Here is a 288,358-nt window from a genome sequence, read left to right as displayed (position 1 = left end):
CAGGACTCCCCCAGCAAAAAAACTCTCCTCTCTTTCTCTGTCCAGCAGAAAGAGCAGGTTTGAGTTATAGTAAAGGACAGTTATGTTTATGAAATGTTTCCAGCCTCACTGACGAGGAGAGGCTGGAAACAACATCTTTTCTCATACTCCAGCCAGAATTAACAGAGCACTATGCAAAGCCACACATCCACATGTGGTAACATGAAGCTCACGTTACACAGGGGGATGGCAAGATCTCCAGTAAAGGACTATCCTGCTGACTTCATGGGACAGTGGACAGACTTCATGGAAAGAGCCCCATGGAAACACCACAGAATCAGTATCAGGGAAACCATTTCTGTCATGTAGGCTTACCATCAAACCTCAGCACAAAAGCTGGAAGAAAGGCACCAGGCCAACAGAAGCTGTAGGAGAGGATGTAGCAGAATACAGGAGCGATCCCTGTTTCTCCACATGTGGCTGCATAACAACAGGGATTGTGCAGAAAGGAGAGATGTGATATTGTTCACAAGGGTCCCAGGATGAGGGAAGAGACGAGAAAGTTGACTCCATGTATCAGAAGGCTTGATTTATTATTTTATGATAGATAATATATTAAAACTATACTAAAAGAATAGAAGAAAGGATTTCACTAGAAGGCTAAGCTAAGAATAGAAAAAGAATGAATAACAAAGGCTTGTCTCTGACCAAGACAGTCTGGGCAGGTGAACTGTGATTGGCCCTTAATTGGAAACAACCAGATGAGGCCAATCACAGATCCACCTGCTGCATTCCACAGCAGCAGATAAGAATTGTTTACAGTTTGTTCCTGAGGCCTCTCAGCTTCTCAGGAGGGAAAAATCCTAAGGAAAGGATTTTTCATAAAACATGTCGGTGACAGAGAGAAACTGTTGGGGAGAAGGTTTGGGTTTCCCCACTCAGCAGCACGTACTTAGATATCTGAGAACCTCCTTGCTTGGACCCAGGTGAAACTGAATCTGCTGACCCAAGTATCTCAGAGGTGTGCATCAGACTTAAACTGAAAACAAAATAAAGTTTTCACTGGTTTGAAATTTCATATAAAACCAGTGCAAATCTGGGTCTGAAAACAAAATGACCTGAAGTCAATAGGTTCATTTTTTAGAAGCTGGGGGTAATGCCCATGAAATAGCTTCATTACTCTTTGTGTTACACTTACAGTTTTGCATGAGATGTTGCACAAATCCTTAGCATAGGATTGTCCTGCACTTAGATGGCCAGAGGGGTGATTGATTTATTTGGTAGCAGCTAAGTGTTTATTCCATGTATTGTTAGAAGCCATTCAGGATTGACTAGAGCACTGTATAGGCATTCCTTTGGGTTAGCTTGTAAAAATTTAGTGATACACACAGGGGGTGCTTCCCTGAGCTTGCAGATTTTAGCAGAAGTCAGGCCTGAGCAGAACTGTTTGAAATGCTGGTGTCTGAACTAGCTGCATCAAATAGCATGCTAGTGGGATTTGGGAGAGCATGAAAGTGGGATTTGTCTTTATTAACCCTCTTTTCAAAACTTTATTTTTGAGTCAATCAGTTATTTCCAAGTTTGACCTTTCTAATGGCTGAATTGTGTCTCACACTGAAATTTAGCAAGTCAGATTAAGCTGGCCTGAGACAATCTGAGAGGTGTCATTTAAAAGACAGCTGTCCATACTCTAATTTCTGCATGGAAGAAAAAAAAAGCTCAAGCTTGGAAATACATTTGAGTATAAGTTTTTGTTATATACAGTTTGTGAAGATTGTAAAGCATAGAAAATGGTTAAGTAAAGAAAAACTAATCAGGAGAATCCTATGGCAAGGAGAGTTTGAGACTCTGAAAGAGAAATACAAGTTGTATTTCTTCAAGACTGAGACAGATCATAGCAATAGCATAAGCCTCTCATGGCAAATTTCCTGTCTTCATCACTAAGTCAGGAGAACACAAATTTTTTCTGTTTTGTGCAGAGGAAGAAGGACCTAATGAATTGATACCACATCAGGTCTGTTAAGATACTTTAAACCAAATGGTAAGTAAACAGGAAAGCAGGCAACAGCAATGCTAAGAAACAGCTATTAACATCAAGCAATCTAACATCTCCAGGTCAAGACAACTTTTGTCTGGCATATTATTACAGTTCTTGCATCAATCCTGTCCCAAACAGAAGATAAATCGTTAACCCAAGTTTAGAGTCTGCCCTATTGTTCTGAAGGAGCAGCTAGAGTTTCCCAGCTCATCCATGTCAGAGATGTATGGCCTAAATGCAATGCAAAGACTTACCAAAGGCACTTAAGAGCTTCCAAGAAATCCTTTCAGGAAAGAGATACTCTCTAAAGATTGCAAAATGACATTTAAAATATTCTTTCTTGCAGGATGTAGGATTAAAACCAACTTCTTGCCCTTAACTCTTACCTCCTCCAGCTCCCTTTTGGCAGTGATAGTGGGGAATTCTTCATGGCATCTCTGATTCCTATTTAACAGTGTGTCTTCATGAGTGTCACTGTAGGGAATCACTGAGAAATGCAAGAACAGGTATCTGGGGGGAAAAAAAAGGTGGGGTATTAAAACTATACAATAAATCTTTGAATTTAATCTGCATTCAGAAGAAAGAATGGAGACTTATATGAGGAATGGAAAAATAATTTCACACTGTAAAACTAGCCCAGAAAGTCTTTGCCTTGGTGGAGTACTGGTGCTGTTATCCATTTCCAGTGTGAGTTGTATGAGCTGACCAAGAGGATATCCTATTCCATCTATGTTCCTTTTTGGGAGACAGCAGCATTTTGTTGTGGTTTTTTTCTCTGCTGCTCTTTACCCATTTGATTGACAATTTCCCAGGGTGCTGCCCCTGTGCTCAGCCCAAGGATGACACCAACCATGACTGTGACCTCTGTACAAGGCTGCTATAAATTCAAGTGTGGTACAGCACCTGGCTACTTGCCTTTGGTGATAAGACAGTCTTCCCATCTTTGGGGAGGCAGGCAACTGCCTTCCTGCTGCACTCAGGCAGTGTTCAGCTTAAGGTCTCAGGTAGCCAAAGCTTACCAGCATGGCAGAGACCAGTCCTTCCCTAAGGAAAGAAAGAGACCATGGGGCACAAGCTCTGGGAAGCCCCAGGCTCTGGTTTTTCTAGCCTGGGCTAAGTACCTGTCAGGGCTTCTTCCCTACAGCATTTCCAGAAGAGAAGCTTAGACTGCTGCCTGGTGTTAGCTTGCCAGGGATTCATGCCCCACCAAGGGACTATCAGATGGGACTGGATTTCACAGATTAGAGGCTCCCAGGCCACCCCATCCATGCTGTGGTTGGCAGTGCACAGCAGCCTGGCACACATCAGCTGGATGCCGTACTGGGCTTATACATTAGGAGTGCCATAATGTGGGGTGCCTGCTGCCAAGCAAAACAGCCTTGTGGCCTGCTGCCTGCTCCCTGCACTACCACAGCCCACTAACAATGTGTCATGGGAGCAATGAAGTGCCCCTGTCCATGCCTGGGCCATCTGAGACTTTATCTTCTGAGGCAGCATTCACTAGGAGAGGGGAAGGGTGCAAGGAGGGGGAACAGGAGCTGGGGTGGCTCCCCAAGTCCTGTTGGGCCCCACAGCAGTGTCACCCCAGGCAGTGGGCAGGGAGGAGAAGCTGGCAGCAGGCACCAGACCTGTCTGCACTCTGTCTCAGAGGACTTAATGCCTTTACTCCCCTTCTCCACCTGATGTGTCTACATACAAAGCACTGCCAGTCCTCCTCTAACAGGCATTATATTATTATAGGCATTTATCTAAAGCACCCGGGACCTAGACACTGTAATTAGAGAGCAGTTAAGGTCAGACAAGTGATAAGTTAACAGTAGTCTCTGACTCAGCTTACATGTCTTGTTCATCTTTACTCAAAACCATACAGATGGCTGACATTCATATAATTTTCTGCTAGGTAATCCTGAACTTTTGAGTGTTTGGCCCTGAAATCTTTCCCAAAATTATCAAGGTTGAAAAGTGAGTTACTGTCTTTCCAATAGCATTTCCCCTGGCCTGCCAGCATCGAGCTCTCCCATGGGAGTTTAGTCATCTCCCATGATGTCCTGTGCCTGCATGTACATGGATTAGCAAAAATAAATGGCCATGACAGGGAGGAAAATACTTTCCTTGATTTCATATCTCATCCATGGTAATTATTTCCTTTTCAACTTAATGCTCCTCTTTGTATTTCCTTCCTTTTTCCCTATCAGCCTTTTCCAGTAAACAAGAGAGCTTGCAAGGTTAGCTGAGATTTTTATTTTTTTTACTATATGAAGGGCACATCAGCACATTAACTTACTGGACATGTAGCATCTGTAGCTGCTCAGAACACTGCATCAACAGCACCAACAGCAGGCAACCCAGTATGCTCTTCAGCAAAGACTGTCCTCCAGTGCCCAGGGGAGACAGTCCAAAACATTATGCAGAGGACCAGGATGACTGTAAAAATCATTTTGCCCTTAAAATATGCAAGGCTTCACATAAGGGATTTGATCCTTTTGGAGCAGAAAGCCTACCCCCTAAATGCAGCTCAAGCCATTCGAAAACAACCTAATACAGAGTACTTGATATTACATTACTAATATTTTCAGTTTTAAACTATTTGACCAAAAACTACTTCAAAACCATGTTAAAACATAGTTTGAATGCTAAATATATTCCTAGACCTGTGTTTGCTTTTTGTCTCTCTCCCATTGCACTATCCCACTTTTCTCTCAATTGCTAAGTTCATCATCTGCCTGTTACATCAGGTATGTACCAAACCCACCCCTGCTCTGCAGACATGCTTCTGGGAGACGAGCTGGGCCCTGCAGAGATCTACAGGGAGCCACCATGGAAAAGTTGCCATGTCCTCATTGAACTGCATGTGCTTGGAGAGGACATGCAGTTCAAGCCATCCCACCAGCCAGAGGAGAGCAATCATAACAGCTAAATCATGGGACTTCAAAGCTTTTGCTGCTTTGAAAATCCTCAGCACAGCAGCTGATGGGTATTGTCATGGTGAGCAAAACTGATCAGTCCCATTTAATCATGTCACGCTTCATTTGTGCCACAAGTGTCAGGAAGCTGGTCAAAACAAGGTTAACGGGCTACAGTGCGTCACAGGCCAGTAATCAGATTAAGTGGGCAGTTGCCCAGTTACTGGCCATGACTATATTCATCCCATGATACTGCTTTTAACTGTTTGTGACTGGGCTGCCAATCTGGTATTAGAGGCAAGAAGGACAAGGCTGAGAACCCAGGGGAAATTAGTTATTGCTAGAGATTAAATGAAGCTTCCACAAGTGCAAAATAAAAACTGACAAGAAAGATATAGAAGTATTTGCATTTTCATACATAATCTATTACTCTTTTTTTGGTATTGTGAGGGACCATTTGTATGGACACAATAACTTTAAAGCTATCATTATACATACATGTATTTACCTCAGCACAACCCATTAAGCAATCTATTAAAAACTGAGAAAAATGCACAGGGCCGTTTTTTACTGTTTTATAGGTCATAATAAAACAGAACCTTTCCTTTGACACCTCCTTGATTATTCAATTTGGGATGCATTTTTCTTAGCTGTCAGATTTCATTGCTGCATCATCAGCTCAGTGGGGACAGAGCATAAAATGTATGGTGTCAGTGCAGCTCCAGGTCATGTTACAAATCCGTGGGGTCCTGCAGACTAAGTATGCAAAGAGAGTGATGTAATTTGAAAGGAGACACAGGTCAGTCATGCTAATATCCCTGGCTGCCTGTCATGAGCCTAAATGCTGGGCCCCTGATGTAGAGTTGCTATGAGAAATAATGATGTAATAAATGCAAAGATTTAAAAACCACTGTGTTTTAAAGCCAGTGTGATAAATAAAGTCTCCTCTTTACTTTTCCTTCAGTTTTTATAGGATAAATCAGAGGATTTTGCTGAGGAGGGCAAGCGTGGGCAGGAGGGTCCTGGAATGGTGGTGCCTCCTGATGGCAGTCAGAACAGCTGCTGTGCTCTTCCCTTGCTGTTTCTTAGGCAGATAAAACAGAGAGGCACTGAATCAGAGCTGGCCACCCACCTCACACCATGAGGTACTTTCCCTTTGCCAAGATGTTAATTTAAGGGAGAGTAAAACTGTTCCGAAGTTTGCACAGAAATACATAATTAATGAAAAGATAATTAAATTGGTTTATTATTTTAGGACCCTGACCTTTTCTACACTGAGATTCATGTTCTCTGCCTTGGCATGTGTTCCTGTGAAAAGTTAGACATCTGTTTCTCTTCTGTGACTCTGGTTTTACTGTCTGTAAAGCATATTTGATCCTATTATGATATGAAGCCTTTCTATGCCATCAAAGCAACTCAAAGATTCACAAACAAAACCCTGATTTTCCTTCGAGTACTGTTTTGCCAACAGGTAGAGCTCCTCCTATTCAGGGTCTTTGCCTCAAGAAGTTAAAGTATTTAACACAAACAGGAAGAAGTATTCCTCCATGCTCTTTACTCAGGCAGTGGAATACAGACCCAGAACAAAGAACAGAGCCAAGCTAAGAATGATGCCAAAATGATGGGAGATAACAGCACCATGGTGTTTGCACCCTGGCCAGCAAGAGGGAGGTTTGCACGTAGCCTTGCCTTAAGAGAGGGCTGTTTAACCAGTGAGGCAAAAAGCACTGCTGGAAATCATCCTGACAGCAAAAGAATTGAGTACCTCCTGAAGCCAGGCTTACCTGAAACAGCCACAGCTGCTGGAGCATAGGCTCCTGGGTGAAGTCAGGCCATAGGCACTTTGCATTTCCAGGCTGTCAGCGCATCCTTTGCTGTCACATCCCCTTGGAGCTCCATCTGGCATACACCTGTGTCTTGCTCCTGGCTCTTGGTAGTGCAGATATTTAAATACAGGAGAAGCCTTTCCTTCACCTGGTTCAGAGAGGGTGAAAAATTGATTTCTGCCCTGACTTCCCAGTTAAAGCACCCCTTAATCCATTTCAGGCAAAATTATCTAGAGTAATTTTAAAAATGTAAGAGGCTCCTGTGAGTTATTATGGTTGGTTTTGCCTGGAACAGGACCAGGAGTGTTCCCACAAACCAGTTTGCCAGGTGAGCTGATGAACAGTGGTGGCTATAGCTGGAGGAGGAGCCACCACCTCTGACTGGCACAGTTGGCTTGACAACAGGAGAAAACTTGCTCCTTTCCCCTTTCTAATTCAGGACATAGGTTTTCTCCTTGAGGGGATGGGGAAGAGGTCTGCTAAATCGGCCCAGTTAAGGACAGTTTCAGTGAAATGGTTTCTTTAATGGGGAGTTGGAGCAAAAGGAAATACAGCTGAATGAGAGACACTCCCCAAAATTCCAGTGTTGTCCAGGGAGGGTGGTACAGGCCTGTGGGGACTGTCTGGGGAGAAAGCCGATAATAGGAAATCTTGCAAAATCCAAACTTAATCTCTTGCGCTGTAGAGAACTAATCCTCATGCTTGACATTAATCTTTTCAATGGAGATATAACAGCCTTATCTTCCATGTTGCTGACTGAGACAGAAAGTAGGGCCTATGGTCTTTATAGATTGGATATAGAGCTGCAGAAATCCTTACACAGACATTGTCTTTCTCTGGGTCTTTTCGAGATTTCAGTATGGACTGAAATGCCAACTTTGGTGGCAGCCTGCCTTTGCTCTTTTTGAAGAAACATTCCCATGTGTAGTCATGATACAGCCCCTTCTCTTGACATAAAAAATATCTCTTGACCCAGCAAGGAAGAGGCCATTGGCAAGTAAGATTGTAACAGTTTGAGACTCACAGCATCCCACTGGATGATCTCCAGAGCTGGAGCTGGCTGGCAGTGGGTATGACTCTGGTTTCTTCCACAGTCTTCCATTTGGACCTGAAGGGTCCTCATAGTTTGGGTTTGCTGCCACATTTGCAACACAAGATGAATACTTGTGTTGCAAATGAGGGCAGCCAAATTAGCCTTGAGACAAATCCTTCTTTCCTCACTGGAGCAGAGGCCAAACAGTTTGCCCTACAGATAGCACTCGAGCCAAAACCCACTGAGTTTTCTGGTCTTCTGGACTATGGCTGCAGGTTTATCCTCCTCTACCTCTTTGTGACCCACCAGCCCTTCTGGAGAATTTTTGATTTCTCTTTTTCATCCCTGCTTCTTGTTTTTGCTGTTCTTAGTTTTGTTTCTTTAAAGAGAAAGTCTCTAAGTGGATACAACAGACTGCACAAGCCCTTGCGCTATCCAGGGCCTTGAGGCAAGGATATTTAGATGCTCACCAGCATCTCTATAAGCTGCAAGATAACATATAGGTTTCTATGGAATCAGGAAATATTGAACTTCATGGTGTGAGATAAAACTCTAAGGATATAATGCTTCATTTACCAACAGATATGTTGTGACAGAGCAGTACAGCCTTTCCAGTATTTAAAAGCAAAATGGTGAAACAAATCTGAATGTGTGAGTCTTAATATGCTTTAATTGCAACTAGAATAAGACTTAATTGGAGAGCCAAAATTATAAACACAGTCAAAATCTTCAGGGTATCCAGATAACTCTAGGATTTGTGAATAACAGAGAAACAGGCAGTAGCAAGGGAAGTAATCGAAGTTCCTATATATCATATTGATTAAAACACAAGGACTGCCCTTCAAGGAGGAACTTTGCATCAGGAGGAAGATATATTGGCTGCTCTCCTAAGCTGCTTCTGGCTCTGCCAGAGGCAATTCAGGACATATGACTACATTGTCACAGATAAAAACAAATCAGTGTTTTCAATCTCTCTACAGTAAAAATATAGCCCAGGAAGGATACATGTCTTAATTAACCCCTTGGGAACAGAAGACAAAAGCAAATAACTAACAGAAGACTGCACACATGGAAAGCATTTTGACAGCTAATCCATTGAAGTCAGGTGATTTTTTTTGTTTGTTTTCCTACAAAAGAAAAATTCACCTCTGTCTGGCAACCTAGCAAAAGGTCACACAACACCAGAATGTTGTTAAGAGTCCAAGCTCAAAGACCCAAATGAGGCACTGTGGATTTCACCTACCTGCTGTTGCTCTTTTGTTGGCGAGGATTCCAGCTGTGCGTGGGTTGCTGCTTCACTACACAGGATGCAGGAGCAGGAGTGAATTATGACAAGCTGACACCACTATTTCCTTTGAGAAACAGATGCCCACATTTGACATCCCTTGAATCTCTTGCTTAAAAAATGAGAGCAAATGGGTCTATTTGAAGTTTGTACAAGCAGGTGCATGTTGCCCTTCAGCTATACACAAACACTCGGAAAGTACAATTAAAGCAAGAAGAAAACAAAACCAGTTTTTCCTTTGCAGCTCAAGAACAGGACACCTGTGCAGCAGGAAAAGAGCAGAGGGGGAGAAAAAAAGAACAGTTTGTGCTGGGCTGACAGAGATGAAAGATGTTCTGCTTTTTCCTGAGCCACTTTTCATCAGTGTAAGAACCCTGATCAGATCCAAAATGCAGACACCAAAATGGTAATAGTTTGTCCTAAGTGTTTCATGGAAACTGAATTTTCTTCTGAGATATCTTCTAGTTGATTTTCTACAGAACGGAAAAAAAAATCCTCTTTTTGGTGAATGTCCTCATGGACATTCATCTGGTGGCAGTGCTGCTCATATCACAGCAGGGCCATACCTGTTGGTACCTGGGCAGCACTCAAGGGTCCAAGAAAGCTACCAGGGAGGCTGCAGAAAAATCAGAAAGGTGTTTTTGCTCAAGTAAACCACTGGCAGGTCGGTGCTCCAGCTCTTTTCTTCCCCCTCCGGGGACAGCAGCAGTGCCTACACAGGGAAGCTACCACAGTGGGTCTTCCTCACAGTCAGTTGAGTTTTACAGTGACTATTTGCCATGAGAGCAATTTTCTCCATTATATTGCTGCTGTGGACTTTATCTGGAAGATGCTTCCCTTTCTGCCCCGAAGCTCCGCCTCTTTGGTATACCAAATAACTGTCTATATACATGTTGAGGAATCTTGTATCTGTTGGAAAGGAATCAAATCCTTTGAATGATACAACAGAAAAAGAATTTTCTTGAAAGGAAAATTCTAATTTATGCAACTAGGAAGCAAAGTGCAGCTCTGTGTTAGTTATCTTGGACAACTTGGACAGGGGAGGGAACTGCCAGGGTCACCTCAGTAAACAGCATTAGCAGCCTGGAAGGGAGCAACCTCGAAGTAGGTGGCAATTGCCTTGGGACTGCCTACAGGCTGAAGACTCTGCTGCCACTTGGTTCTGGCTTCTCTGCATCACTGAAGCATCACTACAGGTAATTAACAGCAAACACAGTGGCAAAATGCTCTCTGCATATCAACATATGGCCTCCACAAGCAATCCAGAGCCCTGAGCTCTCTGACAGCACTGTGAAGTAAGAGCAAGAGCCAGGTTTGATGCCAATCCTGGTTTACCTCAATGTAGCAATGCTACTTTACCACAAAGTTTCCTTGAGTTATCTTTTCATCTAAATTTCATTCCTTTGTCCTGCCACTGCATGAAGCACTTGTAGCCAACAAAGTCTCAGAATCTGGGTAATCCTCTCCTAGTGTAAATAAAAGCAGCCTCTTTTGGTAAAGTGCTGTCAGCCCAACTCTTCGGCAAGCAATACTGGCAGGTGGGGTCTTAGCCTATCTGCACAGGAAAAAAAAATCACACTGAATGTCTCTCCCTCAGCCCAGAAAAAGCCTGGAGGAATATCTTGTGCCATCTGACTTGCCTTCATTAAGTTTTCTCTCCTGCTTGCACTGCACAGTCTGTAAGGTAGGTCGACCATGCAAGACTGAAGCTAGCAATAAATACGTCACATTGAACAAATAGGACATGCAAATTGGAAGGAGTAAGAAACCTCTGTGGCACTGGGACTGCTGAGGGGCCTCTGCAAGACTGTTCTTCATTGTGACAGCAAGAGCCTACAAACTGTACTAGCAGTACAACAGTGGATATACAGCATCTAAAATGCCATGCTTCTGAATTTCCTGAGAAATCTTAAATCCTTGAGCTCGAGTTCTCTCCCACACAGAGGGCAGTTCTGATCATCTGAATAAGAAAAGAAACATTATGTGGTGATCACTAATATAATTTTCAGTGGGGAAGTAGTACCATCATAGCAAGCTGCTGTTAGGCCAATAAGAATTTAACTGAGGATGTATTGTATGAATGTTGTATTCCCACAGCTTATCTTTGCTTTTAGAAACATAGCTACTTTCTTTAGTTTAATAACTATGAGATGTCTCATTAAATCTCCACACCAAACGCCTCAAGTCAAACTGCAGCATGTGTGCCAATTATGTTTTCAGGGCTTCAGCCCTCTTTTTCTGGCTTTTTTGTGGGGATCAGCTTGACTTGTGCTGTCTGTCCTTCACCACCTAGGACAGTTCACACAGCCCTGGGTGCGCCAGAGCAGTTCAGGGGTTGCAGCTAGGCCAAAGCAGAAGTTGTGTTTGCCAGTTGTTGTCAGGACTTTCTCTAAGCTCTCAGGAAGCAGAGACAGTTTCCCTTGGTTTCTTCTCCGCCTTCTCCAAAAAACTCTACTCCTCCATCTTGTGAAATAAACTTATCTAATAAAATTATCATATTGCATATAATAACAAGAAGCAACTCCAACCACTCCTAGTTTTCAAACTCTAAGTACTTCCTCAGCTGGTGTCACACCAAATATATCCATCATCATCAGATGATGCTTGCTGACTCAAAATGAACAAAGTTACCTTCTTCAGCTACTTCCAAGAAAAGAAACACAAAGATTTTAAGGAAGGTAAAGAGAAAGAAAGTATGGGTGGGCAAGTGACAAGTGTAACTGAAGTAAGGAGGAGCAGTGCTTATTGTTTCATAAAATTCACCCTATGTTGTATGGCTTCATTTCTCCAAGAATCTTGTATGTGCTTATTTGATGATTTGATCGGCTGTTGACTTCATTTCATACTGCTGCCAATTCACAACTTGGATGACTTGATTTCAGCTGTATCCCTAACCAAGGATTCCATCTTGTTCATTTTCAGTCACTTCAGTTATGAAGAAAACACAACCCAGAGCATTACAGCCAAGGCCCTGGAAGAGCCACCCACTGACTGGCTACAGAGATGGGCAACTATAATGTTCTGCTTCTCCATCCTTCACAAGCTGCTGGGACATTTACTGCCTACAAGGTAAGTTTCTTGAAGATTACTTGGAGTGTAAGGAAGGGACTTAATGGACCACCAAGGCCAGCTTCCTGCAACTACAGATAAACATATTTTTTAATCCTCCCTTATATACTTCCCACATAAACTTACTAATGTGCAGCTTTCAAAATTGCCAGTATTCTCTCTTGGGAGATATGTACTGTTACCTATAAACCATGAAGTAAGTTAATTGCTTTCTTGTAAGTGTTTTAGAAAATTTACATGTATAGATGACACCTCAAGCTGTTGCTCAAATCTAGGCATTTTTGTTCAACAGCCTTGATGTCAGACAAAAACTAACAGAGCGGTGTAGCATCAGTTCCACTTTTGCCCTTGCTCCCCATGACAGCCCATGTCTGTGGACAGAGACATCCATGGTCTGAGCAATGCTCACCATGTGAGCACAGGTAGGGCTGCACTTCAACAGAGGGAGTCGAAGAAGTGTGTGATTGTGCATATCAGATTGCTACACGAGTCTATACATTTTAGTGTGATATGTGGACATGATCCTTCAAGGTGCTGAAAATGATAATGCACCCTCTGCTAATCTGGGCCATTCAACATTTGTATGTTCAAACCTTGACTATGAAGAACAAACCTTGACAGTTTTTTTTTCTGTTTTCCAGAGAGTTGAAGAAGGCTACAAAGGTTATAGGGAAATTATCTTTTTCTTCTCCATATCAAAGTCAACTGCCATGTTTCAGATGTTACCAAAGTCAAAAATATTAGTTCATAATGAGTAATAACTCTATCCTTAATGTGGTGCCCTTCTGCAAGGGCACAGAGCAGTGCAGTACTGATGTAGGATGGCAGAACAAAGTGACAGGGAAAAGCCAGTGAAGAAAAGCTGTATCTGGAGAAGCTGCAATACACACCAAGGGAGCATTTACTCTTGAGATTTTTGTTTTCTGAATTTCAGATCAAGATGCAGAAAAGGCATTAAAGATGACTGTCTTTCATTTGAGCGTGTGTCTCTGTGCACACGTGGCATGCCTGGAAGTAGAGAACATGCAAATGAGAAATCCTCCCATGATGCACAGAAGAGCAGGCAAGAAATAGAGGTACAGCCTTAGCAGCCCAGCATGTGCTGTTGTGCTCTTTGCTCACCAGCTGCTTTTGAGCAAATGCAGGAGGCTGTAAGGGCTACATACCAAACAGACCACACACGGCTCAGGGAACAGTGCACCAGGCGTGGGCATGGTTACTCATGGTTACTTAGCTGTGGGGAGAAAGAAGTCAGGGGAAAGGCCTCAGTCTGGGAGGTGTTGACAGGCAAAGATGAAGGAGCAAAGCAATGCAGAAAGTGCTGTAGATTACACACACATACAGGGAAAGAAAAAGAGGAAAAAGAGAGAAAAAAAAATATGGCTATGGATGTGAAATGTTGGGAAAATTTCCATCTAGGTTCACGAAACGAAAATATACCTTATTTTATTTTGCCTTCTCCCCTCTCCACATTTGTTCACAGGACTTCTTTTAGCAGCAGTAGTTATGTGGATGTGATACAGTCACACAGCCAGCTCACCTGTAATACCACTTGCCACCAAAGGGGAGCTGCAGCAGCGCAGAGCTCAAGAGGCTCACAACTCTTGCAAAATGAATTTCAAAAAGATATTAATTTTTTCCTTTAAGGCAGCAGGGATATTGTGTGTTCCAGGTTTCTGATCATACCACTCACCTGAAGGACAAAGGATCTGAGCAAAAGAACCTTAAACTGTATTAATGACAATTAATTTCCAGATCCCAGAAACAATAGAAGGCAGAGTTTTTAATAAAAAAGTTTGAAGATGGCACTGGTAGAGGCAGGGAGATTTATGACCTGGTTTCTTTCTTCCAAGCATCTGCACCACCTGCTAAATCTAGTGGGATTCTTGGGTGCCCAGCACCTGTGAAAACTAGGTCATATTTGTCTTGTCTGCTCTGCAGATGGGAAAGAAACTCGAGAAATACACTTTTTACTGGAAAAATCTATTTTTTGGGGTTTTTTTTTGGTGGAAGCTGTCAGTTGACTGATGTATTTTTTCTCCCTCTGCTGATATTCCCACAAGATCCAGAACAAAGAGGCATGGGAAGGGTTTACCCTGTGTTCTTTAGGGTTGCCAATGATCTCTCCTGCCCTCTTGAAAGCTGACAGCTGTCCATGTGATAGGATGTACCACACAGCTCTTGGGCCTCCAGGAAGGAGGGTTTATCTTGGCAGGACCCTCCCTTCATCCCTGCTTCACTGCCACCCAGCAGAGACATGGTTTTGCCTTTGGGGTCCTCCTAATTGCCTGTTGCTCACCCTGGTCTTTCAGAATGACAGACAGTGGGCAGGAGTTGCTTGCCAGCTTATCTCTTCCCACACACTCAGCTGCCTGCCACTGGGACTTGTGGCTTTGGAATTTCATCCCTCAGCCCAGTAACACTACCTACAACTAACCAGAGTGGCATGGCAATTCCCACCTGAAAAGAGACTCTATGACATCTTTCCTCCTATCTCATCTCTTTTTAAAGTGGAAAAGAAGTAAACAGGAGCACAGGAACACAAGAAATGGGCAGACATGTGACTGATGCTTTTGACTATCTCACTGCACCAGGCTTGAACCTTTGCTCCACATTGTGGCTACTGACCAGGATGGCTGTGGCCCTCATTATGTTCAGAGTATGCAGTGGTTTAATTAATATGGTGGCTTGCTGCTCTTCAGCCCTTACCTGCTACTTGGGTTCACACTTCATTAACTGAGAAATGCTTTTCCTTGGGGGATCATACTTCTCCTTCATTTCACCTCAGCTCTCAACTAATTTCCAGGCTTCTTCTTGCCTGGCCCTGGGAAAAAACAAAGTGATTATAAGCTGGATCAGCATCTACGGCAGGAAATTGGTGTGAGAGATGAGATGCCATCAAGATTGGTGACTAATGACTGCAACTTCAGAAATGGAAGTCCCACTGCAGCAGAGGGAGCTGGTGTCCATCAGAGCAGCACCCTGAGAGTGTCAATGCAGCCACCCTACCAGTTCTGACCCTGCCACTTTCACCTCCCTGCTCTCTCAGTGCTTTTGCCACCTCTTTGTGGCTGTACCTCCCTCAGGAGGAGCAGCAGCACCCATCACTTCACTTCTCTGCTTTCAGTCAAGCAGGCAGCTGATTCTTCTTCCTGTGAGGGACTTTGCTACTTTTCCTACCTCCCAATAAAGATCTATCAGAGTGCATCACCAGACCTAATATGTCAGTTGTTTCTTCAGCCCTAGAGGGGTCCATAGGACTGTGGGGTTTTTATTGGAGAGGGTAAGTAACACTTTCTGCCCTGTCCCTTTCTCAGAGTCTTTCCAGAAAAACTGATGAGGAAGGAACAAAGTGGTGGGGAGCAATGTGAGGAGCAATGTCCTCTGTGGCTTACCCAGGGTAGGCTCCCAAAGCTCCAGCATGAGGTGTTCCTCATCTCCGTCACCACCTGTCTGCATGCAGTGGGGACCCAGCATCTCCAGTGTCACCAGCAAAGAGCAAAGAGGTCATGGTGAACTCAGGGAAACCACCGAGGCCATGTCTAGGACTGAGGCCTGAGGATTAAACACTGACACTTTCCCAGATACTGCATGTACAGGCTGATGGAGGAAAGCTGACCAGACCCAGAAGTGAGCATCAAGAATGGCCCCAGGCACATGCAGGGAGTTTGGAACCCTGGAGTACCCATCCCCTGAGCTGGAAAACTGAAATAGGGAGTAGAATAAAGCTCCTTTGTCATGGTTTAGGAGTGGCACACCCAATTTAGTGCTCCCATTAAAAAGAAAACCATGAGCTGCTCCTCCCTACTCCCCTCTGATGGGTGACACCAGGCAGAGATCACAGACTGAGATAAGAGCAATTTACTGGAAAAAACAATGAGATAAAAAAACCAAACAGTAACAGCAGTGATGGTCCCCCTGTACTTCCCTCTGATGAGGACACACCTCAGGTCCTGTGTTCAGTCCTGGGTCCCTCACTACAGGAAAGACATTGAGGTGCTGGAATGTGTCCAGAGAAGGGCAATGGAGCTGATGAAGGGTCTGGAGCACAAGTCTTGTGAGGAGCAGCTGAGGGAAGTGGGGTTGTTAAGCCTGGAGAAAAGGAGGTTCAGGGGAGACCTTATCACTCTCTCTAATGATCTGAAAGGAGGGTGTACACAAGCAAGAGCTGGCCTCTTCTCTCAGGTAACAAGAGATAGCACAAGAGCAAGTGGTCTCAAATTGCCCCAGGGCAGGTTTTGATTGGATATTAGGAAAAGTTTCTTCACTGTAAAGGGTAATCAGGCATTGAAACAGGCTGTCCAGGGAAGTGGTTGACTCACCATACTCAGAAGTGTTCAAAAACTGTATGGATGTGGCACGTGGGGACACAGTTCACTGGTGAACATGGCAGTGCTGGATTAACAGTTGGACCAGATGATCTTAGAGGTCTTCCCCAACCTTAACTATTCTATGGTTCTAAGGGTATAGGGTAATTCCCCACAGCCTGCCCCTGCATATGGCTGCACTCCCTATCTCCTTGCCAGTGGAGGCAGAGCATTTATTTATCACATTTTTGCAGTGGCTGTTGCTTTCTGCCTCAGTTTCCCCACTTAGAAATGCACAGGATTTTTGTGCCTCCTCTGGGATGTTTTGCCTCTTTGCTGCATGGCTCTCAGGGATAAGAACCATCTGCTGGCATGTCTCTCCAGGGCCACACACAGTGGTGCCCCACAGGACCTGGCTGCTAATATTAAACAGGGCTTTGGAGCCAGTTCAGACTATAAATTCACATTAGCACCAGGGCAAGACTGCACACAGCAGACAGAGCTGCAGGCAGCCCTGGGTGTTCACCCTTGCCCTCCTGGCCATGGCACTCCCTGGGTGTGTGAGCAGGCAGCTCTGGCAGCTCCTCAGCTCTGTCTGAACCACATCAGCATCCCCTGCCTCACCCTCTGCCACAGAGGAGCACGGGCTGCTCCTCCCTAACCCCCAACTCGGCTGCTTTGCTTTCTCCCCCTTTTTCTTTGCTGAAACCCCTCTGGCACAAGGAAGTGGACCTGCTCTAAAGACACTCCCTTTTGTAAAGCTGGGAGACAAAGCCCTTATTTGCAATATACCTCAACAGGGAGGAATCAATCATTTTCAGTTTCTTTGGATTTGCACATCAGGGAGCTTGTTTCTTTTCTTTCCCCTCAAACACATCGTGGGTGGTTTCCCTGCAACAAGCTGGGGAAGGGAGGAAAGCCCTTATTTATTTACTTCCCTATGGAAACATCTCAGCTGGTATTAGTTAACAATGGGATTTTGTGCTGGGAGATAATATTCTGAGGGGAGGCTCTCTCTCAATGGCTGAGTTGGGGCATCTGCACAGTGAGGGTATTTACCCTCCCCAGTGCTCCTGAACAGAGAGCAGCAAGGAGATGCCATGACTCCTCATGGTCCCTTCATGTATGCTACAGAGATAATATTTTTACCTGCAGTTGTGACATTTGGCTGTACAGGAATGACAAAGCCACCTACTGTACACAAGGTCTGCTCAGTGCTGCTGGTCTTTTAAAGCTGGGTTGTTGGGTTTTTGTTTTTGTTTATGTTCTGTTGGTTTAACCTCACTCAGACCACTGCAGGGGGCTTGAAGCACAATATTCAGATATCAGCCTTTCCAAAATATAAGGGAATTTCAAGTTTTAGACGTCAATATTTGCATTTAAACCCTGATGGATCCAGGATGAAAAGTCTGAGATCTCTTTTTATATGGTCACCTATGGTGCTGTAGTGCCTCCCAACACACTGCTGGGAGATGCCCCAGTGCTGCAGAAGGAAAAGGTGACCATAGCCAGGTGTTTTTCACCACACATTGCAACATAGTAATGACCACATAGCAGGGTGGGACACATCCTTATTAATCCACTCAGCCTAGTCCCAACTCTAGCAAGCCACATTCCAGTCTTTCTTTGAACTTTATTTTGTTTCCTTTCTACCCTGTCAGGAGCATTTCCCATTCAGAGGAGGTCAAATATAACCTTTTCAAGTCCCAGCCCACAGAGGATTAAATACTTGGCAACCCTGGGAACAGCAGGGGATGGGCATACATGTGTTCCCAGCCAGGATCCCAAGCCTGTTCCCTCCTGCTTTAGCAGATGTTTCAGCCTGGTTCAGACACTCAACCAGCTGCTAAGACCCTGAATTCCTGTCTTGGAGCCAAAACACATCACCTCATCTACCTGGACTCCCTCTCTGAAACCAGGTCTCTTTCTCAGTGAGTCTTCATGAGTGGAAGAGAACTGCTCATGGGTAGACAGCTTCTTAAGGAGAAAACAGAGAAAGAAAACCAGCCCTCAAACCAGTTTTTGGACTATAATCACAAAGAATAAGTGCAGGAGCTCTGAACATAACATCTTGATACCTTCAGAAATGTATGGTCTCATCCAAAAGAGAGGACAAAGCCTCAGCAACTGCACTGAAATGCCCCTGGTTTGCTGCTCACAGCATTTGTCTTACAGGTGAGCAGGTCAGTCCCTCTGAAGCAGTAGAGGAAGATCATTGCCCCAGGAAAGAGTCTTACAGAAGCATTAGATAGAAAAGAGAAGTGCCAGCACCAGCCCATGCCCCTGTGTTTTGCAGTCTGCCCCATGTGCATGACTGCACCACAGGTGCTGCCGACCTACCCATGCACCACAGGGCTCACAGGAGAGCTCAGGACTTCACTGGTTTGGGTATATCATCTGCAAATACTTTGCTGCTTAAAAAGCCTCCCAGCTGAAATGTAACGCCTGTGTTAGACAGGCCAGGAGCATGGCAGCCACTGAGCACTGATGTTAAAGACCAAAGGTTTTCCTTCAGACACTTGGCATCACCAAGTTGTGTCTCTTTATCTGCCTGTCCAAACCCCATTTCAACTTTCCAAAAGTAACTATTTAATATTGCCTCAACCCTCCCCTCCTCTCAGGCCCACCTATTTCTTAGCTTTGGAGAAGCAATTATTAAACTTTTGTTTAATCTTGGGAAAATCTGAAGCAGTGTGAATTTATTCACCAAGGAGACATGCATGCTGTGTACCCTGGCTTTTGTTGAATTGCCATTTTGACACAGGCTGCCTTTGGAGAACATCCAGAGGTGCCTGGCATTGTTTGGGTGCAGTGTGAATGTGCTATGGAGAGCAGATCCTGAAAAAAGCAGGAGTCCAGCCAGGCTCCTCTTCTCTCCTCCACTGATTGTACTAAAGCATATTACAATTTAACCCCTCTAGCAGCAGGGAAGTTAAATGTAATAAGGGATTTGAGAGCTGCACTCATTTAGCTGCAACAAGAAGCTGCTTTAACATAGGCACAATGCTACAGTTATGTTCAAAATAAACAAACACCTGTAGGACAGAAGTGCATATGCATTAGGTGACTGGACACTGAAAGGACAGGTGAAGAGCTGAATCCCCTTCTCTTGGCTACACATTCAGGCTGAAGAACTCAAGCACTCCTGTGGCTTTAGGGCTAATTAAGCTACTTGTGAACCAGTAATTAAAGGAGGTGGGAGCTGTGTGAGAAGGCATACATCTGAGATGCTCTGTTTCTGTGAGGGTTTTTTTTTTCTGCCTTTGAAAACATTATTTTGTTGGCTCAGATCTTGTGTCAGCTTGCATTTAATTCCTCTCATGTGAAAGCAAACCACAGAACAACTGATGCAAAGTTGCCTCACAGGGTTGTCTTCATGTGCTTGTGTGCCGGCCCACTAGAGGCGGTGCGCAGTACTCACAGATGCTGTGCTGGGACTGTTCTGGGCTCCTCTGTGGTTTCTTTTTTCTCTGGCTGCCCGAGGGGAAGAAGCATGTTTCTCATCCTTCTTGGCTGTAACAGAAGTGGAGGCAAGTGCAACTCCTCTGTCTGGCATTGCTCTCCCTCTGTGATCTGCTCTCTGCCTGCCTTGCAAACAGCAGATGTGGGTGAGGGGAGCCACTGCCAAGCTGCAGGAGATGCACTGGAAACACTAGAGACACAAACTGGGTATCAACTGCTGTAGCAGATGATTTCTGTTACCTGTGGGAGCCATCAGCCATTAGGGAGGTAAAGTATGAAGGTAAGTTTTAAACAAAGATCTGGCTTTGAGGTTATTCTGAACAGTATCTGCAGCTCTGCTGAGTTAAAATTACAATGTTCATCAGCTTTCAAGCTTCAGGGCTTCCAAGTCATCCACAGGCTGGAGGTAGGAAAAATGTCCCTTTAAGGAAGCTGCACCTTCCTTCAAAGCAGCTGGAGCTGCAGGTCCTGCTGGCAGGATGGTGCCCTGGCTGACCCACTGGTTTGCTCAGGACAGAAGCTGGGTTTTGATAAGCTGTAAAGCCAAACCATCTCTGTCTCCTGCTATACAGTCGGGGCTGATGTCAGAGGGAGTGAAGCTCCTGGCAAGTCTGTGATCTCATTACAGCTCTTCTTGGGAGGCTGATCATTGTGCCTGAGCCTCATCTCCTCTCCCCCTCTGGCGCACCAAGTACAAACAGGGCTCAGACGTGATGCCGCTTTTGGGTAAAGAGTTGTCTTGTTCATTTTTGGTATCTTTTCACATCACTACATTTCTTTGTCAGACCATGTTCACCTCTCTCATTGCTAAACATTTCACAGCTTCAGAAACCCAAACATCTTCTTGCTCACTGCACACATGCAGAAGCCACCAGGAATTGCAACCACCATAGATATCACAAAATAGCCCTTATCTGTGCCTCCTCCTGCCAGTTTGATTTACAGGAGCTGGTGTGTGAAGCATCACCATCCAGCAGTGCTTGCTGACCAGCGCTGGCAAATGAGACACTGCATGTACATGCATCTGCTCCAATTGCTTCCCTTCTTTGGGTCTCCTTTTACATATAAAGCCTATAGAGGTATAACAACATAACTAGAACCTTACGTTTGTATCATTAAATCAACTTCAACCAAATGCTTTCTAAGGAAGGAGGAAATAAGGAATGCTTTACATCCTTAACCCTCTTTGTTTTGCCAGAAGATTTCATTATTTAAGGCTTAGTGAAACAAGGGGGTGAAAGATGTCAGCCAGGGGAGCCCTCTTGGCTAACATTCAGCTTCCTGTGCTTAAAGAGGTTTGATGTTGCCATCGGGAGAGTGTCGCTTCCTATTGTGGTCATAGCCAAAGCCTGGCAAGCAGGGAGGGAGGGGAGAGGAGGCAAACAGTGCCTGGGAGCTGAAGGAGTGCACAGAAGCTTGAGTGAGTGCTTCAGCAATGCAAATTCAGGATCCAGAACCTCACCCAAGGGCACAGAACTCATGGTGAACTCCTCTCAAGACATCAGCACCAGTGGGGATGCTTCAGCTGCAATGGGGAACGAGTGAGAATTCCTCTTCCATTGCTATAGAAACGACAGTATGAAGTAAATCCAACATGCTCTTTTTTTGCATTCCAATAAAATGGATGATTAAGAAGCAAAAGGTTGAGACAAATGTCTTGTTCAGGCACAGTCAGACTGCAAGAGCAAAAGCCAAGTTAGATTGACTGTGATGGGGGCAGCAGTGTTTAAGCCACATTGAAGGCTTATTGCTGGCTCTATTCAAGAAGTATTTCTCTCTGTTTCTACCTCTGTCATCAAGACTGCCTACTGAAATACTTCATTTGCTGCCTCCCTGAACAGATACTTCTTCAATTTTGCATCAGTGTCAAAGCATCTGCTGAGTTCAGAGCAAAGTGAGCTATAAGCTGACAGCTCTGGACAACCAGCCTGTGGCCAATAGCAGCACACTGCTTCTCAATGCAGAGCCAGAAAACACGCACACACAGAAGGAAAAAAAGCCTCAAGATTTGCAGGTTTTGAAAGTAATTTGTAAAATAATTCTGATGTTGCTAATGCTTCAGTCCAATGGGCCCTTTATACCCATCTGAAATCAGTCCATCTGGTTCACCCATCCATTATCTGGGACTTGCAAACCATCCTATGCTTGGTAAAATCTATTTGTGAAGTAAGAGCTCAATGCAAACTAAGCCAAAATGGTAGTTATCAGTCTATCAGTGGGATTGAGTTGGTGGTGGTAGTGATGTTTATTTACTTTTAAAGAGAAACAAGGTTATTTTTTCTTTCCAAGACAGAGGAATGGCAAGTGTTAAAAATACATAGTTCTTGAGAAAGCACCTCCACACACACAGGAATATGTGTGCAGTCAGGCAGAATTACCTAACTGCTATTTGGAGATAGAAAGTCAGACACAGATTAAAAAAAAAAAAAAAAAAAAAAAAGAAGAATTACAGCGCTCTCAGAAAAGAAATTAAATATCCAGGTCTCCATCTGCTTAAGAATCCTGGGAATTTTCTAGTCTTTCTGTAGGAAATGCCACATAATAACTTCATCTGAGAAAGGACTGAATAAAATGAGGTAGGACATCAGAATCTGCCTTTTCATCCTGCAATTTGATCTACTGCTTTTTGTCCTGTCTGTAACACTCTTGACACCAAGAGAGGTCTCCTTAAGGGCAGCCGTCTGTCTGTTCCAGCTAACTATAGCACAGGAACTGCAATTATCAACCTTTCCATTCCCCAAATTCCTCTGCTGATCTCCACTGGGATAGTATTATAGCTATTCTTTGTTTGCAAATATACATACTTTACCAGACTAATTAGCTGGGAACTACATTTAAACTGAAGCCACATGGCAAAATCTTGAGGGTTTTTTAAACGCTCATGTTATGAAAAAGTGACCTTCTCTCTGTAAGCCTTGGCCACAAATGATTTGTGTTCAAGAGATGGATTGAGGGAGAAAGGCTAAACTCAAAAACTTACGGAGGGTAATGTGGCTTACTGTGAAACCGTTTTCCTGGAAAGCCCCTTATGTTCTTGGTTTCATTGTCCCACTGATGGAGACACAGAGATCGGTGCTGGAATTAACTCCAGTTAGCTGGAATGACCTTCATGGTTACTAAGGCCAGCCCTCATTCTAAGAAGTGTCAAAAACATTTAAAAACCTTCTACAACTAATATACAGTGTTATTCATGTGTTAATTTTTTAGCAGCCCAGATGCTGCTTGGATGAGATCTCCATACAACTTGTGTGATTAAGAACTGAGCAAGGATGAATTTTATTTGGGTAATTTTTGAATTAAGCCTTTAAGTATCTGTCTAATTTTGAATTCAGTGTGACTTAATCTCATGCTTTACTCTAAGTACCTGCTTAAACAGATGGCTGAAGCAGGGCTTAGCCAAGATCAGTTGATCCTTGCCGTATGCAGAAAGGTACAGACTGCACAGGGCATCCCCATCTGGTGATGGTGAAATTCGAAATGTACAGCAAAGCAGTGAAAGAAGAGCCTACTGGTAATAACTGATATTTGCTCAAAAGGGCCTTTTCATCCCACATGAAGTCTGCCACGTTACATTGCTGTTCCTGAGACTGTTGCTATTTCTGAGACTGACAGTCTGCCAGTTGAAGAGGCCCTCAGTCACTTAGGAACAATTAACTGGTGACACAGGCAATTATGTCTGTATTGATCACCTTGCTTTTCAGGTTCATTCAGAGGTAAGCAATAATGATAACACACCATGCTCTCTAGTTATGACAGGACTTGATTTGTGGTCTTTAGAGAAATAAATTTAATTCAAATCAACAATCTGAGAAGCAAAATGAGCAAAGAGGCTCATAAGATGTGCAGAGAGGTGGTGAAAATTTCCACTGTGTTCCCATTCCATGTATGGGTTGTGGTTTAATCCCAAATGGCAACTCAGCTCCACACAACTGTTTGCTCACTCCCCTGGTGGGATGGAGGAGAGAACGAGAAGGGTAAAAGTCAGAAAACTTGTGGGCTGAAATAAAGACAGTTCAATAGGCAAAAGCCAAGCTCACAAGCAAAGCAAAACAAGGAATTTCTTCACTTCCCATGGGCAAATGTTCAGCCATCTCTAGGAAAGCAGGGCTCTGTTACGTGTAATGGTTACTGGGGAAGGCAAACACTGTCACTCCAAACGTCATCTCCTTCGTTCTTCTTCCCAGCTTTATACACTGAGCATGGCCTTCTGTGGTATGGAATATCCTATAGATACCCCCTGTCCTTGCTGTGTTCCCTTGCAGTTCTTCTGTATCTTCTCCCTGGCAGATCGTGGGAAACTGAAAAGGCCTTGGCCCTGTATAAGCACTGCTCAGCAATAAAGAAAACATCCCTGTGTTTCTAGCACAAATCCAAACATAGCCCCATGCCAGCTACTATGAAGAAAATTAACTCTATCCCAGCCAAACCCAGCACTGCATGCTTGCAAGTTTAAGATGGGGTTTTTTTTTAGTGGCAATAGTTAGAAGAAATGCTCTTTTTGGCAGACAGATAATATTATATGTACCTACATGAGAGACTGCAGTGGTATAATGGAATAGCTAAGATCTGCATGCCTAAACAAAGTGTATGGTACCATCTGTGGGCCAGCAGCACTGCACACAAACAGTGGCTGAGTCACTGTTTGCCAAGTGCCAAACAGAGCATGTAGATAGTTTCATTTCAAAAGTGGCATCACGGTTTTCTTTCAGATTCTCCTCCTTGGTATTGTCTATTCTGTGAGCCTAACAGAGAAGCTAAAAACCTGGAGAGGAGCTCAGTGGCTGTTGCACAAAGTGCAGGCTGAGGACTCCTGGGGGCAGCAGCCAGCTCTGTCCAGTGCTTGCACAGCTCCACACACTGCAGCTGGGGTTAATGAGCCTGTGATAACAGCAATAACCTGAACAATAAAAGCTGAGCACTGATCCTGAGATCAGGAGAGCAGGCCAATAGAGCAACCTGCCTCCTTGGCTTACTCAGTGTTTTGGCAAGAAGTGCAATGTAGGCCAGGTCAAATCAAATCATATTTCAGTCCAAATCTGAATAATGCACCAGCACAGTCCAGGAGCAAACAGTGGAAACAGTGTGATTTTCACGCTCAAGAGCTGAGATGGCACTGTGTAGCCTATGGATACCTGCTCTGGCAGTCAGGGGAACTATCATGGGATTTAAACCAATAAAATGAGTAAACCAGAAACCCTGGTCTTGGTCTGTATAAGTCATTGCACTATATTTAATGTACTTGCTGCTTTCAGTTTATCACATGACCTAGACAGTATTAAACTGTAAAAAATATTAGAAACTCTCTTAAGATTACTGCCATGCCTCTTAACTGATAACTGAGTTTTACAGAGTTTTCAGATCATAGTCTTTAGTGTTCCACAAATTTTGGCTTAGAGGAAGCTGAAATATTTGAACCTGGATTGGAAAACCTTATTTGCTTTAAAATTTATTGTGATAGGAGAAAGCTAAGCCCAATGAGGAAAAAAAAAATCACATTCTGGCAGATGACAAAAAAAAAAAAAAAACCAAAAAAAACCAAACCTACAAAATCCAACAGTCTGTGATGCAAACTGGCATTTCCAGAAGAGAGGGGAAGATTCTCTCTAAAAGATTCCCATATAATTTCAGGTTATCCTAGAAACTGAAAGGAGAAACAGAAGTATAGGAAGTTATCATACTCTCCATTATGTTCAAACCAATTGACCATTCATGTAGGATCATTCCATGACTACAGAAGGCAGACAGAGTGCTGGGCCGTGCCTATCAGTTGGTGTAAACAGTAAGTTGGGGTATACACAAGGTATACAAAATATACCTGGCAAAGCAAGTGGGAGAAAGCCTGAATAATTTCCACATGTATAACCATCACTGCAAAGTCAGGGCAGAATGCAACATATGCATCCCAGCTGTAACATACATCTGCAATGTAACTCACCCACCTAACATACAGACAGGAAATAAGGTTTTTCCAGTGTCTGAGTGTAACAAGATAAAGCTGTTGAGTTTAACCCTATCAACATCAGAGCAAAGAGAAGCCCAGACAACTGTTAACATGCTTATGGCATCTTGCTCCATCAGGATCTAAACTAGGCTTAGCTGGTGGAGGTTTCTGCCTTTTGGCAGGTCCAGGGCCAGCTTCTGATCATAAGATATTCTGTAGTCAAGCAGAAGACTATAAGCCTGCCTACCAGCCACAGATCAGCACTGCTTGGCCTCACCTTAAGCAGATAGCATGATCATTTATTGTGGTAAGTCTTTTCATAAACTAGAGAAAAATTCTCATCAAACACAACTATGATGCTTAAAGGATTTTTAAAGGAACACCCAACAAATTATCCTGACAAGTGGTTTTTCTGGCTCCACAGAGCTAATCCTTTCAAATAGGTTTGCTGAGCCAAGGAACATAAGCAGATGAGGCTCACAACTTCTACAGTGGCAGACTTCTGTGTGAGTGGGACATGGTAAGAATTAAGGGGTCCAGCTGGAAAATGCTTTGGCACAGCACTTGAAAGGACAAGATAATGAACCCCACAGGACCCCATGTAGAAAGAGAATTTATAGTGTTTGCAAGGAAGATTTGCGTGGCTAGACTCAGGTGATGGAAGCATCCCTTCCATTTGAAAACTGATCTGATACCCTAAAAGCTGTTCAGTAAGAGGGGAAGCCATCCTGAAACCTGCTGGGACTCCTGGGAGATGGAGCAAGGAGGATAAAAGTGATCATGACTCCTACATCTACCCAGAACTCTGCACATGTGGAGTGCTTCCTTTAGCAACTCCTGCTGGGGGAGATAGTAGGTGGGGTTTCTCCCCTGCCCAGTCACATTTCTCCTATACATTGATGATTTCCTCCCCCACTCTCTGCACTAACCTACCCCTGAAAAAGAAGGAGAGGATTTCCTTCTGGCCTGCCCTGGAAGGTTTGTGTCAGGAACAAGCACTTCATCAGAGCTGTGGTTGGGCAGGTGTTTGCTCCTCCACACAGCCCCCTTGTGCTGCCCCCTGAGCAGAAACCGATGCAAAGTGACCCACTGCAGGTATCACTGGGGGACTGGGCCTTTTTGGCTTCTTCTCAGTTAGATCACTTCACTTTGCATAATCCTCATACAGTAAGTGTGTTCCTTCTTTTACAAAACTGTGCTGAGTTATTACACACTAATTCCAGCAGCATCTTTCAGGATATACTAAAATAAATTGTTAACTACACCCCTGGTCTTCAAAGACTAGTTATACCTCATACCATTTATTAATCTCTGCTGCACTGAATTATTAAAATGAAACTCTCAATTACTCCCATCACTAAAAGTACCAGTGTGGCTTTTAGATCCATATTTATACCCTTTACTGTAATGCATTCTTCATTTTAATTACTGGCACCATATTTTCAAAGGGCAGTGCCTTATCTTTGCAGGGTATTTATCAACCTAAAAAAAAAAGTTTGACAAGTGCATAAATCATTAGGTATGACAAGCAGTGAATTCTTGAAGGAGAAATATGTGGAAAAAAGATCATGTCATCTAGGTGAACCAAAGACATGTCAAAGTGAAGCAACAGGAGGAAATATCATCTAATTCTCCTACCAGAGTGTGCATTGTGCAAGAAATTATTCTGGTGTTCATTACCAGAAGGGGACTGAACAGATTTTTTTCTGTAAAGAGAAAAGAGATCTTCTGCAACAAAAGGTTTATGGACTAAAAAGATAACAAGAATTGCCGGCTAAAATTCCTAAATAGAGAAATCAAGATCACATCTAATCAAAGCCACAGAACACACCCAAGTAATAACCCCAGCCCAAAATAACCCTCATCTGTCCAATGCCTCCTAACAGTGAAATACTGCAGTCTTCCTATTGCCATTCTCTTTTCTGATTCAAAGAACAGATGTTTTATAATGAAAATCCTATTTTGCAGGTCTGTCAGTGGACTAAATGGTGGACACCCACTATAAAAACTCCTCTGCACCAGTACACAAGAGCAACAACTAAATTCAGAAATGTTAAAAGAGTAAAAAATGTTTGAAAATGTCAGCTGAGCGGCCCAATCCACTTCAGAGGCCCCTACTGACCTGCCAGCTGGTCAAGGCAACTGGAAAGATCTCCTTAGGAATGCAAAGGTTTGGTTGTGACAAGGGGTTGCCTTGCAGCAAGCTCTGGTTGCTTTTCCCTAATCAGAAGACACATTTTAAAAAAGACAGCACACACTGTCCAGTGAAACATTGGAAGACAATGTCCTTACCTTGATTGTTAGCCTATGCTGAAGCCTCTCATGCTACATTTTCATTTTTGCTCCTCAGGTCAGCTGCCTGTGCCAAAGTAATTCTTTGGCCATGATGTGTGGACACACCTGCACACCAGCCCTGACACCTCATAGATTTATGGTATAGGCACTACCTTGCAGGAAAACTGATCACAGGTTCTCTAATGGAATTTCTGCTGGCTGATGATCAAGTATAATTATCCCCAACATTCAGGTTGGAGCACATGTGGGGAGACAGTAAAATGCCCAGCACTACATCCTCGGTATCCTAAAGTCAAACACAGTAATGGGCTTTCTTCCTTGGGGAACAGCAATGTATCCAGTCATCATCTTTTTAAATTCACCTCCACCTTGTACAGCAAAAGTGATTATTTTTCTGTCTAGCTTCTTTCTTACATGTGGGCTTCCAATTTCATTACTTTTAAAAATCCTGAGACCAACAATAACTTCAGAAAATAGAGATAAAGTAGAAGATGCAGGGAAATCTTTGGAGACCATGCTGGATTTTTTCTTTACAAGACAAATAATGTATAACATGATGTCTCTCATTCCTCTTCTAATGTTTTTAACAAGAAAAGACAAACACAAGCCCAGCTGCACACAGCCAACATCTGATTGGGTCAAAAAATTTTAACCCACAGCATATGTGGTTGTACTAAAGGTGCAATGAAAAGTAGTTTTTTGGGATCTCAACCACCAGAATGATACTTTGGAGGTGATTTATATAAAGATTCTGTTAGTTTCCAAACTAATATAGTGCCAGCTGGAAATGTAGGAATAATCACCCCTGAGGCTTAACCACTATTTCAATCTGCAGAGCAAGAGAAGTACAGGATGAGAAAAACAACTTTCTCTTTTGCCACTCCCAACAGCTTCAGTTTTGTTCTAGCAGCTACGTCCTGCAGGTATGAGAAGGAATCTTAACCTTTTTCCTCTCTGGAGCTACTGGATTTCCTCCATCATCTGTGCACTTCAAGGGCAAGGCTGAAAGATTGTGTTATTCACCTTACCTGTTGCCTTTTTCATTTAGCATCAGGCAGAAAGATTGAATTCTTATAAACAGACACAAACATGTTTCCTTGAATTCTTGAACTCCAGCTCTGTCTCTTCTCTTCTAGCAGAAAAAAACAAAGAGAAAAGAAATAAACCCTGTCTCACATACATGGACAGTTCTCTACACTCACCAATACAAAGGGCACCACATGGAAAGAGAGTCCTCCAGAACCTCCAGAACTCCAGTCCTCCTTTCCATTTACTGCATCAGGGTCAGCACTGGGGTCATGCTGAGGAACCAGCTGCCAAGCTGCCCTGAACACTATCATCAACCCCTTCTTTTGCTGGGTAGATGTTCTTCTTACACACCTAGTACCCTTGATATGCTCACAAAACCCTGTGTTTTTGTACACTGCTCTCATGTCCAGTCACTGCATTTCTACATGCTTCTGATGAAAGCTTCTCATTTTAAAAGGGGACAAGGAAAATTAAAACACAGCACACATATGAACAAGAAAAATACCCACAGATGCAAAGTAGGGGTTGAATTTCAAGGACAATATGTTGATGATTCAATACATAAAGGTCCCTCTTTGCAATTCATAATGCTATTGAAGAAGGTGAATTTCATTTTTGTTAGTGAAAGTGGCTCCATGTTTATATGTGCATTAACCACCTCACCCATTTTCAAAAGTCACCATTGCACCATAGGAGCAGAAGGAGTAGTTAATCTTCCACAAATTGATTCTGGGGCAACAAAACTAGAGATCTTGAAGTAATCTGGTTGGTCAATTCTTTTCTCTTTTTAATTTATATCCCATCCTGTCCGAAAGCCCTGTCTTTCATTCTGTGCTGCTGGTGTTAGAGCCCCACTGCAGTTCTCAGAAATGGTCCTCTGCTATTCAGTGCAGTTGGCTTTTGAATGAAACATGAGGTTTTTTAGCACCTCAGGAGGCTGTGCATGCTTAGCAGCCCAGTCCCAGCCTCACACACAAGGACTGCCCTTTAATTCCACTTAAATAAATTCAGTGTTGTTGGTTTTGCCCCTGCTCAAAAGGAGCTTAGTGGGAAAGTCAAAACAGATCTCAGCCAAAGGGAAAAAATAATAAAGCAAGCCCATAAATTAAGTCAAGCTAGTGTATCCTAGGAACAAGAAGGAGCTCATGCAGATGAGGCAAACCATGCCATGCATAGAAAGCAAATCCCCACTGCTGGTCCTCCCTCATGCCATTCCAAAGAAGCAAATCTCTATGCGAAGTGTTTGAGAGCATGCTGGAAATAGAGGGGCCCTGGAAAAATAGTTAAGAAATAAATTCCACTATTTGGTGGCATCTATTCCAAAGGAGACAAAGTGGCTTTTGTGAAGCATTCCCACCAGAAGGCTTGCAGAGTTTGAACTGCTTCCACAGCCTACACTAGTGTTAGACATCAAGTGAGATCTTATTGTTTGTCTTTCTTTTTAGTATTGAAAATCCAAGCAGATTTTAAAAGCCTGACTAATTAACTAGGAGTGAGCTGCATTTTTTCCTAGGATATGAATTAACATAATTATAAATTAAGAAGGTTTATTATCATTATTATGGCAAAAAGAGTATGACAGAAAGTAAGACAGGGTAAGGTGCTTAAATACAGTGAGATTATTCCTGACTACAGGACAATGAGCCCCTGCTCATTCACTGTATGAAGTTATATCAAGACTGTAGAATTGTCAGCTAACTAGAATATATTAGATAAGGAAGAGATTTTTAGGAGGAAGTAAGTGCCTTCCAAAAATCCCTTTTGGCTCTGAAAGGTTTAGAAACTTAGCTAATGTAATATTTTTCACAGCTCACAGCTAATAAGCTTCATGTTTATTTTCTTCTGAAACTCTGAGAAGTCAGTAAAGACTGATCATACTGCCTTATGCTTTGTGAGAGATGCTGTGGGATTGGAGGGCAAAAGCCAAGTCCAGGCTGATATGTAGATGTTGCAGGGCAGGAAGATTTTCAGCAATGGTCCCAGGAAAAAAGGCAGATCAGTGGAAATGTGTGATCCTTTTCCTTTTTTCTCTCAGGAAGGTTGGTATGTGAAGTGCAAGATGCCCATAAAGTTTCCCTTGCAGCCAAAATCACTGTCTCAGCAGGGTCCTTTAGTGGAGGATGCATCATCGTCATTGTCTTGCCTTCCTCCTGGGAAAGAGAAATGGAAGGCAAAGGATGAGCTCTGTAAGCAAAACAAAGTAGAGAATGGGAAAGAGCTGAGAGACCAATTAAGCCCTGCACACATGTAGGCTCCCTGCATGGCAACTGACCTACAAAGGATATTCAGAGCCAACAAAGGGCTGCACATTGAAGTGATAGAGCAACCGGATGCAAAAGCAATGCAGCATCAAGCTGTGTGGAGGAGGATAGATGGCCCTCACATTAACTCTATTAGAAAGAGGTGATCAATGCCACAAAAATCAAAACAGATATACTGGCATAATCAGTCAGATTCAGCTCCCTTATCTTGTGTGTATTTGGTAATTAACTTTGCAACATTTTAAATGTAAAATGAGAAGGTGGTTTCCAGAAAATTACTTTTATTGTATTTGCACGTGTGCAGCTGGGTGAAGCTGGAAGAAAACTTCCCCTGAAAAACCCAGTTCATCTACCACCCCATGGAAGACAGAGTTTATGTAGGCCATTACCACCTTCCAACTACTACTGGAGTGTGTTTTGTTCCTTATCCCACAAACATTTCTGGCTTTTCCTGCTGGGAAGAAGGCAGTGAGTGACAGCTAGGAAGGGGTAAAAGAGGCACATGCAGGCTTGAAAACTCACAATTCTGTGTTTGGCTTGTTTGCAAGTGAGCATCGAAGCGTGTCCCTAGACAGACACATCATGGTGAGTGAAAGGAGCTCTTTTAAGCATAATAATCTTTTATAGCCTATCATTTGAGACATAGTCTGAGTTCACATGAATGATTTTTCAACCTATTACACTGTCAATAGCATACTTACCAATCTTCCCCTTATTAAGAAACACTTCCACTCCTGCTTCCTCCTCTCAAGCCAGGGATATTAGAAGGATGCACCCTCTGAGACTGTTTACTTCCATGGAAATCTTTAATAAAAATGCAGTGACTGGAAATGGTGAAGATAGAGCAGTCTGAGGAACAGGAAATTTAAAGAGACAAATATGCAGAAGTCCTCAAGATGCTGCCAAGGCAACAATTTCAGGAGGAAAACAATGCTGAGTAACATAATTTCCCCCAGTAGCTGCAAGTCATTCAGCAACCTTGAATTAAGCTCACACCTCTGCTGTCTCTGCACAGTTTCACGGGAGAGGAATGAAATCCTTTATCAGCAGGACCAAAAAAACCTCCAAAGAGGGTGAATGTTAGAAAGCCACAATTAAAGTCAGGGAGCTGGCAGCTGCCCTGGAATGATTAATGGGCTCACACATCTCCTTATGCCCTGGCTCAGCCATGCTGAGCAAATGTTTGAGAATTTCATAATCTCAGCAACCCCTTTGCTTTCAAAGGCATTTCCTGGCTGTGCAGTGATTTCTCCAAGAGACAGTTAAAATGAGTTTGGCTTTGTCTTTTGCTCGCCTCTTTCTTGCAAACATCCATAAAGCTGGGGCATTGCACAGCTTCCATATACCAAATTGCCATATACAGTAACACATTGTACACTTATGAGAAACAACAGCTCACTTTGAAAATTTGAAAAGGTTTATTAAACTTTGGCAAAAATACAACAAAAGGACTACATAAGGTAAAATTTGCAGTGCTGGGAACTGCCCCCATGGATACCACATGGCCGGTTAGTCTTCAAGATAGATGCTCAGTCTTTTGTACCCCGGGGGTTGCATCAGCTAACCCTGGCCCCCCCCAAAGTCTGTCATAGTCAGCTCTTCTTTGCCATTTATCAGTGGAAACTGCTTTCTTGTACCTTGATTGGAGATCAGGTGTTGCCATGTCGTACCCCCTAAGCACCAAGCTTTTCCATTCCCAACTGCCCTATGCAAGGAGGGGCTGCAACATGTGCAGCCTTCTTTCTACCTGTCTTAGACAACCCAAGCTGTCTGTTGGCAATAATACAGGGGGGAAAAGGGAACTATATGGAGGAACAGAGGACATCTAAACTACCATAACATAACTATACATCACTAAAGCTTTTCTTAATATTCACACAATAGTTATCGTTTAATTGTGAGAGCCAATCATCTCATTATCCATCTATAACACACTGAAATAAAGAACAACTGGAGCTTCACACTAAGGAGCAGATCAGACAGAGAAATCTGTTGCCATAAACAAGCAGGACTACCAACACAAGTGGGTGATGGGTTGATAATAAAGAATACTGCATTACTGCTGGGATAAAAAACAGCAGCAAGAAATAATAGGAGAAAGGTAGGCACACACAGACACTGTGCATCAATAGGAATCTCCCAGCGTGCACATCCTGGCTTCAGCAGGCTCTGTGAACCCAGGGACCAGCCTGGCTCCTGTTTGTCTGCAAAGACACATGCACAACTACATGCATCTAATGTTTAGTTAAGACATGCAGAGAAAAGAAGATGGAAACTAGCAGAAGTTGAAGGAAGATGAAGATGGAAGGAAGACGCCTGTACAGACAGAGTCCACATGAACAAATGAGGAGTGGGATAGCCCATACCTTTAGTGTTACACATCTAACTGCAATTTCCCTTGAAATCAGTTTCTAACTTGTAATGACAAACTCGTTTGCTTCTTTAGATGCCTGACTTAGGAGTCATTGCAACATGCTGCTGTGGCAGCCCTGGAAGGCGATGCCTTATTCTGCCTTAAAACAGGCACCATCTCCCGCTCTGCTAGAAAGCTGCTAGTGGGAGCTGGGTCACATGTCCAGGACCTTTCAGTTCTTAGTCTTTCCTGAAGCAGCTACCAAGTGCTGATGAACATCACCCAGAGTGCCTCTACAACAGCTATGAGCCTAGTAATCCACCAGGGACTTCAATGGTAAAAATCAGAAGTTGTCCACATTTTAGTCCCTTCCAGTCATGCAAGGTAAAACAAGCCAGGTCTCTATGTGATGATAAATCTTTCAAAGCAGTTTCCCTTAGCACACTGGTCTTGTCAAGAAAGTATTTTCAAACCTGTACCTAAAAAACTAAGGTGAGATGCTGAGGAACCTGGCTATCCTGCCCTATCCACACTGTCCTGAAGGTATCTGGGGACACAAAGCATGGAAGACAGACAGCTCTGTCTTTACAGTCTAGCTGGGCTTTTCAGCAGATTCATGAGAATGTTAGTAAAGTCCCACATGGCATCCCATGCCTTTTGAAGGCTTTCACTTTGGCGAAGATTTTTTTTTTTTCAGTATCCATGCCATGTCTCTCATATCTACCCATCAAAGTTGTGTCTTCCTCCTTGATTTTCCCCTGCTTTTGCAGCATCTGTGAGGTTAGTTTCGGCATGTTTTGGTCCTTTGCACTGCACCTCATTTCCTCTCAGACCATTTTCTTGTAGTGACTAAATTTCCCAATTTTATGGGTTTTTATGATTTTTTCAATTGCATTTCCTTTGATCATATCTCCTTTCCAGAGTTTTGTAAGTCTTGCTTTTCTCTTTCATTTCCTTTTAGGAAGGGAAACGAAATCTTGAGATTTCAATGGGGATCACAATACTAAAGAGAGGGCAAGCACCCTCATTTCCCCTTTTCAGCAAAAGGGACCAAATTGTCAGGAGATCAACTGACCTCCTTAGGCTAAGAATCAGTAACACAGCTCAGGCTCTGCTCTTCCAGCAAGCAGCTCACTCTTTTTCAGGAAACTTCAGGGCTCAGAAAAGATCAAGACCCCAGAGATGTCTTAGTCCCCTGTGGGTGATCATGTGGGGCTACACCACACCACATTTGGGTAAGGGACAGTCACACAGTGCACAGAAATTATTGATGCACACCCGTGTGTACATTCTCCCCACTCTATTATAAACCAGTCCTATCTATTAACTCTGTGCACAAAGAGGTTTTTTATTGCTTTTCCACTTGTGTTATAGTCACTACTGTTGTAGAAAGTAGATTGAACATGAAGCAAATTCATGTTTAGAACACAGAGCTTATTCTAGAATCCTCCTGCATTTGATTTACTAACAGCCTATACGTTTTACAACAATGCAACTGTTTCAGTTGCCTTTCCCTCTCCTTTAATATGGAGATTTTTATTACTGCTATATTTTTTAAAGGTGACAGCAGTGCTGCCCAGGGGCTTTGGACATACAGTCACTGCTGGCATGACTGCAGCAATAACAAGTGGTGCTGAGGCAGCACATGAGGCTAAAGAGGGGTTAAGGTCAGTCATGAGGGAAGACTTCAGGCCTGTTGGTAGCAGTTGTGGTAAATGGCAAGAGAGCAACTCATTGCTTCACCAGGGAATCTCAGTAAGTCGTCTCCACTTGGTAGAACATGATGAAATTTCCCTAGCAAATTTATTTTCCTCAGAGTTTGTTTTGCAGCCTACCCATCATCTGAGAAGTGAGGGGAAGTAGGGAGCAGGAAAACAAACACTCAACCCACCTTTTATGAGTTGCACAAGGGGGTAACAGCAGAGGGTGCAGTGACAGGGCTGTGGGCAGCTTCCTCAATGGAGAAGGGTAGAAAGGAAAGGGAGAAAGGGAACAGGGCAGTGCTGAGAGAGGAAATGCAACTGGGGAGACAGAAGACCAGCTTGGTCATTTGTGAATGAAGCCTTTGTGTTCTGAGCTTGGGAAGAGCATCTCGGGCCATCACCTCCAAGGCAGCTGGAGTGAAAATTCCCCCATTCCTTTAGTGGCAGGCCTTATTTCCATCAGCTTGTGTGCAGTCTCAATTAACGGGCAATCCCAAAGCTGAACCAAAATCTCCCATGCTAGCCATACACCTCCAGAGCTCACATGACAGTTTCACATTGGAGACTATGCCTAATAAATCTACCCAACTGCTTTGTGCTAAACCTCATCCGGGACTAATCACTTCTGTCAGACAAGCTGACCTTTCTCACTGGTTCACTCATAAACTGATGTAGCAGTGCTGAACACGTTTGACTTCTGAGCTTTGAATTTGTTCAAACACCATGATTTTTGGTACAGTATGACCACAAACAGAAAAAAAAAAAAAAACCTCCAGAAAAAAGAAGAGGTGAAATATTCAAAGAAAAGAATACATTATATTGTTTATCTTTCAGAGAAATGAAGCAGTACCGATGGCCTGCAGGAAAGAGAAATCTCAGGTTCAGTAATATCCTGTTTCTAATAAATAATCTGACATTTTCAGTATGACCCTGTTGGAGGCAGCAAAAACACAGATGTCTGAAAGCAGATGAGGAGTGGTTCAAGTAGGTGCATTCACACTTCAAGGAGTTCTCAAAGCTGCCCTACACCTTGTGTGCAAATGGAAAAATGGCTGGAATGATAACACATGTGCTACTTGTTTGGTTGTTTCTGGGAGAGGCATCTTCTAGAACCAGCCAATAATGAAATCCTCTCTTAATGCCCCCTGAATGATTACTATTATCTGCCTTCTCATTCACCAGAGGTTTCACACTTGCTTGGGAAAATTCAGATTCTGTCATCTTTCCTGATCACAGTGTCAGGCACGATTTACCAAGGAAGCCAGCTGAATTTCCTTTGAATTCATCCTTATTTTAGTGTCCAGCCCATTTCAGAGGAAAAAAACCAAACCAAAACCCACGAATAGCTATGTTTCTTCCCATTCTGTAGATAAAATACAATCTTGATTTCATGCATCACTCACAGACCTTTGTGTGAATACATATAATGCACATATGAGCATGCCCCCCCGAAACCATGATCCTTTTACATAAAAGTGCAGAGATGCTATTTTTTCACCCAGGAGCCAGCTGCAAGTATTTTTAAGTAGGATAACTTGTTCAACAGTTGAGCTGAAGGGCCCTTATGGATCCAGATCAGGGCCCTGCTGTATTAAAGCTTCATACACACCAGTTCCTCACTCAGACACCTGATTCATACCAAGCAGCCCAGAGAAGAAGCCTGAAAGGAAAACAGACAAAAAGGCCACTTCTATTTCACAGCATTTGTAGACAAAGGCAGAGTTGCCTTTGGATAAAATTTCTAATTTCAGTCTATATCTCACTCTGATGCCAGTGGAGCTGGGATGGCTAAGAGGGTTGTATGCTCCTTGCTACTGCAGCTTATTTTTGGTTTGTGCAGTTTTCTTTCTATCTGTGTTGAAACAATGAACTGTGGACTAGAAATGTCCTCTATTTAACAGTTGTTTTTGCGTGAAGCTTTGGCAGAAGAAGTGCTAAGGCAGCAGCATTTCAGTCTCCACAGCTGAAACAGACTGCAATTGTTAACTGGGGTCTGCAGGTGGGACTCTGTCCAAAGCCCCAGTCCTGAACATCACCTCTTGGCTTTTTCTGTTGTTGTTGTTTACTCAGCAGTGCAAATGATCATGGGCAATCTGACTTCCAGAGCCACTTTTCATTTAGAAGGAAGACCTCCAACCACCTCAGTGGTGGTCTGTCCTAAACCAGGTTTTGTTAACATTTTCTTGCCTTAAGAGGTAAGGCCTCTGCAGCAAAAGCAGCAGAGATGGTGAGTGCCTACCAAACACACCTGCATTAGCCTAAGCTAGCAACTTATTTCATTGCATTTTCCTTATTTTCATTCAGAAAGAAACTACAAAAATATTTGCTTTGACAAAATTTCATACAAAACACTGCAGCAAAAGAATAAGACAAAATAGAAAAAACCTATTAAAGTCACTTGGAGGAGCAGTTACAGCATTGTAGCCTCTTATTAAGGAAAAAAGAATAAGTGACACACTGCACACATACCTATTTTTACATCAGCATGTGTGCTCATGTAAGACCTTGAATTGTCTGATTAATGTCTTTGGTTTATAAACGTATCTCATTTCTTTTCTTCCCTGCTCTTCCTCTCCAGGCCTCTAAAAACTATAGGACCCAAAGACAATTGCCTCTCATGGCTTTATTTCATTCTTGAGAATATAGATTAGAAGCAGCAAGCCAAGGAGACCTTGGGAAGATTTTAATTGCCTGAAGTTCCTTTTGGAAAAGAGGAGAATAGATCTGCAAGGTCTTTGATGAAAGACAAATGGATGACAAAAGTATACCTCATTGTAAGCTGCTGCAGCAGAAACAGGGATGTGGCAACACTTATTTGAGCACACACACAATTATAGCATCTCCTCATAAAGACAGACTAATCTTAGAGGCTCCCCACAGCTGGACAGTAAGTTTTTGGGATGAGACTATAATATGCATGCAGATATAACAAAATTAATTACGACTGGACAATGAGAAAAGAGGGGAGGAAAAAAGGCAAAGTCGACAAATTATTCATTTCACTGGTTCAGCAGCCATGCTTGCACTCCTGCAATAATGCACCTCCAGCCTGGCCAGGAGGAATTTTTCCTGTGTCACAAGACATCTACACTTTGCCTTGTGCTGTGTCTGCTAGGACTTGTTTCTTATTGCCGTCTCTATTTGCACCTCACTGGCAACCAAGGGGATGTCACAGACTCCTTTCATACAAATCACAGAAAGAAAACAGAGCTAACAGGCTGTCTTTCAGAGGGAACCACGGTCTCTTATTTTAATCTGACATTGTCTTATGCAACCAGCCTCTTGTTCCTTGTCCTGAAGTTTACAAAGATCTGTAAAGCCCTACTCCCCTGGGGTCTGGTTAACCTCTTACATTGTTTGTATCAGATTGGTTGCTTATTTGTATTTGCCTTGGTGGGTCTGTTCCACCTTTAGTGTGCTGCTGAGGAAGTGGAGTGAAGAACACTGAAGAAGGACAAGAGGAAGCCAGAGCCGTTGAGATCTCAGTTGGGCAGGTTGGCACACATCATTCAAGAGCTGTAACTATTCCCTAGCAAAATTTTCACTGCTGGTAAGACAAGAAACATTTTGAGGGAATGTTTAGGTAAAAAAGCAAAGTATAAAGATCAATATCTTTGTGACACCATGACTTCTGAAATTCAGTTATACCCTTACCTGAAGGGCTGGTAGATCAGCAGATACTTGCTCAAGTATGCTCAATGGTGCTTGTGTAAACCAAGGGTACTTCTTTGGATGCTGCTTCACCAAGCACATGAGGTCAATTGACTGACTCTTCTTTTGGATTGCCAAGGAAAAGAAATTATTCATTGTCTGATTTATAATTAAAAATATTTTATAAATTCATGAAAGAGCAAATGGTTTCACTATTTAAGAACAAGCAGTTATATAGTGTCATGTTGAAGTTTTTAAAGAAAGGAGGACACCAACGAAGATGTTTGACAGCTCTGTAAAAGGAACATGGAAAGTAAGTTATGTAGGGACACTAATGGTTTTACAGGAGACATTTCAGCCTCACAAAGTCTTTGCAATTCTCAAGTGAGATTTCTGGTCTGCTCCTGGTGGATCAGCATTGAGAACATATCCAAGTGGTTCTTCATCACCCTAAGCAGCTGAAATAGATGGCACTGGCAAATCACCCTAAGCAGCTGAAATAGATGGCACTGGCAATAGACTGAGAGGCAATAAAATTTTGTTCAGAAAAAGGACAAAAATTCTAAGAAATGTTATTCAAACTACTTACAGGAAAAAAGAAACAAAACATAGATATCCACAGGAAGAGATCTGTATCCTATTTGGCTGCTTTTGATGTAATTTGAACATAAGAGCCAGTGTACTGAATCTACACTTTACAAAATGGGACTGGGGCAGGAATTCTGTGCCCTATAATTTGATTAACACAGCACCAGAAAGCAGCAAGCTGGATGTTTGCTTTTATTAACTCTTTAAGCTCAAATTTCTGTTGTTTCAGTGTACTCCTTGAACTGCTGGACCATTCAGAGTCATGGAGAGCAATTTTTATGATCCAGGACTTATGAACCCAGACCCTGGTCCATAGCAAAAGGCCATTCATGTTTCATGTTTCATTGTCTAAGAGTGTCAAGAGGGACACTGAAAGAACTGGACTCCACCCCAGCACGTGAATTGGCCAGCACAGCTTTGCATTCTCCTGTGCGCTGTGATCCAAGCTATGGAAACCAGCTCCAAACTCAGTGGACAATGCACCAATTGCATGGATCATTAATAAAAGTTCAAAATATGAATAAGACATTGTCTCCTAAGTATTACAAACCACTAAACTGAGACTGGAGCAGGAGAAATTGAGAGGAAGTGATTCATTTTCCCAGGGAACACAGGCTTATGAGAAACCTCTAGACATCACAGGACTGGGAAAGTTGACTTCCCAACAGTGCTAAAGGGCATCATTATAGGATGAAGTGTCCAAATAGTGACAGTAGGGATAAAATGTCAACTGCTCTGAACACAGAAAGCAGCCTCAGGTGGGCTTGCTAAGGAGCTATTGAAAGTTTTTGGAAGTCACCTTACAGGGAAATATGAAAGCAGGCTGGAGCTGGATTTGTACTGCTGGTGTTCACTGTTCAAGGGGACCAGAGGGGACAAAAGTAAACAGAAGCCCACATTTCTGTTTTTAATGCTGATACTTTTAAAATTATTTTTTACTGTTTCTGTAAGTTAAATAGATGTTGCAGGTAAAGCTCTGAAGTCAATATGGATGCTAGAGCCTTTTGTACTAAGATTGGCTACCATCTTTTATTTACAAAATATTGCTGAACAGTCAGACCTCTCACCTCTTTCCTATTTGTGTTCTGTCAACCACTACATGCGTTGTAATGCAAATTGTACAATATGTCTATACTCAATTCTTTCCATATTGTCACCACATCTGACAAGACATGTGATTTTCAGAGCCAGTGAAAGCCATCATTCCTCCCATACAACTGGTGCAGGAGCGTTTTTAGTTATTTGCATTGGAGCTGCAACAGGGCAAGGACCACTGCCACATTTAACAGTGTGGAACATCTTTTGTGCCACTCTCAACAGCAGAATGATCTTGTAAGGGCCAGCTCCCTTTAAAACAGGCCAACTTCCAGCAAAAGCATGAAAGCCATTAGTTCATATTGCAGATGTGGGTAAAAATCCAAAAGCAAAGAGGAGAGACCAGAACGGTCCCCACCAGGCCCCCAGCAGCACCCGGTCCCGCCCATTCCCGCAGTGGCTGCTCCTGCTCGCAGCACTGGGGGGCATTTCACCACACTGCCCCTGTCGGGCTGGTTCCAATTCATTCTCACTGCCTGACAGACGTGACCTGCGAGAAGCAGCTGACAAGCAGTCAGTTCATTGGCCTCTTGAAAGACTCAGTCACTCAGTCACTGCCATTCAAGCTTGATTTTTCATAAGAACAAGAATGTGCTGTTCCAAATGTTGCACTCAGCATCTTGGAATGATGCCTTTGACCAGGGGCACTGGGGCCAGCAGAAAAATGAATTATTACACAAGACACTGTCTTTGTCCATTTCTACAGTTTAAGGGAAAGATGCAGACACTCAGCCAACTGACTGCTCAATACTGTTGTTTCTGTAATATCCAGGACCCTGATAGATTTCTAGAACAGAGACATGACCAAACTGTTCTTCTGAAATAAATGTCAGACTCCTTGATTCATTTAAATGGTGCAAGTGACAGTGCAGGAGAAGATGCTGTGCCTGTAGTGGGTGAGAAGTCATGGCTTATGGCAAATAAAGATGCATTAAAGCAAGCCTGTACTTAAAAATGGCAAGAGAAGCATGACTTGAGAACATTATTTCTTTGAGCTGTTGATTTTTATCTCAAAATTGTTTTTATTTGGAAGTTCTTTACCTAGAAATGCAATTGTTTGCTAAATCAAATATTTGGGGTTCTTCCCAGGAACAATTCCCTGACTTCCTCAGATTAGAAAATTATTTAGGCTGCACTTGGCTCATGCTCAGGCACTTCTTTTTTTAAAACTGAACACCTACAAATTATATTATAGCAATTATAAATATATCCCTAAACAAATGAGGAGCTGAGGACTTTCATGATGCAATCTGATAACTAGACAGATGGGAAATTACAGAAAGAGGGAAAAGGAAGATTTTTAAAAAATCCACACAATTAAAATGGTGAGATGAATCCCTAGAGCACACCAAGCACTCACCAAAACCACGTCATGCACTCTGATGCACTGGCTCATCACATGTCCATTTCCCTAGAGAGAACTGAGTAGTGATTGATCATGTATTCATGTGCTTTTACAAGGTTTCAAACGATGTTTTCATTAGAAAGACTGCTGTAAACCTGTTGTTTAATTGCTGCCAGGTAGATTCCTACCTGCTGGCACACTCCCCTCACCAAATATCTTCTCAGCCAAATCTCTTCCTCTCACTTCAAGCTCTCAAAATGCCACACCAAATGTGGTCAAACCATACTCTTTTAGCACAAGTGAGCAGTGTTTCCTACTATAGATGTGCAAAATTGAGATCTGCAGGGACACGGGACAACTCCATTCACTCGTCAGTCATCATGGGATAAAATTAAGAACCAGGGATGCAAAGACTCCCTCTGAACCATCTAAGCTCTGTTTCCATCCATCACAGGTAAATACATTCTGTAGCCTCCATCTTAAACTAATCATATTTTCACCTTTGTTTTTTATCAGGAACAAAATTGTCCTGGTGAAAATTCTCTAAGTGGAAGGCTACTTCAGAGCCTCACTTTTCCTCTTGTTAAAAAGTTTCTTCTAATTGCTAGCCTGAATGTATTCCTCAATAATCTATGCCCTGATGTTCTTGTGCCAAGACTGTCTGTTAGCTTATTATTCTTTCCAACGTACAGGGCAAACCCCTGCTGCCTCTTTGCTATCATTTTACTGTGTGACACAAATCTTCTTCTCCATTTGTATTACTTTTTCCTTAAAGCAAACCATCAGTGAACACATTTCCAGGTTCATCCTTCTTGAATAAGAGTGACCAGAACTGCACTCTTGATTCCAAGTACATAACAGCTATAAAGCTCCTCTCTATCAACTGCACAGGGAGGATTGCACTTGCCCTTTCTCCAGCTGCATCACATTGATTGGCATCTTATGCTGCAAAATACAGTACAGATTAAAAAAAAAAAAATATATTGTACAAATTAACCCTTTTCTGTAATAAAATAATTGAATTTCTAGACAAAAAAAATGCTGCTAGTCTTATCTGGACCAAGCCACAAGCACTAGTGCCTCACTCTTCTCTAAGTTATGAGTCCATTTTCCAGCAAAGCAGATTATGTTTAATCCTTAGGTGAATAACTTTGTACTTGGTACCATGCCATTTTACAACATTTCTACTGCATGATCTTCAAGGTCATCCAATTCTTCTTGCACAGTATCTTGATCTTCCTTTTATCGATGTGTCTCACAACTTCATGTCAGTAACATAAAGCTATTTCATTAACTCTCTCTACTTTCTGAGCCAAAGTCACTAATAAAAATATTAAGCAAGATTGGTCCCCAAACCATTTCCTGATAAAGTCTCAATAACCTCCCTCCAACCTTCCTATCACTTCCTGGCATCTCCTTGTTACCCATGTGCTTCTGCTACTTTCTAATACCCATCTTCTCCAGTTTCTCCAGCTCAAGGTGAATTGTGGCTTCAAATAATTTCTGTTTATTGCATTTCTTTGCCAAGATGATCAGTTATTTCATTACTTAAAGGTATCATATAAATTTAGCACAATCTCTAAAAACCTGATGTTGTATTCATTTGGTCACTTGCCGAGGAAAACAACTCTGGCACAGGCACATCCTGCAGCAGAGCAGGGAATTGCAGCAAGCCAGGCAAGTTTCTGGAGCCAAGAGAGCCACAGAGAGTGCCAACACCAGCTGGGAGCTGGCAGCTCCCCAGGGAGTGGCTGTAGAGGTGTAGGTGGGATTGGGAGGGACAGTGGATGTCTCTGCTGCCACATTAAGTAATCCTGGGTACTGCTGGTGAACAGAGCAGGCAAATAGGGCATGGCACGGCAGTTCACAGGTAAGGTGCCTCTCCACAGGAAGCCATTCCACTGGTCCAGTGGGAGAATCAAGGTGCACACTACTCAGCAACTGGTCAGTCTTTGTGGGTCCCTTCCAAATCAGGATAATCTTTAAGTTTTTTCCTATTTTGCATTCATTCTTGATTGTTCTCTGCTTCCCAAATTGATCTATAGTAGTGACTATTAGCTGAGGTTAGATTAGTATGTCTGCCTATCTCTGAGATTTCCTGTTGTTTAGTCAAATGGGGTAAATTCATATTTCACATTTATTTTAAAAACTCACAAAATTCTTACTTTCATGCCAGGACTTTGTGTACAAACTGTAGCAGGATTCTGGGAAAGATATAACTAACCCCTCAGGCATGTCCATGAAGTCTCAAAGTTCCGCACCACCTAGAATAAGGGAACTATCTCTCCTTCAGCTGTCTCAGAGCTGCTGTCGTCTTCCTTTTGTCTACCCCAGTATGGAACAAGGGTGGAAAAGTTTTGGCTTGATCAGGTTCAACAAAATCATTTTCCTGAACAGAAAGGCAGAGCAGTTTCTTAGTTTTGGAGCTCCACTGATGTTACCTTTAATTGTAACCCACCTTTATTGCATAGTACATCTTCTCCCATCCTCCCCACTCTTTCCTCACTTTGTAATTATTTGATGGCAAAATCTTTTTTCTATTTGCTTTATTTGCCTTTGCTTTGAGTCCAGCTCAAGCTGATTTTTGACAGTTCTTTCTCTCTAGGGAGACATGAGAAATTTTCCTCTTAATTTTAAACTTTTGTGCTTACTTAAGCTACATCATTAATTTACACCTAGGGCCTGAAAATTCAATTTCTGCTTTTTAGAACTTTTTAATGTCAAAAGTGGGAATCACCCTTAGGATAGGAGTAATGTTAAGACTGAGATTGTCCAACAATCATGTTCACTGTAGTTTAAGCATTCATCCTGAATAAGATTTTTCTAACTTACATGGCCTGAAGACTGAGAAGAACAGGCAAAACTCGCAGAACAAATCTCATTCATGTTGCTTCACTCCTCATTAGATACTACATTCTGATATTGTTTCAGTCTTTGAGGGTTGAACAGTTGATTGTCTCTATAATTACTTCTTCCACTTCCTCTCAGTGACAAAGGGGGAGCTCCGTGAATATCTGATAAGTTGTATGTTTGCTCACATTAAAAATGGGAATGCCTCCCAGGATCCCACATAATGAGCAACAATAATAAAAGATGACAAGGACCAGGAAGACTTTTTTCTACTAAATACACATTGGAAGAGATAGGAAGACTAGAAGACAAAGGGTTACAGTTATTGCTTGCTCACTAGCTCTGCTTAAACGTGTGTGAGCTCCCACCCATTACCATGACTCATTAGCAATTTCCCTTTCAGAAACACTGGATAAAATGGACAAAGCGGTATTTATGTTGAAGTGAATCCCTGTCCTCAGAAGGCTTCTGACACCACATTGCACTGGAGCCATGAGGCCCCCATTTAGTCAGGGAGCCTCGGACAGGCCCTATGACTGCTGTGCGGGGCTCCCATGGAAACCTCAGCTCTGACAGCTCTCCATCACTTCCAATGGGCAACAGCTCCAAGGGCAGAGTTAAACTGTCTTGTATCTTATAGTATCCCAGGCTTTCAGCCTGCTCATCTTCAGGCTCCTCTAGAACAATGAATTTAGTGGAGATTATTTTGTAATAGCAAATGTCTCTTCAAACAACTCTCTTTATAGAGTAAGAAAGGCAGAAAAACTGAGCAGTACTTTTTTTCATTATTAATTATCAAGGAAGTGTATTTAAGAAATGAGGAAATTGAAGAGCATTTATATCTAAATGAAGGATAGAATTCTGCCTCTCATATGCCCTCAGAAGACTAGAGGAAATGTGCCACAGAGACATCTGGACATTTTTCAGGACTTGAGTGCTCTCCATCTGGGACTATAAATAAAAAAGTAGCACTGCAAATATTTCCCATTTCTAGACCAGACAACCAGACCAAAATTACCTACCCCCAGAATCACTAGATGCCAGAACAGAAAAAAGTACAGCTTCACTTTTAATAATTATTGATCAATATTGAGTAGCATTTAGATGTGACAGTAGCTAGCAGAGAACTGGTACCATGCCTGCAGGTCAGCCAAAGAGAGCAACACAAATGGCACATCCAACAGGAAGTACTCACAAGTGTGCAGGGACAAAGCTGAGATGCAACAAGTTGACCCAGGCCTTATCCTGTTGCCCATGTGTCCACCAGAGCCCTGCCCAAGTGTCCCAGGAGACAGCTGGTCAGCATGCCTGCTTGCAGGAACCGGTTATGCTTCTCAGAAAATGCATGCACTCCAACACAGCTGGAAAAAGCAGCTGACAGTGAAACTCTGGCAAGAGCCTACTGTTATACTGGCCAAATCCAAACATTTGTCCAAAAACCCAAACAAAGCAAACCAAAATTCCCACTGCGGTCAAGTGGACTCTTGTATACACATGGCTAACCAAGGTCTTTGAAACAGACTCTTCTTTTCTTAGACCTCTGACTCATTTCTGGGAGCACTTCTACAATTTATACTAATGAATTAGAATTAACACTACTACTAAAACTGATGTTTCAGAAGCTGCCTGGGCAATATGGATAATATGGAGGCCCATAGACTTCTATTTTTAATGGGAACGCAGCATCCAGATGTCTTAAAACACTTCTCTGTTCTCACACAGCATGTAAACTCCCTTCCTTCATAGTATGCCATAACTCAGTGGCACAATCCTGATATGGTGACCAGGGTAGTGACCTCCCTCTAAAGCAAAAAGGTTTCTCTAGGCCTGCTCCAGGCAGAGAGCACTGGAGTGGGAACTGCTGTTCCTGAGAAGCCAGAGCATAACAGTGTTCTTCACCACTGACAGTGGCATGTGCCCTTGCCTGCCCAACTCACACACTCTCAAGCTGGAGAGTGTTTAATGAGCCATTCTGCCAGCTTATGCAAAGGTTTTATACCAGATAAAACAAGGAGTAATTGCAGCTTTAAAATGGAAAATGTTCTCTCTTATATAAAAATGCATGATTTCACTAAAGAGGGTAATTTACATTTATTGTTTGAAGAGTGAGTACTATGTATTTCTTGCAAAATACGCATTTATTAAAAACTGAGAATCGTTTAGAAATTGTTTAGAAAAAATACCTCCCTTGAAACTATGTAAGGTATTTCAGGTTAATCTCACCTTCATCATTTGTTCTTCATCTTCAAGGTAGACTGGCCAGCTCAGGATTCCCACACTTCATCCTCAAACCCTCCACAATTCCAATGGTGAAATGTCAAGTCTCCAGGCCTCTCATAGTGCATTTTCCTTACTTTGGCTGGGTTCATCTGAGCACAGCCAAAGCAGGAATTAAAACTATACCCTGCAAAGTAACTAGAGCAAGTCTATGATCCAATACAAGATTCAGTTCTTGTTTTCCATTTCCCATACAATCCATTTCTCATTAAAACGGGATGAAAACCATATTTCAGTCCACCACCAGTGGCTTGGGGACAGAGTGGATTAATTACCATAAATGTTCTTCTACACAGATTTCACAGTCTGGTACCACCAGGTCACTGAGGTAGTTTGCAAGGCTAGAGCACCATTAAGTTTTGCCTCTAGGGCAATGCAGGTTCCTGGCAGAAGCAGCACTGATGCTTACGCTGCTGTCACTGCACTTAGGAAATTGTCCTTTACCCATGTAGCACTGGCCTTGTCTTAAGAGAGGATGTAATTTCCCAGCCGTAATCTCCATAAGCATTTCTGAGTGGCACTTTGATGCCATGCCTGTAAGTAGTGATGCCAAAGAACAACTTAAATTAAGAGATAATGGGGCAAACATTGGCTTATATATTGAATTCCTTTTTTTCATCTTGCAGAGTAGCACAGCACACAAAAAGAGTTCTGCATCTCAAGGAAATGATCAGCAAAGAGCACCACAGTCACACTCTAACTCACAGTAATCTCGAGGTTCAGTGTGCCACTGCTGCTCACAACTGGAAGGTGAAAAATTCTAGTCTCCTTTCACAACAAACTGTTTTCCTCTCTAACTTCACATATGTTTGCACAGCCTGCTGCTGCTCCTAAACTGGTGTTGATTCTTGGACCTTTCCAAAAAAACTCCATAAAAACTATTCAAGAAAAAAAAATCACCAAGATTTATACAATCTCCATCCAAAGGTACAATTTACCTAGACCTCAACTGAAATGATTACTCAAAAATGAGATAGGAAGGATCCTTCAATGCTTGAAATACTTGGCATTTTTTGAGAATGGCTAAAAACCTAAAAATGAGCCAGGACCAAAAGCTATAGCAGCTTGTATGATCAATCTCAACAGCTCTGACACAAAACACAGCAAGAGAGGCATGACCAAACTAAATCTGCTCCCTTCAGTCCTCCTAAACCAGAGAGAAAATGTCCCAAAATTATAAACCTTGGATTCAGGAATGAAATAAGGCATATGGGAGTTTTGGCACCAGTGATTGATTTGACTTAATATGCTAAGACTACATGAAGAAGTGACCACAGGACTTGGGCAGGTTTATTGTCCCCCTCCCAGTCTCTTCTAGCATAGACACAAAGCAGCAGATATTAACCACTATAAATTTCCACCTAAAAAAACCCCCAAAAAAGCGTAGTAGTACCTGTAAGAACTCACCCATAGAGGAATATTTCCAAATGAACTAAGAATCTATTTCTGAAGTACAACAGCTATTTTACTTTCACTCCCCATCTGTACACTCCCCTTTCACATTAGGAATTCCTCCTTGCAGTTCAGTGTCTGAAGTGATTAGGCCTAAACCACACGACAGCCTCCTTGGTGTGGAAAAAGAGTGTTGATTGCAGCAGGGGCAGACTGGTGGTTTCGAGCCCACAACTCCCAGCTAGCTGTCTGAACCAATAAACCTGAGAAGAAGCCTTTCTCCTGCATCAAAAAGGTAAGTAGCAATGGACCTACTGGGTGCCTCTAGAAATTGCTGTCATGCACATGCATATAAACACAAAGGTCAAATTATCTCTTTCAAGGTGATGCAGACATTTCATTATTTTGAAAATCATAGAATCCAGTGGAGGTGAATTCTTATTAGATGGAGTGGTCAAGTGGAACACATTGTTTATTCATGCTGAGAATCCTGACTGCACTATTAAAAATTTCTATGGGTTTCTACTCAGTATTTTCCCTATCTGTGCTGCTCTGTTTTAAACTGGGTCTCCTGTTCTTTTATTTCTCAGCCTTTCCCTCTTTTGCAGTCTTAAAATGAAACCAGACAGTTGGATACCCAAATGCTTGATTTGATGACTCAGTTTTCAGGACAGAGTCCTGATCCCTGTAGTCCTGGTGTGAAGTCACAGATATTTTGGGGCCAGAGGGGTCTGATGTAGTAAAACGGCACCAGACTTACTTACCAAGACATGGGGAAAGAACAGAGGAGACCAGAAATCTAGGACAGAAATCTGGGGATTGGAGCTTCAAGATTCCAATTTTTCCTGTAGCTTACCTCATCAATGACCCTCCGCTGATCCTGTAGTTGTTTAATGCCACTGTTTTCTCAGCTGACTCACAAGAGTGTTGGGAAACTTGAGTAACTGATGTGCCCACTGATACACAAAATAGCTTTGGTGGGTTTCCAGAGACACCTGAAGTGCTCCGACCCTCAAAAATCTTAAAGAGCATCAGAAAATGATGTGTGTGTGTGGTATGTAAAAACTTGCATGTTTTTCTTTGCAGTGTGATGACCCAGTAGAGCTTGGGTTAAGTAGGAGACCTCTGGAGTAATTTAAATGCCTTCCTTTGGCCCTCTTCACTGCACAAGCCCTCTGGTCCCCTGGTGCTTCTCCCTTCCTGTACCCTCCCCACACACTCTGCAATTCACATTAGCAGTTGGAAGTTCAGTGTTGTTTGAACTCCAAACATCTGCCACCAAATTATTTCTCTCTCCCAGTTCACTGAGCAGACATTCTGCATCACTGAACCACAGAGTTTATCCACTGACAACAGGCTGATCATGGCAGCGCCGGCCTTTCGCAGATAAAGTGCACTTATGTGAGGGGAAGCACCCAGAACACTCTGCAAAAAAAGAAAGAGGATGGTTCTTCTGATAAATACAGAGAGTTCCTTCCCTTTCCCAGCTCCAAAAGACCCTCAAAGCAGGTATCTGATACAGTAAGTGGTCCATTAAATTGAGCCAGCCTCTGAATGGCAGTGAAATGCCTTCGGCAGGCACAGATGTGCCCGTTGTGCATGTAACAAATTGATTAAGGTCCATGCTGTCACAAGGAAGAGTCAATCAATCCAGAAGGGCTGGTTGCTAATTTCTAGCCAGGAGGAAGCTTCCCTGCTGTGCAGGGGATTATGCAAGCCTGAATCTACAGGAATGCTTTTTTTTGTTCATTGGCAGAGCAATAGGTATACAGATACTGCTTTTGAGTGTCCCTTTACTGATTTAAATTAGGGGAGAAAATAATCTAAAGTGCTCATGACATCTACATGAATGCAAAATGAATTCATAGTGATTGGCATTATTACAATGAACAGCAAATCCCTTCATAATAGCAGGACATTTAAGAAGTAATGTGATACTGGATCCCTTGTCTATAAAAGTGATAATAAGGAAATGGCTGTGTCACATATATTTAAGAGGAACTCAGCTACTGGCAAGCTGCTGCTTCAAAGACTCAAAAGAGAAATGCAAATGCTTGTGGTTTTTAGCACCTCAGCTGCACAATTATTGCTGTTCTGTACTTAATGGATTTTTTCTGTCTCTGAATCTGAGCCATGCAGACCACTTTACAGCGCAGAAATGTTCTCTATAGGATGCTTGCTATTGCTGTATCCAACCTAATTTTCAGACTTCTGAAAAGAGAGGCTTTCAACCATTCCCTTGGAAAATTTTAAAACTTTTATGCAGTCTCAGAAAGGTTAAGGGTTGGAACAGGCACCCATAACTCAAGCCAAACCTCATTTCTCTGTTCATCTACAATCAGGATTAGAAGACACCTAAAGCATATAAGTTTTATCTCTACTGTTACATCAAACCATCCAGCAAAGACCAAATTTATCTCTCTGACGGCAAAGCATTGGTTACTATGAAGCACACCTCAGTGCAAAAAATGTGAAGAGAGTGTGCCAGTGTGCATGTACAGAGCAGTAAGGCAGAAAATATTTCCTGGGACAGATATTCAGACTTCCCATTCAAATGCCATATCTATACAGTCAGCAATGGCTGTAACCAAATCACACACCAGCAGAAATTGCATCAGCATTTGGTAATTCTTTTCCATATCCCTGTAATGGAAGATTAAATGCATGTCAAGTAGTTAGTTATTCATCCCAACAACTCAGGGCAAAAATACCCTACAGGAAGCAGAGCACCTGGGAACTGTTGAAGTAAATGAGTGCAACACTACTGAAAAACAGGTATTTTCTTGGTCAGTGCCACCAGTGCTAATTTTGGCTCAGTGCCTTCAGTAAACCCACAGTAAAAAATCAGACCCACAGTAAAATATCTCATTTTCCTAGTCCTCTTATGTTGTTCCTTACTTTCTCCCGGGATACAAAACTCTTTTTTAACACAGACAGGCCACAGCTGGGGGGTGGAGTTACATTGTAAGCTTGCCCTATAAACTGGTAAAGATCCAGAGTTTCTACTTATTATGCTTGAAATGAGAAGAACCATTTGCTGGTGCTGTCTTAAGACGATGCTCCTGAGAATGCTCTGACAACAAAAACATTTATAACCTCAGCAATTTTATTAAAAAATTTAAAAGCTCAGATGCTGGGAACAAATAGGTTTGAGCTCTTGTACACAAAAGCAGTCTTTATAATCAAGTGTCATTAAATTTCTATGATAGCTAGTTGTGTTCATGTTTTAAGCTGCTTTAGGAAATAGATGGCAAGGAAGAAGTTGTTCTTATGTGCTTTTAAAATGTGACTCCTTTTGCAATCAATTTCACAAGAATTTGGTAAGCTAGCTTAAAAACACCTCATATTTGTTAGAGGATTGTAATACAAAAAAGGCTCATTCAACACCTCTGCTTTTGTGCTTTCATTTTTCTTCAACATAAATGTTTTTGTAGAAAATTGTTGCATACCATCCAAGCTGTATATCAGGCCCAAAAAAAATCATTGTATTTTCTAAAAAGGGAACTAGAAAGCAACCAAGAAATTCATTTGCAGGCTGTGGACTGGTTGCTATTGCTCAATAATATGCAAAATTACTGCTATAGTGAATTCATGAAAAAGGGTATACTGTTTCACGTTTTTTTCTGCTGGGTTCCAAACCCAGTATATAAGAAAATAAAAAGTCCCACAGTTCTCTCACCATGTTCTGAAACAAAGCCATGAAGCAACCCTGTTCCATTTCTGAAGACCCAAGTCAATGAGAAGAACCTGAGCCTGACTTTTCACTCCATCTTGGCAGAGGCTAACAGTGACCTTTCCAGAAATGGCCCAAGTGCCTAGCTAAGCCCAAACTCTGGGCCTCCCACACTGTTGTCTGTGCCCAGCTTTTGGATGCAAAGGGTGAATCATAAAATTCTTGGGTTTTGGTCAGACTGTCTTTGCAAGACACAATTTTTGCTTTTTCAGAGACCAGCTCCACTACTGAGGCAAATGAAGTGCAGGCAAGAGAGGCTCCTTCCTATGTGCAACAACAAAAAAAATGCACAGTGCTAGACCTCACCCTAGACCAGCACCAAGTAGTGTATCACACTAAAACTGCAAATTTTGCAGAGTCAAACTGCTAAAAAGGAAGCTAATAGGAAGTTTTAAAAAGAAAAAAAAAGTCAGCTTGGAAACCCTGCCATATATTGAGGTTGGATGTCAAATTACAATAGCCTAAAAAGTTCTGTTTTTCAAGCACAAGAATATTCTACAATGTTACAGCCCAACCACAACAGTAGCTGAGTACACATTTTGTGGATTTCCCCCATATCTGTCTCACTGTGACAGTAAAACAAATAAGAGGGAAAAAAAAATCTAAACACTAAACATACATCTTTCCAGTAACAGCCTTCCCTCTGCTTTGTTGCATGAAAGCAGGCAGTAAAACACTGACAGGAGAACATCCAACGATACATGAGACACAGATAATAAAAGTACTGTCTCCAAAGAGCTCGACAGGCAAAAAAGTGACACTGTGAAAGCCACAGAAAGGGTTGAGCCCAAAGGAGACCAAGGTGATGTGGCTGCTAGTATACTCACAGAGGCTCCTGAGTAGGTTATACTCAGGATCCTCTGTGAGTATACTAGCAGTTGGTAGTATACTCACAGAGGATACTACCAACAGTTTGGTATATCACTTGTCTTATGAGTTTACCTCCTCCCATCCTGCATTACCAACCAATCACTCTTCTGGTTCTGAGAAGAATGCATTTGAACAGGTATCTCAAACTGTGTGTTCAATGCAGAGATCTTTCTGGACAAGTATGCTTTGGCTGAACTAAGCTCCAGGGCAGCAGCAGCAGGTAAAACTCCCAGTCGACTTCTGAGGACATCAGGAGGGATGATCCAACCATCACTTCTAATGTTAACATGTGGTAACTCACTGAAATAATGCTATTTGCCTTTATTATTCTTATGACTCCAATCCAGTGGAGCCTTTACACTCCCTTTATTCTAAAGAAGCATTGCCTAACAGAGAGCAATAGAATTAATTTGCCTTAGCATTGAAATCATAAGCCATAAATAACACTCCAGTATTCAAGTGGATAATGAAGCAATGTATACAGCTTTCAGAGGAAAGAAACATGATCATGATGAAAGTGTTTTTGTTTACTTACTTAAAGGGAGTGTTATCTGTGCTGACACTGACTCTGACCTGGTTTACCTATACTGAAAATGCAATAGCATTTGGCAAGTGAGACTTCTGCAAAAAAAGACATAACAGTATTTTAGGAGAAAGGAAGTGAGAACCTCCAAAATCTGTAACTGAGGTTTATGATTAGTGAGAAATTGTATTGGCTATCAATTCCTTCCACTATCACCAATGAATCCCCTGACCATTAGTCTTTTATATTTAGGTAAACTTTTTTGTTTCACCAAGGAGAGGACAAGCAGATATAGAGGCATAACTGAGATTCAGTTATGCCTACAACTGGCAGAAAGAAAGTAATCAAGACTGTGTGGCCAGAAGAGCTCTTCCCATGATTTCCCTATCCAGAAAAATGAAAATCCTATTTTCAACTCCACTGAGACACAGCAGTATATTAAAAAACTTTTAGAAGTGTTGATGTTCTTCAGCTACACAACTGCTTCACTTAACTGGTAACTCATTGTGGCCTTTAGGAAAGGTGTTTTGGGGAAAAAGAGAAAATATTACTCTCCTTTGTCCAAGAAATGTTACTGCAAGCCCTCCTCCACTCACCTCAGGGCTCTTCTGCCTTATCAATAACATGCTTATCTGTTTAGACTGCAAAATATTTAAGTTAAATGAGATGCCTTTCAAAAAGCATTTCTTTGGCATAGGGACAACCTTGTGTTCTAATTTTTCACCAAGTCCAGCAAATCAATGATCTCAGACACACCATCCTTCTCCTGACTCAAACCATAAATTAGTAATATTTAACACACAATACCTTGCACAAATACCTTCAGACATGATCAGTGTATGCCCCAGAATTGAAAGCTTTTCAGCTCTGCAATTTATTGCACCACTTCTACCTATGCTTGTATAAAAATAATAAACATAAGGTTACAAACTGGCGCTGTCTAGCTCATAAGAAAACTGAAACTACATCAAAATATACTTCGTAACTGCAGCTCAGCACACTGTGCTGAGCAAACTTTCAACCCACATAAATTTTAAGTAGCCTTTCCCTACCCCTATTTCTTCACATTGCCTGAAAGGTAATGAGACATCAAGAATGAAGAGGATAAGCAATGCTTCATTTATATTTTTAGTGCTAAAGCAGTTAAGCACACAACTTGTATGCAAGAGATGCCCTGTGTTCCCTTGGTAAACTATCAAGGAGTTTAACACCACTGCACTCTATTACAATACATCAGTGCCTTTCTGGTAAAAATCAATAGTAACATTGAAGACTCTACTATTGGACATATCTCCCTTTTTGAAGTAGACTTGTGGTTTTAACTTAAAAAATATTTAGATGGGGGCAGAGCTTGCTGTGGAAAGGTTAGCACAGGACAGTACAGACTGGACTCAGTTGCTGTTTGCACATTTAGCCCAACAACAGGGACCCCTGACCCATAACTGAGGTTCACACAGACCAGCAGTGCTGATAATAAATGCCAGCTGGTTTTCCTCTGTGGCACTGGGCAGCGTCTGCCACGGTTAATGTAGCAGCAGGAGGCTGCACCTCACACCCTATGCTGGAAGGGAGGAACTCCCAAACATTCTGTGCCCTGAACATTTCAAGAGGATGCTTACATGTTGAACAACAGAGGCAAAATCAAAACAGATGGTGGACAGATGTGAGCAGAGTCAGGAAGGCGAGAGCTGCCTGGAAATGTTTTTAGCAGTGTCACTCTCTGGCTTACCCAAAAACACCCCACAGCCATAAGCAGGGAGTGGAAGAAGTTTTGTGTAACTAGAAAAAGCATCTGCATCACCTACATGGTGTCCCAGAAAAGCCTGATTTTCCACATTGATCAAACTGCAACCAAACTGACAGCACCCTTTTCCATCCCTCTGTATTCCCATTTCCCATCCACTTCAGAGCACAGCAGGTCAGACATGATGGCAGTAGCTGTAGTCTGTGACAAGGGGCACAGACCTTGCTCCATGGGAGCTGGAGCACTACACAAACAGCCATTCATCTTGAATGACTTGTGGAAAATTATTATCCACATGTTATAGACAGAGAAAGAGAAGCAGACAGCAGAGGGTCATGCTTACAGTTACAGGAGGAAGTCACTGATCTAAGGAGGGATGTCACAGGTACTACCTGCCTGCTCATTCTCACCTGCTCTGACCTCTGCTCCAGGCTCCCCTCTGAACCCTGTGATTTCACTGCTGATGTATAGCATCTAGATAAAGGAGTTTGGGCACAGGTTATCCACTAGCTATTAGAAAATGAGGATATGTCTTTTAAATGAAATCAACTCCTGTATGCCCTCACCAGACAGGAGAAGATAATTTATTTCTTTAGGGCAAAACCTTGAATATATCACCCTAGCAGTCTCCTGCATTATGACCTCCATGCTAATCTTATTAAGAGAGAGGTTACTGGTTCTTTGTTGGTGAACAGCACATTAATAAGATCTCCTTGAAATAATCCCATCTCTAATATGCAGGGAAAATTACATTTTCCAGTGTAATTACTATGTCAGTCAAAAATCCAACTCCTTCATTAATTGCTTTTCTGCAAATTCTAACAACTTCTTCTCAAGCAGTAAAACTCCAGGAAGAGGAGGGGGCATGAAACCCAGGCAGTTCCTCTTATTAAGTAAAACAAACAGCAAGTCTGGGAGGCTTTGGTTGGATGGAGTCTGTTGTTTCAACATGGGAGCTGCAGACATCCTGGCAGGGTGATCAGAAGTAGGGCACTTTGTTAGGGCACATCTACCTTCCACATCTCCCTATAACCTCTCCTGCCCAAACCATCGGGAGGCAGTCCTTGACGCACCACAGAGGCAGCAGAGCTCAGCCCCAGCAGTGACCCATGAAGCCAAACCATGCTCCCTGTGAGCCATCAAGTCTCACAGAGGTAAGACTTGATAAGATTTACCTCTTCCAGAGATAAGCCCAGATGTACCTTGAGAGGACTGGCTGAAGAGAAACCAGAGCAGCAAAGGAAGCTCGATAGGTGATACCTGTGTCCTTCCACTCAGCTCTAAGCTAAGGACCAAGGCAATAACAGGGACTGAGTTACAAGACAAGACACAGAGACCTGACCAAGAAAAGCAGTTTCCTAGAGGTGTCTAATATCTCCTCAGGCCAGGAGAACAGGGGAGGCACAGGGAGGGTGAAGAGGGATGCTGCTGAGCAGAGGTGGGAGGTGAGATACCACAGTGAGATGACCTGTCACCTGCAGTTCTGCCACCAACTTGCATTCAGAAAAGGCATTCAGCTCCCTTCTTGAATTTGAGACATTTTTGTTTGGTCTTAAAGAAACACATTTCAAAATTTCCCACATTTCCATCTGGTAACAAAATGGAGCTGCCAAGCTCCTTCAGAAACTAAACACAGGCAAGTGTGAACAAGAAACCTAAACCTGGCACCTTGTTGTGTAAAATACAACCATAAATTCTTCTTCTACTTTCCTCTGCAAGAAAAGCATAATGCTTTGTCCAAGAACCGTAAGACAATAAAATACTGGTCTTCCAGAGCCTATGTCAGAAAATGGGGATTGCAACAAAAGGTTTGATGCAAATGCACAAGTCATAATTTGGACCTCAGAAAAATATTAACAGTTTTGGGTCAGGAATCATTGGGCAGGTGCATTGTGCAGGAAATCCAGGTGGTGACCATTGTAGATAACTGCCAGACCATGGAGGGCTTCCCCTTTCTCCTGTCCCAAAGTGAATTTAAGGATAACTGACAGACCTTTGCTCTTAGTTCAGAAGGGTTAGTCAGCTGACACATACCAACTCCTAAGAATGGGTAAATGAAGAATAGTTCTGACACTACAAATTCCAATAAGTCTGGGGAACAGTACACATGAAGCAACACATTTCTAATAAGCACTTACTTGCTGATGGACAAGCAGAAGTGGGAGCTTGAGGAAAAAATTGAGAAAGCGGGTATGTGACGAAAGATAATAAGAAACCAAATTATGCATTTTTAATAAATTTCTAAACCAGTAAAAATGGGAAACAGTCAAAAGATGTTAACAACAGAAAACTTACCTAGCAACAAAACAGCAGAAAACTTACCTAGCAACAAAAAGTTTGCCTGCAGGTGTGAAGTAAGGGTTCTGAGACATCTGCCTGAGAGCAAAGGAATAAAGGGATCTCTAATCACTGAGATCCTGGGAAAAGGGAGAGTCAAAGTGGGGGAAGGGAAGGGAAAGGAGAAGGGGCAGAAGGAAAGGAGTGTTCCAGTGTGGCTTTAAAGCCACTCCACAGAAGGGTGGTGTACCCAGATGTCCTCTTTGTCTGTGTCCCATGGTCTCTGTCGACAGCCTCCATGTAAGAGCCATGTAAGAGCAACAACTGAAGAAGGAAAAGCAACAAAGTCTTGGCCACATTGCAAGCCCGGTGTGAGACTCTCATGTCAGATTGACCTGACCATAGTGCCTACTATGGTCACCATAGTGCTTACAGCTGAGCAGCTGGCAGCCTTCTGTGCATCTCTACCTTGTTACCTCACAAGATTCTTCTGCATTGTGTATGCAACTACTTACTTCAAATCCTACATAACACCACATCAACTGCAGGACACTAAATAGCTCTAGTTCAGGCATTCTTAGGGAAGAAATTGCAGGGAAAAAGACACACAGGTCTCTTCTGGGGAACACTTAGCACCAAACCTATTTTCTCACACCTCTCTAATTTTATAGTCCCTTTTCTCAGGTGCTGAGAAAATCGTGTTGTCAGTGAGGGCGCATGTGGGTGAAAGTCCAGAGGTTTCTCAGTAGCATCTTTTAATCAAAAAAAGGCTTCACACTGAGAGGGCCTGACCCAACCATTAACTTCTCCCACAAGATCCTGCTTTATTACACTACATGGGAAACACAACCCTGGGAGGGAAGAGCAGAAAACTCTGCATCAACAGGGTGACTAATGACTCTTTCCTTAGCTGCTGAACCTCTGGGAGGCAGCTGAAAAGAGAAACTCAGCTAGGAAGGCAGGAATATATCCTCTGTTTGTTTAGTGAGCATGGAAGCAGGTGCTCTCCTGCAGCCACAGTGATCCAGTGAGACAGGTTGCAATCAAGGGACCAGGAAAGCTTTCAGCAGAGACTTACACCACCTCCTTCCCAGATGATGCACACACTTTGCTCCTCCTGCTCCACTAATGGGTCAGTCCCTGCAGCTTTGGGAGAGGACAAACTTCCTTCTGCTGTTTGATACTATGCTGTCAGCTGCATCTTTGAAAGTTGTCCTGAGGAGCTGTCTGTGTACTACTCCAAGGAGTGCTGCACAATTATGGCTGGGATTTTAAAAGATACTTTCCTTAGACCTGATACACTCAGTAGCGCAGAAAAGATCATCAAGGTCTTAAAAAAAAGAGTCAGCAATGTTAACTGCTATTTGTCATGTAGATATTATTTATTTTTTTCACTGATGATATTTTCTTTTTAAAGACTCTGCAGAGGTATTTTGGCCATGGCTATATTCAGCTAATGCAAGGTCTGAAGCAGGATTTGATTATAGGAGGAAAGCTGGATGCAGGTCCTGATTTTAATTTCCTTTTGAAGCAGTATATGGATTAGATAGAAATAACAGCCCTCAGACCTTTGCACACCTGAGAACACACCCTTTGCTTGGGGAATCAAATTCCTCCAGTTCAGGGGAAATTCTCAGTGCAGGACAGGAGGAATTTATAGCTTTGTACTGCCACGGCTGCACAAAAGTGTTTTGAATACATCTTGTTTTCTGCGCATCTGATTTGTTAACTGCTTACTTAGACATAAGTCTGTGGGGTTTGGGTTTTTCTCAGATGGGAAAATCAGACATTTCAGAATGATCAGATTAAGTTAGTGAGAAAAAAATTAACTCATTGAAGACCTTGCTCTGCCTGCACCTACTGCAACACAAAATGACATGACTTTGACAAACATGCCAAAATGTAAGTTCCCAGATAAACTAAAGTGACCACAAAACAAATAGGAAATTTTATTATGAACCACATGATAACAGCAGGAGCAGAGAAAGTTGAAATCTACATGAATATTTAATATTGAACACAAAAGAAAAACATTTCCCCAACCTTGTCTTTTATTTATTTCCTTGGCCTTTTCAAAAGCTGAGATCTCCCTCCATCTGCCCAGCCTGACAATCACTTCAACAGTGCACAGTTAACAGGAACAGCCTCCCCAACCAAACCTCCACAAATCAGGACAGTTCACCGGCCAATAATTAAAACAAGTCAGACCATCATTATGGATTTCTTCCACATCCATAGTGACAGGTCACCCTCTAAAAAAGCCCTTGTAACATGCTAGTGCTAAGTATGTGCAAAGTGGGTTGAGCAGCATTTTAACACTGCAAACAATGTGCTCATTAAAAAGTTGCCTCAGCATTCGAATGTGTAGAGTAAGTCTATACACCATGCCTATTTGTGGCAAGGGGTCATCCACACCACACCAGAGGATGCTACATCAGAATGGATGGAGCACTCCTGAGATCTGCCCAGGGTTCACTACCTGGGGTGCTCTCAGGACACAGAAGAAATAGCTTCAAAGGCATGGCCTGAACACAGCAAAGCAAGTTGCTATTGGTTTCCTGACACCTGAGCTGCTTTTGTTAAACAATTAACATTGAAAAGGAAGATAGCCCACATGTGACAGAGGGACTTGCATTGAGGCATTTACTGAAATCCTTTCACAAGGCTGCACATCCTATGTGTTCTGCTGTTCTTCAAAAAGCAATGCAATGCACTGCCTTGCTGCCTGTGACTCTGAACAATTGTCCAGCTCTTCACCTGGAGAACACTAACACAAACAGAGTTCTTCACTGTGAAGACAACTGACTGGCTGTGGCATCTGTAAACACCTTTCAATTATTTTTGTCCTTAGTGGACCAAAGTTTGAACTGGAGCAACTGTAAAATCTCTCCTCCTCAAAGGCAGTGGTGAACAATATAACCAAGAACATGCAGCTATAAGAAAAGTGCTAATTCCCTGAGAACGTGGCCAAGGCCATGTTCAGATCTTTGGCTTATGCCACAGTTACTTGTAGAAATTTAACAAAACTTCCCAGTCTCCATTTCTCTGTATGCCAAATGGATGAGATATGTCTTCTGGAAAGTGCCTCGAGCTGTGCACATGACATAGAGCAAAGTGTTGTTACTTTGGTGTTTTTGCCAAAATTCTGTTGTGAATGCTGATATTCCTTCCTGCTTAATTAACATGCAAAAAGTGTGCCTAAGAATCTTGTAGCATGTAGGCAAGTCCACTGAGGATGCTAGTAGAAAATACAAGCATGAAGATTTCTGTTAAATCCAAACTATCCTAAAGAAAACAGGCCTCATTAAATCAATACAATAAGAAATTAACAGGCCACTTCACATGTACTGCTTTGGAGAAGAGTCTGTCACAATCATGTTGAAGCTTTCAGTGAGAGCTGTGATCACTGAGCTGTTTATTCTGAAAATGAATTTCTTGACTAGAGGTTAGATCAAAAGAAAAATTGCCTAAATTTGCTTTTCTCTTAAATGAGAGGAGAAGAGGAAAAGGACTCAGCTTATCTGCCCTGTGAGAAGCCCTCACATGTCAGTCCTACAGGAATTCCTCAACATCTCTTTGCATGATGAATGACTATGTTGTCATATGTCATGCCTCCCCAGCCTCATGCCACATGTCTGTTCTTCTTTACAAGTGTGCTGAAATTAAGATAATGCAGCAAACGAGCACTGGGCCAGTATCTGAAAAATGGAAAAAGTGGTTGAAGTAGCAGTTTTGCTCTTGGGGCCACAAAGTGGCTGGAGAAGCATTTTGTACGTCTAATGCACAGTAGCAGGCAAAGGATTAACGAAACATGATGCTTCAAAGCCAAATATGTTGCTTATCTTAATTAGATGCTGCTAATGTTAAAGTGAAAACAGAAGCCTGAATCTCCTGTTACATATTCCTATGGCAGCTGGGAACTCTCTTCATTAATTTTTGAATTACACTGTCTACACCTCAGCATGAAGGGAAGCAGGTCTCTGTTCCAAGTATGGGAAAGCTGATCAGCTCTGCAAGAGCACAGTGGTGTTTCTAAAGCTAGGCTATCCTTCCATGAGGAGTCCTGGCATAGGAAACACTGAAGGTCTGTATTCTTGCATCTGCAAACTGCAAAGAAGTTATTGCTCAAGTTTCCAATTATTTAGTGCTTTTTTTTGTATACCACTTACTACTAAAGCAAAGTATGGCTTGTATAGGAAAATTACATGAGCATTTTATGGAGGCCGGGAACTGCAATATTGTTTTTTGAGATGTAAAACATAGGGTAAGTACTTGCCTGTCAGATCAAGCAAACCACTTGCCTTTTCATGATCCCAGGAAGATTTTGTGCTTGGGCTGGTAGACTTTTCCACAACATCTGCCATAATTTACAATTTTCCTTTCAGATTAAGCAGAAGAGCAAATCCAAGCTGAACAAAATGAAAACTTGAGCATAAATAGAAAAATGTTTCTTCAACACAGGAAGCTTCCTGTTTAAACAGCTACTCTTCAAAGGTATTCTTTGCAAAAACCATTTTAAATTGACTAAAATTAGTTAAATCTCCATTTCCACCCAGATCTGAAGCTATTTCTACTCAAGCTGAGACAGAAGATGGGCAGATGGGAAGTCAATGGATAACCACTCCCCAGTGGCAAAGCAAAGCTATTAACTCAGTACTGGTCTGTGTAAGGCGAGCAGACTGCTCTGGTTCATGATTTATTCTTCTGCTGGGATCCTGTTAACATTTAATTATTGTGAGGAAGACAGCTTTAGCTTGGCTTGGGCTCCCCTAAGGCAGTCCAGGTTTGAATGGGTGTCCAAAGTCACTTTTGGAAGTTCCTTTAACAACAGAGAACATCTTTGATATACAAAATCGAAGTCTTTCTAAGTGGGGTCGTAAAAACAACCCGTGGCCATAAAAAACAGAATTACAGATCAGTATCAGAAAAATTCAGAGAACTCTGTGCAAGCTTTCTACATGTGTTGCACCAGTTGTTCAAGCCTCATTTTGTCCTTGTTAGTTTTATTCTGGTCTCTTCAGCTTTTTCAGGGACATATGTGATGCTTAGAATAATTACTAACTGGACCCAGGAAAAACAAAAATGTGGTAAGAAAGTATAGTTTCTGGCATACCACAGTACAGGAGATAGCCAACATCAAAATGCCTGGAGAAAACCACACTATGGGGTGAGATATTTGTTGTGTTACAGAGAGGATTGAAGTCAACTCATTCTGAGTTAGCCATTAAGGCAGAAAAATTGCCTTTTGCATTTCCAGAGGTGCTTCTGCATGCTACAGAACAGCAGTAAAACATAAAGCCACTCAGAAGGGAGCAAGATGCAGAGAAGACCATGAGCATCAAGGAAAAGCCAATCTCAGGAAGAACTCATGCTGACAAGTTTCTGACTTCAATGGCTGTAACTATAAAATATGGACTTTCACATAGAGTAGATCATGCAAACTAGAAGGGTGGTGCCTTCTAGCTGGTGCCCATTCTGAGTAGAAGGGACCGAATACCCCAATCCTTGGCCAGCATTTCCCACTTTTAGATAGGGTTTCAGCCTGCATGGACTGTGGTTATCCTGTGAGTGCAGGAGGAGTTAGGGTGTCAGGGGAAGGCTTTCCAGAATTTCCAGAGTACTTTGCTTCATTGGAAATAGCACAGGTCTCCTTGTCCAATTCTGTTTCCTTGTACATATGGAGTCAGACAGCTTTTTTGCAATTACTTCTTTTTCTGCTGCAGCAGCCAGCCTCACTGACAAGTGCCACAACCCAAGTAAAAAAGGTCTCATATATTTAGTTATAAATTGTTTCTAAAACCTGTTGCAAGGTCCCTAGGTGCTGCTGTCTCTGATCTAAATTTTGCAGTAGTTTCAGCTATATTCTATTTGCAAGGCCTATATTTAACTTACAGAGTAGGTTCTGATTTTTTTTAAAGCAAATTATATATATAGACTATAGAGAGAGACGGAGATTTGTGTGCAGTGTGCTTAGCTACAAATATATATATAGTATATGTACATAATTTCTGAGCATCTCATTCTATTGATCGTATCTATTGTATCTTTCAATGTTATTACATAGAATAAAGAGGTAGAGATGGAAGAAATAAACACTTACCATAACTGTCTGTAGCCAATACAGGGACTCAAACAACCTGTTAGACAAATTACAGCTGCAATTCTGAGTGGCATTTTTAACTCATTCTCCCACTCAGGCTGTCTTGTCACCTCTCTCCATCTCTGAGACACATATTAAACTGCAGTCTGATGGTGTTATCAGCATCTTTGTCAACAAAAATAAATTTGTCTCCCTGGGATGGTGAAATGTGTGTCACAAATGAATGAGATATCTGGAGTTCAGCAGCAATCTACAGGGAAGTGTTAATTAGAACAGACTGTGTCAAAAGGAAGCTCACCAGACACAAACTAATTAGCATCAACAAGTGAAGCAGGGCTGCTCTGCGGAGGCAGCACTCCATCACTGGCTTCTAAGAAGTTAGCACTCCTTCCTATTCCCTGGCACTATTCTCAAAATGGCATTAAAACATATGGTACCAGAGCAAGAGTCCCACAAGGATCTAGCGGGAAGATCTGCTTGTGCTTCATCCCAAGGTTACCTTCACCAGCTCATTCTCACTACAGCATTCAACTCAGTCTATCCACAAATCAAAGATATATCCAAGATTTCATCCAGGTAAAGAGAGTGGCTCCTCACAAAGGTATACATCCCTCCTGAGTCTCAGCTGGACTGATGGTCTATAAATGCTACCAGTTTCCTTGGGGAAGCTGAGAACATTGAGTGTCCATGCAGATTTAATCTAGGCTGTTCAGTGCACAACAGCAAGGCATTCTAAAAGTCCAGCAGGAATCTGGGAAAAAAAGAACTAGAAAGAGCTCTTCAGCAGGTCAGTTTACAAGCTTACAGTTTAAATATTGCTGACGAGCTGACATCAGTCAAGAAAAAAAAAGATTCTTAAATGACACAACAGATGTTCTTCAGATGAGTCTCCATTTTTTCTCAGATGCAACCTTAGCAGATGGACTTGAGAACATATATTCTGTAAGCAGATAAGAGGATGGAGATGCTAAAAAAAAAAACTGATAAAAAATAGAAAGTAGTAGGAAGCATAATATACAATGCTTGTTTCTCACCATTTTGTGCTTGTTAATTTCCTCATTTTTAGGGGAAAATATTTCAGACTAAATATAGGTGATACATAATCCTAGTAACTAATGGGTCATCATCTAGCTGGGTTTCCTTAGATTTATAGCTATAAAATTGAAAGTAATACTGCAAGCAGAAGAACCCATACCCACAAACACCTAATACTTCAAAAAGATTATTTGTTAAATTTTCCTTTATAACACATACATTTCAAACACCTTGTGTCCACCAGTTCATATTTCTCTCTGCCAGCTTCTTCTTTGTCAAGCACAAAATTCTTTTAATAAACACAACAGTGCTGGAGCTCTTTGGGATCTTGTTCTCTCACTTCTTTCAGCAAAGAACTTATCTCATTTGAGGATGAGAAGCTTTCTTTCCCACTCCAGTCTAAATGTGTCTGACAGGCATAAAAGAAGGTAGTGTAAAACTGGTTTCCAAATAATCAAAAGTCAAAGCATAGGGCCAGACAAAGCTAATGGGACCCGTGGATGCATAACACATGCTAAGAACAAACCATTTCATCCTGCTTTTAGATGTGTTTGGGCATTTTAACAACAAGCACCTTTTGGCACAAATTGGATTAGAAGGTTTCACAACACTAATGTTGTGACCAGTCCCTACTGGCTCATACAAGTTTCTAAGAGCTGCTTCTCTCAAAACTGAATTTCAGATATCAAAGAAAGCTGGAATAGAACAGCAGGGGAAAAAGTATTCTTGCTCACATTCCACATTTTGGCTCTGCAGGCAGAAAGAAAAAAAAAAGAAGAGAGAGAAAAGAGAGAGAGAGAGAAAGTTAAGGGTGTTACATTCAGCACTTTAGAAAACTCTACTTTGTGATCCAAGCACTTAGCAACAGGATAGTCTTTATCCTGCTGTCATTAGCAGAGAGGAGGTCTTACAGTCTGATGGCTGAGGGCATCATCCTTGCAGATGACTGGGCCATGAAGGAGCTAACAGGCCAAATGCTTTTATTACTGCATTTAAGTCGCACAACAATATGTGATCACTGCAATTTAGGAAGAATGAGGATATGTTCTAAGACCTGTTTTCTTTCCTCTTACACTAGTAGAGAACTGGGACCAATATTATCCATTCACAGGAACCCCATGCTACCTGCTGCTACAGAAAAGAGCTGATCAGCTACCCATTGTGTATTGAAGCAGATGGTGTGTAAATACCACAAGCCTTATGATACCAAGATTTTCAGAGATCCCATTTCTGTTTCATAGCAGGGTTTAAATTAAACTGCAAATGCTGCAGAACACACAGGGACAGATTCTTTCTTCTCACAATCCATTACAATAAGAACAAGCTCCAGTCAAGTCAGTAAAACCAGAGGTCTAAAGCAAGTATCAGAAGAGAATCAGTGTTCTCCAAAGCCATATACGTTACAGAAGGAATTGGAATTAAGATTACCTGTATCAGGTGATGGTAACTGCATCAATCACATAGGATTTGTGCAGACTGGAGTTCTTCCTGTTGGCACACATGAAAAACACCATTTTCCCTGCTCTCCACTGTTTTCACCTAGAAAACAGAGTAACAAAACTGCACTAAGGAGGCATTGATTGCTAAGTACTTGAACAATCTGGAAAGGAATTATGGCACATAAATCAAAGCAGGCATGCAATTTAACATGCTTTGCATAATTAAGAAACTAAACACGTACAGCATAGCTCAGTACAGCTCAGACCACCTTTTAGGCCAGCTGAAGCCTTGTGGACATCAGTGTGAAAGACATAACATTAAGACATCTTTGCTCACAGATAATTTTATTGTTCTTATTTAGGCATTTACATAAACTATGCTCTTGCTGCTAATTCCTCAGCATCCATCAGGGCAAAGACAGAAATCTGACTGTATACATTCACTTGCCCTACTGTTTCTTACCCTTGTACATGGGAAAGGCCTGCAAAAGACCCGAGATACAGAGTGAAACACAAAGCCTGTGGACAAACATAGAACAAGTTGGGTTCTTAGAAATCAAACCCCTTCTCTGAAACTATTCACCAGATTGCTGGCTATAAGAGATAGAATTCTAAAAACATGGTTTTCATTATTATGCTGTGGCTCTTTCTTATTTCACTTTCTCAAAGGAGAAATGGATAAGGGAAACACTGTCACATTTGTTTGTAGTTCATTTTAATTCTGAACTCAGAGGAGAGCACAAGAGAGATCCATCCACAGAGCACAAGTGCAATCCATTTAATTGCTTTGACTTTGCTCTGTGAAGTCTCTTCACAGAGACACTTGAGCTTCAGTTGCAAGCATCACTGCAAGAATCCCATAGATGGACTTACATGAATGGAGAGGAAAATATACCAAATATTTGTTTCTTCTACCTCTCCTCCAAACCCACAAACCCATTCTAAAAATCATTTTCGTTTACTTTTGAGTAATAAAAACAGTACTCCTGTGCATCATCAATTGCTTTTTGGCACCAGGTGCACATTTATATACCTGATCAAATGCTTTGTGTAGCATAAGGGAAGCCAAATTCCTAACACGTCAGGGCCCAGTTAGTAGGACACTGGAAGAACTACTCTGGAGCCACCAGGTTTAAAGCATGTACTGATCTGCTTCTTTGGTTTTGAAAAGAGCAGGCCACCTCCTATATAAGCTACCGACTGCTTTGTCAGAAAGCAGGTTGTAGAAGGCCTGTCTGACTTGACACAACATGCTTTGAATTCTCACAGTTGCACAAACTGATTATGAAATTAAATCTGACGGTGAAATACACTAATTATCAAACTCCTAGATCAGAATGGTGTCTTTTTAATCCAATATTACACATCTGAACAGGAGAAAATGGTTTCAAGTATCTTTTGAACTTACTGTGTAACACTGCTGCTATGGTTCCCTGCAGCCATAGAGAGAATTGGGAGACCTGGTGTAGCACACAGCTACTCTGGTTTGCTCCTCTTTTCATACACATTGGGAAGAAGAACAGAATAAAGGATCAATTTTCCTCACAATTTCAGTCAAACTGGGGAAGTCCCTTCAGACTATTTTATTTTGCTAATTTTTTTATGTTGTAGCAACCTTTAGGGGCCTTGGTGCGCCATATGTGATTACACAGGAAGAGCTGAGCCCATGCCTGTGTACTGGAAACCGGGTGGCCACATGGTAAAGCCATTCATGACCCAAAACCATGTGGTTTCTACTCTGATGTGGTATGGTAAAGGTAACAAACACCTATTCTGGGTTTCCTTGACACCCTAGGCTGTGTACCATTTCAAAGTGTAGAAGGTACTTCAAGACCCATGAAGTACTTGCCTTTCTTATATACCTTTCCACAAAATATAATATATGATATGATTAAAATAATATTGTATAATATAATGCATGGATACATAGAGTACTCTTCCATGACATTCTCTAAGAGATGAGCAGGACAGTGCAACTTGATCTGGTACTAGTAACAAATTACAGCTTGCACATAGGAGGAAATCCAGCTCAGCTCACACAGAAGAAATGTAAAACTGTGACAAAATACTTACTAAGTTATTAATGACTTATAATATGGTAGTAGGCAAGGGGTCAAGTCCCAGACCAGGTATATATCATCCAAGTCCTATAAAATCTAATTCAAAATCTTCACACAGACAACCCAGAGACACCTTCACACACACAACGCAGTATACGCTCCCAAACGCCTGGAGCAGTCACTTGCTGCTACAAATTCTACTGTACAACCTGCACTTTAAATGCAAAGCCCCCTGGTGCTAGCAGTAATGATTTGGATTAGCACTTTATTTCCCACTGCTAGGGAAATAAAAATCTCTTAGTACCACTATCAGGGATTTCTGTGGCAACTCAGTGAATAATGGTAAAAGCAGCTGCAAAATAGCAAGCGAACAAAGCCTACAGAGATATAATGGTGACTCAACAACCTTTCAATTCAGATATTAAAGTGTCTGCAGTTCTTTTTATGCTGCAGGTGAATAAAAGGTGATTGAGCAGAATTAACCTCTCCCTAGAGCATTAAGAAAAGTTAAAGTTCCAGTGCAGACTTGCTGGGCTCTTTCAAATTTGAGTTTCTTACAACTTTTACTGCTGTAACGCCAGTGAACTGAATGTCCAATGAACTGAATTTTGTCAGAGCTGAGTTTTGGAGGACTGAGTTAAAAGAATTATGTGAATTAAAAGTGCTTTTATTGAGATGATAAGTTTCCAGTTGAAATATATAAGCCTTCAGAAAATACTGATATTGAACTGAAACCTCTCTTGTTCTCTTCCCAAGAACCTGTACAATACCAAGATGTACTCATCCTCCTTATAGAACTTTGGTTGACTGCATGAAAATTTGTTTATATTCCACACTAAGACAACAAGAGATATTCAAGAATGTGCAACCCTTTTTATGGGTTTAGCAATAATTTAAACATCCATTCAGGAGCCACGTGTGAAGAACAGGCTCCACAGTTCTGGCTTGGAACCTGAAGCCCTGACTCATACATGTGTATCCAGCACTTGGGTTGCTTTCTGATCTAAACAGAATAATTTTTCCTCACCTTGCAACAAATACTGGAACTATAAACAGCAAGGGTTTCATGAAGCTTTTGCTGAGGGGAAGACAAAAAAAAAAAAAATTGATGAGTAAAATGATAATTGTGGAAAAGTCAAGGCTTGGGAAAAAACAGAGAAACCACATCACAGGTTTTTAAAGTTTTCAAGGAAAATACAAACTGTGCATTTCCAAAATATTTGGATAGGCTTCTCCTCTCCTTCTCAGAACCACAGTCTCTCCTAAACATCTTTGTGGTTTTGGCTCAGACTAAAATTATAGAATCAGAGGTGTCACAGGAGATTTACCTCAGGTGAATGAGCTATGAAATTCAGCTGTAAGTGAATTTTGGATCGTAGTTTATCCAACTCAAATATTACCTACCCAATACTTAGCACCAAAGTGAGCAGGTAATAAAAAAGTAGGAAGGCATAACATTTCCCCTCCAGAAAACAGATAGAAAAACACATTCAGAGACAGATTCAGAAACCTTAACATAACTGAGGACAAGACTGGGAAGTTTTTGTTTGTATATAGGGCTAGCTCTAAGAACAAGCTAATTAATGGAAGGTGATCAGCAGACATGCCTGCTTTTGAGGAATAAAAAATTCAAACCAGTTAGTTGGAGCTGTTAGTCTTGCTGTCCTCTGTAAAATTCTTTCACTCTGGGCAGCCACCAACTGAATGAAGATTAATATGGGCAAGTGTTGAATTCTGCACCGGGGATGGGGCAACCCTGGGAAGCATGAACAGTTTGGGGCACAAGACACCAAAGAGCAGCAGCACTCAAAGGGATCTGGTGGTCCTGGTTGAGGCAAGCTGAATATGAGTCAACAGTGCCCTGGCAGCCAGGAGGGCCATATTTACTTGGACTATAGATGAGTGTTGAATAGCTGGGTGTCTCTATTTGTCATCTGAGTTATAAAGATGATAAAGCACTCTTTCACAGCAGCACTCAAGAATTTTATGTTCAATACACCAGAAATTGTGTATTAAGTGGCTGAAGACATTTGGCTTTTCGCCCTCCATAACCACTGACAATATGCGGGCATCTAAGGTTGTGATTGGACAACTTCCTGCATTATTCCTCATGTCATGGCTTATCAACCAGGATACTTAGTGGCATTTATGAACATATTAAATGCTGATACAAACAGAAGAAGAGTAAGCCATATGTTCTTTTACTTCAGGTTTGAGCAAGGCCAGCTATTGAAGGCAGGTGGTAGGCTGTCTTTAGGTTTCTGCTGATCAGATTTGCCACAGGGATACAGAGTCCAGTCAGCATGGCAGTCAGAAAAGCAGAACCTGCTGCTTCCTGCAGGTTCTTGAGGTGGAGAGAATTCTGTTCCTTCTACCAGACAGTTTATCAATATTGCTACTGCTGAATATACATTTTGACCTCACCAGGTTACCTGCAGATCTTAAGAAGAAAAATCTATTTTCGTAAAGCCTACATGTTTGTCTTCAAAGGAACTGCCTGGCTGCAGATAAAGTGTAGCTGAAACACGTAACTGGACTTTGGCTGTACTCTCTGACATGGCCTCAGAACTGAGTACATACTGGATTGTCCACACTGGATTGCACCTTCAAGGGGAGAGTTTCACCCTGAAACTCATTCTCCCCTTCCTCAAGTGGGTCATCTTCTGGAAAAAGGATTGGGATCCTCTAGGAATGCAGCACTCACTTGCTATTTTTGCAGTTCCTGGGATACAGCACAGGTCTGCTACCAGACCCAGAAGAATGCAAACCCCTCTAATGTGACAGAATCCATAGTATACCAGAACTTCAGGATACTTCTGAGACTCCGTTCCTACTGAGAAGAACATCACCAAATGTAGAGTTCTACAGAATATTCTGGGAAACAAAGAAGAAATAATCCTGGAAAAAAAAATATCATCTAGGAATGAATTCATGGCTTGAGACTGGGGGATACAGAGGTGAGATAAGCTAAAGCTGCAGAGGCTTAACTAAACTGACATGGTCAATTACCACATAATGGCAACTTCCAAACTTCATATCTCAATTACTAACAATTTGGCTACAAACAGCAAAAAGAAACTCAGTGAAAAATCCATTTTGTTTATTTGGTCCTGGAAAAAATATGTGAGTGCGCAGAGGGAGGGTCTGTACCACAGCCAGCAGAAATCAGCAAGATTTCTGTGGCCTTTAAGTACTGGGCTTTGTGATCACACGATCTCAGATAAGACCAAACAGTAATTCTGGGAGAAGAAGAAAGGCTTTTGGGCATACTAGTCATAATTGAGTGCTGACTGAGTGTTTGAAAGCATCTTTGACTTTTTCAGCTGTACTTGCTGGTTTAATTCAAGACAGTATCTCTACAAACCTTGGATTAATGATGTCCTTAGATTGTCACAACCTTGACAACACAACAAACAAAAATAATGAAGAAAACAAATAATGTTTAAAAACTACAGAGGAGTTACAGATTCAGCATGCTCCTAAAAGTAAAGTCTGTTAAACTGGTTTTCTTCCTTGTCAGAGTATATTCTGTGCTGGGTCATAAGGTCCAGGGACATGAAGCTTAATATCATTACTGATTTTCTGGTTTCATCAGAGTCACTGATATAGATAAACAGTTTTCTCTTATCACTTATTTCCCCACTCCCCATGTAAGCAGAATGTACAACACTGTAAACATATTTTAAATTTATTGCATTTATCTCTAAACAAAAGACTTTGAGGACTATGTCTCTGTCCTGATATTTGTGGAAATGAAAGCACAGGGTCAATGCCAAACTAAAACTCTTTTCACTAGATTGACAGAGGGGAATTTTTCCTGCCAGAGGCAAATTAGGGGTCATTCTGCTTACAGGATCAAACCATTACTGAATACAGTGAGGTGACTGACCATCTTTTTCTATCTATCCTGTGTCTACAGACCTCAGTAGATAACTGGCATGACATAAATAAAAAGGAAGTTTTAAAGAGGTGTATTGAGTTGACAGATTGAGTCTTAAACCAGAGAACAAAAGAAATGCATTCATTAGGCTGGCAGCCTGGTTTGATACCTCTCCTGCAGAAGATGATGTTAATCCCCATGAATATTTATTCTGAACAGGAGCCTGAAACAAAATGCATAAATTCACACCTCTCAAATAGGACATCTTTTGAAAGCCATCAGAATACAATATTCTCCACACATTTTTCCACTTTGGCTTGTCCCTTGTATTTCATTAATTAAACATTACCTGCACATGCCTATATGTACATAGCAAAGAAAAGCCCTGTGTTCTCAAAGTTCAGACCTTGATACTAAGACCACACACACCACTGGCACATGAACAAGAAGTAATTTTTCCCCTTAATTTACATTGTTTGTACACCAAAACACTTGCATTTGATGGCAACACAAACATCCTAGGGAAATATAAGCACATATTTAGCATTTTATAACGAATAGCCAGAACTAGCCCCAAAAGTTTAGGGGCAATACAGGCTCCACACCCTGATGTAGCCCCAGAAACAAAGCAAAAATCCCACAAGTCTTAACTGTTACCTAGGAAGCCTGAAGACACAGACAGTCTTGTGGTCCAGAAGATCCTGAGGGTAAACTATAAAACATTCTTCTTTTCTGTGGAAAAGAGAATCTTCCAGAGAAACACTCTGATTACCAGCACCCTTTCTACAACTAAGTTCCTGTATTGACTCCAATACTACCAAATTGCTCAGCATAAAACATGATGAGCACTCTGAAACATTTTCCCCTTTATTCTAGTCCATAAATGGGAGTTTCCACCCAGTGCCTGTACACTGTGTTCACCTTTCCTCATATGGGCATTTCACAAGGTCCTACAACTGCACAGCCTCAGATCCTGCTCTGGAAGAAGAGCAGGAGCTTGCAGAGGCAACAGCATGTCTTCTGGACCCTTTGACCTCAGATTTCTTGGTCAAAAAAATGCTCATATAGGATGTGAGGTGAGACATGACAATAACCTGAAACTTGGAGAAGCTGATGTCCACATTATCTACAGGTAAGTGGTGGGACCTGGTTTGTGAGGGGCTGTCCAAACTGGGCAACTTTCAGGAAAAAGTAGCATGACTACAGCAATTTCAGTGCAACAGTGCCAAAATGGACATCTTAATTTCATCATTATGAGAAGTCATCTTAGAACCTAGAAATTCAGGCCAGAAGGCTCTTTCTGTCAAGTCTGTTAACACAATCCTCCTATCCAAAACTTCCTCTGAACTCAACTCAAGATTGGTATTACCAGGCCCTGGTATGATATATTCCATGCGGATACCTAAGCAAGCATGCACCACCATTTTCATTCAATGCAGTTGGAGTTCCATTCCTAGGTCACCCCACAAAGAGCACAGTGCAGTATCCTTACAGTTTTGCAGATTTTGCAAAGATACTTGAACTCAGGGAAAAATCCCCAGACAAAAGGAGTGTGACCTTTCTTCAGAGTGGCTTCCAGTGCTCTTCAGGACAGAGACTGTCTTTGTGCCTTGTACAGACAGAGAACATAGACTTAGCAAAATAGAAGCTTTGATCTAATTTCCTCCTTCACCTACATGCACTTGAGCTGTGCAGAGTACGTGAGGTAAAATCTCATCTCTTTAGGGTCTCTACAGGAGGACAAAGGAGTAATAACATTGGGACTCAGTGTCCAGGACAAAAGGACATAACCTCCCTACAGGATTCCCTTCTCACTTTAAGAACTGAGTCACAAATGAAAGGAATATCTTTGTGTGAGCTTCTAAGAAGCTGCTGAGAGGGCTGAGAACTTTGGAAATGTGAAAAGAGGATTATGATGTTTAAATGTTAGGATAATCTGGAGATATTTTTCTAGCATCCATTGGGATTTTCAGAAGGGGGGAAGGAGAAAATCCCTATACCAACTTGTGCAATTGCCTTAATTGCATCATTAGATTTTTTTCTCCTTGCCTATTCCATCCACTCCACAGAGTATGGCCTTTATGACAAACATGAAGGGATTCAGTAACTTTCATTGCTCTCTAACCTCATCAATGTCACCATGGTCAAAACTACCTGTAGTCTCAGTAACATCTTTTCTAAATTTGTTTCATATGTGAGTCAAAATCAAAATTAAATGTAAGAAGAAATTATGAAAAATACCCACAGAACAAGAGTATCCTAAAATGATCACGTCACCCCTGGAGATCAATGGCAATGCTTTGCCTACCAACTTGCTTCGCAGACCTCCTTTACTTGGACAAACATATCATCTTACAGGAGTAACAGTAGTTGGCCTTTGTATTGATCAGCTGGAGAAGGAATAAAACAAGCTGCCAGTGGAGTTCAAACGCACTAGCTGCCAGCAAGTTGTACAGGACATGTGTCTGCAGGGGAGTACAACCTCCTCATCCTGTATTCCTGCTTCCTTTGAAATGTCATGTCATGTCATGGGAAGTTGTGTCAGGCAGCTAATGCAGGGGAAAACTTGGGTAATTCTAGCTGGATTGCTCAGTAGGAACATGGCAAAAAAGAGAGGAAGAGTTGGGCTGCCAGCTCTGGCAGCAGAGCAGGCTGAGATCCTGGCTGACAGCAACCATGAGTTCCTCTCCAGAGGACGTAGGACATGGCACACTTTCCCAGGCATGGGCTGTCCTGCCTTTCCTTCTACTTGCTTGACTGCTTCTGAGCTGTCTCTTCTCCTGTCTCTAACTAATGCACAGCATATCCATCTTCACTTGCTCTGCTCCTCAGCAGGCTGGTCAGATGTAATTGAGGGGACAGGTTTAGCCTTTCAGTGAACAGAAAACCTTAATCTTCAGAAAGAAAACTTGGTAATCAGTGCTGTATGCACACAGTATGGGTTAAAACTGGGCAACTTCTCACACAAGGGGAAAAGGTCACTCATGACCCCAAAAGCCACCCCTGTGTCAAATCCCTAAACTGGCTAACAAACTTTCAGGACACTCTATCTCCTAAGAAGGCAGTTGCCAAGATGTGTTTGCCCATATGTTTTAATGTAAAGCAGTGCTCTCCTTCTAGTCCTGTTGCTGGAAAAGGCAGGACATTTTTTTTCTGGATGACAATAATAATAATAATAATATGTTGAGATAGACAGAATATTTCAGCCAAAATGCTTGTTACTTGGTAATAATATTTAGAACTGCTTCGGACAAAGTGTTGAGGTGACCTTGATAAGTGTACTACTAAATTTCTCACTGCAATTGCAACAGAGACAGAAAAAAACCCACCCTTTTTAGGTCGTGCTAGCATCTTTGAACTGGGACAGGTTAACTTTGACTGATAGGCAAGGTACCTAGAAAGGTAACAACACGTAACTTTCTCTGCTACAGGTTTGCTTCCAATTAACATGGTTGTATTCTGGTGGAAGCTTGTGTGGAAAGCTTTCTTCACAACTGCTCACAAGGCATCTTCCAGCAAAAACTTACCAGGGCAGTAGAATGAAAGTGATGATCTAATAATAAAAATCAAGACAGGAGCTTCACTTCAGACACTTATCTGAATGGCTGCTGATTTGAAAAGGAGAAAGGTAAGCAAAGAACAAGAGGACATTCTCTTTCTGCCAGGAGCTGTCCTGCCCTGTCTGCACAACAGCAGCAAATCATTGGAGACCTACCACATCCAGGTTTTAAAATTTATAAACTTGAAATAGGAATGTCTCTATTTGTTCCCAGTCAATTTATCTGGCTGCTTTCCAAAGTTCTGGTCTGCTCCAGAGGTGATGCATTTTGTTGTTGTCATTTCGAGGAGTTTAATTAGGTAACTGGAACCAAATGCCAAAAATACCCTCTGCACAGAGCTTTTCCCAAAATAAAACCTGATTACTCTTAGTAAGGGCCATGCCTTGAGAGAATTTGCAATCTACACACTATTTTCTGTCCAGCTTTTCATTTGGGAGAATGAAAAAATAAGAAGTGGAGACAGAGTCAGGTGGAGGTATTTCTCAGTGGCACTCACTGGGTATGTGCTCGTCAGCTAATTGTTCTTGGAGCTGCAGATGCTCACGTAGCACATATCTTCAAATTTTCTCTGCACACAGGGATAGCTGAATAACCATGCATTTCCAAACTGAATTTAAATTTAATGTCTCTGTTGCGGAAGGCACTGTATGCAGCTTCCTGAGAAATCAGGGAATTGGCAGCAATGTGACAGCGCCATGTCTTACACTTTAGAGCTACCTACTTCCAACACTACTGCAAAACTACTGTAACTTCCACCACTTTTGACTGCCACATTACTCACCAACTGTTGCATGGTTAAATTCAGCACTGTCTTGGAAAATTAGAGAGTACTCACACCTACAACAAAATGCACAGAAAAAAGGCAGGCAGTCTTCCCACTTATGTTGCCTAAATGGGACTTTCCAGAAGAAGAGATAAACCCAATCTTTGTTAGGAAAAGTCTGGCAATAATACCTCCTGGAAAGGATCCATCTTTTTCATGTCATGGAGGGAAGCCCTCAAGCTAGTGAAGTGCCTTTTTTCTACTTCTTGAAGTACCTTCCAAGTCTTATTGCTTTACAAACAGGAAAATAAACAAAAAAAAAAAAAAAAAAAAAAAGGCAACTTGCTTTCTTTGCTTGTGTTCCTCAGAAAACAATGACAGCTTGTCAAGTAATAACAGAATGTAAAAATAAAATAAAATAAAATATTTGAAAGAACTGGGTCTGTCCTGCTGAAGCAGTTCTGTGCCCCACCACTGGAGCAGATGCCAGCAACAGGTGAGGAGATTCCCCTTCTTCACCAGATCCATACCTGGCATTGTTCATCATCCACACTGTCAATTCCCCTTTGGGCAAAGTTGCCAGCTGTGAAGGACTACTGCCCCTCACAGCCAAGGGTCCCCTTCCTGCTCTCTGGATAACAACAATGCTCACTGATTTCAAGGAGATATTTTAATCCACACATGATACTAAATGCCACATCCACCCTGGTCTACACTCTCCAGACGTACCAAATAAAATTGTCAAAGGGGTCTTAGCCCCTCTGTGGACAAGGGAATTAATGAGGGGAGAAAGACTTCAGCCTTTGTCCAAAAGCCCTGAGAACACGTTAATGCCTTAATGAAAACCTAGCAGCACCAGCAAGCAATCAGGACATCAAATTCTACTTTGCTCCCAAACCACCCTTGCAGTACAGTTGTTGGGTGCCAAAAGAGGAAAATGCAGATGGACAGCTGACTTACCTTGTTTTAGTGGTTTTTTTAGCCCTTGTTTTGGGCTTTTTTAAACATAGCTCCAACAGTTCTACTAGGTTTTAAAAAAATTTGTCTGTTCAAAGGGAGGCTTATATTCAATTTCATGGATCTCCGAGATACAACCCTGTAAGACTTCAACCACTGTACTTTACAAAAGGAAATCTTTCACTTGAGAACAACAGGTCATGTAATAAAAGCAGTGAGACACAGAGCAGCTGCACTAAGCAACTGCAGGACTACAGAGGACTCATCCACAGGCCCTCCCCACAGCAGAGCTGCTGTGACATGTCCAGGGCCGAGCTGCCGAGCAAGACCCAGGCACCCAGTATGAATGATTTGTCCGGGGCCAAATCAAGCTTATGGCTGACAAGACATTGAGTTCATGTCTCCTGACTCTCTCCTGACCCTCTCTTCACTTTGTTGCTTTGCACCTTGTTACAGTCCTTGAGAGAGGGCAGAGGCAGCCTGCCTGCTCTTTCAGGGAGTTGAAAAAATAGGACAAACACACTTCTCTGTTCCTAGTCCAAACACTTGTGAATGTAAAAAAGCAGGCAATTAAAACCATGTTTTCCCCTCTCAGAAATTTCAGGAACAGTCTTTTGCATATAACCAAGTTCATCTGTTTAACACACAGTTTAGTTCCCTCAGAAACATGTCTCTGACGATAGCTCAGCATCTCCATAGCACAACGTGCACTTCACCTTTTGATGGCTGTTTGCTTGGAGTGGCCAGGTAGATTGGCAAGTATAAAGCATGGATAACAAACAACAGTCCTTTTTCAACACAGCTGAAGAGTTCTTAATTATCTACATATTCAGCTGAAACTTTTGTGTCTTGCTAGAGGATATCTATTTATTTAACATCCCAAACCAGGTTCTAATTTCTCTGCTGTGAAATAATAAACCTCAACAAGGAAATGACAAAGAAACACATGGTCTACAAGCAGCTCTGCCCAGCAGGCCTGCAGTGTGAGGCTGCCCAGTTATAATTAACACTCGAAACACTGACATGCACATGCCAAGCCCATGCAGTGTGGGATTAGCTGTACCTAATCCCTGCTGCTCCCTGCTCTGCTCTACAGCAGCTGCAACAAAAGCATGGGCTCCCAGTCTGATAGTGAGAAACTCTCCACCATCTTTCCCACAGTCCCTATTCTTCTGTGTCCTCAGCATCTCCTCACAACTATCTTCATATCTGCTGCTTCTCTGGACATGCTTTCAGTGTGTTTAGTCTTCCATAGCACTTAACCTTTGTTCTCAAAGTTGCAGTCCATTTTCCTGTAACTTTTACCCTTAGGTTCACTAAAAAGTGTGATGCTTTCCTCACTCCATCTTCTCAAACAGCTAGATCTCTGATGACTTCTCTTACCATTGATGGTTGAACTAAGATCCACTTATGTTGCTGAGGTAAGGTAACCCTCCCAGAGCTTCCTTTTCCTCCAACTCATCAGTCCCTTCACCTACTTTTTGCCTCTCCCACTCAGCCAAGGAAAATCTTACAGCTGTCTGCACAATTCTACCAAAAACTGGCAAATGTCTTCTTTCTGCTTTGTCATTTCATAAATGGCACTATCATATAGGGATTCTATGTGCCTGACACATTAATAGCACAGCTAATTATTCTAGATCACTTCAGCCAGATTCTGCTAACCCTCCCCCCACTTTACTTAATGAATTAATCTGAAATTCATGTTAGAGCTTCTGGTATGAAGAACTTTTGCAAGTGGGAACACTGAACAAGCTTCTTATTCATAAGGAATAAGTACTTGCAATAGTTATTCTTAATGAAAAATGGAAGGTGGTAGTGGTAGGAATACTCAAGAGCTAATAATAGTGGGTTTAAGTTACAGCAAGGAATATTTTAAAAAAGATATTAGGAAAAGCTTTCTAATGCTCAAGGTAGTAATAGACTTGAACTCACTTCCCAAAGAGGCTGTGGAATTTGAAGGTTTGCATTATAAGGTTAGGCAAATATCTGTTTCACAAATGAGGGAAGGACAGACTTCTATGCTTCCTGGAATATCTTTCCATCTAAATTTTTTGTGGGTTTCTGTGTTCTGCTCTGGGAGCACCAATGGGATGGCTGTGGCAGTGGATACAACCTGCTGCAGACAGCCCCCTGCAAGCCCCACTGCCTCAGGTCCTGTTCTCACTCGAGCCTCTCCTGCTATCACAGAAGTGTGTTTCCTCTAAAAGCCTGAGCCACGGCCAGGAGCTCTTTTGCCATCGAAATAAAAAGTATGCAACACAACAGCTTTTGCAGAAGCGTGGTGGTAACTTAAAACCAGCTCCTGAGTGAGGTTTGAGCAAGGCAAGGCAAAACCTGCCAGCCAGCCCCCAGACAAGTCTATCTGCTGAGACATTAAAAGCCCTGGAATGCAGGCTAAGCAACCTTGACACAAAAAATGTGCAAAAAAGCAGCCTGTTTGCAGACTGTTTATGAAGTAGACTGGCAGTGGGAATCCTGGCTAATCTCCATTGGCTATTCCCAATCCCAAGAATACAGTTGTACACTGGAGCTAAGTTTCAACAGTGAACTTTCAGCTCCTCTGTGTGAGCTGTCTCTTCACTGTGCTTTAACCACATCTTAAACAGCTACACACCTTTTCCATCACATATATCCTAAAGTAGCCACAGGATTTTCCAAGAATAATGGGACAATTTTAGTGGGGTTTTTTTTGTTTGGTTTTTTGGTTTGTTTGTTTTGAATTTTGGATGTTTAGGTTTTTTAAAATAGCAATCTTTTTAGCTGCTAAGAGCTGGAGGAAAACAAGTGCACTCCACACAATTACAGAGGATGTGCGTGGTTGGAAGCGACACAAGGAACTGGGGGCCTTCAAGCAGGCAGGCAGGCAGTATTTTGAAAGCCTTATGTAGAATATTTGTTCTGCTCAGAGAAAATCCATTCCCCCATACTGTGCCATACCCTCTCACTTTAAATTAAAAGACTTCCAATACTATCTATCTACTCTTTCTAGTCCCTGCTATAGAACTGGGTACATAAGTTCTTCATGGGAAACACATTAGATTCCAAACAGTCTGTAAAGTAGTTTTTATCTTCCTGTAAGATTTCACCTCCCAGTTGCTTTCTACCAGGGCTGTCTCCAACACACTAATGAATAATATTTTAATCTGCACATTAAAAGCATGATTCACCACAGCTTTTTCTCACCACACAACTAACAAAAGTGGCAGATCACTGGTGTTGAACCCAGTAACAGGGCATTTTTAAATAGTGGAAGGCAAAAGGAGAAAAAATTAGCTCATTTTCCACTGTGTTCCTATATCTCCTGAAACAAGGATTGTTTCTGTGCCACCTTTTGTAATTTGAAAGACCACTGAGTAAATCAGTCTTCTGCAGTCAGAGGGCAGCACAGCTAACATGTGTATGTTATGCATAAAAATAACATGTGTTCAAGATCCTGAGGCACTGATACTGCAGTCTTCAAATCCTGCTGCTGCAGAGAGCCTGTGGAAGTGCACCAGGGAGAGGAATTGCAAAGACAATGCACCACTGACACGGCCTTGGCCCCAGCACCACCACCTCAGCTCTTTCCAAGTTTGTCTGCTTAGGAAAGACTGACATATTGTCCCTGTCATTTGCTCTTCTGTTGCTCCCTCAAGAAGAGAGCAGCCCCTGCTCCCCAAAGGGGACAAGCTGCCATGGCATCACTGACCTCTACTTTTGAGAGCTACCGACCTGACCTCCTTTCCCTGGCAGGATAGACTGAAGCACCCCCAGTGCAGATGCAGCTAAACATGATTTCAGAAAAAAATCCAGCTATCTCCTCCTCAGCACAAACACAGCCTTGTGGATACTATTAGCACTGATTTTTTACTATGGGAAATTCTCCACTGATCAATACAGTATGTGCTATTTTGTAAGAAAATGAGTAATTGGATGAATTATATACAAAAGGTCCTTCTGCTCACCCTATCTCTCACCCATTCTTTCTCCTCTGAATAAATTCTGCCTGCCATCTTAGGAAAGAGCCAGTGAAAGATCTCATTCATAGAATAAGATTAATATGTAGATATTTATCTTTAAGTAATGCCTTCTCAATTCATTAAAAAAAATATCAGGGTTAAGTCTCCTCCTTTCCTTAATTCAAGTCAGATCTTTCAGCCCAAACTGGGCATGGGGATGTACCAGAAGATAGAAAGAAAAGACTGTCAAATGCAACACTTGGATACTTTATCATTATTATCATAGTAAAGCTTTATATGCAGGCACGGAGGGTCCTAAATTAAATGTCAAATACTATCTGGCACCAGGAATATGAAGTATAGTCACCTACAGGGAAAAGGAGCCTGACAGCTTTGGTCTGCTTGTCAAAAGAGCAGTCATCTCATTCAGCTCTTTGGGCAAAAGAACCACCATTTGGAAAACCAGAAGTTACCAGAATTAACTCATTGATTCCTACCAAAAAGAGGTGATGGTGATGGTGGGGAGTAAGGACAAATTTTTAATCCTACTCAGATGTGAAAAATTTCCCCAATTATAACACTGAAGATACAGATATATTTTTTTAATTTTTTTCAAGTTGAGATCGAAACAAAGTAATTAAATCTTCCCTTTCAGCTTCCCTGTGTCCTCTTCACCAGTTAAACAAAAGAAATGCCCCGAGCTCACTTCCCTCTCAGCCAAAGCAGCTGCCTTTTTGAACAGACTCCAGAAAGCTTGCCAGCTGAAGTTTATGAAGTCTAGTTAATTGCTTCAGCATATTGATTTCATGTTTGTATGCGGAAATGTATAATTGGAGACAACCCTAGCTGGTTAGTCCTACAATGGCTGGCACCACAGCACAGCCATGTGTGGAGGAAGAAGTGGAGTCCTCTAACACAGCAACTCCTCCTGTATCCAGAGCCACAAAAGCCCCCAAATCTCCCAAAGCCTCCAGCATCACTGCAAAGGCACATTACTAGGCATTGCTGATAATCATCAAGGTTTTAGACAATGTTGCACCAAAAAGAAATTTTGCAGAATAATTTAGATGTAAATTTTCCTGATTCTTTCTGTGCCCCAACAGTCCAGGAATGTAGCTCTCCCTGTGTATGAGGAGGAGGAGGAAGCCTGCAAGCCAGAGGAGGACACGGAGAAAACAGCAGCTCCCAGCTGGCACAAGTGGGCACACCTGCATGGCTAAACACATGCTGGAAAATATAGGGTAATTACATCTGTCTCCCTGGTGCATCAAATTCATTGTAAGTGGGGTGTAAACATGGGTTTGGGATGTAAGACTTAGGCATACCAGGAAATCGCTATGGTGTATGGCATGCCTGACCTGGGGATAAAAATCCATGGAGAGAGCTGTATCCTGGTCATACTGAAGGACCATGGCCATGCTTGAATGTGCAGAGCTCAGGAAGGAGAGCAACATTCAAGGCACAAGCAAAAAGAGACACAAATTAATTATTAACATTTCTTAATTTAAAAAAAAATCTTTTCCAACTCTTCCACAAGTACAAACTCAGAAATTGCTGGAGTCAAGCACTGATACGTCAACTAGCGGAGGAAATTGAAGGGTGGATGAACACATTAAAGTAGAAAATAACACAAGCAATCACTATGAAAGTTGTGTTTGGGTGCTCAGATGCTTAAGCAACCTTTCTTCTCCCAGATCACCACAGAAAGTGCTAAAAAGGCTCTTTTCAGGATGAAGATTTGCAATGTCTGCAGACTAGAGCTCAACATGCTGAACTTCAGAAGGATAAGGGACCTATTCTGCCCCACAGTCATGAGGTAAAACTGCTGGCTCTCACAGCTCTTTAATTAAAGAAATAAAAGGCAATTTGGAGTATTTGGGGGGATGTTGGAATCCATCCAAGTTGTAAAAGAGATAGGAAAAGCCATGAGATTTGTAGGAGACAAAATCATAAATCTTCCTGTAGCCTTTGCAGAGCTCTAACATTAATGCTAAAAATAACTACAGCACCTGTGGGATCTCAGTGTTTGGCTTAATCAAACGAGTTGTGGGGGGAACAAAGGGCAGGAGGATTTCAGGGCCTGAGAGTATTGACAAGGACACAAGAACGAGGTGTCCAGAGAACAAGTGTCCATTTGTTTCTGCCTGGGGCAGATGCTCCATAAGGGTTACAGCTGGGAAAGGAAGGGGAAAGAAATTAGGCAGGCACAGAAGCACATTCAGAAATGGGTCAGGCTAGAGCAGAGCTGTCAGCCTTCCCCAACCATAGCATTAAAGTTTAATCAGTCTGAGATCTCTTATTAAGGTCCATGAGCCAGGATAACCTATCTAGGAGCAGCATGTTTTCAGACACAACCTTCCTCCATGGCCTTTCTGCCTGGCTTTGGCTTGCAAATGCTGTACCACTTCCACACTTGATGCAATCTTCACAAGCACTGAAGTATGAGAGTCAGCAGTTTCAAACAGCAGAAATCACCATTGTGCTCCACGGGAAAACAGATGCTGAGTGCTAGAGATGGGGAAGACCTATTGGGGTAACTTGGCTAGTCTCACTCTAGTCTCTGGTTTATGCTATTATTTTATCCTGTTCAATTTATATCAAAATAAGGCAGCTAAGCTTCTGGCGTCTTTTGGAAAGAAAATTACTCACTGAGGCTTGGGACTTTTTTTGTAATGTGCAAACCCTTTTTGTTTTTCCTTTACAGTCATGAAAATCTAGTACCAAATACTGTTATCTCAAGCCTACCAATATGCTTTATATGACAAATATGTAGGGGATTAGGAACCACCTCTCTTCTTTTAGGGTTGTTTACAAAATGATTCTATTAGAAGGTGGCTTTGACCTCCAGCATCCTCTCTCCTGATGCCTCAGGGGAAGGTCCAAAACCACATCATTTGAAATGTCCACTTCTGGATTTTGGTTATAAAAATAGGATTTACACTAGCTGTAACTATTGGTGGTGGCTCTTGCTCCAAAGTTAGATAGAGGATCCAGTACTCCAGTACTCTCCAAAAAGGCCTCATGGAATGATTTGTCATATTTGCCCATCCTGATCACCTTAGCACTAGCATGTTTTCTGACATTGCATGAGGAGCTAAGAACAGCTTTGAGTTCTCTGTGATCCTCCAGTGTGACCTTAGCTTCAGCCTGGTAAGGTCTGGACCTTTCATGGGATGCTGTTCAAAGCCATTTTATTATGAAATTTAGTCATTAATGTAAACATTGGGGTATAGGTTCATTAAGTATTTGTTTGCAGTTCAGAGAAAAATGAACAAACAAAACACAAAACAACAACAAACGCTCACAAGCCATTACATGTTTGCAGTCAGAAACTTGAGGGTGAAAATACAACTTACTACTAGTCACATTAGAAGGCTGCTTCTTGAGATTTTTTTGATTGGCAGGCTTAATTAGAGTTTAATGCAATGTTCAGATAGGCATTAACAATACACTGTGCTTAGATCAAGGAGAATGAAAGGCAGCAGCAAGCAAGCGAACGCTCGAACAAGCAATCATTTCTATAACTTACTTTTGGGTCTGTGAACTTGAACTTTAGCCTTCCCACCATCTCCAGCCTGAACAGGTTCCACACAACAGGCTCTGTTCTGGCAGGATGGGGAGCAGAGGGCACGAGACAGCACTCATTTCAACTCTACAAAGCACAACAAAGATTCTCAGTAAACAATAGGAGGCAGCATTTTTTTCAGCTTATTTTATCATCCAAGTTGCAGCAAAACTATGAATACATTAGCCTGCCCTTGTGGGACTGCTTTTGTTCAGTCAAAAGGACCAAGAAAGAATGGGAAAAAAATGAAAGAAAGCATGAATTGGCAAAAAAAAAAAAAAAAAAAAAAAGGAAGAAAGAATAGCTGCCAAGTGAACTGGGAAACCTTCAAGAAAGAAAATTAAATGTAATTGCATAGGCAATTCATTTTTCTCATGGCTTTTTTGCATCCTTGTTAATGAAGCTGGGCTACAAGAGATGTTCCGGGATGCTCCACTGCCACCAACAAAGTCAGTGGCTCAGGAGTTTGTGGGGGGCACTAATTCCTTGCATTCACAGGTGTTAAATTTGCTTTTCTAGGGTGCACACTGAGTGTCTGATAAATTAATACTCTGAATATATATTTTGATTTATTTATGAATGTGAATGAGAGATTTTAAAAGTAGTAATTAGGAAAGCAATCAAGGATTTACGCTTCAGGAGAGAAAATGTGAAGTGTGAGGCACTTAAGGAATACCTGAAATATTTGTTTAATTTGCTTCACACAACTCCCTGCAAAAAAAACTGGTACTCTTATTTGAGAGGCATCAGCTTGCTGGCAAATGAAAGAGCTGAGGCAAAGTCTAATGGAGCTGTTTTCCAGGAGCAATTTCTGATTTCATCTACAGCATTTAACAGAACAGAATCCTGTTCTGTCCTGACACCTTGCTGGAGGGAGGCTTAGATAACTAAACCTTGATTCAAATGCTCACTTCCAAATGTCAATCCTCAACTCCCATATAATCCTAAAGACATTTTAGTGTCTACCAACACAATACTCTAGATATTCTTTTTCTCTCCTCTAGCAAGGAGACTGCCTAAGTCTCAGAGACCAAACAGCCTGGCAGCAGCCTTGCACATTGTTTCCCATCTAATTCATCCACTGAACCATTCTTTTGCCTTTGCAGGCCACATGTAAAACAAATTTAAACAATGCTTTCATGATGGCCTTTCTTGCATAGCTGACACCATTCTAACAAGGGTCAGGCTCAGTGATGCTGTCTGTTTGACAGACCTGAATCAGGTCCTCAAGAGAAGTGATGCAGTGCTTGGTCTGCTGACCCTTCTGGGACAGAACTCAATATCTCACTATCTCCTCTTCTCTGCATAAATAGTTAGTTGGAATACAAAAAAAGGTTCATTGCTGTATTACCCAAAATGAAACAGGTGTTCTCCTTGGCATGGAAGACAAAGGATAAAGCTTAAACTATATATTTCTCCTAAGCATCTGTTGACCTCATGGATCCACATTCTGGGTTTCCTAAATCATCCTCTCAGGCAGTAACTGTTCTCATACATAACATGGGAAATGTAGGCCCTAAATCAGATGAACATTTGGTATTACAGTAGCTGCCTAATGACTCCAAAGCTGGGAGACGTGACACTTGAGCTAAGGCTCCTTGCCAAACCTAGCTCCTCATAGATATTACTCTTGACAAACTCCCTCTTGCTCACACATTGGAGAGCAAGAAGAATGCTGGAGGTCCTCTTTGTGTTTCTGCCCAGTAATCCAGACCACATATTAAGAAGACTACTGGATTTTTACATCAAGATGCTGCTGTTTGCTTTATCCTTCTACTATGTGCCACCACAAAAAAGAAAATGCTACACCAAAGAGGCATCATCTGCTATCAGGCACTGGGGTTCTCACCTCCACTCCCAATGGAAACAAAGAAGTGGTGTAGATGCCATAGCTACCCATGGTTTCAACCTTCCAGGGGTTTGTCACAGCACAGTTTATGGGAATCAGTGCTGGTACAGAAGTTTTCCAAAGTGAGTGTTGGGCAAAGACCAGACTAAACTAACTGTACCACAGGAGACAATGAGAAGGGGAAAGGAGATCATCCCCCACTGGCACTGATGGCTTCTAAAAACACTACCAACAATCTGGAGTTTTTTGGATACACCTTGTTTGACACTAACAGAATTCCTTCTGATGCAGGTGAATGCCCCCTTGCCATACCACCAATTACCATTACCCCAAGACTTTTTGTCTTCAGGGTACTCATCCCACTTCTGAAGAGTCCTTCTAAGCTTTACCAGACAGTCACAAAACAAAATAAAATCCCATTTCACATGTATTTGGGGTTTGGTGCATGGAAATGAATGAACTTGCCCTGATCCTCACCCTTAGGGTGCCTTTCTCATCCTAAGTGTCAGGATGTTTCTGGACTGCCAATCACTACACTTGCTAGGAACTGCATCCTCCACTTTGGACAGCACAATTATCTCTTGAGCAATCAGCTTGTGACATAATAAGAATAAAGAACTGCAAGAGATAAAAATCAAAAGCCACAGAGTTTTCACACAGGTGCCCCAAGTTGCTAAGCAAAGGAAACCATAAACTTCTAACAGATGCTATGCTGGCAGAATTGCTTCCAAATAGATACTCTTTTTTCTAAGCACAGTACCCTGAGGGAATTGGAATACTCCGGACAGAAAACAGAATGATTTAAATGAACCAAGAAGAATCCCAATAGTCCACTAACATCCCCATGAAATGACTGATAGAGGGAGAAAACATGAACACTTTTCCCTTCCTCAAGAGACACTGCAGACACTGAACATGAAATCAGGGAGATTTATGTACAAGCTCCACCTGACTCCAGCTTCAGCTGTGACCTGGGTCCTCTTTGGCAGCTCCACAGCTCTGACCACTGATCAGTGGGAGGCATCCTCTGCACCCTTGGTTTCCCTTGCTGTAAGGCTCTTCTGCAAGATGAGATACTGTCCCAACTGCTTTGCATTACTGTCCTCCTTATAGGAAGCATTCATAAACTACTAAGTGGGCACAACAACAACATGCAGGGACACTTCTTTGCTAGGACAGGAGGTGAGTCCTTTAGGCTTACACACACACGTTGCAGACATTGTGATCTATCCCAGTGCTAAAACATGTCGGCCATTAAAGGCTTTCCAGCACAGACAAATCCATCATATTTGGTGTCCACCTGACCAACCCTCGCTCCACTCAGCAGGAAGCTACCAACACAGATGTGGATGCTGTCCTGCAGAGTGCTTCTTACTCATAACAATTTTACCTGAGTGACCTCAGCCACAGCCCATCTCACACAGATGGTGTAGCCAGGCACCAGCTGCCTGGGAAAGTGTCAGAGGATACATGATGAACACCAGCTTGCAAACTCATTTCAAGAAAAATGGTACTCTAGAGAAATTAAAGCTTTAGCTAGCAACTATTTATCTTGTCAGTAATGGAGATGGGTGGGTAATGATTAAATTTGGGTAAATATAAATCAGTAACACTCAATTAATTTAACCTGTGTACATTATAAATAAGAGTCAGCATGGATCAAAAGCAGATTATGAACAACTTCCAGGGGGCCTGCAGTGACAGAAAGGATTGTCAGTAATCTTACTGCAATACCAAGCCAGCCAGAGGTCATTTCACTCCAAACCAGACTCCAGAAAATACTTTAAAAAGCTAAGGCTGTCTCAAAGGCTCTAGAATTCTTCTAGTAGTATCTTGAACCAAAGCACAGAATATAACAAGGGATCATTGCCTCCTCCAGAAAAACCCAACTCAGCTAGCCAAGTTTCTCCCTGATTTTCTGGAGCTCTTGGTTTGCTTAATGTCTAAATGTAGACATGGACAAACAAGAACACCCACAGCTGCACAGAAATTTTTCTTGAATGAACATGTCTGTGATGTGACACCTCGTTTAGAAATAAAGAAAAGTTGTGCACTACAGGAGTAACCTGAAGCATTAAAGAAAGACCACAGCCTACTCCCTAGATGAAGACTTCATGTTAGATTTCTTCAATTCCCCTAGATAACAGCCCTCATTTCTCAGAAAAAGTTTAATATGCCTAATTCCCACTAGAGTCACAATGGACCCTGGGCACAAAACAGGAGCTGTTCTTATAAATCCTGAAGACTGAAATCCCACTTTTACATACCAATATGTTAAGTAATAACAGCATGTTTTTTGCACCATGAGTTAATCTAGCAGTCAGAAAAAAGCCCTTCACCATTAGCCTCTCAGATAACCCTGCCAGCTGAGGCAGCACTTACAGTGTATGCACTACCCATAGTTATAATCACATGGCAGCAGCTGCCCGTTATGGTTGGAAGCAACTTGAAGGCTTGAGGATTGATATTTTGCTAACAGCCCACCCTGAACCACTCCATTCCCCTCTCTCACTAGCACTAGATTGAGGAGGAACTTCCCAAAGCATCCAGCAATGAAGGAACACGGGAGAACACAGGGAGTGCTAGCTGCTTCTACTGACTCTTATGTCTGCTAATGAACACGACTGTCAGCTGAGTAATGAACTTCCAGTCCCTGGAGCTTCATCCAAGTGTCCTCCCTGCCCATGTCTAGTTAGTACTTTAAAAGCCTGCTTCTGCTTTGCCCTTTCATTTGCCTTCCAGGAAAGCAGCCATCAAGCTACTTCTTGGGAGACATTACAAAGAGACCTACCAGGTGTATGATGTTCCTGGAACAGCCCTTAAGCTGGTGCCTGACTGCACAGGCCTGCAGGCTCAGCCGCTCCTGGAGTGACATGGCAGTGGGCTGGTGGTGCTCAGGAGAGGCTGGCTGGGTGGCACAGACATCCAGGAAATCACTCTGATGGTTATCAAGAGCCATGTGCAAATATACTATGCCAGGAGCTCCCAGCTGTTCCCCTCATGGGACGCACCCTCTGCCCTCAGTGTGACATCTTCCCTCCCTCAGAGCCGCAGCGCTGCCCCAGACCCGCCTCAGGGCCTCAGGGCCGGGGGCCACCGCCACCCCCAGGCCTGGTTCTCCCACTATGGCGTGGGGCCAGGCTGGGCCTCCAGGCCTTCCAGCGGGATTGCTGCTGCCAGGATTGGTGGGCAGAGTTTGGGGCGAGTCCATGGCCACGCAGAGCCTGACATCCCTGAAAATAGCACGCCAAACATGCGGCGTTCTGCAATGCACCCTCCAACACCCAGTTGCGCCCACACAGCGATTCCTTGGGGACAGCAAAGCTGCTCTGCATCACCAAGGGACTCGCTGAGGCTTTGGAACAAGCAATTATCGTTAATCTTGTTAATTATCACTGCAGCTGGCATGGCTCTTCTCAGTCATGTCTGGCCCGAGCATCAGGCAATGTAGCAACATGCGTTGTTCAGTCCTTTATTATTTTTGTAGGGCAAGTTCTTCCTGCAGCACTGCTACCCAGACTGCTTCAGTTTGCTTCTTACGGCTGATTGTTGTGTCCTCTAATTTTGTTCTTGCACGTCAGGGAATGAGGATGGTGCATTCTCTGATGGCAAAATCCATGAAGGAATACTCCTGGGGAAAACCAGCTTTTAGCAATGCCCTTTTTTATTGCACTAAATGAAGGCTACACTGATGCTCTTAGCTGTGCCACAGCTTTTTTGTGGAGGTGGTTGTTTCACGACAGCTGAGCTCAGGCATTTTATTCAGCAAGCTCCTTGGGCAGAGCTGAAACAGCAGTGTCTGCCATGTGTTTCGTCTTACACAGGTGAATGTGGCCAGAGCTCACTCCCACACTGGCCACAGCAGCCAGAGCCAGCCTCGCAGCCAACAACTCTGACAAAGGAGATGCAGAGGCACCTTCCTGCCCCTGTGAGGGGAGAGCTCAGGAATTGTGCTGTGCCTCCATAAGGGGACATGAGTGCAGGTGACTGCAAATGACAATGCTAAAGTGTTTGAAGTGATTTGTAGAGATGGAGGCAGCCCTGAGCTGTCTCCAGTGCAAAGAACAATAGCTGCACTTTCCTGGGAGTGGGTTTTGGATTTGAATCCAGAGCTGCAGTGGAGCAAACCTTATGCTTGTAAGCTTTTATCAGCTTGGTTACACACAAAATTACATTTCCAATCAAAATGCCAACCAGACCCCAATTTTAGCAGTGTCCCTGGAGATAGGTGTCCCATGGGGAGATGGCTGTGGGACATTTAGGGACATGAGCGTTGTCCTCTGTTTCTCTCTATTTTGTAATGTAATGGACTACTGCATCTCCTTGGCACGGTCCTTAGGGGCTTTAGAAATTAGGCTTGTCAAGAAAGAAGTTGAAGGCCCTAGAGAACTGTCTGATGAAGAACAAGCGAGTTTTTATGTGCTCTAAACCCTCCCACCCAATTTCTCTGATGCTGCCAGGCAGTCCATCCCTTTCAGCACACATTAGCAAACATCACAAGCCTATTGGAAAAAGTGCTGGAAATGAAAAATGAAATGTACTCTATTTAGTCTTCAATTAAGGAAGAAGAGTTTACTCCATCTCTCTAGGGCAACAAAAAACTGGAGCAGAGTGTTAGGTTCATTGAACATTAATGATCTTTTTCTATTATGCTAAATTATTGTTTCCTTAGCCAGTGATCAAATACAATAGCTTTATTAAAGCCCTTTTCAGTTAGAAAAAAGAAAGTGCCTTTCTGCAGCAGTGGCTCTTATGAATGACAAAGGAGCAAGGGCCCTACAACGGGGTGATTGTTGGAAACAAGGGAAACAATGGTCCCTGCTGCTCCTGCAGATGCCCTCACCTTCCTCTGCCCCAGTAACAGAAACATCGAGCTGCCTGAATGAGAAGCTAATTTCAGCTTGGTGCTCACCTCTGGCCTTCTCTGCTCTGAACCAGGCACTGCTGAGCAGGGCTCTGGTGGTGCTCTGCCCACGAGTACTCAGAGCTTGCCCAGCAATAAAAAAGACAAACCCTCCAGAAAAGGCATTTAACACATGACCCAGGTTGGATGAAAGTGTGTGCTTACGGCAACAAAGAACAAGTGCAGGCTGTAATAATGCAATCTTGTGGGGAAAAAATTAATCTGAAGCAAAATGAGTCAATTTTGGTGCAAGTTTGTGGAAGCAATGCTACACTCTTTAGACAAAATTAAATACAACAATTTTAGAGGAGTTCTGTGGAGGCCACAGTCCAATGTAATTACAATGGAAAATTCATGTTCTGTTAAGCATGCTGTTCCTGAAAGGAAAGGGTATGAAGCCATGGCAAAAACAATAGATATAAAAAAATAAGGTTGAAATTAAGTTAGGGAAACATCGTAAACCACTTTTGAAATGTATTTATTTATACCACAGCCCAACTGTGTCTGTCTCTAGCATGATAACACTCTTGTGAGATGATTGCCTCTTACAGTGGCTTAACATTACCCCATGTACTGTGCAGAAAATCCAGGTGCTTGCTCTCATCTGCTGCAAGAGAAAAACACAGCAGCAGAGGTGATGTCTGCAGAAGTCCCTCTCCCCACCTGCTTGCCATAGCTGGATGGGCAGCCTGACCCTGATGGGTTATTCCACAGTGGGGGATCCTCTGGCAGCACTCGCAGACATTCACCTTCACAGCCCTCTCCCACAGCATTTAAACACCATTGCTGCACCATCTGTGGCAGGCACAAAAGATTTCTTATCTGGGATACAGCTCAAATCTGAGTGGGTCTGGGGGCGAAATGGGGATGAACCATGTCCTTGGCATGGTGGGAATGCACGGAGGAGGCGAGCGAGTGCAGGCAGAGGAATGCTGCCGAGCACAGGGGAAACAAGTCCAGCAGCTTCCCCAGGGGGCATAAGAGTTGCTTTATTTCACCAGGATACTTTTGAGCTGTGGGAACTTCAATTTTAAAGAGGTTCCTTCCTGCCCCAATCTGTCTTTGTCTGGGAATCCATGCCATAGTGCCCTCTGATGTTAAATATTCTGCTTGAAATCTACCTGGTAAAGGGGAGGATCAATAGGCTCTCGGTTTTGCATCCATGGCAACACATACTTTACATATCATTTTATCCTGAACAAAGGAAAATTAAAGACTTGGAGTTTTAGGGAACGAGGGGAGGGAAGGGAACAGGCTTTGCCCCCAGGTGCAAACCTGTCATATTGAATTCTTAATGAAGTGAACTTAAGAAAAGTGTTGATAGAGCAAAACTTGAGGCTCTGTGAGGAGAATATGAATGCCAGATTTATTTCAGCAGACAGTACTCACAGTCTAATGCAAACTAACAGAGTCATCAGCAGCTCTCAACAGACAAACATTCAAACAAGTCAGTCTCAGAAAGTAATTATAGGGAAAAAAACACCCAATACCTCACTCAAAAAAAAACCCACCAAAAAACCCCAAAATAAAAAAAAACCCCAACCCCAGAAACAAACACACAAAAAAATCACAACAAAATAACAACAACAACATAAAACCTACCAAGCATTATCAAAAATTTATATTTTGGACTAATAATATTCTAAACATGATTCTGATCTGACTTCTACTGGTAGAAAGCTAGAAAATCAGTTTTCAAGCTGCAGTGGTTTAAAACAAAGGAAGTTCCTTCCTGTGTTCCCAAATGCTGGAAATTTTTGCTATTACTAGGTAACATTTGTAATAAAATTGTGTTTGGTATCTGATGATCTACAGAAGCCTTACCTATGTTTAGTGATTCAAATTCATTCCTTTGTCTTAATAAAGGTTTTAGTTTTCTTTTCCAAACCCAGTTATTTTGAAGTGATTGAATTAGGTAGTCAACAACATAAAATTGCCTGATTTTCTTCTTCTTTCTCCCTAGGGTTTTATTTACACAAATAGAGTATGAGTAAAATGCATTAAACTATACATTTCTTGTAAGGTTTAATTTTACAGTCATTATGATCTACACAAAGTGCAAATTCCTATACCAACAGCAAGGCAGTGGAAAAAACATTTCCTAGTTGAATGCCTATCCACACCCATATGAAAAAAGGGCACTGAAATGTCAAATCTCTTCAAGTCATTACTATGACCCTGTAAGTGAAAATTTCTGTGCTAATATATAGCACTGTACTGACTCCTTTAAAGCTCTGCTCTTCCAGGAACAGCTTGGAATCAGCTGTGCTGTGGGGCTGCATGTGCCCCTGCTGGGGTAAAGGAAACCAATTTCACGGTAAGGCCAGTGGCAGGTAGGAGTGGACACCATCCTCTACAAGAAGCCCAGAGACAACTCCAGAGGAATGAGAGCATCACACTGGACTAACCACTGTGCAAGCTCCCACCTGCACCCTGCCAGCCTAGCATTCCTGGGTCAACATTACAAAGAGAGGAAAAGCTTCATCTGAATGGCTTTACCAGCACAGACCTTCTTCCTGGTCTCCTGTTAATACGGTATCCAAAGATGCTCTGTCTGATGCTAGCAAAAGCAGGCACAAAGAGCACAGTCTTCTCAGAAAATGTGTGCAGTTGATACAATACTGCTGGGTAAAACCTCATGGATTTTATAGCATACTTTAATGTTGTGTATTAAGCTATCTTTCCGGGTTCAGGATCCCAGAAGACAACAGATGTAGGTAGGTGAGACATTGATGCCACATTTGTGCTCATTGAGAACAGAAAGATCTGGTCCAAATATCGGGGGGGAAGAGAAATAATTCATCTGAATACAGAGGAGTACTTGAAGTTGGGTTATTCCATTGAATTCGCATCACTGCCCCTCAAGGCATGTGTCACACAAGGACTCTGGGAGAAATATGAGACAAAGATGTCACAGTTTTCTTTTACTTGCAATTATGCTTGTATCTATAATCCCTGTTCTTTACCCTGAAACCTGTCTGTCATTCTTGGGAAAAAAGGGGAGCTCCTCAATGTGGCTGTGCTGCTCTGTCAAGGGCAGAGGTGTGGGGGCAGCCAAGCAGCAGGAGTGAACTTTCTGCTGGCTCCTGGCAGCAGTGCAGGCAGCCTGTTCTGCCAGCTGCCAGCTCTGGGGAACTGGGTCCCCAGAGGGGCCCCAAACAAAGGCCCCTCCTGCCCATGGCATATGGTGAAGGCTTCTGCCAGCCAGCATCATTGAGAGCACCGCTGAAGTGAGAGAGTGTTGCTGCCTGCACAACATGGCTGGTAGAAAAAACCCTGTGTCCAAGTCTTGGCCACATGGGTGCAAGGTTTGCCTTTGCTCACTTCCACTTTCAGTGCTGGAGCTCACCCATCACTGGCCTTGTGTTCCTGCTAAGTTGGGTGCTCTGGCTCTGCCAGTGCCATGCAACATCCTCTCATGGTTTCTTCATACCTGTTTTTCTCTCTGTAACACGAGAGCAGTAAGATCCAGGCCACAAGAGCACTGTGATGCCTCACTCATCCTCATAAAATGCTTTGAATCTATCATGAAATGCTCTGCAAAAGTTCAAAGCATATCATCAATATTACCACCAAATTTATTGTCTCTGAATGGTCCATGTCATTATCATTAAGCATGAATATTATTCTTTATTATGCATCCATGCTCTATCTTTGATTCTTAGCACTTGTTCAGAGATATTGGAAATGCTTTTCTTGTATATGCCCTTTCCCAACAATTTCAGAAAGATGTATGCACATCTGAAATGTTAGAAGTCAAAATTCTGTAATTTCTAATGCACAAAAGACTCCATATGGCACACGTATATTTTTCAGCTATTATGCAAACTTAGAACTGAAATATTAACAAGCTTTGTGAGTAATTCATATCAGGCATGATAATTTTTAAAGTTTTTCAGTGAGTATACTTTTCTTTCTGAGAAAAAAAATTCTCTTGATGACTCTGAACATACTGATAGTTGCTGGAATTGAAATAAATGGATGGGTATCATTAAAATGACAGCAGATTGAAAAATTACAATGAGGAAAACACTTATTTGCATTTCAACATAAAAGAGCATGTCATGTGTTTCTTACCTCCCTAGCTGGTGTTTCTGGGGCACCATGTGTGTGGGTAGGTCCTCCTAATGCAGAGTAGCAAAGAGGAGGGGGCATGACCCTGGGGCAGGCAGATTTGTATAACATGTACCAGCATGTGTGAACATCAGAGACATCTGAGAACTTGAAGCAAAGTGTGGACAGCAGCAAAAATTACCTGAATGGTAAAGAAAAGGAGTTGAGCACTTTGAACAAAGTGAGGAGTCAATAGACTCTAGTTCTCTTTCCAGATAATATGGATTGAAGCATTTTCAATGCCATCAGAACAGATGAGTTGGCTGGAGCCTGTTCCTCCCTGCTGGCTGGACTCTGCTGAACCTCTTGCAGAAACAGCCATCCCACCTCTATGTTTTGGCTGTGCCCCTATTCCAGCCTTTCCACTGGCAAACTTCAGCTGAGCTGCTCACAGCTGCAGCCTTGACTTGCAGGATGTCTCCCTTCTTCCTCATGGATCCTTCTACTTTTGCTTCCCACCTCTGAGGTCAAATTATGTCTCAAGAGCACCCTTAGCTGCTGAAGTACTGAAAATGATCCTAGCAGGGAAAAGCACCAAGTCTGGAGCAAGAAGATACCTTGCATCAGCAAATTTGTAGAAACTTTTGTTTTTTGCCACTTGGTACCTACTAGAGATCATGTGTCAGATTTCTCTCTTGTGTAGGAAGAGAGCTGTGCCTGTCCCAGATCCTGGTCCCCAGCACAGCTGATGCTGTGGCCAGACAGAGCACAGAGCTGTGACATAGTGCTGGGGCAGACAGGGTGACTGCTCCTGGAGCTCCACCCTCTGCGCCAGCTGCCACTCTGCTGACACAGAATTACACTGGGGTTAGCACAGACCTTGCAGCTTCATAGGCCACCTGTTTTGATCCTGCCCGAATTTGCTTTGGCTTGCTCTGTGACTCAAACATCTATTTTCAACTGAAGAGGGGGAGGTGAAGGAAGAGGAAGGGAGATGGTTGTTTGGGGGTGATCCTAAGGGTTTTCTTCTGCCCATGCAAAACAGAACCTCTCTAACACCTGAATTCACCAGTGTCATGATTCACATCAATTTCTGACACTGCATATGCAATAGGGATCTACATACCAAACCAAACTGTCCATACAATCACAAAGCATCAGTACATCACCCATGAAGCAACCAAGCCTTAGATCCATACTTCAGTAAGTAGCCTACCTGTTCTATGCCTCTTTGATCAGAGACAGCCTTCCTGATGTCACCAAAAGCACTGCTAAAGCAGACGGGATTGCCGTGCTGTTCAATTGGAAACAGATGCTGTCACATGAAGCAGTTGTCTCCTCTGCCTTCAGCATAAAGGAGCTAAACCTGACAGTCTGGTAGGGGAAAAAACTGTAGCCTGTTTGTTAAGATTCACGAGGAAAACAAAACCTTGTTTATGTACCTTGACTGGGAGGAGCAACATATAAGTAAAATAACTATCTGGACTATTCACGGATAAGTGAATTACATTTCTAATTTAGTTTTAATCATCTGAAGCACTAATAGAAACCTAAAGAGGGGTACTTATTTATTTTGTTTTTTTAAAGAAGAATGTTTTCTTCCCTGGAGATATTCAAAAGCTGTCTGGAAACAATCCTGAATAACATGTTCTAGAGGACCCTGCTTGAGCAGGTAGGTTGGACTAGATAACCTCCAGTGGTCCCTTCCTACCTTATCCATTCTGTGATTCTGTGATTACAGAAAAACAGAAGGCAACCCAGGAGCATCCATTTAACTGTATCATCTCCAACCACTCATCTTCGTTGTTTTTATGAGCTAGAAGATGGTGGCTTCATTTTTGGCACAACCTGAAATATTTCTTGCTAGAGGAGGTCTCAAAACCTCCTGTCATCCTGACTCTCACAGCCAGCTCTAGTTAGTTGGGATCCCAGCAATCTGCTGGGTTAGTCAGCAAAGAAAGGAGCGAGAGGCTCCACTGTCAGTTCCCCTTGTTGCTTCTGAAAGCATATTTTAAATAATACTCATTGTATATGTACTCATGACCAGGTTTTGCATTCAAACTGCAGGGAAATTCATGTTCTTATGCCTGCAGGGCTGTAAATCAGAAAATACTTTATTGTGTTACTTGCATTTAACAAATCACAAACAAGAGGGTTTAATTTGGATCTCTGGTGGCTATCAAACCAAGAATAACTCCAATGTGCAACTGCCTTGCGGGGTAGCTGGTGTGAAAGGAAATAACACCATTAATATCCTTCAGATCCCTACATCCAGGTTCATCCATAATCTGCCACCTTACTTTGAACTGCACAGTTAAAAAATAAAAAGTAACTGTTTTTCTGACGAGCAAATCCTGTATGTTTTCAAAAACCAAAGGAAGCAATTAACGCCCCTTAGCTTGAATTCAGTGAAGGACGTTGAAAACTTTAGGGGTGATAAATGTGACCCAGCTAAACAAAAGCAAATTAACTAACTGCAATCACTTAAACAAATAAATTCTGGAGCAGACTTCTAGCTTGCCTAAAAGAAATCATGTATGGCTAAAAAATATTCACAAAAGCAGCTTGAAACCATAGTTTATTAATGCCCTTTATCCCACAGCAGGACACAAAAAGGAAACTGGCAAAACAGGGACATTAAAAAATTATGACTTTTCTGACTGAAACATACATTATGCAGAAATATACCTCCCTTCTTTTGTGCTGAGGTTGGAGATACTGATAAAAAATGTGTTTCTTCCTTACCTCATTACTGGGGGGCATTACTGCATTGCTATCACTTGAGGTAAATGCCTGTCTGGCTTCACTGCAATGCATTTTTTAAAAATCTCACCGTGAGGGGAGAAGGCTTTTGGCAGATGGGGGAGTTTTTTAAGGAGGGGTAAGTGGTACGAGGCAGGACATGGTGGATAATAACACTTAAAGCAGTTCCTTTTTGCATTCTGGGAGATACTATTAGGAACAAAGCCCTTCAGCTACATTTTAGTCAAAACAGGAAAATCAACTCAGACCATACAGACCAACAGCAATTTTAACTCCTGCACATACTTTTGGGGAACACAAGGAGCAGCCAGTGGCAGCAGTCAAGAGACCATTCCTCACTCTCACAAAACCACACTGATCCCAAACCTCTTAATATTCACCATCACACAGCTGCAGGTGTAAGATCTGAGGATGCCCCAAGGTTGACAGCAACCTTTAGTCCAAATAGTCTGGGTAAACCTTAACTGCTACATACTTGGATATTAAGTTATATACTGGATTCTATGGCATCAAAAGAGAGTTTTTGGTGAACTGCTCAGAATTCAGAATGGGGAAAGTATTTCATGAGCTTGGCAAATAATATTGAATTGGTTAAATAAAATGCTGAAAGCAATAAAAATATTTGAGGGCACATAATGTTGCACAGGCTGAAATCCACCAGATAACAAAATCATTTAAGGAGAGGTTTTGAAAATGAGCCTATTCTTTCAAGATCACTAGTTGCCAATGGTCTGCAGGGAAAAGGCAGGTCTTCCATACCAGGAGTGCCAAAAATCTCCATGTTTTTCTACTTGTTCTGTGACACAGACTGCCTCAAAAAGGCCTATTTCAGAGGCTGTTGCAAGAAATCTGTCACAGAAGGTAGAGAAAGGGGCTGTGGTGGGGGGGGACACTATCTCTGCAGCCATCCAATTTCATCCAAGGATGTATGCTGTTTGGTCCCACCATCTGGATGGAATTTACCTGCTTTAAAGTGCCTTAACATATTTTTTTCTTTTTTACTTTTTTTTTTTTTTTTTGCTTTGACTACTTCTTATAAAACACATTCCGCTGGATTGACACCAAAGACTGGCTTGAGAGTCACTTTAAAAAGCCCAGGTGACAGAGGCTGGAAAAGCATGGTGACATCCTGGCAGTACCATTTAAATTTCCCTGTCTTAATTGTCCCTGTAACCAGCTTGCATTCTGTTTGCATTCCACCTGAAATCCCCTCCCTGTTTATCCCTCCTTGGGATAGGCACTGGAAGGGTCTGGGTCTTCAGGGTGTCTGCTCAATTTTCCCTGCATCAGCAATCACTGCATTTTGCAGTCAGTCTTCCCTTGTGTTTGTTTTCTTGCAGAAATGGAGCAATGCCACACACACAAACCCCACAAGCCAAACTCTACAGGCAGTGGCTGAATAGCAGAATCATGCAAAACCAGACAATCCATTTGCAAAGTCAGACCCTCTTCTTAGCCCTATTGTTGTTGTTTATCCTCCAATAATCCAGTCAGAGCTCTTCTCCTTGAGTACAGAACTGGTTTGCTTCCAGATGGAATCAGCCTCCTTTATCTGCACAGCTCCTTTCACACCTGCACACAGCAGCAGCCCTGATTCATGCAGGCTTGTGTGTGTCCTTCTTCCCCAGAAACTCGGCCAGCCCTGGAGCAGGCAATGGAAGCCACAGCACACAAGGGTGTTAAGGCATCACAGGTGTAACACCTTGTTTCTGCCCCATACCCAAAGTACACTCAGATTAAACAGTGTGGGACTGATGTCTGTTAAAACACCAGTTGATTCACAATAAAATACATGAATCACCCCACTGGGAAGTTAACTGCTGCTCAGATAAGCATGCATTGCTTCAGAAGGGAAAGCTATATTAGGACCTAAGCCAGCAAGGTAAAAGGTTTTTTAGGTCACTGAGAGTAGCAGGAGCTCTGTGGGTGCCCAGCAGGCACTGCTTACTGTGCAGCCCAGCCACTTCTCCCGGGAGCTTTGCCACATTTAACCCAGAGAGCACAGCTCTGAAGGAGTGATTAAATTTCATGCTGTGGTTGCAAAGTAGGAATAACATGCAAAATGGGATTAAGTTTTAATATAAACTCCTATCTCACAGTCCTGGACCACCTAGTAATGTCAGTGAGATAATTCTAAGTTTATTAACATTAAAAAAGGCATCAAACTTCAAAGGGAAAGCAAAAGAATACACTGGTGATGTCAAGAGCATGCTGTACGACCAGTGAGTCAAAGTGTTACTAACTATATTTTCACTGTCTTCCACTGGCCCTGAGCTATTTCCCCAACCTTTGAACGGGCTGACACAGCCTCAGCAGGGCAGCAAACTGTGGCACCAGAGGTCAACACACCTCCATCCCCAGGGCAGCTGCTTTGTGTGAGAGGTAAGGGAACTCTGCACTTGGGAAGAGCTTCCCAGCTGTGAAGGAAATTCTCAAAGGGAAATCCACACTGAAAATAAATCCATACTGGAAATTACTTCAGATGTCAGCAAAGAGAAGCAAAGGAGATTTGTGCTGCAAAAAACATTCTTGCTTTTTTCACCAAGTGAGAACCCCCCTGAATTCAGAGGCTTTGCTGTTTGGTGCACCCAGGGGGTGCAGTAGCCACTGCAAGCACAATTTTGATATCCTTTAGCTCTCAAAAACGGTGAACTCAGTCCTCCCTTCACTGTGCTAGTGTTTGGAGACACTGTTCCAGTGACTATGAAGTCAAGCTGGGAAAAGCAGCAACCACCTCCTCAGATTCCAATACAAGAAAAAATCAGGAGAGCCATTCTGAATTTAACTAGGGAAACATACAAAAATACGGAACTGAATTTAAATCCTCTCTTGCTACTTCTCCCTGTTTTGTTTTGGGATTTTTTTGCTGTTGTTTTTTTTTTGTTTTGGGGGGGTTTTGTTTGGTTTGGTTTTTTTCTCCCTGGAGCTTGTGTTACCAGTTAAGCACCTACCAGGTCTACTACCTACTTTACTTAGTTAAGCACCTCCTGTCTCACACCTGGGACAGACCCAGACCATGTCTGGGCTGTGACCCTCACCAGCCTCTTCAGGTCTGTGCAAGAGGTCACGTTTGACCAAGGCACCAGTGCAGACCACCTGTCAACACATACTTTATGGAAAGCCTGTGAAAAGCAGTGGGAAGGGCATCCTTAAGTGTTCTGCCGAGTGAGGTCTAAAGACCTACAGCCCCATTCTGATTCAGGCTGTGCAGACAATTCCTTGAGCCTCAGCTCAAGTGCTGCTTAGCTGCTGGCAATACACAGCCAGAACCTGCCGATCCTGCTACTGACAACCTTCTACTCACAACTTCCAGGTCCTGAAGTCTTCTTGTTCTCAGCCTTCCTTGCCTGTCTGATCACTCTGACTCAAAGGAAACTCTGCTGGAAGTAAGGAGAGTTAGAGGACTGCCACTGAAATTACACCACATCAAGTTTTACAGAGTTTCATCCCTTGGTTCTGCAGGAGGATAGTCAAATGTAACACAGCACATACAGCTAAAATACGTGCAAAAAATGCACCCATTAGTGAGACCACTAATTTACAAAGCACTGTTTACCTTAAAGAAATAACACAGAAAAGAGTAAGTTTGCCTTAATATAATGATAATTCAAAGCTTTTACAGAAGATGATCTGCACCAGAAGAATAAAACAGAGCAACAGAATGAAGTATCGTCATCCATCTGTGCTAGTTTTGTCCATCCTTCTTGAATGAACATGTTTCCCAGGGCACTGCTTCCCTAGCTCAGCATCTCTAGTTTCACACCAACCTACAACTACACCATTTTTGAACATGTAACTTATATATAAATTATATATAACTTGAGGTAGTCACCAGTCACCAAATAGGAAATCATGTTTCTTCTTGAAAGAGGTAATTAGCTAGGCTCTGGCTCTAAAGACATTGCAAACAAGATTTACTTCTCATTAGCCATCAAAGCCACAGTTGTGCCATAATTATAGAAGTACTTAAACAGAAATAAAAGCTTAGATGCTTGTGGCACAGCAGTTTGCTCTTCACAGTGGTTTAAAATGTATGCCAGCAGTTTATTATTTAAATATATTTTCATGAGGTAAATGTGACAGAAACTGCTGCATTCCAGTTACAAAGCAATGCTAAAGAAGAATTAAGAATTACAGTTAAGTTGTGTATTATCATGTAAATGACAAGGGAATGTCACATGGGATTCTGTGCATTGTTCGTAGAGATAGATGCAGTGAACTATAAATACAAGTTCAATAGAGAGCCTTGACAGTTCAGCAGCTGAATGAAAGCTAGTCTTGCAGGCTGCTGGGACATTTTGAAATAAATACTCATACACAAAGATGCACTATCTAACATATCTAATTAATCAACCATTATTTTTGTTTGTAAAACTGTTGTCTTATTAAAAAGCTACCCCCCAAAACCCCCAACAACACTGTAATGGTCAACGAAAATTGTCTTTATGTGAAGTTTAATCTAAATAATGAATATTAATAGGCCAAAGACCTCCTGCAGGTAGGAATGCACAGCCCTCCCTGAGTTCAAGGCAGGGTTAGTGCTCAACACTGAAAACAGCACCTACATGCACAGCAGCCACTGGGACATGCTGCTGCCTTCATCAAGAGCTGCCTGTCCAGATGTAGAAGAGATTATGCTGCTGTTTGATCATAGCAGGATATATACTGGCATTTGGGGTCTAAAAAGGATTAGTTTATCCTTTGTCCTTATTCTGGCTGTTATTTTAAGCCGTACAATGGCCTCTTCCATGAATACTGGTACATTTAAAAAAGCAAGCAAGAGATGCCAATATTTTATTTTGTATGTCCACTGCTACTACTTCACCCTAGAACAGAACTTCTGTAGAAAAAAAAAAACCCACCAACTATTTCAGCATGATTAAAAAGCTCTCCTGTTCTTTAATCCCTTCATTCCAATGATAACCAAAATGGGAAGACAGGATGAACACCACTGAAAGCAACTGCTATCCCTGGACAAGCCTCTGGAGCAGGAACAACTGACATAACCTGTGCCAGGTTGGTATCCAGTCCCAGCATCCCAAAAGGCTGGCAGCAGCTAGCCCACACCAGTTCTGTCAGTTTGCTGAAGCTAACTGCTTCAGTTATCTCGGGGTTAGCCCAGGCAGTCCATTTCAGACTTTGAAAACCAGATAAATGTCTATTCAGCTGAAGCACTCACACTACTTTAGCCACTCCAAGAGCTTTCCCCCTTTCAGGGACACCTAAGAATGAGAGTAGTATTTGAAAGCTTAACTCTAACCTCCTTGCCTCAGAGGGAACGAGTAAAAGTTCATTCTCTTCAGTGGAGTGACAAGCTGTGAAGTGGTGACCTCCATCACCCACCAGGAAAGACCGAGGAGATGCATGCTTCCCTATCAAAGCTCAGGCAAACATCCAGGCCACAGAAGGCAAAACATTAACACACTTTACTGAAATATCAGTTTCTTTAGTATGTTACAGAAAAGTTTATGAACATATACAATGTACATAAAAGGCAGACTTTGTAAAATAAAAAGGTCTTCTATAAAAAAAATATTAAAAAGTCAAAGTAAAGTGCATGAAACAGTTTTTCCTCCACTTTAACTATTGTGTCAAAATCTTAGCAATAATTTTAAAAATGGGAGATCTTCTTGTGCCACCCATTAGTCAGTTACTTTACTGGTGAGATGAAATTATGATGATTACAAGCAAACCCTTAAAAATCAGAACAGTTTAACCCAACGAATCCACAAAAAACCTAAGAATATGGGCTTCCTATACACTTCTCATCAACAAGATTTAACAATCAGTGGAAAGGTTCACTCTCGTTAAAGAAAACTGGTAGGAAACAAGTTTCATAAATAGGGCAGTTTCGCTAGTTAGGGGCTCCCCTATTGTGCAATCAGTTCTTGGTCTATTGAACATCAACATTCATACTTAAATATGCCGTTGCAAAAGGAATAATATATAAAAAAATTTTCTGCCTGCCTTCGTTGGAAGGAAACAAGTTACTCGACCCCAATTCAGACAAAAGACGACTGCTCTCCTGTGGGGTCTCTTATGAGGGCGAGTGCACGAAGAGAGTTAAGGAACTGAAGATGCTGAACCCTCTCATTTTTCCAACTCTGAGGGCAGAGTCCTGGAGTGGAACTGGGACGTAATTATAGCGATTGCGTTCTGCATCTTCAGAGTTCTTGACAAAGCGAATAAATCGCTCCACTCGACAGCCCCGGCAGGCAGGTAGCCCATTATTTGCCCCGTCCCCGGCAGTCGTAGCGACTAAGGGGCATCGAGGTTGCAGGCTGGTTCAGCTGCGGCCCGCGGCCGCTGCCGGGGCAAGTCAGCCTCGCTGCCCGGGAGCAGAGGGAAGCCGGAGCGCTGCGGCCCCGAGGCGCTCAGAGCACGGCGGCCTGGGCGCGGCAGTGGGCGATGTGGCGGTGCACGAAGTCAACGCGGGCCTGCAGGAGCTCGGCCTGGCGCTCGGAGAGGAAGCCGAGGCGCGCCCAGAGCGGCTCCCGCGCCCGGTACCGGCGGCGCAGCTCGGCGGCAGCGCTGCGGCGGCGGTGCAGCTCGGCCACGCGGCGGGCCGTGCCCTCGCGGAACACGCACACGGAGCGGAGCAGCGGCTCGTTGTAGGGGTCCCACATGGAGAGGAGGCGGTAGCCGTGCACCAGCCCCGCCTCGTTGTCCATGAAGACGAGCCCGCCGTCGGGGGCGCGGAGCAGGTTGCTGGTGGCGCGGCGCATCACCCGCGGGTCCCACTGCAGGCTGAAGAGGTTGCTGACCAGGCGGTCGAAGTTGGCCGTCAGGTAGTCGAAGAGGATCAGATCGCTCCACTGCACCAGCTCCACCAGCTGCGACGGCGACAGCCCGACCAACTCCCCCGCCGACAGCGGCTGCAGCCGCCGGCCGGCGCCCGCCTCGGCGCCCCAGGGCGCGGGAGCCACCACGGTGGTGAGATTGTCCACCCAGCGGGTCAGGCTGACCACGGCGCCCTCGGCCCAGTGCGAGCCGCGCAGCTCCTCGCGCACCGGCTCCCACTGCCGCCCGCGGGCTTCCACCAGGGCGAGGACCATGGGCGGCAGCCGCTCCTGCATGCCCAGCACCCCGGCCAGGTGATACGAGAGCGCCTCGCCCTGGATCTGCTCCGGGTTGATGCCGTAGCGGACGCAGGCGCGGCTCCCGTCCGACAGCCGCGCCAGCCGGTTGGAGCTGCGCCCGCAGCCGCCCCGCTCCAGCGAGGCCACGCGGGCTGCGCGGGCGGCCGAGAGCCACGCCGCCGCCTCCTCCGCCGCGAAGCCCGGCGGCACCTGCTCCTCCAGCTCACGGCTCCAGAAGATGCCCCGCTCCACCGGAGAGGCGGTGTCGGCCGGCGGCTGCGAGTCGGTCACGGCGAGCCGCTCCTCACCGTCCCGCTCCTCCCGGTCCGTCGCCGCAGCCGGCACCGCCAGCAGCGTCCGAAAAGTTTTCTGCCCGCCGCCGCCGGACTCGCCCCGCACCGGCGGGGAGCGCCCCCAGCCCCATCGCCCCGGAGAGTGCCCGGTGGGCGGGCGCTGCTCCGGCAGCGCCGCCGCCTCCCGCCGCAGTAGCACCGTCCAGAGCCCCGGCAGGGCGCCCAGCAGCAGCAGCCCCAGCACGGGCAGGGGGCCCGGCGCGGCCCGCCTCACCCGCTTCATTCTCACGGCCGCTTCACGCCGCTACCGCGGGACGCGGCGGCGGTGCAGCCCCGCCGCTCGGCCGCTCAGCGCAGCTCTGGCGCATGGCCGCGGGCTGGATTTGCCGCCCGGGCAGCGGCGAAGGGAGCAGGCGAGCCCCGGCGGCTGCCCCACGCCGTGTGCTCCCAGCTCCGCCGGCGGCCGGGAGACACGGGCACCGCACCACGTGGGGGAGCCGGGGGGGCGCGCCCGGCCCGCCCCGTCTCCCGGCGTGGCCCTCCGCTTAAAACGGCGATGGCCCGCGCGGCGGGGGTGGCGGTCCCACACGCGGCGGAGAGCCCCGTCGAGGAGGCGGAAGGGTCGCGGATGGCGTGAGAACCGAGCCGGTCGCCCGCCCACGGGAAGGGAGAGCGCTGCGGCGCGGGCGCTTGGCCCGCCGGTTCCTCCCCGCCGCTGCAGGCAGCACAAAGGAGCCTGCACACCGAGGGAGGAAAGCGGGGAGGGGGAAGGGGAAGAGGAAGGCGGTACGCACGCCAGCGGGGCCGCCCCCCGCGCCGGTGCACGGGCGGCCGCGGAGCCCCGGGCGCGACCGCTCCGCCTCCCTCCCACGGCCTCACGGCAGGGTCGCGCCGCGGTCAGCGGCAGAGCGGCACCCCCTCCGCTCCATCACCCCTCACCCCCGGCCGATCCTCGGGGCCGCGCGGCGGCCGGGAGCCGGCAGGTGGTTGCACAAAAGGATCGCTGCAAACACGAGCACCGCGAGGTGCACACCCGGACAGACACCTATCCCCTGGCAGCGGAACCGGACCCACCCGCACAGCGCTGCGTGATGGAGGGGCTCCCTGCCGGGCAGGGCCGCGGTAACCGTGGGCGAGGCGCGGTGGTGAGACCCCACGGAGCATCATCCGTTCTAACCGCTTCGGTGGGGGCCCGCCTGCACGGAGGGCAGCGCCCTTCGCGTCCTTTTACACCGGGATGTGCGCGGTGCTCGAGCACCAGGTGTATCACGGAGTCTGCGACCAGCTTTTCCTGGCATTTTAACCCTCTCGAGAGGGGTTAACCCCCCCTCGCGGGATATCCTGCCTGAGGGAACGACAGCCAGCCTTTCTTAACAAGTTGTGTCTCTGTGAGGTGTCTAGAGGAGTAGCTATTTCTCCCCATTTCAATTTTTCTGCCTTCTCAAGGCAAGGATGCTTAATTCTGCTCTTTCAGTATTTTACTGGGGACTTCTCTTGCAAAGAACAATTTATGAGCCGAACGAGTTTAAACACCTCTCTCTTCTGCCATCATTGCCGTGGCTATCCTCCAAAATAGTTATTGAAGTTAGATCTGTGCAGCAAAACCACTGCACGCAGAATCTTAACTACCGCAAAGGAAAAAAATTCCCTTTCTCGTCTCTTGAACTCTTTCTGCTCTCCTGAGGTATCACAACAACTCCGTTTTTCAGCCACACTCCAGTCTTTCAGGTTGGATGGAATACAGTTTGTTTTCTTTTAATATAAGAATTAGGGAACTCTTTATTTTTCACAATTTTGTTAAAAGCATTCAAACTCACCTAATACACCTAAACAACTCACAGTTATACACACCATAGAGCTTGCCCACCACAAAAAAAAAAAAAAAAAAAAAAAAAAAAAAAAAAAAAACCAAAGAAAACCAAAATTTAAAAAAATCCAAAACAAAACACTACAAACAACGCAAAGGGGAAAAAATTAAAAAAAAAAAAAAAAAAAAAAAAAAAAAAAGGCAGAAGCTGAATTCACCGTCCTTTTCCCCTGTCTTCTGCCTCAAATTCCCGGGCAGAGCTCAGCGGGCTCCTCCCCGCCGCTCCGTGCGGCCGCGGCCGTGTCGCACCAGCACCTCCTGCCGCTCCCGGCTCCGCGCTGCAGCCGCCGGCGGCGCCGGCGGCACGGGGCAGAATGATAATGAGAGATAGTCACCAGCCTGGAGCCCCTCAGAGGCAATACAAGCTGTCAAACATTCCTCTTGCTACCCAAGAATTCGGGTCCCGTGCTGTTCCGACCCTGAAGCCTTGTTGCCAGATGACACTTTACATTTTCGCCTTTTGAAGCCACGCGAGCTGCGCGGTGAACACCAGGTATGAGATTTGGAGCTGGTGATTGCTACACTTCACAGTGGTCGATGAGAACAGTGCCGTTACTCTGAGCAGGAGGCTTTTATTCAACAGTATTTTTACCCAAGAAATGACACAGAATTGCCTCTGTTCTCTGCCACTTTCTAGCTCAAAATAGGTTTAAGAAAACTCCTAGCTTGCTGGAAAATTATTGAAAGCAAAAAGCTAATTTTATTCCATATGTAGGTTGGACATGTATTTTGCTTTATATGAATTTGTGTTTCTTTCAGGTGAATTATGCTTCTAGTGAGTATCCAGCTGCCAGTGTCTGCGCTGGGATTTCTCCCCAGAGAAGAACCATTGCCATGGAAAAGGACACTAGATTTCCTGTTATTAAGGTGGACATAACCTCCAAGTTATGCATGACATTAATTTCAATTACAGCTTGCCTCTTGTAAACTAGGCAGTTAATCAACTGGCTATACTGTGACTACACCCTTAAATCAATAGCTGGGAAAACATCACTTCCCCCAAATACTCTGCTTCCTCACTGCACTCTTTGAAAGAAGTACAAGCCAGAGTTTTGCTGAGCCAGCCCTCTGGCTAATAATCCTGCCTACAAGCTGCAATATTTTTTAAACCAGACAATTGGTAGAGGGTTAAACATCAGCCAAACTGTTCAATTTACAGCATGTTAAGCATTCCTGAAACTGTGATCACTGATATATTTGGGTCAATCAGATGTCTTGTTAGTGCTTTGCAGACATTGCAATGAGCAGCTCAGAGATAAAGGAGAAAGTCTCCAGGCTTGACAGCCCTGTACTGGGGAAGGGAGTGCTGGCTACTGTTCAGGCCCAGAATCCTAGCAAGAGAAAAGATAACAAAATAATTTCTGGCTTCCCCATGTTGTTTCTTATATTAACTTGATTTTAGCTGCCTGGCAAAGCTAGGCTCACAGAATACCTGACTGCTGGTGTTTCACACTGTTTTTAGTCTACTGAAGGTTTTATTCTGCTCATTCCCCTCCTGGCACCCCAGTACCCACCTTCTCAGTGATGTGGAGTGTCTCTCATTGCAGACAGCAATTCCTCCCATAAAGGCAGAAGAAACAGGAACTGAACAGAAACTTGAGGATTTCTCCCCTGCAGTGAAAATTATTTTGCATTCAAGACAAATGCCGAACTCTAATGGGCTTTGATAGGATTAGGGTTATGGGAAAACAGATGGGGACTTTATTTTTCTGGACACTGTATCTATGCTGGAGTTGAGTGGCCCTGCTTCTGCTAATAGTCTCTTCTGGGCAAGGAAGGCTGGCAAACCAGGCACAGAGCGAGTCTTCATTGCACCAGAGCCTGAAACTATTAGCACCTCCAAAGCACCCAGAGGTGTACCAGTGCTCTCCAGGGCAGGAGGGAGCCTCCTCCATGGCTGGAGCTGCAGCTGACAGAGGGGATGCATCTGTAGCCTACTGCAGGGAGGACTGTTCCAGCCATGAACAGGCACCCTCTGGCTCAGGCAAGTTCTGGCCTGTGCTAACATTGCATATTTTTGAGTGATACTCTCCCACAGCTCAAGGCTTCAGTACAACGCCTCCGCCCCCACATTTCAGAGACATTGCATGGAAGTTATTTCCCAGCACAGACCTTTTTGGACTACCAAAATTAGTCAGTCCCCCCCAGTAATTCCCAGGCTCATGAAAATTTCTCTCCCTTCACTGAGTACTGACAGACACTTTCTATTCAACGTTGGTTTTACTGCATACCCAAAGCCACACCTAACACATCTCAGTGCCAAGTTACCAAGTCTGATGACTGCCACATCAACCACAGCAGGGCTGTGAGCTCCTGTCCTGGAGACTGCAGGGGCTGAGCCTGAGCTATTGCTTCATGGGGGTCTCTTTCACTAGCACAACACATGAAGCCCTTCATTTGCTCTACACTGGGGTTCAGAATCCTAGGGTGGGATGGGAATAGAGTCCTTTTATTCTGCTCCAGCATATTTTTTCTCCATTTCATTTTTATACAACTTGTTCCCACTTTGAGTACTTCTCCAGCCCTATCTGCACTCTTTCTTCTTTATCAGTCAGGTTACCAAACATCTGTGTTTCTATCCAGCATTTCCTCAACTGTCCATGAATATCTTGTTCCCACCCTGTTTAGCACCTTTCCTTCCTGGTAGTGAGTTGATGCCAGTGAACTCCCAAACTAGTCAGAGCCATTTTTAGAGGGACCCCTTGAGATTGCTGTTGGGAGAGGGACACTGAGTACATGGTACAGTGTGCCTCCCCCTGTGGGAGTTGGGTCTGCTGTGAAAGCTGCTGCAGACAGGCTGGAGCAAAACCATGCCCCTGCTTCCTCAGTGCTGCACTTTCCTGTCTCTTGACATTTCCTCTCTTTGCATTTTTAGTCTCTGGGTTAAGGTGAATGTGGGTATCAGGAGCTTCCATCAGGGCAATATCTATTCTCCCCACCCCAGTAACCTACACTGGTTGATTTGCAGGGCTCCTTTTCTGCTGCAGGCTCAGATCCTCTTGCCAGTGTAGCCTGTGTTTTTTAATTCTTCCTGTTGCAAGGAAGTTACTTAGACAAGCTGTCTAGGGGTGAAGAGTTGTGCCTGCAAAGCTGCCTACAACAGGTACATGTTGGGGTTGCCTTCAAACACTGCTAGTGCCAATAGAGCTTGTTTCTCCTGGGGAAGGGTGGGGAGTTTGGAATAAACCATACGGGCAATAAGTTAGTGTGCAAGCATCTGCTCAGTGTCGCTGTAGGTTATTCTCACCCTGGGAGTGCTTGGTACAAACCTATCAGCAGCATAGCCCATGTGTATGCCTGACTGGCTCTGTCAAGGTGGATTTGTGTTTCTCAGCCTAAAGAATGCATCCCTCATGATGAGATATTCCAACAACTGAAGGGCAGGATTTGCAGGTGGTTGTGACTGGGGGAGGGCTGAAGAAGTTAAGGTGCTCTGCATTTCATATCAGGGAGGTGTACTTTAGAGATGTTACCCTGCAGGCATGTTGGCAATTTCTGGAAGTATTTACAAACTTGTCTCAGCCTGGAATAGAGAAATCTGGAAGCTTTGACTCTGTAGTTGATTTCACAGAAAAGCTCTCAGATATATGGGACTATATAAGGATTTGGTTTTTGTTTTGTTTTGCTTTATTTTGTTTTGATTTTTGGGGACATTTTTTCAATCTGATGTACTATGCAGATATGAAGCTAGGCAATTTCTGTATATGGAATGGAACCTATCTCCCCTGTGGTCTGGGACTCTGTTTTTAATATCAAAGCAATAAATGAGTAAGTACTTGAGCTCTTGCACCTGGCTCTTGAAAGTGTAAGATATGTCAGGTGCCTGATGATGCAAAGTCTTTTAGGGGATATTTTCTCATCCCCATTAAAAGTGAGCAGAAAAGATGGAAAGACATTTGTGTTATGCTCAGACTGACATTCTCAGGGTCTCTGACAAGCAGACTCTGCAGAGCTGTCATGAAAGAAATAAATTGAATTGATAGGTCAGCAACATCCATTATACAAATACAACCCAGCCTCTCCAGACAGCTGATGATTATGCCGGGAGGATTTTTCATAGGAGCAATATCAGGCATGATGGCCTTGCTTTTCATGGCTTGGGGGAAAATCCTTGGCTGATCTGAACTGGCAAAGCTGCACAAAGCTCACAGTGGTGAGCTGCTCACTGAAACTCTCAGCATGCACATTAGAACAGTTCTGGGAGATCACCACTCACCCTCACAGTCCATTCTGGAGGGAAACAGTAGCCATTTGTGTCTGTTAAAAAATAAATATACTTTTTTTAAGATCAGGAGGTAAAGAGGTTCAAGACCTCTTGAAGTGAAACTGCTGAGGTGATACAAGGAGAGAAAAGGTAATTACCCCGTGAGAAGATAAATAACACATTAGGTAATAGCCTCTGCTTTCGAGTAGGGTGTCCTGAAAGCTAAGACACCATGGTCTACAATATTTATGTCAGTTATATCAATAACTTTTCTTCTCTCCTTCTTCTGGCTGCCAAAACATGTGAGTGAAGAATATTGTTCAATACACCTGTTATTCAATACAGTAATTCTAGGAAGCTGCCCTGTAGTAGCAGAACAGAACAGAGAGGAGAGCTCCAAATTTAGTGTCTTTCCAGAAGAGAGAAGGTCAAACCACCTTGATAATGGCCCACAGGCCTTCTTTCCTCCTGCCCCCTCCTGCAAAGCCATGAGATTTTATGTGGAGAAGTGTGTATGGTTTGGAAAGATACTGTCTTTAGATAGAGAGCCTCCATCACCTTCTGGTAAGCTGTGCCAGGGGTTAAATACCATCATTATTAAAAATATCGTCACTTTAATGTGTTCTCCAGGCACTTAGCTCTGTGATGGGCCCATTTAAAAACTGAAGTGGACCAGACTTGACTAGAAAAAGGTTAGGCTAAAGGTAGTGTTACTATTGTCACAGAAAGAAAAAAAATGGTCAAAACATTCAGCCTCTACTGCAAAAATACACCCAAGACACTTCTTAAAATTTTCAGCAAGTCCTAAAAAACTGCAGCTTTTCCACCGCCAGTGAAACTGTTCTAATTAGTCTTAAGGTAAACCCCCAGCTGTGCCAGTGGAAAGCCAGATGTTCAGTTGTCTCTGTGTGAAGCAGAGAGAAGGACCAGCTTAAACAGCAAACTGAGTTTCCAGCCCCCAAATACCTTCTCTCTCATGTGTTGCCTGGCGAGGCAGCTGGGTTCTTTCCAAGGCCAGAGGACCCTCTTCAGCTGCCAAGAGTGCTGAAGGGGGAAGACACAGACAAAATAAATGTATTAATTCCCTGGACATTTGCTTTTCTTCCCCCAGCCTCTCCCCTCCTTGAAGGTGTTCTCTGCCCCTATATTCAGCTGCCAGGTGAGGCAGTGTCCCAGTCCCTCTTATTTGGCCCACAGGTCCTGCCAGGGGAAGTCTTCTTACACTGTACCTGCATGGTGCAGGGTTTCTCTGCTCTGTCTGCCTCTTACCCACACCAAGCATTCGAGGGAGCCCAGAGCTTGTCCCTAGGGGCATCCCTGGTGTGACACTCGGGCAGTGAGGGCTGTGCAGCAGCAGGCAGGGTACACATCAACACGTGCAGCATCCTGAAGGACACAGGATACAACCTCCAGGCACATATGGGGAGCAAACCTTCCTCTGGGGACAGGTACAATTCCATTTCACGTGACAGTGTAGTCTTTTGCAACAGGCCACACAGAGGCTCACTCCTCTCTCATGAGGGCTCTTCCTTTTCCACATTCTCTAGGGTTTTTTTTAATCCAATTTTAAGTGACTCAGATGATGAGATTTCCACTCCTCCTCGCTCTATCCAGCAGATGTCTCTGCTGGAAGCACTGACTGTGGCTGCAATACCTGTTGTAATAGCTGTTCTACACATTCCTGCTGTTGGGAATGAGTTATTGACTGACACTTGAGGTCTTCAAAAAAGAGTAAGGTCTATCTCTTACTTCTCTTCCATGTGGCAGGTTGGTGAAGTCACAACACAGTTCAGAGGGGATCAAAAGAGACTTCAGAGCCTTGGGACAGATAAGGGAATATGGAGCAGAAGTTATCTTCTCATTTATCTTTCCAGTTGCAAGCAGTGACTTTGGAAGAAACAGATGGGCCCAGTTTATGAAATACATGGCTCTGGGGCTGGTGTCACTCCCAAAATGCTGGAGATCCTGACAGGGGGATAGCCTACATAGCATCAGGTGGGATTCCTTGTTCTCAAAGCAGGAGGAGTGTCTTCACTCAGGAGCTGGTGGGGCTCAGTGGCAGAGCTTTAAACTAGACTTAAAGAGGGAGGAGAATAATGCCAGGCCTGCCTGTGACAAGCTGTGGGATGAAACACCAAAGTTAGAAAAATGGGGACCTAGTGAGGGCCCTCAGCTGGTGACTGAGACATCCTGGCTACACTTGAAACCTGAGCTATGCAGTTGGCATGCCTGAGGGATGGGATGTATCCAGAGGGACCTGGATAAGAATTGGGCCAATGGAAAACTCATGAGGCTCAACAAAGCCAAATACAAAGTGCTACACCTGGATCAGGGTGACCTCCAACATCAACACAGGCTGGGGGATGAACAGATTGAGTGTAGCCCTGCCAAGAAGGACTTGGGCATGCTGGTGGATGAGACCCTGGTCGTAAGAAGGCATTTTCAGCTCAGAAAGCCAATCACGTCCTGGGCTGCATCAAAAGAAGCATGGCCAGCAAGTCAAGGGAGGTGATGCTGCCTCCCTACTCTTATGAGACCCCCCCATCGAGTGCCATGTCCAGCTCTGGGGTCTTTGTCACAGTAAAGACGTGGACCTGCTGGAGAGAGTCCTGAGGAGAGACATAAAGATCATTAGGTTTCCCATTATGAAGATGGGCTGAGACAATTGGGATTGTTAAATCTGGAGAAGAGAAGGCGCTGGGATGATCTTGTTGTGGGCCTTCAGCAGCTGAAGGAGGCCTACGAGGAAGCCAGAGAATGACTTTTTCCAAGGGTGTGTACTGATAGGACAAATGGAAATGGCTTTAAGCTGAAAGTGGGTAGGTTTAGGTTGGAATAAAAAAAGAAGTACTTTTCTGTGAGGATGGAGAGGCACAGGAAGGGATCACCCAAAGAAGCTGTGGCTGGCCCATTCCTGGAATTGTTCAAGGCGAGGTTGGATGTGGAATAGCTGCATTAATGATGCTCCCTGTCTGAGCTCAGGAGCCCAGGTTCAGTTCTTAGCACACTTTCATGATTAGCTTAAATTAAGGCTCAAGTGGGCTAAGGGGTTTGTGTTTCTGCAGCTTCAGTGATGTGTTCACCACTGCTCATTGGGCAGTGGAGAGGTTCCTTGTCAGGACTCTTACGTCTGACAGGGTGTGAAGCAGAAATCAAAACACACACGCATGCACACATCTGAGTCATGAAGGTGACCCAGTTTTGAAGGTCCAAGCTCATGATTTTTCTGTGATTAGTGATGGTGACATTGAGAATTTTCCCCATTGCACCGTCTGCATTTTAGAGTGACCCACTTAAAATTCTAAGCCTGATTAACATTCAATAAATGTCTTATTGATTACATATTTACTTATCTGGTATTTATGAGGCATTCTCTCAGGGAATAAATAAAATGAAAGGTCAGAAGCAAGCAATAGTTATTGCACGTGATTTTAAAAGGAACTCTGAAAGAACTCTTCTAATTTTAAGGACTACACTCAGGAACTAAATCTGCCCTATGTCTAACTGCCATGAAAATTTTTATATTCAATGAACTTGATTAAAAATACCTTGATGCTTTTTTTTTTTGAATCAAAATGTATTTTAACTAAATGAAATCCAGTTTACCTACAAACAGGAAAGCCTCTCAGTTACTGCATAGCTTAACTGGTCCAAAGCAATACTTGGTTCTTGAGGCTGTGAATTCTGTGGCTGCCACTTAACAGCGCAGCAGGAAGAGTAACGCTGCTGAGTGGCTGGAGCTTTGGGCTGCAAAACTGCAAGATAAGGATAATTTATAGTTCTGCTGTAGCTAGGCTCTATGTCCTCCATGCACTCTGTAGGATAAGCCTCCTCCACCTCGCTGGGCAGAGAGCTGCTGCTTGTCCTGCTCCAGAACCCTGAGGCAGGTTCAGGAGTGCTGGCAGCCAATTTTTGGGCAGTGTAAGAAGCTCCGTGTCGTGCACACCATGTGCTGTACAAAGTGTGTCTTCCATAGGAACAATGAAATGCAAAAGCAGGAGTCTTTCCTTAGCCTTTCTTCCATCCAGCATCTTGGCAAGACAGCGGATGTAGGTGTTTGTTTCTACAGTTGGCCCTGTGCATTTCCCCTCTGCAACAGCAGGGGAGACATTTAGCTAGCCAGTGCCTTGGTTTCTCCACTTGCAGAATGGGATGCTGTGCAGATCAGCTACTTGACAATATCTAATGAGGTCTTTACATTCTCTTTGAGAGCTAGCACTTGCTGGTGGACACTCAAGAAAGTCAATGCAGTAGAATTTTTTTGTTGCTGTTGCTATAAACTGTCATTTCACATTACTTCTGGTTTATGTAGGGCTGTGTCCTTCTCACTGATCTCAAACTAAAGATTGGGAAAAGCCAGAAATTTTGAGGCATAAATGAATTTCACTGTCTTCCAGACCAGCTATAGTTCTTTCAGTTTTCATCTGTACCCAGTCCCCCATTTTATCCCATTTGAACTTCTCCAATATGTGGGTGGAGAGGAAGAGCAAAACAGACATAACAGAGAAAAACCTTCTTTCCTCTGGGAAACTGACCAACATTTTTGTTTTAATTTAGCCCAGTTTCCTTGTGAGTGACTTTCTGCCTAGCTGTTGAACTTTCTGTAAACAGTTTAGTGAGAGTCATAAAACAAATCTCTCAAAGAAGAGAAAAATAAACGCAGTCATGAGTTACTGAAGTGAACTCTTCTCTTCCTCCTGCTCTTTGTTAGGCATCACAGAGCTGTTTTTCAACGTAGTCACAAGAAAACAGACCAGGGAGACAAGAGAACACAGCACAAACAAACAAATGCATCATACAGAAAGTATGTGTATAAGAAATATATATAAATACATAAATGATATTTTTCTAGGCTTTGAGATAGATTTGAATAGACATCTGAACTTCCTCAGATATGGAGTGGCAGTAGAGATGGGGCTTAATGTAATCTACCCCACAAAAAGTGGCAAGTTGGTGGTAGGGAGGAGCTGAGCTCGTACTGGGTCTTTCTGGGCTGGACAAGCAACTGCATGGGCCCATGTTCTGTCTCACCTGCTCTGCTCAGATCACCAGGACCCACCTGTATCCCCCCTGCCTTCCAGTCCTTACCTTAAAATTGTCTTTGAGTTCGGCATTGGGATGTTGAAAGCACTGAGGCACATAGAGGCAATACAGGTCCCTTCACAGTGTCTATATCAGAGTCTATTATTCTGGAACAGAACTAAGTGTAAAGAAATACATTGCATTTCTCAATTGCCTTTTTAAAGCTTTCTCAAATTAAGCACCAACCAGGGGCAATTTGGCTTTGTAGGGGTCACATCACCATGAACCTCCTCCACACTCTGTGCTGCCTTGTTATGCCAGTGTATGGCCAGGCAACCTGAAGCAATTATCTGAAATTACTTTTGGTGCTCTCTCTCTGCCTGCTAGAACAAAGGACAAGGACAAAGCCTATATAAAGACCTTGGACCTTCTTTCTGTATATCCTCTCATCAGGAGCTGCAGCACTCAGGAGCCCACACAAGGACTTTGAGAACTTCCTGCCTCCTGCTGCCAAAACCAAAGAAAGGACAATATTTACTAAGTAAAATATGCAATGTGAGGATGATGCTCAGGCTCTGATTTAGCCTACAGCTGTGACATGCTAAGATGAGCTCATGTTAAGAATTCTGACTGGGAAACAAAATAATATTTAATGTGCAACACCCATCTTACTTGCTTTATTATTTTCAAACATCAAGGTTGAATCTGCTCATGGTCACATGCTCTGAAATATCAAAAGTTGTCTAGATGCTGACAGTGGATCACTAAGAATCTCTACTTAAACACAAGTTGTTCCATGATTTGTTGTTTTTAGTAGGGCTTGATGGTCTGAATACCAATATAGCAGTAAACAGCTCAGCTTTCTCAAAACTTGTCACTACGAGACTTTTTCCTCACCTTGGATGAGGAAGTCCTGCATCCAAGTAATTTATGAAGATACTGAAGAGCACAGGGCCGAGGATGGAGCCCTGTGGAACCCCACTGGTGACAGGTGACCATCTGATGTCACCCCATTCACTGTAATCCTTTGTGCCCATCCTGTGAGCCAGCTGCTCTCCCATCACATGATGTGTTTGTCCAGCTCTGGGATCGACATTTGTGTTTGTGGCTATCACTGTGAGTGGGGAAGTCAAAACCACACAATCAAAATAAGTCCTCATGATGAGAGCTCTACAATTTGGGATGTCAGATTTGAGATGAAATAGCAAAAGCCTTCTGTGCACATGTGCACGGTGTCCAGAAGCCAAGGGGAGTCAAGTGCCAGCTGAGATGTTTCTTGGAGCTCAGAGGCTTTGACATTCTGTATTCTTGGATGCAGCTGACTGGATACAGCTGACACAGGAGTGTAATTGGCAAAAAAATGACATCATCTGGATCTGGACCTTTAAAATAAAACAGCAGAAGATGAAATCAATCTTTGCTCCAGAAAAGTTGGTAAGAGTTCCCTTCAGGCAGCCTTAGTAGAACAGCTGTGCTATTAAATTTCCAAAATATTTCTGTTGGTGGAATTTCAAACATTGAATTTAGCTTGTGTATTAGCTTGGCTGGTGAGGGGGCAATTAGCTGGGCAATTAGGCTGGCTGGCAAGGAGGTAGGAACAAAAAAATCATTTTTAGCTTGTCATGTACAGAAGGGAACTCGGGGAAGGGAAGATGAATCCACAGCTGCCCCCTGCCCCTGCCAGGGGTAAGTCAGCAGCCCTGTGCTAATAAGAAGCTTGAGCTGGGGATTTCCAATGTGCAGTTTTCATATGTGGTTGTACATCTCCAATCTTCATGAGAATCTGCCTGTATGGGTCTTTATTTAGGATCCTTTTTTAGGATCTTTATTTAGGATCCTCTTTAGGATCTTTTCAAATCCTCCTTAGGATTTTAGATGCAGCTCGAGCTTTTCCCCTCTCAAGCCACAATTTGATTTTCACAATTGCAGTTCTGCTGTGCAGCATCTGACAATATTGCTTGAATGTACATCTTGATTTTGGGAATGTTTTAACATCCCCCTTGGTTTTCACTGCAGCTCTAATTCGACTTGCCCAGAAATGTGCACATTCTCTGATAGCCAGGGAATCTGGAAAAGGAGAAGATCCAGATCACCTTACCTGTCAGTCCTTACTAGCTACTTGTGCTCCTGGTTGATAGCTTAGTAGGCTTCACTGTGGATCCTAGCAAAGCTAGAGACCCAGTGGTGGGAAATGTTCAGATAACAGAAATCCCAGCTAGAGACCCTTTGTAAAGGTCAGGTATTGTCCACCCTTCATTTGTCTGGGCTGCCTAACAAATGGACCTGTAATTCCTGCTCTGCTGCAGACCTGCTTTGTGCTATGCCAGCCTTAGGAAGAGTCTCCCCAGGGAAACCAGAACATCTGCCTGTGCTTTTTCAGAGCAGTGGCTCTTCACTGCTGCAGCAACAAGTTCCTGCACTGTTGGGAAGGGAACTGCCAGTGAGGTTTGGGGATTCCCACAGTTGATCAACATTTTTTGCTGCCAGAGCCCTGTGCAACAAGTTCCTGCACTGTTGCACAGGGCTCTGGCAGTGAGGTTTGGGGATTCCCACAGCTGATCAACATTTTTTGCTTCCCTAACCATGACTTACCCAACTTCTCAGCCTTGCTTCTATTGTTAGCCCTCTTTTCTTTTGGACTCTGAAGACACTCCAAATGAGACACTTTCACCCTGAGGATTTTACTAGTTTACTAGTCTCCCCTTTGCCAGAAACAGTCTTCCATGTGTGAAGTTTAAAAAAAAAAAAAAAAAAAAAGGAAAAACACAGAAAGATACTGCTTCAAGAAGTGGTAATAAAAATAAATCACAATAGTATGGCCAACAAGCTCTTTATTGAAATTCCTTTCTCTCAGGGGTTTTCCCTGAGCAACATAACCCATGAGTATTCAGGAAACATTCATCTAAAACCACAAAAAACCACAAGTGAGTAGAAACCAGGAAAATTGTTTGCATTTGGCACCACACTTCTTATTTTAATCTCATGAAAATTCCCAGGACTGAGATTAGATTTTCTTTTCCTTGAAATTCATTAGGGTCAAAAATAGAATTTGAATGAAAAAAGTGTTAAAATTAAAAAAACACTGTATAAAATGTTCTGTTTGCAAAAGAAATTGCTTCCAATTTAATTTAATTTTCCCCATTTCTAAAATTACCTGCATTTTTAATGTAATTTCTCAATACATGGCTAGCATGTACTGCTGCTTCTGATATATTACAATATGATGTAATACAGTAGCTAATTAAGCTACTGAAGTAATAAGAATTTTTTTCTTATTTCAATGCACTTTGGTGAAATGTATAATGTTAATAATTAGCAGTAGCGGTTACTTAGAGCTAATTAAAACTTAATGCTATGTTCCCCTGAGTACTTTATCCTATTCTTTCTATCTGTAGTGCACTGTAACAGATTGACTCATTGTACAGCCTAAATAATTTGAGTGCCAGGGTGAGTCAACAGCAATGTTTTGCAGACAGCAGTGCTAATAATGCTGTAAGAAATACCAGCTTAATATTGCTGGTACTTTGTGCTTAGCTCATATCTTCCATTCCTGTACTTTACTACAGACACTTTACTAAGGCAATTAAATATCCAGTCACTACTTCTGGTTTTCAGATAGACAACCAGAGGCTCAGACCCAAGGCAAGCATCTCCCACCCTAAAAATCACCCTGACAAAAGCATAAGGATTGCTGCTGTGCCAGAGGATGGCAAAGGTCCCTTCCTCTCCCTGTCCTTGAAAGGACAGGTAAGCCTAGAGAAAGGAGATGCACAGAGGTGTTTGCCTCTTCCTCACTTCTCTTATTCACCCTCAGCTGTGCTGCTATTCCTAGACACAGGACCTAAATCTGAGCCACAGGCATTTACATGGCTTGATATTTTTATAGCAACAAAAATGAGTTTCCCTTTAGCCAAAAGTGGCTGGAATCCCAGGTCTGGAATTGTGCTGATGGAGTAATGTCTGGAAGGAAAAAAAAAGGAAATCTCAAACATGGAAACACTAAACACTATGGCAACAAGAGAAGAAACAAACGGGGCTTAAAGACACAGGCTCAGCATTCATTTAAGCAGTGAGAACTAGAGAGGGGGAAATATCAGCATTTTATAATGCTCTGTTTTATCTTGTGTGAGAAGACGGGATCCTACGCCTAGCAGAAATGTGTATCTGCCAGAGGGGGACAGGCAGCATCCTGCTGCAGGCTGCTGGCTTTCCTGAGAATCCCTGCTGGCCACTCAGCTGACATTACATGTGAGTTCTTCTCACATTATCCTTTTTTCCTGAGCCCTCTTTCCAGTCATGTGCTGTAAATACAAAGCAGGGAGCATATCTCTGTAATTTGTTAATCCAGTGCTAGGAGTTGGCCGTGCTGCTGCTGCCAAACCATCTGCTCTTGAGTCACGGAGAGATTCCTCCCTTCCCTGAAGAGCAGAGATTTTTCTCCAGTGACATCTGACTTGCTCTGTGCTAATTGACAACTCTGTTGACAATGATGTATCTGTTCAGGATGTGCTGGGGTTTGTTCCATTTATCCTGGCCCGAGTGACGACACTTCACAGGTCTCCCTTCAACCCCTAAATCCCTGGCAAACAGCTATTTTCCATACATAAACCTCCTGAGTTCTATCCAGAGTGGCCCAAAGGAGGTTTCTCTTATTTCTTGTATTTCCTTTGTGGACCTGAATCTCTAACCACCATGCCACAGTAGTTTCCAGTAAACATCTGGAGAGGAGAGACAAGAAAAAAAGTATTCTGAAATTGCTCGGTGAAATGCAGGGGCTTTTGAAGTCAGGACACAGGCTTTAGCTCAGCAGATCTGAATTTATTATGTTTGCACTTCTGCCACAAAACTCCCTTGAGATCTTTAACAAGACATCCCCTTTCATTATGCCTTCAAGCTCTGAAGTGCCTGTGTTAGAGAGACCATAACCCACCTGGGTAAGGATTCTCTCCCCATGCATGCACAGCATCTGCCATAATGAGGCTTCATTTGGTGAAGCTACTTCCATATAATCACTGGGTGAACTTGTAAAGTATTGCCAGCCTGGTTCCTTGCAGTTCATTGCACTGCAAAGCTCAGCACCTGCATTTCCAGGCTCCTGTAGCTGCTATCTCCTAATGACGTATGTACAATAAGTTGGAAACAATCTTTGTGAAAAAGACATATTTCCTGATAAAAAATGGATCAGGTTTAACTGCTTTTTAATTTTAAAAAATGACATCACAGGACTGCTTCTCAGCACTCAATGGCAATAACACCTGAATCTCAGACAAGTGACTACATATCTGTTTCTTATTCAGCTGCTCTGAGCATCTCTTTCCCAGACTGGAATTTTCTCCTCCTGTAAGGCGATATTGCATTTCCTCACTGCCCTTGCCCTTACCTTGCTGTAAGACTGTCCCAGGCTGAGAGGACTCTTAAGGAGGAGACATATGTCCTGGATATCTGCTGCTCTGAGGACAGGACAGGACAGGCTACACCCACACTCCAAGGCTGCTGGAGCCACAGTGAGTGTGGTGTGAGCTGTGCCTGCATGTGTGTGTACAAGAGGTTTGTGCAGCTCACTGCTCAGAGCACTGACTGCTCTGCAGCAAAGCAGTGACAGCCACAGCAAACCTGCCCTCTTCAGTGATGCTGGTTCTGTGTCCTGGCTGCTCAGGGTTTGGAGAAAACATGCCAGGCTGGCAAGAGGGGGTGAAGAGTAGAAGCAGCAGTAGAGGGAGAAGATGAAATTTCATGAGTGTTAATTCCTGCCTCAGAAGATCAGACTGAGGAAGCAACTCTTACCTTCAGCATGTTTCAGGAACAGGACAGTGCTTACTTCTGTCCCACAATCTACCATTTGATCTTAGACTAGTTCCTTCATTACTTGTTGTAAGAGTTCCCTTTTGCTATAATGATATGATAAGAATGCCCTTCTTTGTGAGGACTTCTGAAGGAAAAACATCATATCAAAATTACAAATTATTATTTTTATCAGCATCACAGCTATCTTCCTCTTGAATAAAGCCTCTCATTTATACAAAAGACATCATTGTTGAGTATCTCTCCCTGGTGTCCTACTGAAATATACCTGCTTTCATTGTACAGAAAGAAAGAGAGTTGTGTTCCTTCATTCAAGGACCCAGTAAACTTTTCAATGTGTGTCCTGGCAAGGCATCGTGAGGAGAGGGTAAAAGAGGAGAGGGTAAATGAGAATAACGACAACCTTTTTCTTTGGCTTCTGTCTCAGTGGATTTCTCTTCTCTCAGCTTCAGCAATTTCCAAGTAAAAAGAAAAAAAAAAAGTAAAAAAAGAAGAAAAAAAGCAGTTTATGTTTTTCATTATGACATCCAAATTTCCTCAGAGCTGGGGCCAGGTACCTTCCAGACAAAGGGATCCTTTTTGACCAAAATTCTCAAGTGTGTAACACTCATCCTATGCAATGCAGTGTTTTAGCTGAGCACTTTTCACACAGCTTTGCTCAGAACCAGCTGTTGCAGCAGCTTTTAGAGGACAACCCAGTGCAGTGTTTCCCCCTCACCTGCTGCCTGTTTTGTGCACTTGAGAACAGTTTCTGTGTGTGATAAACCCTGGTTCAGTGCTGCTCAAGGAGCGGTGGGGATCCCATTCCCTGAGGCAGCCCTGGAACGTTTTGCATGGAAGTGGAACCCAAGATTTTTGAAATAACAGTGGGATCAGAGGTATTACTGTTCAGATGAACATCTTTTGAAGGCTGAAAGACTTTTGGTTTTCACTACATCAGCTGTGTACCCTGTGTGCAAGGAAAGCAGCCTACAGACCCAGAGCAGAAGAAATCAGAAAACTCTTCGAATTATAGGATCATTTAGGTTGTAAAAGATCAAGTCCAACATAAACCTCCTACTTGCAACTCCACCACTAAGCCATGTCCCAAAGCAACTTGTCTACACACCTTTTAAATACCTCCATGGTGACTTAAGCACAGCTTTTCTCAGGTTTTGGAGGTGATACGAAGGGAGGAACAGATGTCTTTGCTTTGCATTCTTCTGTCTATAAAGAAAGCCTGAAAGTGTTTGCATTTTACAGATATTCTCAGAGAACTTTTCAGCAGATACCTTGCACATGAAAAATTCACATTTTGTCTCTACTCTTTTTCCTGATAAACCCTCTGGACAGCTTAAGAACTAATAGGATTATGATATCTATGATAAAGGTACAGCACAAATAACTTACAGAAAAAGTAAATTATACCTTGACTGTTTAAAATTCTGGCTTTTGTTAGTACATGTTTAATGCAACACTGCTAAAGACAGCTGGAGGAAAGAAACATCAGTTTGCTGAAGATTCATCTCAGTCTGCTCTTTACAGCCAGTAACACAGATATCCTTGCATTTCCACAAGGAAAAGCAGTTCTGATAAGTCTTGACCTTTCTGATGCTTGAAGGTTAAAAACAAGAAGAGCATGGAGGTTTTTCAGGAGGGAGAAAATGTCCCACTTTTCAAGCCTTTGCTTATTTGTCTCTGAAAGGAACAAGGAAAGCACAGACTCACCCTGCACTTCCTTTTGCCATTGTTCCTTTCTGCTTTTCCTTGCATCCCAGCAAATGTCAGAAAGGTGCCGCAGTCAAGGCAGAAATTTCTGGCTGGAGAGTCACCAAGTCACAGGCAGCCCAGCTGTGCATCTCACCCTCAGCCTTGAGAAGCCGACCTTGCAGCTCATTCCGGGCTTGAAATGTCTCAGAATGTTTAAAAGAATGGAATACAAACAACACAGCAATTGCTCAGCCAGCAGGGTTTCCTGGGAGCACCGAAAGCCCTGAACAAAGGCGCGTCACCCAAACAAGCATTTCTACCAATTGTTTGCTTATCTTGTACAGAGTGGTACAGTGGGAGAGAGCTTTGTAAAATGTTGCCTTATGGTGTTTAACCAAGGGTAGGAAGTGGTCAGACATCTGCCTTACAGCCTGCAGAAATTGGCAGCATTGTGGAGAATTAAATCTGGGAATACAAGAAAGAGAGGATGCCTTCTGCTCTAACAGGCAGAATCCAGCAGATTTCATCCACAGTTCTGTTAAAGAGTGGCACAGAAAACCCAAACACTTCATCTGGGTTTCTTAAGCCAAGCTTTTCACCTGTCTGAATTTGGTTTTTCAGGATTCCCCACTTGGCATCCAAAGATTTGACCACCAGAAGGATGATGGTTCTACTGACAGCAGTAATGGAAGCCAATGGGAGTCTGCTCTGGTGCTCTTAGAAGAAACAACAGAATTCAAAAGCAAACAAAAGAAGAAATGAAAAAAAAAATTGCAAAATTGTCTAAGCATCTAATTTTGGACCATGTTGACAAATACACTTGTGAACTTAATCTGTCAGCCCATCTGTCTCAGCCCCTCAAGTAAAAAATGAGCTACAGTCATCATCTCCTTGCTCAGAGCTGTGAGAAAGTATTCATTACTGCTATGAGGTGTGACAGTAGGATACTTGCTAGAGTGTGTTAAGAAGAAAGATATTCACAGTCAACAATGCCAAATCTTCAACTGCCATGAAGTGTTTAATTCCTGTTGTGTCTTCTTTCAGTCAAAATCCAGTCAGGAGATGTGTGGGGTTATCTCACAGAGATGCTACCATCAAGCACACTTGTTAATGCACAATTACTGTGATCTGTGAGGTCCAGTGTAATAAAAAGTCAGACACATTTATGGCTGTGAGAGGATGTGGAAGGAAGCACAGTGCATGGGCAAGTGGTCAGAGAAGAATGGGAAATAACACCTGGTGCACTGCAGGGAAAGTCAAACAACCCATATTTTAATGAAGAATAATCAGGATTTTGCCTGGATAGAAAAGAAAAAAATGGATTTCAGGGAGAGGGATCAGATCTGCCTGTGTTTCCTGGAAGGCTTCAAGGGGAAACCAGGCTTGAGGCTTGTGGTAATCTGCCCATCTGAACACTCCTGTGGATTAAATCTGAGGGGAAAGGCAAATGGACAGGACTACCCCTGCCAGGTAGGCATGGGGAAAGGCTGAAATGAACTAGGGGAAAGGCGAGGGAAAGGTCTGTAGGAAGGATTCCCTCTTTAATGAATCTCAAATTAGTTTTCCTTCCATAGCTTCAGCTTTACCTTTCATAAATTCTGAGACATTATTATCTATTTTGGATCTCATGAAAAAATGCTTTTATTTGTAACTGATCTTATTGTGGATTGAATTAAGAGTGATTGCAGGGCAACAGGGCACTTTTCAGCCAAGGCTGTGCCAGTTTACAGAGTGGGATGCTAGGACACTTCATTGGGCTCCCTTGCTCCCAGCAGGTTCTCCATGCTGTGCCCCCAGAGGATCCATACAAACCAGGTCACAGAGAGAGGAAATAGCTCTTGCAATACCAAGTTTCACAGCTGGGGAAAACTAACAAGCTTCTGGACTCATTTATGCTTGTGTGCTTGAAAGCTTGTCTGCTTTTTCCAGCTATATCACTTGGCCTGATCAACAATTTTCCTCCACCTGTGAGCTGTGCCATATCATTAGCCATGAAATTTTGATCGTGTCTTTTCCTTCCATTACAAGGGATAAGAGGCTGAGTTGGAAAGAAAAAGCAAAGGATAAGGAAAAAAAAAACCAACAGCTAATCCCTTATGCCAGAAATAACCACACTTCTGGAGACATCTGAAAACTGTTTAAACCTCATATTTGATAGGCCAGTTTAAACCAGATTATGATCTTGACATGATATTCCAGTCCATGTCCATAGAAGAAAACATTTCAGGACCCATTCAATGGTAAACATCCTTATGAAGATAAGCATCCCTCTGAGAGGCTTCTAGACTGTTCATGCTCCACCACAGGAGGGTTTTGGTGCAGCTGCCCAAACCAGCCACAGGAGCAGGAACCTCTCTTTCTGGCATTTCTGCCTAGAGGGTGTTTGAGATAATGGTGTAACTCTGTGACAGAGAAAGCAAACCCTTTGGACGCAAAACTTTGTGAAATACAATCATATACTTAAATAAAAGCAAACATTAAAAAAGAAAAAGTTGTGAACAAAGTAGAAAAAATGTATCTTACTTTTCTTTGACAGGGATTTGAATTGAGCAATAAATAAAATTTACTTTGTTTTTCAGTCATGGTGGTTTTTTCTCTCTCTCTTTTCTTCCTTGTTGAAGAGCAGCTTGCTTTGACTACCTATTCCCACACATTAGGAGAAGACTTTCTGCTGTGAAAACATGTCTTTGATCCTCTCACCTGCTAAGATTTCCTGTCCTTTGGGAATTCCTCAGTTTTATACAGCCCACCACCAACATCTGGTCCTCTTGTTTTGATGTTAAGCATGTTTCACTTTTCTCTTACAGAGTAGTTGCAGAAGCTCATGAACACTTGTTAGCCAGCCCTTATTTCCTCCCAAAATGCTTCCCTTAGTCAGGCTATCATTAAGTCTGAATGAGTGGCACCCCATTTTTTTCTGGCAGGCACTTGTTTAGATGCTTACAGCCCCACTCTCCAGGGAAGAATAGTTCTGGACACCAGGGTTCAGACTGAGGCACCTGCTCCAAAGCAGGGGTTCTGCTTCCAGTAAAAGCACTCTTAGAGTGTGGCATGACATTCACTGTCACACTGGCTCATCACCATAAATTAAAAGTTATTTTAAACAACAGATAAATGGGTGAATTGAAGGCAATTTGCCATGCTAAAGAATGTCCCCAGTAGTGAGAATCTTTTTGGTGACCAGTGACAGAACTTGAGGGAATGACATAAAGCTGTATCGTGAGAGTTTAAGTTGGATATTAGGGAAAGGTTCTTCACCCAGTGGGTGTTTGGGCACTGGGAGAGGTTCCCCAGGGAAGTGGTCACAGCACCCAGCCTGGCAGAGATCAAGAAGCTTTGGGATGACAGTCTCGGGCATATAGTGTGTTTTTCTGGTCTAGGGCCAGGAGCTGGACTTTGGTGATCCTTGTGGATGCCTTCCAATTCAGGATGTACTAGGATTCTATGATTCCATGGTTCTATGGATAGTGAGTGCCCAAGGTTGCACCAAATAACTGCCTGGCAATTAATACTGAGAACACGTGTAAATTAATGAGCAGTCAAAAGAGAGTGTAGCAATGGTTAATATCTTTCCTGGGAAACTCACTATCTAGATATTAATCTTCTATAAATACATCCTTTATTCTGTGGAGTTACAAAGAATAAAAGGAACAGTGACACTTTCCTGTAAAGGCTGAAATTAGATGTTCATTGCCCGTGATCTCTAGGGAGATCATATTTATTTTACTGAACATTTTACCAACACTGGGAAAATACTCTCTTTTCCTGAATATTTTCCCTTTGTCACATTGCCAGAGCCTTACAGAATGATGAATCCTTCTTTACTGACAGTAGTGCTATTATTTCTCATTTGTAACGTGAGTAATCTTCTTGGTGCAAGAATTTCAGACACTTGATCCTGATGTTGCAATGGGACCCAGTGTCTGCATATTTGAGCCTATGGGGAACAAGGGCATGAAGACATATTTAAAAAAAAAATAAATTCTGTGGCAAAAGTAGGTGATGTTCACAATGATTGGTCATACCAATAGGGCTGCATGGGAGATCCACATCATAAATAATGTAACTGCACAGGTGAAAACAGAAGTTCATCAGGAACCATCTGAGGCTGCAGCAGGTGAGGACAGTGGCAGCTGTGCTGGTGCTGGGAGGACCTCTGGGCTCAGAATAGTAAGGGGCATTGCAAGACAAAAACCCAGTGAATTTGCAGGAGAGGAAAGCAGTGGTAGAGGATGGGGGGTTGTCATGGCTCAGACTTCCCTGCAGCCTCTTCTGAGGTGCATTATAGAAGGACAGAAATAAATTGAAACCAACATGGCTCAGAAACAAAGTGTATGGGTCCAAAACTGTCTGAGAGACAGGAAGAAAGAACAGGCAAATGAGCTGGATCCTGCTCTGGGCAGGCCAAAGAGGTGGTGGCTGCAGTGGCAGCTGCATTCCAGCACACCAGCAAGTATGGACCGAGAGCAGGATCAAGAGAGGGATGGAGTGCTTTGATCTAATCAGTGGAATGACCCCTGTGGGATACTCACCTCATCCCAATCACTGCATTTCAAGTGGATATTGTGGAACTAAAGGATGGAGAGGGAAATGGGAGAAACAGAGTAAAGAACACTAAACTTGTCTGTTGGTGGCAATCAAAAAGCTGGTGAGCCTTGTCCTAACAAAAAATACCAAGCTGGTGAGTCAAGAAAATGTTAGAGTGGTATGGTTTAACAGTTTGTCTTGGGTTTTGGGAACCAAAGGGTAATTTAATGAAAAAGAATGTAGGAAGTTCAAACCTGACTAGATAAATTTTTCTTGTGTGCAAAGTAAGTTAGATATTTGATCAATTCCACCACACATTTCTGGGAGCAAAACTTTAACATGTTTTAAAGAGGAATTCAACATATATATAGAGAGAGCAAGAGGTAAGAAGCATAATTACTAAACAAAAAACACTTCAGGAGCTGAGATGGCCTTTATTAGTAGAGAGCAAGATAGAACTGTGTGCTAGAAAGGTTATCCCAATGAGTTTACTGGTTTTATCTGTTGAAGTAATAAGAAATTATCTGGTCATTTCTGGAGGCAGAATGCTATACAAAGAAGATACTTAATCTTGTCTGGCCTGGCTGCATTTATGTGACAATATTCCAGCAGATCTATGAGCCCTAGGCCTGAAAAAAAGGGAAGGATTGAGGAGTCAGGCTTTTGGCAAAGCAGTTTGTGGTCCAATAATGAAATAGCAGGGGATACTTCAGGTTAGTCCTGAAAGTGCACTGCAGGAGCCATCCAGTAATAGAAGTCATCCATTATCTCTCAGGCACAAATATTTTGAAAGGAAAATTTCTGCACAAGCTTGGAAAAGATGGCTGGCTCATCATTCTGATGAGATTTCCATAGAGAAGTTACAGTATTTGCAAGGTTGCCAACTTTTAAGCAATCTCCTCTCAGCCAATTTCTTTCTTTCCCTCCCCACACTACCAAACATTATTAGATCATATTATGAATGCATTGCCTGCCAAATTTCATATCTAGTTAATCACACTGAGCACTGTGACCTTATAAAAGAATCTTAAACTGATTAAAATCTTTACTCTGTACCTACACACAGGGTAAAAAAAAGTCTCACCAACTTATTTTTGAGTACTGTTTATTAAGGCATTTTGATTTATGTTTTCTTCTTCTTTTTGCAATTAGTAGGTCATACTTCAAAGAGAAAAGCTGCAAAAGATAGCAGAGGGTGCACCTTAGTTATGATCACAGGGAGGAAGAGGACAATACCAAATACACTCCAGATAGCTGGGAATATGCAGATCTCTTTCACGTGCATCTTACTGTCCCATTTGTTGGTTTTCAGTGAGGCCCACGTGGCTTATTTTACTTGATAAAATCCTAAAACATGGAGAGCAGCTTTACTCTGCTGGAACAGCAGAGCAGGACTGGCACCAAAGGCCAGATCCTGCCACCCTTCTGGCACATGCACTTTGCAGTAGCAGACAGTATTGTGCCTCGTGATGAGTGGCAACCCAAACCAGCACAATCTGCCTGGCTTTGGATCACGTTTTCTTTTGATTAAAAATACATGAAAAGAAGTCTAAACCAAATGTCAATGGCCAAGAGATTCTTCACACAGAAAACAGTGACTGAATATAAACAATGGTATTGTGGACAGAACCAAATAGATAGGAATAACCCCCCCCCCACAAAAGTCAATAGTCTTGCAGCAGAAACTAAAGCAGTTAAAACTACTTGAAGCAGATTTTTCTGTATAGACTTTTTTTTTCTTGAAGGTTTTTTTTGTGTTATAGTGCAATAGGAGTTTTTGAAGGTGTCATACAGGAAGTTTAAACCTGTGCTGCCATGAGACACGTACTCTTGTGGCTTCAAGATAGAGAAATAATAACAAAGATGGAGAAAGGTGGATTTTCAAGCAGGACAGAGTGCAATGGAACACACTATTCCTTTATTTTACTGCTCAAACTTGTAAGATCAAAGCCCTGCTGGAGAAAACAAGAATTGCTATTATTTCTTTTCTAGTCCTTTTTATTGCTCCCATTCTAGGAAGAAATCTTCAGAGTAGTAAAAATCAATACCCTCTCTGTCAACTTGCACACCACTGAATGCTAAAAGCCAAGGGAGCAATAATGCTGTGGAAAAAATCTTTTACTTTTGTTTCAACTGAGTTTTTTTAATCTTTAAAGTGAACCAGCAGGGTTGATTTCTAATCCTGGAGTCTTCTACATAAATACTTGCTAAAAACTCTGATACACTTCTTAGCAATGTATGCTGCAGGATTTAGAAATTAGAATTCCTGTCACTCTTCCAGTGTCTCTGAAGCAGGGCTCTGGTGCTAGTCTGGTGGTAATCCCAGAGAGAAATCAGCTCTGATGGAATCTATTTCTTTTTATTTCTTGTACAAAGCAGACAGCACACTGCAAAATGAGGGCTAAGGGCATCACCTGCAGCACTGATAGTGATGCCTCTCATCTCTGCAGGTGAGGAAAGCCCAGACACCCCAGGACTTGGGCAGAAAACTTTCCATGTCACCCTTGGCATTGTCACTTCTCCCAGTTTCATTTGTGGCTATCCACTGGTACTTTTAGGCTTCAAAAACTCAAAAGAGTCATTTAAACCCACTGAACTCAATGACACTACTGATGCAACCAAAGTTAGGCACATGCTTAAGTTCTTTACTAGGTCAGAGCTTAAAATACCATTGTGATCAGCACTGTGTACTATCTGCATGGACACTTTAAACAGACATCTTATGAGCTACACAAGATCTTCTATTAACTTGAATAAACACTTTAGTTCACACTTTTTCTATACAGGGCATTTTTACTTGAGTAACAGCTTATAAGTTGTCTGAACCTCCCCAGTTTATATAGCTATGTAAGCAGCAGAATTATGTCAAGATGCATTTTTCTGTGGTACTCAATACACAGAGGAGGATTTTGTGGTACAAACATATCCTATACTTGCTGAGGCTGCATTCCTGAAAAGTGCCATTGTTGGTGATATCACAGATGCAAATCAAATTTTCCCCTGAGAATTTTGCAAGGGCAGGGAATGGGATTTGTGCTTCAGAATTCTGCACAGGTTAAATACTGAGGGACAGTATTTAACAACCTATGATCTGATTCATATCCCAATACCACTGCCTAAAAATAATAAAAGAAAAATTGTTAGGAAAATTTTTCTAAATTTTTAAGTGAAACAACAGTTGTGGTCTGGCACACCAGAGTTCAAAGATGACAAGGGTGACATGAAGGATAACTGTGTGGGAGCAGGACCATCAGGACTGTCAATTTGGCACATCAGTGCTTGGTAGGGACAGAAAAAGTGGATAAAATGATATTTTTCAGCAAATATTTCTCAGCACTTGGTTCTACAGTAGCTGAAGATGGTGATGACATTTTTTTAATAAAAATTGATGACATGACTGCACATTGGTCTGGGATTTTGAACAGTATATATTTTTATAACATGAGATCAAATTTTGCAATCCCCTGGTGACCTTGTCCAACTGTTCTCAGAACAGACTGCTGGTCTGAAAGATCTCAGCCACTTCATCTATTAGTCAGAGTAATCTTGCTCTTTCTTTCTGAATCATTATATATATTTCTTCTTATCATCTTTGTCATCTTATTTCAGTCTTTCCCTTTTTGTCAAGGTCCGTCAAGTCAACCAAGGGAGAAGTACAAAAAACCTGAGAACTGATTAGTGTAAGATGGTGTAAAATGATGAGCAGCAGAACTCCCAAAAGTTGCATTAGGAAACTAAATGGTGTGTTATTGTATATTTCATGATTATTTACTTGTATGACATGTAAAACAACAAATAAATGGTGAATGGTTTTGTTACTCCTTATTATTAGAATTTCACTGTTATTCCCAGATGTTTTCACAGAACCTTCCAAAGGACATTTTGGCAAATTTGACCTACAGGGACAGAGAAAGTGAGCCTTAATTTCAGTTTTTATGAGAATCAATGAAGGGAGAAAAGGAGATGAAAAAAGCAGTACTTCAGATGAAGATCTTAATTTGTTAGACAGCACTGCTCAAGTCCTACCTCACTCCATTATCTCCATTACCTGGCCACAGTACAGACACAGCTTGTGAAGCCTACTTCCAGAACTGCTGTTCTTCTACATTTACAGTGGGAAAAATCAGATATTGAGAACCTATGGAAAGCTGACCTTCCACCAATTATTTCCCACATAAATTTTTCTGACCTTTGTTTTGTGCATACATTCATCTGACTGGACTTTATGCTGCAGTTGGCCTTCTTGGTGGAACATGGTTAGGTTTCTGTCCCAAAACCTTACTCTTTTCGTGGCTTCCATCCTGATCACATGTACCCAAGACCATAAAACACAAGTCCAACTTAAATAAAATCAAAACAATTCCTAATCTTCTGTGTCTCATGTTTTGGTGATTAGCTTGAATTTGCTATACAGGCTAAAAGTTTTATTCATTAACCTAGAAAGCCTTATTTGTTAACCTTCAAACCAAAAATGTGTATCACAAGAATGACTAAATCTACAAGCTGTTAATTTCCACACAGGGAAGTAAATAATTGCAGCCCCCTTTTTATTATCCTCTTAGAGAGTAATATCAATGTCTGCCTGATTGTTAAGTAGGATTGCCTACTGGCTAGTTTTAATTTCAAGCCAAATCTTCCACCTGTTCCTTTTCTTACACGTTGCTATGGTGAAGATTATCACAGACTGCATACAAAAATGAAACACAGAAGGATCACTGAAAAAACCATCCAGACAAAGACATGTAATAAAAACTGAAAAAAAGGCATATTTTTTAGTAGGTGCCATTAAGCAGTCATATTTTTCTGGCCATATTTTTCTGCTGACCTGCCCAGAAATATATTTGGAATTGTAAACTTTGAACTGTTTCAATTTTCCTGACAAAATATTGCTAGCAAATACATTATCAAATATGAATGCTTTCTAACAAAGCACTATGATTTTCTTTACATGTGCCATTAGGTCAAGGGCTGTATTGTGTGCTGGCACTGCAGCTCCTACCTCTTTTGGCCACTACTATTCACACCCAGTTAGCTCTCCTGGACTGCAATGCTTCAGTCACAGGATTAACACCCCACAGAGAGATGGGAATATTTTGCAGAGCTCAGGCCAGAAAAAGCCAAACAAAGGGCCCTTATCTCTAGGTGCCTGTGTGGGTAGGCTGCCACAATTCCAAAGTAATTCATGAACACTGGACATTTGCATTGCACATGCTCAGCAGAACTTGAAGCCCAAAGGGCAAAGTATACTCTTGATAATCCTAGGAACTTAAAAAACGTTCCTCAGATATTCCAGCAAGGTCGAGAATTTATTTTAGAAGCTTTATTTTAAAGGCAAACACTTTATAATCTCTCCTCTAAAAGGAGAGATTATCATCCTTATTGGAAGCTAAGAGATTGTCCTCCTTATTGGACAACAATGCTTTGAAGGGAGAAGCAAAATATTAGTGCAAATCTTTCATTAACCTCTCTTGCTGTTACTCCTGAAGTGCCAGATCTGAGCTTCATCTGAACTTCATTTCCCCCTGAGATACAAATCCTTTCCATCCTGTCAATGGGACCATTTTCTTTTAGGATGTCTTTCTAGTGGTTTCTCCATATATTGTTTGAGTGGGATGGGTATTATTGGGCAGTCAGTGAAGTTAAAAACCTAATTCCAACAATCTTCTTGGGAGCATATTTGAGTCCAGATGATTCAAACTCTTTCTTTGGCAGAAGACTCCTCTAGTTAAGTGGGAATATTGCCTGTAAAAAAGAAATGGGCTCCAAATGTTCCTGTAAGAAGGAGGTCCTGTGAAGGCATCTATTCTGTAGTAGTAGAAGTGTGTCACATTGAAAATCACTGATTTCCTCCTAGAAGAACCTCTGGAGCTTTGGATGATGATCAAGAACATTTGGGACAGAATCGTTTGAGCAGAAGTCACAAAAGCAGAAATTCTTCTGGCAATGTTCCACAAAACAGAAACAAGAGATTTCCGTAGGCTGAGGGGAAATAAAAAGTTCACTCAAATTTTTAAGACTGAAAAGCAATAATTTTTATTTCAAGTCCAAACTAAATTTATCCAGAACTATATATCTATCCTCAATTATTCTTCACTGAGTCCTCTCAAGCAGGACAGTCCAGAGCTACAAGTACCAAAGGAATGAAGTTTGTGTTCCACTCTGTTGGAACCTGCCACTGTTTTTCAGGATATGTGCCTCAGCTCATATCCCTGCATGTCACTTTCCCCCAGTATAAAATAATGTCATTCTTTCTGTTTTTACAGGTTGGACCACACACTGTTTTTCAGATTTCATGGCAAATTATTAGAAACATGAGCTGGTGATATTGATTGCACATTAATTATTCACTCAGTGGTCAATTATTAATTATTGAAGGTCTTGTTTTACTCTAAGTTGAAATGGATTGCTAGGTACTTGGAAGTTATAATTAACACACAATACCTCTATCAGCTTTTGCAGCACTCTCTTTTACAATTCAGTTTCAGTGGAATGTACTTTCCAAACCTTTACATCCAACAGTAAGGCAGATCCAGCATCGAAGCCAAATGCTACAGTGAGATTCCTCAGCAGCACAGACACATGGTTAAGAGCTTTTAGCTTTCTTTCATGGGGGATTACATACTACCTGAAATATTTGGCTGGTGCACTGTGCCTCGTTTGGTCCCTGCCTCTTAATAGGAGTGCAAGAAGGGCAATCAGGAGCACTGTGTAAGCTGCCCACAGTCATTCCTGGGACTAACCCATGTAAGCTGGCCACGTGCAAACTTGTGGGCTTATGACTGAATTCTCTTCCTTGGCTGCTGAGCCATTCTCTAAGGAGGCAGTGGATCCACCAACTAAACTGATTTTGCAAGGTGCCAAGCTAAGCTAAGCACTGTAGAGTAATGCTGAGTGTGGCTACATCTTCTGGTGGTATAATTACATTTCCTTAGAGACAAAAAAAAAGGAAAAAATATGTCATAAATCTACCAGTTAACCCTTTTGTTCACACCTCCTTAGTACAGAAGGACCACTTTTTCATCCTAAAACAGAAGGTGTCCCTTCAGAGCTGATTCCTGCAAAGACACTACTTCATCTATTCCTTTTCCAGCATGTTGAATGTCTCACCACAGGGACTGACTCAAATGAATAGTTGTGGCCCTTGTGGGCATATTTTCCCCAGTGCTTCTGGCCTTTATGAAACCAAGTATTAAATCCTCTGTGTCTGGCCTTAAAAACCTGTTTCCATGTGTCCAGCCTCATGCAGTGCTCTGTGATTTCCATTCACTTTACACACCAAACCCAGATTTTGGTTTGCATTCCTATGAGCAGTCCCCCTCAGAGATATCTAAGCCTCAGACATCTGTAAGTCAACTTGCAGTCCAAAAAGGTTTTACTAGCTTAAATTATTTAATTGCTTACTGGAAAGGATGGCTAGGAAATAAACTAGTCATGATTCCATAGGCATTAAAATAGCTTAGTGTTTCTTTGTGAAGATGTAAGAGCTTCCAGTTTTCACTGTTTTCATCCACTCTTGGGGGCTTCATTTTTATCCTCTGTTTTTTTCCTCCTGCCACTGACCAGAAATGGCTTGTTAAAGGAGCCCAAATCTGGAATTAGGAAGGAGTTTAGAGCACATATATGAATGATCAGAAAGGAGCAAGGGACCACCAAGGCAGAGTTTCAGGGCCCTGGGGAAAGTGATGTCCACCGTGGGCTCCAGGAGAATGTAGTAACTGAGCCATAAGGCCCAGTGGGACTTGGAGAGCTTTGGTGACCTCCTGAGCAGAAAAGCATCCAGGGCAGCAGCCAGGCTAGCTCTGCAAGGATTATGTGCCAATATGGCTAAAATCTTGACACCCATCTCAGGTCTTCTATTAGTATTCTCAATGATAGATTTGTATCAGTGTTAAAGATTTGGGGAAAAAATACATTGGCACTGTTTTATATGAAAGGTGTACAAATCCTGAAAAGACTGTTCACACTGTAAAGTCAAGAGGTTGGCAGAGAGACTAGCCTAAACCAGAGAGATGTCTGGTTAAAGGTATTCACCCCATGAAAGACCACCTGAAGGTGTAGGAGATTTTGCACTGCACTGAACTACTCAAGGCTTCCATTGGCAATGGCTCTCAAATTTTTGAGGCTGTTCAACATGCCTGAGTCTTACAAACTGTAGGTATTTGCTAAAGCTTTTAGGGTTACTTGATTTCCTACTACAAAGTAAGTGCCAATTTTTCTATTTTCTCCCTCTCATAATATATGTAACTTGATTTCCTACTACAAAGCAAATGCCAATTTTTCTATTTTCTCCCTCTCATAATATATGTAATTTTTGAAATCTTGCTATAGAAATCAAATTGGGAAAGTCTGATTTAGAGGTAAAAAACATGTCCTTTGGAAAGTACTAAAAAATTGTTCAAGAAAAAATTTAGAGAAAATTAAGCATGCTGCTATATAATATGGGTTGAAGACAAGAAAAAAAGTCAGTAGCATGTGCTAATAGAAAAGGCAAAACAAAATATGACACAAAGATAAAATCCAAACTAAATGGTCTCCTTTGTTTGGATTAAACATTTCCTCAATATCAGCATGTTCCGACAAAACATTTCAATTTTGCCAAAATTGCGTTTTCTGGCAGAAATGGACAGTAAAAAGGTTTTGACTAGCACAAGCACACATATGCCAAGTGATTCCTTTTGTGTGTTGTGGTTTTCATCCACTGTGGAGTGAACTTTTACTGAGCCTCATTCATTCATCTGCCCCACCATAAAAACGCACGGCTATTTTAAGCACGTCGTAAAGTGAACCATGTCACTTGGCCAGGCTGCCCAGTTGTGGGAGTGTGGGACAGGAATCCCTCTCTGCACCCACCCCACACCCTGCCTTGCCACCCCCAGGATGCATCAGCCCCACAAGCCCAACAGAGCAAGGACAAAGTGCCTCCTTCTGGAGATGCCCGTAACTTCATCTCACCCGCAGCAACTGGGATGGCTCATTTAGAGAGATATCTGCATTCCTCTTTCTCCCAGCTTTAAAAGAGCTTTCTTTACATAAGGAAAGCTGCTATCTCTGTTCTGAGCACTGAGCCAATAAAGCCATCACAGAAAGGATCTGTTGCCAGAGTCCAGAAAGGGTTAAGGCAACAGTTGGAGAGGTTTGGGGTGACGTGTGCTTCTGGACGCCTGAGAAGTCTCTTGAAGGTAGTTCCCCTCTGGTGAGGATGGGAGCGTGCTGAGGTCTGAAATCTGAGATCCCTCGCAGCCTGGAGCTGGTGAGGTCCCAGTAAAAGCTGTTTGCCTGCTCTCCCTTCCCGAGCAGTCACACCGCTGCACTGGCCTGGGCAGTATGGAGCGAGCACCCTGGACACTTGTAGGACTCACTCTTCTGCAGCTCCTGCTCATCTCCTGCTTGCCAAGAGGTACTGTAAGAGAGCGTGTGTGTTCCTGGCGTGGTGGAATGAGCCCCTTTCCTTCAGTGTGGTCAGAGGGGTTTGATCTCATGCGCTGTCATGGGAAGCAGAGAGATCTGCAGGGACAGCAATAATAGAAAGAAGGGGCTCTGCTTTATGTACTTTTTTTCCTGTCAGCATGGAGTGTGTGTGTGTGTGTGTGTGTAGGTTTACCCAGGAATGATTTTCAGGCAAACTTAATAGCCTTAAAGAGAAACAACTGGCTGAATTTGTTTGCCAATGGCCATTAAGAAAAAGGTATGCAACCACTTTGCTTATTAGTCCTTTTATTTTCTCAACACTCAGTGCTACGGAAATGATGATAAAAAGAGGCATTTAAGTCTCTGGATTGTAAAGCGTAATTTGTTTAGTTTGGCAAGGCAGAGATTTTCCTCTCCAGCCCCAACACCAAGAATGAAGGCAAGGGAGAAAAAAGTGAAGGAAAAAAAGAAAACAAAACCCACACATTGTTTCCAATCTGGGATTTAGCTCTTCCAATATTATTCTCTCGAAGGGGAAGCCTTGTTAAAGCAGAACGATCTTTTTTGTACTCGAGCCCCATCCCAGTTTCTGCTGAACCAGCAAGTATTATCTTGATAAGGTTGAGCAAAAAGCATTTACTGTTGAGTGCAAATTTGCTGTAGTTATGGCCACGAACCTGGGCTGTTTACACCTGGAGGTGTCCAGACCTGCTTGCAGCAGCCAGCTGTCAGCATCGTGGGCTGCTTTCTTGGGAGCTGCAGCCCTTAGGACTGGGAGGTGAGGTGCCCTCAAGTCACCCACCCTTGAAGCTGCTGCATATTTCAGCACTGCTGACTCCTCTTACCAGGGGAGCTGTCAGATCTGCATGCACTCAGATCTCAATGACTGTAAAGAACTGGTGTCAGGGATGGTTCTTCAGAAGCCCCCTCAGCAGGGGCTGCAGCAGAGAGTCTGCCTATGCAGTGCCCTTCCCTGCCAAACCCTCAGGACACAGGGAGCGGGTGATGACCAGGATCATCTGCCCTCCAGGCTGGCCAGCAGCACCTGCAGCCATCCTGGGAGGCTGGTCTCCTGCCAAAGCTCCTCCTGGGTCACAAGCACAGAGAGCATCTCCCCACCTCTGTGCCACATGCACTGACTTGTCCCTGCAGTGGCTTCTCCCTCAGACATGTGCCACTTTGCACACTGGCCAGGCAAGGTGGCTCCATGGCATGTGCCATGTGCTGGAGTGGCACAGAACCAGCCCTGCCAGTGGCACAGCATCCCTGGGCACAGGCTGTGGCTCTCAGGCACCTGGGTGGGCATAAACCCCTCCTGCTACAGGGGCAGCACAGCTCTCTCATGGCAAGGATCTGATCTGCACAGTAATCTAGCCCTGATCCCCTTGGCAGCAGTGTGACAAGGGAAGGCAGGAGGAAGGACAACAATGGCCAGTGAGACACAAGGGCTGTGGGGCTGTGAGCTTTGGAGGGAGGGTGCTGGCACCCCCAACACCCACTCCTCACACACCAGGAGCACTGTGAGAGGAGCCTGTGGGACACATGGACGTCAGCTGTCCCCTTGCCCCCTGCCCTTCCTTGCCATTCCTCCCCTGCCCTGCTGCTGCTGCTGGCGGAGCAGCTGCTGGCACTTGCTTGGCACACAGCTGGCAGCATGAGGGGACCAGGAGCCCCCTCCAGCCACAGCAGGAGGGGCTCTCAGAGACTGGGGAGCGACTCAGAAGTGCAGTGGCCTTAACATGTCAGGGCAGGTTGGAAAATAGCGTTTTGTCTCCTCCCCACAGATGTATCCAATTTTTATCCATATTTATCACACCCAGTTGCACAGGGCCTGCCTCGAGAGCTGGGGGCAGGAGTCAGGGCGGTCTGGGAATTTACTTTTTGGAATAAACTTGGAGTGCAAGTGACTCATGTTTCCTTAAAAATATATGTGTGTTTTTGTGTGTTTCTGCCTATCTAAACCCTTCCCAACCTCTCTTCCCCTCCCCCTCCAGCTCCAGCCTCTGTCTAGAGAAGTGAAGGCCAGATGCACTCAGACACATCCAGATGCATTCAATCTTAGCAAATGGGTTACTTCAGTTCACATGTTTAGGTTCTTAGCATGGACAAAGGGAAAGAGACTTGCTTTTTATTTTGGAAAAAATGCTGGGGTTACTTGCTTTTGACCCTGAGGTCTCTTCAAGTAGCTCCCAGGAGTCCCTGCAAGCCTGCCAATGCCCAGGATTTTTCTCTCCACCAGCCCTGAAGGACCCGTGACCACCACAGGACGATGCAGTTGTCAGCAGCAGGACCTCCCTTGGGCACGTGGATGCCCTTCTCCCTCCTGCAAGAACAGGGACACGGTGAGGGGCAAACTGGAAGGAAAACCAAGGGCAGGGAGGCAAGCTATCAGCAGGGACAGAGGCCAGGCAGGCTGAGAGCATCTTCAGTCCTTGGTTAGGGCTGGACTACACACTCCAAAGGAGCTGTAAGGACTAAAATTTGAGGAGGGTTGCTGCCGTCTGTGTGGACTGTTCCTATCTGGGCAACATTAACTGCAAGTTCAGTTGTCAACATGTTGCAGGTCTCACACCATTACAAGAGGCAAGCCCTCAAGACAGGTCCAGCTCCACTCCTCCACGTTTAGGACACGAGCACATTCTCATGTTATGTGGTCATGAATTCATTTCAGTACTGCAGCTGCTTCTTCTCCGCAGATTTCCAAACATTCTCTGCTATTGCAGAAGTCTAACATCATCAATGCTGTCACTTACTCAAAAGTTCTACATTCATTACCTGTTCCTGTTCCTTGTCTTGCAGCACAGAGAAGACAAATGCTCTTCCTGATCATAACAGTATAATTCTTCTGCCCAGAATAGGATCCTCTGTCCCAGAGAGAATCAAAGCTGAAGGGTGATGTGGCAACCTCTGAAGAGTCTTAACCTGGCTATTTGTTCCTGCCACAGCTTTTCTCAAATGAAGCCACAAGGCCACAGTGCCAATAATAAGATCACAAATGCCAGGTCATAAATACTGAGAAGAAACTACAGGAGAAGGGTATTTTAAAAAGACAGTCAAATTAGTGTGCATTTATTAAATGGGCAGATTCCACTTAGTATTGTAGACTTCCTCCTGTGCTCTTCCACTGGCTTTGATTCTTTTTAAAAATAGAGATCCTTTCTCTCTGCCTCTCCCCACTTGCCACTGTGTGAAAGCACACACTACAGGCAGAAAAGGATGCTAACTGACTCTGAAGAAGCAGCAGGCTAATTACTCAGCAAAGATCTTTGACCATAAAATAAGCACACTGAGTAAAACTAAAACAGGGATGTATTTCAACTCCTATTTTAATTAGCCCAGCTGCTGAAAGAGTAATAGGTACTTAAGTTCTAGAGAGAAGCAAGTGGTTTTAGAGACAGCATTATCCCTTTCATCCTCTTAACATATCAAAGAGACAAACAGACATAATTTGCACAGTAGTTAATCGGAGGCAAAAAGGTTAACAATAAAGACCTGCACTTTATTATTAAGGGTTTGGGGTACATCATCTTCCAAGAGCCCCAGTAAAAGTCTCTTAAAGGGAACATCCCTCTTCCCTTCTAAGATGTCTTCCTCTTGGCCTCACTGAAATCAAATGGAGAATTTTATTACTCATCACAATGGAGCCACAGTTTCACCCAGTGCTGCACTCAGAGCATTTCCTGTTGTCAATGTCCACACACCTGATGGCTTTGGGGTGAGACCCAGCTTGCATATCTGTGCAGTGGTGGTAGAGCCGAGTAAGAAAGGAGCAGAAAAATGAGATGGACTTAAAGAAAGAGTAAGCTGCTACTAGGTTACATCTCTGTTGAAGCTGTCTTTTCTTTAATGAGAAGTTAAGGAATCCTTTCAGAATTATTACATGGCCAAACATTCCCTACTAACAGCCTTAAGAAATGGCTCCTTCAAATTCAACTGCTTGTTTCTTCAAGACAGTAGTTGTTGTTGAGCAGCATGTTGAACAAGAAAGATGAAATCAAACACAAAGGGGCATGTTCTCATCAGTGCAACATAAACTGGTTAAATAATCACTTCAAAAAGTGATTATTTAACCAGTGATAAAAAGTGATAAAAAGTTATTTAACCATAGTGTCTCTATGGACTCAAATTCTAGAGATGTATCTATCTGTTGGTATCTGGTCTTACACTGCGCTGTAACTGCAAATGGCACTTTTCAAAGCAACTTGAAATAATGTTTCTTTGAGCTTAAGTAGTGTTTGCCAATGTACTGATGGATAAATTGAGGCATTGAAGGAAAATTTTTGCAGAATAGCAGAATGGACTTGTAGCATAAGAAGTTCCCTCCAAGGACAGATACGGCAAACTGGATTTTTGCTCAATCAGTTGTCTGGTCCCTCCACATAGCAGCTACTGTCAGAACAAATACAGGGATGGGAATGGGAAGTCAGGGAGAGGAGGGAGAAAAATGTCCCATCTCAGCAGCAGCAGCAAGGGCTTATATCAGCTTAAAGTGACTGTACTCTAAAAAAAATCCTCATTCTTTTAAAGAAGTGGAAGACACAAGAAATAATTGGTATAATTGGACTTGCTTCAATTCACCTTACTTCTTAGCTGCAGTTTTCCCAGCTCTCAGATCTTTGGAGCAGAAATCCCTTTCCATTTAGTGAGGTATCTATGATATACAAATTCACTATGGCAAAGGATGAGTCAGCTGAAGCTGACATTTCACCATGATGAGAGGCCTGACCCACCCCTGAGGCAACAATGTGCTTGTGAATCTCTTCCTGAATCACCAAAGCTTTAAGCCTGATCCCAGCCCTGGGCATGAGGGGAGGCAGCAACATCACTGAGGGGAGTTGATGGACTGACACTGCCAACAAGGAGAACATTGTCTGGGAGTATTGCCTCCAACTGCTGTCCCTCAAAATCCATCACTGACAGCCTCTAGGATCTGACATGCTGTAGGGATTAGGAGGTCTTGCTAGGTGCAGATGCAGGTAGCAAGCATGACTGCACTGCCATCTGAACCTAAAAATGTTGATCTCCCACCTCACAGTCCTGCTCAGGCTGGACCCAAAGTGTCAGGTGAAGTGTGTTGGGCTGTGCCAGGCTCCTGGGCCAAGCAGGTCTTCCCTCCAGCACACACCCTGGACGTTTGCGTGCTTTCCCAGCACAGGCATTTCTTGCATGGTTTCCATAGTCTTGAGCTGCTTCCATGTGAGTTGTTTATGCCTGGATTTAATGGCTTTTCTTCCATCATTAAAATCTCATAAATTAATCCACTGTTTATTTGCCTGTCCAGAGTCTTGTTTGTTCTTTGCAGTTAAATATTTTGCATGGGTTGTCAAGCAGCTTCTTCCGGCTTGTCCCAAAATCAAAGACACAGTCACTGCCTGCAAGCCAGACTGCCTGCTTTGGAAGATTATCAAAGTGAAGCTCACAAAACACCCCACAATTATCTCTGCCACAGCTGGCCGAGGCCTTGCTTTCAGCATTTTACTCAGTCAATAAATCTTCCCCCACTTTTCTCTGCCTCATTCTCCTCTGTTCTGCGGTAATAATGGCCAAGAGTGTGTGTGGGAGCTGCCAGTGGTTGCCCATCCCCAAACACACACAGGGGAGCAGGGTTATGCCTCTGCCTCCCTGGAGCACAGGCTGAGCTCAGCCACACAAACAAACACTGCTTACACACATAAGTGACTCTCTGCATATCCCTCTTAAACTTCTGAGGCAAAGGTTTTATTTACCTTTTTTTCAATAGCCCTGAGATAAAAAGGATCCTGCATAAACTCTTCAATCATATTTCTTTAAAGAATAGCTTCTACAGAACCTCAAAATAATAGATTCCATGATTTCTGAGAAGAAAATCCTAGAAGGGCCACTTAAAAAAATCTCAAATCCACATATTTCCTTGTCAAGGCTGTATAAATTACTCAAACTGCAGAAACTGAGAACCTGAAAGGAAATTAAATTGTCAGTAAGTCAAAAGATATTTTTTAGACATTTTCATTGTCTAAGCTGAGACAAAAGAAGTGAGAAAAAAGCATTTCGAGGTGGCAGAAAGTATATTTCTACAATTTTTAAGGGCCAAGATCAGCTGCTCCTTTCTTGACACTAAATAGTACCGCAAGGTCAACTTATTCTACAAACACACACATTTGATCCACCAAGAATAAGTGTGGCCTCTGCTTTTTGGCTCTGTTGTGTACACAAGCTTGACATATGAAAAGAAATATTCATATGCACACATTCACACTCTCTACCTACATGCAAATACATATGTAATATTTTAGGGAAGAACAGAGTAATTTAGGTTGAAAGGGACCTTTGGATGTCTGGCCCATCTCTCGATGCTAACTTGAAAGTTGTGATGCTCACACCCTTACCTTGTTGGGATGTGAGCTCCTGCAAGGATGGAGACATTTCTTTGTTACCCCAATGTAAGTTTGCCTGTGAATATTTGGATCATTTTACAGTCAAAAAATTCTCTTGAATAATATATCCACTTTATTAATAGGCTTTAGCAAGCTTGAGATAAATTAGATTTCTATCTTGAGTTAGGAAAAAAATGAAAATTTGAAGGATGCTTTACAAAAGCTCTGAGTGTTGGGTAGTTATTTATTAGTCAGACTTTAAAGAGTACTGCTTCAGGAAGGAGAGAGACCCCCACCCCACACACCAGAGACACAGCTATTGTCTGCCTTGTATGGTGAGATGTATCAAACTGAGTGTCAGTTCCACAGAGATAATTAGATGTGTGTAATTAATTTTCTCTGGAATCTAAATCAGATACAATTCATAGATAAAAGGCTTAATTAAAAGGGAATAATAGCCATAGGTGAAGAAGCCCCAGCCTGGCCAGGATGATTGACTGTCATTCTGGAAATTAGAAGGCATGAGTTTAATTCCTGACTCTACCATTGTTTTTCCCTGGCACCTTGAGCAAAGTCACTTCACCTCCCTTGTGCTTCATTTTCCCATCTGGAAAAAGGAACTTTGTCAAGATCTACAGTCAAAAGGGTCTATAACTGCTGAACAATAAGATTATTTCAATGCAAGATTCCACTACTGGAATAAAAAACCCCAGAATCTTATTGGATGGAAGGAACAGCTTTTTCTTTTTGGAATGATTATAGGGGAAGAGAGGGGGGATGGAAAGGTTTCAGCACAAACAGCAGCCTCTTTCCTAAACTCAGAGCAGCAGCAGACTCTCCCTGGTCGGTGAGGACACAGGGAGAGTCCACTGTGGTCACCAGGCACAAGGGAAAGGCTCAGTTCTGAGGAGCACAAAGGGCTGCATTTCATTTCCCAGCCAAAGGGGAATTAAAAAAAAAAAAAAAAAAAGGAAGAAACAGTTTGGTGGTCCTTTTTTATGGAGTCAGTAAAAATCACTAGGGGAGAAGATAAGCTTCCAGCAACCAGGCTTCGTGAGGTCATGGAGAGTCAAGTGAGACAGAGCAGCAAGGCTCAGTGGTAGGGAGCTCCAGCAGGCACAGTAATTAGGTTATCAGTGACAATGAAACAAAAAAACAGTCGTGTGAGAAGGGAGACAGGTACAGGCATGGATGGGAGTGTTTCACCTTAGAGATATATGGCTTGTTTCATGACAAGGCAACCCTGTTACTCAGAGTTTAATACACAAGGGAAAAGGTTGTTACCTAACCACAATTTAAAAAAAAAAGAAAGAAAGAAAAAAAAAAAAAAAAAGAAAGAAAAAAGAGGAGGATAGAAGGGGAAAAAAGAGCTGGTCTCATTAAGTTTCCTTCATGTCTCATCTTTCTAGTCTGCTCTCTCTTTTTACTATCAAACTCCATGAAAGCAGTCATCAGGGCTGTCAGCTGCTTAGAAGGCATGCTGACAGCTCGGTGCACTCCTTGGATCTCTCTTTGTAGAATTTAGACAGCACACCGGTGGGGAAAGACAGGATCTGCACTTATTGTGGCAGTCCTGAGTCACAGTCTGAGGTTGTTTCTTTAAAGGGTACTTCCAGCATAGCTTAGATAGCAAATGAGGTTATGCTAAATAATTGAAAGATGCTACCATATTAGAAATGCCAGGCAAAATGAACCTTTAAAAATAACAAAAAAATCTTGTTTCCTTTGGCAGTGAAGTCAAATGTAACAACATGTGCTTCTGGGTGAAAATAGGGAGTGAAACCAACTAAAATCCAACTTTAAAAGTGGCCTTTCCTGGTGGGCCCCCTAGTTTTCAAGAATAGCAAATTCACAAGGAGAAATACAACCAAAACATGCTATCATAGTTTAAATAATCTATACTATAGGTGATGCTTTAAATAAGTCCTGTAATCTGAAGGAACTTTCTTATGTGATATCATCCTCTGTGGTTTTCTAAAGCAATTTTTCTCACTGCAGAAGTGGGAAGGCGTGCAGAGAAAATGAATATATTCCTTCCCTCTGGTCTGTTTGCTTCCTCTGGCTGGCACTGTGAAATTCCTGTGTGTTCCCTAGACATGCAAACCACACTGACATTTCAGGTGCACGTTGCCACATAGTTTGGGTATTTTTGGGGCTGAAGACCTTGGCCAGCCTCATGGCATCCATGGACAATAGATCCTGCCGGTCCTCATCAGATAATGGATTGTTTCCATGTGTCCTCCTCTCTGTTCTCTGCAGAGTACACAGTGATCAATGAAAACTGCCCAGGAGCCGAGTGGAATATCATGTGTCGGGAATGCTGTGAATATGACCAAATCGAGTGCATCTGCCCAGGACAGAAAGAAAGAGTGGGCTACACCATTCCCTGCTGCAGGAACGAGGAGAATGAGTGTGACTCCTGTTTAATCCACCCAGGTATGTTTGTGGCCATGCTGTTCTCACACCAAATCTTTGGCCAAAGCATCATGGCAGATGCTGGGCAGGGCAGTGGTTAACAAGCACATCTCACTGAGGCGTGGGATTGTCCTGCATTTCCTCAGGAACTTCATCTGCCAGCTGACAGCAGCAAGACACTTGGCAAGGTTCCCCCAAAGCAGGTAGCATCACTGGCCAAAAACCCCAACACTTCCTATTAGCAGTGTTGCCAGGATGTCTTGGGCAGGCTTGGAAATTGCCAAAGGGTAACACTATAGCTGGCTTCACACCAGGAGTATTTTGGGGGTACTCTTTGTTGATTTGCATCCCCAAAGGAAAAAAGGAGAGATAACTTGGAAGTCCCACAAGCAAGGAAGAAAAAAAAAAGTGAAAGGTGATAGGAGGAGAGAGCAGAAGGAGCTAGGACCAGTTTAGAAGTCATTAGAATAATTTAGGCTGGGCCCAAGTGGCATCAGCACACACATTCAGACTCCTGAGAGAGGCGTTTACAGTTGGAGCAATGAGATTTAGAGGTTTGGACAAGTCAGACCAGGAGTTTGGTTCCAAATCTCAGTCTGAGCTGCCTAGGGCGTGGAGGTTGGGTATGGTTCCCAGTGGGAAAGCTGTCAGCACCTCTGCAGTCATTAACGTCATTGGCATTTTCTGTGGAAAAGACAGAGAGGCTGCTCCTCTTCCCACAGGACAATCCACCTTGGCTTTCATCTAACACAGTGGCTCTCTTTTTAGGCTGCACCATCTTTGAGAACTGCAAGTCCTGTCGCAATGGCTCCTGGGGAGGGACACTTGACGACTTCTACATCAAGGGAATCTACTGTGCAGAGTGCAGAGCTGGCTGGTATGGAGGGGACTGCATGAGTAAGTGTCCTGCATGGGCAGGGAGGGATGTCAGGGACAGGGAGTGGTGGGACAGAGCCAGGGCCATGCTGTGCCTTTCCAGCTATTCCTGTACAGCGACCCTTGCAAAGGGCACAAGCAGAAGGCAAACACAACAGGCACTAAGCAGATCTACAGACGGGGGAAAAGCTTCTCTCCTAGTGCCTATCTGAGAGGAACTGGACTGGGACTCATGTCATGTTGAGTTAGAACCCTACTAAATGTCTGGGTTTGGTTTATTTTAAAACTTTAACTATCGTGAGTCCAGAAATCTCCTGTAATCTGCATTTCTTGGACACACATCATCATAGCCCCTGAGCATAAGCATAAACATTTACAAGGGCAACAGCTTTATCAAAGAGCTTACCCTCTGTCCTCCTCCAAGCCCTGTCAGCCCCAAGGATATCCCAGTGCTTCCTTCCTCTGCCACACATCTTCAACACTTCAAGGTACCTCTAGAAAACACTGTCTTGCAACTTCTGATTATGTCACAACAACGAGTTGTTTCAGGCCCTGGTAGCAACATCTAAAGGTTTTGTACCTGACAGTGTACAAAAGCTTTTTAGTTTTGCTAAGATGTTAATCCCAATTCTGTCTTTCAATAATAAATTCCATCAGCTAACTGTATAATTTTTAAGACTGGTATTTCCTTCACCAATTTCCCACCAGTGAAGGCGAAGCTCACTTTCATTTTTTATTGACTGTCTCTTTGTTCACCTTCCACTGGAAGTGATAAAATCAGTCTGCTTTCCCTACTCTGTTCTGTCCATTGTGCTATATACCTTAGACTTGTGTCCTCTTAGTCATTGATTTTAAAGAAACATTTAACTTGCTTTCACAACACTGCCCATGACCATTCAGGAGGTGAAAGTATATAAAATAAAATCATTGCTTCAAATAGCAGAATGTGGGGAATCAACATGTTTCAGCAACAGAGCTATCTCAACCTTGAGGCTTTGGAAGTTGATCAACTGAGTCCCCTGCTGTTTATGGTGTGATTTCTGAGAACACTTTATAGTCCCATTCTCTCTAGGTGCATGCTAGAGCTTCTCTGGAATTTTCTTTAAAAGAAGAGCCAAGAAAGAGTCATTAACTCATCTATTTTTTCCTCCATTTGCCTGAATATATTGGTTGTCTACAGTATATTTCAGTTTATTCTTCCCACTTGTATTGAAGCAAACACACCTTCACAGAGAGATCTCTTTGGATATTTTTGCTGTACTGAAATTTTGGACAGCTTTGTCTTATAACGTTTTTCTTACTACTTGCTCTTTTTAAGGGAAGCAGTGTGACACTGACGCTGTGTTCTCTCTCACATAGGTCTGTGGTACTTGAGAGGTGGGGTAGGAAAGTCAGACAGTGCTGTTGTCTCCTCCACTCTTAAAGTGGGGACACAGAGGATAGTTGTGACGCCAGCACATCCTGAGCTCCCCTTTTGTGGCCATCTCAATTTTGGCCTTGATGGCAGGCTCAGGTATGGAGAAAACTGCATGTCTGCAAAGCAGCCCATAACCACGATGGGTGCCGGACTGCGCCTCCCAGCGATGTAGCTTTGGGTCTGGAGGGTGGCCAGCAGGTAGCCTCGGAATGCCAGCGGGCACAGGCTGCTGGAGCCGTGGATGTGCTAGCGCACCACAGCTGGGAGAGCACAGGAGGAGCCATCTCTCTTTGGTACCTGCATACGGCATCACAGATGAAACTTTGCAGCCAGCCCTGGGCGCCTGGCCAGCGGCAGAGGGCCAAGAAATCCCAGAATTACAAAGAAGCGCCAGCACGGTAATAGCGGGCTGTACAAAATCTGCCTGCTTCGTCCTACACTGCCAACACCAGCGCTGCCGGGGCACGGCGTGCCCGGGCGGGCAGCAGCTCCTGCCGGGAGCGCCGGGCTCTGTCTCCCTCTCGCGGGGCCGGCGGGCTCTGCCGCCGTGTCGCGGCTCCCGGGCCAGGCCGGCCGGGAGGGCCAGCGCCGCCCCGGTCGCATCCCTGCGCTGCCGGGCCGTGCTGAGGCAGCGCCGCGGGCACGGCACGCCCGGCCCGGCGGGCACCGCAGGCCCGGTCGCGGCGGGCCCCGCCGGCAGCGGCGCCGCACAGGCGGTAGGGGGCGGCCGGGGGCCCGCGGGAGGCCGCGCCGTGAGGCCCCGGTGATGCCGCGGGATGGGCGCCAGGCGGGGAGCGCGGGGGTGCGGAGGATCTGCGGACAGGATCAGTGCCTGTTGATACTGTAGGCGGCGGGGGGAGCTGCGGGGCACGGTCTGGGTACCTCCGGGACAACAGTGAGGCCTAGCCCCCGGCAGCGCTCCAGGGACTGAGTGCATTCGCCAGCACAGGGGTGGGCCCCGAGATTTGTGGGAGCTGCCGGCAAAAGTAACGATGACAGAGGGCCATGGCAAGGAAGAAGTACCATGGGTCTGTCAGGTTTATGGTATCTGCTGGCATCGCTGGAAGCATGGGTATGGCTGAAAACCCACCAAAGGATACCAGATCATTTGGTAAAAAGATAAAAAGGATAGGCCAAAGAAGTGCTATTAGGAAATAACCACGCTGACTAGATTTAATTGGGTGCTAGGATATTTCCTAATGGGACTGCTCTTGGATTGAATAATCATGCCCAAGAGGCACATCAGGCCCTAAAACCAGAAGAAAACCAACCCTGCAGAACCCTGTCCTCTGTACCCTGAACTGTAACAGTTTTTGCCAGCCCCAAGTTGTAATGTCACTTCAAGGCACATGCTCCATCAAAGCAGGGGAGAAGGTGGTGTTTTCTAACAGCTGTTCTCAGCTCTGCTGTCTATATGTGGACCTTGTGCCAGACAAGAGAATTTGTAGTTTTTCAAACTTTCTGAACATTACTGTTTCGCATATTGGTGATCAACAACGAACAGGAAGCAACAAGTTGTGACATGTGACAGCTGCCTTCCCATATCAGCCTGTTTCTGAAGAGCAGAAACCTTTCTACTGTCTTTCTCTGTTCAGTCATCTTGACCGTTGAAGGAGTGTCACATCTGAGATGCAGCACTCAAACAGAAGATAATGAGTTCTTACCAAAGGTCATCTCAGGATCTCTCCCTCCATCAACACACACGTCTCTGTGGGCTACAACTCAGAGGTCTCCTGAATTTTTTTATTCTCTGTTAGTAACAAGCCTTGGAGGAAATCTTACTGTGGCCCTGAAAGCTGCCTTTTTTTCAGGAACAGGAACGGAACAAGGATGTTGATGCTCTGCCAAAGAGGTTTATTTTTTTGTAAATGAGGCAGAATTTGCCAGCATTTGTGTTTATGATGTAAATTATTTTTGAGGGCTTTCCAGGTCTCCTGCAGATTTAGAATAGGAAGAGAAAAGACTCCTTTTGATCAACATATGATTGAACTGTTGGTCTCGGGAGTCAGTCTAACTTCTGCTAGAAGCGCTGGAGATTAAAGAACACAGATTTGATGTGATTGCAAAGGTGCTTCGTGCAGAAAAGGGTGGGAGCAAACCTGAGAACGTTCTTTTGGAGAGGGTCACTGAATGGCTCCTCTTTAGTCTCTGGACCACCTGCTTTGCTGGCCAAACCTACTTCCTCAACGCCAGTGTTCAGAGAGTTCAGGCTGTACCATGGCAAACAGAGAAGTGTATTTAGTATGCCGTGCATACAAGTATCTCTTTGCACCAGTTCTTTGGCTTTCCTTTGTTTAAGGCATTGAAAACTCAAAAGCCCTTCAGGACGAAAGGGAAACTTTCTTTGAGGTGATCCAAGCCCCCTGTCAAACCCTCTGAAGATTTCTAGCAGCTTTGTCTCAGGTTGTTTTTGAGGCAGGAGCCAATGGCAGCACAAGGGCCTGTTTCTTGCTGTGGGAAGGAGCATTATCATTTTCACCACAGCAGATCCTGCTGTACTCGATGAATCCTAATGTGGTTGCTGGGCACACTCATTAATCCTCGCCTTTTACAGAGGGAACTGAGTGAGCTGCAGAAGAGGATGAAACACTTTTGAGGAACTCTTCTGAGCAGGATTTCTGTTTCCTTGGGTCCTGCTTAATTAAGGGTAACCGAGGGTAAATGAACAAAGGGTATTTCATTTGAGCAACACTTTCTTAAGAAGAAAGAGGAGGAATTGACCTGGAGTCTTCATGTTTCCCCATAGACCAGATGCAGCAGGATTGATTTCCAGACACTATGATCAATGGGAACCACAGATGCTCAGTACTTCACCAAATCAGGTCACTGTCACTCTTTCTCCCTCGGGAAGGAAGGGCCCGGAGGCGAGTGTTAAAACCCTCTGTTTCAGTAGGAAACATTCATCCTGGGTTACTGCTTAAAAGCTTAGGGTTTCTCTAGGGAAACAGATGGAAGCAGCAGAGCTTTCTGTCAGACTGAAGAGGTAAAAAGAAGTGAGAGAATTGCTGTGGAGGTCTTTTGGGTCATTCAACTTTTTGCTTATCCTCATCTGTGGTGCGTAGGCTCTCCTGATTAGGTGACACTGTTAGACGGAATTGCAATTTTTGGATTACAGATACAGTCTCATGCTCCAGCAAAGCAACAGAAGGCTTACCAGGGGAGGTAGTCATGTGCAAGACATGTACAAGAAAGATGTAGTCAGGAAAGTAGGAACTGAAAAATTAGCTCTGTCTGATACATAGTGACTTAACTGTGCATTTTGCTAGGATGTGCATGTGCAGATCACAGGAAAATCACTAAACAACTTTGCATCTTCCACAGAGGAAAATATAATTAGCCATATTTTATAGCTGGGGAAAAGGGAGAGGTTACTGAAGGTGAGAGAACTCTCTGGGCTAAAAATGTTCAGCATTCAAGATGAGGAATTAGGACAACTATCCCTGGACATATGCCTAGGGACAGCTGCAGGATTGTCATGAAAAGATATTGCTCCCCTGGTGTGACCTTGTCTGCTGTTTGTCCAGCTCATTGTCCTCTGATGGTTTTCTTAGATTGGGCACAAATGACTGGAGCACTTCATCTTATCCTGTTGGTGCTGAAATACGTTCCATAGTATGGTGAAAAACTGAGAGAAGCACAGGCAGAGTGGAACAAGACTAGAGGGAGGACAAGAATGAACCTGAAAGAAGAGATAAGGGCTGTATATTCTATATGTGTCACACTGAGTCATCAGTGTCACGTTGATGATAGAGGAGCTGTGATGCTTATATATCTTCATTGGCATGGTGGCATTAACATGCAAGGATGATGTAGTGAACCCTGAGAACAAACTTGTCCTCTACAAATATATCAGCTCTTTTTCCTCCTAGTCTCTGTATGAGGGACTAGCAACCATGAGGCTGGGTGCTACAGATTTTTTGTCTCATTCTTTTGCTTGAGCTAATTCAGGTGTTCATTGTCGTTTTGTCACTTTCCCAGCAACTTCCTCAGTTTCAGTGGTTGCAAATGTCAGCATGGGCTCCATTAAAACTGTTCTGAGCTGGAGCATCAGCCAGGTGTGTAGGTGGGCTAATTAACAGAGAGGCAAAATCTGCAAGAAATGGTTTCATGAAGTTGCATTGCAAACCAGGGACAATGCAATCAACTACAATTTTCCTGGGGGTACTCTTAGTAGACAATACTCCAGTATAGTCATAACTTTTTACAACCACTGTGGGGCTGTCCCAGTATTTTATTCACTGCCTTGTAAGAAAGAGTGTATCTTCCTAAGCCATCCCGTCGTCTCTTTCTAGTGTTATTTCTATGTATATTTTCTTCAAATGTCTCTTGAAGGTCCTTCACACAAATTTTTTTCTTCTTTTTTCTCCCCAGGGTGTGGGCAGGTACTTCGGGCTTCCAGAGGTCAGATTTTGCTGGAGGGTTACCCACTGAATGCACGATGTGAATGGACTATCCATGTTCAAGCTGGATTTAACATTGAGTTAAGGTGGGTCCTACTGCCTTTTAGCCAGCTCTGATTTCAGGTGGGCATTGGGGTGTGTGGGTAACCAAGAGTCAAAGAGGGTCAGCAGCTGTGAGCCCTGGGGCAGTGAAGGTATAGCAACCACTTTGCATTTTTCCACAGCTCTTTCTCCTGGTCTGGCTTGTGATAGACAGCCTCTGGACAAATCAGTGCTGTTCTTTCAATTCCCATTAAGGACAGATGGATGCTGAGGAGAGTTTCTCAGGCATTGGGCACAATGTGTCTCTTTAGAGGTGGTTTCAAGACTTTGACAGCAAAGCACCCAATATTTTCTGAACTGAGCTGTACCAGTGTGAACTAAGGCATTCTTTGAAGAAAAGATATAAGAATGTTTTAATATAATGTCTCATGCAAGGAGAGAGTTGTGCATGAGTCCTACCTTGCATTTAGCCTTCATTTTCCCTCTCCATTTCTTTTTCCTCTCTTTTCACCAACCCTGTTGTCTATCAGCCTCAGCTATTCCTCTCATCATTCCTATGCTTGGAGGATGTGATTGGTTCTCCTGCAAGTCACAGAATCACAGAATTAACTAGGTTGGAGAAGACCTTTGAGAAGATCAAGTCCAGCCTGTGACCTAACACTACTTTATCAGCTAAATCATGACACTCAGTGCCACATCCAGTCTTTTTTTAAACACCTTTAGGGATGGTGACTCCACCACCTCCCTGAGCAGCCCACTCCAATGCCCCATCACTCTTTCAGTGATTATTTTTTTCCTAATGTCTAGCCTAAACTTCCTGTCACACAGCCTAAGATGGTGTCCTATTGTCCAGTCATCGCTCTTCTGAGCTGTGTATGCTTGAACCTGTTAACCAACCCCTAATGACTCAAGCTCACAGTTCCTGCCTAGTGCAGGAGAGCCTCTTGTTGGGGTAATTAGTAATGTTTCCAAATGTGCACAGCATGGTGCTCACACATGGAGCACAGGAAGTATGGCAGGGGATGGTATTCCAAACACACTCGCTAATATAATAAAATGAACAGCTTAACCCTTCACATCAATATTTCACTGATTTTGGAGCCCAGGCAAAAAAGCTGTGCTAGATACATAAACAGTTTAAATATGTTTGAAGAGACACTTAATGGAGGAAGCACAGCACATAGTTTAAAAGAAGAGCTTGTGGTTTTCCCACACTAATGCACTTTTTTCAGACCTGCAAATGCAAGCCTATTGTGTAGTTATGAGCTGTTATTGCCTAGAAAGCATTGTGTAGAAGACACAAGAAGAATGCCGTGAGGAAGAGTTTTCTGTTCACATGACACAACTTTGCATCAGTGTCAGTCAGCATGGATTGTATCTGCCTTCTTTTTAAGAGATATTGTTGGTGAGGTGTATGATTTGCACAGCCCAAGCTTAGGGAGGTGATATTTTTCTACATTTCTGAAAAGGGCTTTGTCAATTGGGAGGGTTAAAATGTGCTTCAAGAGCTACAGGTGTCACCCTGTCTTTGCTGTTGTGGGGATGATGTGTGAGTGGAAATGGATCCTGTGCATGCACATAACTACTGATTGCACCTGTCTCTGGGTGCAATCTGGTTAACAGCCAGATGGCATCAGGCACGAGATGCAAGAAAGGAACCAGAGGTTATTTTAACAAAGAACACTATATTGAAGAGCAGAACTTGCTGTGGCTGCACGAAGGAGACTCTAATCTGTTTTCAAAGCAGTAGAATGCGGAGTGCTGTAGTTAACAGATGTACTAACTCTTTGGAGAAATCAGACTTCCACTCTAGACCCTGAGAGCCACTCACATGCAGACTAGGAAGATGAGTCACTTGAGATCCATACAGTTCACTGTATGGTTCACAGTTCACTGCTCAACTTTGCTGTTACAGAAGATGGAAGACTTTAACACGAGAGTGCCTTTCTCTTCCTCCCTATGTCCATCCTTCCTGCAATCAAATAAACATACTAGGTATCACTTTGATGTGAAATAATGTTACATTTCAACTTGAAGGTCTCCAAGAGGGAAGCCTGGACTACCAAACTTCTGTTGTCAGCAGCTAATTTATCTGAGCTGGCCAACACTGGAGAATCCTAAAGCCCTTTGCCTACCCTGATGATGACCCTAATGTCTGAATGCCTAGAAATCTCAGCAGATGACAGAGTGCTCCCACTGAAAGATCAGGAGCCCTCCTGAATGTCCACACTTAACCTTGCCACCCTGCAAGTCCTGCAGGAGGCATAGAGGAAACCTTCTTGGCAAAGATGAAACAGGAGGTCCACCCAGAAGGTAACCCTGTAGTGTGTTCTGAGTCAGTTGACATCTTCAAGGTTCCCCACCTCAGAACTGTCCATTGAGGTATTTCAGCAGTTGGATATTGTGGAAAACATGTACATTTAATCTAAAACGTCACCTTTAGGTTACTCCTACACAGAAGGGCAGGTTCACCTAAGCTAACCAATAGAGCCTGCCTCCTGGGTCTGCCATCCATGTTTCCTTCACCGTGTTTTCATATAAACATGCTGATCCCCTCTGTGGGTGGTAACTGCTTAGAGTTGTAATGCACAGCCAACATTGTGCTGAATCAGCACAACTGCCAACAAAAGAACTCCTTTTTTCATTCTCTCTGTGCACAAATCCTGTTTGCTGCCACCCTGGCTTGCAAGGGCAGGGATGGGGACGGCGTAAAATAAAAAGTGAACAGAATGGTTGTCTTTGCTTACATAGGGCAGGAAGAGTAAAACTCCCAGGAGCACAGATAAATCTTCCCTTGCTTTAAGCTGTGCCATGCAGTCCTTCAGGGGTTGGCTCAGCAGAGCTGTTTTGATAAATAGTGTTCATGTGGTGGTGGTAGTTTGTTTTCTCTGCTTCTTTTGCCAGCCTTGGTGGTTTTTTTTGGGTTGTGATGTATAGGCTCCCTCAGCCTGAGTCATGTCAAGGATGTCATATCACAGTGGAAGTAGCTCACAACTTTCCTTTAGTGCCTCAGCAGAGACAGTTTTAAATATGTCCTTTGGCTAGAAGCTTTCTTCAGAGGGGTTGGCCAATGTAAGCCACTGCAGCCACTGATGAAATCAAGACAATACTTTTCATTCCATTTTGTATCTGATGACCTGTAGCACAAAATTAGCATGCTGAATTTTATAACATCCAAGAGAATTATGTTATAATTATGCTTTCACTGGTGAGGAAACTGAGGCCTGTTGAACTGTGTGTTAAACAGCAATAGTCCTCATGGTCTGTAAAGGGTCCTGTCTGCTGGGCTGTAGCCAAGAGGTTTTTAAAAGCTTTGGCAGGTTTCCTGACCTGCCAGTTCTGAGTCTTAATCACAGGATCCCATGTCGTCAGTACAGTGTATCTGCTTCTTTGCCAAGTTAAATAAAATGCAAGTTAGAACCCCTACGCTTTTCACATTTTCTACTCTGTTTTCATCATTTTTTAAAACAAAGAAAGCAAACAATTAAAACCAATATTCTGTGTATGGTTCTTTCATTCTCTGTGCTTATGTCTTGACATTCTTTGTTCATGAACACACCTCAAGACACAGTTTATCTTTACATCTATAAATAATACTGCTCCCAGTACATGGTGGACATTCCAGAAATTTTCCTTCTGTACTTGCACACATACTTAATTTTAATCAGAAATGTACCAGTTCAGAAAACCAGAAAGTATTTTTAGGGTTGTATCAGGATAAACTGGAGCCTGATAAGTGTGACAAAGATGAATGGGTTAATTTTTATTGCTCTGCAGCTTCCATAAGGGTAGATCCCTTGGGTATGTTTCACCAGTGAAAGAAAGGTTATACACTACATTTTGAAAATGTAGTGTATAACCTGATTCGTGTGAGTATGTCTCTTACAGACCTGACAGAACTAGAATTCAACTCATGCATTTTAGGCAAAGCAAAGTTGAATTATCTCTCTCTAATGCATATTTAAAGCAGATGTTTTGTTTTTTCTTCTACATTCCATCAGATGATTTAAAGAAATGAGGGGCTCTGCTCTATTGGTGCAGCTTCCTACAACTGCTCAGTCATTTCTCTGTAGGTAGTGTACTCTTGATGTTCAAAAATCAGCGATATGGCCTGAACAAAGGTGACTGAATGAAGAGGCCTCTTAAGTCAGATCAAGAGTTGTCAAGGGAAGGTGGAGGAACATGGAGGCCTCCTTAACATGGGCACTTGAGTCTGAAGTATGAAACTGGCTTCAGAATTCTCTTCCCTTCAGACTGTGAGGTCCAGGAGCAGATCCAAAATTTGTCTCACCTCTCTGGTGTGATAATGCAGACTTTGCAAATCACTAGGCCCACACTGGAATAGGGAGATACAGCCTAATCCTAAATACACATCTGCAGTGTTAGGAGTCTTCAGGAAGATCGAGTACCTAATGAGTTTCATGTATAAAATATCCTGCTGAACAGTTAGTAGCACGGCCTCTCCCAGGCCCATTTCTTCTCCTTTTCCAGCTGTACCAAGGCTGAGCCCAGCCCCCTGACCATTGCACATTCTCCAGAGGCGCTTGGTGTTGCTCCTTCTGTTTCTCGTTCATATTCTGGTGGGGTGCTTTGGCTCTGTGCCCACCTGAATTCCAATGGCAGCCTATAGCATGGCTGTTAATGAACAAAAGCCTTGCACAGTGGCTGGATCGAAGCTAGGAAAGGACAGACATTGTGGGAAAAGGCTTTAAGTATTTCCCTTCTGCACTAATTCCTGTGCCTTATTTCTGCTCTCAAAAGACGGGCAAGTGCCACACATTGGGGATTTACTACCATTTTGCTTTGTAATGCAAAACGTGCTGTAGTATTTTGATTCTGTTTCTGTGGCTGTTTCTGCCTCTGTTACATCCCCAAGCTTTTCTTCTATCCCTAATTGCTGACTTCTGAACATCACAATGTAAACAGCTTTTGAACCTTGTTATTTTATACAGTAACTTTCAGTACTAGAACTTTATTTAGGCCAAACAGAACAATTTTTAACAAACAATGACAGTAGAAATATGCCCCCTGCAGTGCCTGAACCTGGATGGAAGTTCTGACATTGTATTATGGTTAGAGACCTGATACACATATATAGACTGTATGACTTCAATTTCTATGTTCTGATACTTGTATTGAGTTGAGCCAGCTTCTAAGTGTCATGATGCAAAAATTGAGATGAGTGTCTTTGTGTAGTTAAGGACTTGTTGATTGACTGCGGAAGGTAGGCCCTAAATACCTAAATGCCCAAATAAATAGTATTCAGGGTACACAGGTAAGCAGTCTGACTGTTTGTCCTTGTTCCTCAAGATTTTCCATGCTGAGCCTGGAATTTGATTATATGTGCCAGTATGACTATGTGGAGATTCGTGATGGGGACAATTTGGACAGTCGAATAATAAAGAAATTCTGTGGAAATGAGAGGCCACCTCCCATCCGAAGCACTGGGTCTTCACTCCATGTCCTCTTCCAGTCTGATGGATCCAAGAACTTTGATGGATTTCATGCTGTCTTTGAAGAAATTACAGGTAACCTAATCTAAATGTGGAACATGCCACTCATTCTCATTAATTCAATTTCACTAATCTCTTTGCCTGTTTTGCTTCATTAAAAACTTTCATGCTGTGTTGCCAACAGCAACTTACATAAAGTCAGTGTGGGGAAGATTCAAAAGCTGTCAGATGGCATGTGAATGTGAGGCTCTTCTAAAAAAGACCGAATTCCTTCTACTTGTGTGGAGAACAAGCACATCAGCCAGCAGAGAAAAGCTGCTGTTTTGTGTGACTTTTCTGTTTGAATTGAAGAATTAAGAGCGCAGAGGAAGTAGAGGAAGGGGCATGTGTATCTGCAGTGGCAGAAATGCTTAATGCTGTATGCAGGGGGAGAGTCATTGTCTCAAGCAGCAAAAATCTGGTGCAAAGTCTCATAGATAGTTCAGTGAAAATGCACTGACAGAACTCTTGTGTTGGCTCATGTACCATTAGGAATTAAATAAAACCCCAACCAACCAAGACCAAAACAAACAAAAAATCCCCAACTGTGTATATAGAATGAATTATTTTCTTTAAGAAAAAAAAATGAAGAGGTGTTTCCCATTCTGTGATGATCTCAGTGTAATGAATGACAGAAGTGGGGCTCCAGAATTACTGGTTTCATTACTACTCAGTGCTTCAGTCCCCTACCTTGCTTTCCATAGTTTCAAAATAGCACTGAAAGTGTTGCTGGCTTGTCATTTTGCCATTGGATTTGCAGCAGCCTCCACGCTCATCCTGGATCTTCCTTGTTTAGCTATGTAAGGAATTTTGGTCAAATCTATCTACAGAACTCCTGGCACAGAAGACTAATCAGACTGTGCTGTTTTGCCATAGATAAACCCTGCAGGATCTATGACTCACCATAACTTGCCTTCTGTACACCCTGGTGACCCACATTTCATGAGGTCATCCAGGGTATATCTGGCTCAGGAAATTTAGTTAGTTTATATAACCCTTATATAAATACACCAACCTAGCTCTTAACAATGATCAGAGGTGTATCTAGCAATCTGAAATGTTCATATTTCTGGATGTAGCTCCTATGCCATTTCTCAGCCTGCCCTGTTCTTCAAATGTCACCTTTAGTACCTGTTAGCAGGAGCCGTTAGCTATTGATAATTTGCCTGGGCTTACAGCAGGAGAGGTGATAGAGAACAAATGAGTGTGGCGTGGGCTATGTTGCATAAGGGCTGCCTACACTCAGGGAACTAACATTTTCCATATGGTGCAAGCTGAATTGGTTCTGTTTTCTCTGCCCAGCAGGGAACACTCGGTATTTGAATATTGTTTAGCACTTTATTTCCGCCCCATTTTGAGTGGTAATTATTCTGAGGCTGTGAGGCTGCAAGTGTGGTAATCCACACAGAGCACATTGTAAAGGGCTTCTCAGAGTTTGTGAGGAGCTCTGTTTGTGCACTTTATTATGAGGCTGTTCTGGTCTAATGTGTAGTGCAGTGAAAGGCTTTTCAAACACTCCCAGTGTCTTTTTATGTGAAGCACTAACCTGGCCAGCAGGACCATTTAAGGGAAGAATAGAGTGTGCATGGGGCAGCATAGAATTGAAAGTGGGGGCAGCACAGGATCGAAAGCTCTGGCAGCACATTGAAAACTGAAGCATTTGCCCTGAAATTTCCTTCTGTGCACAGCACTGTGGAAGAGCCAAGGTCTCCAGAACAGATTTCATGGGGCTTACTTACTAAAGCAATTCCCTATGCTGCAGGTGAGAGCAGCAGCAGCAGCAACAGAGCTGCTTACAGGATGTGGACTAGGACATGAAGGTGATCTGGTGTCCCCCAGCACCTTAGTGGTGTAGTGGAAAGGAGTACACAAAGTCAAAAGTGAATTCCTTCTTTTTTTTTTTTTCTGCCTCCTCTTCCTCTGAGCTCAGTACTGGCTTAGAATCCAGTAATAGTTTGCTGAAGCAGGGGCACTGGCTGCACAGAGATCACTGGTTCAAATTCCAGAAAGGTCTTGATTAATACAAAATGAACTGGCTGCAAAGCCTGTATCTCCTTTAGGAAAGGTCACTGTGTGTATAGTTATTAAAGGATGAAACCACACAACCTGCTGTGCTGCCTAGTCTGGAAGCAGGTGCTAGGTCCCATCCCATGCCAAGTGTGAAATAGGAACCAGTAATTGGCATGAGTGACTAGAAGTCACTCAACAGAATTCAGATGAGAAGCATGAGAGGCCAGATGGGGAGCTATCAGAGTCTCTTAAGGATTAGACATATGCTGGATCCAGTTAGATGAAAGCCAGTTACTGACTTTCAATAACGCTTTCCTTTCTGTACACCCAAGCTAGTGGACATAAAATAGTGGCTTTAAACATTTGTAGTATTGTCCCTCGTTGTTTTGACTTAAGCCAGGAAATCAAGACTCCTTAAAACAGAAAAAAATATTTAGTGGTTTTTCATATCAGGCATTTTCAAGGAGAGTATCTGAAACTTACCCTTATTCACTTGCTTACTTTTCCAGAATCAGGAGACAAAGCTGGGACAAAGACAAAGATAAAAGTTCACTAGCTTTAACCAGTGACTACAAAAATAACAGTCTGTAAGGAGTCTTCTACTTCTCCTTCCCTTTCTCAGTGATATTTTACATTAGTTGTATACAGTACAATTGCCACATATATATTTTCTTTTAACAAATGAATTACTGTCCTTATTCAGGCCTTAATCTTCAATGAAACATGAAAGATATTCAGTGCCTGGCCATGTATAAATTGCTCTTACATCACCACATGAAGCCTCCAGAGAAATCTATATGTGGCATCTATGTATTTCTTACCTCATGCCATCTGGATAATAAGAAACTTCTCTGAGAGAAGCTGCTCTGAGGTTGGTCCATATGGTGGCAGTGACAGATCCTGGCACACGGGGGCTTTTCCTGAGTTGGGAGACACCTGAGCAGCTTGTGGGAGGCGCTGAGGAGATCTGCACATTGCCAGAACAAGCACCCTCTGTACCTTCCTGCCTTTCAGAGCAGCCCAGGGTGCAGCCAGGGTGTGCAGCAGTTCATGGCATCTTGAGAGCTCAAGGAGGGCAAGGTCCTACTGCAGCTGCAGAGCAGAGCCCAGGGAGCAGCACCCCCTGGGAGGGAGCGCAGCTATGGTGTCCCCTCAGCAGGAGCTATGTCCTCTGCATGCACCAGGAAGGAGGTGATGACCTGGTAGGGCTGCCACATAAACATGGAGCCACGCAGCTCTGGCTGCAGGGAGGGCCAGAGCCTGTCTCTTTTGACTCAGTCATTGCTGGCAACCTCTCTTCCACACTCCTCGAGCACAGGGGCTGCAAGGCAAGGACTGGGGCAGCAAAGTCCTTCCCACCATAAGAGATGATCAGTGTTGTTCCTGAGGAACCTCAACATACATGAGTTTCTGTGACCTGATGACATACACCCCGGAGTCCTGAATTGGCTGATGTAGTTGCCAAGTCGCTTTTCATGATATTTGAAAAGTTGTGGCAGTTAGGTGAAGTCCCTGGTGACTGGAAAAGAGATAAAAATGCACCCATTTTAAAAAAACGGATAGAAAGGAGGACCACAGAAACTGCTGACCTGACAGCCTCTCCTCTGTGCCTGGGAAGTTCATGGAACAGGTTCTCCCAAAAGCTGTGCTAAGGCACATGGAGAACAGGGAGATGATTCAGTACAGCCAGAACAGCTTCACCAAGAGCAAGTCCTGCCTGACCAATCTAGTGGCTTTCTACAGTCGAGGTACTACACCAGTGCACAAGGGAAGGGCTACAGATGTTGTGTCTGTGGACTTTCATAAGCCCTTGGGACATGGCCACAACATCCTTCTGGCTAAATTGGAGAGAGATGGATTTGATGGGTGAACTATTCAGTGGATGAGCAGTTGATTGGATGGTCAGATCTAGAGAGTGGTAGTCAACAGCTCAGTGCTCCAGTGGACATCAGTGACAGGTGATGACCCTCAGGGGGCCATATTGTGGTTTGGATTTTGTATGGTAACACACTAATGTTTTAGTGATTGTAAAGTAGTGCTTACTCTAAATCAAGGACTTTTCAGTTTCTCTTGCTCTGCCAGTAAGGAATTGCACAAGAAGCTGGGAGGGAGCATGGCCAGAACAGCTGACCTAAAGTGGCCAAAGGCATATGCCATACCACAGAATATCATAAAAACTGGGGGCAGTTGGTTGGGAGCATGGTTTGCTGACTGGGGAGGGCCTGGGCTTCAGTGGTATGGTGAACAACTGTGTTGTGGATAGATAGTTTTTCTCTCCAGCATTATTTCTCTCTCTCTCCCATTTTTGATGTAATTATTCCTATTATTATTATTATTATTATTATTATTATCATCATCATCATCATCATCATCATCATCATCATCATCATCATCATCATCATCATCATCATATTTTATTTTATTTCAATTATTAAACTATAAATATCTCAGCCAATGAGGTTTACTTTTTCTTTCTCAATTCTTCTCCCCTCCAGCGGTGCTGGAGTGAGGGGCAGCATGGTACTTAGATGCCAGCTGGGCTTAAACCACAATAGTTCTGTTGACTCATCTCCTCTTAGAACAGGCACCAAAAAACCTGTGTGTGCATGTTATTACACAATGGAATTTGCTGGTATTTAATGCACAGTTACACATTCTGATATTAAGTTATGCTGGTGTATACAAACTGTATACAGTTTGATGTGCATCACTTGTATGCAAGAATTTCCCAGGGACAAAGTAACTCCCAAAATCTGAAACAAGGTCCAAGACACAAAAAAAGACCACAAAAACCATGGATCCCTGAACTTATCCCTAAAGTCTGGGTTGAATGGCAGGAAAAATATAGGTTGCTATTAGATTTCTTTAATTTAGTCTAAGCTCTAAATATGATGTAAATTATTTTTGTTCCATAAATCTTTCTCATCACTTGACTGCATGTAATGTAAAAGTAATGTTTGCTGGAAAAGAACTGCTTATCCCTATTAGATCCCTCCTTTAGTAGGTAAGGGCCAGGTTCCCCATCCTATGAGAGACCATGAGCATTCTTGCTTTTCTTTTACAGCTTGTTCTTCATCTCCATGTCTTCATGATGGGACATGCATTCTGGACAAAAGCAGCACCTACAAGTGTGCCTGTCTGGCTGGCTATACAGGGAATCGCTGTGAAAACTGTGAGTACAGGCACTGTGTGCATGAGCAGTCTCCAGGGCTGTCACTGATGCATTAATTGTAAGGAGTGTTGGTGGTGTGTAGGTTTGGTCAGTCATAGATTCAGAGAATGCACTGAGTTTCTTATGGCATTTTTTAAGACATGTTTCTTGCAGCTCATGAAGATTTCCACTCAGTCATTCTGGAGCTTTATGTCAATGTGTAAAAAGGTAAAATAGACTTGAAGCTGGGAAACTGCACACAAGAAATCTTTGTAATGGATTAGCCTTATCAGACAGAAGTATCTCTGCCTGCTGCTTTCCACTATGTGCATCAGCTGTTCCCTACTGAAAACACACACCCCAGCTGAGCCCTGTGCTTAATGCTCTAGACTGAGTTAGTCATAGGAAATTCATCTTTCCTCACAGTCCCCTGGAAAGTAGAATTTTGGCATCATGAATGAAAGAGACTTGGGATCAAAACAAATGGAAAAGGGTAGATTCTGTTCATATCTGTACCTACAGTCTTACACCTGGTTTTGTCCAGGTGAATTGTAAAATTACTGGATTCAAATCAATTGTCTGTTCCAGTGATTTACTCCTTCATGCATGAGAAAATCTTCCTCTAACAGAGCTCAAAAGAGCACGGGGTAGTAAGAATTTTGCAATATATACCATGATAAAAGCTGTATCATCCATACTAGCTGAAAGGAGCATTCTGCAATACCTAAAATCACTGGGCTGATCCTGGACGATTTCACTGATAGTGTTGAAATACACTTGGGATTGTATTTAGCCCAGAAAGCGTGGCTTGCTCTATCCTGCTGTGGCATTCCTCTGACCGTAAGGCACACAAATTGTATCAATAGAGAAATGAAAACAGGGTAGGGACAGATAAGTGCATGAATGGGAAGCAGAGTTTTCAGTTCTATCTCAAAGCAACCAATATACACCAAACTTCACTTCAAAATATTTTCCCCACGTATGCCATTGTTAGGAGTGGATTTATCTCCTGGAATTTCTTTTATTTCATGAGGGGAGTTAAATCATAGTGGCATGATGAATGCCACTATGATTTAACTCCTTTGATGAATCATTTTGAGGTAAAAGACCTTTCAATTTCTACACATCCAGAAGTAGCTCAGACATGAGGAGAGGTCATTTCATATTTTCCATAAACCTGAAAAAAATTTGTTTCTGAACAGATTGCACAAATTCCTGGTATGTTTTCTGTAGGGAAGAGGTTGCTAAACGTGGAAGTTCCTGACCTCAGGACTAAGAGTGTCTGGCTCTTCTGCTAACAGCCTCTTTCCTGTGAGTAGTTGTTTAGCAGGTCATTTAGGGACTGCAAACTCCTGAGCTCTTTGCAACTGCTCAGCAAGATTAGTTCTGCTCCTTAAGAATGGAGTGAGGGGGAAAAAAAAAAAGGAAAGATTCCTGTCTGATTCAGAACCAAGCAAAATTTCAAATAATTACATTTCCAGCAAACCTCAGCCCTAGTTTTGGCAGGCTCTACAGTACAGTCAAGGCAAAGAATGAAGATCATATTCTTTTACTGACTTTCTTTTGTAATTCCAGTGTAGAAGCTTCACCCGTGCAAACACACAGAGCAAACAACAGGGGAGATAGGATGGGATTTCTGTCACTGTAAGCAATGAAAGGTACAGGTACTAACAGGATGAAAGAGAGGAGACACTTAAACATATATGCAGTAAGATTTTTAACTTGATGAGAATCTTGTAGTTTGATTTTTGAAAGAACAACTTTGGTGGATAAAATTCTGTTACATTATGATGTCTGTGGCTGTATGCTTGTCTTTTGCTCATGCTAGGCATAATATTGTTTTCCAGCACCTATATCACTGCCTTCTTTGTGAGTAGCAAACCTCACAGTTAGAAAACATCATGGCAAATCTTTTTTCTCTCTGGCTTCAAGTAATGTTTTTTCCTAAGATATTTCCTTCAGCTTTGCCAAAATGCATCCTAAGTATTTTCCAATGTATGGGGAGAAAAGCCAGAAAATTAAAGTTTAATTTGGTTTTTTAAGAACAAAAGGAACAACTTGGAAAAAATATCTATGGCTATAATTCTTTAAAAGCTAGTTGTAGTTTCCTGAACAGCCTTTTAGTTTAAATGTTAAAGAGAGATTGTGTCTTCCTCAGAATCTTTCTTTCTGTTATGTCTTTCAGCAAAAGTGCTGTCTTTTGAGGTAGAGACAAGAGAAATAAATTTATTTCTGCAAAAATCTGTCATGAAATAGTTACTTTTGGAGTTTGGAATATGACTATGGGCACTATAAGACTGACTTTTTTTCTGTCTGGTTTTCTTGAAATCAGGTGCAATCCCATTAAAGTTAATGGATAAAAAGTGGGTATAAGAAAGAAGAAAATTAGAGCCCCTTAATGTTAAGTGCATGTAGAATCTCTGAGGTGGTGCAACAGAAGGTACATAGAGAGATATGAGGGTTTTAAAGAAATCCAAGGGACATAGCTCAGATGAAGAGAGTGGGATTATCTCAGGAATGAATTAAGGCCAAATTAAACAAATTTAGCAATGAGTATTTAATGACAAAATCAGAAATTATTTTTGTCCCATACCATCCCAATGCAGCTCTATCTTTTTGTCTGTTACCAAGTTTAATTTTACAGATGTGGGAATCACTATTGGAATTATGGAAATCACCTTAATGAGATAAACCACAGGGAACCTATTGTTTCCTCCATTAAATTAAATTCCATCTATTTAGCAGGATGATCAACATTGGTCAAGCTGCTTTCCTGGGGTCATATTTAACACTAATTGCCCTGTCACTTACAATTTGCAATATTAATAAAATAATGCAAGGTACAGATTACTTACAACTAGCAGGGCCTTTTATCTTCTACTATGGCAGCCAAGAAATTAACATTTTGTTTACAATTTGAAGGGCTAATATAGTGATTTAACAGCATGGAGTGAAATGTAGGCATTTATCTTTCTGACAGCTGCTAATATTTTTCAGTCAGTCTGTTTCAGGGCAAGAAATATTTTATATAATTATGTCTGATTTCACTCCTGAGACTTAAAAAAATGTATATGAAATTGTAAAACAAATGCTAACTTTCTATCTTCTGACCCAAAACACAATAAAGACAAATGCTAAGGATAGAAAAAGATACCTTCTTAAAGATAAACATGCTTTGTTATCATGAGACAGTAGGTAGAGAAAAATAACTCCTGTTTTAAATACTTGAGCTTCTTTCTGACCTTAAAGTGAATTTGCAGTATAACTACATACCCCTCCCAGTGACCCCTTAGCCGTGCTGACATGACTGAGAGCAAACTCGGGCTTTTCTCTTTAACCTTTGTATATTCTAATGCTGTCAGAGGCATTAGGAACCCACAAAATCAGATAATCTTGTTCTCCTAGCATACAAATACACTGAGACAAACCAGCCACTTCATCAAAAGATGCAGGGGAAAAGTAAGAAGCTGACTAGTGCACAACCTGCCTGCTGAAAACCATCCACTCTAGTGTCAGAATGTCCATGACTCTGTGCAGGGTGACAACTTCTTGTTCAACTCAAACTAAGAAGGGTCTTTTCCAAAGTTTCCCTGTTGAGTTTGCCTGCTGAGGATGCAGCTGTAGAGACAGTATTGGGTACCCCATAGCAAATGCTCTTGCCCTCTGCTTGTCCTCCTCACAGAACGGGCTGTTCTGACTCAAGAGTCCTCCCAGGGCTTGCTGGCCCCAAAGCAAGAGACCTTGACCTCATCCTGCCCAGAAATTTCCTGTTACCTCTATTTCAAACAAAGCCAGGCAAACTGGAGTTCCTACGCAAATAAGAAGAGCTTCACTGAATGGGGAATTCAGGGCTGAGATCTGATTTCCATTTTTATTCTGTTTCTTACTCCAGTCTGCCAAGTAGGAGAGGTTTGTTCTGCATCCTAATGAAGAGTCTAATCCAACTGACAAAACTGTATAAACTAACTCCTTGCTGTAGCCTTTGATGTTGCTAGGGCTGGCCTTACTGTGTGCCAACAGGCCTCTGAATATAGCTTTCAGGCCTTTCCCCACAGCTGATATAATCCATTTCCATCCTTTTGGCCCTATACATCTGTGACTTGGGCTGGTTCTTAGGGATGTGCTCATCCTATCAGAGCCTCCTTATATCTAAAATAGGGGGGAAGCATTAACATCCCACCAACCACACCTCACCCCCTGTTCTGCTGTGGGAGAAAGGAGCCCAGCTGTCAGTGCTTGGCATAAACTAGACAGAGTTTGAAACCCAGCAGAGCTGAGGATGAGGCACTGAGGACAGGTTCTGGGCATTGAACCTAGTTTTCTTACCTAACCTTGGATATGTAATGCAGAATTTCCTAATAGCATGCTAGGAGGGTTTGTCTTAATTTTGTCAGAAAGATTCTCAGTAATGGATTTCAAGGAGTGCCATATTCACCGTTTAAGTGTATAATTACATTATATCAGTGTATAATCACTTTGTCATTTACAGCTCACACGTGTTACACCTTAACTACACTGCGTTATTACAATGGAGAACTTCAGGTATAATTAAATAAAAACCCCTGAGTCCTTTCTTGCAATGTTGTACTGAATTAGTCCTATTCCAGCTAGGGAAAATGTTCCAAATAGAAACATGACTATTAATTTCCCTGCTCCAGGGACTGCTATTGGGTGTTTTTTGGTTGTTTTTTTTGTTTGTTTGTTTGTTTGTTGGTTTTTGGTTTTTTTTTTTTTTTTTGGTTGTTTGTTGGGCTTCACTTGAATTTTCCAGTGGAAAATGGCTTGTCACAGATTTTTTTAAAGGGATAGAGTTCTTCTTCACTTGTGTCAAGGTCACGTTTTTTGTGTGGCTATGTCAAAGATAGGAGATTATTGCCACTCCTTCTCCACCACGTTTCCACTGTCCTTCCTACTGGCAAATGTGTATGAGATGGGAAATAAAACCCTGCTCCTGCTGTTGAAGGACATATTTACCTGGAGCTGCTAAGCAGTAGAGGCTAGTGGCTTTTTTTCACTGTTACAATCCAAGGGCTGCCTTGAGAGCCACACAAAAACCTTTCACTCAGTGTGGCAGTTCCTGGGTTTTGAAGATCCATTAGGGGCTGCAGGCTGAAGCTTAACACAGCACCACCCTTTAGCCTGTCATGCAGCAGCACTGTAGTGTGACCACAGAATGGTCTCAGAGGTGGCTGTTTTCCAGAACTTTCCTGGAACTGCCTCTGAGAGGCAACATAATATAGAGAATTTTTTAATAAGTCACTTCAGAGTTCAGTTCTGGTGGCATAATGCCCTCTCTTGTTTTATTGAGCTGATCAGAAGAACGTTGTGATGCTGTGTAGATGTTTGCTAGGATGTTAGCAAACATACATCCTGCCTCACAACATACTCAGTGCCCCACAGTACACTCCTTTCCAGGAAAAGCATGTGCTTACAAGGCAATCTGTATTGGTTAGTGCCTAGTGCAGGAATTTGAAGGGCTTGGGTTGAGATGGAGGTAGAGAGTTCTGCTCCCAGTTTTCACTTCAGTATATTTTCTGGAGAGTTCTCTCTTGGTTAGAAGGATGTTGGAAATGCTCACAGAGAGACTGCCAAACCACCAAACACCATGTGTGGTGCTTTAAGATAACCCAACATCAGTTCTGGGTTGTCTTAACTCACTGAGCAATAAACTAAAGCTGTGCAGCTCCTGTTACACAAACAGCCAAGATGCCTCATAGGAGGACAGAAACACCTAAGAGAAAAATGATGTTAATGGCTGAGGATGGATATTACTACAAACATCTGAAGCAGCCACTGAACAACAGCTGCTGTAAATCAACCTGCAAAAACCTGGTCCCTAGGACTGGCCTTTCTCTCAACTCCAGCACTAAGAATGTTGGATTGGGTAAGTCACACATTCTCTGGGAGGAAGGTGCTCATACAACTTACCAGTGTTTGATCTCAAAATACTTTTGTAGTGTCTTGAAACACCAGTGAATAAGTGTCACTGACAGCAAGGCTGAAAGAGACAGAACATCTGCTTTACTGACAACTCCTCTTGTCAGTTTGTTATTTCCTCAGTGTCAATTAACTAGACAATTCTTTTAGTTTTTCAGAAAGTGAAACATATCTGGTAAAACCCTATGGTATTCTGCCCAGAGCATAGCCCCAGGCATAGCCAATATCTAAATAAACAAGAAATTGTCTCTTTGTAAATGTAATCTGTCCAAGTGTAGGCCTTCCATGGGAAAAGAAGTGTATTTCTAAACTATATTAAATATATTTATAGAAATCTCTATTTTCCCACCCCAAAACAATACTAAACTTTTTCCTCAGCCTGCTAAGACATCTTAGAGATAAAACCATCCATAGAATTCTCCCTGGTATGACTTGCCATGTGGAAAGATGAATCAGTGTCAGGAGGACAGGTTGGATCAAGCTACATCTCAGGTATTTTTGCCACACTGGATGGGACAAAGATACTTTTGCCTGTCATTTCACCACTGAATCACTTAGGAGGCTGAGTCTTTCTGAAAAGCCTCCTCTAATGCATGGCATAAACCAGCTCTTCAGCACAGAATGACTGCCTGCAGCCCAAAAACCAGTCTGCATCACTGGTACACTTCAAGCTCACCCCCCAGTTTTGCAAAGGTCACAGAGTAGGGGGGCTGGAACACAGTTGTTAAGTTGCTGATGGAGATGCTTTCTTCATCCAAGCTGAGGGTGAGGAGATGTAACTTAGGGTTCTTTGGAGTTAGAAGAACTGAGAGAAGGGCCCAGAGTAGATTATAGATTTGGGATTTCTGCTTATATCAACCATTCATCATTGTTGGTCAGCTAGCCTCCCTCACCTATTTCACCACCCTCCTAATCCTCTATCCTATTACTGGAGCCCTAGAAAAACAAAATACTCAACTTCTAAAAATACTCTGATAGTTTAGAAAAATACATTGGTCTTCTGAACCAATGAGTGAAGACTACATCTCATAGAATTCCACAAATCACCTCAGAAAAAAGGGACTTAAACCTCTATCTCAAACCCCCAAAGCTAATATTTTACATTAAACTATTCTCTCATTTCTACACTTAAATTGCTTGAATGACCCTATCAGATAACCCTTACACAAGTTCCAAAACAACAAATAAAGTTAGTAACAGCCCCCACTAAAACCATCCTCACCCTGCAAGAATAAAACATAGCTACACCACTAAAATCTGACTGAGCAGAAAGCATATCCCACTATCAACAGCAGCCACCCCAAACTATCAGCATCCAGTAAACTCTCCCAAAAACTACCTCCAAGAACTAAAACAAGTCCCACACCATCACAACCAATACCCCCAAGTCTCTGAAAAGATCTGCCACTAAATACAAAAAATAAACATAATCCACTGACATTCCACCAAAATAAACTAAAAACAGCACCAGAGATGTAAAGGAGACCCCCAAACTCAACAACCACTCATACCCTGCAGTAGATGCCAACACCAAACCTACCTCTCCAGAATACAGTGATAGATTGTATGCAACTGCTAACTCTCCCAAAACAAAGCACAGCCCTAAGAAAAGTACAAAATAGGTCATAATTGTTCCTGCTTGGCCTCTCTCCAGTGTCTATGGCCTGAAAACTCGTCGTCAGAAGCTTCAATTGCAGGAACCCTCCCAAAATACAACTTTGCTTTTTCTTTCTTCCCCCTCCTGCCCTTCGGTTCAGTCCTCTCTGAAGACTGCTGATACACTGTTTGTACTTCTGGGGTGCAAATATACAGACTGCAGCTCTTGCAGTGCTTTGGGGTAACCTTAAAACTACTGTGAAAGTTTGCAGAAATAATCAGCATTCTTCAATGCTTACAGTTTTGTTCTTTCCCTTCCCCTTTCCCCCAAGTTCATGAAAAAGCTTTGTTCTTTCTTGAGGATTATACACTCAAACATCTCTGAGGCAAATACCTTACACACTTCCCTTCATGGGAATCATTGCATTGTCTTCCATGCTGTTCACTGGTGATGCAAAACACTGCCAAGGCAGAATGGCCCCAGCAGGCAGGAATGATGACAAAATTGACGGGGAAGAATCCCACTTGTTCTTTCTTACGACTCCCAGTTTCCACTTTGGTTCCTTCAAGAGCTCAGAAACTGCATTTCACAGCCAATCAAATTGCCCTGCTACTTCCTTAGTACTCTTCTGCTTTTCAGTTCCCTTCATTTTCTTTTCCCTGTACTCTCATCTCAATGCATGGTAGTTTCCAGCTCTTTTTCTAAAATGGGCAATGCCAGGTATTCCTTCCTATATGAAATTCAACTCAGATCCCTGCAAAAGGTTGAATGAAATATTCTGTCAGCTATGCCAAAATGAATCTCTATCATTAGATATTGTTTTCTTGTTTCAGTTAGTGTGCATTCAGAAACACTTTTTCACAGCAATATGCGTTTGTTTAGAGTGCCTTTTTCACCCATTATTGCCTGGGTTTGTCTCGTTTATTTGGAAAGATGACATCTCCACAATGAAACACCTCAGGATTATTTACTCCCTCATTTGTAATTTGATATAATAATGAGTATACCTGCTTCTTTCTTGCCCTATAATCTTCCCCCTGAGCAGACAGTGCTCTCCCCTGCAGGATGATATTCTGATTTTTCCAAGGGATACATTGAAGAACTTATGATAAATATTAGTTCTTGCTACTGATAGAGAAAATGAATGTTGAGGACTGTTAGGATTTCATTCACTCCTGTATCCCATGCACAAACAGGTCCAGTTGTGTAATTAAATAGGCCATCCAAGTACCGGAAAGGTTGTATCCAGAGACACAGCCTTCTAAGGGCTAAGAACAATGCTGATAAAGATCAAGTGGCTAATTGTAAGCAACAGCCTCCAAATTGCCTCCGGATGAATAAATCACAGTGAGTGATCCAAGCATATTTTCTCATGGATACGGTCTCATTCACAGAGGCAGGGAGTTAGAAAACATCAGGGGCGACTTCTAATTGGCTGGAAGGGAATGAAAAGATTTGGATTTCAGTGGGGATTACATCATAATTTTGTGTAATTATTCCTAGCTGGTGGAACTACTGCAAAAGCAAAGAGGTCCAGAGAGCAGGACTGGAAGCCTACTCTCTGGTTCTTGGAGCTGGTTGATCAGCCACTCTTGTTATGATTTCCTTTGACATTTCCAAAATTAATGTGAGGACTGGCAAAATGAAACGGGCAAAAGGAGTGGTGATTTGAACTTCCAGGACTCTTTCATGGAGAATAAATTAAGGCCAAAGACCTTTGTAATGAATAGCCTGTCCCAGTAGTTCTGCATGAGCTGTGGCTGGAGTTGGACATGGAGCTGGAAGGATGTGTCCTGGGACATCACAAGAGGCATGAAGGAGGTTAGAGTGTTTCCTCTCTTTTGAAACACAAGTGACTGAGGGCAGAGATAGTTCATCAAAAATCCTCCCTTGCCAAAAACCTAAATGGAGGCTATTGTAATGCACGCTCACACTTTTGGGGAATAATTGTTACTCCTTCAGGACTTGTATTTGATACTGAAGGCCAAGTTCTTGAGGGATACTGGCTCTTTTAGCTATTGCAATCACCATGACATGAGCACTTCTGTGGAGCTTAGACTTGGCTAAGTGCTTGTGGTAACACAGAGCCTTGAGGTACCTCTGAGGCCCCTGCCTGGAGCTTTACCCAGTCATTGCTGAGTCTGTGGTGACAGGCATGACCAAGTAGAGCAGAGCTTCTTTGATATGTGGCTGTAGCTGTTCAGGAAACACCACCATCCCTGTGAGCACCTTTTTATCACATTAGTGCCCTTTCCTTTACAGGACCTACTGTGGTGTTTCAAATAATTTGCTCTCTGCTATGAGAGTCTTGATTTAAAAAAAATAGTTTTCAATCCAAACCTTAGCACTCCTGGCTTTCCTTGCTTACCCCCGTCTAATTTCTGGTTCTAAAAGCTGCAGCCACATTCTTTTTTCATCTAAAGTGCAGTGCCTGTCAGCTCCAAAAAGTAAAAGTTTTCAGTGGAATCAAAGAAGCCAAGCGAGCATTCTAGTCATCACCAGCCCCCTCACACGCAGCCCGTGTAAATACACACCACCCTCAGAAAGCATTTTCTTCAGAGTCCTGACCAAGACCACCTGTCCTCCAAAGCTGTTCAGCTCCCAGCAGTCTGTTCCTGCTGTGGGAAAGAATGAAGATCACATTGCAAAGCTAATGCCATCAAGCCTCTCTGGCTCCCATTCCCATCCAGCTCTTGCCAGAATCTGGAGCAGAACAGCTGGGCTCCTTCATGTGGATTCTTAGTCATCAGTGCTCTCCAGTGTAGGAGAGGTGGGATGTTCAGGGAGGTGGTGAAAGAATGTCAGTTTCTTTATGCTGGATCCTGCAGTGTTTGCTCCATTTATTCAGGAGATGTTGAGCTAAGAGTTGTTCTTGAGAAGAGCATCAGAAGATGCCAGGCTCCTTCCTGAGTGTAAGTACCATCACTATGAGTTGAGCTCCTTGTAGAAACAAAGCCTGAGCTGAAACAATTGTAGGCTCAGAGAGAGTGTCAACAGTGTCACAGGACATTCCCACCACAGTTTACACAGTTTGCTCTATGAGGCACTACAGGATCTCACAAACCCTATGTTGCTATCAGCAGATTTATGATAGGCCCATGATACCAGCATGCAGAGAACCTTGAAGGCAGACAGGAGCCAGACAAGAAAACTAGGACTCCTAAAGAATCAGTCTGGAGGCAGGGTTCCTGCCTCATACTGTGTGTGACCTAATACAAGAAGGTCTCTTATGAGCAGAAAAGAGTGCACAGCCACACTGCCTCAAAATGGCAGGATAGCTTGTGCAGATTATTTTATCAAATCCATTGCCAAATGGATTTGATAAAATATGCTGGTTTGAAAGCCCTGTTCACTACTTATGAGAAGCAGTAGAAAAGCAGGTCTGAGCACTCTGATCCATGGCCTCCAGGAATCCCTCACCTCATTCCCTCTTGGAGGATACAGCCATTCTAAAAATATTTTGACAGCCAATATCCTTATGCTTTTGGCTAAAGTTAGTCTCTGTGGGCTTCTGTGTTAGGCATTAACCATCTCTGGCTGCTATGCCAAGCTGCAAAAGGAGGATATCTCTGGAGAACCATCTGAGTCCTCCCCCATGGCAGTTCTTCTCTGCTGGCAAACCTTGTGAGGACCTGGGGTGTTCTCACCTTGTGGATGCATGCTGGGGAGAGAGGGGATAAGCATAGGAATAAATGGTATCAGAGATTTGGACCGACATCAGAGACATGGACCGACAGAGCTCATGGGCCAACTTTAGGAAATAAGCTCTGTTTTGAGTGAAGATTTCAGATGTTGTCTGAATGCAGAAGAGCTATTTCACATGGGGCTTTGCAAAGGGGATCACAATACCCAGCACTAGCTGCTGAGCTGCTCATGGCTGGGTCCCTCCTTAACTCACATGCTTTGTGGTCAGGCACTCTGAGCTATCTGCTCCCATATGGCTCCACCACCTCTGGACAAAACCCTGCTGCTGAGAATAGTATGTTGATTACTAAATGGTGTCCTAATTACTGCTGATTTCTGCACAAAGGTCAGTTTAAGTGTAAATGTAGTAAGAATGTCAGGAGATGACAGGACTGTTCCTCACTGTTTGCCTTCAGGTTAATCACTTGATAACTCCATGCTGTAGTTTCCCCAGTAGTAAAAATCCAATATGCTAATGTTATAAAAAATTTTGTAAAAAACAGATATTGATATTATGTAATGACACTCAGGTAATCAGTCTTGCCCTCTAAACAAAACTTAAACCAAGGAAAAGAATTTGATAATATCAGACATACAGTCAAAATGGCAAACATGATGGGGATTTGCCACTATTGACTTTAGCAGGCTTGGCTGTAGGCAGCCTTTGCAAATGCCAGTGAGCTGTATGAAGTGCATGTAGGTGGAGCTGGCTGTGAGTTTTCTGTTAGAATGGTTTCATAACAGTAAATTTCAAAGAAATTTGTATTATCTGTTGTATTTTTCCTTTAATTTCTGTTTTCTTAATCACAGAGAGGGAAAAAAAGTCACTTCCAAATACTCTGCATGTTGTGCTCCCTCCAGCAACAGGTTCCTGAAGCCATGTTTCTCGGGCTTCTAGGTCCTCTAGCTCCAGAGCCCTTGTTGGCCACTGCTGTGGAAGCACAAAAATCCAAAGCTCAGATCCAAATCTTGATGCTCAGGATCCCTGTGCAGGCGTTTTTTCTGGCTCAGGGGCTGCTGTGACTTTTAGCAGCATGCAGTGTAATGGCAGCACTCACTGGGGAACAGAATGTAATTTAGGCTTCCTCCAGACAAAATGTCCTCTTTTTGAGGATAGTTATTTAAATTTCTTCAGTTTCAGTCTATCAGGCTGTCTCTGACAGTCATTAGAATGGTTTGGGTAGCATGGTGGCCACAGAGGTTCCAAGTCCATAGCTTTTTCTGCAGGAAGATGCTAGGTTTCCTAACAGCATAAGCTGCTCTTATTCCCCTGCCAGTTACCAAGTGCAGTTTCTGTAACCATTGTCAGTGTTTGGCCTCCTGAGCACACCAGCACAGCTTATGCAAAAGCAACATTTCAAGCACCTAGAAGAGCTCTGTGACCCCCAACCCAAGTAGAATGTGGACCTGTTGGAACAAGTCCAGAAGAGGGCCCGGAAGAGGATCAGAGGGCTGGAGCACCTCTCCTATGAGAACAGGCTGAGAGCTGGAGTTGTTCAGCCTGGAGAAGAGAAGGCTCTGGAAAGATCTTATAGCAGCTTTCCAGTACCTGAAGGGGGCTACAAGAGATCTGGAGAGAGACTTTTCACAAGGGCGGATAGTGATAGGACAAGGGAGAATGGCTTTAAGCAGAAGAAAGGTAGATTTAGGTTAGATAAGAAGGAATTCTTTACTGTGAGGGTGGTGAGGCACAGGCACAGATTGACCAGAGAAGCTGTGGATGCCCCATCCTTGGAAGTGTTCAAGGCCATGCTGGATGAGGCTTTGAGCAACCTGGTCTAATGGCAGGTACATTGCCCATGGCAGGGAGGTTGGAACTAGATGATCTTTAAGATCACTTCCAACCCAAACCATATGATGATTCTATAAAAAATGTTCAGAGCTATACTACATAGACAAAATGTGCTATATACATTAGCCCAGGTCAGCCTGACAGCCAAAGTCTGACTTGGGAATATGCAAGTAGCAATCTTAAAAAAATTTGTAAGCAAACTAAGAACAAAATTCCATGCAAGCTCTTGCACCTAATTTCGGAGAGGGACAAAAAGGGAAATATAAACTTTTTATTAGTACCAGCAATGAGAAATGAGATTTATTTCAGGCATGCAATATATTATTGAAAGGTTGTGCAGAATATAGAGATAATAAATTATATGTATGAAGGGGTATATATTATTTAACAAAGTGGATGAGAGGAAGGCAGCAGAAAAAAATAGTTTTCATTTAATGAAGAGACTCTGAGACAAAAGCAAATGATTATTCCATCAGGCAGGATTTGAAGGATATTGGAGAGAGAAAAATGTAGCTCAAGAGATCACCTAATTTATCTCACTGGTGATAAAATGAGCCCGAAGACTATTTCTAAATGGCAGATAGTTCTAAGGAATGTCTCTTACATATAATTTAAAAGGGAAAGGAATTCGTACTGTTATTATTAATAATAGAATATTTTACTTAAAAATTCAGGAACTTTCTGTTCCTCTAGTCAAGTTTTTCTCAGACTGAGGAAAGTTATCCATGAAATGTGAAGCCATTTTAATGTTTCATATGGGACAGAAATTGTTTTCTTTTTCCCAAGAGACCAAAGAGGCAAGAAGTATAAGTTTTATTTGGAATGTGTGAGTTTGTGATATAAACACTTGAGGCAGCTCTGTTTTTTTGTTTTCTAACAACTGAGCATTTCTGCCAGAGGAGCCTGTAACCACCCTCTCATATACCTTCCTACTTTGCTCCCTTATAAACTGAGCTGTATCTTATGTACAGAGCTGTATCAAGCCAAAATTCACCTCAAACCCTAAAGTGTCAAAGGCTACATACATGGCTGTATAGATTAATTGTGGAACTTCCCAGGAACAGCACTGCACAGCAAAATAAGGGAAAAATTAAAACAAACAAAAATCTCTCTGCTCATGATGTGTTTGCTGGTGTTGCTCTGTTCCCTACAATTCTGTTCCATTTTTTTAGCTGGAGTTTCAATTTTCAAATGACATGACTCATAAAATTTTACTTATATCCTACTATGCCTTTCCAACATTTGTCAATGAGACTTTTATAAATTTTTTTGAGTAAAAATTATCCTGTTCCTAATTTTATCCTGCTTGAATATACTTCTTTGACCTCCTTTAAACATTTTAATATATCCTTTCTCTTTTTTACATTTTCAATCATTATAGTTTTTAACTTTTGCATGAGCAGGGTGATCATTCTTAGCTCTTAATCACTTTCAGCATTATTTTTCCCTAACATTAGTTTCACCTTTCTAGATGTAAATCCACCAGGATCTTTGTAGATCTGATGACATGCTGGCAGGAAGAATGGGATCAGCCTGACCCTCATGGAGTCTCTGGGCTGCTCAGATGTTTTTTGACAGAACTTAAATGAATGTCTTTCATATTTGGCTGTCCATTACCTCCTCATAGTGGAATTCTGTAGACATCTAGACATCCATTTTCTGGGTTCCTGGTGGGTTTGGTCCAACAGGAAGGTGCAGAGATCGAGCACTTGACACATGCCCAATTTGGCCCAAAAGCAGGAAGCCAGAGTCACAGAGCAGTAGGAATGTTTGGATTTTTTCATGTGGAACAGAGCAGTCTGACTAGTGGCCTAGGAATTGTTCAGGCTCATGGAGTGCTCCTGGCCAGCCCACCATGTGCTTCCCAAGGAAGTGCTGTCCAAACAGCTCATAGCCCTGTCTGTGCTGTAGCAGTCAAGGTAGACCAGGCACAGGTTCAGCTGGGATGGGGGTGGCTGGAGGTGAGTGAGAGCTGTGAGGGGGACCCAGCCCTCTCTGCTGGACCATGCACAGAAGGAGGACTAATATTCAAAATTCTCAGTCGATGGCAGGATAAGGTCTATCCTGCCTAAGCAAGGGAATCTGAAATCATATCAAATACCTTAGAAAGCTTAGAACCTGAAGAGAAGTGGGTCAGATCATGTGGTTGGATTTTATGACTAATGTGAATCCAGAGAGCAGAGCAAGGTATGAATGACATTTACAAAATGTTCTTTTACTTTCTTTTTGGCTTCTGAGAAACGTCTGTTGGAGAGTTGGATTTAGTCATACACCAGGGGAGAATGTTGAAAGGCTTCAATAAAATATCTCAAACAAAGAAGGCTGTCTGAAAATTCAATGAAATACACTGCCCATTCTGAAAGATGCAAGAACCAGTCAAATTCACTCTTGATGGGAATCTATCTACAAAAAAATAAGATAGACTTGGATGAAACACATGGGGGCTAGGATTCCCTTCATGATAACTCTTCAAAACTCCATTGCCTGAAGTGTTCACAAGTAAAGGGAAAAGGTGCAAAAGAGCTCCCTGAAACACATTAGGTGAAAGGGATAAAAGGCAAGTCAAACTGAAGAAGAAAAAACCTATAGAGTTCAAACCAAAGCAGTAAAAGCAGGTACTGGAGTAACTGTATGAGACTTTCAGACTAGATAATATCACTGAAAACATAGAGCTCAGCTGTGGGACTAAGATGCAGGGAACATCTCAAGATTCAAAACCACATTTAATTTGTAGAGAGAATGACCCTACAAAATGATCCATAGTAAAAAATTAATGGAGTGTCTCTGTCTCCAGTGGCAAATTCATCCCTGTGTTACAAGAGAACAGACAACCAGTAGCTAGAGGCATGGGTAACAAAATGGAGACATCTATTAATAATGCTAAGGTGTTTGCCATCAGAGAAACCCTACAGTGGCTCTGTGACACAAGTGGGTATGAGCTAATGCTTGTAACATCCCTGTGACGAAAGGGGTGCTCTCATTTGTCACATACAGCAGATGAAGCAACCTACCTATGACCCCATTTCTTTAGCCGTGATTAGATCTCATGACCTTCTGCCTCCATGTCCTCTGCTCTAGGCCATAGTTCAGTATTAATCTGTGTATGAAATACTGAATTTACATCATAAATAAAACAGAATTGTTCCAGCTGGCTCCCAGGGGCACAGAGAATCTCAAGAAAGTCTGGCAACAAACAAATCTTAAAGGATGAGAAACTAAACCTCTTCAGCACTTAGGGAGTGAACAAAGACAGATACTTGTAGTTAGTAAGCAAGTGTAGCTTGGTGACATTTTTTACCAGGCTGGACCTAGAACACAAAAGCACCAAAATATTTGTTCTGCAGAGCTGAACTGGACCATAAGCAAAACAGAAAACCTGTATTTATGACAAAAAGTAAAAGTTTGAGAGGTGCACAGATGGTTGGTCTAGTATTCTCATTTGACAAGCTGAGTGTGACTTTACATTGAAAGAGAGAAATATAAATATAGGGAAATGGATTGCTGCTCAGAGAAAGATATGGAGAAAGTGTCTAGGAAGACAGAGATCATAAGTGAGAAGATGAGTGTTCTGAGAATTTAAAACACCTAGAAATTCTGTGTTCCCATTATTTATGTTTCATTTATCTACATGCTTATGTATACACATATCCACCTCTATATGTATACATATGTGTCTATATTTCACATGAGAAACATTAAGGGCTAGGAATTATTTTTTTAATTTTTTCCCATTATTCCTTTGCTAATGATGACATTAATGAAGAATAGTTGTAGCCAAGAGGAAATTTTGATCTCCCCTAACTGGACGTGATTTGATTAGGAACATAATAGTCCAGGCCTCACTATAATGCTTAACTGTTAGACAGTTTTTCTTGCCAAAATCTTTGCTCACTAGTGAACAAATGATTCTTCCAGCTCATCATTAGATGTTTTCTTTATGTCAATCATTGGATGGTCCACAGTCCATATACATGGATGCATTGATGTGGGCTCTGTGTTATGGGTTACAGAGCAAAAGACTTAGAAGTTTTCCTCTGAAAGTTTTAAGCATAAAAATTTGGTTGCAGGTTAGCAAGCAACTGGCTATGAGGCAAAACAGAAAAGTAAAATTCTAAAAGCATAAAGTAGGGATGATCTCTTTAGAACTGATCTGTCTATTGTCAGCAGAGTACCACAGGTGGTAGGTAAAAAAACCCATATGCATATCTATGTCTTGCACTGAATCCTCTCCCATGCAATTTTTCACAATGAATGGCCCAGACAAAGCCAAAGAGATGGGTAACTCTGTAGATAATAAACCAAATGTTTCCTATATTACCTACAGAAATACACATGTAATTTCTACATACAGGAAACTGGCCTTAAAAAGTGACTTGGAGAAGGTTAATAAGGCATGGACATTCTCTGCCTCTCATAACGAAGAAAGGACAGCATCAAATAAAATTATCAGGTGTCAGACTAGAAAGAAAACTAAAGAAGGCAGTGCACGTTTTCCACTTAGTCTGTAGAACTCGTTGCCACAAGATATTGTGGACACTGAGCATGTAGAAAATATTAAGACAAATAAATGTTAAAAAAATATCAGCAGGGTATGTTATACCAAAAATACTGTCGTTGTTCAGATAGTCTTTGAGATTCAGACTTTTGAATGCTGACAGATTATGCCAGGAAAGTATTCTACATGCTTGTTCTGATTTTATAGTCTTTCCTTCGAATCTATTGTTTACCACAATAGAATGTGCTGGGTGGACTTTAGCATGGTTGGCTTGATGCTGTCAGAGAAATCTTGCTTTTGATGCTTAATTTCATATTTACTATTTGCAGTAGTTATATAGAACATCATCTGTACTTTCCCAATTGATTAAATCCTGTGGAAAGGGTAAAAATCCCAGTTTATTAAATATAAAGTTTCCTTTTTAATGTAATTATGTTAATGTTTGATTTACACAAATAATGGTGCTTTATAATTTCTGAGATGTTATCTGAAAAGCTATATAAAATGTAAAAAGGTGTTTGAAAGAAATTCAGTATAAGGCTTTTAAGGATCTAGATTTTTTTCTTGAGCATGCATGGTAGTTCATTCAAAACCCTTGTTAAGATGGAAGGTATTTCAAGTACTATTATTCTGAGTAAATGAGCCCTAGTAATTCAAACATTTATGCACATGATCATGTGACACTTAAGAATAATCCTATTGAACCTTATAATGTAGCTAGGTTTTGAAAAGTTGGATGTTTGTGTAGGGCTGACGTCTAAACAACTTTCTAAAGATCAGCATATACTGGTCTTTTAATTTTGACTCCTGTGTCCGTTGTAATTGGTTTTTCTATGTTCTAAGTAAAGAATCATCCTAACACAGTCCTGTTTTTGTAATAAAGTGGATTTTTTTGAAATATCTGAACTGTCAGTGGTGATGTGTAGGACTCCAGGTGCTCCCGCTCATGGTATTGTGGAAGGAGATGACTTTAAATACGGGGCCCAGGTTTACTTCAAGTGCAACGCAGGTTACAGCTTAAAAGGCAGCCGTGTTGCCTACTGTCAGCTTGATGGGATTTGGTCAACACATCATCCTGAATGTGGTAAGGTCACTTTAAGTTTTAATTCTTATCAAATCTTTTGGCCAATGTATTCCCATGAAACTAGACTATCCAAATCTCACTTGAAATTTGGTAGGTCTGTGACATAACATGTCCTTTTGTCTTCCTGTCTTTAAGAAGCAGTAGGAATTCTTATTTTACTCTGCTGGAACCCAAACCTGCAAGGCGTTTTTATATAAAGGTCTGACTGAAGCATCACTTTACTGAAAACTAATAACCTCAAAGTCTTTAGGCATGTATCCTTCTTACACATAGAGAGAAAATGCCTAGGACCAAAGCCAAGTGAGGGACATAGTGCAACAATGAATGGTTACTTCCAGCACTCTGTGTGTCTGACACCTTCTCTGCAGAAGCCTGGTGCACTCTGTGGAGGCAAATAGGAGCTTACTGTGTGAACACTAGACTCTAATTTCAATTCCCATCCTAGACAAAAATTGATAAAAAAGAAACTTCCATTCATTCTGACTGTGCAGGATGGCATGCCTACAATTCACATTGGTTCACCTGTAAAATTCCTTCTTGACATCTAAAGAAACTTTAAATTTCCTTTAGTTGATTTGCATTGCACAATTTCATTTCCTTATTCCAGAATAATTTGTTAGAATTGATAAAGTGCTTTCTATGTTTGTTATGTCAAACAATATACATTTTGGGGGGGAGTGTTGTAAAACAGCTTTACAAAAGTTCATTTGAAAGAGCAAGCAATAGGTATTCTTCTGTCTAGAGAGAAGTCTCCAATTGCAGTAAATGTAATGTCAAGATCATGCCAAGTCCCTGCTGCATATGGCCCTGGCTAAAGATCTATAGAAAGAGCTGTCTCTAGACTTGGCAGTCACTGAAGTCCTAGTTCTCTCCTTCCCAGATGTTTTCTCTTTCTTTTTAATAAATCAAAAAGGTCATAACCCTGAGCCTAAGGAAGAAGACAATTACTGTCAAAGTACTGAAATAAGAGAAGGCCTTAAGTGACTTACATGGTCAAGCTTTTGGTACATTTGGAAACATGCACTGTGGTGATCAGATGATGCCTCCAGGCGAGCCATCAGTGCAGAAAGCAACTTGCAAATAAAGCATTATTCTGTGGGGGATTCTCTGTAGTCTTTAGCTGCTATCAAGTTATCAGTCACTTATGGTTCACAACTGAGAGATCCTGTGAGGTACACAGAAGGAAAATGGAGCCAAATGAAAAGGAGACAGGGCTCTGCTTTTCCCTTTCTCCTGATGAAGTGCAGAAATCCTTATTTACTGAATATAAATTGTGAAAAAGTATTTAAGTACATATATAGCCTTCAGCCTATGCTAAAATCCAATGCTGGTAAAGAAAACACTGAAATATAGACTTGGTTTGAATGCTACACTCACTATTAAAAGCACATGCTCTTCATTGGAGTGGCATTGTTATGGCTGGCTGTGTGTTCACACGCTTTGCTGAGCTGGGCTTTGTCTGGTGGCACAAAGTATGACTTTGTGACAGGACAGGGCCATACCTTTGCACTGTAAATGTGCTCATTTCACAGCAACTTAAATAAATGTCCGAGTGCTTTGTTATATGTTGGTGCTTTTGTGAACTGAGGCTCAGCAGGCAGCCAGGTCTGAAGCACTGATATGAAGAGGTTATTTTGGGTCAATTGATATGTCCCAGTCCTCTGGGCACTCTGTGAGCAGCACCAACACCAGCTGTCTGAACTAGATGTGCACTGGTTATCATGCACTGAGACACCAGGCAGAGAAATTAAACAGAATTGCATGCTAGTGTTGTCCTGACAAGAAAACTGAGGTGAAATCCAAAGCGGGGGGAAAAAACGTACCTTGTCAGCTGCTAAATAGAAAGAGCAGAGGAGTTAAAAATAAAGGAAAAATCATCTTCTGTCATCACATAGTGAATACTGTCCTCCAGATTTAGGCCAAAAATCTAAGTTTATTGAGAAAAAAAACAGAAAAACCAAAAACACAGCAAGAATTTAAAATAAGTGGAAAATACTGGGAAGGAAGAACTAAAAGAGGTTTTATAGGCAGAATATAGCATGAGTAAGCATTTCATATTAAATTTTTATTGTCAGTAAATACATACATATGTTCTCTTTCAATTCTGTTTCTCTGGATTATTGAGATATCTCTGTCAGTGCTTAGAAAACAAAATGCAACCAAACATAAAAGCAAAATTAAGTAGTCTAGTTTTATATCCAAGTGCAGTGAAGTATTGAAAATACAGAAAAGGGAAAAGAATGCCAAGGGCCCGTTTCCTGCAAATACTTTTTCTTGCAGCCTTTTATGCTGTTGAAGAAGCCTTGTTAATATTAATGGGACATTAACATCATGGAAAAGCAAGGTTCTTTTTCAGGATTGTCAGCTGCTTCTTAAGGTTTTAACAATTTGAGAATCTTATGCTTTCAGTGAGACTGAAGTGTGTATTATAAACAGACATCTCTATATTATAATTTCTGATTTAATATTTGACATTTTCAAAGAGAGCAATTCCAGATGGGTCTTGAAAAGGCATCTTTAATAAAGTGTAGATTGTTTAGTAACATCTGAATGAAATGCCAAGCAATCTGATGGGTGAAAATAATGTAGTTAACCTGATAAAATGGTTACTATCTTTTTCCCCTATCATTAGTTCTAGAAGAAAAAAACTGCTCAGATCCTGGTGGTCCACTCAATGGCTACAGAAGAGTAGTAGAAGACACTGGGGTCTTGAATGGACGCTATGCCAAAATTGGCACAGTCATTGCTTTCTTTTGTAACAACTCGTATGTTCTTAGTGGCAATGAACAAAGGACCTGCCAAGACGATGGAGAATGGTCAGGGAAGCAACCAATCTGCATAAAAGGTAGTTTTCAAACTTTTTTACCGCAACTCACACAGGCTGCTATGGTTTTATTGGATTGTGTTTAATTTCATTTGCACTGAACAAATGATCATATTTGCTGAGAGTAAGCTGTCTGGCTGATACCTGATACTGAGTTTTGTAGTTTGCCAGCTCTGCTGGCTGCTATACTCAGACAGAGAGGATGCCAATGATTCCAGAAGATTCCATCTTTAAACAGGGAAAGGAATGTTCCCTAAGACCTTTATTATCCTCATTCTAGGACTAAACCTGTGTAAGGTCAAAATCAAAGAAGATCAGGAGGGAATTGAAATAGAATGAAATAATTGTCTCATGAGAATGTTAACAATCAGTTGCTGTCACAGGGAATAACTGTCCTTTCACAATCCTTTTAAAACAATGGGACCAGTCATGAATGCAAAAGGCAGAGCCTGTACAATATAATTAAATGATATGTATTCATCAAAACTTTGCATCACACCTTTAAATTCTATGCTCTTGACCTGGAGCTATTCTGCTAAGTGTGTATGAAACCCTGAATGAATGAATGAATGAATGAATGAATGAATGAATGAATGAATGAATGAATGAATGAATGAATTTGGGCTGGGGAACTGCTAAATTCATTTATGAATGCAATTTCTTGACGTGGATTTTTTAAAAACTAAATGATGATAATATAAGGAAATGTGTCTGTCCCCTGGGCAATCTACTTTATTCTGTTGCTTTAGATGAAAATAATCTCTCCCTGAAGCATACAGTCATCTGTGGAAAGCATCTTTATTGATGCTTACTGTGATACTGACATAATGGTTAACTCATATATCAATCACAAAGAACTAGATATTGTTAAATGACACAGAGAACAAGTGCTCAGGCATACAAATAAAATCCATCCTGCAAGATTCCTTTTCTTCCACTCAGGGCAGCAGGAAGGAGACCCTGGCAGAGTTAATTGAACTTGAATATTTTATCCTAATCTTAAAGTAAGTAAACTGAATATGCAAAACTAGAAATCTTAGATCTCCTTTCTGTTATTTTACACATATTTAAGTAACTCTGAAGTGTTCCTTTGAATCAGAGCCTCCAATTCCCTCCATCAGTGCACAAACAGATTCCTAGAAGTCCATATATCCTGCAGCCTTTCTCTGTGTGCCAATTAGCTGTGTGGGGCTACACAGATGGAAATGAAGCAATTTAATATGTAATTTTATATATAATTCCATTACTTGAAAAGCTTGCTCTGATACAAACCCATCATCCACAGTGGTGCAAGTGTGGCATTGAGACACACTGAATGATGGAAAAATCTTCCTCCATGCCTGAAAGTGCCAATGCAGACTAGTTCAGTAGCTTCCACTATTGTAAATGGGATAGATCTTGTGAACTGTGAAGAAGTATTTTTCCAGGGCTTTAGGTTTTAGGATCGTTACTGCACGTAACTTAATTGCCTCTTTTCTTAATCCAGTCCACTACAGTTAGAGAGAGGAAATGTTGAAAATGTGTATGAACCATAGCACTTGAGCTGTGAATGTGAAAAAGTATTGTGCAACATTATATCTTTTCTAGCCTGCAGAGAGCCGAAGATCTCTGACCTGGTGAGACAGAAAGTGCTTCCAATGCAGGTTCAGTCAAGGTGAGAATGCAATATGTCAACTATATTTAAAGAAAAAAAATGTGATTGCTTTTCCCCTCCTCTCCTTTTTACTCCATGTGTTTTGCCTGCCTGAGCAGTGATTCCTACAAATCCACTGATAATTGAGCAATGAGAGCTGCTAGGAGGGGAGGTCTGATTAAGCACAGGTTGCCAGTTGCAACCTGGAGGCAGCCAGGAAGAAATGCACAGATAGAGACAGACAAACTAGAGGATGATGTTGGAATTCTGCTTGCAAGCTTGAGAACAGTCTAAGAACAGTTCCTTGGGGCTAATGATGAAAAATATGAACATGTGCCATCTTAGTGCACAGGGAGAGCACAAGGAGAGAAGAGGGCATGGCAATGCAGCCTGCTCCCAGTAAGTTTCACCATCCAAAGCAACACAGCACAATTTATATAGGCTGGATATGAGGGAGAGGAGGAAGTAGAGTAGGAGGGGAGGAAGGAATGAAAGATTAGATCCTTCCTGGGCTTACCCTTCTGATGATTTCTTGAAATAAACCCCATCAGAATTAGATATGTTGCAATGTTCAGGTTCATTTTCGTCCAAGTAGTAATTTCTCATTTCAGGGTTATTTTTGAAGTACATGACTAATTTAATTTTCAATTCAGTACAAGAACTGTCCTCATCTTTGGTCTTAAGAACAGTCATATCAGGTCAGAATAAAGGTCCAGCTCAAGCCATATCCTGTCTCTGGCAACAGCCAGTAGCGGATGCCTAGAGAGGATCTGAGGAACAAGGCAAGCATATAGTTCCCAGTCACTCTGCCACTCTCCAGGTCGGTGATGTATGATCGTAGAGATGGCCCTGAGAAGCTGACATGAGGCTTTAGTAACCATTAGGGGATTTTTCTTGCTTAAATTTCTCTATTAACTTTTGAATACAGGTCTTTTATGTTTCAGATAGGAACACCAGCTGTATTGAGAGAACATACATGCCCTCCCATCCATAAGATGCCATGAGATGATGGCATCTCATGTTTTTGGACTGTATTTAATCCCTTTAGTAGAATCTCCATTTAATAGGTCAATAGTGAGGTAAAGTCTAGATTATACAATATTGCAAGTCACCTGTGAGTTTGGAATGGTACCCTGGCAGACTAAGTATGACCACAGCAGCTCTCATCCTTCTTCCAAATACAAGAGACTTGCCATTGCTCTTGTTCTCTGTAACTTTACTTTTCTGCTATGTATCACCTCACAGATTGGATTTGATGGAGGTGTCTGTGGCTCTCTGTGATAAAAAAACAAAATGAAATCATCATGAGAAAAAAAAAAAAGTCTTCTGGATGTTGGCAGTACCAGAAATCTCAAGGGAAACTAATTTCCTGCTGAATTTTTCAGGCATAAAAAAGGAGGTTTTTTTGTAGATATGAGCTTTTAAGCATTAAAGCAAGGAACACATTCTAAATTATAAAAATTTAAGTATAACTGTATTCAAACTTATGGTCCATATCATGCTGGTGCATATATTTATTTCTTAATTATGTGCCCTGTTTCAGGTAAACAGTACAATTACGAAGTGGCAGCTTAGCAATTATGAAATTATGAAATCTCTGTGGTGAGGCAATTATCTCTGTTAATTGCCAAATCAAGCAACTTTAGCAACATCATTTAATCTGAATCAATTCCTAATACTGTCTATTAAAATATTCACTAGAGAAAAGATCTGTCTATCTCCCCTCTACTGAGAATTAATTATGACAATGGCAAATTCAGGTATAATTTCTTAATTTAAAAAATGGTATCTCAGTCCTTATGTGAATGGAAAAAACTTCCACATTCAGAGGCAATTGATTTCAATTCAGAAACTGTAATATGAAAAAAGAGACACAAATAGGATATGTATAAACATATGTGTAATTATATATGTGTAGATATATGTACATAAAATAGCAGGGATGTAAATGGGAGTATTGCTAAACTATGCTGGAATTATGTTTTTTCCTTACAAGTAAACTTCATGTGATTTTAAATGATACTTAACACAGCTGGTGATAAAGTTACGGTAATGATTGCTTTTATAATATTATAATTATTGTGTTCTTTGTGCCTTGAAACAGAGAAACACCTTTGCATCAACTTTACTCTTCTGCATTCAGCAAGCAAAAGCTTCAAATCTATCCAACCAAGAAGCCAGCACTGCCATTTGGAGAACTGCCCCCAGGGTACCAGCACTTGCACACTCAGCTCCAGTATGAGTGCGTTTCTCCTTTCTACCGCCGCCTGGGCAGCAGCAGGAGGACTTGCCTGAAGACAGGAAAATGGAGTGGGAGAGCCCCTGTGTGTATTCCAAGTGAGTCTCCAAGGGAAAAAAAATGTGCATATCTCTTGGGTGAATGAGGGAACAGGATGTGTATTCGTGTTAGATATTTAGGGAGTCACAGCAGTGTAGGCTGACTATACTTCCAGCTGGGAGAAAGGAGCAGTAAAGCTTGAAGGATATATGTGTCTTTTTATCCCCCAGCAGAACTTGATGGTGAAGTGATCAGGCTTTCAGCACTGTAATTTGCCATTAATTTTTCTACTCTTTTATTGAGAAAGAGATATAGTGAGTCTTTCTCCTGATTTGAAATAGCTTTCTACTACCACTTCATGTTTGTCTGTATTATTTACTACAAATAGGATTTTTCTTTTGTTTGTATACTTTGGCACACAGCTGACAAAACCATCAAAGTTTAAGCAATAGAAGGGAGAGTCTGCAATTTTAAAGAGGCTCTTCCTTTAATAAACCCTGCTAAGGAAGGGTTCATATTGCAAACTGTAAGTCTAGATAAAATTCAATCCGGAGGTAGTGCACAAAGTTAGGGTAAGAACATCATGGCATTTGGTAAACCCCACTACTGATATCAAGAAAACTGTGAAAAGTAGATCTTAAGAACAAACAATTTTGATTATTCTTGTTTGTGGTTTTACTTTGAGATCATATAATGTATTTTGAAAAGTATCGCACTCACTATGGACATGCACACACTACATACCAGGAAGAAAAAAGTCTCCTAAGGGAGACTAAAAAAAATGCAACAATGTAATGTAACTCTTTCAACTGAAGCTAAACCTTTCATGATATAGGGGATTTTACCCCAGGTCCAAGCATGGATAACACATTCCTAGAACAAGGCAGAACTTTTTGTTTTCCCCAGGATGACTGTTGATTTAGATGCATTTGCTTCAACATTCTTGTCAAAAAGGCAAATCTGTTCTTATAGGCATGAATTGACCTGTGCAAAGATTTGTGCCACGAGAGGCCTCAAAAAATACACTGTGACTTCCTAGGGTGAATTTCAGTGCACTGGCTTTATGACATTTTATGATAAACAAGAATCAGGGGTGTTCTTTTCAATTCTTTCTGCAGTCATCTCATTATAGTGCAACTCGATAAGGTTGTTGAGAAAATACACCTGCTTAAGTGCTAAATCCTCATTCCTACTTTACCCAGGAATTCAGATAATAATGGAAAACTTGAGTGTTGTTTTAAAAAGCTATATCAAATACTCCTATAATTTTGCAGATTAGAGACAGAGGCTAATTAGACAACTGTCCTTCATATTCATCACTGCAGTTTAGTTTCTTTTGGCACATTCTAAGAAGGAATCAAGAGTAATGCTCAGATTCTTTTGGGGAAAAGTGTTACCTACTTTTTGCTTCGTGTTTCCTTAGTCTGTGGAAAAGCAGAAAACATCACCCTTAAGAAGGCAGTGACCTCTGTGAGGTGGCCATGGCAAGCAGCCATCTATCGCACAGCTAACGGGGTGAAGGAGAACAGCCTCCGGAAAGGGGCCTGGATCCTGATCTGCAGCGGGGCCCTGGTGAATGAGCGCACCGTGGTGGTGGCAGCCCACTGTGTCACTGACCTGGGCAAGACCATCGTGCTCAAGACAGCAGAGCTCAAGGTGGTTCTGGGCAAATTCTACAGAGATGATGACAGGGATGAAAAGACCATCCAGAACCTCAGGGTGAGTAAGCCCGACAGGAGTGAAAAATAATGAGCACAGGTAGATGCTGGTCACATCTGTCTTGTCTAGGGAGAAGAAGGTGATCCTTTGGGCAATACGCTCTCTTACATGTTGTTCTTTGAAATGCATGAGTAGAGACTCAAGTGGAATGGCATAAGAAGGGCCCATGCTGTAGTTCATTGAATTCCTCGAAACCATCCAACTCATACATTCACCCTTAATTAAGAAAATAGCTCAGGTTCTGTGGGCCATAATGTCTTGAGTGATATTGCCAGTAAAAAAGTAGAAGAGATGCCAGCTACTGTCAAAATTGATTAGCATAATTTATGAGGGAAACACTTGTGCTCTAAATCCTGGTTTGATGCCATGAGCACATTTCACTTCTCAGCCCCAAGGCCGTACAACTCTAAACTGAAAAGAAGTTTATGTCTGATTCCAGCTCCAAAAATAGCACCTTGGGCTCACCAGAGCAATTTGCTTTTTCAAGCAGAACTAGAAAGGCTGAAGTCAAAATGAGAAATACAGCAATTTTGGGTATGGGTGTCTCTTTTTGGGGGGAAGTGTGGTGTGTGTGTCTGAGTTAACAGAATTTATCAAAAATATCATAATTAACTTGATGCTTTCCCTCCTGACCCCTTTTTAGTTTCTTTTTCTAATCCCATCTTTTTCATTCTTTTCCTGTGAGAAAATATATTACTTTTTTTTTTTTTTTTACAGTATTTTCTTATAGGAATCCTATCTGTTCTTATAGGATTTCATTAAGGACATGAGCAGTAAAGGTTTGGCCCCAATATTATGTAATGCATTGCATGTTTCTCATTTGAGTGGAAGAACACCATAGATGGGGGTAAAGGAGAAGTATGCAAGATAAACTCAAATGTATTTTAGTACTATGGAAAGAGTGCTGCTGACCTGCCATTGCTGTTAACCCTACAATTCTTCCAACTGTGTTTCCTCTCCAGATTTCTGCCATCATAGTGCATCCCAATTATGATCCTATATTACTTGATTCTGATATAGCTGTCATAAAACTCTTGGACAAAGCCCGGATCAGCAGTCGTGTTCAACCCATTTGCTTGTCATCTTCTCATGACTTGACTTCATCCACAGAGGATTTAAAGATAATGGTTACTGGCTGGAAGGTATTGGCTGACATTAAAGATCTCGGATACAAGAATGACACAATCCGCATGGGAGTTGTTCAGATGGTGGATTCACTGTTGTGTGAGCAACAGTATGAGGATAATGGGATACAAGTCAGCATCACTGACAGCATGTTCTGTGCCAAACAAGACCACACAGCCTTTTCTAATATTTGCCCTGCTGAAACTGGTGGGATTGCTGCCATAACTTTGCCAGGAAAAGCATCTCCTGAGCTAAGGTGGCACCTGATGGGATTAGTGAGCTGGGGTTATGATAAAACTTGCAGCCTAGAACTCTACAGTGGCTACACCAAAGCTCTTCCCTTCAAAGACTGGATTGAGAAGAACATGAAATAAAAATCTGAGTCTGGAAATGGCCTTTTATAATATAATATCTCTCTCAGTCTCTGCTACTTTAGGCTTCTCATCCCAGTGATGAGACACATCTGGGATAAGGTTAAGGCAGGCAGCCTGGTAATTTGTCCTAGGATCAGATATTTCATTGGGCTACTTTTACTTAACCCATGACAGAGGGTCTTAGTGCATGAGAAGTTTTGCAACATTTTGTCTGTCTCCCCTGGTGGGAGGACGATGCTCTGCTCCTGAGTCTGACATGCAGAAACAGGACAGTAAATTCTGTCTGAAATTAATCTGTAGTGTGGAGCTCCCTGGAGAAATTATGGTGAGCCTCTCCCAAAGATCTGTGTGACTGAGTGGATTAAGAGTCTGGAAAGAGTAGCCTGAATTCATTACGACGGATGAGCTTGTTGTGGTATGTGCTGTCTGTATTGCCATAGTACAATGTAATCTTCTTCCCTCCCAAGTACTTTACACATTTAAATAAACCATGGTTTGTTTTTTTAACCTACATACTCATGTCTGACATTATTTAGATCCATTATTGCTTTATCTGTGTCACACTCTTGGAACACTCTACTGCCCTTGTCTCTTTGCATGTCACTCTCACTTGTGACTCTACAGGAACACTAAAAGGCAGAATCAGCACAAAATTCAAGAACTATTTATATATATATAAATAACAACTCTTTTTTCTTAATACACACATCCCTACTATTTTATATGAATCACTACAATGAAATGTACAGAGGGGTTCTCTTTCACCTTCTATTTTAAACAGATGAAAATACAAAACATATTTTAAATACGTTTTTTCCAAGTGCGTTATTTCATAGAATTACGAAAACCTCAGGAAAACTTTCGGTTCCCATTAGCTCCCATATACTTGTGGTAAAACTATTCCTCTCTAGCTCTTCAGGGTAAAGAATAATGTCCAGGTCTCACACTTAGAAGGCGCTTTTCTTGAACTGAGGCTGAACTGTTTGACATCAGAGAGTAAGATTATCCTACTGGGCATGTAGTCCAGGGAGACACCTTGGTGTCCTCATGGTCCTTAGTCACTGCTCTTTCAGTAAATCATTCTCTATTCAGGCATGGCTAAAGACTAGGGATTAACTCTCTAAAAGTTGGGGAGAAGAGACAGTAATGACTGTCTTCCATCAATAATGATTTCTTGGTAAGTCATATATGACACTGGAGTTTTTAGGACCTTCAAATTAATACAGTGCCTAAAACAGCTTAGAGCCATAGTTGGATATGAAGGCTGGGAGTCTGATGAAAAGATTAGTGCTCTTACCAAGAAGGACTCAGATCCTGAAGTTGTGTTCTGCCTATTACATGGCTATGGCAACTTGAAGTTAGCAAGTCTGATTTCACATCTGATTCTCTGCTGCTGTAGAATCTCATTACGAGTTTCTTAGCAGTCAGTAGTTTCTACCCACTTTTGAATCTGAAAACTGCTGCTAAAAGGACAATTAGTGTTGGACATCATTCCATGTAATTTATTTTCTATTTTCTTGGCAGAAGTACTTGTTGTGTATGGTTTTGCACTTTCCTTGTTTTCACTGGCAATAGGACCACATGATGTTTCTTAAATCAAAAAGTTTAAGGGCTACAATTAAAGTATATTGCTTCTCTTTATCTTGTTCGTCTGTCTTCTCCTGCCAGGAGATTATGCTTGGCCGACAAAGTGCATGGCAACAACAGCAACAAAAATCTTGCATTAAATGTGAAAAACATGATGTGTTTCATTCCTCTGCTGGGAGGAACACATGCCAATGAATGTGTGGTACTCCCCTGCTGACAGAATGGCTTAGAGTAAATTAGGTGTCAGTTTTGGAGAAGCACAAACTTGCAGAAAGTCAACATGTGTTTCTTCCTAACATCTATGACAAAGAGTGAAATGAGAAAGCTCTTTCATGATTACATTAAACGAGAGTTTCTACACTCTAAATAATTATTGCATTATTTCATAGTAAACAGAAATTATGAAGACCTGTGAGCTGGTTGTCTTCTCAGTTAGGACAACATGACTGCATTGCTTTTATTATTGCTCTCCACTACTACAACTGAGAGAGACAAGGTTCTACATGCTTTTTTCTCTCTTTAGGTTCTGTCCAGTCCAAACAGATCTGCAAAAGTCTGGTTTCATTTCAGCCTTAGACCTCACTCTTCTCATTTTTCTAAAGATCGACCATCTAACTGCTCCTCAGTGTTGAATCCCATCCCCATTTGGCTTCAAATCAGTTGAAAGTTTCTGGGCTTGGACAGCAACAATATAGCTGTTCACTAGCTGTATATCACACAAAAGTACATTCTTGAAGAGAAACTTGTAGGAATTCATGGAATTAAAATCTCAGGAGGTTGCTATAGCTGTGCATGCACAACACTATTAAAACCCTTCTTTTCACAGCCATGATGCTATTCAAAGAAAGCAGAAGTAAGAAGATAGCCAGACACCTCTCAACCCCAGGATTCAGATTTTAGCACAGCCCTTTCCAGGAGGAGGATGAGGTTGCAGCATTTGCTTCTATTTCTGGACCTCAATCATGTTTGAATCCTAGATTCAAATCTGGCTATCTCTAAATGCCCACATAATGTTTTATTTCTCTGGTTGTATGACATGGGTATTCACATGTACAAGTGAGCAGTCATATCAACATATCCAAGCACCTGTACCATGTCGAGTGTTCCCAGGAATTACAAACCAGCTTGTTCATCCTTTCTGTCAGGCTTACCCACAGTAGTTTCCTGTTTACAGACTGAGCAGAACTATGCAGGGGTTAGCATCTAACGCCTATAATGAAGAAAAATAGAGATAAATGTTTGAAAAAAAGCAATGTGTGACCTGGAATTGCTAATATCTTTGATAGCTTGACTCTATTTTTAGGATGTAGAACTATTTCAAACATCTCTTTCTAAACAGGTGAGGATCTGTGCCATCTGTTGGAGAAAGGGTGTGAAATAGCACAACATGGATAGCAGCTCATTTTCCCTTCAAGGAAAAAGAGCTGTGCATTCTGGAAAGGCCATAAGGATATTGCTGTGGAAAGAGGAGAGCAAAACACTCTCTGCATTCTTATTCCCTCCAACGAGTGTATGTTTTTCCTTTGTATGTTTCAGGACTGCATTAAATTACTTCCAAAAGCCAGGGTTCTTAGCTGAAAAACAGCACTGAAAGGAAATGGACATACTGAAATACAAGCTCTTTTCAGGCACCCTCAGTTACTTTCATAGAATTGCCCTTGTAAAATATTTTTGTTGAAAGCCTACGTCCATGGTAAGATTACAAGGAAAAAAAAATGTGTATTTGATTAGGACTGGGGATTGCGTGATAGGCTGCATCCTGCCATTTTTTAAGGGCAAGTAACTGGAATTGGCTTGGTTGCAGGAAAAGCATCCTGGGGGAGTGGGAGTGGTGCGGAGGGTCAGGCAGGCTTTGCTCAGCTGTGCAATCCCTGCAGCCTCCCAGCTCCTTATCGTGTCAGGGAGCATCCGCATGGCTGCTGGCTTTTCGTGCCACCTCCTCGGTGCAGAGGGAACGAGCTGTGGCAGAAATGTTTGTTCCCTGTGAAACGGGACATCAGGTTGGTCAGACTTGGATGGAGAGACAGCACTGAGGTTGGCGGGCAGAGCCCCAGCTGAGGGAAACGGGAGCGAAGGTGTGTGGCAGTGTCTGGGCGAGCGTTCTGTGCCCCAGCACCTGAGTTCGGGTGCAGAACAGGACAGAAATATCCTGCCCTGCGCTGCAAAAATGCCCTGGGCGACCCCCGGGCCCGGTCCGCCGGCCCGCGGCCACGCGCAGCGCCCCCGCGGTGGCGGGGCGGGGCAGCGGCGGGAGGCGCAGGTAGGGGTGCGGGGCGGGCCCGGACGAGGCGTGCGGAGAGGCTGCACCACAAGCAGCAGAGCGGCCGCTCCCCGGGGCCGGGCTGGACCGGGCCGGGCCGAGCCTGCGGGGCCGCCGGCAGCAGGTGGGGCCCGGGGACGCGCCGCGCCCACCTCCCGGCAGGGGGCAGCACCGCCCCGCGCCACACCCTGCGCGTCCCTGCGGGCGGGGGCCCGGCTCCCGCGGCCCCTCGGTCCCGCCAGCGAGCCCCGGCCGTCCCGGTGGGACAGCACGGCGCGGACAGGGTCCGGCCGGGCCGGGCCTCCCGGGGGGCTGCTGCCGCCTCGGCGCGGCGGGGCAGGTGCCGCGGGGGCGCAGCCCCTCGGCCGGGCTGTGGGATTCCGCTGCCGGCCGAGCACCGGCCCGCTCGCCAGAGCACGTGTGGGTGTGCGGCGGCAGCCGGACACTCCGATCGGGGCCGCGTGTGTCTGTGTGTATCTGTGTGTGTGTGTGCGATCGCGCCTTCCCGCGGCTCCCGGCCGGCTCCCCGGAGTCCCGAGCCTGCCCCGGGAGGCGGTGGCCGCCGCGGCGAACGGGGCAGGTCGCGGTCGGCGGCGCCCGGCCCTCCCCCTGCGAGGGGCTCGCCGCCCCCCCGCTGCTGCCAAGGAGCTGTTGGGGGGGATTTATAGGAGTAACAACGGCTCGTGATGTCAGCCCGTGCCTAAAATAGAGAGGGATTGACTGCAAATCCACGGCTCGAGGGCTAAACCTTCCAATCCAGCCTCACTCAGCCAGCGCCGCGCCGATGTGAAGTCGCCCCCCAGCTCTCGCACACAGCCGCGCAGACACGCACACGCTCCCCGCGGCGAGGGGAGGGCGCCGGGGATCGCAGCCCAGGTGCCAGCGCCTCCTCGCCCCGCCGGCCACTGCTGGGCGGCCGCGGCGCAGCAGCGCCGGTCCCTGGGGCACCGAGAGCCTGCTCTGGGACGGCGGGGTGGGGGAGAGCCGAGGAGCGGAGCTGCCGGATCCTCGCCCTGCGGAGCCCCCAGGATTACAAGGAATTGCGTGGTCCTTCCCAGACGTGAGCGAGGGTTATACCAAAGAACCAAGCTCCTTCGCGCCCTGCTGTCCAAATTAATCCCTTGGACCCTTGAGAAGACAGGGTTTTTTTCGGAACCATGGCATCGACAGAAGGGTGAGGGGGACCATCTCTTGGGTGGGAGGAACGGGAGGATGGGGGAGATGCCCGGCATTGTTCTTTTGGTAACAGTTTCCTGTCATCTGCTTCATTGTTAATCCTTGCCCCTCGCCATTCCCTAACAAAATAATTAGGGAGCGAGAGGAAACGAGAAGCAGACGATCCACATATAGAAGAGAGCGAGGGAAAAAATTTCAAATATGAGCCACTGAAAAGGTCTTGGGTTTCCTTCCCATCACTTCTTTATTTAACCCCTGGAGGGCAGATCAAGCTTAAACCACCTGCCTGTGAAAGAAGAGTACAAGTGAATGGTTCACTCAGAAGGGAGGGGGAAGCTTCTTCCTAAATATAACAGTAGTGTTAATAATAATAATAATAATAATTATTATTATAATTTCAAAAATAATCGAAAACCTGTCCCCCCAGCCATCCCTTCAAAAAGCAGCAAACAAATCCAACTTCTTGAGGAGTTGTGCAATTTTGCAGTTCTGTGCCAAATGCGTTAAAGTTCTAGCAAGAAAAATGCTGGGAAGGGCAAAGGGTTCTACAAGAGGCTTTAAAGAAAAGCAAACACAGTTCAGCTCTGGTAGTGTCCCCTGGAAGGAAACCGTTGTCCCTCCCCATGCCCGGATTGCAGGAGTCGCCCACTTCATCGCTCTCTGATGAGGCAGGGGGCTTGTTCAGTTTACAGACTTACTGGTTGTAGGAAAGAAAAGATTTCATTGATCTCTGCTTGCCCTCTTATAACACTACCTAGTATTAGACTGCGTTTAGTGTGAGCCTCCCCTTTATCCCTGGATGTTGTCATGTTGTATCAGCATGATCTGCTCAAGATAGGACTCTCTAAGGACAGAGTGCAAAAGGAAGCTCTGTTTATATTGCCTTTGTGTCTCTCAGGCTAAAAGACTTGCTGAGCTGATTTAAATAACCCAACACATGTCTGGGAGGGTGTGCACACAAGTGTCCCATTACCTGGTCAGAAGAAGACGCTGACTGACTGTGCAGTGGCCCCCAAGCTGTTGGCTTGGGAGGAATGGAAGCTTAGAAAGTATTGGTTTGGATTGCTTTGGGAAAAGGACAATCCCCCAGTCTAACAGAGGACAAATATGTAAGGCTCTTTGGCTTCTCACAGGACTGTGAGAGAAGGCATTAATTTATCATTTGCTGTTGTCTTACCTTTGCAGGGAATTTCTGCACTGAATTTGTACATTTTTGTTCTGGTGGCAGTGCAGCAGTTTAATCTACCCTATGTAGCATTTCCTCTTTAACTAGAAATTGTCAACAATGATCAGAGCCATGAAAAAGAAGCTCAGAGGTGGAAGGACCAGCCTAGGGTTGCAGCTCTTTCTCTTCTGTACCCTTGGACTTCCCCAACTATCCATCTCCTCTGGATGGTGCAGTCATCTACTGTTTGTATTCCCACATGAGGTGGCTGTAGAGGTCTGTGCTTGTTTTGGGCCAGTGGTGGAAGGTGGGATCAATTGTACAGGAGTTTAGTAAGAGGTGCTGTGTTAGAGAGATCTGTCAACTTTGGATGAAAGGATTTTTTAAATCCGTGTAGAAAGAGAGAGGTGCTTTTAAAAGAATTTTACTGAATAGGTGGACTACAAAAGATCAGAGTGCCAAAACCAGAAAGGCTTCAGTAGATGCATGCTTTTGTTTTTCTTCTGGAACAGAGCTAAATTGTCAGGGTGAGAAAAGAAATGAAAAGTTTAGGCCTTGTTTTCAAACCTTGTAGGAAATTTACCTAGACTAAGACAAACTGGAATTGTTGTTCGGTATGATTCAGTTAGCGGTCTGTGACAGCTGAAGGAGGTGTGGAAAAAGAAGTTGAGTGGGAAGCGTTTCAATTGTCAATCCGTGTTTACCAGTAAGAACCTCTTCCAAAACTGAATTCTCATCTTTCTCTTTCCTCAAGTAAAAAGCTGAGGGTAGAGATTAGCTTTCATTCTGGCATAAAGGTCAGCAAACTGAGGCACCGAAAGGATCATCAGGGAAAGTGAATATTGACTGGACCTTGTTCAAGAAATGCTTTCCACTAGCACTGGCACAATATGAGAATGGTGGCAGAAACACTGCTCTGCTTGCAGCAATGGACGCTGTCTCAGGCACACACAGGTACATGGAAAAGGACCTTCTGGAGGTGGGAACAAAGGGATACACTCCATATTTACATCTAGTCCCTCTTGGGATGTTTAGCTAGAAATGTTAGTTGGGATCAGAAGTATATAAAGGTTTTATTTTGTGGTGTTAAAACTGCTCCAACTACAGTAGTTTTTGTAGTGGCTTATTACTCTTCTAACAGGGAAGCTTATGTAAAATCTTCAAAGTGAGGATGTCAGGTGTGTGACAGGAGGTTTAATGAACAACAAAAGGCCCTGATAGATATACAGAGGAAGGGAAATTCGTGCTCCATTGTTAAGAGTTAGTAGTCACTTGCCGACAGGATTTGGTAGGAAAGATTTCCTTGCCTGTGCCTTTCCAGTCATTCTTTTATTTTTCTTTCAATATTTTATTTCGTTAAGCTTATCCATGTATGGAAATTTGCTGCACAAATCCTTCTGTTCCAAGAGGATGGTCAGCAGTGGGAAACTTGAATTGGAAGAAAATGAGAAACATTCAACAACATGGCGAAATCAGACCCATGTGCCCTCTAGGTCTACCTTACTGGAGTTCCAGCTAGTGGGGTTTTGGTTTACACTGTCTGTATATTGAAGGTTTAGTCCTTCTTTCACAAAATCTCTTGATGCAGTTCTCATTACTAAGATGGATTTTTGGTGTTTAGCTGGTGCTGAAAATGAAAAATATCTTGTTTAAGGAGAAAGGGCTAGCACCAACTATGGATACAGTTCAAGGTTTCTTGTTTTTATGTTCTGTTTAAACGTCCTCTGCTGGCCATGAGTGCAGGCAGGATGCTGCTGGGAGATCTGGCCTCCTGATCTGTGCTGGCATTGCCTTTCATGAATGCTTAGTGTGGTACAAAGATCCCAGGACATGAGTCCACACCCACAGACTGTGGTGTCTGGTATAGGGCTCAGTACGTGGTGAGTTGATCTATAGAGATTTACCAAAGCAGAGCATTTCAGCATTTCCTTTGCTTTTATAGGGTCTGGGTAGGACCTAAAGGTTACATGAGATTGACTCTGATCAGTTGATTCCCATGCTTGCTTTCATACCTCTGAACAAAGTCCTTGCTTTGCATGGTTTTATTATGGCTCTTATCTCTTTAGTCTTACTAAAGGAAAATAATCAAGTACCCTGCTACTGTTTTCCTGGTTTTGTATTTGCCAAAAAAACCCCTTTCAGAGTGCTGATTTAGATCTAGAGATGCGTTTGTATTTTGTATGCCTCTGAAGAGTGGGAGTTTCAGGTGTGAAGCTTGGATTAGGGTCTGCTCCTTCAGGAATATAGCCACTAGGAGACACTATCACTGCATCGATAGAAGCAACTTAGACAGAGGCAGAGCAGGTGTGTGAGCCAGGAGTTCAACCCTTTGTGTGCAGGTCAGCCTCAGGGCAGCCCCGTGTCTTTGGCTGGGCAGCCCTCTCCCTTTCCATTAGTTAGGGAGTCAGTGTGGGCCAGTGGCCGTTCCCAGTGGGCACTCTGAGTGTGATCACCGTGTTTTGCAGAGGTTAATAATACTGATGTGGGCTCTTCCACTTCCATTGGTCTCAATTCTGGAGAGTGGTCCCAGGCAAGGTTTATGAAAAGCACAGAAATGTCACCTGCTCAGATTTGTGGTGCACAGTTAACAGGCTTGTGTATGTGTATGTGTGTGTGTGTGCTAACAAAATAAATCAGTGAGGTGGAAGAGTATGAAGCATGACTATGTTTGAATAGACAGAAGTCTGGGTAATTGCTTAGTGTTGTGGTTTGATTAGTGAAATAGTGCTTCTCAGTTCTGCAGTACACAATATAAATGGTGTTTGTGTAATATGAAGTGGCACAAATGCAGTGGTCCCATTCTGTTCACACTAGCAGATAAACTGCATGGCAGGGGCAGAGATCCCCACCTTGGTATTTGACTCTATCAGTATCTTACTTAGAAGGAAACAAACAAACAAAAAAATTCATCTGAGGTCCATTCCTCCTCTCCAAACTTAGTTGTTTCTACATTTGTATGTAGTTACTCCTATCTTCATTGCAAGTTGCACTGTCTCTGACACTGCAGTTCCACTGTCAGGAGTACTGTTTGTGCTACCAGACCACCAAACAATAAAAGTTTGGTCCAGACCAGAGAGCATGTGATTTGATTTCTCCAAAATGAGCCACAGCTGTGGAACCCACATAGGTTTTATACTAGCTGTAGATGGATGGTTATTAGTCAACTTAAGTTAACACAGGAGGCACAAATAATAAATACCTTACTGGCATAAAGCTCTGTGAATACAAGTTACCTTGCCAACATTTTTTGAACAAATTTGAACATTAAGAATTCATTTACTACACAGGATTATTTTTTTAGTCATGCAGCTGTGATGGTTTTGGATCTTGGAACAAGAGTCATAAGCCATTTGCTGCATTGTCAAGACAAAGCCTGAAAGGAGATTGCCAGCATATATTATGCACCTAGCCTAGAGACAACATGACACACCTAGGTGAGTCAGGAAAACTAACTTGGCATTTCATTGTAGGGTTCAGGCACCTACATAGGAGAGTGGGTTTTCAGGATCTGCCACAATATATACAACAAGCACACCCACACATTTCTTGTCATCTGAGTTCTTATTCTGTAATTTACCCACAAAATTTCTCTACATGGAAACTTGAGGAATTCTTCTGGCACAAATGTTTAGATACTTTAGAGGATGAAATCTTCCAAGTGCTCTCACTGTTATTTTTATGCAGGATTTGATGAGCACCCGCATAGGATGGAGATGTTTTACCCTATGCTCTTTCTTAGACATTTTGTGGGACAGATGGAGTGAATGTAGCTTGGTAATTAGTCATATCAGCTGTGGCTCTGACCTCATTTCACTGTTGTCAACTGCAAATCTCTCATCAATTTCAGTAAAAGACAATTAGGCTTTGCAGAAGATAACTGGTGACACAGTATTTCTCGTGGCCCCAACCTTCAGTCTTGTCTTGAGCTACCCTTTCAAAAAGAAGTTGTCTCCTAGACAGCAACTCCATTTTTATACTTATTCAGATCATTTTATAGACACACAGGGATTAATATGTTTCCTATAAAATCTACAGGTGCTTATTTATTTTGAACTTTTTAGAAGCAGCAGGTTATATTATTGGATTAGATATATGAAGGGAGATTGTGCTATCTTAAAAAATGACTGAAGTTTTCAAAAGCCTTATCTTACCATAGGTTTCTGTGAGACAAATGTATGTATGTGTATATATGTATATGTACAGCTTTCTCTGTGGACATACATGTAGATGTTTGTATACAATGCACTAAGAAGGCAGCATACAAAGCAGTACTGTATTGCTGTACTAGCAAATTACAGCATTTAATTTTCTTTTCCTCATTTTCCTGTTTCCCCTTGATCTACAGGCTGCCCCAATGAAGACTGATAAAAACTGTAAATTTGTGAGTAGTGTTTAAAGGGTCACAGTTTTTCAGTTTAAGAAGAGTAACATTAAAACTCAGTCCTCTTTCAGAGGCAGTGTGGTTGGCATGTGGGTTCCTTGGTGGTTTAGGTGACAGTGGGAATGCTGGGACTCTGTGTGGACATGGATCCCACACCAACAAGAGCCTCAGTGTTGGGCTGTCTCTGTAAAGAGTTGTCTCCGTTCCAAAGCAGTCTGTGCATGTGAGGGGTGTGGGGTGAGGGCACAGTGCTAATGAGTGACCCTTCATCTTCAGTACCTTCTTGTGTAATACCTTTGCATTTTCTGTGGGATTTAATTCCCTTCACCAGCAGAATGTTATAATGCCTGCTACTTAGATCAATTAATTGTATGATTTCTTCAAAACACTGGCTGGATCTGTCAAATCCCTCATTTCTGTAGTTATCCAGCCACTAATGAAACTCCTCTTTGGCCAACTCAGTACAATGTTTCACGCAGTTTTAACCTCCAGCTCATTGCTCTAAAATGTTATTACCAGAGGCATACAAGCAATAAAAATAAGTGTGCTTTTATATACTTAATCCTACTTCTGTATTAATTTTAAGGCTCTCAGTGTGCTTGAAGTTTTAAGACAATTAACTACAATACATTTCAGTCCTTAGGAAAGAAAACAGACTGAGTTCAAAGCTCATCTTATTTTCTAACTTTTATCTGCAACATCTTTGATTGTATGTAAGCAATTCCAAATTTGGGATCCTTACAAGGAAGAGCTAAAAAAGGACTAGGGCATAAAAGGATGAAGGAATACTCCTGCTAATTACAGGCATCTTTAGGAGACCAGTGTGGAATTCAAGAAAATGCAGTATTTCAGGTTCTCTGCTATGTCTGAGAAATCAAATTCGTTCAAGTGTTTTAAAGAAAAGAGGGTAAGAGGGTAGAATGCAATTTTAGAAATAAAAATAATTAAATTCATACTTTTCAAAAATAAATTCTTAGTTTAATCTTCAGTTACGGACACTAAAATGGTGGGCCCTCCAATATAAAGGAAAAGATTTCACTGTGTATTAAGAAAATGTTTTTAATAGACTAGGACAATATTTGTCTTTTTTGTGTTTTTCAAGGTGCCAACAATCTCCTCTTAGAGAGTTGTAGAGAGCAATAAAGTCCCCCCTCATCCTCCTTTTCTGCAGGCTGCATAAAATGGTGTATCTGATTCTGTCTTTAGCTGGTTCAGTGGTGTTGCTTCCAAAATTTCCACAAAGTTTTGAGCATTTTTTTTTCTGTCAATCTCACACCCTGCAAGAATATTTTGCAGTGTTGATTTTCACAACTGCAGTTTTGCAGCGTTGTTTTTTAGTCCTGGTAACCATATTGAGGCATAGAGGCTGCCTGCCTCAATGTGCAGTGAGCAGGATGCTACTGCTGCTCCCAAAGTCAATGTCCTTGAGCCCCATCCATGAATTGAGCTGTTTCTTATTCTCTGATAGCTCACTATCAACTGCATCCCTAATAAGAGGATAATGAATAGTACCTCTGAAGTAGGTATTTTGGGGCAAGCTTAAAATTTATCATCTCTTTGGCGGATTAAGAATAATCAGAGATGTATCCAAGTGTAAAATCTGTGTGAGTGAGAAAATGGTCAGTTTGGTGCTAGAATACTTGCAAAATGTTCACATAATGCATTCAATCTGATACTTATCAAAAGTGTAAATGCATTAATTTATCCCAGGGAAAACAGGTAAATGGGTCTAAGGTTACATCACCTGCTAGTTCACATCTCTGTGTGATTCAAGTTAGTCTCACTTAGCCCTACTGCCAAATTTGTGCTTCACATCTGGGAATGACTGCACTTCTGAGTGACTGGTGGCCTCCTCAAACCATACCATGTGGTTTCCAGATGGTGGACTTCATCTCCCTTGAGGCAGGAACCCCTGGTGTTTGCCTTTCCAACTGCTTGTTGTACTTTCTGTACTGTCATTTACCCAGCAGCCAAGTGAAGTTTGGATCTTGGGGATTTGCTCTCTTGCAGGGACAATGACAGAGATCGCTGCTAAACAAGTCACATGTACTGCTAAGCTTCTGACACTTCACATCGTTCACAAAGGCTGTCTGGAAGGTGCAGGGAACAAACTTGCTTATTCCTGCTCCTTTGGGCAAATGTGTCTGATGCAGCGCCCCCTTAGAGGGGTTGACAAACTCTTCTGGTACATGTTTCCAGTCTGGAGGAGCAACGTGACCAGGGACCAGTTTAGATCCTGAAAGTGGTGTAACTGTATTAGTCTGGTATTGTATCCAAGCTAATGACAGCCTCTAAATCCAGCTAATTATCTTGAGTGCAGGAGAGCACTAGTATGGATCTGCCAGGCTAGCACACAGGTACCCTTTGTATCCCAGGTTCAGCCCATACAGAATCTCAAGGCCTGTTTCTTAAGGCAGGGAAAAAAAAGATCAGCATTATTTCTGAGTACAAAAATTAGGGCCAGCATTTGTGAGATCTACAAACCACCAGTAACCTGGAACCATGGCTTCCTCAGTTGAAAAAGTGACAACACATACCTAATGTGTAGCTGGGGATATGACAGTGGACTAAAGGCTCTTCAGAGGTCCCTTCCAAATTTAGCTGTTCTGTTTAGATTTTGTGCATGACAAATACACAGTATACAGCCATCTCCGTGTAGTATATTCATATCCTAGTTCTTGGCTATGGCTGTGGTGCCCTGTACTGCTGGCACTCCATCCTGTAATATTCTCATCCGTGTACTGATTTTTCATGAGACTGGATTCAGGCTGTGTATACATGAGTAATAACCCAACCCAGCAGAGACAGCCGGACCTGCTAAGTCCGCACTCTGCTGGTTACTTCGGTGTGCTTCTAGAGTGCATTCCTGGTGTAGCTTAATCCAAACATAATTCAGCTCCACAACATGAACCAGAGCACAGCAGGTGGGCATCTTCAGGAAGTTCACTCCAGAAGCTCACTTTGGGCTAGATTGGTAATATAAGTTTACCCTCAGTTGGTCACTGATACACCTCAGGTAAGTGTTCCTGGAAGGCTCTCATTATCTTCTGCTGATGTGCATGCTGACAGCAGGGCTCCTTCTGCAGCCACAAGCTGAGGTGCTGCCATGGCTTTTGAGTCTGTGTAGACTTGCCTGTGTAAGTCACTAATGAGCAGCACAGGCTGCTGCAGGGCAAAGCATGGCTGGAGGTAAACCATGGTCTCCAGTCACACAGGATGTGGAGGCTTCTGCTGCAAATCCATGCCAAGTGTGCAGAGGGTTCTTCTGGGCCACATACAATGGCAGAGGCAGCATCTCAAGTATGTATGATTTAGTATGCTTCCTTTGGGGCAGAAAGCTCTCTCATTAATTAAGCATCTGGTCCTTATCTGTGTCAGACCTACTTTTGCTGTGGTAACTGAGAAAAGATTTGTCCCGAAAAGCTCACGTGTATATAAACACATGTCATCCACATACATGCATGCATATGGGAATTAATTAACACCTGGTTGCTATTTATGTCACAGAATTTAGGTCAGGTAGTGGAAAACAGATCAGAATTGCTCACCCAACATTTTAGGAGGACTTAGAACAGGCATTTTGCAGTGTCCCATGCTGGAAACTGTTAGGAAATACTATTGAAATAAATAGTGCCAAAGGAACCTTCACAGCTATGTAAGGAAAAAAACATACAAAACCTGTCTCAAAGCACGTTGGTAGGAAGCCTTCTGCTGCTTCCAGGATTAGCTGTTTCTTTTCTTCTTGCTTTTGTTCCTGTCCTATTTGCAGGCATCTGTTCCCTGGTGGTCTGCTGAAGGGGGCTCCCAGTAACCCTTTCCAAGGGGAACCTGGGGAGAATCTTCTGAAAGATACAGCAGTGGGCTCAACACTTAGGGCAGAAGGGTCTCACAGCAGTTGCTGTTTCTTCTAGTGAGTTGCTGGAGTGCCTTGAGGAGGACATTCCTGTCACCTTTTCTGGTAACGGGTTTGTGTCACACGGTGGCACCCTTGCAAACCAAATAAAGCTTGAACTCCCACTGCAGCCTCTCTCAGGGAGGTCCAGGGGGTCTTCATTCTCACTCAACAACTGAGGATTCAGTGTCTTTTGAATGTTGATCCCCTAATTGTGTCCGGCTTGAAATCAGTGAATAGGTGGACAGACTTACTGGGCAGCAGGAAACAATAAAACCCACAGGGACAGTGTGGTTGTGTAAGCCTCATTTTTTTTTGGCTGCCTGGCTGTAGAAACAAGATCATAGTGCAAAGGGGAAAATCCCAATACGTTAGTTGGTATTTATGGTGATTAATTTTGCCAGGACACTTCTTTTTTCCTCAATAATATTTAATAATGATGGTGTTGCTATCAGTTGCAGTTAAGGATTTAGTGACACATAAACCAAGAACATATGCAGCTAAATTTGCACTGAAGGAATCCTGTTCTAGCCCCCTGGATTCTGAACAGCTTCCTGGCTTAGGTGGAAGTATTGTGTTACCAAGTGCTCTTAAATACTTGCACCAGTTTGCCTTACCTACCTTCCAAAGGAGGTACATTGTTGAGTTTAGGTGTTTCGCTTTGTTGAAAGTGAATGTTGTGTATGTTGTGTATGTTTTGGAATCCTCTGCATCTTAGGAGAACATTCTACTTGAGCCTTTTGTCATTGTGCTGACAGTGTCCAAAAGCCTGGTCAGAGCCCAGCTGTGTGGTAAGTGTTATGTACATTTACAGTGGAAAGAAAGCTAGTTGTCTGCTTTGGACAATTACACTCTCTTACTGCTGCAGCAACGGCATGGCAGTGTTTATCACCAAACCCTCTTTGTGTGATGCATTTTTGTAGCTAAAAAAAAAGACAGCCTCCATTCTTACAGCCCTTTGATGTAGCAGCCGTGGTGTAGGTGTAAGGTGGAGTCCAAAACCAACTCAATTTGTAGGCATTATTTATTCACTAACCTACAGACAAAAGTTTCTAATTCAAAATACCAGTGGCTAGGTAATCTGTATGTATTGTCCAAGTCAGGAGAAGAGAATGCATTTTTATGTTTTCAGGGAGTAGTAAAGATGTAGTCTAAGAAAAGCTCGAATGCCTGTGTCTTTATTTCTGTCCAATTTAAACTTGCTCCGAAAATACCCTGTGAAGCCAGCATATGCAGCCCCTAACAATAAAACCACAAAAATCAATAATACTTAATTTGTGAAGTTTTCCCATGTGTCTGGATCACTCAGTCTGGGTTTGCCCTTTGTTTTGATAAGTACAAATGATTTTCTGCTGTATGTCATGCTATTCGACCTGCACATAAAACTTGTTCATTGCTCAGGCTTCCTTGACAAATTGATGGAACGACAGTGTAGGATTCATACAATGAACTTGAAAAAGTGTTAAGTGACAGTTTAATTCCTCTGGGTTGTAACAGTTCATAATATTTCTATTCAGGCTCTGCATTGAAGGTACAAAATCACTGTGATGCCTGAATCAGTGTAAGAGCTGACATATCCCTCCTCCTCGTGCAAATACAGGAGGATTTAAGCAATCAGCACATGTCTGAGATTGCCAGGCTGCTTCTGACAGCTGTAGCCTGCTGAGTGCTGGAGATGATGAGAAGAAAAAGCTAGAGCTCTCACATCAAAGCCTCTGGCTTTACTTCTGCAAAGGGAGCACTCAGCACCGTCACTTGGAAGCTGGTCAGTGCTGATGAAAGGACCCTGGCAGAATGGGGCACGGGTTGGACAGACACATCAAACATCAAACTGAAGCTGCAGAAACAGCACTTGGTGCCTGGAGGTCAGATGTGGCTGCAAAGCTGAGAACTGAAAAGAGTGGCACAAATTAATTACCATCTTTTACCTGTGTGTTAATGCCTCATGATTGCCCTGGGTTACTCACTGACCGTACACCATCCTGTAAGTGTTTTCATGATTTTGGATACCATGAGGACATCACAATAACTGCCAAATACTGTTTCTTCATTATTTCCGAGGAGGAGGGAAAGGAAAGAAAAGGAGGATTTTAACATCTAGCCAGTTACCCTCTATTTATACTCTGTGCCATCAAGAAAAATGATAGTTTGGTCAACCTCCCTTCTCATTCATGATATATCAAGAATGGCTACATAGAGGTGTTATTTTTCCAGTCTATTTATTAGTTATGTTGTGATACTAGCATGTCTAAGGTGTGCCTCTTTGTGGTTAAAATGACATGTACAGAAGAACAATTTTCCAAAATTTGTCTTTATAGATGGAGAGTTAAGGTGTAAAGTTTTCTCCCTGTCACACTAGAATTTGCAGGTGTGGACAGGAAAATTTTCCTGTCACCATGGCCAATCAGGCCATGCAAAACTCCCTGTTTCCCATATTTTTCATCACAGGTGATGTTGGTCATACCTTTGCTCTGCTTGACTAGAGTAAATGGAGACCAGATAAGGGGCTCAACTTACTTCTTTGTGTGGACCTGCAGTGGTTTCCCATCTCTCACAAAAATACCATGTTGTCTACACATTTGTTGAATTGTTTGGGAAAGCTTAGATTCTCCTTTTGCTTTCTCTCAGTTTTTGGTTTTTTTTCAAGGTGAAGCTTAAATTATCTGTAAACCTGCCAGTCATGATTCATTTTTAGAGGCAGACTACCTTTCTCAGAACTGCTGTTTATAAGCACTGTTGTGAACTGATGGGTTAACTAAGAGTGGCTGATTTGTAAATCTAGGCTTTTAGACACCAAGGGCACATACCTGAAAGATAGATAGGGCATTTACCAGTGATGGGAAATACACTAGTGCCAAATGTACATCAAAAGCTGGAATGGAAAGATATCTATTGGCAGGTGATCAGCTTATTGCATTTTGCTAATCTCCGTCTCTGTTTGTTTTGTGGACTATTACAAAAGATTACTCAGGAACAGGAAAGTCAAAACCTATCTGTAGCTGGTTGTTCCTTTAACAGTTTCCTGGAATAACGTGACGTGTTTCAACATAGAGTTTCTTCCTAATGACTTGCACTTGTGCCATAACTTTAGATTCTGTCTAGCAGGAGACAGAAAAGTTGTTATATCAGTTGATAGCAAGATCACAGCCTAGAACAATATTTTTTGCATTACAAAGAGTAAAAGAACAGAATAGTGCATTTTCTTGAAATTGGCCATAAACAATTCCTGTGAATGGTCTTCCTTGTTTAAAGAAGATGCATACTAGACACATACTAAAAGAAACACATTCAAGCATGAAGTCACTGTTACATCCCAAGTGGTAATCTGCCACTAAATTGTCAGGTGTCTCTAGGACATAACTGACAAACATGGCATAGTTGTAAATTGTCCCATTTGATGTGCTGCAAAATTTACATTGAAGTGAAGAGGGCCTAGTTATCATTTGGTTTGTGTGTCTGGGTATTACTGACCTCAAAACACCTTTCTTAAGATTTTATTGTCAAATTCTCTTCATCATGGTCCAAGTTCAGTGTAAAAAAAGTATCTGGGCACTGTGAAAGTGATCTTCACAGTTCCATCCCAGTATAAATTAGAATATTCTACCAGGTGTTTTAATTTTCAAAACTTTGTTTATAATGACTAATGAGTGTACTAGACATCCTTATCTTGTACTTCCTCCTCAGCATTTCCTTGGTCCAGAGTTTGGAGAAGGTGGTAGAGGAGTGGCTGAGCTGTATATTTATCTTTCTGTCTTCTCAGATGAGTATCCTTCTGTTCAAGAATTACACTTGTAATTCCTCTTGAAATACTCAGATTATGTATGTGGGACAGGAAAGACTCCAGATTTTAGTCTTAAATCCAGTACTCTCACAAAACCACTCATTCACATACAAAGTGGAAGTTCTGTACACCTTGTTTAGTGCCTGTATGGACAGAGCTTCTTCTGAAGACCCTCCCTGCCCTGCAGTCCTTGGTAGTTCTTGGCAGACTCACAACCAGACTGTCTCCTGTGGGTGTGTGTTCTCAGTGACTGTGAGTGCAAATACCCACACTCACATGCACATCTCTGCTCACATGCAGTGTCCCACAATTTTGCCCAGACATTTTAGCACCCCTTAGACCTGAAAATTTTTCAGTCTCAATTTTTTGAACTGATCAAGTAGTGACCCCTGACAAAAACTACAGTAGAATTTAAGTGTCGGCTATCTGCTCTCTTTTGTTTACACCATAAGCCTCTATGTCATTTATTTTTTCAGACTATTGGCAATAATTGTTCACCTGAACTAGAATCAGACTTGATAGTTGTTCGAACTAATTCATTATACAAGCGTCAAGTTTTAATTGGAGAGGAAGTGAGAAAAAGGCATTCAAGGATTTTCACAGTGCTAAACAAATACTTCTTTCAATAGGTGCAAGGTAGGTGTTCTGTCTCTTGGTTACTTTTTAGATCTTAACACCTTGCAACAGCAAATAAAAGTTAATTACAAAGGAATGTGAGGAAGGTGGTGCATATTTAATTGCAGTTCTCTTGGGCATCTTTAGATTGCTTATTTGGGTTTGCTAGTACAGATTGCTCTGGCTATTTAGCCTTGTTCTGGCAATCATTTCTCATCAGTTGTAATAGTGGAAAATTTCATTTCAGGCTTACTCTTTCTTCAGTGAGACTATTGCCAGTGTGGCTGGCAGCAAAAAAGCAGTGTTGGTGGAACATGCTGGTCTTTTTGCTCAAGCCCAGACTTTCACAGGATACATGATATGTGTCACATGTAAATTCTAATGCTTTGCTGGATCACCTGTTATCTGAAAGTTTTTCTTTAGAAGTCCTTCACTCTGTCTGGAAATGCATGGGCTTGCCTTCTGTGAAGCCAGTTATTTGCTAATGGGCTGTGCATGAGCTACTCTGCATTAATTTCTCACAAAGGCAGGATTACCTCAAAGCAAGGGGAAAGTGACTATGCCTTGAAAGTATAGGAGACCCAGCATGCTACCTATGCCTGCACCACAGTGCATTACTAGTGCAGGCAAGCCTTTACAATTGGAAAGGTTTTGCTGCCTCCCTCAAAAAAAAAATCACATCTTCTTTCAGTGCACTGTGTTTCAGCAGCTTTGTTTTCCTCAGCTTGGTCCTAAATGGGACTGGCCAGATGAGGCCAGGAGGTGGGGTTGAAGAATTGATTTTGACTCTGCTTGTTTCTGACTACCAGATAGCAGTACATGAGGCACTCTGCAAGTTTGAGCCTGGCAGCTAATAAAACCACTGGATGTTGTGCATGAAATGAATGACTCATACTTGTCTTAGAAATACAGTGTCAGAGCCACAGGCCTTTCTTTGCATGTTTCAGAATTTGCCTTGTTCCCTTTGTGGCACAGTTCCCTTGTGCTGTGGATGTAAAAGAATCAGGGCACTTATAAAAAAAATAGTGCATGATTGCTTGTGATTCAGTGGAGAAAAAAACCCCAAAGAGGTAAAGCTCAGTAACATTTATGTGATATTTCCCAGTTTTCCCTTCACGGAGCGTTTTGTTAACAGTAAATGCTGCCGTGCAGTAATACATAACCACAAGGACTCCAAAGGCTGTATGGGAGAGTGTAATTAACACTAAAAAAAGATGACTTGAGAAAACCAAAACAAGCCAAATAGATGCTTCCTTAGTGAGGCTGTGAGGAAAGTGCTCCCATATGCTAAGTGGACTTTTTTCTGTAATGAGATACAGTGAATAGGCAAATGAAACCCCATTTAGTAATACAGTGATAATACAACTTCTAAGTTGCAGTTGTGCACTGAAATTTTCTTACTGCAAACCTGGAATTCAATTCTGCTAGCAGATGGAGAGCAAAAATTTGCTGTGTTAAAAAGATAGAATTCCTAATACTCAGATCTGCTTTATAATAGAAAATATGACATAGTTTGAACTTTATATCTGTGACTTTTTTTGTTTTCTTCCCAAAGCAGAATAGAAAAGTGGTTCATATCATCAAACTCGGGTAATCACATTTTTTAAGAAGTGGAGAAAGAGTAGTCTCTGTTTGCTTAATGCTGCTGCTTTTAGGGTAACATGCTGGTAACATGCATTTGGAATGTATAGGTGGATGCTTGAGGTACAGAAAGAGGTGGGCTTGGTCAGAAATTAATTTAGAGAGGTGAAACTTAGCTGTTGCCTCTTCATACAGTTAGCCTCAAGATGCAGATCTTTCAGCCCCTTGCTGTGCTGAGACAGCTCTGCCTCTGCTCTGGGCTGGAGGAGAGGGCAATTCCAGTCAGGAGAGTTGTGCTGCTTCATTAGCCCAGTGCCTTGTCTGTCAGCTGAGCCTTGTGCAGTGTCATGGTAACCATTCTGGTCAGCCTGAGCAGGGCAGTGTGATTCTGCTTGTCTTACACTGTTGAGCCCTGGGAGTCAGGGATGGGGTCCAGCCCTTCTGCAGGCTGACCAGGAAGGAGGTGCTTGTGCTGACCTGAGATCTGATCTCTGTCAGTTCTTCAGACAAGAGCCTGAACCCAAAGGCCAACCTGCCAAACTAAAATTCAGTCTAGACATTTAGATACTGTAGTGCACTTAAAACTTTTAATGTGGATTGTCATATTCTAGTGCAACATATGAGATTATGAATTAACTTCTCCTACCTGTTATTCTCTGCTTCTTACTATCTTATTCACAGCTCATCAGAAATACGAGCCTGCCAAGCTTCTCTTTACTCTTCATTTGCCTTTTAGATCTCAGTCATATGCAGTTTCTCACCTAGCCTTAGATTATAAACTGAACCATAGTTACCTGATGGCTTTACTTTGTGTTAGCATGCTTGCTGTCTCCTCTAGGTCAGTGTGAATTCGGTGCTCATGGAGGATGCTAAATGAGCAACCCAGAAGATTAGATTTGGGTTGGTATTTCTCCATAGGAAGGAAAGTCTCTGCTTCAGTACAGTCTTCTAAGGAGGCCTCCAAAAGTACAAGCATCTGATTGGTGTATGCTTGAAAAATCTCATCTTGCCTCTCGCAAGGAGTGAATCCAGTCCCAATAGACATTTATCCTTTGGCTTCTCCCTGCTGTGTGTGCCACAAGGAATGTTTTTGTGGTTTGTGGGATTGTCGCCAGGGTCCAAAATCACTCCTTTTACATATATCACAAACTGCCATTCGTGGTTGTGCGTTTTGGTCACAGCCCAGTCAGGCTGGCCTGAGGCCAAGAATGATCCCAATTCCCCTCACTTAGGCAGCCAGCTCCACTCAGTTGCAACACCAACACCCTCAACTGTGTGAAATTAACTCTGCCTCTCCCAAAATAGGAGGCATTGTGACATTGTGTGTTGCTCCATCCGTTATAGAGGAGTGGCCCTAACAGAGAAGCAAGGCTAACAACATGTGCAGGACTCATGCAGTAATGAGTTATGTTTTGTTATAAATAATAATTACTTCAAGCTGGTAAAAATGGCCTAAACTAGAAGACACTCCTTCTGACATCATGGTCAGCACCACGAAGCAAACTGTCACCATTCCTTCTGACTTGCTTTTATGCTCCAGGGAACCGAAGGAGCTGTGCAAAAATGTGACATAGACTTTTCTGGCCAAAGGACACAGACTGAAGCTGTTCTAACTCAACATTGGAGGTGGTTGTGGGAGTGCATTTGTGTCTATATACAATTGGTCCTTCACTAGGAGAAACAGATCCTATTATAATGTTAACATGAAACCAAACAATGCTTTTCCAGGAAGTGTAGTGAGACAGAAAATGGAAAGAAAGGGTATTTCTTGTTACTTAATCTCAGTGAGATACCTTTTCTGCTTGTGTCCACTGATCATCACTCTACTGAGTTCAGTACAGTTCAACCAGCTTATGTCAGCAGAGATGTGACTTTCTGTGTGCCTGCAGTTTATAAAGACCATTCATCTCTCAGGTAGCTGCAGGCTGTGTGTTTTATGGCAACCTCAGCTTCAGTGTACTCACATCTACCTGCCCTTTGTCAAGACATACACTGTTCAAATTATTAGGGGTTTTCAGCAGCAGAAAATGCTAAATTCTGTTCCTGACCACTGTGGAGTTTTTTATTTTAATGAGAAAACAGTGCAAGAGTTTGGTAGCATGGGGATTTCATAGTACATCATGTAAGCTATAAGATTTTTTTTTCTGTATATATTTTATCCTGGAGCTTTGTCTTTCACTCTCAAGCTTTAAGCAGCTCTAACAGCTTTTCTAACCATTTAGAAACAGAATGGGTTATGTTTAAAGGGAATTTTTTCCTCTGAACTTCAGAATTCCAGTGCAAAATTTGCTGGCTTTAATTTATTTTATACAAGATACCTCCTGCCATTTTAAAAATTACTATTTTAAATTAAAATTAGGTGATAACTATAAAAATAAAAATTTTGGGAAATATTTGGGTGCCCACTAGTTTTTGATACAGTTTTTCTATGCAGAATTGTCATGGTTCCAAAAGTATTGCAGAAGATTTTAAGGTTTTTTTTTTTTACATTGAGTAATCCACAAACTATTTTTTGACCAATACATGTGTAAGAAAAGATTGTAGTGTTCTAATATTACAGGAAAATGGAAGCCATATTTATGATATTTGAAATTCTGGTTTTGCCCTATTTATTAAGAGTTTTCATAATGGGTTTTACTTGCTCAGATCTGCCCTCTCCTGAACATACTTCAAACATTTTCTTTCATAAAATTTCCTGGAAATTCTTTTTAGGGCTTAGTATGAAAATCATCATGAAGATAAGGGGACAATTCACTTGGAAATGAAATATACCAGTGGCATGATTTGAGGATAGTTTTTCCCACCTTTAATAGCAAGATCAAGATGTACTACTGTGTTCTGGGATTGGTATGGACAGCAGCTGCTCACAGAGGGTCAGACAACTACTTTAGGCTTACAGAATTTGTTGACACAAGGCTTGTTTTTTTAAAAGGCTCTGATTAACTGTGGGTCTTTGTTGTGGGTCTTTACTTCTTTAAAACCATATATTGGTGTGATCCTACTAACCAATTTTTCTCACTTATGTACAGTCATTATTTGGTTATTCAGATTTGTCTTTAGTCTTTACTCACAAAGAGATTTGGCTGGTGGTTCCAGATAAGAGACCTTTCTTTCCCACATGTGTAGCTGAGGTAGGGTGCAGTGCATCACCCTAATGCCTTCTGAACAGGAATTTGTGTCTTTGAGTCAAATTCAGAGCTTGCTGTAGGGATATGCAGCTTAATCAAAGTCTTACTCTAACCCCAGCTTTTCAGATTGTGATGTCTGGTATACTCAGACATCACTGTAGGCTGACAATTATTGTTGTGATCTTTGTTAGAACAGATTTTTCCACAGCTCTTCTGGTCTTTTCTTGGCTCTCCATCTAGGCTTTGATATGCAGGAACGAGACCAAAGACAGGTTTTACACACAGGGTTTGAAATCCATATCTGATGGTCTAGAACAGATACTATAACCTCATCAGCCAAACCAACTAGAGCTGTTTCTGCCTGTCTGTCCATCACAAGCCCTTAATGAGGCCTTTGGAAAAGAAAGATAGAACCAAAGAATCAGTGGTGTGGGATGCTTCACTTTACCAAGACACCTGGCAGGTGGCATTGATCATTTCTAGGAAAAGCAATAAACTGAAGGTAGGTGATTTTCTTGCCAACTATTCTAGTCAGATCATGCTTCATTGCAGCTTTATGTAGGTAAATGTGTGATCCCATTGCAGAGGGAATAAGGGAACTCATCTGTTCAACAAAGCTGGAAGCAGATTAGGCCAACCAGCTGACATTAATAAGTGGCAGCACAGCAAGTTTCTTGCATAAACTTACAGCTAAAAAAGATTCCTGCTCTTTGTCAGGTTTGTTTTTTTTTTTTTTCCAGTTTTTTTTTTTTTTGGTTTTTTTTTTTTTTTTTTTGGTTTTTTTGGGGGTTTTTTTTTGATAAAAATAAATTTTCTATCCTAGGCTACTAAATTAGAGACAGAATGAGAGTTGGCCTTTACTCTTACTTCCATGGGAAGGAGAAATGGTGATAGTAACATTGTTAGTAAGTTGCCTGTGCTTATCAGAGGACATTCTTCTATTTCTAGGAAAAGCAATAAACTGAAGAGTAGGCAACTTTCTTACCACTTGTTCAAGTCAGATCATGCCTCACTGCAACTCTGTGGAGATAAATGTGTGATCCCATTTCAGAGGGAATGGAAGAGTTCAGCTGTTCAGCAGCCCAACCAGCTGACCTCAAATGAGTGGCAGCACAGTAAGTTTCTTGGGAAAAGCTGTTGTTCAAAGCACAGACTCCTGCTCTTTGTCAGGTTTTTGTTAGAAGTCAGTTTTCTGTCCTAGGCTGACAGAATGAGAGGGAAAAGAAAAGTTAGTCTTTACCATTACTGCCATGGGAAGGAGAAATTACTACTTTGATGTTTCAAGGAGGTGGCCTGTGCTTATCTGGGGACATTCTACTGCTGGGCTCTGAGCTGAGATATTATGCTGCAAGTTGAGACAAATATTTGTACTCTGAAGAAAGGAAAGCAATTATTTTGCTTGGTCCTCGTGAAATATAACTAGGAATATTCAGATAAAAAAAGAAAAAAAGAGAAAAATTAACTTGAATTTACTGAAAAATAATCCAAATGTATGCATGTATTTATGGATCAATGGCAATATTCATTAGACAGTTTTGGACATTTTTAGGGGAAAGAGTGGAAGATAGATTCCTTAAAATTGTAAAGATCAGGCTGGACAAGACTCTGACGTCACAAGGTGTACCACCTGAATTGCTCAGAAAGTGCCCAGATAACCTACTAGTTAGGTTATCTCTAAACCTATCTGGTTTAGAGCTTTATTTGGGAGAAGGAAGGTCAAATTAAAAAAAAAATCCAGCCCTCCTTTTTCTTCTGCATTGGGATCCTATTGTCCCTAGGGTTTCGAGAGCTTCCACCACACTTGACATATTCAGTGTGCACAATAGAGAGGGGAGCACTTGCTTATCTTCAGTTTCTTTGTCACTTCATTATCTGCACCACTGCCCCAAAGCCATGTCTTGGCAGGAAAGAAACTATTCCTTCCCCATGTGGGGTGCAGTCCTTGGCTGGAAATGATCTCTTTACTAAGGCCTGAAATGCAATCCACTGAAACCTGGATAGCAGGGAGGGAAGTAGGTGACCTCTGGGGAATGTGTGGGGCCATAAGATTAGCAGTGGGGTTGTCCTCAGCAGATAATTTAGCTATTCAGTAAACCTAGATAAAATCCTGATTCAGGAATATTCAAGGCAACTCCCCTTGCTTGTGACTTAAAATGAAAACATTAAAAATCAGGTTAAAAAAAGCAAAGCAAAGAAAAAAAATGGAAAAGAAGAGGATAAACAGAAAAAATAAAAATAAATATCAGTAAACCTTAATGAAAATCCACAAGGTTTGGGGACGATATGTATTTTTTCTCTGCGTTTACCAATCAGACCACAGGGGCTGGCTGTAATAAACACACACTGGTTTGGACATAGTCATTGCTTCATGACCGAGTTAAAAATAGAGAATTATCAGAAACCCCAGGAGTTCTGACTGTAGCAAGAGCAATGCTGCTTTTTGCTGGTCTCCACCCATCCCTAACACGTGTATATTTTCCTCTGTCCTGCAGCCAGTTTAGCCATCCCTTGCAGACAGCTGATGGCCACCAGGCTCTCTGAAGGTTACCCTGTATTAAGCCCTACCCCACTCAGCTGATTTCCCTGCAGAAGCATTAGGAGGATTGGCCAGGGGATTTAAGAGCCAAAATTCATGCCCCAAGAAAGGCAAAATGCTACAGCTAGAGACTGGTTTATAAGATTTAGTGAAATATTTATAGAGACCTTTCCTTGCACTTTCAAGGCATTTCACTGCCCAGAGTTCAATAAACATCTCGAGCTGAATAGCCCATCTAGGTGTCATTTCACCAAAAACTGAATGATCCAGTGTTTTCTTGTATTTTAGTTCCCTCTGTGAAATGGAAAGGAAATTACTTAAGCATGGGGCAGAAGAGTTCAAGCTTGGTTTTGCAATGCCTCCTCTTACAAGCAGTCCCTGTGAGATTACTTGGAAGAATAAAGGCTGCATTCTTCCTGTCTGCAGAGCACATCAGGAAGCTGAAGCCAAGGATTTTTTCCTTACTGAAGAAAATCAGACTATGGTCTGTGCCCTGAGACATGGTGAAATGGGGAGGTGCCTGCCAGAGCTCCCCTGTTTTCCACATGGCCATTACTCCTGCACAGATTAGGAAAACATGTTTAGATCTTTACCTCTACCCAACTGGGAGTAATTCAAGGTCTAGGTTGCCACTTCCAGGACAGATGGAGTCAACTGTTTGTCCTTCTCATAACTCTTAGTGTGTGAAATAGTTTTTCTTGCTCCCATATGTCTGCTGTGCACATGTCCCTCTGCCTCTGGGACCTCCCTCACACCAAAGAATTCCCTCCTAATTTTTATTGCATGATGTCCAGGTGACCCTTACCTTCATGCCACCTGCAGTAATCATTGCATCATGTTTCCCAGTCTAAGGGAAAGGGGCATTCAGAATTAGCAGCTACAAGGCTGTGAACACAAAAGAGATCTCTCTGTGTGTCTGTCCTTCTCTGTCTCACAGGCTCAGGCTGTGTAATTGCCAGTCACAGACTCCAGGAGAAGGATTTCTAAGACTGTTGGTGGCTTTGGTACTGTTTTTATTATGTAATAAAACTCCACAATAATATCTATCAAAAAATGCATCATTCTGTTAATTGAGCTTGTTTCTCCCTCAGCTGTTTTTTTTTCCCTAACATCCTTTTTAGAAAGGCTAAGATAAAAGTAAGAAAATCTGAGCAAGTAAATCTGATTCATGTTTTCTTCTCTCTTTGAGATGCAGTCAGTAATTGCAGACAGAGCTAACAAAATCATCCATTGTAGAGCTGCTGAAAAGACTGTGGTAAGAAAGAGAATACAACTAAATGCATGTGGCTGTCCCATCTTTTCCAGGCTGCACTAGGATCCCAGGGAAGTGCTGCATGCTGTGTGGTTCTCTCAGTGTCTTCCTCACCCTCTTCTAAAGGTAGATATAAAAGAGGATTAATTGAAAAAGCACGTGGTGTCGTCTTGCTCAGCCACCAATCTAAGCAAAGATTTATCAAGAGATCAGCCTAGTCTGTGCTGCAGCAAAGATTAGTCAGGCTTTAAAATAAAACTACTTGGAAAAAAAGGTTCCCTAAAAATAAACTGTCGTGCTTTTGTCCCTGAATAGGTACAAGGACTACAAATAGACACCAGTGCTTAAAACAACATAGATTCACAATCTTAGAGCAAAGAAACAGCTGTCTTGTTTTGAGCTATGATAAATAACAATTTTAGTACCTCTGCACTAGATGGGCTGTGGTATCCTGGGGTTTTGAAGAAATCAGGAAGCCAGCATTATTTTAAATGACTAAATGGCATCATGCTATTAAAGAAGCATGTCCCACCTGTCAGTGGGAATCTTCCTGCTAATGAACATCACTGAAATTCTTGGTGCTTAAAAATGCCATGTTATTTGAAAACTGACAGGGTGTTTTAGATCCCAAACAACCCAGACACCACTGTTAGGGACTTAGCACATCAAACCTGGTTCACAGAGAGCAGCACGACTCCTTTTCCCAGCACAAACTGTAAAACACATTCACTGTCTGAGGCAGACTGATAATTAGTAAGAGATTAAATGCAATCAAGTAATCAAGGCCCTTTGATCACAGAAGCAAAGAGTGGTTTGGGTTGGAAGGGACCTTAAAGATCATCTCATTCCAATCCCCATGACATGGGCAGGGACACCATTTGCTAAATCAGGTTGCTCAAGGCTCCATCCAACCTGGTCTTCAGCACTTCCAGGGATAGGGAATCCACAACTTCTCTGGGCAATCTGTTCCACTGCCTCACTATTCTCACAGTAAGAAGTTTCTTCCTAACATTTAATGTAAATATCTCCTCTGCTAGTTTAAAACCATTCCCCCTTGTCCTTTGACTATCTGCCTGTGTATTAAGTCCGTCTCCAACTCTGACTTTTTTGTGTAAACTAGAGGGTTTGCAAAGAGCCACCACAGTTTACTTCCCCAGCCTCCACAGTTTACTTCTGCTGAGTAGAATAGTTTTCATAGCACCTAACCTTAGCCTCCTCACTAAACATTAAAGTTTTTTCTTCAGTCTGCCTATTTCATAATGGAATGCTTTTCTGATCCCCACTTGGTATTATATCTTAATTTAAATGCCTAACTTTTTATGGGAAGAGTTACCTTTGTTATATATTAAAGCTCACAAGAGATGCAGTACAACCACAAAATAAAACTGATTTTTGTTCCAATCATAATAAAGCTATCAGTCACTTGGGTTTTTGAGATGGTATTTTCATGATGGTTTGCTATATTCAACATAACCTCTTTCCATTTCACCAGCAGATTAGACTTAGGGCCTCTCTTGTGGGACATTTCGAAAAGAACACTGTTTAGTGAGAGCTGTACCTTAACATCTCTTCAGAGAGCCTCCTTTAACTCCCAGCTCACAACTGGAAGTTATTTTGCTTCTTACTGAAGGGTGTCAGGATGTCTTTGGTGACTGGTCTCCTTGAGCTCTGTTATAATGTTTATGTGTCTGGTACTTTGGACCAAATGAGGTTACAGTCAGTGTTCATCACTGTGTGCTTTCAAAATCACTGACTTGCCTCTGCAGAGAGAAAAAGTGAAGAACGTTGTCAGATGGGATGAGTTGCACTGTTCAGTGGGTCAGGAAGTGTTCTGCATGCTCAACTAAGGGACTGTTCTCATTGGGATAGTAAGGCCAATGATGTCGTTCTCTTTCTAGAAAAATCTTACTCACTTTGTCTTTCTACATTATAATAACATGGCTGCATTTTGAGAAGAGTCTTGAGTTGAAACATGATGATTTTCATTGTGAAGGGGGTGGCAGAGTCTAACTTCATTTAAGCTTTACAAATTTGGGTGGCATATTCTGATTTTCTAAGAAGTTCATTTTTTGCTATTGTGCTTAACCACAAGTGGGATTTAATTTGCTAGACTATCTTCGTTTCCTCTTTGTTTTCCCTTGGTAAAGACACCATTTGGGAAGTGTAATTGGAACTAAATAAGAGTTTAGTACATTGTCTGAATTCAAGTACCCTGGTTTTTGATGAAAGCTGTCTAGAATCCTACAATAGAAGGACAGTGATTTATTATGTCTGTGGTAAAGCATGAGAGGAGAATGTTTAGGTGCTTATCCTTGGCAGCTAAGTAATCTAATTGAGCAAACAGCAAAATGCTACATTGTTGATCACTTTAGTTTTATGCTGTTTTAACTCTCTTAAGCTGAGTGGTACAACAAAATTTAAATAGAGGGAATAAAGCCTGTGGTAACTCTGGCCTAGAGTGCTTTAATTTTCATTTAATGTGCATTGTTACAATCCCAGGAGGGAATCCAGTGAACTGATGGTCCATGTTCTCACTACAGAGCTCATGTGACTCCAGGATGAATCTCTGATGCCAGCCTAAGGAGAATTAAGCTTAGCAAAATCAGACTTCTCTAACAGTGATGTAAGAAACCTGAGGGTTAGGTAATTTTCTAAGGTCAAAATTTTAAAATGTTTTAAGATGCATGAGAGAAATTTAATTGTCTTTTCTATGTCAAATGCCTATGTGTTATTGTTCTTGTAACCTAGTTCCTGCAAATAATTTCTGATTTTTTTGGGGTAGCTGGGATCAAGCAGCTTGAGACAGAAGATGCTGGATGGGTTGTCATGCAATAAAGTTACTAAGAAGTACATCAAGGTTTGCAATAGTTTCTCAGTATTGTGTCTCAGATTCTTCTTTGGAAGAGAGCACCTAGAGAAGGCCAGGCCACATCTACACAATTGTGCAAATTAAGGGTGTACTGACACTTGCACACTCACTTACTTTGCATGACCTTCCCATGCTGATGATCTTTGAGATATAAGGAATAGGAGTCCTAACACTAACTTTGTGAAATTAACATTACCTAGAACCTATGTCAGTGCCAACACAGCAGATTGAGACAGAAGGTGAAAAATGGAAAATTATTCTCAAGAAACATCAGAAATTGTCACCAGCATATATTGATAAAGCATTTTCTGTATAAGCCTTTAATATCTGTTTTCCCTCTCAAGGCAAAAGGTGGGTAGCATAAAAGAATTTGGATGCAAATTCACAGAGATCATACCTGTGCTTGAAATAAGTAAGATCTATTGCAAGCTGATTTCCTTTCTGGAAGACTTCTGGGAGGAAGAGGAAGGTAAAAGCAGAAAACACACTGGCTTTTAGTTTGTACAGCTAGAATTATGAAGGGATGCCATGCAAGGACCTTAAATGTTGTAGTGGTGAGTAACTGGAAGGGGGTCTGGGGAGAGCTCTGGGCTAGGTAGGGACTACTGAAACAAGTGATTTGTCTACTATCACCAGTCCAAGATAAAGACTGCTCATGTGCTTTCTCCTGGGTTTCTGTTCTGAGGCTCTTGTTTGTGTCATTTTTAGGCTCAGGAGATTGTCTATGAGAGGAAAGCAGCAGAAGCCTTGAGGCTCTGCTCTGAGTCTCTCTGCATTTGGTGTGGCACTGGGCAGTTTGAGTCATTGCACTGATGGGGGCTGGCATTGTTCCCCAGCGTGTGTGCTGCTGGCCTCCTCTGCCAGGGAGCAGCTCCTCCTGCCCCCCTTCAATCAGATTTCCATGTAAAACAGCAGTGGAACCTCTGTAATTCTGTAGTGGCCTTAAACACGTTTCAGCATCTTAATATTGCTGTTCTGGGAAGCATTCCATTCATGTGAATGAAGGTACAGGGAGTTTTGGCAATTCACTGAAGTAACAGTTAGCTCATGACAGAGTCAAGGACAAGTGTGAAGGAGTTATAACTCTTCAAAATGCTACTAATGAACTAATTAATCATTAACTGGCTTATCTCCACTGTTCCCAATAAAGCTGAGATGGCTTATTCCATTTAACTTTTTCTTTAGATATGCCAAATTGTCCTAATAGTTGCTAATAGCACTTATATTCTGACTTAAGTCCACAGCAGGGGAAAAACACTGCTAAAAGCACAGGAGTGTGTATCTGTGTGTATTAGCAGATAGTGTGTCTCCTGTAAGGCAGTTGGTGATGCCTACAATGAACTGGCTTCAGTTAGGCTTTTGAAAGAGTTGCCAGGTGTCATAAAACTCCTGCCTGTGTTTCCAGTCCAAGATCTGCCTTCCTATCAAGTCTGCCGCACAATCTCTTTCCGGATGGTTGACATTTTTTCACAGGGTTCCTCAGTTGTGAGATTTTGTGTGATTTTTTTCTTTTTCCTTTGCCTAGATTTAAAAAGGCTGGGCCGATGGGTAGATCTGCCACTAACCTTAAAGGGAAGAGAATATGATCAGGAATGCAAATCCTCTGCTTTTTTTCCTAGAGCCATTGTAGTAGTGCCTTTAAAGCATATTTGTGTAGAACATGGAACTTGGATTTTTTTTCTGGACTGGTTGTTTTTTGTGTTTTTCAAATTTACAATTATATATATATATATATATATATATATATATATATATATATATAAAGGTTTTTTCCAGATTCTAATGAATTTTGTATTTTTTAATGAAAAATAAAAAACAAGTGCAGAAATCCTGTTTGTTTTTCAAACCCAGACTGGGAAATCTAGACAGAAAGAACATAACAGCAAGAAGCTATGGTTAACAATATCTCTAAAGGGAAATGTTTTAAATAACCTGTGCACTGCATGTGTAACAGCTAAATAGGATTTTTTCAGTGTTTGTGGCCTCCTCTTGTTCTGTTTGCAAGAACCCTCCCTGAAACAAGGGGACTGATGATTCTTTTGAGTTTATTTCAACTCATGTTAATATTGCATGCTTTAAAATTAAATCTTCATTTGAAGTTAAGCTGTACAGTCCCAAAAAGCCAGAAGATATTTAGCTTAAGGAAATAATTAGTTATTTGTTTGACAGTATTGTATGGAACCTTTTTTTCCCTAAGACACTGAACACTATTTTCAGTATCCCCAAAAGGAATTTGTATAGCAGATTATTTCCAGGCTCCAGTAACAAAAGTTTGAAGATGGAAATATTCTTTGATGGTATTGTAGATGCTAATTGCTGTGGTAAAATAAAAGGTTTCAAGCTCCCCTCTACAGCATATCAATACTGTATAATGATTTTTTTATTGCTTGAAATATTCATATTTAAGCTAGAGAAAACTGAGCTGGGGAATGTAGTATAAGTCTTTGGAAGATATGTCACAGGGAGGAAAAGTATGGATTGGTATCTGTGAGATTGTAGGGAATAACTTTATACTAGACAGGAATAGAATCGCTGCTCCTACCAGTTTAGTCAGTCTACCTTTTTGGACAGACATGTAAAGAATGAGATTTACATCTACAAAAGCAGGAATGGGATAGCTCCTTCTTCCTACTCAGGAGAATCTTTCCTGGCATGTAGCTCAGTATTTTCAGAGCCAGGAGCCCACATGCTCCTATCAGGCAGCCCTGAGGTTTGAGTGTTTTTTTTCTGAAAATCACTAAAAGAAATAGGAACCCCCCATTGAGTATGGTTTGGCTCAGGTTCAAGAGTATGGAGTCTTAGAAGAGCAGAGGAGATCTGGGTTCTGTCTCAACTTGTCTAACCTTCAGCAAACCTCTCCTGTTAGAGCCCTGCAGGTTTAGATGATTGTGCAGTTCTGGAGAACTGTATCCAAGGGAAACCTGCTCTGTTCACACTGTAGGAGGGTGCATGCTGAGCTGCCTTCTACACCTGGTCATCTCAGCTGGCTGGCAGAGTAAGGGGGGCCTTCATTCTAGCTCCTTTCTGCTTCTTTTGAAGAAGCTACTGATTGAAAAAAAAGACTATATATGCAACTATATATGTTGCATATATAGCTTTAGATTTTTTATCAACTATATAATCTGATCATTGTCATGCAGCTGGCTCAGAAGGCAAATCAACCACTGTCTGGGTAATGCAGTGCCATGATGGGGCTTGGAGGGGCCTAGCCCATCCTAGCCAAGGATGGCAAAATCTGAATCTCTTATGCTCCTATAAAATTTTGTAATATATCAAATGCCCTAAATCTCATACAGTTTCCATGACAATCATTAATTCTGATTATTGTGGTACTCAGTTACTTTTCCTGTCTGTACCCTTTTTATTGGCTGTGGAAAAGGGCTCCTGAGGCATCTGCTCAAAAGGGCTGCATCCATTGATAGATGGATGACCTTTAAGCAGTTTAGGTCAGGCTGAGTAATCAGACAGGCTCCTTTTCTAAAACCTTTAGCATTATCATTTCTGACAAACACGTGAGACCATGACACCGTGTCTTATGGGCAGGCATTAGGAGGCTGCACACAGCTCACAGCCCAAGAACTTGTCTCCACCTGCTGAGCTCAGTCTCTAATGGCTGAGCATAAGGAAGATCTTTCAAGGTTCTTTTTTCCTTGAAACCAGAGGTGAAACTGTGCTGTGGGCATGAGTAGAAGTATATAAAGTAGATAACAGAGCACAATCATCCTTGTAAAACCATCTTTCTTGTCACATCTTTGTCCTTTGACTGAACCCACAGAGGTCTGCAGGAGCAAAATGTGTCCGTTCTAGAGCTCACCTGGTCTGGACCTGGGCAGACTCAGACTTTAAATAGTTTACATCACTCAGAGGTTTCAGAGACTTTAGCAAAATATTTTCAAACAGCAGTTGTTTTCCCCTCATGTTTGTTTTTTCTGTTGTTGGTTTTCAAGTGTGAATCAAGGTTTTACCTATTTGTCTAGAGAAGAAATCTGCAAAAACCAGCAGCTAAGCACAGAGAGTGATCACAGTGAGGGCATGTTGTTTGCTGTCTGCTAACCTTTATCCTGAGTGCCAGTCACAGATGCATCTCCTGAAGCATTATTAAAACGGGAGCTAAACCAAATCTGCTCCATCATAGAAAACATTGTGTACTCTCCAGCACTTCCAATTGCACAATAGTGCATGGTTTGTGCTCCTCAAAGATTTGAGGTTTGAGTGTACCCAGGGAAGTTGGCTTTGGGGGAGATTTTTTCCCCCCTTGTACATTAAAATTAAGTAAGAGAAGGTGTTTTTCTTTATGAGATCTTGTCCTTATCTTTTGAAGTTAATAGCTCCCATTAAAATGTCCTTCTTTCTGTTTTCCTTGTGTACACTCCTTTTATGTCAGAATGCAAAGTTATGAAACTGGAGTTAGGACACTCACATGCATTTGCAAAGAACAAAGGTGGTATTCATTCAAGTTATTTGTGGTGTTTGCTTTCCTACTTCTGTATTTCTTTATTTAATCCTTCATTTTGAGTCTTTAGCCTGCATTTCATACATCACTTTGGTTACAGATTGCTTGGCATGGGTACAGCAATTTCAGCTGCTTAAAAACATAATTTGACACCACCACCACCTTTTCATGACTGATTGCAGTAAAAAAATGAATGTTGATTCAGACCATGGAGACATTAGGGCGGAAAAATCCCAAGCAAGGAGCAGGAACAATTAAATACATAAGCACTGTGAAACTTATAGGCAATGTAGGATCAGACCAGACATCCAATCTGCCTTCAGATCTATGAAAATATTGAAGCCCTTGCTAGCCAAATGTTACTTTTCCTGCTTCAAATACCACCTCATAGGCTAAAACTCCTCAGCTGAATGTGTCTCCCTATCATTAGGCATAGTTTCAGGATCATGCCTCAGTAAAAAGTGTTTTTTTAAAAGCCACTTTTTGCCTGCTTCTAGGTGAGTGGAAGGCACAAGTGAGCTGCTGCTGCTGCTCCTGGTGGCACTGTTCTTTGTCTAGCACAGCAGGTGTGTGACACAGCCCGTGCCAGGAGAGACAAAAGGGAAGAAGACTGGCTGCAGAGCAAAACAGACTTTGCATGACTCCAGGGCAATACAGTTGCAGTGCTTCTGTAAGACCTTTCTTATCCTACATCCTCCATTTTAGGAATAAGCTCTCTGCCCCAATAGCACCATATTGGCTTTGTCACATCAGCAGGCTGATGTGACAAAGCCACATATTTGCTCGTTGAAATGTAAACAAGCAAGAAATGTCTGGTTATTAATTCTCTTTCCTTCACATACACATTTTCTTTATGCCACTGGCTGGAGCCATGCTGACTTCATCAGCAACTGGCAAAAGACACGTGGGGGAGTTGGTGTTCTGGCCAAATTCCACTGCAAGCTTTATGCTAAGGGTCGCTTTCACAACACAAGTTGTCATTTCACAACTTCTGTGTTGAGAAGTGTGAATGTTTCTATTGCCCAGATTCCTCTTTAGAAGTTTTTTTCCCATTCTACATTTAAGGGAAGTAAGAAGCATTTCATATTCAAAAGAGCCTGTAGGTTGGGCTGCTGGACCTGTGGAGGCATGCAAAAGCAAATAGTGAATAAAAATATTGAACACTTTTTTTAAAAATCTGGTTGTTTACATCCAGCACAATCTTCTGTATGAATTTGAAGTTTCTGGACTTGCATGAGGTTTAACATGGTAGACTTATAAATATATATTTCATTTTTAAATCTAAATTGCAATTGGCATTTTTGGTTTGGTTTTAAGTTCTTAACTATTCTATGGTTTCAGTCTAATTATCACAGAATGGATGCAGCATTTACTACAATAAAACATATAATTCAGCACAATGACCATGGAATAGAATGGGCAAACTGGGTTCTTCTGTTGCCTTTCTGGCAAGCAGTAGTGGGCCAGGTGAAATCAAAATTTTGGGTTTTGTTGAATGCCATTTGTTCTTCTCCACAGGAGCTGCTTGGAGAAAGACTTGAAGGACCCAGGTTGCAGTTATGTACCTCAGTAGTGTGCTTTCAGTGTTCATTTCCTTCTGTTACATATGGAGTATTTATTTTGCTTCACCTTTGTGTAGGAGATACGTGGGAAAGAAACTCCTTACAAAAAGTCAGGGTCAAGTACAAGTTGTAGGAGAGGTGGAGTGAGTTTCACCGTCAGATTGTAGTTTTGTGTTGAATAATTTTCTTGCAAATGAGTTTTCATCTTTCCTGTCCACAGTCAAATTGTACTTGAATACAGTTCTATTACTTGGTGCATTCTAGCTCACACTTCTGTGAAAAAATTCCTATAGCACTTTACTCTGCAAATTCAGAGTTTCAAAAGCTCTTAGAGAAACTGCAAATGCATTTCTGCATTTAAGAATATTTTCTAACATGTATGCCTTGAATATTTCTCAACAATGAAAGATTTGGCTAAGGAAAAAAATGTTCAAAGATGCAGACCTGTCCTAACATTGCAGACCAATGTCCTAGCATTGCTTATTGTACTACATATAATTTGAGTTCTTCTATTTGTTTGTTACAGATTACAGACATGCTTATTAGTATACTTTGGACATATTAGCATTCATTTTTTATGTCTCTGAGTTAACCTGGTTTAACAACTTCTAATACTGTCTTTTTACGTAACCATTTTTGTGTTAAGGCTGCTAAAGCATTTCCACTGTTACTTTACTGTTGTTTTCTAATAGGTTTTACTTTTGAGGGGAAAAAAAATCATAGATTTTATGTGCAAACATATATATGGATGCTCATAATCTGTATCTATAATAAATATGTATTAGCAAGAATAAACAAAATCAGCAGCTGTGATTTTCTTTTTTTGCTTTAGTATAAAGATTCACATTTCAACCTTTGTAATAATTAATGTGACCCCTAATCAAGAATCTGCAGAGTAGGATTTGTAAATCTACTGCTAGTTTAACCCCTCTCTGAGGTTATACACCAAGGAGTGGTGGTATGAGTATGTATCTTGGCAAGTAGTGATGATATGTTTGTTTTGGTATTGCATGTTTGCATTTGATGGACCTCCTGGGATTTTTCTTGCTTATATTTTATTCAAAGAGCCTATGAAGACCACATATATATTGCTTTATTTGTGTTGAACAGCTGAGGGGTTTATTATTCAAAAAGAAAAGCATTAAATTGCATTAATGATGCTGTCACAAACTAAAACATAGGGTTTCCAGAATTCTAGGATGGTTCATTTATTTGTCATGCAAATATAGCCCAGGGATGAAGGAAGTTTAAGAAAATTGAGGTAATTTTGTGAATCTGATTTTATAGCAGATATTTAAACTGCCTAGAGGATCTGTGTGAGAAACAAATGTGCAAGCAGAGATCTTGGGGCATGCTTTCTTCTCCTTGTATGGAAATCAATCACTTCAAACTGAACTCAGATCAGAGCTCCCCTGGCTGGATTATCAAACTGTCACTATGTGGTATTGCTGCTGGCTTGCCAGAGTAGTAATCAGGGTACCCTGATGGTTTCCCATACTTCCTAATAGCTTTGGCTAAAGCAAGCATGGTGTCTGGTGATGGGAGGAGTAAATCATGTTAATGTCCCTTACAAAGACGAAAATATGTGTGGACCTTAAGAAATCACAGGCCTTCATTTTAGTATATCTAAAATGGGAATGTGTTCCAAACTTGTGCTGAATTTTTCTCCAGCCCTGAATTTTGACTAAGCTCTGAATTAGGAGTAAATAGGCAATTGAGAGACCTGGTAATGTCCCACATGATAAATTCCTTTGTATCCAGGGGAAGACATTGCTGAGCTTTATGTACTCCTAATTTTGCTCACTCATAGAGCCAGGTCTTCTCTTCCCATACATACCTGTACAACCAAGAGAAAGAAATCTCTCTTCCAACAGGAAAAAAAAAAAGAAAAGAAAATAACCCAAGACAATTCCTAGGTGTGCTGAGGCCTTAAAAAATTGTATAATATATATCTGTCAATGTGTGAGAGGTAGCAGCTCAGAAAATAAATTAAACATAAGGAGATTAAAGGGACAGGCACGTGAGAGACAAAAAGAGATGTGCTGACCTTGCTTAACTTGATAAAGCTAATTAATAAAGAGGGAAAACACAGTTCAGGACTCAGCATGAAGGTGAGCTTTCTTTTAGGTGATGCTTATTAGCAGTCTGGGACATTACTGTCCAGAATAATGGTCTGAAGAGCTATTATTTCTAGTGAAGTAAGTGAGTCTAGGCTGTAATGTGCTAGTTCAGTGACTTTGTAGAAAACCTGTGAATTATTTTGTTCTTAGACTCTTTTAAGCAGAAAAGCTTTTCAGTGGGAGGCATGGAGGGCCAACCTTTTATGTTCCAAAGTAAGAGTGAAGGGAGTTGAAATGTGTCATTGGCAAACACATGAATAAAAGAAGGGACATCCCCTTTCAATTAGGTCTTATACAGTTGTAATGACAATAACACTTCTTTCATATAAAGCAGGAAATGAGAAGAGAGACAAAATAAGTAGATGTTACCAGGGACATTGAAATGAGTGACAGAGGACTCATTTATGGAGTAATGGATACCAAGTGTGTTGTTTTACTGTTAAAAACTGTAGTAACATTCTGGTGAATTTCCCCAACCCTCACCTTCTTTTATGCTACATGCAGATAAACCTAATTTGAAGGTAAAAACTGTACTGAATTTAACATGTTTAATAAAATTGTGTCTGTACTATAAAAATACTGTGTTAACAAAGCAAACCAATTTCCATTTAATGGCTTTAAAAGTAGATTTTCTACTAGTGCAGGTGTGCATTTCATCATAGCAGGCACTCTGTAGCACACTTCTGCAAGTGCAATAACAAGCCAAGTTGTTTTTAACCCAAGGCATGTGTGAGAGGAGGGAGAGCAATAAGAACAGTGTGTTTTTCCTTCATATAAACAACACAGGAAACTGGGTAACAGGTTCTGGGCCTTTGATGTTATTAGTGCTAAGCAGTGCTGGTAGAGTGGATAGTCAAGTTCCATGATTCTAGAGATGAGTAAATAAAAAAAGGAGATGCCAAGAAGATTTTTTTTGTTAAAAACATACAGTATAATGCACAGGTTCTATATTTTCATTCAAAGGTCAGATTTTATATGTTAATAGAAGAGGTTAAGGCCTTGTTTTATGATTTTGGTGTCTTGTATATTTTCATCCTTACCTGCTTGTACCATATTTGTTCACCCTTACTGTTCATGTTTCATGTTTATTTTTAACATAGGTGAAGAATGTATTCTCTCATCTAACACCTATGCTTTCTGTTATAAATAATCCCTTGCAAAACACCTGTGAGTCATTATTTGTGCTAATAAATTAGCAAGCAGGGCAGTACTGAAATGCAGGGAAAAAGCTATGTGTGTAAAAATGTTCTGCATTGGTCTTTGCCGTGGAAGTGATCAAATGACTAAAACAGAGAGCCAGAGGCAAACATGCAGAGGTCATGAATTGTGGTTCTCACCACCTGCCTGGCTTGTGAGGGCAAGGCCTGCTAGGTAACTTGGACTTGGGGCACCAGCAATAGTGGTGGTGGAAGGTGCTGCTCTGCCCAAGCCTCTGCTGCCTTCTGCAAGTCTGCACCAGCTCTCAAACCACTGTGGGGACTCAAGACAGCTGCAAGGAGTGTACCTCCAGCATAAACCATTCTCTCTAGCTCCTGTCACTCTAAAAGTGTGTCTGTCAGATTACCTGGGTCATTTCAGATGAGTCTTCTTCCTTCCAAAATGGAGCTCTTGTGCTCTTCAAGTTACTAAAAAGAATCATGGTATCCTACATCAATTGAAGATTTTTTTTTTCCATTAAGTGTTTGAAGCTTCAGTTGCTGAAGAGTTTAAATGAAGAAGGAGGCAGAATAGGAATAAATCCAAGGTTAAAATAAATTGAAATAGTTTATAAAATTATTTCATTGCCATCTATCAATTGTAGCCCAGAATACAAAAAACTAGAGAGGAGTTAGTGGGTGTCCCCAAATTTTCGTTAGCCTGGGACAAAATTTGAGCTTTATGAAGTTCTTAGGAAACTGGATTTTCTTTCAGCTCAGTTTGCCTTCAGACACTATATGTCAATTCATAAAGTCCTTGTTGCAGGAAAAGCACACCATTTTTTTTACCAGCAGAAGGTGTGCCCATCTCCAGTAGATTTCTGCTGTGTAGCAAGAGGGAGAAGAGATCTTTCTTTTTGTGGGTGGCACCGTTATTGCCAAGCAAAACCCTTCTGAAATCTGCTGGAAGTAAAACTTCATAACATGTTAGGAAAGCTGAAGACAGTATTTGTTCCAGTGGAATTTATCTTTGTGGCAGCTGGTAGGGAGAGTTTGCTGCAAGGAATTGAAACAAAGTATGCTTTTGCCCCTTGAAGGTTCAAGTGAGCCTGTCAAGAAATATAATAAATATAGTAATTATGGTAAGGGAAGTGATGCATTGGTTCTGGCTTGAAATTTTTCAAAATGTCACTCTCATACACTTCTAGAAGGTGACTTTTACCTGAGTTCTGGGAAGCCTGCCTGCGTGTGCAGCATGGCACAGCTGGAGTTTCTCTGCAGGCAGGTGGTGGGGGACAGCAAGGAATGGGGAATGGCCACCTGCTGCTCTGCTGCTGTGGAGGAGAGGAGTGGGGACAGATTAAAGAGATGAGACAGGGAGAGAAACTGCTCAGAGGAAATGCTGAGGGCTCCTCTTCAAGAAGTTAATTCTTTGATATTTTCTCTAGAGAAAATGCTTTTATTTTGATGAATCCTCGGGTTTCCATCAGCTGAAGGAGTTTGCTCATCATTTTTGGGGATGATCACAGTGCTTGTGTAAATGTCCTAGAGGACACTTGTGTATTCTGAAACATTCTCTGACCAGTGCCATGTGAAGGATGCAGTGGCCAAAAGGTCACAGGAGGTGTTTGCTTTGGCCACTCACCAAGCTGTGGGTAATATTTGGGCTGCACCAATAGCTTAAAGAAGCATTGGCAGCAGGAGAATCTGAGTTAAGGGGTTCAAGAGCTGCAAGACCCAGCTGTTTAATTGTGTCACAGTAAATGCAGCTGTGAAAACCTATAGTTTTAGGTAATTAGAAAGTAGCAGGGTTAGTGTATGAGACTTGATCTGTACAGTGAGAGAGAGGGAAAGAGAATTGAAAAAAATATGAGGTAACTTCAAGTCAGTGACTCTGTGATGCCTCAGGAAAGACACAAGAATGCATGGTCACAGATTTTTCATTCCCAGAGCTTTTTAAATGTTTTAGTAGTACAAACTTTTTGCTTTGATTAGTGTTACCTGTTAGTAAATCTGTCAGAAAAGTACCAGAAATTAAACTGCAGGATACGTGGGTAGGGCAGCAGAGTTTTAAAGAGCATTTGAAGAGAATGCTTCTTGAGTTAGGTTTGCTGTGCAAAACATTTAAAATTTTCCTACTTCAATCTGTATACTAAATATGTAGCCAAAGACAAGCAATTAAAGCAGTACATACTGTATTGTTTGCAGGGATGCAAAGCTAGGTCATGTACTCTGAGGATTTTTAATAGCAATTTCTTCACAAACCTTAAAGCACCTGCTATAAGGTGCTATAAAATTTTGCATCAAAATTTCAGTTCATGATTAAAGGGACACAACCACAGCATAACTGGTCCAGTGTATTTTTAGTGTGTCCATTGTGGCTGCTTCTCCCCCTTGTTTTTTTTTGAAGGAACAGTCTGCTGATGAAGAAGAAGCTGTAAATGTAAATGATCAAGACATGCCCTGGCTTGCACTGAGGACCCCTGTGGTCACTGTACTGACAACCAGAGCTTGAATGAGAGTGCCAGGAATCAGAAGCAGTATAGCCAGCTGGGACTCCAGCTCACTGCTGGCTGCAAACAGCAGGACAATGGCAATGAATCATTGTTTCAAGTGTCCTTTGCTATTAAAGTTTTGAAGCAACTAAATAAAAATGCAGTAAATAAAAGCAATATAAGCTAAAGCCTCCCTAAAGCATCCTAACTATACAGAATTTCCTAGATGATCTGCATAAAATAAAAATAACCATTAGAACCTTTCAAAGCAGTATTAGCTTCAATGTCCATAAATACTTAGAAACCTAATATTTGGTCATCATTAAAATGATAAGCTAGGATAAGCTAGCCATTAGTTATAATTTGATATTTAGGCATCAGTTGTTTGCAGTTTAAAACTCCTTTTAAATTGGGTTTTTTTTATGAGAAGTTGCCTAGTAAATTCTAGGGCTGTATCTTCCTGTGGTTCAGTGGGTAGGAACCAGTTCAGCCAACCAGATAAACATGTACTTAACTTTAAGGAGATGTAAGAGCTGCCAAGCTAGCACACAGCTGTGTCCCAGGAGATCTCTTTTCATTAGATTAAAAGACCAGAAGATCATGTTTGGGTGTGAGATGTTGTAAAGTGAGCCTCCAGTTGTGTGCATTTCCTCTCATGTTGGCCTGGGGACGAGCCAGTGACAGCTGAGCAGTGTCATGCTTCACACAGTTTTACTATCCTGTTTCCAACTCATGTGGAGACATCCTTTACTTAGACCTTTACTGGTGTGAGATTTTTTTATTTCTTGGCAATAACTTCCTCCAAAAGTGAGTGAGATTTTCCACAGCTCCAACTTTAGGTAAACATTCAAGTGACTTTAGTAGAAATGTCTGTAAAAACTCAGCAGAAGCCTTAGGATTTACCTTATGGGAGTTCATTATGGGGCATAAACTTTCTATTCCTTGGACTAAAGCACCCTGCCATACATCACCATTTTGCTGGACATGATGTTTACATAATATGCTTTGGAATTCACAATGGAAAACAGACATAGTGCATGTGGTTTGGGTTAAGGCCATTCTGTAATTTATGACTGGAGATATAGATGAGTGTAATTTAAGCTAAAAGTCTGTAAGCTTTTTACTTGTGCAGCATGTTCTACAGAGGTTCCATCTTAGAAAAGCCATTTTAGGCTTGGTGTCTCCTTAAGCAATACGGATTAGAAATCTCACAAGGCAGAATGGGAAAAATTGCTTGTGGTATGTCCTTCTGCTTCCTTTTTCTAACTTTGTATTGAAGGAATCATACAATTTGTGTTGGGATAACACTTGAAATCCTCAACCCACAGACCAATGAATGCCAGGACAGTACTTTGGGAAATACTGTGCTACCTGCTTTTCTCATAGTCATGTCCTGGGTGTCTAGAGCTGCTCAGTGCCAGAGATTTCAAACCCAGTTAAATGACCCCTCTAGTTTTACCTGCTTCACTCTTCATATTAAAACGCCATGGAATAACTGGAAAATTAAACATTTTAGGTTTCCACTAATAGAAAAATTCAAGTTTCCTTGTTTGAATTTGGGCATGGTTAGAAAATCCATCCTAGTTTTCACAGAAGCTCTTGGATCCTTATGCAGTGGCAGTATTTGTATCATGAAGAAAACCAATTCCAGCAGCTCACAAAAATGCAACCTGCTGTTGAGCCTCACAAGTTTTGGATATAAAGACTTGTCTTCAACACTTACACAGTAACCATGCTGCTGTGTGTTGAAGGTAAACACCTCTCTAAGAAGGCACAACCAAACTCAACTAAATATTTCAGCTGAGACTGCTCCAAGTGGTGCTGCAGTCCAGCAGACAATATTAAATAAGCAAGAAAAATAAAGTGTTTGAGAAAATGCCTCGTTAGGATGGAGACCTTTGGAATGCCAAAAAGAATCTTGTTCCTGCTATTGATGACATTCTCTCAACTCTTTTGCATCTATAAAATGAGTGTGAGCAGACCTGGGGGAGACAGGCAGATCCTTTGATGGAGTAGTGCATGCCCTGAGGGCGTCACATGTATAAGGTAGAAAGCAACCCAATCACGCATCCTCAGGTGCATAATCCTAAATATACTCTACTTTCTGAAAGCTATTTTGTATTTATGAGTTCCCACATTAACACTGTGGGGTTTTTGGATGCAGTTTCCCAACAGACATCTCTGATATATTGGTAAGAGAGAACAAGAGAAGCAGATCACCCAAGCAACCTGTTTATGTGAATGTCCATTCCATTTCCTGCAGCTACTAGCATGAACTACTAGTCCATGTGAATAGGAAACTGTTCCCTCCTTTCCCAAGATTGTGGTCAAAGTGTGGTTACCTCTGTTTTTCATTTATTTTAAAGGCACAGTATGAAAAACAGGCTCCAAACCCTGCTTACAAAGGCACATGAGACAGAGAAAAAGATGCTTTACGCTGGGTGAAAGTCATTGCTGGTTTTAGGACTTCCTCTGTAAGAAGTCCTTTTGATTCCAGTAGATGGCATGCACTCTTCAAAGCTTGCTGTGTGTGATCACAAATACTGCTCCGAGGAGCACAGGGAGCTCTCTTTTTAAACTGTATCCCAAGGGATTCTGTTATGCTACATGTGATTTCTATAATCTCTTTAACATACTACAGGGAGTTGGTATGTCTTCACAACTAAGTTTCTTCACTTTTTCAGGGCCCAGCCCAGAAAATTTTTGTTGAGATGTTTTTCAAGAGCATGAGCAGTATGGCCAAAGCAATTTTGTTGGAGAAATAGTTGTGATGAAAGCAATCTGAATGTCTAACTACAACAAAAGTGTAGTTGCATTAAAAGGGAAGCAGTCATTTTAGGTAAGAAAAGCTAAAAAAAGAAAAGAAATAAGAGAAAAGAATGGCAAGGGGTTTATTGAATGGGATGCTTTTAAAGCTAAATATGTCATAAGGCGAGAGAAAAAGCTTAAAATGGTTTTTTTTTTTTCTCTTTTCACCCTGTGAGGTAATATTGTACTGGGGAACAAATGCAATCTGTTTATAATTTTGTGCTATGAGACTTCAGCACTTTTGTAGAGGTTTCTGGCACTCAGAGATTGCAGTGATCAAATTACTAGCTTTATAGTTGTAAGCCAGGTTTTGGAGAACAGCTGAGAAAGACCATTATCTGTACTCAGAGGAGAATTAATATCCAAATAGGGTACGTAGGAGCAAACTGGGACTTTGAGTTTTCTTACACTAATTCAAATTCTGACATTTTCTGCATAGAAGTTCAACTGCTTTCTTATAGGCTTCTTAGTAGTTGCGCTTTGTGCAATTTCTGACTCTATCCACAACAGTTTCTGGAAGAGAGCTTTTCCCCACAGGAAGCACTGAGGGATGTTTTCAAACAGAATTGGATGCACTGTTACATGCTGGTTCATTGACAAACATCTCATGAAAATCAATGCATTTTTTAGTGCATTTTTTGTCCTTTTTGTTATCTGAAGCCTTGTCAAACTTGTATCTACCTGTGCACTTTCAGGATTTAGAGGAAGATATTGAAATGTGAAAGGTCAGCTATCTCAGACCTTTGCCCCTGGCTGTTGGAGAGTGGCTCTGATGGTGGGGTTTTTTTAATCTTGGTTTTTCTAGTCTTCTGATTGAATGTGCATAGCAAACCTAGCACTATTCAGTCACTTCTCCGAAAACATAAAGGGCTATTACTACTTGGAGATGCAATTTTTTGGACATGTAGCTTCTAAAGCATATTGGAAAAGAAATACAAAGTTTTGGTAGGGGAGGGAACTTTTGTTTGCAGGTTAAAGCAGTAACACCTGTGGTCACTGTTTTTAGCTGGAAAATACTTTGGAACTGTTTTGAAATCATTTGGAATTTTACAGCACAGCATGAGTAAGACTCCTGAGGCATTAGATGGATAGATGGGAATTTTCATGCACCTATGAAAACTATAGAGAATTTTCAAAGTAAATAACAACAGTCATGATGGGATGGGCATAGAGGGTTTTCCTAATTTTTTATATTTTTTCTTCTCATTAATACATATTGCACTTTTAAAATAAATAGTTAATATACAGACTTGATGAAAAAATAAACTAAGCAATTGAGATAGTACCTTTTATCCCCAGTGATGTCTAGTTAACTGGTAATAACTGTTCAGATTTAGTTAAGACTTGCTTAGTTGTAGAGTTCTGATGCACTAATTCAGCCATGGCAGGGTGGGGAGGGGGAGTTACATGGCCACTAGAAACTTGTTCTGTGTCATTGATTTGGTCAAAAATCACTGGTGTAGCCACCTGCAGTCACAAACCTGTGACAATTTACTTCAGGAAAAAAAGTGTTTTAAGAGCCATTACTCAACAAATAAATTCATAGGAGAAACTGCATTTTATTTCCCCTTGTCATTACAAATTAATTCTTATTCTTACTGTCTGTCTCAATCAGAGGTCCTTGATCAGTCTCTCTTCCTCTGGACTATTCTGAATTATACAAAACCCCCCCACTCTTCTACTCCTTTTTGTCCCTAGCCAGCATGTCTAGGAGCTGCTACATTTCTGGTCTTCTCACATTCTCTCTGGCTTAATCTTTGCTCAGTGCCCTTGAAAACTATGCTAATCCTCAGAAATTTCATAGCCTTTTTCTTTGTGCTGCCTGGCACAGCTCAAGTAGAAGCAAAAGCAAGGTCATGATTTTACTTGTTTCAGAGTTTCTGAGGATGTAAGGAAAGAACTTTTTGCACAAAGCACACTGTTATGGTATAATTTGCCATGATGATAATAGTATGATTCATCCTTAATTCTTCATCTCAGCCTTAGTACATAGTTCTTGGGTAATGAAGCATGCACAGTCCCAGGTTGTTACACCACTATAAAGCCCTATCAGCAAATTGGCAGATATTCCACATGTGCATTATTGCATAAATGAATGATCATCTTTATGGTAGGTATTATACTGTCTGGTCTAAACCACACTTTCTTGCTTTAGACTCTGAATGGTGCATAGAATAGAATCCCTGGGGGTACAAATGCACCTCATTTATTCCAAACAAGAAACAAGCTGGTGGCCCCTCTTGCATATAGAACTGATATCCCTCTAAGGTCTGAAATACAGAGTAAATCTGAATCTTGGCAGGGACTGTGGAAGCCTACAAGGACACTTGTCTGTGTGAGGTCTGAATAACTACCTTAGCTTTGTTCTTAGAAACTGTAGCTTAATCTTTTTCCATCAGGCTTTGTCGTGACACTTAAATCACAGTCAGTCAACTCATACACTCCAATGCACACTCTCTTTGAGGTGTTCAGGTCAGGTTTTCATAAGGTTAGGTAGGAGATGCCTGAGGCAATGCTCTGCAGGGTCCCAAAGGCACTGCAGGGCAGCCACATGGGAGGACACCTGTAAAGCTTCCCATGGCTCCCTTCCATCAGACCCACCATGCAGTGAGTACAGGTGGTGCTACACATCTCCCCTTTTGCAACTTACTGCAGAAATTCCTCTCTCTCATCATTTCTAACTAGTAGGTGTTATCCTGGTTTCTTTATCCCTACCTACCTTACACTTCCAAGTAGTTTCTAGGTATGGAGGTACATACATATCTGTATAAAATACACACTTGTCTTCTTTCTAACAAAATCCATGTAATTCAATGTGATCTCTTGGCCTCATGTGGTTTATGGTGCAGGGTTCCATGAAAAGTGATCCATAGAGACTAATATTCTTTTCCACACAACATGCTATGAAATGCTCCACAAAATCTAAGCTGCGAGTCAGTAAGAAAAATTGAGCATAGGAAAAGGCATTATCCATGCATTGTGGTCTGTCTAAAGAGATTATTGAAAGCCATGTATGTGGCCATACACAGGATGTGTGAGTATGAATAGAAAAGAATTCCTGCCTGGCAGATCCATCATCTTTACCTCTCTTAATATTCAAATGTACTGCTGCAGCCTAGTTAATAAATAAGTCAATGCATTAGTCAGTCTGACATAAACAAACCTTGAAGGGGGAGAAAAGTCTCTCTTCCACAGTGATATATATGTGTTTGTGAAAAGACCTGGATAGATATGGAATAAAGGATCACACACCAGTAAAAAAATATTGTGATATTATGTTTCATTTTCCTTTGCACCTGCTGTCAAGTACAGACTACTCTCTCTCTCTACAGGACAATTTATCTTCCCAAGCCAGATTTAAAAGCTGGAGAAACTCTTAAAGGAAGCATTTAATGAGTAGAAATCCCAGGACTATTCTAATAGGGTTTTTAGAGCACAAACAAATGTAGCATAAATTTAAGGATTGCAAACTCAGATAAATCATTAAGAGTTGCTTTCTTAAATGATCTCCTGTAACAATACTTTAAAAAAAAAAACAGAAGAAAGAGATGAAACTGGTAACTAAATCAGAGTAAGAAGTCAGGTCACACGGACCACTGTTGTTCTCAGGTTCAGTAATGATGCTGCTGATCAGCCTTGAATATATAACTGGAGCATCATAGAACTATTTAGGTTGGAAAAGGCCTTTAAGATAATTGAGTCCAGCTGTTAAATCTTCATTGCTAACTCCTCCACCAAACCTTGTCCCTAAGTACCACATCTACACTAGCTAACTCCAGGGGTGGTCACTCAACCACTTCCCTGGGCAGCCTGTCCCAATGCTTTTTGGTGAGGAAAGTTTTCCAAATTTTTAATCCAAACCTCCACTGCTGCAACAGGAGACCATTTTAATTGTTTTATCCTTGGTTGCCTGGGAGAAGAGACCAACCCCCACCTGGCTCCAGCCTCCTTTCAGGCAGCTCTGGGGAGTGCTAAGGTTACCCTGAGCCTCCTTTTCTCCAGGCTAAACAATCCCAGCTCCCTCAGCCTCTCCTCACAGGACTTGTGCTCCAGACCCTTCCCCAGCTCCATTGCCCTTCCCTGGACATATTCCAGCATCTCAATGTCTTTCCTGTAGTGAGAGGCCTGAAACTGAACACCAGGTTCAAGGGGAGGACCCAGCACTGTGTCTTGTTGAAACTCATGCAATTGATTTGGCCCATTGATCCAGCCTGTCCAGATCCCAGATCCCTCTGCAGAGCCTTCCTGCCTTCCAGCAGATCAGCACTGCCACCCAGCCTGGTGTCATCTGTGAACTGACTGAGGGAACACTCATCCAGATCATGGACAAAGATATCAAACAGGACTGGCCCCAGCTCCGAGCCTTGGGGAACACCACTGGAGATTGGCCCTCAGCTGGATTTAACTCCAGTCATCTCTGGGCCAGCCATCCAGCCAGTTTTTATCCCAGAAAACAGGGCACCCAATCAAGCCATGAGCAGCCAGCTTCTCCAGAAGGATGCTGTGGGAAATGGTGTCAAAGATTTTACTTAAGTGGATGCAGATGACATCCACAGCCTTTCTTTCATGCACTTAGTTGGTCACCTTGTCATAGAAGGACATCAGGCTGGTCAAGCAGGACCTGCCTTTCATAAGACCATGTTGGCTGGGCCTGATCCCCTGGCTGTTCAGATATGCTTGTGATTATACTCACTCTCATGGTTATATTAAACTCACAGAATGGGCAGTAAATGCTAACCCAGAGGAAACAACATGGCTGTAAATTATTACAGGGAGAAAAGTTCTTTTTCCTGCTAAAAAAGGCAAGTCATTCTTGAGGGTGTTGCTTGTAATACCAGTCCCTAGGCCAAATCAGGCTTCATAGTAAATCTCCACTCAGAATTCATTAATGTCTCACAAATAAGAAGAAAAAAGCCTACACAATGCACTTAAAATTCAATAGAAGGGCTTAGCAGCAGCGAGCCATTTAAAACCCTTGTTACTCCTGACTCTTTTGCAGACTGAAGCTTATGTTACTTTTGTTTGTAGCAGCTTTGTGTGTTTGGTTTTGCACTTTTCTATTTTTGTGCAGAAGCTGAGACCTGACCAGAGTATTTTACTGATATATTATGCAACATTTAAAAACTGAACATTACATAGCAGGAGTGATGCCAAAGCTAATGTGTGTTTTCCACAATAAAAATATTTCAGCTGTTTCACCTGCATGGCCTGCCATATTTTGTCTCTATATGCTGAGCTTTACCAGTTCCAGTGTGGATTAAAAAATATATCTAACATAAGAAATGAAACCCCCAAACCATAGCACAGGGCATGGCACAGCGGAATGATATAGTCCGAAACTGTCTCCTAAAGAAGCTCAGCAGCTGTTGTGATATAATTAATTTGAGTAGCAGAAAACACTATTTGAACTCAAACTAGAAGTTTCTTGGTGAGCTCCTTCTTGAGCCCTAATTTCAGGAGAGTTGTGGCAGTTTGGACTCCTTCCATCCCGCTAGTGAAATCCCTTTTGTTCTGGTGATGTTCCATAAGTTTTCCTAGTCACTCGTCGTTTGTCTAGCAACCAGAGCAGGCCCTTTCCTACATATGAGTCAGGAGTAAACTGATCATGGGGTGGAGCAGATCCATACTCCCTCTCCCTGTCACGAACACAGCAAGTAATCCTTAATAATTAATGTTACACTGTCTCTCCAGGGAAAGGGGGAGAGATCAGCTGCTAGCAAATATTTTTCAGGGCATATTAAGCTCTCTTTTGCTGCTATGCAATCCCACTGATTGCTAGGAGGAGCTCTGTCAGTGAGGAATCACCAAGGTTGCTGTCCACTAAACTTCATCAGACCATTTTTGGCATGGCTTTTCAGCTCCAACTACGTTTGAACCACTTGTCTAAGTACTATGAAATTGGCAAGACAAGATCTGCAGTCCGTTCACTTTTCATTCTGAGGTCAAAAAAGCTGATTCAACTTTCTGTGACTCCTCTTTTTTTCTTCTTTCCTTAAGAACAGTCCTTCTAGGAACAATTGGGCTTTTGTAGCTGCTGTTTACTCATTGCTTCAGAAGAGACCAGTGCTTGGTCTGACAATAAACATGTAGCTCAAGAGAAGTTCTTAAACCCTGATCTTAAGCCTGTCTGTCCAAGGTTGTTTTCTCAAGAACAGCTCTTGCTACCTCGATTGAAGTAATTGCTACAAAGCAAAGCAGATTTTTATACTGAGAATACCTGCTTGATTAATTGACAGAGCTGAAATACCTTGAACAGAATAAATACGGTCTCTGTTAATTTACCTTGTCCCCAGCATCTGTTTTCACTACCCTTGTTATGGCCTTTGCCTACATTTTTCATTTAAATGAAAGATTATTTTTCCCCCCTCTGGTCTGTAATCTAGGTTTATGCCAAGATGGGGGAGTATTTGGGAGACAGAGAGTTCTTTCCCTGTAACTGACTGAAAATAAAAGGGCATTGTCACTGAAGCACTGTGTAAATCATTAACCCTTAACTTTTGTGAGGAAAGGAGTTACATTTGGTAGCAAAGGAAAAGCAAACATCCCCCCCAGCCTTTTAGTTCTAGAAGTTTCAGTGTGAATACAAGAAAGAAATAAGAAGTTGAAGAGATACAGAGAGCAGATTGTCCCAGTGGGAACTGAGAGAAAACCTAAGGAAAGTGCTTTAGGAGGAAATAGGAACAAAACAGACCAGGGAATTTAGTGCTTTAATAGATTATTTTCCTGCATTTTGGCACATTATATGTAGCAACCACCAAGAGAAACAGACTGCAGCTAAAAAGTGCAGATAAATAGATTATCTCATATGGCACTGTATATCTTACATGCAAAAACTATCTGTAAATATTTAGATAATGTAAATTCAAATGTTTATGGACAGATTCTTTTTCTTGTACCTTGTGTGCATTGTGGCGATGAGGGACAGTAGCTAGCTTTTGGATTATTCAGACAAGAGGTTGTTTCTTTGCTTAAAAGGGAGTAAAATTGAAGTTAGTTCTGATACTAAGTTCTATTGATGCACTTATGTATCACCTTGTCAGGGTAAAGCATATTTGAAATCAGTGAAAATACAGACTGTTAATTTTGGGACAGTCCTTAACTCTGCTAAGGTGAATAAAAATAAAATCTCCTGGGCTCAAAGGAGTTTCTCTCTTTTCTAGGGAAAGCCTCAAAAGGGAGAAGGGTAAGTGACAGAGCTAAGCAGAACATCTTGCTAAATTATTCAGAAGCTACAACATATGTCTAGCTCTTGGTATGTGCTGTTTGGTATGATCTGCTGTTTCATGTGACTACTTGACTACTCATTTTCCAATATTTGGTTCATTTTTCATAAACCCTGTCAATGTTTTTAAGCATCTGTAGTTAGCAGTAAATATTATCGTCTTTGAAGGTCTCTGTACTTATGAGTTCTCTGTGGAGCTGTTTTGGAGCTTAGCTGTTTGGCTGCTTGTCATAATGACATAAGAAAATAATGAGCAGAATTAATTTATGTCTTTATATTCTGGCCTCAGTGGAGTTAGACTAAAAGATGTTTTGGTCGGATAGGTTTCAGATAAGCATTCAGGATGGGCCCTTTGTTTGAACAACCATGGGAGCTCAGCACAATGGAACAATGATTTATTTGACTAAGGTAATAATTTGCATGTCTGAGAGATCACAGCTGCTGAAATGCATTCTTCACTGTTTTGTGATATTTACCTATGTATGGAGGTACCATTAACATTGAAATTAAATTAAGGGTGTTCAGATGTGTAGATTTCTGGTTGTTGGTACACTTCTGGCTTTGTACTTGAGTACAGTGCTGCCCATGAGCTGGAGTGTAGTCAAGCTCTACTCCATCATGCATTCATTTTTTTCCATCAGCATGAAAATGTGAAGCAGAAGAAAGCCTTATACATGTTTAAGTCCCTTTCCTGAGTGCTTTCACATGGCACTCTGGCCTTCAGGGTATGAAGAAAGCTGTGCATGCGAGCGTGCAGTTCAGTGTGAGAGGGCAGAGGAGTAGAACAGATCCAGGGGATCTGGTTCATAAGGGCCCTTACTCTGCCCTTACTTCTTGCAGTTATCTCATCATGTGACTGCAGGTTTCAGGTGCAAAAATTCTGCATTCTTCTGGAGCCAAGTATCATTTACAAGATGCAAATAGAGGCACCAAACCAGCACAAGGAAGATGTCTCAGTCCATAAGATAAAAATTAATTTCCGTGACTCCCATGAACAGATTTTCCTCTTCTAGTAATTGGATAGAAAATTTCTATTGTGAAATTCCAATTTTGTCATGTGCCACACAAGAAGCTTCTCTTACCCTTCATGCAAGGTTTATATTTCACTATTTTTTCTCTTCCTCTCCTCCCACAACATAGTCAAAATCCTGGAACAATACTTCCTCTCTGGTCCAGTGATAAATATCTCATTGTTGAAAAGCAGTGCTAGCTCCTTTTTGGTACCATTTTTCATGTTCTGATATTCATCTGTCATCACTTTTTGTAATATGGGTGCACAGTTAGCATATTTTCTTACTGTTTTTTTTTTTCTTTAAAAAGCCCATACTTACCAGAATTTCAGTCCATGCTGAAGGCTCACCTACAGTCTTGAAATAGATGGAGAGTGTAAAACTTTGAAAAGTGGAAAAGGTTCCAGGAAACCAAACTAAGATTAGCCCAAAGTAAAATCATCGAGTACTTTTGTTTACTGATCCATTTCAGTTCCACCCAATTGTTTCCTAGTGATCAAGACTCCAAGGTTTTCTTTTGAATTAGTTTCAGCTGTCCAGATTTCAGAGTTTCTGAGGAGTACATAATTAACCTGTAGTGAATAATAGGTCAGAACAAGTTATATATTTATGCTTGGAATGCAAGTGAAACTAGTTGTAATCCTCAGTTGCAAAGTTTGGATCCCAAGTTCCTTGGGGTTTTGGCCCATTTCCACCAGTGATTTCATGGCTTTGGGGCCCATGTGCATGAAAAGTGCAGACACTGTCTCATCTTTCTTGTAATTCCTCAAGTTGTGCACATTATCCCTTGGCTAATCCTTGTGTATCTCTGATACTTGCATGGATAAGTCTTCAAGAAGAAGACAAGCTTCACACTTGAGCTGTCAGAATGTGCACTGGCATTCTTATTTTACTGTCACAGCACATTTTGTTGTGACCACTGCTGTGAAATATTTTTAAAATTGTAGAACAAAGATTACAACACTTGGAGGGATTTTCCCCTTTAAAAAAACCAGAGTATTCTCTAATGCATTTTCAAGTGGTGGTCTTTTATTAACCATCAAGTATATTGGAGAGAAATGCACTTTCAATTTGAAAGGGAAAGTGGTAGAAAAATTTGCTTCAAAATGACTGGATTCTTATGACAAGTCTAATAACTTTTGTTGAAAAACTTTACAAAGGCAACAAGTAGTACAAAATTGGGAATGGCTCAGTACTGAGAACAGTGAAACTTTATACATCTTTTCAGACCTGTTTGAGGTGTGTAAACCTCAGTCTACTGTTGTAGGGGAAGATTTTCTAAAATCTTGTCCTAAACTGGCATAAGACCAGATCTCAAAAAGTATAATTTTCCTGATAATAAAAATTTTGTTCTTTACCTATCTCTCATATTTACATAGCCTTACCTTTTAGGGGAAATGTTTGATTCATAGTAGTATTTTAAAATTTTTTTCTAATACATTTTAATATTTTGTATATAAAAAGGAATTGCTAACAATTTCTCAGCTATTGAGAAAATTAGAAATTGAGAAAATGACTTTTGCAGTCCTGCACCCATGTGTGTATCACTTTCTATTGGGTTTGCATGGCCTGCTTTTGGTAGCGGGGAAGGAGAAGGGGTGGCTTCTGTGAGAAGCTACTGGAAGCTTCCACCATGTCCCCCAGAGCCAACCCAAAGACAGATGTGCTGCTGGCCAAGGCTTACCAATCAAGAATGGTGGTAATGTCTCTGTGATAACAAATTAAAGAAAAAAACCCAAGAACTTATTGCACAGATAAGTGGCCAGAGTGGGGTGAGAACTTGTGAGAAGACAACTCTGCTGACACCAAGGTCAGTGGAGAAGGAGGGGGGGGGGGTCCAGGCACTGGAGCCAGGATTCCTCCACAGCCAGTGTTGATGACCATGGTGAGGCCCTGCAGCCATGGGGACCCACTGGGGAGCAGAGATGCACCTGCATCCCATGGAGGAGCCCCACGCCAGAGCGGGTGGATGCTTGGGAGGAGGCTGGGAGACCCATGGAGAGAGGGGCCCTGTTCCCATGCTGAGGCAGCCTTTCTTTGGAGGTCTGCACCCTGTGTAGGAGGGACCCACGCTGCAACACTTGGAGAGGCACAGTTGCCCCTGGGAGGGACTCATGCCACAGCAGTTTTGGAAGGACTGTGTGCCGTGGGAGGGACTCACATTGCAGCAGTTCTGGCAGGAGTGCTGCTGGTGGGATGGAGCCACACTGGAGAAGTTCACAGGGAGCTGTCTCCTGTGGGAGGCACGCCGTGGTGAAGCAGGGGAAGGACTCCTCTCCCTGAGCAGTGGGAGAAACCTCGGGTGATGAACCGACCGCCGCCCCCATGCCCTGTCTCCTTGCACCTCTGGGATAGGAGGAAAGGGTGGCAGGAAGGTGTTCTTAAGGACTTTACTTCTCATTATCCTGCTCTTTGTTAGTAACAAAGAGTAAAGTAAATTTAACTTGTATCCCCAAGCTGAGCCTGTTTTTCCTATGATGGTATTTGATGAATGATTTCTCCCAGTCTGTATTTCAACCCACCAGCCTTTTGCTAAATTTTCTCTCCCCTGTCCAGCTGCAGAGGGGAGTGAGTGAGCAGCTTTGGTGGGTGCCTGGCATCCAGCCAGCATCAACCCACTACACATTTCCTCAAATATAAACCAGAGCTAGTGAAAAAAGTTTTTCCTCTGAGCACTGCCAATTCAATGAAACTAAAGGTTTTCTTGGGAAATGAATAGTTCTCTAACTAATTTTCAGTGGCAATTGTTCAAGTCTCATTATAACCAAGTTAAAAGTGTTTTCTTGACAACAGAATTTTGATTACATCAAAATAAAATGTTAATGTTGAAATTAAATGTTTTCAAAAGATTGAGTAAAATGTTATTGAATGCTTTCTTTTGCAAATTAATCCTTATTTTTAAACTATTCTCAGTTGGAATTAAATAAGGTATTAATATCTACATTTTCCTGCTGATAAAATTTTGTTCTTCAGCTGTCTCTTCTACTTAATTAAACAGCCATGGTTTTTGGGTAAACTGAATTTGCTAGCTCCATACCAATTGCTTAGTCCTTGAAACATTTGGGATGATATGTCCAGTGAATTAATTCTGATTGTATCTCTACCATTTGAGAAATAACTGCAAAGAATACTGTGATGGCTACACCTTTAGCAGGACAAACCACTGCCATTTCAGAGACTTCTTTGGAGCAGTAAATATGCAGTGTTTATAAAATGTGGGAGGTGGTGGAATATGCGTCAGATTCCCCAGTTATATATGATGGAAGTAATCCAGACTTTCCTTTTTGGCATCTTGTGCTACAACTTCTACTTGATTTTCACTTTTTATTCTAGTGCCAACAATATGCCTAAGCAAGTGGAAGTCCGGATGCATGAAAGTCATTTAAATCCAGTGGAGCACAGATCCAGGAACATATGTGTGCAGTTCTGCCAGTCCCTCCACAGGAATCTGCTCCTGACTCTTACTGTGTTTGGTAAGCTACATCTGCTGCTCTGGACACTCTGTGTGTATCTGCTGAGATAGGAAGGATGCTGGGAAGGAAGGATGCTGTGGCACCACAGCCCCTGTCTGTGGCCTTCAGCTGTTCCAGCTGAACAGCCGGAGAGTAGAGAGCATGCCTGTGGGCACTGCTTGTGTAGTTCAGGTGAGCACGGTATTCCTGACACAACACAGAGCCAATCCACACCACTGAGGTATCTGATTTGGAAAGGAGTATGATTTAAACCCCCAGGTCAGTGTCATCCAGCAGAACTGAATGCACTACTCTTTTATTCTCTCAGTGATTTGGGAAAGAAAGAAAAAAAAAAAAAGACGAAAACTCTTCAAATTTTTCTTTCAGTTTACACTTCGCTGGTTTTAAGGTTTGTCTTTCCTCTCTGTAGGTGTAAGCCAGCGCTCCATGATCTCATCTTGAATATTGCCTCTGGCTTTAGCAGCTTCCATATACGGAACAGTTTGACATTTTATTGTGGTTCACTGGCTCTTTGCCTCTTTCTTTTTCACTGAAAGCCCAACAGCCACATGCAACAAATTTGAAGACATTCTCTTGTTATTGTTTGAAAAAACAGCTGCAACTGGTCTTGAGCTGCAAATTTCATCTCTATATTTTCAGCCTGCAAAACCACATGTTGAAGTATTTGCCTTGGATCACCTTTCGAAGGTGTACCTGATGCTGTCCGAGAAAAAAGTTTTAAATACACTTTTTTTTTTCATTGTATCAAAGACATAGTCATAGTTGCTGTGAATAGCAACACAAGCCTTGCTGTCTGGTTTTGTTACACTTGGGCTTGGGATCAGGAAAAAAAGGCGTCCTGGATGTGAACATAAAATACCTGTCCACAAAGATCACGTTATGAAAGTAGACATGGCATTTTTCCCCCTAATCTATGCTTTAATAGCCTCAATCCTGAGCAGGAGGTTTAAGTTTTATCACTTTATCCACATAAATGATGAGGCGTTTGTTTGTGTTTTGACAACATCAGCAACAGGAGAAGGATGCAGAGCATCAAAAAAGGAATAAGACATGAGCCCTAAGAATCAAATTTTCTTTTAAGATATGTGCATTATTCCACATCACACAGTTCCTTCCAATACCCACCTGCTCCTTTTTTTGTTCTTCCCCCAGGTGTCATCCTGGGTGCAGTGTGTGGGGGTCTTCTTCGCCTAGCAACACCTATTGACCCTGACATCATCATGTTAATAGCCTTCCCAGGAGACATTCTGATGCGGATGCTAAAAATGCTGATCCTCCCTTTAATTATCTCCAGTTTAATCACAGGTAAGATCCATTAGCCATAAAGACTTTAAGATGCTTTCTACAGGTAGCACCTGGTTTGCTTTTTGTGATGTAGGAAGAATAATGGTGGGATCCTGTCAGGATTTTGCAGTTGCAGTGAGTATTTCAGAGTAAATTTCTGAATAACTTGGTTGGCTTTAGTATGTATATGCTCCAGTGAATTTATTTCCAAGCACATGCACACATGCTACCATCAGAAATTTCTTAATAGGCTGTTTTATCTAATTTCTGGATTGAATCTTGGAAATAAAAGGGCCTGACACTAGTGAGCCTGGCCTTCTTGAGGATATTGTGTCAGACCATGACTAGTTTGTAAAAGTCAAGGGCAAAAGATGGTAGAGATCTTCTCTATTTTTCAATGCTTCTTCTGCAGTTAGGTGAAGTTTTAAATGCTTCTCTTCAAATTATTAGCAGTAGACACTTCACACAGACACTCCCTATAGTAAGAACTAGAGGGAGAAGCATCAGTAATCTGCCTCATGGTGAGAATATCACAGGAGTGAAAGTAGGCACCCAGAGGTAGTCATTAGATGTTGAAAATTATAAAGGGTTTTATTTTATAATTACTTAATTGGATATTGAGTGTCAGTATGTTTGCTTGCATCTTAAACACCTGCAGGACTGTCTGGATTAGATGCTAAAGCAAGTGGCCGCCTGGGGACAAGAGCCATGGTCTACTACATGTCCACCACCATTATTGCTGCTGTGCTGGGTGTGATTCTGGTTTTAGCCATCCATCCAGGGAATCCAAAACTCAAGAAACAGCTTGGGCAAGGGAAGAAGAATGATGAAGTATCTAGTCTGGATGCCTTCCTGGATTTGATCCGAAACTTGTTCCCTGAAAATCTGGTTCAAGCCTGCTTTCAGCAGGTAAGTCCTTCTGCTCCTTGGTAATATCCTTTACATCTTGTCAGGGCTGTCTGTAGGGTTAATGTCATTGTTTAGGTTAGTCAGAGAAATGATGATGTAAAGAGGAATACAAGTCTAAAGTCTTGAGCAGGTAAATGAAACAACATTATTTATAGCTGCCTTGGTTTATGTTGTAGTTATTATTTAAATTCATGGGGGTGTTTCTAATGAAGTTTATTTAAATTTTGTTATTAAGTAATCTTTAATTTTCTCTATGCTTTTCATACAGTATCTATGGTCATAAATGCTGGCTTGGTCTTTCACCCAAGTTGAATTTTAACTTGGCTGTTAATGACAGAGATTATGGTTCTGCAATGTCCTGTTTGGAATATATGGATGATCATCATTCCAGATCATTGCCAAAAATGTACCCCAAAACCCAACCTCTCATAACCTCTGTTGCTGTGTTAGAGTCCAGATGAGGTGGGGATAATAGATCCAAAGGGCTGATGCACCTACAGGTGGCTCCATCTCCCCAGCTTTGGAGCATGCTGGGAAGGAAGGATGCTTGCACAATGTGTTCCTTGCCCTGTAGGGAGTTAATTTTGTCTGGAAGCTTTTCACCAGTGCTTAATCAAAATGCCTTGACTTTAAGAGGTTAAATATGCTTAAGCACATTTCTTGTATGTAAGCTCCTTTTCCCTCCAACTGAATTGTTTGAAAGTAATGCAGACAGGGTGTTTTGGGGGTTGGGTTGGTTTTGGGTTTTTTGATGTAACAGGATTTGTTGCCAAACCTATTCTTAAGTGTTCCTGTGTAAAATGGCATGATAGCTGGTGCTGTGGTTATGGCCAAAAAAAAAATTAACAAGAAGGGGGGGAAGGGAGAAGAGGCCATGGGAGAGTGGAAGAATGGAGGGTGACCTTAACTGCCAAAAGGGTTTGGATTGCTTCACTTCTTACATGGACTTCCACATAAAAACATATAATCCTTGGGGATTTAGAGAGAGAACATTCTCAATATTTCCAAATCATCACAGGAATGTCAGTCATGTGGTCAAACTGTTGGAGGCTGAACATCACATGTAATGTGAAACGTATTTTTGCAAAATTGAGTGAGGTGCTTATGGTTTTTTCTTGTTCTCCCTCATTTGAACTGTAGAAGAGAGGAAAATTCAGTTTCTTATGAGTTGAAAGTGGTCAAATATCTTGACAGAGGGGCAAAAAAAGCAGAAAAAATAATTAAGCTACCTGTGTCAGATAGATTTCTTAAAAATATTAATATTGATTTTTCAGTGTGTGTAGTACCAATGTTCAGGTTATTTCACTAGTTATGAATCACTAATTTCACTAATTATTTTTAAAATTAGTAAAAAAAAGAAAAAAAAAAGAGAAGAGCTTTTTGGCTTTTCAGTCTTTGATTTTAGCAGATTCCAGACTAATTTCTACTGAAAACCTCTGCCACAAAGCTGCATTTCATTTGGCAAGTGTGACTAGATGGAACTTTTGCTTCTGATCGCCCTTAACTCCTCTGTAAGGAGTTAGGCTTTACTTTTCTCTCTCTTTAGGAGGAAAATAACCTGCTTTCATGGTGTCAGCATATATTTTCTTTCCTACATCCATACAGTCTCTCTCCATAGACACTCAGAGTTTCCAGGTAGCCTTAGGTGGAAGAAATATTTTGCAGTAATCCTGCAAAGAGTGTTTCTGAAGGGGTCACAGCAATGGTGCTGAACAGTGTGTGGGGAGGTTTTTGTGCCCTCCAATGCAACCAGGCAAAAGCCAGTGAAGAGGTTCATGTGCAGCTTTGGAGCTGTTCATTTGCAAACTGGACTGTGGCTATCATGAAATGTCTCCTAAATTTTCCCATGGTCCACAAGAAAGTTTGAATTTATAATGAAAATTGCTATTCCAGCAGAAAAACCATCTGTGAATATAACTATGACATTTAAATGTTTTTTTAGTCTCAGATGTGGTCAGAACCTAAGCTTTATGTCAGACTCAGCATTTTGAGAGATTGTGCCCTTGAGCAAAGGACTGCTGAGGACCTTTAACTTAAGTGACTGTAGTGAAATTTGTGAGTGTGAAGAGTCTAATATTTTAAGTTTAATTTCCATTGCTCAGTACTTGCATTCTGAATACCTCACATAAAAAAGTACTCTGTTGACAAAATCCCTCAGATGAAATTTAACTCTGAAAAAAAATAGGCATGCAAGAATGTTAGGTGGTTTCAGGACAACGGAAGAGTTTCTCATGCAAAGCTATATAAGTTTTCTATCTATATCCCCCTCTCCAAATTTAGGCAGCAGGTTTCAGAAGGAGAGATGTAAGGTATTTCAAAACCATAAGGCTTTACACCATATGGATCAAATCTGGATCCTCATCCATAGTACTACAATGTCCATGTCAACAAGAAAGAGGTGGAAATGTTCTTTGAAAAGCTAATGCACAGTTTCTGTTACCCTGCTAAGTGTTTCTAGGGGCAAGGGGAGTAGGGAGCAGGTGGGAAAACATGGCAAGCCAGTCATAGCTTCCATTTTGCCTGTCCCAGGACCAGAAGAGGTGGAAAAAGAGCCAAGGTGTGAAGTGGGAGGAAAACATCCCTTCTAAATGCAGCAAATCACAGATCTCTCTTTTTCCACTCCCTCCTCCCTTTTTCCCTATCTGTAACCTCAAGCTCACTTCTCCTCCTACCACTCCTTCCCAGCTTTTCCTTTACCCTGACTTTCATGTGCCAGGAGAGGGTCCAAATGCATTCAGAAGCTGATGCTTTTTATTTTTTTTTAAGGTGGTTAGATTTGTATCTGGCAGCATTGGTGATTTTTCTGTTATCTATCCCCCACAATCTTTTAATTAGAGAGCTCAGGGCACTGTGTATATTCCATTTTGAGCTCTTGAAGTCAAGAGCTCAAAAGTTGTATGAGAAGTGTTGGAAATGTCCTGAATTTTTGATTCAAGTTAACCATTAAACTGGGATGACTTGAGATGGCCAGACCATCCTGAAAAACAAATTTCACTGCAGAGCTGCTGCCATGACTGATTTTAGAGGCAACTGGCTTTTGGTGCTAAACAAATGGTATCAGCCTTTGACACACAGTCTGGGAAAGCACCCTTTGTGAACTGCCTGGCCAAAGGGACTAACTGTCTGTAAAATGTTCCATTGTAGTGATAAAAAACATGCATTTGCCATACTTTTCACACTAGAGTCATGAGGAAGACCACCAGTACTTTGTAGCACTTGAAACTGTTGAAAAATAAACTTAGTTTTAGAAAAAGGGTTAAGAGGCTGTGGAATGCATTTCTAATCCTTTAAAAATACAGTTCCCTGTAATTTCAAGTGAAGACTTTTTTATTATTAATTCCTTGTCTACCATATGGATGCATTCAGTCTATTTCCATTCTCATCCTCCCTTTTTTTATTGCCTTCAGATCCAAACCGTCACCAAGAGAGTGCTGGTGCCACTGCCTGTTGAAGAGCCACCTAATGTCACTGATTCTGCTATTGCTATGGTGAATGAGACTGCAGCACCTGAAGCCCAGATGGTCATTAAGAAGGGGCTTGAATTTAAGGATGGCATGAATGTCCTGGGTAAGAAAATTTTCTACCTGTCAAAAATGTACATGATATGGATGTCACAGCTTTCTGCTGTGGCTAGGTAGTCAGTGTTGTCTGATCTGGTCTTCAGTGCAGGTTTGGTCTCTCTAGATAGTCATCAAATGTTATCACCTTATGGCTGTCCATTGGTCTCTGAGATATCCCAGAAATCAGCAAGTGAATTGTTCTGGATTGGCAGCTTTGTGGGCATGAATTGGAGGAGTACAGTGGCAAAGCATGTAGGAGCTACCCAAAATATCCTTTCATCCTAGAAGAAGCTGACCTAGGCTAATACTAATGCATATTGGCAAAACAGTATGGGGGAGAGCTTCAAGAGCCAGTGCTTCACACACTCCCTGATGGATCCAAGTTGTTTCCAGTAGGTGTCTTGGGTGTGCTCAACTAATTTGGCTTGAGGCAGAGCCTGAAGTGAGAGGTGGAGTGTGAACCACACCACCCAAGAAAAATCCCAGAAAGGCTTGACACATTTCTGAGTCACAACTCCCTCCTGCTTTCATCTTGGCTGCTGACCTTTACCAGCTGCAATTGCCATCATGCCATCTTGTTTGGACAAGCCAGCAAGTGGAGGTGGTAGGAAAACTTTGCCTATCTCCCACCTTTCCTGAAGCAACTTTTCAGTCTGGGAATGGGGCACACAAGAAACAAACAGCTTCCACACCACTTCTATTTTCTCTTCTATGTCTAGAGTCCCTGTTTTTTCATCTGAGAGAGCAGTGCTGCTCCTTCAACTCCTTCCTTTCTGTATGTGGGTGAAGTCAGTCACAGATTAGCTCTCAATTTGTAGCCTCACACCTACACTTGAAGATGCTCTGTGACAGCACATCCACAAGGCTGAGGCTGACACCTCTCTGTCTGTAGGTGTCCTCAAAGTGGGACACTGTGTTGGGGTACCTAATCCCCCACTTTCTCTCACCACTAGGCCATAATCTTTGAAGGGCTAATGGCCTCTCACAGCTGCTGAACAGCTCTTGCTGAGGCAGTGCTGTCTGCAGACCTTCCTGAGGTGTTGGGGAGTTGGCTGGCTGCTTTGCTTAGATACAGGGGAGATGATAGCATCTATAAGCTGGTCTCGTTTTTCTGTGAAGCAGCCTGCTCTACAAGAGCCCTGTATCCTGCCTGCTCTCATGACTCTCTGTGGGCAGAGGAGCCACTTTCAGAGCTGCAAGTTGGCATTTTGCACCAGGCATGAGGCAGCAGCTCATTGCCAATGCTGTTTACCTTCGCCTGTTTTTTTTCTCTCCCAGAATTCTGCTTATGCATTAAAATGAAAGTTGTTTTGAGTGAGAGATGCATTACATTTAATGCTGGGCTTGTTTTGTGTAGGCTCTGTCATGGATAACAAAAGATCTAGAAAGCTGAATACAATTCCTACAGAAAAGAAATAGACAGTTTAGCTGGGGAATTTGCTGTGGTGTTTTTACCAATGACTCTTAAATGTTCTTGAGTTTTTTGGGTTGGTTTGTTGTGGGTTTGATTTTGAATGAAGAAATGAAAATGTTGTGGGAATTGCCATCCAGTTTGGATAATCTGTACAAGCCAGGCAAATTCCTGCAAACAGGAACCAATCTGACTCTCATGACTAACATAACAGCTCATTTGGAATTAATGAACAAAACTACCTATTAACATTTTCTAATGCAGATTCTGAATTCCAGGAAGTAACTTGGTCTTTGAAAAGCTTTTCATCATTTCTCTACGCTCTGCAGCACACAAACATATGCTCCACTTCCCTATTCAACTGACTCAACAAAGATAGCTTGGTTCTAAAGAATGACTTTGTATACAGGAAACTGGATTAAAAAAAAAAGAAGAAAAAAAATCTGGTTGCTAAACCCAGTGTGAGGGTATGGGACAGCCTGTCTTTTCCCAGGGTATTGGCAGCTCATATTCCCTTATCTTGAATGGTTTTGTGTCCCAGTAGGTTTTTTCCATAGGAATTTCCCAGATTAGTTTGCACATTTATTAAATACTGGACTCATATCATGACTGAAAATTCAGTCTCAAAGAATGGCTGAAGATTCAAACCATCTGTCAGTATCACTTAATAATCTAACTGGACACTGAAAATTTCTGGATGCAAAAGGTTAGCATTAAAGAAACAGCTCCAAAGTAATCCATGACAGATGCATCTGTTGTTTTTTTACACTGATAGTCCAATACTCCAGATAAATACTTTTAGGAGCCAAATGTTACCCATTTTGAATACTACAATTGTGTCTCAACTGACAGCCTTTTCAGTGAGGTTAAGCTGCTTATTGGGAGTTCTGTGGTTATGTGCAATACCCACCTTCTCCTCCCACCTCTGCCTTCTTCATTTAACAGGAATACTCCTGCCCTACAAAAGTTCTAAGGCTGATTTGCCTTTCCCCACACTCCAGGACTGATTGTCTGTCAAGGCACTTTTGTAAAGCCTGAGAAAATTCCTCTTTGGTTTCCAGCAACTGTTTTAACAACAGAGTTACAGTGCAGCACTGTGTTACCTTTCCCATTTGCCAGGGCTCATGAGGTATCTAATAGCTGAATGGCACTGAGAAGATTACTGTGTATGTATTTTTTGATGATCAGATCAATACAGGAAAAAAAAACCAACAAAACTGTAATTGGGCTGTGAAATTGGAATTTAGCAAAACATTGAAGAGCCAAAGATTTTTCTGGATTTGGTTATGGTAGTTGAGCATGAGTGCATATTAAAAAGTCCCAAGACATGTGTAATACCCTTTAATTCTGACATCCTGAGCAATGTGCTCTAGGATGGCCCTGCTTGAGCAGGGAGGTTGGACCAGATGACACACTGTGGTCCCTTCCAAGTTTACCTAAACTGTGATTCTGTGCTTCTGTGAAATCTGGATTTGCAGGTAGCATCAAGACATTAACAAAGTGCAAAAACTTCCTAAGAGCCTTCTTTTTTGTCTTGCAATTTTTCCCAACAGGTTTGATAGGATTCTTTATTGCTTTTGGCATTGCTATGGGAAAAATGGGAGAACAGGCCAAGATGATGGTGGATTTCTTCAACATCCTGAATGAGATTGTAATGAAGTTAGTAACCATGATCATGTGGTAAGTTTGTAGTTCTAACTCACAGAACAAAAAAAGGAATTTTTAAAAAGCCCTTATAAAACCTTGATATTGTGATGCCAGTTTGTTAGAAAACAGTGTAATTAAATAGTTGACTTTCTAAAGCCTTGAAAGGTGTATTAGAACCACAGCAGCATTATTTCTGTTTGGTGAGGATTAATGAGGACCCAGTTTGTAACATTTCTGAAGAGATTCTGTTCTTTGTGTGCTGAAATACAGCACATGCATGTACCAGCAAAGGCCTTCAAATGCCACATTGACCATGGAAGTTCATTATAGAGAACACCTAAGCAAGCAAGAGTGGCCCACACAAGAGTATCCCAATCTTTCTGGGAGGTTAGCATTATCCCAGGGTATTACCTAGAGGGTATAATTACAAAAAAAGCCTGTAGACACACTTTATTCATGGTATTCTTCAGTAAAAATACTTTAGCATCAAATAAAATTCCAGTAGTTTTCAGTGATGTGCAATCCTTTCACTCATAATTTCCTCAGAATGTCTTACAAGCTTGCTGCAAGGGGTCACTGGAAGATATATGCCCTCTTTTTGAAGTATACCCATTTCTAATAGTGGGGCCTGGCTGGCCTTTAAGAAAGTCATAACCCCCAGAGCCCTCCAGGAGCTAGAATTTACTCCTATGTAGCACAATTTGGTAGATCCAAGACATAATACCCTGCCTACAACATAAATATTCTCTAGTAGTCAGTGTTTCAACAGCAGGAAATCATTCAAGTTTCAAGAAATTCACTGTAAATATTTATTTTTATTGATGTGATTTTTATTTCTCTTCTCATGAAAAAAGGAAATTTATGTTGGGAATTCCTTTTGTTCATCTCTGCTTAGAATTTTGAAAGATTTGTTGAGGCCTGAAGCAAAGGGGTTTTTAGTGTGTGTTTATAAAGAAAAAAGCACTTCCTTATGCAGAGTTACATTCTCTTTGGTTTATGATTGCTCAGCACAGACATCTGCAACTCTCATGGCGCACAGAGACTCTCAGGAGCGTGGCATTGCTAACAAGCATAAAACAAAACAGACATCTGGCTCTGACAAGATGTAACTCTCTGGAAGAACTGCATTTTGTCAAGTTCATTGAAACGTGGCATTTTATGATAACTGGAGTAACAGCTGGCCTTGCATTTGAAGTGATTGAAGGCTTCCAGGCCTTGGGCACATCACTTGAGAAACCATGAGATACTCTAACAAAAACCAGGAAGCACTTTTATTCTGAAAATAAATTTCCTTTTTATTGTTCTAATGATTGAGGAGAGAAAACCCATACCCTAAGAAACAAAAGTACATAATTAATGAAGAATCCATAAATTAAAAAGCATTTGTCTGAATTATTGAAATAACGTAGTGGAAACATTTTCAGCCTTCAAGATACAAACAATTCATTTCAACAAATAGTTAAACTGAAGTAAATAATGCAACCTCCTGAAACCAGATAAACAATGGGTTGTAAAACTTATGTTTTAAGAACAAATCTGCACCATTCTTTATAATGATCCAAGCCTGTGTAACATTATCACATTCTTGTCCAATGTTATCTTAGGATTGAGAGCTATTCAGGAGAGGCATGTTCCATTTGATAGGATGGAAAATGAAGTAGATGGGGAATTTGCTGGAGCTGGCCATTATATTTTTAAAAATATGTGAAAACTATCCCTTGAATTTCCATCAGTTCTTGACATACACCTCAGTATTGAGCCTGAGAGCTCCCTGCTCTTCTCCAGTCTGTGTTTTGTTCAGCACAGCTCCTATGACTGCACTGCCAAGACAAGTTCTGTCTATGCTTCTTTTCTTTCTCCAGGTATTCCCCGTTGGGTATTGCTTGCCTCATCTGTGGAAAAATCATTGCAATCAAGGACCTAGAAGTAGTTGCCAGACAGCTTGGCATGTACATGGTCACTGTGATTGTGGGTCTTGTCATCCATGGAGGGATCTTCCTGCCTCTGCTCTACTTTGTGATAACAAGGAAAAGCCCATTTTCATTCCTTGCTGGTATCTTCCAGGCATGGATCACGGCACTAGGCACAGCTTCCAGGTACACCTGAGAAATACCTGTGTGCTTTATTTTTCAGCAGATTATTACCTGCTGTTTAGACATGGTACATCTGCTGTTCTAACCTTCACTGCAAAATCATTCCATGCTGTTGAATGAAAACTATTTTTTAATACAGCCATGTTTAAATAAATCAAAATACCACTTGACTTCTCTGGATTCTCTGGAGAGGCTGTAACTCTGCAGAGACCTGCAGACATCTGGGAGACCTACTTTTTTCTTTTCTTTTCTTTCTTTTTTTTTCTTTTTTTTTCTGTTTTCTTTTCTGCCATTTGCCTAATCACTTGTGCAAATTGTGTTAATTCTGTGCTTGTTTCCACTACTAGGAAAAGTGATAATTCTATTTATTTTGAGAGCATGTTAAGACCAGTCTCGTTGCATTCATGAAAGAAAAACCAAACATTTCTAGGTTTCACAAAATAAAGGAAAAAAAAACTCTGTTTGTATTTTTATCAATTTTGGCAAAATAATTTGACTTCAGTGAAAAGCTGAGCATTTTAGACTTGTCAATGCACAGAGCAGACTCAGAAAAGTCTGTAAGTAACACAACTCTCAGTAATAAATTTTTAAAAATCTAAAATTGGTGTCTTGCATTGGGGCAGTCAGTAGATGTTGAGTTGAAAATGTTTTTCAGTTAAATACCATATTTAGAAGTGTTTGCCTTCAATCAGTGTTTTGTTTCTGAAGAAAATTTAATCTTCCATTTTAATTAAAAAGTTGAAAACAAAAAACCATGGTTCAAAATGGACCACAAGAAAACTGAGCATTCTTGATTTGAAGAATGCCTTGAAAGAACTGTAAATGAGCTGTCTCTTTGGGTCAACCCAAACCACTCTGCTGAACAGCTTCTCCCTTGATGAACAAGAGTCTCTGGGGGACCTCACTGATGTACATAAATATCTGATGGGACATGCTGAGAAGATGAAGTGATGCCCATATTCAGTGACTGGAAGAGAGGGAGTGAGCACAAAGTGAAGCACAGGAAGTTCCATCTGAACACAAGGAAACTCTTTTGGCTGGGATTTACTGCAACAGTGCATGAATGCTGGCACAGGTTACCCAGAGGAGTTGTGGAGTCTCCATCCCTGAAGATTCACTAAACCTGGCACAGTCCTAGGAAATGTGGGAAACCTGCCCTAGCTGCCTGTGCCCTGAGCAAGGTGGCTGTGACCTCCAGAAATATATTCCAACCTCAGTAATTCTGTGCTCTGTGATAAACAGTGTTGGATTATAGGAGATCTGGTCTGGCCAAGAGTTTTCATAAATGACAATTTATCTGAGGCTTTTGTTCATTGCATTGTTTGAGTTTCCACTTCAGCAATATTTTTAGATGGAGGTGTTTTATTTTGAGCAAGTGAATGTAATGACCTGAAACATTTCCACAAAGGCACTGTGTGTCTGTGCAAAGAGCTTTTCTCTTCCACCCATCTTTTACTTCTTTTCCTATCCTCCTACTGTGTTTCACATCCTTTTTTCTTGTCCTCCAATGTCTAGGAACAGCTTGGATTGTATTTTTTTTACCTGGCTTTTTCAGTTCTTAAAAACATACCAATTTCTCTATTTAGAGTGAATTCACAATCAAAGAAATTTAAATTTGTCCCTACACTCAGAGGTCTGTGTATCACACTCACAGGTCTGTATATCAGTGTTCTTAAATTTATTAGAAATGCCTGTGCCTGAATGAAGGTGCAAACGAGACTCTATGCCAAAGTCAATAGTCTGGATTTTTATTATTATTTAATAGTAAATATGAGAGAGAGAGAAGAAGGGAAGGAAGAGAGAGAAACAGAAATGAAACAGAGTGGCAGATTAAAGAAAATATCACCACTCCGTGGATCCCACCAGCATCCAGTTTAACCTGTCTATCAGGTCTTCTTGGTGGTGAGGGTCCCCCAAAAACCACAGAAACCAATGGATTACTATACATTCAGGCCAGGTGGGGATGCCCAGGTACTTCCCCCAGGGTTGGAGGCATTTTGAGTCTCTTGCAGCAGACTCTGGGTCTGTTGCATCATGTGCAATGCTGTGGTGCAAGGCCTCAGCAATGAGTCTGAAAAACTCACCCAGGCACTCTCAAGCTCTCATCTTACATCAAGCCACATTCATGTCTTGGCTTCAGTCCTACTTCCAGCTAAATGTAGGCCTAGTTTAAAAATTGTCTAAAAAAGGCTTAAATCACAGCAGAACATGGAAGTAGAAAATATAAACAATGGTATTAGAATTTCTGATTTTGCTCCCTAGTGTGTATGTGTTATACTGATTTTAATTATGTCTTCTTTGTGTTTTTTGCTTTCTCTCCCTAGTGCTGGAACATTACCTGTCACATTCCGGTGTCTTGAAGAAAATCTCGGCATTGATAAGCGTGTAACAAGGTTTGTTCTTCCTGTTGGAGCAACTATTAACATGGATGGAACTGCCCTTTATGAAGCTGTGGCTGCCATCTTCATAGCACAGATGAATGGAATTGACCTGGATGGAGGCCAGATAGTTACTGTGAGGTCAGTTCAAAAGAGTCCTTTGTTTCTACAGACTGTAAAATGTGAATGCTTTGGGTTGGATTTCTTCTCAGCAGCTGAGTCGTCTCAGTTGGATTCAGTGTGAAATCCATGGATTTCTACTAATGATATGCAAATGAATGTTTAATATATGGGTCCTGGTTCTCTGGTGGTGTGTTTTCTATATTTGCAGCTGTAGTGCATGCTGGTGGTGTTGTTGTCAATTTCTGCAGCTGACAATTGCCATGGTTTGACCCCGGCTGGACACCAAACCCCACACAGCCACTCACTCACTCTCTCACCAGTGGGATCAGGGACAGAATCACAAGGGTAAAAGAAAACTCATGGGCTGAGATAGCAATAGTTCAACAGGGAAAGCAGAAAAAGTGCCCACAAGCAAAGAAAACCAAGGAGTTAATTCCTTGCTTCCCAGAGGCAGGTGTTCAGCCACCTCCAGGTGAGCAGGGCCCCACCACTCGTGACAGGCACTTGGGAAGACAAAGGACATCATTCCAAACTCCCTTTTTCTCCTTCTTCCTCCCACTTTATGCACTGATGATTCCACACACATGTGGTGTGGAATATCCCTTTGGTCAGCTGGGGTCACCTGTGCCAGCTGTGTCTCCTGCCCTGCATCCCCAGCTCCCTGACCACCCTGGCTGTACAAGAAGCAGAAAAGGCCCTGGCTCTGTGTGAGCCCTGCTCAGCAATAACAAAACATCTCTGTGCTATCAGCCCTGTGCTCAGCACAAATCCAAACACAACCTTGTGCCAGGCACTGTGAAGGAAATTAACTCTACTCCAGCCAAAACCAGCACACAAAACAATGTCAATCCTAATATAAAGCATTCTCTGTCCAATGAAATGCTTTTTTTTTTTTTAGGGGTGTGCTACAACTCATGTACAGACCATTCACTTTCTAGAATATATCTGTTTATATACACTACAAGAAAAAAATTATACCTAGAAAATCTTTCTATGTGTTTATATTTTCCTGTACTTTTTCTGTGACTTTGGTGAACAGGAAAAAAATAATGGACTGAGCATAGCCCATCCTGAGGGTGAGATTGTCTGTGGCCTGGTCTGGATACTCCCAGACCTTTTATCTCTAACCCAGCAAATATTAACTGTAGGTTTTTAATATCAAATTGTCTTACCCAGAAGAAAGCTGAGCATCTGTAAGCACAAAAGAAAGTACCATTAAAAAAGGATAAGAGTGATTGAAGGCTGTTTACTGTAAGGGAGTTGTAACTTGATGAGGACAGCAGGTCTGACATTTTGAATAGTTAAAATGGAAACCACAAGCAAATGCTGCCAAGTTTGTCTTCTTCCTGTCGTTTTCACCCACACAGTTTTCTTTTATTAAACCTTTTTAACACTAAAGAAACTCCTTCAAAGGGATGTCTAATTCTATGTTTCTTGCCCAGCTATACTGGTTCCATACTTTCCATTTGTTTACTTCCTGCCCTGACTCCTGAAATAGTAAAGCCAAGTTTGTAAAAGGTTTTCAGGGCTGCTTCTAATGAAGGCAGATGCTAGACCTGCATGATCCATATTTGTTCCTAAAACTGGAAACAGTCATTTCAGAGATGCCACATATTAAACTAAATAGAGACCAGGGAAATTCAAATCAGGAACCTGCTGTTGTCCAGGAGATTTGGTAGGCTTGGACCTGAGTTACTCATCTTCTCTTTCTCTTAAGGATTGAGCAATTAGCTCTTCCTGATCTCACCATTTCCAGGCTGGTGTATCCAGCTTTGCAACTGACATTTACAAAGCAGGGAGCAACTTTGGTCGATTTGTAAAACCACTGCTTTTCCTCTTCATGCATTTTTGCTACAGCAATATGACAAGAACTATCTCTTGAGATTACCATACAAATGATGGAAAGATTATTAGGTTTTGTGTGGAATATGCACTTTGTGATACTGACAATATTCAAATGACCCAGACATAACCTCATAAAGACTTAATTAGCCTTTGACCAGCCTTAGTTATTTCATACTGGCCATTTAATTCCTCTGATTTTCTGTGTTCTTTAGGAAAGGGTGATCTGGGTAGCTGCGACAAGTTCTGTTTAGTTCTGAACACTGCTGGCATCATTCCCCTCCAGGTCTGTAAGTGCTGCTATGGGAAGGCAGGCAGGAGCATTTCCTCCCAGAATTTGGAAGGAATCCCTTACCAGTTTAGGCTGGAAGTGCCTGAGGATCTGGCATCACGTGCAAAGCCTGACGGGCGAGCAGAGCATCCTGCCTGCACATCTGCTGGACCTATCTGGGTGTTTAATGAGCCAGGCTGCACTCTCACCCAGACACCTGACAAACACACTGCAGCCTAGGCCAGACCCAGTCAGACAGCATCTGGCAGCTCTAAATCAGGCTAACATGCTCACAGATGAGTTCTGGGGCTAATGGGCAAGTATTTCCTGTAGAGTCTGTTCTGCCCTACTTCTTTCTGTCTTGGAAGCACTTTTGGCGTTGTCCAGCTGGTCATAATAAACTGAAGGCTTCTCTATATTTATTTTACAGCGTGCTGTCTTTTTATACTCTTTCACAGAGTTTATACTTATTCATTGGTCAGAGTAAATCAACTTAATATCCATTGGAGCAAGGCAGCCTGCCCCTCATTTATCTCTCTCTCTCCTTGGTTTCCATGCTGACGGCCCTGGTAAAGCTCCTTTCAGGAGCAAAGGTGACTCTTATCAGCTTCTTCTCTTTCACTAACCCTTTCTGACTCACAGACCAGCTGTGAGCCCCTCCCACACACTTTCAGATTTGTTGGGTATGAGAGGGGCAGGGTGAGCCCCGGTCCCCCCAGGAAGCCGAAAGGAAATGGCACCTGCCGTGGTGCAGTTGATGCTTTCAGGTGCTAAGGCTCCACCCACAGCCCCATTTCCTGTCATTTATTCCTGGGCAGCCCAGTTGTGGGACTTCCCTGCCCTGACTGGCTGCCTGGTGAAGTCCCCCCAAAGACAGAGCATCCCTCCATTTTCTGCCTCCCTAACATGTGGCATGTGTTAGAGCTCTCAGCATGTGTACAGCCCCTCTAGTAGTTTTTCACCTCATGTATAGCCTATGTTGAGGCATAAGCAAAAATCAAATTGGTCCCTCTCACCTGCTTTCCTTTTTATTTACCCTCTTCCTCTCCTTCTCCCTCTGCTTCTCCCTCTCCTCTTCCTTGTTTTTCTCCCCTTGACTTGTGCTCTGACAAATTTATTTTCCATTCTTTGTAAGACTGCCCAATGATGTTGATATTTGTTATGGTCCATGTTGTATTTTTACAAACATTTGAAGCTCAGACATTCACTCTACTGATCTTCATCAAAACAAATAAGGCAAAAAACAAACACAGGTTTGGATTTATGAAACAATCAGACCAATTTTGCTTTTTCATCTAGGCTGATTTGTATCTAGGCTCGGTAGACTGCTGGCTTGTATTTGAAAGTTTTGGATACCAGACTTTTATTCTTCTGTATTTAATAATAACTGTTTTCTCTCAGCTTTTAACTCACAATTCAGTCTTCAGCTAACATAAATAAACAGAAACTAATCACCCTGAAAGTTCAGCCTGTAGTCACCAAACTTTGGTATGTCAGGATGGTCAATACTCAGGATTCAAAACCCTGGATGAGTTTGTCGAGTTTAGAAAACACCACAACACAGATTTGAATGTCATCACTAGCTTATAGACAACCCCCTTCTAACTCTTGTAACAAACCCCATAGATCTGGCCTCCCCTAATAAATATTTCTAGAGAAACACAAGAGTGAAAAATACCACCTGAGCTTGCCTTGATTTATCATATACTTGTGTTTTATGGGAAGAAGACATTAAATATATAACCTTCCTAACGGTCACACAAGTGTGCAAGTAAAGTGTGTGTTCTCTTCCTGCTACTCCCATTTGATCTTTGGTTTTGCAGTTTGACCGCCACCCTTGCAAGTGTTGGAGCTGCCAGCATTCCCAGCGCAGGACTTGTCACCATGCTGCTGATCCTGACTGCCGTGGGTCTCCCTACTCAGGACATCAGTTTGCTTGTTGCTGTTGACTGGCTTTTGTAAGTGGTGCTGATGCTGCTGCTCGGTGCAGAAAAGGCAGTGAAGTAATGTTTGTCCACAGTGCTTTACAGCCTTTGTTCTTAAAGAACTGTAAGTCTCTCCTCTACAGATAAACCAAAGGAGCAAATGGGCTATTCAGTGAAGTAGGAGACACTGAAAGCAGCTTCTCAGCTGTTACAAACTCTTACAGAGCTACTGAAGTCAGTTTCCGTGAGCCAAGGGTCTTCTTGGCACACTTGTGAGCTCACACTTCTATATTATCTTCTCCCTAATGATGCCTTTCCATCCCTCAAGAGCAGTTTTCTAATCTTTGCTTTCATATTTCCATTTGTTATAGTTCTGGTCTAAAATGAAGGATGAATGCTGAAAATGCAAGTTCCATCAGGATGCTGCCAGCAGGTTCTAGAGTGATGTGGGCATTTTTAGTATCAAATGTATTATACTTGTAGGGGGGAAAGTTGGTTTCTTTTTGTATATAAGGAAGTAAAATACCTTTAAAAAGAGCCTCTTTCAGGGCAGGACAAAGACCAAAGACAAATAGGAAAGAAAACTGAAATAAAGAAGGTAATTCCCTAGTTTCATTTTACTGACAGATCATTCAGACTAGAAAGAATGGCTTTCATTTCCAAGAACTTGTGATCAAAGTCCTCCAGTGCCATGGCAGGTCCTCCAGTGAGAAACAGCCAACCCACATATTGTTTTCTGAGGCTATTGGTCTTCAACACTTGAATCCAGAAGCTGTAAATGCAGACAGAGGGTATGCCAGGCCACATCCTTTCTCTTGCTGTAATTTGACAGCTGGTATATCCTATTGTCATCTGGGCAGAGCGGAAAGAGACTCAGTAGCCCTTAAGTTGTACTGGCCTCTAGAGACACTTTTGTATTGTCCTGCACTGCTGCAGCACAGTATATTCTGGTTTATTCTGGCCAACAGCCATCTCTCCCCATAATATCCTTTGAGTAGTAAAGACATTTGTTTTTGTTGTTCCAGCTGTGGTGCCCAGAAAGGGAGACATAAATGTAACTGTACTATTTATGTGTTTTCTCCTACACTGGCAGCCTCAGCTGCCTGCTTCTGGTAACTTTCAGTTCCAGATATACAACTAAAATTATGCAAGAAATAGCAGAGTTGAGAATGTACATGTGCATATAAAATAGAAATTTAATTTTCTGTCATTATCTCTTGGCTTATTGATAAGAATTCAAGAGACTAAATCAATCCTCTGACATGTATTTTGGGTCTACTGGCATGGTCTGTCACTAAGAATTTTGAAGGATAACATGCAGCTCTGATTTCTGCTTCAGGGAAGAAAGAAAAAGGCATGTACAGCTTGAGGAGGCAAAGGGAAAACTTGACTGAGATTATTTTTATATAACTGAATCTCATGATATCATGATGGAGAATGGTAAAATGAGAAGGTACAGCAGGCATAGGGAAGGATGTGATATTCAGTGGGTTTATTATATTTATGATGTCATAGTTGAAAACAGGAAAGTGGTATAGGAATCTGCAGCTGGAAGAAGGCAAGAAAAAATACATAAAAATATATTTTAAATATCTGTTTTTCTTTGCTCTCCAAGTAAGGCAAATAGGTAGGTTTCTGCAGCTGGTAGGAGGATATGCAAAAGAGGCCTGTGGTTTTCTTGGTTTTTTAGGGAAATGTATTTTTAAAATATTTCTGTAGACTGAGAAGCTCTGCCAACACTGGCAAGCCTCAGAGCTGTAAGTTTATCAGCAGCTCTGATCCACTAGTGGGTGTTGCATTTCAGCAGCATTGTCCCCACTGGCTAATCCAACCTTGCTTAAGAAATAAAAACTTCTGTTCTGTGCAGCTGAATGTGAATGTAGGAATAGGAAGGATAAGAATTCTGAAAGAAATACTTCAAGATGTCTTTCTAAAATAAACGGAAAGCAAGAGAACTTTCAGCCCAAATGGTTGGGTTTGGATCCTCATGGCCTACTGATCAGCAGTGCCAGTGCAGCATGATTCAGAACTGAGAGGTAAAAGGAAAAGAGATAAAAGAAGAGGTGAAAAGCTCTGTGTCATACCACTGTACTTATTAATCTATGTTCAACAACTAATAGCTTCATTTTCCATCTTCCAGTGGCTGTGTTGTGGTAGCCATAATGATCTAATGAACTATGAAAAATGATGCTGCTGATATTGCTATACTAAGAAAAGGCACACAGGCCAACTTCTGAGCAAGCTTTTGCACATATGAACCAGACCTAAAGAATATCTAAAATGAAATGGCATAAAAGACATTTTCTTTACGTACAAACATTAAATGACATTACAGCAGTATTTCTAACAGAATGTAGAAGAGAAAGTTAATAAAATATATAAGACCCAATTCCAGCCACTTTTCTGGAACCCATGAGTAAATGCAACCAGCCATGTACAAATACTTAGAACATCCCTTCAATAACATTTCAATTTCAGATAAAAAAGGTTTTAAAAAATGTTCTACTCTATGAGTTTTTCATTATTTTTGATAAAAGGAAATATCAGAACATCAGCTGATTTCACAGTACTACCACCATCTCAAATTGTGGTCTTACCAAAACCTTTTTTTTGTAATTTGGTCATTGTATAACACAAAGATCACTTTATGTCAAATCTTTAAACTTGACACTCTCTCCTTCAAACTGAAGCTGGAAGGTTTCTAAATTGATTTTTTTCTCAAGCCTCTCCAGTATCTGCAGGGTTGTTCAATTTTTCTGCCTCCCATGCATGCATACCCAGTGTAAGCTCTTTCAACCAGGCAAGTTTCCCAGGATTTCACAACTCTTACAGTCTCTTACAGTTTAAAACCAAGCACAACACAGCAGTGACATTTAATAGGACAGTAATTATATGCCAACAGATGGAATAAAATGAGCTTATTTTGCTTGAGCCACAAACTGGGTGCTCTCCAGATGTGAGCTGACAAGCTTAGCAAATATCAGTGGTACCAGATTAGTGGTATTTTGCAGCAAAGAGAGAGGAATTAGGGAAAATGAGCTTGGGCAGCTGATCCGGTACTTAAACCTTCATTCAGTAACTCAGAAAAAGATTGCTTCAGTTCTGACTCTGGGTCTGAATATTCTGACTCTGATCTAAGCTTTGGCTTAGATCTAGACTCAGAATATTCAGACCCAGTTGAAGTGTGGGTGGAATGAACAGGGTCTAGACTACAACTTTCCTTTCTGTTTACATCATCCCACTTGCCTGGAATTGACTGGTTGGTTGGTTTTAACAAAAGAGTAAGCACAATTGTCTTTGTTCTTCATAGGGTGATCTTTGCCCCAAAAGAGGTCAGTGGTACTTTGCTGTTGATTCCTGACAGCTGAGACTTTGCTGTTTCTGTTGAAGGAACTTCCTTGTTTCCTTCGGATGGCGCAGTGTAGCACATTGTGCGTCAGCGTGCAGTTTGTATTGCTTTATCTCTCAGCTAGTAGTACGTGTGCATGAGCTGGAGCATCTCCTCAAATGACCCTTTCAGAATTTGAATTCTGCCTCTGTTATGTTTATGTATTCTCTCCACCTTTTTTTGGCATGCTATACTATCCCTCTGTCATCTGGCATCTGTGAATCCTTTCAAAATTTTACACCACTCATGCAAAAAAATTAAGTAGGTGTTCTTTTTGTAGAGTTGTATTGCCAGGTTCAGTGTATTTAATGGTCTTAATTAAAAATCACACCAGAAAGTCTTATTTTCCTATGCTACCACTCTGACCAGGTTTAAAATAATCTTCACAGGCACTGGATGAGAACTGTATAGAGCATTTAATTTGGGTGAAGCAAAACTGGAAGGACATTTTCTTCCTATAGGTTGTTGGTTTGTTTCTCGAGGGAATTACTGTAGAGGTTTTCCCCTCTGGGTATTCTTTTGAAGCAAAAGAACAAGAAAATTAGCTGCTTCAGCACAGATATTACAGCACAAAGTCTGTAAATATGTAAGTATGACAGTGTTGAGAGGGAGAGGAGAAACTTGAATGGGACTATAATTCCACAGCTGAGAAAGGAAGATTTACTGATGTGTAGAGCAAAGATGTTAAAATGTGCTCAAAATTTAATATGGTCATGAATAAGTATGAATAATGAATGTTTACCTGTTGAGACATTATATATTTACATGTTTTCTTCTCGGTGTTCTACAGGAAAAGGAGATGTCACACAAATCTAGTACTAGAAATACTAGAAAGGTTGTTTTGAAATTAATCACTGTCTTGGGGAATGAGGTCTTACATGCTAGCTTTTGTCACTTGGCAAATATCCACACTGTTCAACCTGGCCATTTTGTGTAAATGAATCTTCATAAATATACTTCTGAGAATTAATCAGTGTAATCACTTCTCTGACCTATTTGGCAGAGCTAGACTCGTCTGCTTTCAGTCCGTTTAAAATTTACAACCCTTGGTCAGAAGGTTTTTAGGAGTTTTATGTTTAGTGCAGATATGAAGAGGCAAATAAGATTGTAAATTTTTTTTTTTTTTCTGCAGCAGGAAAGATAGCAGGATCCAGCTCCCATTTTCGCAGAATTTTAGTCAGGTTTGGGGCAGAATTCTGAAGTCAGGGAAAATCCACAAGGGTGACTTCACTGTTGTCAGATAGAGCCACACTAAAGACAAGACAGGAGAAAGGCAGCATGTCTGTTTAATGGCATCCTGTCCAGAAAGTGCCAACAAACATATTTCTTTGTAATGAAGCATGTTAGCCTCTGTTGGCACCCTCCTACAACAAGGGGCACTCGTTAGTGAAATGCTGTCACAGGCTCATAATTTTGTAGGCCATGACCTATATTTGGGTTGCTCATATGCCAAGCTCTGGCACACAGAGTGTGAGTGGGCATGCTGCCACACCAACAGATGGCCATCTGTAAAGATGAAGCCAGGAGAGGAGCTTCAATAGCCTAAGCATTATGGAGATATTTCAGGCATTTTTGTTCGCCATAATTTGCTCCCTCAGAGTAAAGGGAGAGGCCTTTTGTTAATTCATACTAGAAATGAGATCAGCTCATCAGAACCAAAATCCTTTTCTCTGGCTGCATTAAGTTCAGTGCTCTGATAAATTCAGATTAAACAAAGGGCAGGGGTGTGAGCCTGGCACCCTGGTATTGAAACCCCCAGCTCCAGAAGCAGGCATGGGGAATCTCAGTAAAGCACAGCTCTGCAGTTTGGCTGTGATCTAGCATCCATACTTTGCCAAACTCCATGAGAATAAGCAGCTGGGACATGGGAGTTTGAACATCCTCCCTGTCCAAAAAAGTCCCTTGGGAAAACAAACTTCTCCCATTTCCCTTGAAAGCTCCCATCTCTCTATTAAAAAGATACCTTAAGCTTCCTGAAACAAGTGCAGTAATCATACCTTAATCAGGGCTGCGTTGCCCTACTTTTTCTTCCTCTCATGCCATTCAGCCTCTGCCTTTTCCTTCTTTTGTAGGGACCGGATGAGAACGTCAGTCAATGTAGTGGGGGATTCTTTTGGTGCTGGCATTGTCTACCACCTTTCCAAGGCAGAACTTGACACCATTGATTCCCATCATAAAGGGCATGAAGACATTGAAATGACCAAGACTCAGTCAATCTATGACGACATGAAAAATCATAGGGAAAACAACTCAAACCAATGTGTTTTTGCAGCTCACAACTCAGTCATGGTAGATGAGTGCAAGGTACCTTTCACATTTATGGATATTGAGACATGTATATAGCACTGCATGCTTTATTTTATCTTATTTTTTAACCTGCATGTATTTTTCAAATCGTTCTGCAAATAACAACGTGACAACAAGGTCCATGAACCCCAGACATTTTGAATGTGTTTGAGCAGTTCAAAAGATTGTATTTTTGCACTCTTCATAAAACTTGTCATTTGATGGGAGAAAATCATGTACTTTGTTTACATATCAAAAGGCAAGATGCAGCGTATTATGGAATATGCCAAGACACAGAGAATATGGCATCACCTTCTATGGACATTTACTTAATTTTCTGTGGCAGCAGAGAACCTAATTGCCAACCCAAATGAAGGATGGCTGCAATTTGGATGCAGGTGTTGTCACTTGCAGGCTGCCTTCATGATATGCTGTTGGGAGGTCGGCACGTTGAATGCGCTTTAGCACGAGAATGCTCCTGCACTCACACAGCACGCTTCTGCTTCTCTTCTGCCAGCACTCCTTCCCAAGGCACTAAGGCACAAACACTCTCCCCTCTGTAACCCTTGCTGTCACTAACATGCAATATTCATACTAATAATGGCGTCTTGATCAGAGTGAAGTGAGCTTGAGCAACCCCACCAGTTGAATGTGAAGACAGCTCAGGAGGGTAGTGGTTAAAAGTTCTCTAAGAACTCACCACTGGGATGGAGCTGTTTGAAATCCAGAGAGAGCTTTTGAAAAGGAGGAGAAAAGAAAGTAAAACAAGGTGGAACTTCTCATTTCATAGTGTTTTTTCCTAATTTCACAGTCTTTTTTTTTTTTTTTCACTGATTAATGCTCCAGTCTGATGCTGTGCCCTGTCTTTGAGACAGTGGATTTGCCAATCAGCCTACCTTAGCCATTTATCCAAACAGATTCTCTTGTACCTTCCAGTTGCCACAACTGAACCAGTATCTAGCTGTGAATGACTGCGCTAAGTTCATTAGCAGGTCACCATTTCTATTGGAAATACAATCCTATGCTGTCATTTTCACTTGTCCCTAGCCTGGCTGATAATGTTTAGAATGTTTTTTTTTTTTCCCCTAATGCTTTCTTCCTGAGAATGCAGGCCAAACCTGAATTTTCAGGGGAAAAATTAATATTGAATTCAGAAAAGCAACCAAATAGCATTCATCTTATCTTTGATTTTTCCCTGAATTTCCCAAGGTTTCAATGAAGTGTTTTTTAAAGCATCTTTTTTTTCTGTCATGGCTCTCCCCTTTCTCTTCAGACCCACTCTTTTTCCATTTGCAAAATTTAAAAAATAAGACCGGAAATGGAAAGAAAATACATGCTTACACAAAATTGAGAATTGTCATTATTTTATATTTCTCAAAAAAGGCAAGGACACAAGAGATTAAAATCTGAAGAAAAAAAACTCTCTGGAAAGAAAGATAAAGAGCATGTGCACACACACACTTTTTAGATAACTTCTTTTGGAATTTTTTGAAAACTGTTTTCAAGTTAAATAGACAATGCTGGATTTAAGATTATGTTTATGCAACTGAATACTGATAGTTTTATCTGCTCCCAGTTTCTCAGATTTGCAGAGAAATCCAAGTCAAGTTAAAAAATAGTAGCCTGCTGATGAAATCAATACTTGCTGCACTTTTTTTTTCCTCCTTCAGCTTCTCATATCATTTCCCTCTACTGAGGCAGCAGATTGCCTCAAACCCATGGATTAATGGTGCTGTATGTCATCCTAAGCACACCCTTTAATTCAAGTTTGGGACCAGTGATTTATGAGCAAGAAATGTTTGTTCTTTTTAATTGTTTTCAGTTTGCTCTGCTTACAGTCTCAGTCTCCTGAAAAGAGCCAGGCTTTACTGGATTGAGCACAAGACTGACTTTGAGCAGGTCATTTCTCTTTTCTGTCTGCAAGCTGCCAAAAGGATGTGTTCTTGTGACCTAATTGATGAGCTATGAATATATGCTGGCACTTGCAAAGCATTTGGATCATGTTGAAGTGGTCTGCAACTCCCAAGTGTTAGACTTGCAAAGGCAACTGAGAGTAGGATCTGGGGCTTTGAAACAGCCAGCTGTTAAATTTGAAAAGCCATCTCTTCATCCTGTCCAATGCACTGGTGGGTTGAAAAGCTTACTGCAACTCTGGTCAGGATATGGAAAAGCTAATCTACTAGCATGCCCTTTCTATTTACTTTCTGTAATATATTCCATGTGTAACACTAGTAGTTTATAATTTTGCATGGTCAATGTACATAATTAATAAGTAGTTTGCCTTTGGGGTTAGAGTGGTTGTTATTGCATGATATTTTTGTATTTTTTTATTATCATATTTCACGTGACTGTGTGATTTTCATTTCTGAATAAGCTGTTCATTCCTGTACTTGCATGTTTTCCCCTTCCAATTATCTAAGAAAAAGCTTGACATTGTTTCAAAAATCAGTGCATTTTGTCATGTTTCCATGTCCCAATGCTTCCATGCATCCTGTTTATCCAGCATGGGGAATTTCAGCTCTGTCTTTAAGTTTTCATTTGAAGCTGAAGATGTTAACTTACAAGGTAAGTTAGGAAAAAATAAGCCATCCATTTAGAATAAATGAAAGATTCTCTCACTTTATCAAGATCTACATCACTTTTGTAAAGTTAAATTGACATTTTATCTTTTTGATTTTTGATTTTTCAAAGTCATTTGGCTGGAGAGTCTTTCTTAAAGCACGGGTTCATTTATAGTGGTCTCTGGAATGGAACACATTGAGTGGTGTTCACTGTGAGTTGGTAGATCTCTAGAGGTCTTTCACCATACTTAAAACCTAAAAATTCCAGCATATATCTTTACAGGAAAGAGTGAGGTTTTGCTGTACATCATGTGAGACCAGTTTAGCATTACTATGAATTTTTAATTGGACTGTAGTCAAAATCATTCACTCCATTGTTACAATGGTGTGATGAACAATGCTTTCACAACATGTCTTTTCTTCAATTTCTTTAAAGGTGGAGTAATTGTAGGTGAGTTTGTATAGACACACATCTATGTTTATTCTGGCCTTGCATATGTTTCATGTTGTTGCATCAGCATATGCAGCTTTGCTAAGGAATTCCACTGAAAAAACATTAAAAAAGAAATCTGTTTTTGACATTATCCAGAGAAATCTACAAGAGACAGAAAGGCGTAGAATCTGGCATATTTATTTAAAAAAAACAAAACTGCAGTGAAGTTCAAGAAAATGTGGAACATTTTTCTACTACTGATGTTTTCTAGTCATTTTAATTAATAAATGATAAGGAGTCTCACCATTTGGGAGTGTTGTGAATTCTGAATAAATACATTTTACTTGTATAATAAGTGACAGTGTATGTAATTCCTGTAAATATCATAATCTTCCATATAAAACACTACTTTTCTTGTCAAAGTGCCTTGGCCTTTAAGTTGCTTGTTGATGATAATTACTTGCAGGTAACACTGGCAACCAATGGCAAATCTGCAGACTTCAATGTTGTTGAGGAAGAGCCTTGGAAACGGGAAAACTAAGAGGAGAGATTCCTAGCTGCATCCTTAATAAGTCCTGAAGCTATCTTGTGGCAGAAGATACCATGATTAAGAAGATTTCTTTTTTTTTTTTTTCTCCCTATTTAACATCTACAGTTTCTGCTTAATTTTGTAACTGAAACTTAGCAAAGATCTCATCAAGTCATTGTATTGTCTTTGCCAAGCAATGATCCATAGCCATCTGTCTCCCTTGTGTTACTGCTTGGATGATGCACCTGGAGAATGCTCCATGCAGTGCCATGTGTTCTCGCTCACTTTCCCTTTCATTCAAGACACAGAGAATGTAAACGCTGCAAAATGGGAAGATCAAAGTGCCAGTACAGTTCACTACAGGGACTCAGGGTCACAGATACAAGAGAAACATAACACCACGTAAGCCTTCCAGCGTTTTGGTGACTCTTGTGGCAAACCTGATCTGTTCATCACTGTATGGCTAAAATACCTTTTGAAAACATCCATAAAGATTTCCATTTGTTTTGATAATAACAAGCACTGTATATTTGTGCCTAGTTGTACTTTAAACTGAGCTTAGATCCAGGGGCAGGATTAATGCATAGAAGTCAATAAATTGTCCCAGACATTTTGTTAGATCAGTACAACTAAAATTTAGCATCAAGAAAAGACCTTCAAATTGTATGTGCATGTGGTGGTGTGTTTTTATCAGATGTCCTGAAAAGAAAGGCAGGTGCAGCCTTTCTTTTATGCTGGGGCTGTGCTGCTTTGTGACCCCAATGCACCATGCAATACAAGGCAGTATAATTACAGGGGTAGTAGTTCCTTCACTAAAATCTATGGCTGATGTGCAAAGTACAGAAAACCATGGACTCAGCTGTGCCATTTTTAATCAATTTAGGTGGTACCTTACTATTCACCCTGCTCCACTGATGTCAGAGGAGTTTCCCCCAAGCATGGGATACTCAAGTAAGGTACTTCTAAGATTGATTATGGATGTCATGATTGGGTACTTGATAATGAGCTGCAAATAAGTTCTGAATCCACTACTCTTACAGAATTTTTGAAAATGATCATCAGTAGCATTTGCTATGAAGTGAAAGCCTTCTTTCGAGTATGTCATGTTTCATAGAGTGGCTAAATCCTGAATTCACTGCTAAACCAAATTCCATAAAAGGTTAAGAGAATTTGTCCAGGCTTAGGACTGAATGAAAATGAAACCAGAATTTCAGGATTTAGGCCAGTATGTTGAATTACATCTCTGTCTCTTTTGCAGAGTAATAAGTATATAACTCTGTAATGTCAGAGAAATGTTTCTTTGAGCACATGGCATCTGAATTCATGAGACAGTGTTTGATCAACATACTATATCTGACTCAACCTGTAAGAAGAAATTGCAATGAGAATAAACACCTTGTGAAATTTTTTTAAAGGTGCTTGTTAATACTTAGCAATTTTAAGATCCTGGTGAATGCCATTATACTGTTAGCAATGTTCCATAGCAAAGCTGAGCCACATGGTCTTAGAAGGTTCTTCTCACAGAACAAGCTTTGTGCAATTTTGGGGGGGGACTCTCAGAAGTTTTCAGAATGAATCATAATCTGAGCATATGTAACTTAAAAATGGCAAGAAACAGAGTTCAAACGTTTATGGAAATAGGCCATTTAGTGTCTATGCTCAGACCAGTCATGGGTTTAAAGGGGAGTAATGTGTTTAACTGTAGAGTGTTATTTGGCTCTGTAGAAGCTATTAAAGTAAAAATATAATCTGCTTTTGTTCATCTGCATTCATATAAATATCTCTGAAACTGCACACGGACCTAAGCCAGCCAAGGCTACTTGCATGATTAATGATGTGCAAGATCAAGTCCATTGTCAGAGTATCCCTCATTTAAACATTTATCGTGGAATATTTTTCTTACCACTGTATTTTTGTCATCACTTGAATGCCATGGCCAAGCAAATCCTAAGCAAAATGGCCTATATAATTTGACCAATATTGAACCACTGTGAATTCTGTAGGCCTCTAACATGTATTAGAGGGGGAGGCCTTTCCCAAAGGCCTCCTGTAGGATCTTGAGGATTTTTTATTTTTTATTTTTTATGTTTTGGTGAAGGATGGGATTTTAGATTATTCAGAGAAGTGGCAGGCAGGTTGTAGCCAGTTGTGGCAAGCAGGTTGTAGCTGTTTTCTTCAGTCATTGCTATTAGCATATCCAGAATTAACTTGTGTCCACCTATTGCTTCCCAAGTAGCATTCCCTGGGTTATGGGCCAGAAATGTGCCTGGGATGGTGTGTAGGTACTGTAAAATATTCCCTACTCTGAGGGTGCTGGCTTTCATCAAGTGAAATTTGCTGTCCCTCGAGGGGCACTTCTACCCAAGAATGAACACACAGCATTTACCCTGATTTATATCCAGCATTCTTGAGCTGTTTCATGGCACAGCTCACCCATTAATAGATGATTTCTTTGTCCTCTTCACCACAGCAGTTTCTTAGGAGCAGCCACACTGATTGCTTGCATTGAAAGTAGCTTTAGAAAATTGGTCCATGTTCTTTTAACTGTCATTTGAAATTGTTTAGCAGTTGGAAACAAACAGGAATGTCAGCAACATGTGATCAGGCAGCTCCACAAAATTACATATTGAGAAACACTTAGAATATGCTTACAGTTATCCACTTGGGATGTAATGCCCTTTGAAGAGTGCTTCTTTGGATGGAGACTAGGGAAGGAAGGAATGCAGTGCTAGAGAAACTCCACCCACAAATGGAAGGATAAATTTGGATCTTTTGATAGGATTAGAATAGCAGACTGTGATTTTAAAGTGGTAATTCTGTAGATACAGTAACTCAGGGATTTTTCAAAATATAATTATGACGGTATTTCTTTATTTAAATGTGGATGTGGGAGAAGGAGAAATGTTGGGTTTCGTGTATTCCTCTGCTTGTAGCCTGACTGAATATTTAATATAGTGTTACTCCAGTGCAGCACTGTATTAAATCATCAAAAAGCTTTCCATTTATGTGGGAAAATGTAACTCACTCTTGGCTTTCATTTCTCGATTTGCTCATTCCCCGAGGCCGGGTTGCTACTTAACTAAATAAACAGAAAATAACCCAGGGACCATCCACTTCAGCTAATCCAAGGTTCACATTTCAGCAGGCAGTGCTGGTTACTGGCCAGCCTCCTTTTACTTTCACTAGGAGTCTCAATGCATTCATTTTCATCTGGCAAATTTTTTGTATCTGCTGGGGTGGCAAAGTTAAAGAAAATGATCCGTGAGCAGTCATTTGGTTTCTGTGTTGTTCATATTAACGTTGTTTTCTGCATTTTCTGCTTTGTCAGTTCCCCTGTCTTTGTCTGAGCAGCAAGGATATTCTTTGGCCTTTGGATTGCTTGCAGCCCATTGGCACATGGAAGAGTCTAGACCAGGCAAAAACTCAGTTCATTACATATAAAATTACATCCATGCTTTCACATTTGCTTCATGCATGTGCTGCTGAAGCTGGGTCAGTATTCTCATAGTATCTGTTCACTGAAAGTAGGGCATGCTGGATGTTAGATCTGCAGGAGAGATGGAGCACTTTGCCACTTCTTTCTTCTTAGCTTCCCTTGGAAAACAACGTCTGCACCAGCCTTTTAAGAAATGTGTGTGGGTTTTACAGACAAAGATTCTTCAAACAGGTAGGGCCAAAGCCACTTGGTCCCTATTGCAAAATGTGCTTTTTCTATTTGAATTGGTAAGAAACTTATTATGTCTTTGGAAAACTGTTTGCAGTAGTAAAAACTGTGCCTGCAATGCTTTGACTATGTGAAAGCCCCACTGAAATCTGTGGGAGTCACAATGTTCCAGAAAAAGTCAAGTCTCTTCCTGACTCTGTTAAGTTATAAGACATTTCACAATCCCATCCTAGGGAATAGTCTTTGTCTGCTATTTATAATGAAGTTGATTCTCACATGGAAAAGATTTCTGCCAAGATACTTCTTTTATACCTAATTGTTTCAGTGCTACAAGTCCAGCGCTGAATTTAAACTCAGCACAAAAATAAGGATCACTCTCATTACAGATTTTTCCCATGTTTTTTTTTTTCTGGGATATAGCTGATCTCCACTTCTTTCTCAAAGCACATGGAATTCTAGACTTTTTTGCCACTTTTAAGAGTAGTAGTATTATAGATTTCTAATTTGTTTTCCATCACTCCCAGGGCCACTGGTGTTCTGGCAGTAGACACGCAGAAGAGTAGACGGTTAATCTGAGAAGCTGAGGCATCAGCATGTGAACAAATTTATTCGAGTGACTTGCCTGGATTTTCTTTGCTTCCTTGCCTTCACTTGTGTTATTGCAGCCTTGTTGTAGCAACACAGGAGCAGTCACACAAATCCCCATAACTACAGGCAATATTAAACCTCCCCTCTGACATTCACTTCTCTTTCTATCTTTAAAAAAACTCTGAGCTTTAGTACTGGGCTCAGAAGATTCCTTTTGTGGAGACGTAAAGGTATAACTGTTTCTCATCTCTTTAATTTCCATTCAGTTCTTTTTATTGCTGCATTTGAATTAATTTACAGAAGGATAAATAAGGGCACTTTATAAAAATGTACTGTAATATTATTCTGTTATGAGCCTGAAGACTATCTTGATTTTATTACTGTGACTTTTAAGGCCACAATTAAGATATTTTTCATATTAGCCATTATGATAGGTGTATAGTCCATTGGGACAGTTCACCTCAGCTATAACTCACCACGTAAGATTATGTAGAATCACCTGTTCCCAGCAGAAAGCATTCTTCTCTTATTTTTTTCTCTCCAATAATATTGGTGACTTTGAAGGGAAAAGATTTACCCAGTTTCCTTTGCCTAAAGAATGGTATAGGGAGTGTAGTTTCAAGTACTAAAAAGAACAAAGGATTTACAGTAGTGAAGTGTCAAAGAAGGCAGTCAAGCTGTACATTACTTGTTCAGCTTTGCCATGCTGTTTTTGAAAACCTCATGTTCTTGCTCATGTATTTGGTGCATATTCCTTCCAAAGTCATCAGTCTTTCTTCCTCCATGGGCACCAGGGCTGTGTCTCCCCCCAGCCCTGCACAGACCCGAGGCAGGACTCCTGGGGAAGCTCCCAGCAGCAGTGCCTGCTACAGGCTCTACAGTGGGTGCCTCCCTCCGTTTTTCCTCCTGGTCATACTTTGTGTTCAGTGGAAATCTGCTGCTATGAATGAGTCAAACCACTGCTGATGTCCAGGTCCTGGTAATTCTTTTACTTCTCTTTGAGTGGCCTCCCTGGCACAAGGTCCTGAGGAAGTGTCCCTCACAGGTGCCCACCATCCCGGAGACATCTTCTCCTGTTTAGGGGAAACCCAGTGACTCCCCACTAACAGCTGGTACAAATCTAACAAAGTGGTTATGCAGTTGCAACCAGGAGTCTTGCAAAAAAGCCAGGTTACAAACATTGGAAAAGCCTAGAGCACATGACTGAGCCACTGAGTAGGTCTCTACTAGTCCAGGATGGAAATAACCAACAGCCTAGCACAAGATTTGGGGAGACAAGAAGGCTTGTGAGGTTTCTCACTTAACCCAACCTTTGATCTCCTTTCACTTCTAACTCCATCCTGCTTCAGGGCCAATGCTGATCAATGCTAGAGCATCCAGTCCTTCTAGTCTTCCACTCACCATTCAGGAGTCCTGCAACTGTTTTTAATGATGCTCTGTGGCACACACCATTGCACAAAGGGAAGCTGTCATAGGCAGCATCACACAACCTGGATTGTCTCGTACCTGTATATTGCTTTGTACATAAAGAGTGTAGTCTGCTGGAATTTTTGTATCATTCTATTCCATTCATTTTTTCTACAGTTTTTCAAAGACTGTAAGCAAACTGTGCTTGCATATTGATTGTGCAGTCAGTATTGTAGATTATAGCATTTCCATGCTGGTGTTTTGTATGGACTTGTGAGTTCTTGTGTACTACAGGTTGTCCTTCCTACTTAAAGAAAACTGCATACACTTCCATCCAACATATCCTGCTCCTTTCTTAAATATATCTTATTTCCTATGATCCAGTATGAGCTCTTGCTTGTAGAATGCATCAGAAAAAGCTGAATATGTGTGTATAGTGTTAAATATTGTGTGCTCAACACTGATTTAGTTAAGAATAATACAGGTTTTAGGGGTTTGTACTTGTTCTCTGGAAACTACAGTGTAGACTGAATTAAATTACCTAGTATCTGTAATTTACAGACACACAAATATTTTCTTAGAACGTTTTGTATGGGATCATATTAAGTAGGGAAATAATCCTTTAAAGGTGATCTATACCTTAGAACAAAATCAGTTTTCTTATGACATTTAGGATCAATGAAATATTTTTGTGTTATGTTTGGTGATGAATTATAGACAAAGCACAAAATGCAAGACACATATAGGAATTTCAAGATGTCCTTAAATGCTGCAGTTCATCATGGAACAATGCTATAATAATCTGAGCAATCTTCTAGATTGACTGTCTTGGGCGATCGTCCCTCACTTTTATAATTTTTCCTGATGTTACCTTTGCCAAATCCTGCAGTTCTTCCTTAGGACCTGTTAATGTATAACTGACTGGCTCAGAATGCAGTTTATAGAAAATACATCTGGGTAGGCAAAAAACACGTTGTCAGGCCCCATCCATCTTGCTACAATACAGTGTGTGTGAGTTCAGCCTGTGGAAAAAGTTCAGGATTTTGCCACCTAATTTTGCCTTCTTGAAAAAGGACCAACAGAACCACCATGGGACCAATGTAACTGGGTAGCATCCATAGAAATACCTCCTGTGTTCTTAAGTATTTTTAAGAGAATAACCACTATATTTTTCAACCCAAATGACAGTTACTTCTCATTTTGGTAATTTCTTCCCATTAGGCAAATACCTGTTGGCAATAAGGTCGTGGCTATAATAATTTCAACTCAATTAATAAAGAACTGTTTTTGGAGGAATAAAAATAAAATAATATAAATATTCATAACAACTATATAACAAACAAACAAACAAACAAACAAAAACTTCTATGGCCTACTAGCTCTTTGACTGTAATTCAAAGCAAAGAAAACATTGAATAGGAGGGACTGCTGTCCCAGTGTGACTGATACTGGGTATCTCTTCAGCTATTCAGAAATCTGTGGGGCCATGTTATTCTGCTGAGGTTTTGGAGCCTACGTTTCTAGTAGATATATATGTAGGAAGTGTGTTGATATACCCTTGTATTTTGATCTATATTGTATTTTAAATCAGATGTAACAGGTATTAACTTAATAGGAATTGCAGGTAGGGTAGTGCCGAGTTACTAATAGGTGTAAAACCTTATTGATACCAGTTTTGACATTTTGTTGAAGCATGATGTCCAGTGCCTCTCTGCACTTAGTGTAGATAATGTAGCTATCAACATGTAATTTCAGTGAAATGGTGTATACAGTATGTGTAGCTGTGCTTTAAATTAATTTAATTGGTTTCTGTGTGTTGAGCCATAGTAGAAAATTAGACGGTGTTTTAAAATTTTGTTCGACTTTCTGTTTTTCATTTGTATCTGGGTTTGTTTCTTTTTGACCATTCAACTGATTAGATTCCACAGCTTAGTAACTACTTTATCTGTCTCTTATGGAGTACCCAGTTTTAATAACGTTCAGAATCATGTGTGCAGCCAGCTCATTGTAAATATGTTAATTTTAGTTTTCAATATCTAACCAGTATGGTGTGTACTAGAAGCTGCATGTGTGTAGTTCCCTGGCAGTGAGTCAAAGTGATCCCAGCAGAGATTTGCTGCCTGGTGAATACACTTGTTACGACGTAAAGAATTAATGTTCACCTGGAATGATAAGTTTCTGTTCTATTTTCTTCTTGTTTGCTTCAAATGTTTGGACTCTTTATCACCAGAAGCTTGGTAAGTCACTGTTTAAATTGGCACAGTGAATCAGGGAAAGTCCATCTAACTGCATTCCTGCTGGATGCCCAGGCTGCCTTAGGCTCTGTGCATCATTCAGCCCTGAGTCACCTCACAGCATCACAGGATCCCTCTGAGGCACTTCCAGTCACTCCTTGACCACAGATGCCAGGAAAGCAGTGCAGTCCCACAGCTGTGACTGGGCAAGCCTGCAGGCAGCAAGGGGCTGCCAGTTCTCTCCAGAGTGCTGAGGAGTCCGAGTAGGAACCTCTGCTTCATCCCCCTAGCAGGAACAGTCTCTGAGAAAGGTGAATACACTCATGGGCAATGGGGCACTGTTTCTTTCATTGTTTAAAAGGGATATTAGCACTTATTGGAAAATAAATGCCATACTAAATGCTTCTAAAGCTACTGTGGTTGTTATTTACAAAAGTATGTCTGATCATAGAAACAGACAAATCAACTCTACAGTCAGTGGCAAAAATCTGATATCAGAGCTACAGTTCAGATCTGTGAGAAAAACCTGCAGCAACAAGAAGCTGATTCATTCCTAGATTCTCTGGACCTGAGTCTTTTAAATAGAATCATCCCCTCTAGGCAGAAAGAAATAAAAATTAGGCCCCAAAGCACAGAAACTATCCTGCTTGGTGAGTCCCATTGTGATGGTTCAGGATGAATTGCAGACTGGAATATTCTGTGCTGCCTGCTCATCATCAATTGCCCCTTCTTTAAGGTGACCAGGCATGAACTGGAATGTTTTGCGATGTTCTATTGTAAAAAGGATTAAAAAGAAGAGGGATAAGGTTGGTCTTTACACTCAGAAAGTTCTGAGATTTTGAAATTACATACTGTACAGTATCTATAGCACAGTTTGTTTAGAAATTAATAAATGCAGATGGTAAAATTTCTCCCAACCCTGGGCTCTGTTCTTGTACATTGTAGTTGGAATGCCCTGTAGACTGAATCTATTTTTGTAGTTCAGATCCTTTCCTCTTGACAAGGATTGTTAGTCATTTGCTTTTAATGCATTCTTACAGAGTGAACTGATTCCTGTAACTTTCATGTATAAAACAAACTAGACATTCTTTCTATACTGGAAATAGTCATGAATATAATATTTCACTAAGTGTTGTACCTCTTATGTACATATCATCAATAAATGTTGATTCATAATTTTCACAGCTTACATCTGCGACTTTTCATTTCAGCCTGGGCTCGATATGGGAATGCTTTAGGAGTTTAGATAAAGCAGTCTGATGAGAGAGGCTGCCTGTTCTGAGAACTACATGCAGGGTAGAAGACGGACCTGACTTTACTAAAGAGTTAAAAATCTCACCCCTCACTTTATCCTCCAAATATTTCAGGATGCTGGCTGCAAATGAGCTCATTTTCCACAAAGGCCAGGATTCACTAACTTCAATTCTTGGCAAGAAAAGAAGTGAAAAGACGTTAGAAGAGTAGGAGGACACAAATCAATGGCTGCAGTTGCTTTAGAAACCCACTTCCCTCCCCTGGCTGCTAAAAAATAAATCTTTTATTCCTAGCCTTTCTAAAAAAAATAATCAACAAAGCCTGTAGCGGAACTTCTGGAGTTCTTTATAAAGAGACCAACAGTATTTAACACATAAATTGAGAGGTCTCATGGAGTGAGCCGTGGCCCTGTGGAGTGGCAGTTGCCAAGCAGGGAGAGAAAGCTGCAAGGCTGACGGGCGCTGGGAGTAGCAGGCGCTGCGGAAATAGCTCAGCTACCGGTGCGCGATAAAGGCACGGCCGAAACCTCGGCTGCGAGCACCCACAGTCTGCACAACCCCGGGCTCTTTGCTTCTTAATCATCCACTTGAGACATTTCCAGAGAAATCCAGGCATGGCAGGAAGTGGCTTTGGCAGTGCCTCAGCTGGCAGTCTGCCCTCTGAGTCAGTAACGAACTGAGTCCTGATGTGGTGCTGGGAGGATCTTTGGGCAAAAAGGGAATCTGAGTTACTGAAAAAGCAAATCTGTCTGCTGCCACTTTGATACCAGAGCAAAAATGTCCTGATCTGCCCTCATCAAGAAGTGTTGTGAATAAATGCATTCTGCTAATGTAAAATTCATCTCTTGAATTTTTCCAGGATGCCCATCCCTCACATACTTCATGTGCACTCTGAACATTCAAATTCCTTCCATAAAAGGAATCTGTCTGTTCTTCTGTTACACATCAGAATAAAAGTTTAAAATTAAAGGCTCGACACCAACCTGTGTACGTTGCCTTTTTCAAAGCAACGTTTCTGCGAAATGACTTAGAATAACCAACCCTTGCAGGAACCAGTACTGCAATTATATGAAGCTGACCTTTCTGAAAATACACACCCCTAAGGCTGATTCTCTAAGCCCTTGCAAGATCCTTGTACCCTGTTTCTCCTTGTCAAAGATTATTTCAGGACTGTGTTTGTGTCTGGAATCCTCTCTACAGGAAAAAATCTGCTGAAAGGGGAGATAAAAGCCAGTGAGTTATGAATCATGGACCCATATTAAGAGATATTTCTGTATCTCCTCTACGGCATGAAAGAGCAACTGAGATAATACTTTGGGGTTATTAGATTGAAAACAATCTTCTCCTTTGTATTAGATAGCACAGGTGAACAGGACAAGGTTATGAAAGAAACAGGTGGCCCCAACATACAGCGCTTTAGGAGGAAAACAGCATTAAAAATTACCCTCAGTTGGGTTTGTTTATTTGCAGCAAGCACCTGCATTGCAATCATGTACAAATACCCCAGCAGGGCTTGGAGCCATTTTGCTTCCAAAGCTGTGCAGAGCCCTGTGCAGGCTCCCAAAGCCGAAGCAGCTTCCCAGGCTGGGCAGGTGAGTGCCTGCTCTCTCACTGTGCAGCACGAAGTGGGGGCAGGCAGGAAAACAGATTGCATGCAAGATAAGGGCTTGTGGTCGGGGTGGTTGGGGCAGGCACAGTCTGTGGGGATAAACAAGATGTGTCTGTGTGCACAGATAAATGACAAAACCAACTGCTGCCCACCAAAACTACAGGAACAAGGTCTGGAGGAGCAAGGCCTCACACTCTTGGTAGGGTTTCTGAAGTACAGGGATGAGCACTGAGAAAAGCAGCACAGGGTCTGTTTTACACGGTGTTGTGCTCTTCATTCTCATTTCTGACTGAACTAAAAACGTTGGCTTTTCATGCAGTCATTTGTAGCACAGATCAATCTCCCATTTGGCTGGTTCTTTTAGTGGGGTGCCTGAAGAGGCTGCATGGATCATCTCCTGTGGTCCCTGAACACCACTGGAGAAATGCTGCTGAGCAGATGTGCAAGGCAGAAAAGGCAGCTGGCTCCCAGTGCAGTGAAGGGACAAGAGGGGACCAAGCTAGGAAATGCACTTGAAAATCATTTCACTCTTTCTGAGGTTACTGGTGTTATCTAAATTGACTGGATCATTTCAGCTTTGTTTCTGAACCAGGCTTCTCCCATTTTTGGCTGGCCAGTAAACAATGGGCAGGCTTGATACCTGTCCTCTTCTTGGGTGGAGGAGGAAAGTCAGCTTTCTTGAACAAAGGGTAAGTTTGTTTTTAAATCACTGGCTGAATAAACAAACATCCCTGCCTTGAGTTCATTTCAGACTTTCACTTGATTAATGAAAGAAAGAGTAACTAGAAAATAAACCACTGAAGAACTGCAGGGAAGCACCCAAGAACTATAAAGAGAGTGAATCTGAAGACCTACTGCTGGAAAACAAAACCTGCTGAGCTGAGGAGCTGCTTATGAAACAGTTTTACAGGAAGACAAACTGCTTGAACACTACAGATAGACAGGCAATGCTTGAACAAAGCCAAAACAGAGGATAATTTGTGGATCCAAAACGTAAAAGGAGCCCAACATTTGCTCTGAGGACTGTCTCACTGATGGCTGTAGTCCACAGCATGTGCAGGAGCATCCTTCTCTCCCTTGGTGTGCAGATGTCAGCTGAGATCACTGTGCCTCGTGTATGGGGCTCAGCTGTCATGGACCCACCTTAGACAAACTCAGCTGCAGGAAACTCTCTC

At 42.0% G+C, this 288,358-nt stretch overlaps 3 protein-coding genes across 4 annotated transcripts; 2 read left to right on the top strand and 1 right to left on the bottom strand.

The window, feature by feature from the left end:
• Positions 1–104,101: 104,101 nt before the first annotated feature.
• FJX1 (four-jointed box kinase 1) lies at positions 104,102–106,378 on the bottom strand. Its single transcript, XM_050975600.1, has one exon. The coding sequence runs from the start codon at positions 106,350–106,352 to the stop codon at positions 105,072–105,074; it is 1,281 nt and encodes a 426-aa protein (XP_050831557.1). The 5' UTR covers positions 106,353–106,378; the 3' UTR covers positions 104,102–105,071.
• Positions 106,379–138,375: 31,997 nt separating this feature from the next.
• Positions 138,376–193,793, top strand: PAMR1 (peptidase domain containing associated with muscle regeneration 1). Of its 2 annotated transcripts, XM_009102157.4 has the most exons (12): positions 138,376–138,577; positions 147,201–147,377; positions 148,125–148,253; positions 154,021–154,135; positions 159,402–159,619; positions 164,658–164,765; positions 183,163–183,333; positions 185,966–186,178; positions 187,745–187,811; positions 189,895–190,127; positions 191,492–191,787; positions 192,750–193,793. In XM_009102157.4, exons 1-12 carry the CDS (start codon positions 138,505–138,507, stop codon positions 193,284–193,286), a joined length of 2,337 nt encoding a protein of 778 aa, XP_009100405.2. In that variant the 5' UTR covers positions 138,376–138,504; the 3' UTR covers positions 193,287–193,793. The 2 variants fall into 2 exon arrangements, with proteins under 2 accessions (XP_009100405.2, XP_009100406.2); XM_009102158.4 differs by lacking the exon at positions 183,163–183,333.
• Positions 193,794–198,049: 4,256 nt separating this feature from the next.
• On the top strand, positions 198,050–285,501 carry SLC1A2 (solute carrier family 1 member 2). The gene is made up of 11 exons (XM_018907797.3): positions 198,050–198,307; positions 249,649–249,788; positions 250,941–251,093; positions 251,731–251,981; positions 255,389–255,548; positions 258,506–258,632; positions 260,462–260,695; positions 263,017–263,211; positions 267,130–267,264; positions 272,692–272,923; positions 276,366–285,501. Exons 1-11 carry the CDS (start codon positions 198,291–198,293, stop codon positions 276,438–276,440), a joined length of 1,719 nt encoding a protein of 572 aa, XP_018763342.1. The 5' UTR covers positions 198,050–198,290; the 3' UTR covers positions 276,441–285,501.
• The last annotated feature ends 2,857 nt before the right edge of the window (positions 285,502–288,358 follow it).

This window comes from Serinus canaria, chromosome 5 (genome assembly GCF_022539315.1).
Source record: "Serinus canaria isolate serCan28SL12 chromosome 5, serCan2020, whole genome shotgun sequence".
Taxonomy (NCBI): Eukaryota; Metazoa; Chordata; class Aves; order Passeriformes; family Fringillidae; genus Serinus; species Serinus canaria.
Note: the sequence above shows the minus strand (reverse complement) of the source record. Positions and strands in the feature narration are given on the sequence as shown.

Bases quoted from the DNA above. Each gene is read 5' to 3' on its own strand.
- FJX1 (XM_050975600.1), bottom strand. From the start codon at position 106,352: ATGAAGCGGGTGAGGCGGGCCGCGCCGGGCCCCCTGCCCGTGCTGGGG.
- PAMR1 (XM_009102157.4), top strand. From the start codon at position 138,505: ATGGAGCGAGCACCCTGGACACTTGTAGGACTCACTCTTCTGCAGCTC. The intron at 164,766-183,162 runs GTGAGTACAGGC...CTGAACTGTCAG, and splicing joins AGGGAATCGCTGTGAAAACT to TGGTGATGTGTAGGACTCCA. The intron at 183,334-185,965 runs GTAAGGTCACTT...CCCTATCATTAG, and splicing joins AACACATCATCCTGAATGTG to TTCTAGAAGAAAAAAACTGC.
- SLC1A2 (XM_018907797.3), top strand. The intron at 251,094-251,730 runs GTAAGATCCATT...AAACACCTGCAG, and splicing joins TATCTCCAGTTTAATCACAG to GACTGTCTGGATTAGATGCT. The intron at 263,212-267,129 runs GTCAGTTCAAAA...TTGGTTTTGCAG, and splicing joins GGCCAGATAGTTACTGTGAG to TTTGACCGCCACCCTTGCAA.